Raw genomic sequence first — 247,774 nt, forward strand, 5'->3', positions numbered from 1 at the left:
GAAATTCAAATAGTTTCAACCAAGTGTAAAAAAAAAAAAAAGCTTGGCTGATAGAGGGGTTGGGGGAGGTAGGGTGGGATTGCCCCCCCAGGGTCCCCCCCATTGAAGAAAGACAAGTAGAAAAGAATAGAGACCATAGGCTGGAAGCCAGGAAAAGTCCAGAGGAGCCCAACTGCCCACCTCCTGGAATGAGATTTGTTGCCTGGGGTTTCCTTGGCTAATCTTGTTTCCCATACTGGCTGAATTGATGGCCATGGGGACCCCAGGAAGAGCACAAGAGAGCAGGAGTGACAGACCAGTGGCCCCCTGCTTACCTTCCTGCAGGTGAGCCAGGTCCCAGTAAGCCAAGAGTCAAGAACAGCCTGGAGCTGTCTACGCACATGAGGAGGGAAGGCTCTAGGCCAGAATTCTGGATGGAGATCTGGGGTCCCTAGCCTCTGCAGCCACTCCCTAAACATCCCCCCTCTGTGAAGCCAGCTGCGAGAGCCCCTGCCCGTGGGCTCCCCCTCTTTATTTTTAGTACTTTTTATTTTTTTAAGATTTTATTTATGTATTTGAAAGAGAGAGCACGAGTAGGGGTGGGGGAGGAGCTGAGGGAGAAGCAGACCACCACCACCCACCCCTGCGCTGAGGAGGGGGGCGGCAGAGATAGGGTTTGATCTGGAGGTGGGGTTCGATCGAGGACTTTGACATTATAACCGGAGTCTAAAACAGTCACTTAACCAACTGAGCCACCCAAGCTCCCCTTTATTTTTATTTTGTTTAAAATCAGTTAACATCCCGGGGCGCCTGGGTGGCTCAGTGGGTTAAGCCGCTGCCTTCGGCTCAGGTCATGATCTCAGGGTCCTGGGATCGAGTCCCGCATCGGGCTCTCTGCTCAGCAGGGAGCCTGCTTCTCCCCTCTCTCGCTGACTGCTTCTCTGCCTACTTGTGATCTCTCTCTGTCAAATAAATAAATAAAATCTAAAAAAAAAAAATCAGTTAACATCCCATGTATTATTGGTTTCAGAGGTAGAGTTCGATGACTCATCAGTCGCATACAACACCCAGTGCTCAGTCCATCTACTACCCCCCCCTTAATGCCCATCACCCATTTACCCCATCTCCCCGCCCACCTCCCTTCCCGCAGCCTTTAGTTTCCTAGAGTGAAGAGTGTCATATAATTTGTCTTCCCCTCTGATTTCGTCTTATTTTCTTTTTCCCTCCCTTCCCCTATGTTCATCTCTTTTATTTCTTAAATTCCACATATGGGAATGTGGAATTCAGCTCTGGTCATGATCCCAGGGTCCTGGGATGGAGTCCCACATCCAGCTCCCTGCTTACCGGCAGGCCTGCCTCTCCCTCTGCCTGCCATTCCTCCAGCTTGTGCTCGCTCACTCTCTCTGACAAAAAGTAATAATAATAGTACATAAAATCTTTTTTTTTAAAGATTTTATTTATTTATTTGACAGAGAGAGAAATCACAAGTAGGCAGAGAGGCAAGCGGGGGGGGGGGGGGGGGAAGCAGTCTCCCTGCTGAGCAGAGAGCCCGATGTGGGACTCGATCCCAGGACCCTGAGATCATGACCTGAGCCGAAGGCAGTGGCTTAACACACTGAGCCACCCAGGCGCCCCATAAAATCTTTTTCTTAAAGATTGTATTTACTTAATTTACTTATTTGACAGACAGAGGTCACAAATAGGCAGAGAGGCAGGCGGGGGGGGGGGGGGGGTGAGGCGGGGGCGGGCAGGAAGCAGGCTCCCTGCTGAGCAGAGAGCCCAATGCGTTGAGATGCAGGACTTGATCCCAGGACACCGAAGTCACAACCTGAGCCAAAGGCAGAGGCTTAACACACTGAGCCACCCAGGAGCCCCTCTAGTACATAAAATCATTTGAAAAATTCCACATATGAGTGAAATCATACAGTCTTTCTCTGATTTATTTCATTTAGCATAATACCCTCATAGTGATTCAAAGGGGCACCTCTACCCCAGTGTTTATAGCAGCAAGGTCCACAAGAGCCAAAATATGGAAAGAGCCCAGATGTCCACTGACAGATGGATAAAGAAGATGTGGGGTATATATACAATGGAATATTACTCGGCCATTAAAAAATTAAATCTTAACCATTTGCAATGACGTGGATAGCTAGCGAGCTCCCCTTCTTAACTCCATCTCAGAATTTAGCAGATCAGATTGCGCTTTTATATTCATGCTGGGTCCACATCTAGGTCCGCTCTGTATTCCCAGTCCTAGCACAGTGCCTGGTATACAGCGGGTACTAGGAAATTTTTTGGGAGCGTTGAAAAATGGTGCAATCCCTGATATGAAAAAAATTCATGAAACTATGGAAACACCACACTGGTCTGATCAAACAAGCTCTGTATTCAAATCCAGTAAACATTTATCTATAAATACCAGACCCAGCGGTATAGACGTTCCCGTGTGTTGACAACCACAAGCGTGTATTAACTTAAGTCTACAGAAGCTCGGGATTAAAACAGAAGGAAATAAGCTGCAGCCACATAAAAATGCTTTGATATTCCCCACCCACCGCATTCCCTGTGGGGGGGGGGATTTGATAGTTGTCAAAGCTGTGGTCCTCTGGGTGCCTGGCTGGCTCAGTTGTTGGTGCAGGTGACTCTTGATTTGGGGGGGTTGTAAATTCAAGCCCCATGGTGGGTGTGGAGATTACTTAAAAATAAAATCAAGGAAGAAAGGGAGGGGGCTCTCATAGTGTGTTGTAGAGTATCTGAGACCTCATCCCAGATCTATGGAACTCAAAATTCTGTCTTAACAGCAACGTGGTTGGAATGCTCAGAAGGATGTATTTGTTCTTCCAGCGTCTAGCTCCGTGGCTCTTACATTTTAGCTTGCATAAGAACGACTGCTGCGGCTTCATTCCTTCGTGCCTCGCATACCACAATGTAAGGTTTATTCAAGGATATTTTGATTACACGCAGTTTTCTTCTTGCACATTAACTTTAAGAAATCCCTACCCATGTGTTAGAGGGAGGGAAAATTTATGCCAAGAGACAACTACGGGTCTCAAAAGGAACAAAATAGCCATAGAAAATCGGCAAGGAAAAAACAAATGAGACTGAACCACCGACTTCTCTTCTGGTCCCCTAACATGAACCCTCAAACCGACCTTAAAACGAGGTTAAGAAAAGCCGAGAAAATGCCCAAGCAGCCCCAGTTCCCACGCATGGGAAGGTCCCACCCTTCCAATCCCTTCCTCCCCCAGCCCCCAAACAGCTCTGGCTCTTCTTTCCCGCCTTTCACACATTTCCAGGCCAGCTCCCCCCACCCCTCCGCGCCCTTCCCCGCACCGATCCGGAGATGGCCCACGGCTCCAAATTCATAATTCTGAGCCACACTCTCCTGACAAATGGCCGGGGCCGCCCGAAAGAGGCGCCTCCGAGCCCCCGCCCCCGGCCCGCTGCCCACGAATCCCGGGGAGCCGCGGGGACCGGGTGGGCTCGCGGGGCGCCGTCCCCGGGGCGCGCGCGGCTCCGCGGGGGGCTCGGGCGCGGGGAGCGCGGCGGGGCGGCCGGACATCAAAGGCGGGCAGCGGGGCAGGCATTTCCGCGGCACCTGCGGCGGCGGCCCGGCGCTCCCGCCGGGCGGCTGGAATCCGCCCCCGCCCGGGAGCAAGGCTCCTCCCCGCCCAGCCGCGGCAGGGCAGCGCCGGGAGGAGGGGCCGCGGCCGTGATTTAGGGCCGGGCGGTTCCGCTGGCGGCCGCCAAGGTGCCCATTACCTCTCGGCTGGGCCTGGATCGCAGGAATTCCTGCTCTCCCTCTGGAAGTTCCGGCGTCGCTCGCCCGAGGGAGGGCCCAGGTCCCCCCAGAGAGAGAGCCCGGAACGGGGGGACGAGCTTTCCGCAGAAACGGAGACCGCGGGGGGCCGAGAACCCGATCGCGCCGCAGAGCCGACCGGGGAAGGCCTGCAGCCTTCCTTCGCCTTCAGCGGTTCGGTTCGAGAGAGTGTAGGGGTCGTTTGGAATCTGGCGAATGTGGGCTCCGTTTCAGGCGCTGCCCATTCCTTCATTCCTTCCACGAAGGTGTACTGACTGCCCTCTAGTTACTGGTGCAGATTAATGAATAAAACAAAAACCTGGCCTCACGGGAGTCACATTCTAGTGCGGAAAGCAAGTCATCAGGAACATAAGTCATTTATGGAGGAAATAAGTACTATTAGATGTACTTTAGGAGGTAATAAATGTTGGGGGAGGGGGAACAAAACAAACAAAACATCAGAAAAGACAGAGGAGTGGAGAGTGTGTGCAGGTTCAGGGGTTGGGAGAGGTGGGATGAGGGGAAGCTCACCGGAGAAAGTGACATCTGAGTAAAGACCTGAATGAGACAAGGAGCTGTGGCTATCTTGAGGAAGAGCTTCCGGGCAGAGGGAACAGCATGTTCAAAGGTCCTGAGGCAGGAGAGTATGGACAAGCTTCAGGAGCATATGGACAAGCAAGGTGGCCAGTGAGGGTAAGGGAGTGACACGGGAGCTTGGGTTGGTGACATGGCCATGTACACTACTACAATATCTTCTAGTTGTACTTGGGCAAAAGATGGGAAGCCATTAAACATTGATTTCCTCTGTCTTTAAAAACAAAACAGGGGCACCTGGCTGGCTCTGTCGGGGAGCTTGTGACAACTGATATCGAGGTTGTGAGTTCAAGCCCCATGCTGGGTGTAGAGATTACTTTTTAAAAATCTTAGGAAAAAAAAAAGATTTTATTTCTTTATTTGACAGAGAGAGTGAGAGAGCACAAGCAGGGGGAACAGTAGAGAGCAGTAGAGAGGGAGAAGCAGGTTGTGTTGGTGTCCTCCCTCCCCCTCCCAGTGCTCTTGGGGGCATGTCCTCACCTCTTCTGGGGACCTTGGCTCATCGGTTGCTGCTCCCTTGGCTTCATAGCTTTCCCTCTCCCACTGGCTCCTTCCTTGGAAATACAAATATGCTCAGGCTGCTTTCTCTGAACTAGACTTTCCCTACAATCCGCAGTGACTATCTTCTTCCTTTCATCTCTTGGCATCAATTCTCACCCCTCATAAAGCAAGTATGGCTCTTGCAACCCCAACCCCCAATCTCCTGAACCCCTCTTCTTATTCATTCATCTCCGGACCCCCACCCCAGCCCCTGGATTTCAGCAAGCCTTTTCTGGTCAATTGAGTTACACATTTATTGAGCACCTATTTGCCAGGTCTTGGATTAGGTACTGCAGATACAGTGATGAACAAAATGGACAAGGTTCCCATCCTCCTGGAACTCACCACCTAGCACAGAATACTATCTCATAAACAAATTATTTCGATAACATCAAACAAAAGAACTCAAGGTTTAGAAGTGATATAGAGGATGGAGTATGAGTTTCTCTGAGGGGTTAGGAAAGGTTTTACAAGGGACATGATGCCTGAACTAGATTTCAAGGGATGAATAGGAGTTTGCCAAGCAGACAAGGGCTGGAAAGGCATTGAAGACTGAGGGAACCACATGTGGGAGGGCCCGGAAGTTTAAGCCGTTGTGGTACAATGAGGACAATGCAGTAAATTCACTTTGCCAAGACATGATATGAAATACCAGGGAGGGGCACCTGGGTGGCTCAGTTGGTTAAGCAGCTGCCTTTGGGTCAGGTCATGAATCCAGGGTCCTGGGATCAAGGCCCACATCAGACTCCTTGCTCAGCAGAGACCCTGCTCCTCTCTCTCCTGCCTGCCACTCTGCTTACTTGTGCTCTCTCTCTGTTAAATAAATAAATAAAATCTTAAAAAAAAAAAAAAAAAAAAGACCAGGGAGTGGTACATGAGGCTGAGGATTGCTAGGCATCATGCTAAAAAGCTTGTCTTTTGGGGCACCTGGGTGGCTCAGTGGGTTAAGTCTCTGCCTTTGGCTCAGGTCATGATCTCAGGGTCCTGGGATCAAGCCCCACATCGGCTCTCTGCTCAGCAGGGAATCTGCTTCCCTCTGTCTCTGCCTGCCTCTCTGCCTACTTGTGCTCTCTATCTGTCAAATAAATAAAAAATCTTTAAAAAAAAAAAAAAGCTTGTCTTTTTGTCACCATAGGTCCCTGGGTACCACAAAAGGATATTAATTTGAGGAGTGACACAGTCGTATATGGTATATGGATTGTAGCTAGAGATCCTTGGAGCAGTATGGAGACTGGATCTAAGGCAAACTCCAGGTAAGAGGTTACTGGAGGGGTCCAGGTGACAGGGGAGGGGTCTGAACCATGCGGGTTGGTGGAGGGAAGCACTGGAGTCAACACCTGTTTGGAAAGTGGCTTTGGTACACGGGGAGCAGCCAGCTGGATGTGGCAGATGATGAAAAGGAAAGTGCTATCCTCTCCCCATCCTCCTTCGAGAACCAGAAGCCAGGGGTCTCTGAGCAGCCCCTAGTGATGGGCTCTCCGAACTAGGGTCCAACTGTGACAAGGAGAAGGCTCAGGTAGGGCAGAGAGCTAGCTGATGGCATTATGGTCACCCTGGTGGGGGTGGGGGAGAGACCTGGGGCGCTGGGGCCTTTGGTACCTGGTTTTTGTTGTCGTTGTTGTTGTTTGTTATGTAGCATCAGATAGTCTTGTGTTTTTTTTAATCATTTTAATTTTTTAGTCATTTAAAATCATATTTTTTAAAAATAAAAAATCAATATTTTTCTTTTTTTTAAAGGATTATTTATTTATTTATTTATTTGACAACAGAGATCACAAGTAGGTAGAGAGGCAGGCAGAGAGAGGAGGAAGCAGGCTCCCCACCGAGCAGAGAGCCCGATTAGGGGCTCGATAGCAGGACCCTGAGATCTTGACCTGAGCTGAAGGCAGAAACCTTAACCCACTGAGCCACCCAGGTGCCCCAAATCATATATTTTTTTTAAAGATTTCATTTATTTATTTGACAGACAGAGATCACAAGTAGGCAGAGAGGCAGGCAGAGGGGGAAGCAGGCTCCCCGCTGAGCGGAGAGGGGCTCGATCCCAGGACCCTGAGATCATGACCTGAGCCAAAGGCAGAGGCTTAACCCACTGAGCCACCCAGGCACCACCCAGGTGCCCCACTTAATACGATTTTGTTATTAGGATCGTTATTCTCTTTTATGGCAGACTGACCACCAAGGAGTTCTTTCTTCCAAGCTCACACAGGCATAGGGCCCCTCCACCCTACCCCAAAATGCCCAGCCCGCAGAGTAACTTCCCTCCATCAAGCACATCTCGATAGCTTGTTCCTTCTTGCTCTAAAGCTAGAATATTCCTTGACCTACACTCACCTCTGCTGTCTCTATAACACTTCCCAGCAGAGTGGTTGTTTGGGCTCTGGGATAAGACCATCATTAATTAGTTGTATAGCCTGGGGCAAGATGCTTAATTAATCGCTCCGAGCCTCAGTTTCCTTATCCGTAAAGTGGGGATATGTAGTAGTATGGCTTCATCAGATTTGTCCTGAGGATGAAATGAAACAGCACCTTATGCTTTCAGCCCAGCGCCTGGCTCCTCTAACGTGTTCTACGAATGGTAACTTTCTCCTCCTGCCTCAGCCAGTCGCCACTAAAGTTGTAAATCACCCAGGAACTAAGGGCATCCTCCTCCCTTCCACCCCAGGACCAAACTCCTTATCACCTCTACCCACTAATGACCCGGTGTTGGCTTCTCATTAAAGCAATGACAAAGGGCCTCTGTGATTTTAGCTTGGTTCTAATCAGCCATAGATCTGCCCCAGGGTCAGTCAGGGGTGAGGTGGGAATTCTGGGTCCTGGGGCCAAGCTTCGTGCAGACCGAGGACTCTGTCTCCCTCTCTCCCGGGGAGGCAGCCAACTGACCTGGAATTCTTAGGACAAGGCACTACTATTGGGGCAGAAAAACAGGGTTCCTTCCCTGTTCCTGCCCGCTGTTCCCCGGTGGCCAGAAGGCCAAGAGACAGATGTCTCAAGGGGCCATCTCTGCCCTCCTGAAGTTCAGTGTTCTCATCTGTCAAATGGGAACACTAAATGATAACACCTACCTAGTGGGGTCGGTGTGAGGATAGATGATAAATTGAATGTATATTTCTACAACTTTGTAGGTATCCATAAGTGGTAGTCACTATTGTTATTGTCATTGCTTTCATGATTATTGGATTTCTATATTTATTTTTATTATTAGAACCCAGGTGCCAATTTTTCCAACTTCATTTGACAGATAGCTTATTATGTCTGCAGTGATTCATACCGCCACATTTCTATAATGGCATTCTCAGCCATTTCTGCTTAATCCTTCTGTGATCTGCTAATCCCTTGGCCTCCTTGTCCGTTTTCAGAATTGTTTTGGATGTTCTTGGCCCTTTACACTTCCATGGGAATTTTAGAATCCTTTTGTCTAGGATAATCGTCCCTCTGATTATTCTTCAGTGATTCTTTTTTTTTTTTTTTAGACTTTATTTATTTATTTGACAGACAGAGATCACAGTAGGCAGAGAGGCAGGCAGAGAGAGAGGAGGAAGCAGGCTCCCCGCTGAGCAGAGAGCCCGATTCGGGGCTCGATTCCAGGACCCTGGGATCATGACCTGAGCCAAAGGCAGAGGCTTTAACCGACTGAGCTACCCAGGCACCCCCAGTGATTCTTTTATATCTCTTCTTTGTATGTTTCTTTCTCAAGGTGGCTTCCCTCATGGTGGCAAAATAGCTGCGGGAGTCCTAGGAGTCATGTGCACACTCCGTCATGCAAACAAGGACAAGAAATTCTGGGCTCTTGGGTGGCTCAAATGGTTGAGCAGCTGCCTTCACCTCAGGTCAAGTTCCTGGAGTCCCAGGATCGAGTCCCGGTTGGGGCTCCCAGCTCCGCAGGGAGTCTGCTTCTCCCCCTAACCTTCTCCCCTCACATGCTCTCTCTCACTGTTTCACTCTCAAATAAATAAATAAATAAAAAGGAGAAGAAATCCACCATGTAGGCTTCTCAAATCCTGATCCATAGAAACTGTGAAATAATTAATGTTCATTGTGTTTTCAGCCACTAAGTCTTGAGGTAGTTTGTTATGCAGAAACAGACCATGAATAAAGCAGCTACACCATGTCCCAGCCTTTCCTGCAGTCGGCTGGGCTCGCTGAATTTGAGCAGAAGTGATGTAGGTCACTTCCAGTCATGTTCATAATAACTTCCCACATCCAACTTCCGCACTCCCCTTCCTTCTGGCTTGAAGACGGAGGGCAGCCCTGGGAGCCACGAGCTGAAGATGATGGAGTCAAAAGGGAAAAGGAGTCTGGGCCCTTCTTCATGCCTGGGGCAGAGCTGCCTCTAACATCACCCTAACCAATACACTTTTCATACAGTGTCTAACAGATCTTTTACAAATACAATCAATGTTCATTTAGATTTGCTCATACATTCATGGATTTCTTTGCCCTGCCTTAACCGCCTATATCTCAGACATTCCACCTGGGGCCATGTCTTTCTTTCTTTTTATTTATTTATTTATTCTCTCTCAAAGAGGGAGAAAGAGAGAGCATGAACAGGGGGAGCAGCAGGCAGAAGGAGAAGCAGGGTCCCCACTGAGCAAGGAACCTGACGTAGGATTCGATCCCAGGACCCTGGGATCATGACCTGAGCCAAAGGCAGACAATTAACGAACCAACTGAGCCACCCAGGCGTTCCTGCGGCCATTTATTTCTGCTCAATGACAGCCTTTAGAGTTTTCTCTACAGAAAGCCTGCTGGTGATGATTCTGTTTGAAGATTACATTTTTAGAAAATCACTTTGAAGATAAGATGTTGTCTTTTTATTCCATCCCTCTTGATGAGGTGCTTCTTTCTGAATAACAGTTGCTCCTTGGAAGGTAATTCTTTTCCCAGATTGGTTCTGAAAGCTTTGCGTTTTTTAGTGGTTTCGATTGTTTTGTTCACTAGGACACATTTAAATGTATGTGTTTTTTAGCTGTCGGGCTTCTTGAATTTGTCGTTTGTTATCTCTTCTCAGACTGGTAAAATTCCTCACCTTTATCTTCTCAAATATTGCCTCTGTTGCGTTTTGTTTTTTCTCTTCTTATGGCCATCCAATGACACACAGGATAGACTTTCTGTGTCCTTGTCTATTCTCTTCACTTTTGCTGTATTCTACAGACAGTTTTTAAAAGCATTTCCATAAACTTCCGTTTAGTTTGATGCCTGTAACTACTCGTGTGTTAGGTAGGGAGGACTTCCTCTTTTTTTTTTTTTTTTTTTTTGACTTTATTTATTTATTTGACACAGAGAGAGAGAGAGATCACAAGTAAGCAGAGAGGTAGGCAGAGAGAGGGGGAAGCAGGCTCCCCGCTTAGCAAGGAGCCTGATGAGGGACTCAATCCCAGGACCCTGAGACCATGACCTGAGCTGAAGGCAGAGGCTTAACCCACTGAGCCACCCAGGCGCCCCAAGAGTTCCCCTTTTGCCAACAAAGACAAATGAGATTCAGCAAGGCAAAGGTATTTTTCCCAAGCTCACGCAGCTCCTGGTGGAGCAGAAAGACAGGCAGTCAGGTGGTAGCCAAGAAGCAGTAGGGACTACTCAAAAAAGTTTAAGCTCCAAGGACGGATAGCCAGGGAAGGGCATGAGTCCTGGACACACTACTCTCTAACTTAGTGACCTTGGCAAAGTCACTTAATCTCTTCTTGCTGGGATTTCTCCATTTGCAAAATGGGAACCATAAGGACTACCTTTGCAGGGCTGTTTGGAGATGTTCACGGGATGGTATATGCAAAATTCCTGGCACCGAATAGGCATTCAGTAAATATTTGATGAATGGATTAATAAAGTGTTTAGCCCGGTTTGGCGCAGTCTCTCAATCAATGTTAGCTACTGCTATTCCGTTTATATTTTATTTATATATAAACATACTACAGTTTGTTGCTATCAAGATTGTCATTTCCACAAGGCCCTCAGAATTTGGGAGACCGTCAGGTGTCCTGCCCCTGCCCCTCCAGGCTCCCCTAGACGTGCCTAGTGCCCGCCACAGGACGTGGCCCGCCCCGCCATAAATCAGGCCCCTGGGCTCCGGCCTGTAATTAACATGCCGCACTGGGCCGGTCTGAGGCGGCCCCGCCCACCCTGTCCCTGGGGCTTCCTGAGCCCTGGTCCTCTCCAGGAGGGGGAGGGAAGGCACAGGGAGCTGGGGGGTCTCTCCTAGCCCCCTGATTTATCGCCCTCTGTGTGAAGGAGATTTATGAGCTAAGAGAGGGGAGGCTGGCAGGAGATAAAGGGAGCGGGATGGCCAGAGGCCAGGGAGGCGGGTGGTCACCCACGTAAATCCTGTGGGTAGGCTCAGGACATCTTCCAGTGTTCTGGTATCTGTTTATCTGTTTCAGGAAATCCCAGGGAGACGAGGCCAGCACCTGACGCCAGCACCTGCTTGAAGTGGGTCTGGGAAGTGGGGAAAGAGAGCAGAGTCTCCCGCACTGCAGATGCTTCTCTTAGCTTTAAGACAGCCCTTTTCCGTGACTGGTCTTAAGCCCCTTCCACAGTTATGTAAACCGAGCCTCCCAGTGCATTAGCAGTTCATGGGAGGTCATGTGTCCAGACTGTATTCTTTCTTGGGTTAGGTGAGGACACACGGGGACACAGGTGAATTCCCGGTCTTCACAGGAATTCACCGACGCTTCAGGGAGGAAAGGGGCTTTGGCTCCAGGGACCTCCCGCAGATGAACAGGACAACCAGGTCTCCCTCTCCTGCGAATATTCCTGACACAGCACGTGGTGAGGTTTCCAGCTGCTCTTAGAAAGATCTTTCTTTCTAAGATTTTAATTATTTGAGGGGTGCCTGGGTGCCTCCATGGGTTAAAGCCTCTGTCATGATCCCAGGTCATGATCCCAGCTCAGGTCATGATCCCAGAGTCCTGGGATGGATGGGCATAGGGCTCTCTGCTCAGCGGGGAGCCTGCTCCCCTCCACCCCCGCCTACTTGTGATCTGTCAAATAAATAAATAAAATCTTTAAAAAAAGATTTTAATTATTTGAGAGAGAGTACAAAGTGGAGTGAGAGGGAAAAGCAGACTCCCTGCTGAGCAGAGAGCCTGAGGAGGGCCTCGATACCAGGACCCTGAGACTATGACCTGACCAAAGGCAGATGCTTAACTGACTGAGCCACCCAGGAGCCCTAGAAGAAAGATCTTTCAATGGATTTTGAGCTGGACAGACTCAGACTCAGCGCCTAGCTCCTGGGCACCTGTAGGTAAGTTATTTAACCTCTCTGAGCCTTGGTTTCCTCATTTAAAAAATTAGGAAAATAAAATCCTCCTCATTGACTGGTGTGAAGGTTAAATAAGATAAAACATAAAATGCATTTAAAACAACTTCTGGCCTCCTATATAGCAAATATTTCTTCCCAGGTACAGGGTTAGAAGTTTGTTTTTGTTGGAGTGAGCTACACAGTCTGCATCAGAAATACTCAGGATGGAATTTCATAGACTCTAAGAATCCTTTTTTTTTAAAAAAACATTTTATTTAATTATTTGACAGGGAGAGAGAGAGAGCACACGAGCACACAAGCAGGGGGAGGGAGAATTGGGGTCCCTCCTGAGCAAGGAGCCCAATATGGGACTCAATCCTGGGACTCTGGGATCATGACCCGAGCTGAAGCCAGCTGCTTAACTGACCAAGCCACCCAGGTGCCCCGACTCTAAGAATCCTGAGACAGAAAGCTGATCGTCTTATTTCAGGGTCCTGAACCTTGGCTGACTTTAGGTGTGGGGGGTGGTAATGGTCTCTGCATCCCACTCAAATTCATCATCAGTACTTACGGAACATCTACTATGTGTCAGGCACTGTTCTAGTCTAGTAAATGAAACGGACAACAGACTGTCTTCATGGGTGGAGACAAATAAATAATATGTAGTTTATCTAAAATGTTACATCTAGGGGCTCCCTGGTGGCTCCATCGGTTAAGTGTCTGGCTTCCGCTCAGGTCATGATCTCAGGGTCCCAGAATCCAGTGTCCGGCTCCCTGTGCTGACAGGGAATCCGCTTCTTCTCCCTCTCCTTATGCCCCTCCCCATGCTCTTCCGCATGCCTATACTCTCTCTCTTCCTCTCTCTCAAATAAGTCAAGAAAATCTTGGGGAAAAAAAAGGAAAAAAAGTTATATCTGTAGGCTTTTATCAGAGTGTCACAGGAATCAATAAAAAGGTTAAGAATCACGAATCTGGTCCAATACCCTAAAGGGGAGCCCCAAATCATAGGACCAGCCACGATTCGAGCCAAAGTCTCCGAGAGTCCAATGTCTCTCCATCCCCAGCACCGGTCACCCGGAGAGCAGGTAATCTAGGACCTACTGGGCTCTCTGTGTGTAGTGTGAGTTCGTATTTTTGTGGGTGGGTTTTATCACAGAGCCAACCCTCCAGGGCTCACCTACACCCCCACCTCATCCCGGCACTTCGCTCTTGGCAAGGCCCCACCCTCTGTGTCCACAATGAAAGCGGAAGTCACGTGGTGGCGGGGCCCTCGCAGGGAAATCCCCAGCTTCCCACCTTGTAACCCTTCTGTGTCCACACTCTCCTTTGCTTCTGTGTCAGGGGAAGAAGCCCTCGCTCCGCCCAGGTCATCCCTTCAGCTTCCGGGACAAACTCACTCCATCCATTATTCCTCCTCGGTCATGTGTCGGTGTCACTCCCCCTGGCTCCTTCTCCTCAGTCCAGAAATAGGGCACTATTCCAATTATCCACGGCCTCATGACCGACCACCCCAAGTGGCTTAAAACACCAGTCTGTTAGGGGCGCCTGGGTGGCTCAGTGGTTTAAGCCGCTGCCTTCGGCTCAGGTCATGATCTCAGGGTCCTGGGATCGAGTCCCGCATCGGGCTCTCTGCTCGGCAGGGAGCCTGCTTCCCTCTCACTCTCTCTGCCTGCCTCTCTGTCTACTTGTATCTCTCTGTCAAATAAATAAATAAAATCTTAAAAAAAAAAAAACAAAAACACCAGTCTGTTATATCTCGTGATTCTGTGGTTGATCTGGCAGTTCTTCTGCCTCACGTGATGTCAGCTGGGGTCACTGATGAGACTTTATTCATCCGGGATCTTTTCTGGAACTGGGAGGTCCCAGAAGGAGCCGTCCTGCACACTTCCCACTTTTGATGGTCCACTACCCTCCCAGAGCCACACATCGGATCCCAGATCCGATGGTCCACTGAACCTGTTGGTTTTACCTCCTGGTTTGTCTCCAGTCTCTCCCCTCCCCTCCACCCTCATCCACTGCCTCATGGGAGAAGAGTTCCCAGACTGCTCTCACTGATCTTGCTTCGGTCTATCTAGGCTTCATCTCTCCCTGCACTCAGCTCCCCAGACACCCTTCCCAAACAAGTCTGGTCTCTCTCCTCCCTGCCACGGCAGGCAGAGCTGACCACCGTACTTCACAAAGTTTGTTGTGTAGATGTGAACAGGTGTTAACAACAACAAAAGTTCTTTGGACGAAGAAATTTGAAAAATGACAGGTTTGAACAAAACCAAGCAGGTTTCATAGCTACCTGCCTCCTGGGAGTCTCTCTCCACTGTGCCCATACGCACAGAAACAGAGAGAGTTTGCAGCTTTGCCAAATTTACAGACACGGGATCCCAGGACAGGCTTTCCAGAACACAAGTCTGTCGAAGAATTGTTAACTGGTTGAAACCAAATAGGAATGCAGCTTAGCGCAACAGGAATGATCTTTCAGTAACCTTCTCAATCTCTCCGTGGCTCTGTTTACTTGGCTGTAAAATGGGGGTGACAATGACCACTCAGAGGTGGTTGTGAGGATTAAATGAGACAGCCCTTAGAACATCACCTGACACACACGAACTATTCAGTAATGGCCAGCCCGGACACCACCCGGTCTTCCTTGAGTTAAGCAAGTAAAAGAAAGAAGCGTAAAAACAAACAAACAAACAAACAAACAAACAAACAAACAAATAAATAAATAAATAAGAAAGAAAGAAACAAACCAAAAAAAGAGAAAGAAAATTCTTTCTCTTCCAAGGTATTCCTTTCACGCTGTTTCAAAGAGTGTCTCATCCTGCAAACATAGCTCAGAAAAGAACTTTTTGCTCCCGGAATCAAAGGCTTTGGAACTTCAGAAAGAAAATTGGGAAATCTAAACTAGGGGTGTGGGAACGCGAACGAAATTTTAAAAAGTGTGGTGTCTCAGCGCCCTCTGCTGGTCAAGATGCGAAACTCTAAGGAGACCGTCAATCCAGGCCTCCAGGCCCTGCTCTTCGGAGTGGCTTGCCACAGGACACTGTGACGCGACAGGTAGTGGTGCTTTTCTGTCCTCCGGTCAGCTTCTTCCTCCGCTGCCCTCAGCCCTCAGGGGCTCTTCAGATGTCACCACATGCAACCCACAGTTTTTTCATAGGTTCTTTCAACAGGGAGCCCACCCTCTACTTCTGGGACAGGGAAGAGGAAATTGAGGCCTTCAGGTGTGAACCCTCAACTTCCGGCTGGGCCTCACACATATCCCTCTGCACCGCGTCTCCCCTCCAGCTGGCCGGGGCTAACCCTGCTGCTGAGCTGAGGAGCCCCTTCCCTTCCAGCTCTTACAAAACCAACCAATCTTCCTTTCTTTCTCTCTCTTTCTTTCTTTCTTTTTAACTTTTTGAAAAACAGACTATTTTTTTAATGACAGATTTACATAGATTTACTAGACTTACATAAACATTGAGAGGATAATACAGAGTCCCCATAAATTCTTCACCCAGTTTCCTTTCAAATAGCATCTTAGAAACAAGATCTTCTAAGAAGTGCTCTTAAACATTTCAATATAAGCATTACCCACTCAACAAACACTGTGCTAAAATCACCATTTTTTAAAAAAGATTTTATTTTTACATAATCTCTACACCCAACGTGGGGCTTGAACTCATAATCCTGAGATCAAGAGTCGCATGCTGTACTAGCTGAGCCAGTCAGGCAGCCCTGAAATATTTTATTTATTTAAGATTTTATTTATTTGACACAGAGAAAGATCACAAGTAGGCAGGGAGGCAGGCAGAGAGAGAAGGGGAAGTAGGCTCCCTGCTGAGCAGAGAGCCTGATGTGGGGCTCCATCCCTGGACCCTGAGCCCACGACCTGAGCCGAAGGCAGAGGCTTAACCCACTGAGCCACCCAGGCACCTCTGAAATCATCTTTTAAATAATCCTTTGAAAACCTTGTAAGAAGTCTTTTAAAACATATTATCTGTATAAGCATCAGAGAACGGCCCTATGTTTCACTCACTGAAACAACATTGTAATGAATGCATATTTCAGTTCACTTCTTAGAAACGTCCTATAAGAGGTGTTGTTAAAAACATCAATATAAGCACTACCGAATGAATATATGTTCCACTCACCGAGATCACACTTTGCTGAAAGCCTCTTGCAAATAATTCTTAGAAAAATCTTGTAAAATGTGGGGTTTTCTTTTTAAAGATTTGATTTATTTCAGAGAGAGAGAGAGAGCATGTTGGAGCAGGGAGGGGCTGAGGGGGAGAGAGAGGAAGAGGGAGAAAAATCTACTGAGGGGGGAGCCTGACTCAAGCCTCCATCTCAGGACTATGAGATCATGACCTGAGCTGAAACCAGGAGTCATATGCTTAACTGACTGAGCCACCTAGGCATCTCATTTTTGTTGTTTTTGTCTGGGTTTTTTAAAAATTCAAATTCAATTTAGTTAACATAAAGTGTATTATTAGTTCCAGGGGTAGAATTTATTTTTTTAAAAGATTTTATTTATTTATTTGACAGAGAAAACAAGGTGAGTGGCAGGCAGAGGGAGAGCGGGAGAAGCAGGTTCCCGGCTGCACAAGGAGCCCGATGAGGGGCTCGATCCCAGGACTCTGGGATCAGGGCCTGAACCAAAGGCAGATGCTTAACTGACTGAGCCACTTAGGATCCCCTTAGAGGTAGAATTTAGTGATTTATCACTTACATATAACACCGGGTGCTCATTACAAGTGCCCTCCTTAATGCCCATCCCCCCAGCTACTTCCCTCATGTAAGACGTGTTTTTAACTTTGTTTTTTTTAAGATTTTATTTACTTACTTGACAGACAGATATCACAAGTAGGCAGGGAGGCATGCAGAGAGAGGGGGTGAAGAAGGCTCCCTGTGTAGCAGAGAGCCTGATGTGGGCCTTGATCCGAGGATGCTGGGATCATGACCTGAGTCGAAGGCAGAGGTTTTAACCCACTGAGCCACCCAGGCTCCTCTTAACTGTTTTTTTTTTTTTTTTAAGTTTTATTTATTTATCAGAGAGAGAGGGAGCACGAGCAGAGGGAGAAGCAGGCTCCCCGCTGAGACAGAGCTTGATGCAGGACTCAATCCCAGGACCCTGGGATCATGACTTGAGCTAATGGCAGACGCTTAACTGTCTGAGCCCCCCCGGGCATCCCTAACTGTTCTGTATAAGCATCACAGAATTGCATATGGTGCACTCATGGAAACAACCCTGTTCCTGGCACAGAGCTCCTCAAATCCTTGGACCTTCCTAAGTGATGAGAGCAATAAAGGTGTCCTTTGTTGTATTAATGAGGTGATTTTCAGACCATCTCTAAGGATGGGGTCTGGTTGCCAGGGGGAGCCAACCATAGGATTTCCATTCTTCTGGGGGAGGAACACATCATGAGAAGAAGACAAAGAACTCAAGTTTTTGAAAAGTTGAGTCTGGGTTGGCTGTGGGACCTGCAAATGGAGATGGTCACAATTGGTAAAAGCTGATAGAAGCATGAAACTTGAGGAGAGGTTAGCGTGGGGGTAGAGCCTGGCAGCAGCAGTGCTGGTAGCTGCTGATGCCGGGCGAGGGGATGACATCGCCTGAGGAAACACGTAGACGGAGAGGAACGGTGGGTGTCAGAAAGATCGTTAAGAACAGTGAAGTCGTGGTGGGTGGTAAGGAGGTGCCCTCAGAGGAAGCTGATGAAGGAGGCCAGAGGTGTAGGAGAGAAACCACGAGAGAAGACTCACAGAAACCAGTGAGTAGAACGTTTCAAGAAAGCAGCCATAGTCCTGAATTGAAGAAGTCGAGGAAGACGATCAACCATCTTGACGACTGGATTATGGTACTGGATGTATTATGAGGTTCTTCTAGGATACAAGGAAGGGACTTATCAATTTACTTTAGGATGATGGTTCTCAAACCTGAGCGTGGATTGGAATCACACAGAGGGCTTGTATAAAACATGGTTTGGGGACTGGTTCCCAGAGTTTCTGGCTCAGTAAGTCTGGGGCAGGGCCTTAGAATGTGCATTCTAACAGCCTCCCAGGGGAGGCTGAGGCTGCCGTCCCGGGCCTCACTGTAAGAAACACCAACTTTGGGGCACCTGGGTGGCTCAGTCAGTTAAGCACCTGCCTTTGGCTAGGATCATGATCCCCGGGGTCCTGGGATTGAGCCCCATGTGGCGCTCCCCCTGCTCAGCGGGGAGCCTGCTTCTCCCTCTCCCTCTCCCCCGGTTGTGCTCTCTCTCTCTCCCCCACCATCTCAAATGAATAAATTTTTAAAAATCTTAAATAAAATAAAAATCAAAAACATTTGGATCATGTGACTCTATTATCTTTTTTTTTTAATGGTTTTTTTTTGTGATTAGTAAATGCATTAGCATCCCCAATTTTTTTTTTCAAGATTTTATTTATTTATTTGACAGAGAGAGAGATCACAAGTAGGCAGAGAGGCAGGCAGAGAGAGAGGAGGAAGCAGGCTCCCTGCAGAGCAGAGAGCCCGATGTGAGGATCGATCCCAGGACCCTGAGATCATGACCTGAGCCAAAGGCAGTGGCTTAATCCACTGAGCCACCCAGGCGCCCTATTATCTTTTTTTAAACAGACTTTATTTTTTAGAGCAGTTTTATTTATTTATTTATTTATTTAAGTTTATTTGACAGACAGAGAGAGATCACAAGCAGGGAGAGAGGCCGACGGGGGGGGGGGGGGGGGGGGCGGCGGGAAGCAGACTCCCTGCTGATGCAGGGCTCAATCCCAGGACTCTGAGACCATGACCCCAGGCGAAGGCACAGACATAACCCACTGAGCCACCCAGGCACCCCCCTACAGCAGTTTTAGATTCACAGCAAAATTGAGCAGAGGGTACAGAGATTTTCCATACACCCCTTCGCTGCTCCCCCCCCCCCGCACCCCCTATTATCCCCATCCTCCACCAAAGTGATACGTTTCATGCAGCCAATCAACACACCTACGTTGACACAGCATAATCACCCAAAGTTCACAGCTTAGTGTTCATTCTCAGTGTTGTATAGTCTATGGGTTGGGACAAATATAAAACAACATGTGTCCACCATTACAGTATCATACAGAGGAGTCTCATTGCCCTAAACATCTTTTGTTCTCAGCTAATTCATCCCTAACAACCATTATCTTTTATTAATTTACAATTTTAAGTTATTTTTTAAAATGGTAGAGTTTCTTAAATCTCACTGCTTGGGTTTGAATTTCCTTTCTACCATGGCTGGGTGACCCTTAGCACCTTGATTAACCTGCTCAAGCCTCTGTTTTCTCATTTTAAAGTGGGGGTTGCTAATAGTATCTATGTTGTAAGACAGCTGTAAGATTAAATCAGGTAAAACTTGAGAAGTGCTGGGCACAGCCCCTGGCACTTGGTATGCACACATCCGGGTCCACACAGTTACTGTGGTTATTATTTGTTATCTCTCCCTTTGTCCCAGCATGCACCTGGCATTGGAACCTCCAGAGAGAATCTGATAGGCTGATGTTGTCAATAAGGAGCATCCCTATTGGACAGATTCTCACAGGCTCATATGTGGGCGGTTGGTTTGTCTAAGTCCAACCAGTGCATAGCCACTTTGGGCTTGGGCCCCGTTTCCGGAACCAACCTGTGAGCTAGAAGAATCGTTCAGTCACGTGACCCAGGACAAAGCAAGAAACCCTTAGAAGGTAACCACAGTCCTCAGAGAAGGACTCTGGCGGTAGCAGATATGCAGATTGTTTGATTCATGCGGTAAAGTTGGTTTGAACAGGAAGAGAAGAGAGGAAGAAAATGGAACGAGGGATTAAAAAATATCTGTTACTATTGCTTTAGGGTTGTTGCAAGAATAATTGAATCAATCCACATATATTACTTAGCATAGGTGCTGGACACATTGTAAGCATTCAGTGTATGGTAGCATGGAGGAGGAGGAGGGTGACGAACAGGTTACGGGTGGAACAAAGAGGAGAGGGAGATAACGGACAGGGATTGTGCTCAAGAGAGGACTTAAGGTTTCAAAGCAGGAGCAGTTCCTAGGGAGGTAACAGTACAGGACGAGGTCCTGGAGGTAGGAGTGTGACGTGCAGACACCTGGCAGCTCCTTTCTCCTTACTTCTACAGATAGATTCGGTGTCCAAGCTTTGTATTACCCTGGGGTCTCACCCAATACCCACCAGTGTCTCAGCTCCACTGGGAGCCCTTTGCCCCTCCCTATGCCTTTTCGATGCACCCAATTCTCTCCCGTCTCCAGGACTGCAGGAAGGGGCCAGTGTTTGCAGCCCTCTTGCCATGGAGAATGAGCGCTGCCCGGAGCAGACGGATGGCACACATTGGCGACGGGTACGAGCTTGGGCTGCGGAGGAGGTTCCAGAACACTAGGCTATTTTTAGGCTCGCCCAGATGCCCAATTCCCAGCTAAGGGAGGGGGCGTGGTAGGTGGGAAGCAATCTTGCTTTCATCGTTTATTATTTTATTAACCACTGAGGATGCTGTTGTATGCAGCGAGCCTCACCCGGTTTCATCACTAGTTTTCCTTTACGCGATTTTTTCCTGCTTGTTAACGTCAGAAACAACTCTCTCCCCCGAGGGCCAAAGAAGGGTCAGGGAGAAAATGAAATTGACCAAGTGACAATGAATGAGGGCGAGGAAAAGATAAATATTCCATCCTGCTCCATCAGCAGTGGGAGTGGGTCCAAAAAAACACTTAGCCTCACAAATTGCTCACTTACCCACCCTGACATGAGTTTGTTCCAAATGGTTTGGAAAACCATTCTAATCAAAATCTTCTAATCAAAGGCGTCGGGCCTGTGGCCAGCATGGGCCCAGCAGGAATCTGAATTGCGTCTGGCTTTATCTTTATCTAGTCCAACGTTGTAGTGGTAAGTTTTTGTTTGGTTTCAAAGTGAGATGGTTAGGTCATTATTTGTTAAATTATAGCTTTTAATTAGCAGATCTATTGAAGTGAAAAGCCTGAGAGAGGCTCACATGCTTCGAAGTTTTGTTTGGAATTTATAATTATCACTCTTTGGAAAAGATTAGTTGGGGGCGGTAAAGTCTTTCTTTTAAGAAAATGCTCAAATTATGTGCTAGGGAGAAGGGAGATGCCAGTAAACTAGACATACCTTTTACAAGTGATGCTATCTGTATTATTACCAACACCCAGGGTCATTTTATTTGCAGAAAAAAGAGGGGGACAGATGTTTTATAACAGTTCTTGTAACTTTTCTCAGGTTGAGCCCAAAATGAGAATTGAAGGGGAGAGTGGTTTGGGTCAGTAGAGTGGGTAGCCAAGGTTACAAGATGGGAGTTTTGTTTACCACTTATTCATTCCTAATTCCTTCCTGATTCCCCCAGGAAGTATGAGATATGGGGTCCCTGGATCCCTGGTAGTCTTGGTAGATTTTCTCCTTTGGGGGAATTTGTTTTCTGCCTTTAGAAGGAAGAAGAAACGTTCTTGTTGTGACTTTTGAGTCTGAGTGGCCTTCCTCCCAGGTTGATGGGGGCGCTAGTTGCAGAACGGCCCTGGAGCCAGCAGGGGGCGCGCTGCCGCCGCCTAATTTGGAGCGCTTGCCCCGGGAAGCCACACCCCCACACCTCGGTCTCCCTTCTGGAACAGCCCCGGTGCAGATCACCTTGTCTGCGCCTAGGGCCTCGGGCTGTGAGAAGTCGTCGAGGTGGGCGCCCTGGCTTTCTTCTTACTCAAGGAGAGCATCTCTATCTAAACAGGGGCAGAGGCAGTGAGAGGCCCCCAGAATCTGAGTCATCTCTCCCAACACTCTTGCTACGCTCTCTGTAAGTCCCACGGACAGCCAGTGGGAAGCCTCTTTAGAGCACGGGCTGAGCCCACATGCACCGTCCCTCCCATGACCATCTCTGACGTTTGAACATCTTGTGCCGTTGAACCACAAACCCCACTAGGGCGGAGACCACGGATGTCCTCTGATCTATTACCAGCACCCAGCATAGGGCCTAACCCACATACACAATAAACAAACAGACAAACAAACAAAGAAAGAAAGAAGCCATGTAAACCATTATTTTAATTATTTTATTCTTTCTTTCATGTACTCTGTGCCAGGCATTGGGAATTCAGAGATTAAAAATATAATAACCATCCTCGGGGCACCTGGGTGGCTCAGTTAAGCATCTGCCTTCAGCTCAGGTCATGATACGGGGGTCCTGGGATAGAGTCCCATATCAGGCTCCCTGCTCAGTGGGGAGCCTGCTTCTCACTCGGCCCTCTGCCCCTCCCTACTGCTCCAACTGCTCATATTCTGTGTCTTTCTCTCAAATAAAATCTTTTTTGGGGTTTGGACAGGAAGAGAGATATTTATTTGACAGAGAGATCACAAGTAGGCAGAGAGGCAGGCAGAGAGAGAGGGGGAAGCAGGCTCCCTGCTGAGCCAAGAGCCCATCCCAAAACCCTGGGATCATGACCCCAGCCATAGGCAGAGGCCTAACCCACTGAGCCACCCAGGCACCCCTCAAATAAAATCTTTTGAAAGATAAAATAAATAATAATCTCCTCAAGGAGATTACAATATGCACCTGAGACAGACATGAATGTGGGCAACTAGAATTTGTAGCTTCCCCTAATTCGTGGCTGACTAACTTCATTTAGCCAACAAAATCACATCAGTCCCATATAGTAGAGGTACATACCAGCTGGACATGACAATATCCTGAAATTCCAGCACTTCTATCTTGGCAGTGAACTTGAATCCCATCTTCTTTTTCAGGCTTTTGAGGGCAAGGCAGGGTCCCAATTCAGCTACCTTCTGTCTCCTATTAACTTTGAAGCCCCAAATTACACTCTACATCCTATACTTCCTATGAAACCAGTCCACTCCAGAAAGATCACTTCTGACCTGAGGTCCTTTGGGCATCAGTGTCTCTCTGCGTGATTTTTCCCTCAGAAGGGGAAATGAGAAAAAAGCCTATTAATAAATATCACATTGTTTCCTAAAAGAGTTTTGGGCTGTTTCTGTTTTGGGGTTTTGTCTGTTTTGATTTTGCTTTAGAGTGCAAATTTGACAGTCTGTCTCCCCATCTTGCTTTCATCATTATTCCTAATGATCACATTTACTCCACTTATGGGATTAATCGGAGATGAAACCCTATCCCTTTGGGAGAGAACAGCACAGATAAGCAGCCCAGAAATAGGAATTTTTTTGATGAGCAAATGTCAAATTTTATAGGAGATTAACTTTGGGGATTGGAGGGAGGGTTGTCCCTATGGCCTGGAGCAACCAGACACATCTCTAGGGCTCTGAGAATCAAGAAAGGCAGAATACATGTTTGGGAAGTGGCCCAATGCGTTTCGATCCCTGAAAAAGACTAGAGCATGAAATGAGTAAAAGAAAAAAACCTGAAAGCTTTTTCACTCTTGCAACAACAAAAGCCAAGAGTTAATCTTTATAATTTCATGGTATTAAAAATGTACTAGAATTAAAATGTTTTAAATCACACAATTACTCCAGCTCCAGCTGTGTGCACTGGTGTGGATCAAATACTGTCTGTCATTTAGATTACACTTGTCCCCTCAGCAAGGGTCCCAATGGCTGCAATTAAAACCACTGCTCTACACGGTTTCACAGGGGAATTCTACCAAACCTTTAAAGAGAAGATGATCACAGAGCTGTCTAAACTGTTATATAGTATAGAAAAAGAAGAAAAATTTCCAAAACTTTTTAAAAATATGATCACAGGACTGATACCAAGCCAGTAAAATACTTCATGAAATAGATAAATATACCTCAAGAATGTTAGTGCAAAAGGTCCAAATGCAATCTTAGTACATAAAATAGAGCATATTAAATTAATATATCATGACCGTATGGGGTTTATTCCAGGAATTCAAGACTGGTTCAGGATACGGAACTCTACTACCAAAACCCAGAACTTCCTCTTCTGGTAGTGGTAGACTGGGTAATTTTTTTTTTTTTTAAGATTTTATTTATTTATTTGACAGAGAGAGATCACAAGTAGGCAGAGAGGCAAGCAGAGAGAGTGAGAGGGAAGCAGGCTCCCTGCCGAGCAGAGAGCCCGATGCGGGACTCGATCCCAGGACCCTGAGATCATGACCTGAGCCGAAGGCAGTGGCCCAAACCACTGAGCCACCCAGGCTCCCCTAGACTGGGTAATTTTGAACAATCTTCTCCACAAAGAAAAAAAAAAAAATTCTAAGGTGGACAAAGCACAACAAAAAATTTTAAAGAGCATCAAAGAGTTGGGCACCTGGGTGGCTCAGTGGGTTAAGCCTCTGCCTTCGGCTCAGGTCATGATCTCAGGGTCCTGAGATCGAGCCCCACATCAGGGTTTCTGCTCAGTGGGGAGCCTGCTTCCCCCTCCCTCTGCCTGCCCCTCTGCCTATTTGTGATCTCTCTCTCTGTCAAATAAATAAATAAAATCTTTTTTAAAAAGCATCAAAGAGTTAACAAGATAGGGATCAATTACTGGATGAGATCTGGGCGAAGTTGGCAGTACAGATTGGTTAGCAAAGCACTGGGGTCACATCCGGAAACATTTGCTGAGAGTCTATGATGTACTTTGGGCAGTCCAACAGGAATGGGGGGCAAAAGATAGAATGCACGTAGGGTAGGGATTCTGGTAAAATACTCCATCCCTTAGTATTTATTTTTTTAATTTTTAAATTTTTAAAAAGATTTTATTTGAGATAGAGAGAGAGTGGGAGTATGGGGTAGGGAGGGAGGATGGGTCAGAGGCAGAGGGAGAAGCAGACTCATGAAGCAGGGAGCCTAATGCGGGACTTGATCCCGAGATCCTGACATCATGAACTGAGCTGATCCACTGAGCCACCCAGGAGCCCCAGTCCCATCGTATTTAATTCAGATAGGATATAAAACCTCTGGGGGAGTAGATTCTTTTTTTTTTAAGATTTTATTTATTTATTTGACAGACAGAGATCACAAGTAGGCAGAGAGGCAGGCAGAGAGAGGGGGAAGCAGGCTCCCCACCGAGCAGAGAGCCCAACTCGGGGCTTGATCCCACGACCCCGAGATCATGACCCGAGCCGAAGGCAGAGGCCTAAACCACTGAGCCACCCAGGTGCCCCAGTAGATTCATTTCTTAATATACAGTATTAGAACAACCGAGAAGCCACGGGAAAAACAAAGGTGGACCCATACTTTAACATTTCATGTAAGGATAAATTCTAATTGGATCAAAGTTTAAAATGGGGAAAAAATGAAACCATGAAAGTAATAGAAGTATAGAAGAAATAGAAGAAAGTAATAATAATAAATAGAAGTAATGAGAGGATTCTCTTAAAATTCTGAAGGCAGTAAGGCTTTTCTCATTGTATTACAAAATCCAAAAGCTACTACAAACACACTGATACATTTGGCTTATAAAAAAATCACCCTCATACAAGGGCGCCTGGGTGGCTCAGTGGGTTAAAGCCTCTGCCTTCAGCTCAGGTCATGATCCCAGGGTCCTGGGATCGAGCCCCGCATCGGGCTCTCTGCTCCGCGGGGAGCCTGCTTCCTTCTCTCTCTGCCTGCCTCTCTGCCTACTTATGATCTGTGTCAAATAAATAAATAAAATCTTTAAAAAAAAATCTGCAAGGCACATAACATAAACAAAGTCATAAGACAAATGACAAACTTGGGAAAACATTTTCAACTTATGTTACAGGCAAAGGGCTAATTTCCCTAGTATTTAAGGAGCTCCTGAAAATTGATGAGAAAAAGATTAATAGCCCAAGAAAAAAATGGGCAAAAGATAATAAACAGATGGTCCACAGAAAAGAAAAGAAACATGGCTCTTATGATGAAAAGATGCTCACCCCCAGTCATGATAAATCCAAATTAAAATCACATTGAGGGGGGTGCCTGGGTGGCTTAGTTAGTTAGGCTAAGTGTCTGCCTTCCACTCAGGTCATGATGTCAGGGTGCTGGGATTGGAGCTCCATGTCGGGCTCCCTGTTCAGTGGGGAGTCTGCTTCTCCCTCTGCTACTCCCCTTGTTTGTTTTCTCTCTCTCCCTCTCTCTCTCTGTGTCAAATAAATAAAATCCTTTAAAAAATCAAACCACATTGACATATCCTCTCTCACTCATTATCCTAGTAAAATTCGCAAAATTTGGTATCACACTGTGGAGTAGCAAATAAACATTCTCATACATTGCTGGTAAATTGACACCCTATATCAAGGACAATCTGTTAGTATTTATCAAAATTACAAATGCATGTACCTCCTGATCCAGTACCCACTTCCAGAAGTCTTTTCTGCATATATCCTTACATGAGTACAAAATGACATTCATATAGGTTATTTATTATCATTGCAATGGCAAAATATCAGAAACAGCTAAATGTTCAATGACAAAGGATTGGTTACATAAAGGATGGTACCTTCATATCCTGGAATATTATACAGCTGTAAAAAGAGACTAAGGAATGTCCTTATGTATTTTACGGAAAGTTCAACAAGATACATTCTAACCAAAAAAGGCAAAGAACAGGGTGTTGCTATTTGTGTAAAAAAATTAGGGAAACCATAATGATTCCACTAAAAAACTACTGGAACAGATAAATGAATTCAGTAAAGTTACAGGATTCAAAGTCAATGTACAGAAATCTGTTGCATTTCTATACGCTAAGAATGAAGCAACAGGGCCACCTGGGTATCTCAGTCGGTTGGGCATCTGCCTTCGGCTGAGGTCATGATCAAGCCCCTTGCTGGGCTCCCTGCTTGGTAGGGAGCCTGCTTCTCCCTCTTCATCTGCCTACCACTGTCTCCATTGTGCTCTCTCTCTGTCAAAATATAGATAAAATCTTAAAAAAAAAAAAAAGATGATGCAACAGAAAGAGAAATTAAGAAAACAATCCCATTTACAATTGCACCAAAAGCAATAAAATATCTAAGAATAAAACTAACTGGAGAGATGGAAGACCTGTACTCTGAAAACTTAAAACACTGATAAAAGAAACTGAAGATGACATAAAGAAATGGAAAGACATTCCATGCTCATGGATCGAAAGAATAAATATTATTAAAATGTCTATACTACCCAAAGCAATCTACAGATTTAATGCAATCCCTATCAAAATACCAACAGCATTTTTCACAGAACTAGAACAATCCTAAAACTTGTATAAAACCACGAAAGACCCTGAATAGCAAAAGCAATCTTAAAAAAGAAAAACAAAGCTGGAGGCGTCACAATTCCAAACTCCAAGTTATATTACAAAGCTGTAGTCATCAAAACAGCACGGTACTGTCACGAAAACAGACACACAGATCCATGGAATAGAAGAGAAAACCCAGAAATAAGCCCACAATTATATGGTCAATTAATCTTTGACAAAGGAAGAAAGAATATACAGTGAGAAAAAGTCTCTTTAACAAGCCGTGTTGGGAAAACTGGACATGCAGAAGAATGAAACTGGACTGCCTTTTTACAGCATACACAAAAATAAACTCAAAATGGATTAAAGATCTAAATGTGAGACCTGAAACCATAAAAATCCCAGGAGAGAGCATGGGCAGTAATTTCTCTGACATCGGCTATAGCAACATCTTTCTAGAAAGGTCTCCTACGGCAAAGGAAAGAAAAGCAAAAATAAGCTATTGGGACTACATCAAAATAAAAAACTGCCCAGCAAAGGAAATGGTCAACAAAACTAACAGTCAACCTACAGAATGGGAGAAGGTATTTGCAAATGACAGATCTGATAAGGGGTGAGTATCCAAAATATATCAAGAATTCATACAACTCAACACTCCAAAAACAAATAATCCAATTAAAAAATGAGCAGAAGACATAAACAGACATTTCTCCAAGGAAGATATCCAGACACATGAAGACACATTAACAGACAGACACATGAAAAGATGCTCAACATCACTCATCATCAGGGAGATGCAAATCAAAACTACAATGGGATGTCACCTCACACCTGTCAGAACGGCCGAAATCAACAACACAAGAAACAACAAGTGTTGATTAGGATGTGGAGAAAAAGGAGTCCTCTTGCACTGTTGGTGCAGCCTCTGTGCAAAACAGTGGGAAGTTTCCTCAAAGAATTAAAAATAGAACTACCCTATGATCCAGCAATTGCATTACTGGGTATTGGCCCAAAGAACACAAAAACACTAATTCAAAGGGATACATACCCCTATAGTATTGCAGCATTATTTACAATAGCCAAATTACGGAAGCAGCCCAAGTGTCCACTGATAGATGCATGGATAAAGAAGATATAATGTGTATATATGCATTATATATATATATATATATATATATATATGCAGACATATATGTATAGTAGTAAATGGAATATATGTAATGGAATATTATTCAGCCAGAAAAAGAATAAAATCTGGGGTACCTGGGTGGCTCAGTTGGTTAAGCAACTGCCTTTGGCGCAGGTCATGATCCTGGAGTCCAGGGATCGAGTCCCACATCGGGCTCCCTGCCCAACGGGGAGTCTGCTTCTCCCTCTGACCCTCCACTTCTTGTGCTCTCTCTCTCTCTCATTCTCTCTCTCTCCCAAATAAATAAATACAATCTTTAAAAAAAAAAAGAAAAAGAATAAAATCTTGCCATTTGCAATGACATGGATGGAGCTAGGGAGTATAATGCTAAGCAAAACAAGTCAGAGAAAGACAAATACCATGGTTTCAATCATGTGTGGAATTTAAGAAACAAACAAACAAAAAATGAGCAAAGGAAAAAGAGAGACAGAGAGAGAAACCAATAAATAGACTCTTAACTCTAGAGAACAAACTGATAGTTACCAGAGGAGAAGAGGGTGGGGGGATGGGGAAATAGGTGATGGGAATTAAGGAGCGCACTTGTCATGATGAGCACTGACGAATGTATAGAATTGTTGAATCACTTTATTGTACACCTGAAATTAATATAATACTGTGTGTTAACTATACTGGATTTTTTTTTTTTTAAGAGAGGGAGGAATGGTGGAGCTCAGAGGAAGACAGAATCTCAAGGCAGTTCCATACCCAGCACAGAGCCCAACGCAGGGCTCTATCTCACAACCCCAAGATCATGACCCAAGCTAAAATCAAGAATTGGACCCTTAACCAACTGAGCCACCCAGGGGCCCCAATATTGGAATTCAAATAAAAAACAGAAAAAATAAACCAAAATAGAGGGGAAACAACATATATTCATAATATCTTGTATGTGGAGAACAGTTTTCTTTTCTTTTTTAAAATTTTAGTTATTATTTGACACAGAGAGACACAGCAAGAGAGGGAACACAAGCAGAGGGAGTGGGAGAGGGAGAAGCAGGCTTCCCGCCAAGCAGGGAGCCCAGGGTGGGGCTCAATCCCAGGACCCCAGGATCATGACTTGATCTGAAGGCAGACACTTAAGAATTGAGCCACCCAGGCACCCCTGGAGAACAGTTTTCTAGAAGGATAAACAAGAAACTAAAAACAGACTCACCTGTTGGAAGACATGGGAAGTGAGTGGATGGGGAAAGCCTAAGAGGAAGACTTTTTACTGCCTTTTATGTTTAATGTTTGAACAACGTGGATGTCTTATTTATTTGCAACTCTGGGTGTAACCTTCAGAGTCATGGCCAACTTTCCTAACCCACCATTAAAGCAGCAGATGGATTGTATTTCTTATCAACTGGAAGATACTGCCCTAAGTCAAACTTTCTACTGGCCACAGGCATTGATTTATTTATCTATCTATTTATTTAAGATTTTACTTATTTATTTGAGAGAGAGCAAGAGAGAGCAAGCATGAGCAGGGGGAGAGGCAGGTAGAGGGAGAAACAGACTCTCTGCTGAGCAGGGAGCCCAATACGGGACTTAAGCCCAGGACCCCGGGACCATGACCCAAACCGAAGGCAGATACGTAACCAACTGAGTCACCCAGGCACCCCCAAAGACACTGATTTCTAAACACCAGTTGGCTTTGGGATGGGCCTGAGGTGACTTAAGAGACAGAATGGAGCTCACTGGCCCCTACTTTGATTTTGCCCCTAACTTTGACCTAAAAAACTTTTTAAAAATTGTATTAAAACATACATAACATAAAATTTGTCATTTCAACCATTTCAAGTGGGTGATTTGGTGGCATTAAGGACATTCACAATCTTGTGCCACCATCACCATCATCATCTCCAGAACTTTTTTTAATCTTTTTTTTTTTTTAAAGATTTTATTCATTTATTTGACAGAGAGAGATCACAAGTAGGCAGAGAGGTAGGCAGAGAGAGAGGAGGAAGCAGGCTCCCTGCGGAGCAGAGAGCCCGATGCGGGGCTCGATCCCAGGACCCTGAGATCATGACCTGAGCCGAAGGCAGCGGCTTAATCCACTGAGCCACCCAGGCGCCCAAATCTTTTTTTTTTTTTAAGATTTTATTTATTCATTTGACAGAGAGAGAGAGACAGTGAGAGAGGGAATACAAGCAGGAAAAAAAGGGAGTAGCAGGCTTCCCACCGAGCAGGGAGCCCAATGTGGGGCTCATCCCAGGACCCTGGGATCACAACCTGAGCCCAAGGCAGATACCTAATGACTGAGCCACCCAGGCACCCCATCTCCAGAACTTTTGGACCATCCCAAATGGAAACTCTGTACCCATTAAGCAGTAATTCCCCCCATTTCCCTTTGCCCAGTCCCAGGGAATCTCTTTTCTACTTTCTGTCTCTATAAATTTGCCTATTCTAGATAACTCATGTAAGTGGAACCATACAAATTTGTCCTTTGGGGTCTGGCTTATTTCATTTAGCCTAACCTTTTCCAGGTTCATCCATGGGGCAGCATGTACCAGAATCTCTTTCTTTCTAATGGCTGAATAACATTCCATTGCATGAATAAATTACATTTTATTTATTCATTCATCTGCTGAGGGATATTTGGGCTGTTTCCACTTTTTAGCTATTGTGAAAAACGCTGCTGGGAACATTGGTGTCCAAGGATCTGTTTGAATTCCTGCTTTCAGTTCTTCTGGGAATAAACATCTGGGAGTGGAATTGCCCTAATTTTGGCTTTTAACCAACTGAGCTGGCCGGGGCAACACTCCTGTGATTAGGATTAAGGACTAGATGTTAAGAACGTTGACTGTGAGGGACACCTGGGTGGCTCAGTTAGTTAAACGTCTGCCTTCGGCTCAGGTTGTGATCCCAGAGTTCTGGGATCAAGTCCTGCCTTGGCCTTGCTGCTCAGCGGGGAGCAGGCTTCTCCCTTTCCCCCTGGCTTGTGCTCTCTGTTGCTATCTCTGTCTCTCTTAAATTAATTAATCAATGTTCGGGGGGGGGAGAACCTCGAGTGCAAGTTAGAACATGAACAGTTAACAGTGTAAGCCAGCCAACAGAAATGCATCATAACCAAATGGCCTTCACAGAGGAATGCGCAGCCACAGGTGTTTTTTTGTTTTTGGTTTTTTTAAAGATTTTATTTATTTATTTGATAGATCACAAGTAGGCAGAGGGGCAGGCAGGGAGAGAGAAGGGAGGAAGCAGGCTCCCTGCTGAGCAGAGAGCGCGATGCCGTGCTCGATCCCAGGACCCTGGGATCATGACCTGAGCCGAAGGCAGAGGCTTTAACCCATTGAGCCACCCAGGCACCCCGGCCACAGGTTTTAATACCTCCCCTCTGTTGCCACGATGATTTCCACAGATCATCCACAGTTGTGGGGATATCTCATGCGGGTTTTCATTCTCAGATCATAAGGAATCCAAAAGACGCCCGGCACCCCTCCCTCCGCACCCCTCCATAGAAAAGACAGATGGGTCTGCAGCTTCTACCTGCTCCTTGTAAATTGGAACCAGGGCTGTGCCTCTAACTATGACAGTTTTTTTGACACTCAGCAAAGATGGCCTGTGGTGACACAAATGTATAAGTTGCTAATGAAAACTCTGAACAAGGCCACAAGCTTAGTAATTTGCTGATAGCCTCCTGACAGGCTATGAGAGGGCTTCTGGGCAGGGACACCCCGAAAAGCATTAAACTATGCCAAGGCACCAGTGAATTCGTGAAATAAGCTCTCTGCCCAGCCCACGTCTCTGGCATCAGTGTGCGCTCACCCTGGATCGTGGGTGAGTGGCTATTTTCAAAACTGCTTCCTCTACTTAAAATATTTCAAACCCACAACACCTGGGTGGCTCAGTTGGTTGAGCGTTTGCCTTCGACTCAGGTCATGATCTCAGGGTCCTGGAATTGAGTCCCGCATCAGGCTCCCTGCTCGGCGGGGAGCCTGCCTCCCCTTCTCTCTTTGTCTGCCTCTCTGCCTACTTGTGATCTCTCTCTGTCAAATAAATAAATGAAATCTTTTAAAAAAATGTATTTCAAACCCCTTCTCCAGTGGGTTGAGCGTTGGCGTTTTTGGCCTTGGGCTTGGCCACCAAGAAGTGCCCATGAGGAGGAGGACAGCTGCCCCATATTGAGCCTGGAAGCCATCCTCACAAGGCCCGGAAGCCAGGCGGATGCAGAGGAGGCTGACCCTTGCCTCCAAGAAGAAAAGAGGATGGCATTTGCAAAATCAGCCGCCTCTGCCTGGAGGAGGAAGAAACAGAATGGACCAGTGAACTCTTGGTAATGGAAGAGTGCTTTGAGGACCCTGAATTCAACCCAGAGCAGACATTTTTCTTTGCCAACCCTTCTCCTGCCAGCATCACCCTGACTTGTCATGAGAAGTTAACGTATTCCTGGTTCTCAGCTATGTGGTTTTGGTATAATTAACCCCAACCCCAGTTCCAGGGATCAATTCTGATTAGCTTAAGACAGAGTGTCCCAACCCCCTGGATGCAGTGACGCAGTCTAGCCCAAGCCAATAAAATGCAAGGGAATGACTGCCAGTGTTTCTGGCAAAGAAGAGCCCCCTTGTTTGGGAAACGTATGCAAATAAGGGAAGATGCAGTGCCTGGAGTTCCTGGCAGCCACTGTGCCACCATGAGGGAGAACACGCCTGAGATTAAAACCAATACTAAGGATGATGAGGAACCAACAGAAATGTAGGGTCCTGGGCACATTGTTTGAGCCTATATCAAGCCCCACATGAAGTGGGCCCCATCTCTAAACTCTTTGGTTATGTAAGCCAATAAATGACTTATTTTCTAAGCCAGTTTGAGTTGAGTTTCTGTTATTCACAACATAAAGTTGTCCAGCTAATTCAAACCTCCACAACCAATGCTACAATAAATATAGTTCTTCCAGTGAGGGGAAAAAATTGTTAGCTCTTTCTGTGACATAGGACTAGATGTTCGACAGAGGATAGGGCAGGAACATGGAAAGAGGGAGTCTTGTATCACCTTGAGGGAAAGAGACCCTGCTGACAATCACTTATTCATGAGGAGAGATGCTATGCCCAGGCAACAGACAGTATTAGGACCACTCCTGTACAAACTGGAGAAAGAAGACTAAGGCAAGTCTGTCTTAGTTTTATCTCCCCCTGCTATCCCCACTTCCTCCCTGTAAAATGAGGATGTTGGATGCGTTGAGCTCTGAGCCCTATTTGGCTCTAGCAATCTGTGCATCTTTATTTCTGTACCAAAAAAACACAGGTTTTGGAACTTTGCTGACCGGAGTTCAGATTCTGCTGGCATCAACTGAGCAACCTCAACCAAGTTACTTAACCTCTCTGAGCCTCAATTTCCTGAGCTATAAAATGGGGATATTGGGCACCTGACTGGCTCAGTCAGTAGAGCATTTGACTCTTGATCTTGGGGTCATGAGTTCAAGTCCACACTGGGTAGAGCTCACTTAAAAATAAAATAAATTAGGGGTGCCTGGGTGGCTCAGTGGGTTAAAGCCTCTGCCTTCTGCTCCAGTCATGATCCCAGAGTCCTGGGATCGAACCCCATATCTGGCTCTCTGCTTGGCGGGGAGGCTGCTTCCCCCCACCCCTCTGCCTGCTTGTGATCTCTGTCTGCCACATGAATAAATAAAATCTTTTAAAAAAAATAAAATAGGGATATTGGGATATTGATCATTCCTTCTACATAGTGATTTTTGTGAGGACTAAATGAAATCCCAAGTATGAAAGTGCCTGGCATGTGGTATCCAGCCTGTAAATAACAGCTCTCCCTACCCCAGCCCACTGCCCTTCTCTGTAAATGTGGTACAAGCGACCGGCAACTTCTGGCCAGCAGTGCCGGAAGTCCGGCTTTTGTAAATAAAGCTTTATTAGAACACAGCGCTGCTCTTTCATTGTGTGTTATCTATGGCTGCTTTCTAGCTATATGAGAGTTAAGCAGCTGGGACAAGGACTGTAGGGCCAGAAGCTCCAAAATCTTTACTTCTGGACCTTTAAGGAATAGGTCGCTGTCTCTTGATGGGGAACAGAAGGCCTGACCTTGCTGAAGGAATTTCAGTCACTAGGCAGCAGGTAGAGGAAATATGAAGGAGGTATGAAGGAATGTCTTGATGCCTCTGGGTCTCTCCTGCTGATTCTAGGCGCAGGTGAGCTTTCCGGCTGAGGGTGGTGGCCAGTCTCCTGAGGAGGAAGCCCCAGGGCAGGGAAAAGTCCCAGTGGAACATTTGAAGATGGGACAGGACTCAAACCTTCTCTGGCATTTTAGAAAAGGGAGGTTCTCTCTTTAGACATCACAGACACACACTGCTTCAAGGAAATTGCCAGAGTGTTTAAGTATATAAAAAAGTAAAGGTGGCAACAGATGTCAGGTTCTGCTCTGGTGTGAAGAAGAAACAACTTCTTTGGGGGGAGCTGTTTTTATTATTTATTTATTTGACAGACAGAGATCACAAGTAGGCAGAGAGGCAGGCAGAGAGAGAGGAGGAAGCAGGCTCCCTGCAGAGCAGAGAACCCTATGCGAGATTCCACCCCAGGACCCGGGGATCATGACCTGAGCCAAAGGCAGAGGCTTTAACCCACTGAGCCACACAGGAGCCCCATGGGGGGAGTTGTTTTTAATGGGCATGGCATCTGGAAAGGATTACCAGTACCAGTGGATCTCAGGGTGCTTGGGTGGCCCCCTCACTAAGCGTTTGGAATGAGCTTAATGCCACAAACAGGGTGCCTGACCCACCATCCAGGGCCATTTATCATCTTCTCTGCACGTGGAACTGTGGCGGCACATGGCAAGCTCCACAAACTTAGCTGTTGCTTTCCCAGGTGGTAAGAGCCCACAGTCAGTCCCTCTGACTGTCCCTAAGACTAAGTGATATTTGTACCCCTCTGAGCTACAGGCTGGTCTCCACAGAAGAATCTGGCAACTCAGTGCTTCCTCTAACAGATAACATCAGGCCCAGGGCCCACGGAACATTGCAACGTGTTTTTCTTAACAAGGCTTTGTTGGATGAAGTCAGGGGCCTCACCTCTGGGCCCTATCTGAGTAACAAAACACCTCTAGGCATTTTTTCTGTTTGTTTTTTCTCCTCAGCTCCTTGAGAGAAGCCCACCGGGGTGTATCCCATCTTCTTCCCAGAACTCAGGGCTGGAGATCACTCCCCTCACCCCCACCTCCCTGGAGAAGTGGCCTTGATTAATTTGCCCTTTCTCCTTCACCCTCTTCCTGTTTTCCTCTCTGTCTCAAACACAGAAGCTAATGCTTGTGACATTTTTCATGTGTTAACCCTTTGAAGCCTTGTCACTCCCATGAAGTTGGTAATACTGTGATCCTTATTCTGCAGAGGAAGGAACTAAGGCAGACGTCATTAAGTGACTTGTCCAAGGCCACACAGCTAGAAAGGGGCAAGGGTGGGAGTCAAGGCCAGGCTCCCTGGTTTAAAACCGCTGTGCTTTTCTACTTCCCCAGATTCCACATGCCATATGCGTGCACACACACCGCACATACTTTCAGATCCTCCCTGATCTGGACCCTGCTGCTGGAAGCAGGGCGCCGTCTGAGCTTCTGGGATCTGTGCATTGTCTCTTCTGGACTTCATGACGCCCTCCCCTGCTGGGCTCTGCCCCTGTCCAGGGGTGACCTGATAGCAAGTCTCACCCTCGGGATGATCACATAGCCCTGCACTGCCCTAACCTCGGCTCCTCTGGATCTGGGCACAGCTACCCTCATTCTTCAGTAGCCTTTGGTGTTCCCTGGGCATGGGAGCTTGTAGGCTCCTGAGGTGTGAGTCCTCCGTCGGTGACACCACAGAGAGGTTTGCTGGTGCAGATGGGGACCACCCACCACCAGTCCTGACCTGGGAGCCCAAAATGGGAGAAAATGAGTGGCCCTAAGGAGCAGCATTCTCATGTCTATTTCACATCATTTGCTCCAATTTCCCCATTTTACAGACGAGGACACTGAGGGCTAGCAGGATGATGTGGTCTCCCCAAGATACCAGCTGGCCCACTGCAGCACTGCAAGTCCAGCTCTGGGTCGTCTTTCCCATCTAGATGGTGAAGGACATCATCATTAGGGTGAACTGGTCCCTAGCATCAAATGAGGGCAGGCACGGGGTCTGGTTTTCCCCTGGAACATGGTCTTTCTTACGGAAGAGATGTGGACACAGGGCAAAGTGTCAGAATGCCTGTAGGGCAGGGATTCCCCAAGGGTGGTGCTCACCCCCACGTGGGTGGTCCATGAGATGATTTCAGGTGGCATTTGCTTGTTTATTTTAAGAGTGATGTGCATATGTTACTGGCACTAGGGAAGTATATGGGAGGTGCCAATTCTATTAATGTGTAACATGCCTGTATATGACTGCTTAAGAGGAGGCTCAGTGACTAAAAATCCAGTGAGTAAATAGTAGCACCGGACATTTGTTAATCTAAGCAAATGACCATTGGGAAATGCTGTTGTGGACAATACCAGCAATTTTATAGAGGCTTACACCAGCCCTGGCCTCTAATGAAAACACACTCCCCCAGCCTCATTAATTACCAAAGAATTGCAAACTCCAGTGAGAATGAGATACAGTTTATCACCTTTCAGATTGGTAAAGATTATAAAGATTATATGTTCTCACTTTGGCAGTACATATACTAAATTTAGAATGCCACAAAGCGGATTGGCATGGTCCCTGGGTACAGATGACATGCAAATTCATGATAACGCTCCCGTGAGGCTGTTGTAGGAGTGATCAGGTTGGTGTTATCGAGAACAGGAGCTCTTTTTTTTTTTTTTTTTTTGAGATGGAAATAGGAGGAGACTAAGTAGAAATTCTGTCATCCTGTATATGAATTGGAAAAGTCACTATAAATTTATCGTGGGGTGACCCAATGGGGTGGAGGCCGGTGGCATGGCAGTGAAAGGATTCACCCAAGGCAGAATGAAGAAGACAGAAGTTTACTGAATACAAGGGAAGAGCCGGCGGACAGCAGGACAGCAAGGGAGAGACTGTCTGCCAGGAGGCAGGGCTGAGGCGCTATATAATTCAGGAGGGGAGTGAGGAGGTATGGGAAATGTGTGGAATTTTCCTTCTTTGGTACCTGTGCCTGGTTGTAAGCTGCCCTTTGGTCAGCTAGGGTCTGCAGCTTTTTTTTTTTTTTTTTAAGATTTTATTTATTTGACAAAGAGAGAGTGAGCGAGAGAGAGCACAGGAGCAGGGACAGAGGGAGAGGGAGAAGTAGATTCCCCTGCTGACCAGGAAGCCCGAAACGGGACTGTATCCTACGACTCCTGGGATTGTGAGCTGATCGGAAGGTAGACCCTTAATGACTGAACCATCCAGACGCCCTGGGCTTGCAGCTGTTTTGAGGTGGGTCGCCTCTGCACTCAGATGGGTCTGTCTGCATTCAGCCAAGTGGTCCCTGCATCCCCTTCTACCCCATTTGGCTTCCAGGGCTTACGCCTCCTCCCTAAAAGCGGCCTCTACATTCATGATGTAGTTTAAATATAAATATTTTCTAGTTTTTTCCACTGAAAAGACCTATAAATAATGACTAATGCAATAGAAATAAACACCTCGAATACCTTAACTGACGTCTCCAAATGCTATTTCCCACTAAAAGGAAAACTGGGCTCTTGGGAGAAATGGCTGATTTTATGCCTGGGACAGGAAATACAACAGACAAGATAAGCCTGGAACATCTTGTCAAATAAGAAAACAATAAAGCTATCTAAGGCCACTGGACTGAGGTCAAAAGCCTAGAAAGCCCCAGTTGGAAGAAGCTCCTGCTGGCAAAGATGGGAGAATCAGAACATCAGTAAAGACAATAGCGATAGTGGAACAAAACTCGTGAGCATAGTTAAAGCCCAAAATCAATTATTATATTAAAAGCAATTCAAAACAAAATAAAACTTCATTGTTACCTCTCAAGGACACTAGTAAACCAACTCATTTTATTATTTTTTAAACTTTTATTTTTTATTTTATTTTTTAAAAAGATTTTATTTATTTGACAGAGAGATCACAAGTAGGTAGAGAGGCAGGCAGAGAGAGAGAGGGGGAAGCAGTCTTCCTGCTGAGCAGAGAGCCCAATAGCTAAAACCAGAGGTTTAACCCACTGAGTCACCCTAAGTGCCCCTAAGCTTTTATTTTTAACTAATCTCTACACCCAACGTGGGGCTTGAACCCACATCCCTGATATTAGAAGTTGCACGGTCCACTGGCTAAGACAGCCAGGCACCCCTAAACCAAGTCATTACTTTAAAAAATTGGAAACAGGGGCTCCTGGGTGACTCAGTTGGTTAAGCAGCTGCCTTAAGTGGCTCAGGTCATGATCTCAGGGTCCTGGGATGGAATCCGGGGTCGATCCATATTGGCTGTGGACTCCCTGCTCAGCGGGGAGCCTGCTTCTCCCTCCCCCTCTACTCCCTCCTGCATGAGCACACACTCTCTCTTAAATAAATAAAATCCTAAAACATAAAAATAAAAAATTGAAATAAAGGTAAAAAATCAAGCACCTATCATGTGTTTCCCCTATGAACTGTATCTCTGGATAGCCAAATGGTCAATGAGGGCAAATGTCTCTTTATGGACATTTTCCAGCTACTAAATGAAGAAGGGATGATAGCATAACATCCCTTGCAATCATCAGCAATGGGGGCTAACTTCACAAGAAGAAACCTGACCAGAGATGACGACATTTTTCCACAGAAGACATTCACATGACCAATAAGCATATGAAAGGGTGCTCAGCTTCACTAAGCAGTAGGGAAATGCAAGTCAAAACCACAACTCACACCTGTAGGGTGTCTGTTATCAAAAAGATAAGAGATAATAAGTGTTGGTAAGGATGTGGAGAAAAAGAAACCCCAAGCACTGTTTTAGGAATGCAAATTGGTGCAGCCACTATGGAAAACAGTACAGGTGGTCCTCAAAAAATTAAAAATAGAATTATCATATGATCCAGTAATCCCACTTCTGGGTATATATCCAAAGTAAATGGAATTACCATCTGGAAGAGATATTTGCCTTCCCATGTTTATTACTAATACATACTACAATATGGTTGAACCCAGAAAACATTATGTTAAGTGAAATAAGTCAGAAAAGTCCAGAAGGCTGGTGGCTAGTGGGTTGGCAGGAATATAGGGAGTGACTGGTAATGGGCACAGGACTTAAAGGATTCTGGAAATAAATAATGGTGATGGTTACACAAGTGAGAAAATACCTAAACACTACTGAACTGTTCACTTTAAAATGGCAAGATTTATAGCATATGAATGGTATCTCAATAAAAAACCAAAACAAAAATATAAAAGCCCATAATGAATCTACAATAAAAAATTACTAGAACTAAAGTACAAGTTTAGAAAGGTCTCAGGATACAAAGTCAATATACAAAAACCAATTATAATGTTATATACCAACAATGAACAGTTAGAAAATGAAATAAAAGACAATCCCATTTACGATAGCATCAGGAAAAAGAAAGTACTTAGAAACTGAGCAAAAGATATGCAAACCTACACACTGAAAATGTGAAATATTTAACGCATGGGGAGATACACTGAGTTCATGGTCTGGAAGACTTACTGTTAAGATGGCAGTTCTCCACAAATGTATCTGCACATTCAATGAAATCCCAAACAAAATCCAAATAGGCTTTCTGAAAAATCGACAAGCTGATTTTAAGATTTATACCAAAAGTCAAAGGACCGAGAAATAGTCAAGACACATTTTTAAAAGGGCTGTTGGAGGGTTTTCACTACCTGATTCAAGACCTATTATAAAACTGGGGTAACAAAACAGTGATATTGCTCTGAAAACGGACATAGACATCAACACAACAGAACGGAGTCTAGAAATAGAGCCACACTTACATGGTCAGTTGACTTTTTACAAAGCTGCCGGAGTAATTAGATACTGAAAAGAGTCTCCTTACTAAATGGAGCTGCAACAATTGGATATTCACATGGGAAGAAACCTGAACCTCTATCATACCCCCAAATTCACTAAAAGTGGATTAGAGGGATGCCTGGTTAGCTCAGTCGGTTAATCCTCTACCTTTGGCTCAGGTCATGATCCCAGGGTCCTGGGATCAAGCCTTGCATCGGGCTCCCTGCTCAATGGGAAGTCTGCTTCTCCCTCTTCCACTCCCCCACTAGTGTTCCCTCTCTTGCTGTCTCTCTGTCAAATAAATAAATAAAATCTTAAAAAAAAAAAAAAGTGGATTAGTTCGGGGCGCCTGGGTGGCTCAGTGGGTTAAAGCCTCTGCCTTCGGCTCAGGTCATGATCCCAGGGTCCTGGGATCGAGCCCCGCATCGGGCTCTCTGCTCGGCAGGGAGCCTGCTTCCTCCTCTCTCTCTGCCTGCCTCTCTGCCTAGTTGTGATTTCTCTCTGTCAAATAAATAAAGTATTTTTTTAAAAAAAGTGGATTAGAGACTGCAACACTAGCCCTAACACTATTAAACTTCTCGAAGCAAACATCAGAGAAATCTTTGTGATGCTGGGTTAGACAAAGATTTCTTTATCGGAACACAAAAAGAACAAAAAAAATTATAAACTGTAAATTGTATATACATATCTATAAGCTGTAAAAAATTAATAAACGGTATGGCATCAAAATAAAAACATGTTCACTGAAAAAAATGAAAAGGCAAGCCACAGACTAAGAGACAATTATTTGCAAATTACATCCAACAAAAGGCTGGAATAAAGAATAGAAAGAAGTATTACAACTCAGTTATAAGAAGACAAACATCCTCTATGAAATGAACAAAAGGTATGTACAGACACTTCATGAGGAATATATGTGAATGGCCAACTAGCACATGAAAATATGCTACACATCGCTAGTCATCAAAGCAACATAAACTAAAATGGCTAAAATGAAAAGACTGACAATACTAAGTGTTGAAGAGGATATTGAGCAATGGGACCCTCATACCCTGCTGGTGGTAGCAGAAAATGGTACGGCCACTTTTGGAAGCAGAATCTTACCAAGTTAAACATACAGTTGTCATACAACCCAGTAATTTCATTCCTGTGTGGGTGGTTTTTTGTTTGTTTGTTTGTTTGTTTTTCTGGAGAGAAATGAATACGTATCTCCACACAAAGACAACCCAAACATTCATCAACTTGAAAGTTGATGAATACACATACGGGTATTCATAGTATGGATTATGACTCAGCAATAGAAAGGAAGGAATGATCTAAACTTTACCAACTCTTTTAATCTCATCAAACTAGAATCCATTTATCTGCAAGATGCTGATAATACTTCTTCATAGCACTTATGATAGAGCCTGAAATTGATAAAATACATTAAAATGCCTATTCTTAACCCGGGGGTGGAGGAGCAGAGGGAAGGGAGGAATGAAATATAAATACACTTAACATAGATGAGACGCAAACACATTATGCTAAGTTTCAGCACTCAGCCTGAACACCACAAACTGCCTTCATTCATAGAAAATTCCAGAAAAGGCGGGGCACCTGGGTGGCTCAGTGGGTTAAGCCTCTGCCTTCAGCTCAGGTCATGATCTTAGGATCCTGGGATTAAGCCTTGCATCGGACTCTCTGCTCAGCGGGGAGCCTGCTTCCCCCTCTCTCTCTGTCTGCCTCTCTGCCTACTTGTGACCTCTCTCTCTGTCAAATATATAAATAAAATCTTAAAAAAAAAAAAATCCAGAAAAGGCAAACTTTAGTGACAGAAATGACAGAAAACTATGGTCATTTGGAACTGGGAGTCAGGAAAAGGGACTGACTACAAAAGAGCAAGGGGGAACATTTTAGGGGTTCCTGGCTGGCTCAGTTGTAGAGCATGTGACTCAGGATTGTGAGTTCGAGTCCTATGTTGGGTATAGAGATTACTTAAAAATAAAAATCTTGGGGCGTGTGAGTGGCTCAGTGGGTTAAAGCCTCTGCCTTCCGCTCGGGTCATGATCTCAGGGTCCTGGGATCAAGCCCCATATCGGGCTCTCTGCTTGGCGGGAAGCCTGCTTCACCCCCACCCTCTGCCTGCCTCTCTGCCTACTTGTGATCTCTCTCCCTGTCAAATAAATAAATATATATTTATATAAATAAAAAATATATATATATTTTTAAAGATTTTATTCATTTATTCAACAGAGAGGGATCACAAGTAGGCAGAGAGGCAGGCAGAGAGAGAGAGGAGGAAGCAGGCTCCCCGCCAAGGAGAGAGCCCAATGCGGGGCTCGATCCTAGGACTCTGGGATCATGACCTGAGCCGAAGGCAGAGGCTTTAACCCTCTGAGCCACCCAGGGCCCCTAAAAAATACATATTTTAAAAAGATTTTATTTATTTATTTGACAGAGAGAGACACAGCGAGAGAGGGCACACAAACGGGTGGAGTGGGAGAGGGAGAAACAGGCTTCCCGCTGAGCAGGGAGCCAGACATGGGGCTCGATCCCAGGATCCTGGGATCATGACCTGAGCTGAAGACAAAGGCTTAAAGACTGAGCCACCCAGGTGCCCCAAAAATAAAAATCTTGTGGGAAAGCAAGCTGGTGCAGCCACTCTGGAAATCAGCATGGAGGTTCCTCAAAAAGTTGAAAATAGAGCTACCCTATGATCAGCAATTGCATTGCTGGGTATTTACCCTAAAGAAACAAATGTAGTGATCCAAAGGGGCACATACACCCAAATGTTTATAGCAGCAAAGTCCACAATAGCCAAACTATGGAAAGAACCTAGATGTCCATCAACAGATGAATGGATAAAGAAGATGTGGTATATTTTATTTATATATATATTTATTTATTTATATTTTTATATAAATATTTTGTATTTATTATATTTATTTTTATTTATATTTATTTATTTTATTTATATAAGTATATATAAATATATACCACATCTTCTTTATCCATTCATATATATCATATATATACATATATATTATATATATATATCCATTCATACACACACACACACACACACACACACACACCACACACAATGGAATACTATGCAGCCGTCAAAAATGAAATCTTGCCATTTGCAATGACGTGGATGGAACTAGAGGGTATTATGCTGAGCAAAATAAGTCAATCAGGGAAGACAATTATCATATGATCTCCCTGATATGAGGAATTTGAGAGGCAACGTGGGGGGTTTGGTGGGTAGGGAAGGAAAAAATGAAACAAGATGGAATTGGGAGGGAAACAAACCATAAGAGACTCTTAATCTCACAAAACAAACTGAGGGGTGCCCGGGGGTATGGGGGTAGGGAGCGGGTGGTTGGGTTATGGACATTTGGGAGGGTATGTGCTATGGTGAGTGCTATGAAGTGTGTAAGCCTGATGATTCACAGACCTGTGCCCCTGGGGCAAATAATACATTATATGTTAATTTAAATAAATAAATAAATAAAAATAAAATAAAATAAAAATCTTAAAACAAGCAAACAAAAAGATCGCATAAGGTAGAGGCTCAAGGGTCCAGGTGGAGTACTAATCATTCATTCATCATTTATCATTCCTCAGCAGATATGTGGTAGGTTCTGGCTGTTTGGAACCACATTAGTTACTCTGGCAGCTGGAGGAAGAGGAAATGCCAGCTGGCTAGAGCCAGGATTTCCTCAAGGAGCCATGGAATTAATTACAGTGTGGTGTGACCAGTGCTGGAACCAAGGGAAATCCCTCTGCAGATCAGCATGTCTCACTAGACCCAGGGAAGGGAAGGCGTTAGAAAGTCACAGGTGAGCTGGGCTTTGATAGGTGCAAAAGGCTCTCACCAGGCAGAGGAGGAAGCAGCCTGGCAAAAGTAGACTCCGAGACCAAGGAGTGACTGGGGGAATGAGGAAGCATCTGGTGTGGCTATATCACGGGCGGTGGGGGGGATGGGGAGGCTGGAGGGGGTCTTAGTGGAGACAACAGAGAGGGAAAGCAGGGAAGGACACAAGGATCTAGTGCAAAGATTTTAGTGAGGAGATTATCCCAGAAAGCAGAAGTGAGAGAGACAGACAAGAAGGGAAAGTCAACAGAGAGTTCATTATGGATTGGTTACCACTGTGAACCACTAGGGCTCATTCCTATTGGACCACTGAGTCAGAAATGCCCTCCAAAGATGGGAGCCCGGGGTATTTATTAAGCAGCTCTCATTTCCACCTTCCCTGGGATGCCCTGGGGATATTAACATCCATCCCCCTTAGAAGCTTCCATCTGGGGGGTGTCTGGGTGGCTCAGTGGTTTAAAGCCTCTGCCTTCAGCTCGGGTCATGATCTCAGGGTCTTGGGATCGAGCCTGGCATCAGCATCGGGCTCTCTGCTCAGCAGGGAGCCTGCTTCCTCTTCTCTCTCTGCCTGCCTCTCTGCCTACTTGTGATCTCTGTCTGTCAAATAAATAAATAAACTCCTAAAAAAAAAAAAAGAAAGAAGCTTTCATCTGGGATGCCCTTGAAAGCTTTGCGACTTTGGGAAAAACAAAACAAAACAAAAACCGGGCCAGAAAGTGGCAGAATTATAGGGGTGGGGGTGCTTGAAGCGAGGGCACAGCAGCTCATGGGAAGTGTCCACTGCAGCTGCCGCAGAAATCTGAGATGGGCCAAAGGGAGATGGCATGAGACCCAAAAAAGTATTTGCTCATAGGGAGACTCAGGTTAAGGGACTGAAAGTGTGCAGCAAGTGGAAGAAAATATTCAGGAAATGGGGTTAGAAAAGTAGGCTGGGGTCAGAGGATCCATTGTGAGGAGTCTTATATGCCAGGTTACAAAGTTTAAACTTTATTTGCCAGACCTGAGCACCTAACAGGTGTTCAGTAAGTATCTATTTTTTTAAAGATTTATTTATTTATTTTGGAGTGAGGGCGTCAGTGGGGGAGGGGGCAGAGGGAGAGGAGAGAGTGTCTTAAGCAGACTCCCTGCTGAACTCAGAGTCCCATGCCCGGCTCGATCTCACAACCCCAAGATCATGACTTAAGCCAAAACCAAGAGCTGGATGCTTAATGGACTGCGCCACCCAGATGCTCCTACAGGGGCTCAGTAGATATATTTATTGAATGAATGAACGCTAATGACAGATGCACCTGGACCAACCCCTTGCAAATCCACTGGGCTTTAGACTCCAGTAGACTAGCTGTGTGGCTTCCAACCTCTTTGATCTTCTATTTCTCTCTCTCTCTCTGAAGTAGCAACAATAATACCTTTTTTACAGGGGTGTTGTGAGGAATTAGATGAGATCAAAGATATATGGCAACTAGAGGTATGGATTCAATAAATGTCAGCCACTCTACCCCTGCCCCCATGATGACCCAAAGCCAAGTAATAAAGCTGAACTATCCACCAGCTAGAGACAATGAAGGTTGCTCCTGGGATCTGTTTACAGAAGATGTATGCTGGCATTTCCAGCTATATTGGTCCTCGTGGAAAAAATTAGTGGTATTAGTAACAACTTCCTTGGACCAAAAGGGAATCATACTGCTGTTTTAATTAAAGGACAGAGTTGAAACTATCCTCCTAGGAAATTTACAAATTCAGAAATTGATGCTTGTAGTAACTTACAGGGTTGTTTTTTTTTTTTCCTTTGTGCATGTAAATGTACATATCGAAACATCTTCCAATCAATATGCTGTTGACTGGGGCCATCCATCCTTACTGTGCTGCATTTCTCTCCCATTCTGAAATTTTAACAGAAGCCAAGATGTTTGTGGACTCTGTTTGATGGACTACCCCTGCCCTGGCTCTCTGTAGGCAGCAGGAGCTCCTCAGTCCTTCCCAGTGGACAGAAGAGATTGTGGCAGCCTCTGGAGAGGTAGGGAGAGAATATGAAGCTAAGGCGGGACAGGAAGCACCTTGAGGAACTAGGTGAAGGATGGAGAAATCACTCAAACTGGGGACTACTTAATTAATTTTAAAACGTATTCATTCCTTCAGTTTGGCACAAGACAAACACTATGATGAGTCATGCCACTAGCACACCATTTTTTTTTTTTTTTAAGAGAAAGAAGGAAGAAAGGATATTGGGAAAATGAGTAAACACAGACTTTGTCAAGGAAGGAAATTCTAGAGTTGAGAAGCCTCTGTGGGAAGCACATCTGCTCCCAGTCTGAAGTGATTCACAACTGGAGAAGCTGAGCAGGAGCCACAAGGTGGAAATTCATTCATCTTCCTGCTCATTCATTCATTCATTCATTCATTTCATTCAACAATGATCAGTTATCTCTACCACCCTCTGCAAGAAGCAGTAAGAATACAAAAAGTGGAAAAGATACAAACCTGCCTTTGAGGGCTCTACAAGTGATGTCACTAACAGTTACAACAGACTGGAGCAAGGGCAAAGATAAAGACCTGGAGGAGATGCAGTGGTGGCACAAAGGCGGGGGGGGGGGGGGGGGGGGCAAAAAAGTCTTCTCAGTTGGAATCCCCCAGGCAGCAGGGAGTTATGCCTGTGTGTAGGGATGGGAGTTCCAAGGAGGAGGAAATGTCACTCGGAAAGAGGGAGACATCTTTGAGGACAGTGCAGAGTTGTTAAGTCTAGAGCATAGCAGGAAGCTATAAAGGTGGGCCGGGACCATGTGTGGGAGGACCTCCTATGTCCTGCAGCGTCTAGGCACCATCCTGTAGGTAATGAGGAGCCAAGGAAGGGTTTTGAGCAAAAGCATGGCACTATCCCATTTGTGGCTAAAAAAAGTCTTCCTGGTATCTTTGCAATAGCCAGCGTTGAGGGATAGGCTGAAAGGGATTGAGGAGTGGGGGTAGGCTAGCCTGTTCAGACAGTTCAGGTGAGAAGCTGATGGCAGGTGACTAGAGGAAAAGGGCTGCTGAGATTAGCTCTAGGCCCCAAAGGGCAGGAAGAATTTCCAGTCTCTTAGAATATCAATTTCTTCATCTTTAAAATGAAGGAAACGTGAATCACCAATAAGGTTCCCCCATTGCAGCAAGCACGAGACAGTTGATCAGGATCCCTCTCTGCGGACACTGGGGCCTCAGCCGAAACCCTGGAAAGAGGAAGAGCAAAGTGCTTTGCAGCCACGTGCAGAGGGGAAGCAAAGCAGGAGCCCCCCATCCACTCCACCGTGAGCGCCCAGGCACCTGTGCCCAGCCCCTCCTCTCTTTTCCTCCCTAAGGGAACTGTGTGAGGCCACAAAGAGGAGGTGGAATTGGAGGGCCGTCTTAGATGCCCAAGTGTCTAAGGCTCCTGCTGCCATGGTTTGATTCGGTCAGGCGGGAGTACGCTCAGCTTTGAAGTCACAGGGGCCTCTAGCAGAGCCACTTGGAGCTGTCACCCTTGCCCATTTCTCCCCCGGAAAAGCTCCAGTGAGCACTGGAGAGCGCGCATGAAAAGGGACTCGCAAAATCCAAAGTTCACTCCCCAGTTCTGGACTGAGCAGCTCTGTTATCCTGGTCACGTTAGTTCAAGGCACTCAATAAATCCTGGGTAGGGACAACCCCGCCGGGCGGCAGACCGCGCTCTCTGACACCTGTCCTCGCGGCCGCGCCACCTCGCCCTTCCCCGCACCTTCTCCCTCCGGGTCCCAGACGCCGTGCCGGCTCTGGGCAGACCAGGCAGCGGAGAGGCCGGCGGCGGGAGGTTGGCTGGGAGCCCGGGGCGCCCCCGCGCGCTCCCTCACCGGGGCTCCCGCCTCCCCCGGCCGCGCGGCCCCGCGCTCGGATGCAGGGAGCCGGCGCGGACAGCGCGCGGCTGCGGGAGCGGCGCCGCGGAGGCGGCGGGGAAGGTGCGAGCCCGGCCTACTGTGGTCAGCCGGAGTGTCGCGGGGCTGGAGTGTCGCAGGGGGGGTAGGCGGCCCGGCGCCACCGAGGCTCCGCCCCCGCCGCGGCTCCCCCGCAGCCCGGAGCCCGCCGGGCGCCCTGGGCCGGGCGACGGGAGCTACAGACCGTGGGCTCCGCGCGTCCGGCCCAGGGCGGGCCCAGGGCCCCCAGACGCCCGCCTCCGCCGCGGGTGGCCGCTTACGTCAGGGAGGCGAAACCCAGAAGAAGGGAAAAAAAAAAAAGGCCCAAGGGCGGAAGGGGAAAAACTTTAATTTTTTCTCCTATTTTCTTCAGGGGCTGAAGTGAAGGGCAGGCGACTGCGCCAGCGCAGGCTTCCGGGAACAGCCCGGCGCGACCCCAGCCCGCTGCGCGCGGCGGAGCCGGGCCCGGGAGGCCCGAAGGGGCGGCCGCCATGTGGGACCCTCAGGACTTCGAGCGCCACTGGCAGGCCGAGTTCCCCGGGGAGAAGGCCCCCGTCATGCGGCTGGACTCGGTGCTGGACATGGAGCGGGAGCTGGAGCGCTGCAAACTCAACCTGAAGCGGCTGCAACAGGTGTTGGCTGAGGAGAAGTTCAAAGTCTCCTACCTGCAGGCGGCCCTGGCCGCGGAGAAGGGGCACCTCGGCTGCGGGCGCTCGGAGGGCGGAGACGGCGACCGGCCGGGAGCTTGCGCGGAGGAGCCGGCGCCGGCCGGGCCAGAGCGGGCGCCGCCACCGCGCGAGAAGCAGGGCGCCGCGAGCGGCGGCGGAGACCCCCCAGGCCCCTGGCGCGGGGACCCGGAGGCGGCCGCGAAGGCCGAGGCTCCTCCCTACGCGTGCCCGGACCTTCCCACCTGGCCCGGGCCGGCGGGAGCCGGGGGCGCGGTGCGCAGCCTGACCGCCGCCATCCACCAGCAGCTGGTGCAGCCTCGCCTCCTCTTCAGGTCCCAGGAGGACCACGCGCCCCCCGGCCACGATGACACAGTCCCCAGCGCCCAGGGAGAGGAGCTGCCCTCCGGGACCCGCGCGGGGCGGGGCTCGGAGGAGGGCGAGCCGGACGCCTCGGTCGCGGAGGATGGGGGCAACAGCAGTGACCACGACTTCGAGATGGTGGATTTGAACGAGAAATTCGTCCTCGGCCACTTGCTCGTGGGCCCCTGCCGGCTCGGAGCCCGCGATGAGGCCGAAAAGCCGGCGCGGGCGGGCAGCCCCCATCGCTGGATGCACCTGATCCCCGGGGGCCGGCGGCAGCAGCGCCGGAGCCGCGACCTGGAGCAGCTGGAGGCGGAGGCCAAGGACGGGCGGAGCTCGCCCCTGGCGGCGGAGGAGCATCCCCGGCGTGGGGCTCGCGAGCACCTCCCCCCGTGGCGGCGCAAGAGGTTCCTGCGGGTGCCGGAGCGGGACTCGCCCAGCCACAGCTCTCCCGAGAGGGGCAGTGACTGCAGCCGCAACAGCTCGGACCACGAGGACGGCTTCTCTGCAGGTAGGCGCACCCCTCGCGCATCCCGGGGGCTCCTGGCCCCTTCCCGCACCTCTCCCTGACTCCCCTTGTTGGTCCCGTTTTAACCTCGGGCGCTTGGGAAGAAGGGAGATAAAATTCATCTGTTTACCTTGAAACCACTTGTAGAATTGGAAAAAAAAAAAAAAAGATTGTGCAACATGATTTCGCCTCGGGCGAGTTTATGAAAATAAGCAAATGGCGATGCCAGGGGGTGAGGGAATGGTGTGCCTGGCTAGACCATGGGAGGACTCTTTCATTTCAGGCCTCGGCCCTTATGCTCTGTGGTAATAACATCACCGTCCGCCCTCCCTCCAGCATCTCTTCCACAGGTCGATCAGGTTCCTTTGCACCACGGGATAGTAGCTTTCTCTACGCAAACTACAATGGCTTCCCGTTTCCCCCCAGATTCCTTGATATGAAAGTTTAAATCTTGCACGTAATTTTCCCAACTTATCTCTTATCTTCTGAGAGCCTGTGTCTTGTGTTCTGGCCAAATGGCAACACCCTCTCACTCAGGGAAAGGTCCATAATCCTCGCTGTCCCCTCCCTTTGCTGGCTGCCCCCTTCCTAGAAGGCTGCACCTGATCTCTCAGCTTCCTGGAGCCTGAGTGGGAAGGGGAGGGCATTGAATCATAGTTTTCAAGCTGGCCTGATGCCCAGAGATCATGTCTAATGCAATGTCTTAGTTTGACAAAGGAGAAAGCTGAAGTTCAGAAAGATTAAGTGCATGTTGAAGTGAGTTGAGATCCTACGCGGGGCTTCTGTCATTTGTTGTTTCCCTGGACATCTGCCCTCTCTTTTGAGGGCAGGACCGGGTCCTAGCCATCTTTGAATCCCCTTGCGGCAGTCAGTGTGGTGCCTTGCGCATGGTAAGTGCTCACTAAGTATTTCTTGAATAAATGGATGGCTGCATTGTACTGAATGTCTCCCCACCACCCAACTCCTCATAGGTCAGGGAGTGGGAGTGGGGCTGAGGAAGAAAGGACAGATAGGGATGTGAGGATGGCCTGTGACCGCTACTTTGCTGCCCCTGGAACCCTCAGGATCTCTTCAGTCATAGGGAAATCTTAAACTGATGTCTGGTTGGGTCAAATCGTGACCAGGAACTTAAGATGCCTTCCTGCCCAGTGAAAGAGAAAAAAAAAAAAAAAAAAAGAAAGAAAGAAAGAAATCACTGATGCTGGGATTGTTCCAAAATCTCCATTATTAGATCTTATCTGGGTGAGTTTGCATTTGAATGAAAAACTGTCCACTTTGCTAAAAGCACATTTGGAAGGTCCATCAAGTCATCTGTTGTGATCAATTACACTTATTCATTAGCAGAGATTGGCTGCTTTTCCCATAGGTAATGCTTTTGCTGCCCATGCTAGTAACATTTTTATGTGCCCCTTTAACTTAAGGGAAGAGTCTGAAGATTTCACTTTAGTGCCAAGTTCCAGATACCGAATGGCAGCAATCCAAGTGGCCCAGAGCTTCTTCAGAGCTGGCTCCAATCCCATGTTCCCGGAGACCCACATCAATCACCCCTTCAGGTATGCCCCATACACTGCATTTTCCCCAGGGAGTTATTTTTATTTCTGTTTGCTGTCTCTTCTCTCCCTAAGGGCATTCTAGCACAAAGATCATCTTGATGCAGATTAGGAGTTAACACTCCCTCCAGCCTAAGGAATTTCAAAAAGGTGCCCGCTCTGGGTGGACCAATGATAAAAAGATTCTCATTCCTCTGGATTAAAGACTCCGGCCCAGTCACGTGTCTGGCACTTGCTGGCTTTGCTTAGTGTGCTTGGGCTGATGATATTCTAGGCCTCACTCCAGGAGCCCCTCTGCAGGTCAGGCATATGGATGGAACAGCTGTTTGTTGGGGCCCTGTCTCCAAAACCTCACCTGTGAGGAAGTGACTGCATGCACGTACACGCATGCCTATACACAGTGTATGCACAGTGCACACAATCCCATACATGTGTACGTGTCTCCTATGTCTAGGAGAAAGAGCTGTCAGGCATACATAGAGTCCCCAGGGTGGATGGATTAAGGGCAGGGGTTTTCACCTGGTGGGTGACAGCCCACTGAAATCAGTGTAGGGAGGGAATGAAAGCTTTGAGAGGCTTTCCTCTCACTCTTGGCTATCCCTGCTTTATTTTCTCCTTAGCACTGACCAGATTACTGCTTCAGATCCTATGATTTTGCATGTTGATCTTATTCACTCTCTTTCCGGTAAATGCAAGGTCCAAGAGGGCAAGGATTTTTAACTTTTTATCCTATGACATAGCCACAAAGCCTAGAACAGTGTCTAACACATAGTAGGTATTTCATAAATAGTTGTTGAGCAATACATTTTTTTAAAAGATTTTATTTATTTTTGAGAGAGAGAGAGCTCACAGGGTAGGGGGGCAGAGGGAGAAGCAGACTTCTTGCTGAGCAGGGAGCCCAATGCGGGACTCAATCCGAGGACCCTGGGATCATGACCTGAGCCAAAGGCAAATGCTTAACCGACCGAGCCACCCAGGCACCCAAGTGATATATTTTTTAATAGGATGGAATAGAAGAGGAAACATGGCAGTGAATTGCCCATGGTAATGGTATTTTCTGTTTTCAAACTTTGTTTCAATTATGCATAAATGTGTGACTGTATATTGGGTCCTGATGTAGAATGTATTTCTTGCTCTGGATTAGAGAGAAAGGTTTGAAAATGCTGATTAAAAAAAAAAAAAAAGAAAGGGGCACCTGGGTGGCTCAGTGGGTTAAAGGCTCTGCCTTTCGCTCAGGTCATGATCCCAGCGTCCTGGGATCGAGCCCCACATCGGGCTCTCTGCTTGGCAGGGAGCCTGCTTCCTCCTCTCTCTTTCTCTGCCTTCCTCTCTCCCTACTTGTGATCTCTATCTGTCAAATAAATAAATAAAATCTTAAAAAAAAAAAAAAAGAAAAGAAAATGCTGATAAAGACTATGGGCTTTGAAGCTAGACTGCTTGTGTGAACTTGGGAGAAGTTATTTGAATTTTCTGTGTATCAGTTTCTTGTATCTGTGTATCTGTAAAATGAGACTAATAAACACTGCTTACATCAAAACGTTGATATGAGTAATAAGTGGGATTTTGTTTCTAAAGGACTCTTAACACAAAGTAGGCACCTACAGTGTTTAACCGTGACTATAGGTCATTTTCTTTGAGTTGATGCTTCAAAGATTCTCATTCCCAGACCATTCTGAATCACAGATAGTTTGGTTTTCTATGATGCATGTGTTTTGGGTTTTGGTTTTTTTCCCCCCAGCTTTGCTATGGCTCTTTCTAGAAACCTGGGAACAGGGCAGGACCCAGGGCCAAGGCTTGGCTCATGAGGCTCTCTTGCTGGCTTGGCCCTCATGTTTCTCCTTCTTCTCCAGCAATCGTGCCCATTATTTGTATTCGGAGATCCTCAACTGAAGGTTGGGTTTTATTGGGCCATTCAGTCTTGAGGTCTTAAGGAGAGAGAGCCATGGGAGAGCCACATAAAAAGGCCGAGGGGCAGAGATGCCCCCCTCCTTGGAAAAGGACCGTTTTCTCTTATGAGTGGTGGATTCCCATACAAAGACACATTTGGATCTGTGTCTACACATAGTAGCCAAACTTGAGTATAAGTTAGAATGCCCGTTCTTTTTTTTTTTTTTAATCTTTCTTTTTAAAGATTTTATTTATTTATTTGACAAAGAGAGAGCAAGAGAGAGAGAGAGAGAGAGAGCACAAGCAGGGGGAGCAGCAGAGGGAGAGGGAGAAGCAGGCTCTCCACTGAGCAGGGAACCTGACACGGGGCTGGATCCCAGGACCCCGGGATCATGACCTGAGCTGAATGCAGACACTTAACCTACTGAGCCACCCAGGCACCCCACGTGCATTATTATTATTTTCTTCGTCGCTGAGGTCCCCAGAAGACCCCAGTCCATCTGCTGCAGCCATCAGAACTGCTGCCCACCTGTGGGGCTCCTGGGTGGACTTGGTCTCACAGGGGAGCAGACCACCTGCTGGATTTTAGAGCTCCCCTTTTCAGCGGGGCACTCTTGGGCAGACACAACTGCATGCCAACATGTGGAAGCCTGGTATTTTTCCTTTCATTGTGACATGCTTCTGTGCCCCTCCTGCCATAGAGGTTGGGTGACATTTCCTTCTCAGGGCTTCTGCATCCTTTCTGGAGACTGTGGACTCTCCTGTGCCACATCTGTACTCCTTGTGCCCCAAGGCAAAGCCCAAAGTTGGCTTTTCTGCATCAGGCATCCCTTTGACTGGCAAACTATTCATCTGATATTCTGGATGTAGTTCAGATGACAAAGTAATTATCATTAGTATTTTAAATTGGCAGCATTTTCTTCTTGCTTAAAACTCTGCTCGGTGGAGGGCAAGTGGTCTCCGTTTTGGCTGCCCCTTGAAATCCATTCATTTTTTTCATCATTCATCTTTTCCATTCAACAAGACTTTATCAAGGTCTTACTTCATGCCAGGTCTGTGTTAAGGCCCAAGAGTGCAAAACCCCGTGACCTGCCTTTATGGTTCTCACTAACTCTTTGGCTCCTGGGGTAGAAAGCGTATGTTTTTAGATAAAGAAACAGCTTCCCATCAGGTAACTTGGTGCATCCTGAAATGAATGACTAAGGATTGTCCATCTGAATCTTAGTTTACATTCAGGAGTCCAGAAGAGGAAGAGATCCTAGAGTAGGTCTATTCCTGCCCCTCTTCAGATGGAGCCCGGGAGACCTAAAAGTAACCTCAAGGTCACACACTTGTGACCCTCAAGGCTGGGCCCATGCGCCAGGACGTGGCTTTTCCCATTGTCTTGTGGTCTTTTCTTTCCTAGAATTTAAGGCAGAGAACTCTAAAGACATAAGTTCTGTCAAAGTCATGGTGACAGGAGCAGTAGGCCCCCACCTTTAGCCTCCCAGCCATCTCGGGGTGTGGCGGTGGGGAGGAATTACTAGTGCCATTTTATAGGTAAAATGCTGAGGCCGAGAGAGGTAAAGACATGTACCCAGAGTCAAACAGCTTGTGCTAGAATCAGCTTGAACTCAGGGCTAGCAAAGACCGTACTGTTTACCTTCCAACATTTAGTGCTGTCCTGGGCCAGCTGTAGAATTCTAGATTTCTGTACTGGGGAGGCCCTGCCACCAGAGTCTGCCAGGCTGCCAAATGAGATTTTTTATTTTTAATCTTCATGGGAAATGCACTTCCTATTAGGTACTCATGTTACCTGAATCATTTGCAACCCAGTGGGTTTTTTCTCCCCTTTCTCGTGAGCGACTAATAAGATTTTAGCTCCAGGAAGAATTCCTCATGTTCAGTGGATGTATCTGACTAACTTAATTCAAAGTATTGAGTTTTCAGCCTTAGCTGTGATAGAGTAATTTCTTTTTTCCATTCCGTGGTGTGGAGAGATATTAAAACACTCTCTGAGACACATGAGCCGCTGGTTGGCTGTGATTCATTTGTCACTAGAGTTGACATTGCATCACTGCCTGCTTGGTTTCTTAATGCTTGCTTCCGTCCACCCCTCACCCCCACCATCTCAGCACTATCTGCACCTCAGGGGCACTCAACCAGCCAGCCAGGGAGTAGGGCTGGGTTTGTTTAACAAGTCCTTCCTCCTCGACATGTGGGAAACACAGCCAAGACTCCAAATGTTTCTTCTCCTTGTCTGTTTTTCTTCTGGTTAAGAGAGCATTCACAAAGCAATTGATTCTATACTTGGTTCTGGATCTTTATGTTTGAAAATCAGGATCCTGGGTGGCTCAGTCATCAAGTGTCTACCTTCAGCTCAGGTCATGATCCGGGGGTCCTGGGATCGAGCCCCGCATCAGGCTCCCTCCTCATCGGGAAGCCTGCTTCTCCCTCTTCCACTCCCTCTGCTTGGCTTCTCTCTCTCTTGCTGTGTTTCTCTCTGTCAAATAAATAAATAAAATCTCTTTTTAAAAAAAAGAAAAAGAAAATCAGGATCTTGACATATTTTCCTGGCTTTGAAATAATGGTACAAACACACTCCTCATCTGAAAAATGGAGTGGATGGGAGCCAGCTTACAGGGTGATAAGGCTTATACTGGCTAAGTCACTGACTAAGCCCCAGGCTCCTTGTCTGCCAGATGTGGGTGATGATAGGACTATGTCGTAGACGTATCATGAAGCATAAATGAGATAAGTGTGTGGAGAGTGCATAGCCAAGGGCCAGGCACATACGCATTTAATAAAGTTTGGCGGTGGTATTGTTCCAAGTCCAAGCCACAGCTCATGCTCCTGTCTCTTCATGTGATGAAGTTCCCCCAGCCTCTTCTGCCTCTTTCTCTCCTTTCTTACCCCCTCCAGGTCCACAGGTGTTTTGCTCCTTCAGAGGGAAACAAGCTTTCTTCTTCCTTTTTTAAAGATTTATCTATTTATTTTGGAGAGAAGGAGGGAGAGCGTGCGTGAAGGGTGGGGCAGAGAGGGAAAGGGGAGAGAAGCAGACTCCTCGATGAGCACAGAGCCTGCCATGTCACAGGGCTCAGTCTCACGATCCCAAGATCATGACCTGAGCTGGCACCAAGATTTGGATGCCCATGCGACTGAGCTCTCCAGACACCCCAAGCTTTCTTGTTCCTTTGTGGTCTCTGGTTCTTCCCCAATCAATCCTTGTTTCCCCTGACATCTACAACACTGTCATCTGGCTTCTCTTTATTTCCTACTCTCTACCCACTTGCTTTCAGCCAATGCTCATTCTTGCCGGTGTCTTTTCCTTTGCTCTTTCTGGCATTTGAGATGCCCTTTCATCCCCACCCACCCAGTCACAAAGCCAACTAACCCTTCCTTTAAAGCCCAGCTTTTCCGTGGAAACTTGTGTTAGTTAAGACAGGGGTTTGCTGCCTATGACAAAACCCCCAAAAATAGTTTAAGTAAGATAGAGGTTTATCTCCCTTTCAATTAAAAGAATGCAGGGAGCAAGCAGTCCAGGGAGAGTATGGTGACTCCGTAATCATCAGGAATTTGGGCTTCTTTTGTCTTCGAGCTTTTCTCTGTCAAGGTTGTCTCATGGTCCAAAATAGCTGCTGTAAATCCAGCCATCACACTCATGTTTCAGATGAGAATTAGAAGAAAGGGAGGAAGGACACATGAGTGAGTGGCCACTGTTGGTCTGCCTTTCAAGGCACTTTCCTGGTAGCCTCTCCTAACAATTTCTGTTTAAATCTCATGAGCCGCCTCTAGCTACAAGGAAAGCTGGGAAATGTAGTATATTATCTGGGCATACGGCCACCTCAAATAAAATAGGGGCTCTGTTACAAGGGAAAATGGAAGAATTGGTATTGAGTAGGCAGCTAGCAGCCTCTGGCACAAGCCTTTAATAACTACTCCAACCCATCTTGTGGTTCTTAGAGTGAGCCCCACACTCACACAATTGTCTTATTATTGTGCCCTCTATTAATTCATTGACCCAACGAACAAATGATGACTGAACCACTGCTCTGTGCAGGGCACAAAGGCTTTTGTATGTTTACCGTGAAGTGTTGCTTTCCAGCTCAAAGGTTAGCTCGGCTGCTTGAGAGCAGGACCCTGACTTATGCCTCTATTTTTCTCCCCCGCCTACCCTTCACAGGGTTGGGCGTGGGCCAGGCACTTGATAAGTCCCTGGTTGATTTTGGAGTCTCACAAATGGGAAGTTCAGGGAAAACATATCCACTGCCTGGGTACTGGGCTGGAAAATTCTGTCTGTGTAAGGCCTGTGTAAGGCCTATTTCTGCATCATTGTGGTTTGGAGGAGCCAGAATGAGGAGCAGTGTGGGGCGCGGGTCATCACTAAGCATCACGGCTGCGTTGTAGTCACGAGGACTTGTCCAGGGGTTGGGGTGGGCATGGCTATTTTGGAAACCAGAGGAGTTTGTATATCAAACTAGAATTACAAGCACAAATCTCTGGGCTCCCTTTCTCTACCACTGCTCTGCGTAGCTGTATTTGCGCTGCGTGAGTCTCGCTCTCCTCTCTGCGCTGCACAGCTGCAGACCCAGCCGGCGGGCGATGCGGAGAGCATGGGCTTCCGTGCCTGTGGCTGTCTTCCCATCGGAGCCTTGCTCTCGTCTGCCGGACGAGACCATCTGAAGGGAGCTGGCCTAGAGCTTACGTCACATCTTGGGGCTGCTGAGAAAATGATTGTTTTAAAAATTTCATTGGCACTTCGGAGGAGACGAACGTTAATATGTTTAGCAACTGCTGCCTGCAAGGCACTCTGTTAAGTGTTTAACCTGCACGATCTCATGGAAAACTCAGAACAGTCTACTGTTCTTTACCACTCCTCTCATCTGGCGGTGGAGGGACCTGAGGCTCTGACCCGTTGACCTCACAAGCCCAGGTTCCCTTAGGGCTCAGGGGTGGGGTTATTTTTTTCTCCCGCTTACAAAATTAATTCTTCTTATAGGGAGATAATTCACATTGGATAAAGCACCCCTTTAAAGTGTACAGTCATGAGTTTTTAGTGTATTCACAAAGTTATGCGACCTCGATCATCTCTAATGTCAGACTGTTTCCATCAGGCGGCTGGGGGGGTTGGTGACGGTGTCTGAGTCCTAGTCTTCTCCTGTGACCACACCAGTTCCTCTTCTCACTCACCACATGCAGTGATTTAAAATAACTAGGCCCAGGCGCCTGGGTGGCTCAGCTGGTTGAGCGACTGCCTTCAGCTCAGGTCATGATCCAGGAGTCTCAGGATCGAGTCCTGCATCGGCCCCGGGCTCCATGCTCAGCAGGGAGTCTGCTTCTCCCTCTGACCCTCCACTTCTCCTGCGCGGGCGCTCTCTCTCTCTCAAATAAATAAAATCTTTAAAAATGAAATAAAATAACTAGACCCAATTTGGGGGGAACATCAGGGCATGTTTGGGTGAGATGGGGGCAGGAAAGGGCCATCTGACTTTTCAGTTGCTTTCCCGTCATTTCCGATGGTCCTGGTGCCCCTTTGAGTTTCCCTGGGCCACACTCCACCTTGTCTGTGTTTCCTGGACTTGGTGCAGGAGGGCAGAACACCCCCAACTCCAGTTCCATGAGACCCGTCAGTCCTGCCCTAGGGTTGTGGGTGCAGGGTGAGAGGCACGCTTGCTCTGACCCGTGTCTTATTCACCTTGGTAACCCCAAAATGTCACAGCACATACAGGAGGTGCTCAAACAATGTTCATGAATATCTACATTGCCCCTGACAGAAACCAGTGCATGGATAGTCCTGCCTCCAGCCCCAGCTGTCTTCCACATGAAAGCCAACCGGCTTGCTCTCACCCCTAACTCTAATTGTGCACCCCCTGCTTGCATTCTTCAATGACTCTTTTGTGTCACCTACAAAGTAAAGTCACAGCTTCTTAGATGCAAATGTACCCAGCCATTTGTGATCCAGTCCACCCTCCTCTCCGCCCTCCCCAACCCCATACAGGCGGACACTTTACGAGCTGTAGCAATACGGAACTGCTTGTAGTTTGCAAACATACCTTGCATACTTGTTTCCCTGTATGGGCTACACCCTTTCCCTGGAAAGCCCTTTCTGTATTTGCCCATATGACAAATGACTGTTCATTCTCAGGTCTCAGCCAGGAGGCTACTTGATCTGTAAAGCCTCCCCTGCTTTCCCTAGTAGATCCGAGAGCTGGGTGTCAGTTAGGAGTACACTTGGCTGCAGATAAGACAAAACAGCTGTAGTGACTGTGGTATGCAGAAGAATGGCCCCTCAAATAATGTTCAGGTCCCAATCCCCAGAACCTATGTTACCTTACAGGCAAAAGGAATTTGGCAGATGTGATCAAATTAAGGACCTTGAGAAACCCCAGCGTGGCTCAGTTGGTGAAGGGTTCCTCTCTTGATTTCAGCTCAGGTCATGATCTCAGGGTCGTGAGATTGAGCCCCACGTCTGGCTCCACACTCAGCATGGAGTCTGCTTGAGATTCTCTCTCTCCCTCTACCCCTCCCACCACTCAGGCACGCTCTGTCTCTCTCAAAAAAAGAAAAAAAAAATTAAGGACCTTGACATGGGGAAATTATTCTGGATTATCCAGATGGGCCCAAAGCAGTAATGAAGGTCTCAAAAATGGAAGAAAGAGGGGCGCCTGGGTGGCCCAGTGGGTTAAGCCTCTGCCTTCAGCTCAGGTCATGATCTCAGGGTCCTGGGATCGAACCCCACATCAGGCTCCCTGCTTAGCAGAGAGCCTGCTTCCCCCTCTTTCTCTGTGCCTCCCTCTCTGCCTACTTGTGATCTGCCTGTCAAATAAATAAATAAAATCTTAAAAAAAAAAAAAAAATGGAAGAAGGAGGTAGAAGAGGTCAGAATGATGCAATATGCAAGGGACTCAACTCACTGTTGCCGGCTTTGAAGAGGAAGGAAGGGGGCCTTGAGCCAAGCAGTATGAGCAGCCTCTAGAAGCTGGGAAAGGCCAGGGAACCAGTTATTTTCTAGAGCTCTGGAGAGGAACCCAGCCCTGCCAGCAGCTTGATTTTAGCCCAGTGACAGACCCTGTTGGATTTCTCCCCTATAGACAATACACTGGTATTGTTTTAAGTCACAAAACTTGTGATAAATTGTTATTGGCAATAGAAACACACAATGACTTGACCAGATAGTGATTTGTTTTCCTCCAGTCGTGAGAACTCCAGAGGCAGGCTTTCTGGGATGGCTGAGCAGTGTGGTCAGGGGCCCAGACTTTCCCCATCATGTAGCAGAAATGTGTTTGTCCTCCTGCTTGTTGCCTCAGGGTTAAAAAAAAAAATCTGCTGCATCACCAGATGTGTGCTTGTGTTTCAGAAAGGGAGTAAGGTGCAAAGGACTGTAGCGATCATCCTGGCTGTCGCTTTAAAAAGCTTCCCCCCCAAGCCCTACCTAGCAACTGCTGCTTTCATGCTATTGGCCAGCATTACATGGCCATCATTATAGCTGCAAGGAGGGCTGGGGGAGCAGGATTTCAGATCTTCAGCCTCTGTTGTAAAGATGATTAAAGAGAGAAGGAGACTGTGATTGGCTTTTGGAAAACCAGCCTAGTGTTAGTCACACAGTTATTTCTTGTACTTTGTACATTTACTCATTTGAGCAATTATAATACGGTTTAAAAAGGTTTGCCTCTCTGTCTTCCCCCACTGGATTCTAAACCCTTAAAGTGTAGGGGTGTTAGAAAAGGACTACTTTTGGGACGCTTGGGTGGCTCAGTGGGTTAAGCCTCTGCCTTTGGGTCGGGTCATGGTCTCAGGTTCCTAGGATCGGGCCCCGCATCAGGCCCCTCATTGGGCTCCCTGCTTGGCGGGGAGCCTGCTTTCCTCTCTCTCTGCCTGTCTCTGTGCCAACTTGTGATCTCTGTCAAATAAATAAATAAATAAAATCTTAAAAAAGAAAAGGACTACTTTTAAAAATTCTATTCTCCCTGCCCCAGCACAATGCTGGTGTATTGTATTTGGGGTTTTGTTTCTTTGTTTATTTCAAAGATTTAATTTATTTGAGAGAGAGAGAGTGAGTGGGGTAAGGGGCAGAGAGAGAAGCAGACTCCTGGTGGAGCAGGGAGCCCAACGTGGGACTCCATCCCAGGACCCTGGGATAGTGACCTGAGCTGAAGACATGCTTATCTGACTGAGCCACCCAGGCACCCTTTCTTTGCTTTTATCTTCATCTCTTCCTCGCCCTTCTCTTTTTTGGGGGCCAGTAAGACCTATTGATAAGACCTTTTCTAGAGCCATTATTCTCAAGGGCTGTGGTTTTTTTCTTCCTGAAACCATTTTCTTTTTTTTAAATTTTTAAAAAGATTTTATTTATTTGTCAGAGAGAGCGAGCACAAGCAGAGGGAACAGCAGGCAGAGGGAGAAGCAGGCTCTGTGCTGAGCAAGGAGCCCAATGTGGGACTCGATCCCAGGACCTTGGGATCACGACATTATGCAAAGGTAGACACTTAACCCAGTGAGCTACCCAGGAATCCCTTCCTGAACCCATTTTCAAACTTCATACGCCCCCAGGAGATGTTGACACATGCCTTTCTAGCTTACTACCCTGTCTCCTACCCACCAGTTCAGAATCTGCCATGTTTGTGCCCCTTTTCCTAATGGGAGGGTGTTGTTTCCTGAAGGTGGACAATACAGAAAAAGGATAACACTTCAAATCTGGCCAACTAATGGAGACCTGTGCTAGTTGTTAGAACTGGAAACTAAATATTTGGATTCCCCCTTGCTTTCCAGGAGCATGGTAGGTAGGATTACATTCCTGGTTCCCTTGAACTTGGGTAGAGACCGTTGCCTAGTTCTAACCAGTGAGTTTGAATGGAAGTGATGTGGGCAGCTTCTGTCCCAGAGCAGTTGATGCTGGTATGAGATCTCTGTTCCCTTTGCTGCTGGTGTCTGTTCAGTCCGCCTGGCTCCAAGAGGGAGGGCAGAGTAGAGCAGAGCTCCTAGTCAGTCCTCGGTGGACAGGTACTAGAGTGGAAAAATGAACTGTTGTCATTTTATTTTATTTTAATTTTAAAAAAAAAATTTATTTATTTATTTGACAGAGATCACAAGCAGGCAGAGAGGTAGGCAGAGAGAGAGGAGGAAGCAGGCTCCCCGCTGAGTAAAGAGCCCGATGTAGGGCTCGATCCCAGAACCCTGGGATCATGACCTGAGCCGAAGGCAGAGGCTTTAACCCACTGAGCCACCCAGGTGCCCCAAACCATTGTTATTTTAAGCCCCTGAAATGTCTGGTGCTCATTGTCACAGCAGCATTACTAGCTAGTCCTGACGGATGCAAATACCTGACTTACATTCATCAAGAAGAATGGTTCCTTGAAGCTTCAGATCAAAGTATTTTCCTCAAAGCCTCTAAGTTCCTAGGGCACCTGGCTGGCGAGGCCAGTGGAGCATGTGACTTTTAATGTCAGGGTCACGAGTTCAAGTCCCATGTTGGGCATGGAGTTTACTTTAAAAAGAAAGGAGAAGAACAAAGGAAATGCAGGATCTCAGGCTCCACCCTGAACGTGCACTAAAAGAAAACAAACCGAAACAAACCTCTGTGTTCCCTTCTCACTGAGACCAAGCAGTAGCCACAGCTGTTTACGGGTCTCTATCAGAGGGTGAGTCTCAAAAATGTGAACAACAGTGTGAGAAATGGCTCAGTTGTTTCACCACTGTTTTGTTAAGTGATTTGCTAGAAGGATTTATAAGACTCCATAATAGATTATACTCATGGCTAAGATCGTTTTACAGAGGATACAGAGCGAAAGCAGCAAGAAAAATATATGTTTCGACGGACATGAGAGGTCCAGCAAAGGCTTTGATGTCTTTCCTTGTCTGAGGCCATGTGGGAGTGCTCTCTCTCTCTCTCTCTAAAAGCGAACTACAAAGACATATGCGGAATATCTACTCCCTACAAAGTCTGAGTCTTAAGGGTTGAGACTCTTATAGGGTGCTTGTCTCATGAGCATATCCTGGTAAACAGCCAGCCATGGCAACCAAAAATAGGAACCCCAAAATGAAACCAAATGTACATCATGTCTGTGCCAAAGGACCGAACAAGCCATCACAGCGTGGGCCATTGTTCCAGGTGCAAAATCATGAAATCAGTAACATCGTGTAAAGGATACTAGAATTAAAAACCATGGAAACCTACCTTCTCCACAGTGTCATTGATCTGGTGGTATATTAACTTTATTTGTGAGGGTGGAAGGCCTCAATGTCTGATTGCTCAGATCTCTGATAAATGCGATTTTCTTGGGGGTTTTGCACAACAGGGTGCTGCTCAGAAAAGCTTTGGAAGTGCAGTGCAATTTTCCAAGACCTTTGTGTGTTAATTAGACTTTGGGGGCCAACAGTGGTAAACCTGCTCACCACCTACACGTTATTTCAAATCATAAAGAACAGATTTGTAAGCAGAAGTTTGAAATTGTCAGCCTGTAATTTGGGACCACCTGACTGTAATGAAATGGTTTTGCCATGCGGAGTGTTTATTAGAAGTATATATTACACTTACTTTATCGTCCATGAGACTGAGTATTATTATTCCCAGTCTCTTACTTAATAAGTCTAGAAACACTGAGTCATTTGCCCACATCACACAGCTAATAAGGGACAGAGCCAGGATTGGAACCCAGCTCTTTCTGGGGCCAAAGGTACTCTAGTACAACCCACCACTAACTCTTTTTTTTCTCCTTTAAGATTTTATTTATTTATTTGAGAGAGAGAGAGAGCATGAGCAAGGAGGGGCAGAGGGAGAAGCAGACACTCCCCGGTGAGCAGGGAGTCCAACATGGGGCTCCATCCTAGGACCCTGGGATCATGACCTGAGCTGAAGGCAGATGCTTAACCAGCTGTGCCACCCATGCACCCCTCTTTTTTTTTTTTAAGTGAACTCTATAACTCATCGTGGGGCCCCAACTCACAGCTAAGAGTCGCATACTGTAACAACCAAGCCAGCCAGGCGGCCCCCACCACTAACTCTTAATCTCTCTAGGCTACATCTCCTCCCCTGTTAAAAAAAAGGGGGGGGGGGATTAGACTAGAGGCTTTCCAGGCCTAATCTTTACAAAAACCACTAAGTTAGATGAACTGGTACTTTGTACCAAGTAATTGTTAAGAGCCTGGCTTTGAGTCAGAGACACCTGGATTTGGATCTAGTCTATAGGCTAGTTGTTATTTTATGCACTTCACCAAGTTACTTCACCCTTCTATAAACCTTTTCCTATTCTGTACAATGGAGATAATTACACCTCACCTGGTGTTGTGAAGATGAAATGAAATAAGGTACAGAAAATATGTAGCCCAGGGCCTGGCATCCAGTAAGCTCTGTGTAGATGCACACAGCCACTGGCGTGATGGGCAAGAGCGTACTGTCTAGGACCGCACTGCTGGGTTTCAAGCCCAGCTCTGCCACTTCACGGCTGATTTTTCTGTGCCTCAGTTTCTGCATCTGTAGACTAAGAGTGACAGTAACATGGTATCAATACCAAATTAAGCTGGTGTAAAGATTAAAATAGCTTAATATATAAAGCCCTTAGAAAAGCGCCTGATGCACAATATTCGGTGTGTGGTGGTTGATTTTATTATTATGATCACAGTTACGACTGATTTGGCCGGACGTATTGCTGAAATAGACAGTAAGGGTGAGAAGTGGTATGTGGCTCCTCTCATCGCCTGGGCATATCCTTAACGGAAATGCAAGGCTTCTGGAGATCCTGCGGTTTGAATAATCCAAGAGCTGGAGCAGCGAGCATCCAAGACGGATGCCTCGCAGCTGCAGCCTGGGGAGGAAGGTGAGGCCCCGGCACTGTCCAGCTGAGGTTGGTCCTATTATGGAGAAAGCCCTGCTTTGTATGCAGCTGCCTTGTCTTCAGTTGGGCTGCATAATTGCGCCTTTTTGTTTTATTATAAAGCATCTTGAGGAATTCAGAGCCCCCTCCCGCTGATAGCAGTGAAAGCCACAGAGTGTCCGTCTCTAATGAGCCTCGGAGGCTCTGAGGGCCCTATCAAGGCAGCCAGGCAGGGAGCATGAGCACAGGCCCACTGGCCCCCGGCTCCCTTTGAGCCCCGGCCACCGCTCTGGGCTTCATTATGGGGCTCCCTGAATACCCCCAGGATCCTCCAGGCCTGTCCTCATTGTCTCAGAAGGGGACAGAGCTGCTTCCTGAATGCTGGGCCCGTTGGTAACCTTTGTGGGCCGGCAGTGAGAAAACATAAATTAATTATTCATATCAGTGGGCCTGACGGGAGCTGTTGTTTGCAGAGTTGACTCCCCTTCTGGCTACCAGACTCTCAGAACTCCCCAGGGCCTCTGGGCAAGCAGGAGACGGCACAGCCCTGGGAGACAGCTGCCCTGAGAGCCGAGGCGGCAGGTGGCCGGCTGGCCCTGGACCACATGCGTTCTGCCCCGGCACTTTGTTTGGGCTGTAGGGGGTTAAAACAAAAGCGAACCAATCTAAAACCCGGAAACTCTCCAGGAAAATCTGGATTTCTGGCTTATTCTTGAAAGATGGGAAGATCTGCGGTACCTGTGGAAATCATCAGGTCGTGCAGGACTGCTGACCCCTTCAGACCGGGCGTGACTTCACTAACTGCCTCAGCTCTCCGCTGGTCCTGTTTTCCATGGGTATCGTGCAGCGAACAAACAAGCAAGACTCTGGATGGGCTGCCTGGCCTCACCTCCTGCCTCTGCCACGCACGAGCTGTATGACCTTAAGCAAATTACGCAACTCCTGTGGTCCCCGGTTTCCTCATCTGCAAAATGGGGCTTGTAGTAATAGCTTACCCAGTAAACGGGTGAGAACTGAGTGAGCTCCTGTCAGAGCTTCGAGCTCCCTGTGGCGTCGTAAGTGCTGCCGAGTTCTCAGTAGCTACTGGTATTGCACGACTGGCCTAGCGTTCTCGGCATCTGAGATGACAGTCCTTGTGTTAAAATTTTCCATGGAAGAAGAAAATATATTTCTTTCCTAGTGTGTGTCTTCGCTGTAATAAGTCTTTCCTCCCTCCTCCAGCCCCTACGCTCACCACCTTGGAGCGAGCTGTCAGCATAGCGCTGCCCTCTGCTCTAACATGTCCGTGGCTTAGCAGGCAAAGTTTCTTCTGGTTCCCGTGACAGTGGCTGCAGGTATTCCCGATGGGCAGGCTTGTTTCCCATGGTCACTCAGAACCCAGGCTCCCCGGCTCTTGGGCAGGGGCCCTCCTCCAGATCCTGGTAGTTCTCAGCTTCCAGAGGGCACTGGGCAAACAAGAGAGTGAAGACACACATGCTTCTTAGCTCTTCTTAACCCAGAAGTGATACCCATTTCTTTCGCTGGCATTGCAACGGCAAAGACAAGGCCTGTGTCCCCTCTTAGACTCAGGAGTCCTGGCAAGTATAGCCCCTAACAGGCAGCTCCCTTCCTGCAACAGCCGTGCTCTGGGAAGGGGGCTGGGGCTGGAATCTTTGGTGTACCTTCAGCTGTCTTTGCCCCCACAGTCACAGTAAAGACGCCCGAAATCAACATCTCCCCAGGCTTATTTCCTTGATGCTACTTTTAGCTCGTAGAGGGTGACTGCCTTGTTTTTGTTTTTTTGTCTGGTTTGCTGCGGGGAGAAGGGAAACAAACCTTTCTGTTTTTAATCTCACGCTTCAAATTCCTACATAGCACAAGAGCCTTGATTTGGGATATCAAAATTAGATTTGGGCAGTAGCATTTCATCTGAGTTACTTATTTGGAGAAACATGCAAGTTAGTCATGGTGCTTGTATGTACATTGAGATCGCAGCCAACTTAGAGGAAGAAAGACATTTATAATCAGAATTTTTATATTCAAATCTTAAATCTCTCTTTTTTTTCTTCCTTTAAGTTGGGTTCAAGTTGGTAACTTAAACTTGTTACAGCAGTTACTCGTGGAGGAGGTATTTGTATATAGAATACAATCAGATGTATGTATCATAAATTTTAAAAATTGATGAAAGCCAAAGTACATTTATTTTTAGGAGGGACCCTATAAAGGCGAATCTTTAGGATTAAGGAAAAAAGAAATGAAAAGATGTCCTGTGCAGCACTGTACATCTCTTCAAAATAGAAATTTCCGCACACTGCCTTCTTTTAAACCAGTTGGTTTCTTTGGAACCAAGGGCCTGTCACATCTTTGAAGAAGTGAGATCACCGTTAAGACGGCATCTTTGCCGCAATTTGCATACAAATCTCTGAGAAGCCAGCACAGAACTTTTATGACCTAAGACAGTGACCTCAGTGACCTTCATTCAGACTTCATTAGTTTGCTTTCTGGCTCCCAGATTGACTGACAGCTTCCTCTGTCCCTGCCAGTCCATCTCGAGGTGAATCAGTCGTAGTCAACAGAATGGAAAGAAAACACAACATCTGCAGGTTTTTGTCTGACCCCTTCCCAGGCTGACCTGACTCACACCCCGAGCACATTACAAAAGCAAGAGGTTTTAGAAATTGAGAGGTGGAAATTGCCAGCTCTCTTCCTTGGTCCCTGGCTAAAGCTTGGTCAGTACCTCAAAGAAACCTCAAAGAAAGATGTGTGTTAGGAGAAGCCCTGGGTCTCTGCTTAGATGAGTTGCCTCCTACTGATTCTCCATTCAAGGATTTGCTGGGGAATTTCACAGCTGATTGGCAAAAGGGTAAAAAACCTCTTGAGTCTAAACCTGCCATGCCCACTATGGCTCCTCTCCCAGCACTTGTCTCTGTTTCAATGTCACATTTGTTTCACTCTGCCTCTTAGTATGGTAACTTCCATGTTACTCCCCCTTCACAAGGCTTGCTGGAGGCAGGGACTGGCTTACCGTGGTCAAGAATGCAGACCCCCGGAGCCACATTTACCAGCTGTGAGGACTTTAAAAAGTTATTTAACCTCTTCGTGCCTCTGTTTTCTCATCTGTAAAATGGATGTGTGAATAGCATACACCTCCCGGAATGTTGTTAAGAATTGAATAAAGTGGGGCGCCTGGGTGGCTCTGTGGGTTAGGCGTGTAACTTCAGCTCAGGTCATGATCTCAGGGTCCTGGGATCAGTAGCTCAGCGGGAAGCCTGCTTGTCCCTCTCCCTTTGCCCCTCACCCATTCATACCCCCTCTCTCTACTCCTGGTGATGCACACACTCTCTCAAATAAATAAATAAATAAAATCTTAAAAAAAAGAAAAAAGGAATGAAGTAATCCATGGTAAGTACTCAGCCTGATGCATAGTGAACACTGAGTAAATGATAACGCATATTCTTTTTTTTTTTTTTTAAGATTTTTAAAATGTATTTGGCAGAGATCACAAGTAGGGAGAGAGGCAGGTAGAGAGAGAGGGGGAAGCAGGCTCCCTGCTGAGCAGAGAGCCCGATGTGGGGCTAGATCCCAGGACCCTGAGATCATGACCTGAGTCGAAGGCAGAGGCTTAACCCACTGAGCCACCCAGGCATCCCTCATATTCTTATTTACCCTCTGTTTTCCTAGCATCTGCCATTGAGCCATATGTGTCTTGTGAGTTTGACAAATGTGTACTGATTAGTCTGAGAGAATGATTGAGGAAATTGCTGAAGTATTCTTCTTCTACTTCTAGAATGATCTCGGTAAGGAACTGACTGCAGGTCAGAGTCTTCTCTGCAGGAACACTGTAAAAAGATTCCTAGTGCCCACACCCACTGATGTGGAATCCAGTGGATCTGGGCACAACCTGGAATCTATACTTTTAACCAGTCCTGGGGACTCGTGGCAGCTAGCCCAGCACCCTGAAGTTACGCAGGCTTTGCTAAGTGCTCGATATGAGGTAGTGGTCAATATCTGGGGTTTTTTGGGTTACTGTTGTATTGTTTTTCATGTGCACTTTTCTTTCTTTCTTTCTTTTTTTAAATAGAGATTTTATTTTTAAGTAATTTCTATACCCAGCCTGGGACATGAACCCACAACCTTGAGATCAAGCGTCAATCACTCCACCAACTGAGCCAGACAGGTGCCCCTTGTGTGTACTTTTAGAGTTTGTCTTATCAAAAAGGAAATTTGGGGGGGCGCCTGGGTGGCTCAGTGGGTTAAAACCTCTGCCTTCGGCTCAGGTCATGATCTCAGGGTCCTGGGATGGAGCCCCACGTCAGGCTCTCTGCTCAGCGGGGAGCCTGCTTCCTCCTCTCTCCCTGCCTGCCTCTCTGCCTACTTGTGATCTCTGTCTATCAAATAAATAAATAAAATATTTTTTTAAAAAAAGAAATTTTGTTATAATTGCCATCAAATATGGAAAACAGGGTGAGGCTATGTACATTACATCCCCCCCTTTATTTCTTTTCAAAAATTTTTATTGCAGTGAATTACACATAGCAATAAAGTTTATCATCGTAACCATTTTTAAGTGTGCAGTTCAGTGGTATTAAATACATTTATAATGCTGTACAACCATCACCACTATCATCCCCATAACTCTTTTTATCCTGCAAAACTGGAACTCTATACCCCTAAAACAATAGCTCCCCAACCCCCACTTCCCCACTGCCTCTGGCAACCACCATTCCGTCTGCCTCCATGAATCTGATGACTCTGTGAGTACCTCATGCGACAAATTACACAGCGTTTGTCTTCTTGTGACTGGCTTATTTCACTCGGCGTGATGTCCTCAAGTTTCATCCGTGCTGTAGCGTACGTCAGAATTTCGTTCTTTGTATTTTATTTTTAATTTTTAAAAAGATTTTATTTCTTTATTTGAGAGTGATAGAGAGACCAAGCACTAGGGGGCAGAGGGACAAGCAGACGCCCCACTGAGCCGGGAGCCAGACGTGGGGCTCAGTCCCAGCACCCTGGGACCTGAGCCGAAGGTAGACACTTAACTGACTGAGCCACCCAGGTGCCCCAGAATTTCCTTCTTTTTAAAGCCTGAATAATATTCCACCGTATGTCTGTACCACATGTGGCTTATCCATTCATCCACTGATGGACACTTGGTTGCTTCCACATTTTAGCTGTCATGAATAATGCTGTTGCAAACTTGGAGTGCAGATATATTTTTGAGACTCTGCTTTCCATTCTTTTGGGTAAATACCCAGAAGTAGAATTGCTGGAAAGTGCCTGGTAAGGCCCTTTCTGCCCAGACAGCCCCACACGTTGACATTAAAAGGAAGCCATTAAAAAAAAAAAAAAAAGTCCCGTTTACTTAAGAGCTTGAGGTGCTGGGAGCCTGAGTGGTTTAGTCGATTAAGTGTCTGCCTTTGGCTCAGGTCGTGATCCCAGGGTCCTAGGGTTGAGTCCTGCGCGGGGCTCTCTGCTCAGTGGGGAGCCTACTTCTCCCTCTGCCTGCTGTTCCCCCTGCTTGTGCTTTCTCTTTCTCTCTCTCTCTGAGAAATATATAAGTAAAATCTTTAAAAAAAAAAAAAAAAAAAAAGAACTTTAGGTGTACCTAAGTAAAAAGTGGAGGGAAAGGCCTTTTGTGTTTGTGTGTGAGTAGATAAAGAATTGCTAGACAGTTGATAAAGTAATCCATTTGTGTTAGGAGCCAGTAAGCAGTTAGAGAGAGAAAGCAGCCCAGGGTGACCTTTGGCCTGAGCACAAACAGCATCAGCAAGCTGAGTGACACTTGGATGAGGACACAGAGAAGTCCATTGTGGTCTCCTATTTCAGAACACTTGGCTGGTTGTGGCTTGAATCATGTAGGTCACCCTGTTGCTGCTCCCAGATAGCAATCATGGTGTTTGAAGGTGTCGGGTTTGGAATGCTCACTGACATTCATTCCCCCTGCTGAGCTTTGGGGAAGGAGGGCAGTGGGGTGGGGACACGTCTTTCCACTCAGGTTACAAGTGACAACCCCAAAGTCCCAACACAGGCTGAGCTTCTGCCTTTCTGAATTTCATTACTTTCTGCCTCTACTTCCTCCCTGTCTCAAAGAGATCAGCCTTCACTCGTTTAGACATAGGTGGCATGAAATACTTGTGTGTGTGTTTTCTTGGGGAGCAGAGATTAATGTGAAGTTAAGACAACCACTTCACGGCAATTTATAAATTTGCTGAACATATAAATAGTTAAGCAAACCTGCTGGGCTTTAAAAATTGGAACTTTTTCTTGGGTTTTAAAGTCACTGGATAGCATGGAGTGCTTATAACCTCCAAACTGATCAATAAGAAAGGTCAACAAACACCTCTACCAGAATTCTCAATGTTTATGGAGTATCTAAATCACCAAGTATTAGAGGGTTAAAAGAGAAGGATTTGTATGCCATCCATGGAGCGCCTTGGTGGCTCAGTTGGTTAAGTGTCTGACTTCTGGTTTCTGCTCAGGTCATGATCTCAAGGTTGTGAGATCAAAGCCCGCATCAGGCTCTGAGTTCTGCTGGGAGTCTGCTTGAGATTCTCTCTCTCCCTCTCCCTCTGTCCCTCCCCTACCTCTCTCTAAAAAGCTAAGGGCTTGCCATCTTTAACTGCCTCCCAAGATATAAAGAAGGTTTCAATAAAACTGTCGGTGACCACAGATACCAAATAGTAACAACCACATCTTTGCAGGTTGACCAGTAGTTACAGAAGTCGTCGTACCTGCTTCACAATCTTGAGGACACTTCCTTTGACATTTTTCTTTGCTTCTTCAGCTCCTGTGTCCACATGTGTTCCAGCAGACACCCCAGCAGCTCCCTTTTGAGGCTTTCCCTTAGAGTCAAAGAGGGGACAGTGGTCAGTGCTACTAAACCCAAATCAGCAGAGAACTTGAGTTTCATTAGCAGTAAGGACTTCTCACTGCACAGGCCAGCAGGTGACCTTGGAAACAGAGACAGCATTGGGGATGCTCAGCACAGCCATCCTTGGAACAAGACAACGTTAATTCCTCCGTGCTGAGCTCCTCCCAGGGCACCTGCTCCTGACACCCAGTTCTTTAGGCCATCGACAGAGTGGCTTCCTGTGTGTTCCTTTGCCCAGGAAGGCTGGGAGGACAAGTTCTAGCATCCGCCACTATTTCCTTTCCATGGGGGACCCATCTTGGGGGACTGGAAAACTTCTCTTTTTAAGCCCTCTGAACTCAGTGGGTCGTCTCACACCGTCTTTCCTGTTAGACAGCAGCAAGGAGGCTGCCTCTGATGTCAGTGGTTTCAAAGCAGTTGATTTGAGACAGAATGCCCTGATTTGAGACGGAATGCCCAAGGAATTATAAGGCTATAAGGTCTGTGACTCGAAGAGCATTTGGGGCGGAGGCATTTCTCTTTTCTAGAGAAAAGGCAAAGGGGATAAATCTAATCCCTGGCACAGTGTCCCAGTTTCTGCTCTTCCAAACAATACCACAGTCAAATCCATGTGTACAACCCATGTGTGCATATGTGTGAATATTTCTCTAGAGAAAACCTAGACATGGACTCGCGAGGTTGAAAAGCATGTGCATTTTTAAATATTAATCAGTATTTTGGGGCACCTGGGTGGCTCAGTGGGTTAAGCCTCTGCCTTTGGCTCAGGTGGTGATCCCAGGGTCCTTGGGATCGAGCCCCGCCTCGGGCTCTCTGCTCGCTGGGGAGCCTGCTTCCTCCTCCTCCCTCTTTCTCTGCCTGCCTCTCCACCTACTTGTGATCTCTCTCTGTCAAATAAATAAATAAAATATTTTAAAAAAAGAATAACACAATGGGGGGTGCCTGGGTGGCTCAGCGGGTTGAGCCTCTGCCTTCGGCTCAGGTCATGATCTCAGGGTCCTGGGATCGAGCCCCACATGGGGCTCTCTGCTCGGCGGGGAGCCTTCCTCCTCCTCTCTGCATACTTGTGATCTCTCTCTCTTTCAAATAAATAAATAAAATCTTTAAAAAATATATATTAATCAGTATTGTCAATTGTCCTCCAAAAATGCTGTTCCAGCTTAGACTCTTTTCCACACTTTTTGGGGGAACCTGTTCACTCCCTCACCAAAATCATTACTCTTTTTCATTTGTGTCAGTCTCATGGACAGAAATGGCATCTCAATATACATATGGGCCCAATTACTAATAAGGTACAGTCTCTTTTCTTATATTCTTTGACAATTCCTATTTCCTCTTCTTTGTGGTATTCTTTGCCCATTTTTTAAAAGATTTTATTTATTTATTTTATAAGGAGAGAGATTGAGCATAAGCTGGGGGAGCAGCAGCTCTTGCTGAGCAAGGAGCCTGATGTGAGGCTTGATGAGGGGCTCAATCCCAAGACTCCTGGATCATTTTCTGAGCTGAAGGCAGATGTTTAACAGACTGAGTCACCCAGGCGCCCCTCTTTGCCCATTTTTTAAAATCTAATGTGAATGGTTTGCCTTTGAATAGTATGCGAATTATAGACTTACTTAAGAGAAATGTGCTTTTCCTTTTTTCTTTCTATTGACTGTCTTAAATTGTTTATTAGTTAAGAATTTTACAAACAGGGGCGCCTGGGTGGCTCAGTGGGTTAAAGCCTCTGCCTTCAGCTCAGGTCATGACTCCCAGGGTCCTGGAATCGAGCCCTGCATCAGGCTCTCTGCTCCGCAGGGAGCCTATTTCCCCCTCTCTCTCTGCCTGCCTCTCTGACTACTTGTGATCTCTGTCTGTCAAATAAATAAATAAAAAATCTTAAAAAAAAAAAAAAAGAATTTTACAACATTGGGGCACTTGGGGTGGCTCAGTGGGTTAAAGCCTCTGCCTTCAGCTCAGGTCATGACTCCCAGGGTCCTGGGATCAAGCCCCGAGTTGGGCTCTCTGCTCGGCGGAGAGCCTGCTTCCCCCTCTCTCTCTGCCTACTTGTGATCTCTGTCTGTCAAATAAAAAAAAAAAAAAAAAGAATTTTACAAACATTACTCACATTAGTGGGAAGGGTGACGCTGGAGAATGTGTCTTCTCCAAGCTGCATGGCGAGAACCACCCATATTGTGGTGAACTTGTGACCCTTCCCAAAGTCATGGCTCTTGCCTCCTGCAGATGTCCACCCTAGCAAAAACCTGTGCTGGTGGGTTGGTCTGGTGACCTGGGTGTCGGGATTTCTTTTGATAGCTTTATGGATGGATTGATGAGGATAATCTCAAAGAATTTGTATGTAGAATCTTCACTAACCCAGTAAGAATTTAGGACTCTCAGAGTTCCTGCTGTTCTTTATGTTTCTAGTTTCTGGGAATATTTTTTCTGTTCATTTTAAGCAGAAGTGGGTGTTAACTCTTTAACTAATGCTTTTCTCACATATGTTAAGATGATCATATACTTTTTTTCTTAAAGATTTTATTTATGTATTTGATAGAGAGAAAGCAAGAGAGGGAACACAAGGAGGGGGAGTGAGAGAGGAAGAAGCAGATTTTCCATCAAGCAAGGAGCCCTACGAAGGACTCCATCCCAGGACCCTGGGATCATGACCTGAGCCCAAGGCAGATGCTTAACGACTGAGCCACCCAGGTGCCCCCATATAATTTTTTCTTCCTTAACCTATTAATACAGTGAATTACACAAATACATCTTCTATTTAAAGAAATTCTATTGCACTAGGCCTGTATTACTGGGATTAAATCCTGTTTGGTCTGCTATACAAGGTTGAGGGCTGCTGAGTGGTGCACTAAATAAGTTATTCACACAACAGCAAGTTGTGCAGTGTACAACTTGCATAACCAAGTGTAGTGCCCCTGACTCATTAAAAAAAAAACCAAAACTTTTTTTTTTGTTTTCTGTTTTAAAAAGATACTTGTTTCTTTAAAAAAAATTTTTTTAGATTCAACATGCTACTTGCAAGTTAAGATCATTTGTATCAATGGCATAGAAAATATTGACCTAATATTTTTCTTCTTTTGCTATCCTTATCCAGGTTAATGTCAGAATTATGGTAGTATCATGAAATTAGTTGGGTAGCATCCCATCTGCTCCTATGATCTAAAACAGTTTATAGAACATGGACATTTCTTGTTTGTAAAGGTTTGGAAGCCCCTGCCTTTATAGCCAACAGAATCTCATATCTAGATATTTGCATACTTGTCCAGTTTTTTAAAGATTTGTTTATTTATTTATTTATTTATTTATTTATGAGAGAGTGAGAGAGGAAGAGGACCATGAGTTAGGGGAAGAGCAGAGAGGGAAGGGAAAGGTGGGGGAAAGAACCTCAAGCAAACTCTGTGCTGAGCACAGAGCCTGAGACAGGGCTTAATCCCAGGACCCTAAGATCATAACCTGAGCCAAGTAAGATGCTTAACCAATTGAGCCATCCAGGCGCCTCAACCATTTTTTTTTTTTTTAAAGGTTAGTAATTTGTTCTGGTTTTCCTCTGAAACCAATATTTGGACTTATTTTTTCTGGAATAATCAATCATTTCAAACCAGATCAAGTTCACGCTGTGAATTCATGCTTTAAGCGTATCCCTCCATTCTAAACAAAGCTGTAAACACTTTTTTTAATTAAAAAGGTATAGCTGTGCTCAAAAATAAGATATATATCTCTATGAACCAGAAATGCAATAAAAGCCACAGATCGAGAAAGCCAGCTGACGCCAGAGCCTGTTTGGCTCTGGGTCTTAGGGAGGGGAGGATGCGACAAGAGGGACATCAGGGTACTGAACTGCCTGGGTGCTCCTCCTACTTCTCCTCTACCAGTCTCCCAGATAGCTGCCCCTGACGCTTTCCTGCTCCAGGATCTACTTCTTTTTTTTTTCCTTTTAAAGATTTTATTTATTATTTGACAGAGAGAGATACAGTGAGATAGGGAACACAAGCAGGGGGAGTGGGAGAGGGAGAAGCAGGCTTCCCTCGGATCAGGGAGCCCAATGCGGGGCTTGATCCCAGGACTCTGGGATCATGACCTGAGCCAAAGGCAGATGCTTAACGTGCCCCCAGGATCTACTTCTTCCCTGGACCCCACTTTACCCACTGTTTTGGCAGCAGTCCTCTACTGGGTATGTTGGGGCCTATGATTTCTTCTTTCCATCCAATACTTCTATCCCCTTCTTTCAGGGATTACTTAGCATTCACGGTCCCTGAGAGTACCCTGTGTCAGGATACCTTGTTATAGGTTTTGTGTGTTAATCCATGATTTTTTTTTTTTAAAGATTTTAAAAATTTATTTGACAGACAGAGATCACAAGCAGGCAGAGAGGCAGGCAGAGAGAGAGAGGGAAGCAGGCTCCCCACTGAGCAGAGAGGCTGATGTGGGGCTTGATCCCAGGACCCTGGAATCCCAGGATCCCAGGATCCCAGGACCTGAGCCGAAGGCAGAGGCTTTAACCCACTGAGCCACGCAGGTGCCCCTTAATCCATGATTTAGATCATGTCTAGAGATTTGGGTTAAGAAAGGGAGACATATGACAAGTTTATTATAATGGTGTAAAACATATAAAAAACCTCCACATCCTCAGTCTTCCACCTTGAACCAGAAGCCCCAAAGGAAAATTAAGTTAGAATCGAGATCTCAGTTTTAAAACTTAACATGAGTATCTACCATGAAGCAGTCCCTGAGTTATGCAGATAGGTATTTTTTAATATAAAAGATGTCAATAGTACTGAAGTCCTTGGAAGAAAACATCAGTTCCAGTCATCTATCCCCACCACTTTCACTCCTCTCTCCAGAAAGAACCTGCAGTCAACAGTTTGTTGTAGATAATATGTCACTCCAGTCCTTTTATGGCACACATACAAACATTTTATCTCATTTGTGCATTGTTTCATTTGTTCTCACAGCCACAAGAGGCTAGTATTATTAACGCATTTTATGGATGACAAAATCGAGGCCCAAGAAAGTTGGGCAATGTGCCAAGTGACCCACAAGTAATTAGTTTGAACCCATGTTTCTTATTTTGAAAAAGCCAGTACCTCTTTCTCAGGAGGTGGAGGCACCAGTCTTGAAAAAAAATAAATGAACTAGGAGCGCCTGGGTGGCTCAGTCCGCACGAGTCTACCTTTGGCTCAGGTCATGATCCCAGGGTCCTGGGATGGAGCCTGGCTCATCCCTGCTCAGCAGGAGGCCTGCATCTCCCTCTCCCATCCCCCCTGCTTGTGTTCCCTCTCTCTCTGTGCCTCTCTGTGTCAGATAAATAAATAAAATCTTAAAAAAACAAAAACAAAAACAAAAACAGAATGAGCCTTGCTCGGAGATGACAAACCCAAACCGGTCTGAAGGAGTCTAAGGGACCCTGGGGTCTCCCACTCTGCTGCATTCTCCTTGAGCAGTTGTCCTTTTGGAGACCGGAGGGAGCAACAAGTTCTTGCCTAATTGAATTTCAGGTGACCCTCATCTGGATTTCAGATCTTCCATTTTGTTAGGACGTTTTAAGGCCTGTGAAAAGACATTGTTGAAGAGCTTCCAAGAAAGGTTTTCAGGTGCTAGGGACTCTCACAGTTCCCCCAAGTGCCCCTGGGGGAAATCCCAGAGATCCTGACAGCACCTCCGGCTGGGATGAGCTGGGGGAGATGCCAAGAGGAATTAAGTTGGCCTGGTGCCTAGGACAGGTGCGCCTGTTTTCTCGCTCATTCCTTCTCTGCTCCAGGGATTTCCCCAGTGGATCTGACACCGAGGCCAGGAAACGGAAACTCTTTGATCTATTTATTTGTTTTAAAGCCTGAAGAAAAGGTGGGAGCTGGGGCACCTGGGTGGCTCAGTGGGTTAAAGCTTCTGCCTTTGGCTCAGGTCATGATCCCAGAGTCTTGGGATCGAGCCCCGCATCGGGCTCGCTGCTCAGCAGGGAGCCTGCTTCCCACCCACCCACCCCCGCCCCGCCTGCCTCTCTGCCTACTAGTGACCTCTCTTTCTCCCTCTCTCTCTCTCTGTCCAATAAATAAAAAATATCTTTAAAAATTAAAAAAAAAAAAAAAAGTCGGAGCTAGCCCCTCCTGCTGGAATGTCCGCAGTTTGCCGCTAGTTGTTTGCAGCAGCGCCGCGAGACCCACACGAATGCCACACCCCCTGACGGGTCGCTTCCCACCGCTGCAGGCGAAGTCTGGGCCTTCCTTCACCCCCCGCAAGGTGCCAAGGGTGTAGGCAGATCCCGGAGGGTTTTGGCATCTGCCTTCCCCGCGCGAGGGAAGATAAACGAGGCCCCAGGCCCAGAATACATTTGCATCTCAATAACTGCGTGAACCTCAGAAACCGAGGCCGCCTCCCCCGCCGGGGTCCTGGAGCAGCGGGCCACCACAGGACTTCTGTGATGTTGGATTAATCATGCGTGCAGGTGAAGGCAACTCTGGTTGTCTTCTTCGAGGTTTAGCCTCGGTGCTGCATTTCACATTTAAATGCCGCAGCTCAGGGTCTGGAGAGCTCAAGCTTGCAGCCCCGCCCCCCAGGAGCTGTCGGGGAGCCCCGTTACGGTCGGAAACCCCACCCACGGGGGCCTCACCAGGACCCGCTACACACAGACTAATGGAGGAACTAGAAGGGCTCAAGGAAGAACTGAATTTACCGTCTCTGCAGGCGTCTGGAACCTTCTCGTTTAAATGAGAGGACCATTTGTCTTCAAACCAACTGTTCCCAGCCCATGTTTCAAACCCTAAACCTAGCAGGCTTTCATCAAGGGTCTGTAGATTAGGAATGGATGATTATGAATCATCTTCCCTTTCCTAGCGGGATCATCAAATTTCATGCAACATTTACTAAGGGCTAATATGTGAGACATGAAGAGGGTGTTACACACCCTAATGGGTACATCATAGCCGGAGGTCCTTCAGAAGAGGGTTGGGACATTGAGCTCTTTGTCTCCCGGGGAAATGCCCATAAGTGTGGCCTCATCATGTGTGTGTGTGTGTGTGTGTGTGTGTGTGTGTGTGTGTTGGTATATACTAATTTCTAAGAAATTTTTTTTTCTTAGTTCAACATTCTGGTATAGTGTTTACTCTGGATAATACAAGATATACAAAAAAAATTTTTTTAAAGATTTCATTTAAGTATTTGAGAGAGTGAGAGAGAGAGAGAGAGAACACACGGGAGCAGGGGCAGAGGGAGAAGCAGACTCTTGGCTGAGCTGGGAGCCCCAATGTAGGACTCCATCATAGGACCCTGGGGTCATGACCTGAGCCAAAGGCAGATGCTTTAACGACTGAGCCACCCAGGCCCTCCTCAAGGTTTACAATTTTCACATAAAATTACCCACATATCTTACTTTTTTTGAACACACTTAGCTACTTCAGACCTATTTCCCTTTTGCTCAAGGAGGGCAGTCTACTTGGTGTCGTGGAGAAAATTCTCTTTGTCAAGAAAGTGTATGTTATCCTGAACTGAATTTTTCAGCTTCCATTGTTTGGGAGGTCTTTGAAGGACCTTTACCAGTCTGGCGATCTGGAAGCCCCTGACTGTCTCAAGCCTGACAGCCTTGACTTACAGGGAAGGGATTACATTTTTCTAGACGATCTTCTCTTCTAGCTCTAGCAGCTGCACTTCTGAAGAGGGAATCGGGCTGCTTCGACTCTGCAAAATGCTAATGAGTTAACTTCACAATGAAGATGAGACACCCACAGAAGAAAAGGGTGTGGTTTGGCCTTGGTAACCTCAGCACATCTCACAGTATCTCTTTACAAGGTTTGCTGTAATCTTGGGGGTGAGGGAGAGGTGTACTCTGTGTGTGTGTGTGTGTGTGTGTGTGTGTGCACATGTGCAAAGCTCAAGCAGCATAATGGTGATAGCTCACGCTGCTGAGTTTGTAGACGGAGCAGGCACCCGGCCCGCTGTCGTCGCATCTGTTCTCCTATGTCAGCCGTCTCAGATAAGGCAGTTACCATGACTATCCTCATTTTACAACGAAAGAAACGGAGGCCCGGTAAGATTGAATTAAGGACACCAGGGCTCAAACCCAGGTCTGTTCTGTCTCCGGAACCCACATCCTGACCATCGAATGGCGCATCCGGAGTAGCAGCGGCCCAGAAACTGGCCCCATGAAGCTCTTGCTGTCATGAGTGGCTCCGGGGGACGCTGCAGCCTGCAGGGGGCCCGGAGCTTTCAGCAGCAGTGCCCAGGGGAAATGGCAGGTGTCCCCGCCCTCCCCCTGCACCTGGGATGGGGGATGGGCTAACCCAGCCTAGAGAAGAGTCACTCCTGTGTGGGTCTGCTTTTCTTTCTTTCTTTTTTTTTTTTCCAAGGTTCTATTTATTTATTTGACAGACAGAGATTGCAAGTAGGCAGAAAGGCAGGCAGAGAGAGAGAGAGAGAGAGAGAGGAGGAAGCAGGGTCCCCACAGAGCAGAGAGCCCGATGTGGGGCTCGATCCCAGGATCCTGGGATCATGACCGGAGCTGAAGGCAGAGGCTTTAACCCACTGAGCCACTCAGGTGCCCCTAGGTCTGCTTTTCTTAAGTAATTATCAATTTCTGCTTTGGCCTGCAAACTCCCCAGCCAGGAAACAGGAACCTTTTGACAAGATTGGCAAAACTAAGGTCTGGCATTCTCCTCTAGGCTATCAGTTCTGTTTTATCAAGCAGCCATGCCCAGCAGATAGGTGTCCTGGGAAGCATGCCTCAGTCCCATGGAGTGTACAGGGGAATTCACCTGGGCACTGCTTCCTTTCGTCGGCTGTGGGGACCAGGATCACTGCCTTAGAGGGAGTTTCGTTGGTTTTATCTTGGCAGTGTGGGGGCTTTTAAAGTCTTAGGAAGCCTGTGGCCACTCAGGAGGTTGGCTGAAAGTAGAAGGGCCATTTCTTCCCATTTCCTCTCCCAGAGAATCCCAATCAGTGTTCTAGAATGTGTTGAAAGTGTGAGGAGATGCTGATGTTTCAGACTCTTGGTCTGCTTGTCCCAGCGAGCGGTGTAGACACGGGTATTTCCTGCCTGTGGCATGATGTGGAAAAAGGTTGATAAGCACATCTCTCTCCTGTTCTCCTGGGATTGCAAGAGCAAACCCAGCTTACTTTGTCCCTATCACAGGTTGGGGTTTGGGTGGTGAATTCAAACCCAACTTCTTTTCTACAATTCTCCTGCATCTCCCTCCGCTCCCCCTCAGTTTCCATTGCTAAAGGGCTGATGTCGCTAATAGCTAATGCAGCCAATCCCCAGACTTCCTTCTGATCCCAAAGCTGTGGCCCAGGCCCTGTCGGAAGCAGTTCTCAGATTCTACTGAGGACACTATGGATGAGACTTTGTTGCCAGTATTCCTGGGCAGTGCTGACAAGCGGGTGTTGTTCCTCCCTCCCCCAGGAATCAGAGACATGTCACTTGTACTGGGACCAAAGGTGGATGATGAACTAGAGTCCCCCCAACCCCTGCGGCGGGGGGTGCTCATCTTCGTATTTGGGGCTAAGGTGGCCCTGAACCAAGTGAGGTTATAGTTCACCTAGCTAGGTAAAGCTTGCCTTGCTGGACACAGGAGAGAGTGAAAGCTGGACTGGCCATCGATCAGTGGCTGAGAAATTCTGAGCACAGTCTGGAGAGCTGCTTTGATTGTAACTATGCAAAGACCCTGGCTGTAGCCATACCCAAAAAAGCTGGAAAATGCTAATGCCCATTTTACTCTTTTATTGTCAAAAAATGTGTTTGTGACTTTATTACTTTTAGAACAGGAGGAAAAAGAAACGGAAAAAACTCACTAGTTTAAAAAACAGCTAGGGCCATCTGGGTAGCACAGACAGTGAAAGCTTCCCACTCTTGGTTTCGGCTCAGATCTGACCTCAGGGTTGTGAGATGAAGCCCCGCATGGGGCTCCGTACTCAGTGCCGAGACTGCTTGAGTTTCTCTCTCCCTCTTCCTCTGCCCCTCCCCAACCACTTGCTCTCATTCTCTCAAGTAAATAAATAAATCTTTTTAAAAAAACAAAACAAAAACCAGCCTATATGCTTCACACCTGCTACACAGCCTTCAGTTGACATGTGGGATGCCTACAAGTGAGCGAATGACACGTGCTAATTGCAATGTGGCTTCTGAGCCAACCACATGGGTGTTCCAGGCAGGACCTGGCCACAGTTCATGTTCCCCCATTCTTCCCTGCCTCCTGCAGACCTAGAAAGAACTTGTTTGCCCAAGTGTCTGTGACCATGACCACATCTGAGCAAAGCTTCCGCACCTTCACCAGCTTCCCGAGAACTAGGGTCTTCACGGGAGATAGAGCATGGATGGTGGAGTCAGGCACCTGTGCTTGCAGGATCAGGCAGGCCAGCTGGGAAGTCAGCTTCTGTCGGTGTCTCCAGCCATGTTCTCCTTGGCCAGACAGACCTCTTCCTTTTGAAATCGGCGGAAGTGCTGCTGCGGACAGACGTGCCCGCGTGTACTGATGTTGGCAATAGTGGTCTTTGTAGGAAGTCAAGGTTCCTTGTAGGCCTGGAAGGAAATGTGGCCTGCTTGCGTGTGCAGCTCCATGTGTGGTCTCCAAGAGAGAACAGCAGGAAACCAGGGGCTGCAGGGGCCGGGGCTTCTCTCTGACTGCTTCCTCATCTGTGGTTAGTCGTGGTGGGAGACAGATGGGATTTCTTTTACAAAAGCAGTCCTTTTACCTCCAGAAACAAAACAAAACAAAACCCCAGCTCAGCTTTCCTAAGGGCCTCCCGAAAACTGAACCCCCAGTGTGGAGGCTCTGGCCAGCCAGGGACAGCAAAGGCTCTGATCTCAGCAGCTTCTAGCATGAGTCTGCTCCAACAGTCTGTAGCGTACATTTGCCCCAAGAACCAGGGATCTGAGGGCCAGAGGAGGCCCCTGGTGTTAAGGGGAGGCACCATGTCGTTCCTCACCCATATGGAGTGGTGGCTACGTCTTCTGTTGAGGCTGCCTGGCATAGAGCCTGGGTGTGGGGGCCACCCCTGGGGACTGCTCTCCAGTGAAACGGAAAACCAAGTCATGATCTTACCTGGGGCTGCACTGGTTTCCCTCCGGTGGTCCCAGGGCCCCAGGGAGAAGTGGAGAACAACCGCGCACTGCTCTGGGGTCCAGGAAAGGGGCCCTTCCAGCACCCTTGTCCCATTTGCTGGTGACCTGTGACGCTCATGTGATGAGCATGCGGCTTCCTGGAGGAAAGAAACTTGCATGATCAGATAGAAATAGGAACCTGGAAAAAAACTCAGTGGGGCATGTAAGAGATTGGGCAATGACTTATCTAGAAGGCTTTGGGCCTTGAGAGTGGGTTGGGTGTCAGGGCGAGGAACCAGGTTTCATCTGAGTCATGGCTAAGAATCTAAGGAGATTTTTGGAACGTGAGACTTCTGAGGGCTCAGGAGGCAGAGGGATAAACCCGCCAGCCCAGAAATTCCTCAGAGCCTTTACCCTTTGAGGTTCCGTGGAAAGGGTCCTTCCTTAGGAACGTGCATCTCTCATACCTCACCATGTGATGCCATCTTCCCTCAGGGCCTCTAGCTTTGCTCGAAGCACAAAGGGTTTTTTGTACACACGTTCCAAGTGTACTTAGGACCAGGGCAATGGAGACGTGAACATTCGGATGGGCTGGATGTAGAGCGAACACCTCAGTTTTCTCACCTTTCATGATACAGACAGCAAATCATCATATTGTACGCCTTAAACTCACCTAGTGTTACTTGTCAGTCACACCTTAATAGCGTGGAAAGAAAAAAGGGAGAAAGTAGTGTGCCTAATACAGTGCCTGGAACGTGAATATGGGGGAAGCCAGAGACACACTGACTGAGGGCTTTCAGTAATGGGTGCCTCTGCCCACAGACTCACAGGGACAGGACGTGAGTCCCAAAATTTGTTGTTGGTGTTGAAGGCAAGAGGTGTCCCTTCTTTATAAAGACAGACCTGAGAAAAGCTGCAAATTCTCTCGTGTCCCTGAATTCATGCTGAGGCCACACAATGTATTAACAGCTGCCTGTATTCTCCCCCACATCCCCAGAGAACCTTCTCTTCCAGGCATCCATTCTGGTTCCCCTCTTCACCCCCATTTCTGCCTAATTACATTTCTGCATAATTGCTTATGCTCCCCCCCCACCCATGCTCTGTTGCCCCACCCCACCATTTTTGCCTTTGAAATATGAGCTGTCCTTCCAGGCCCTGGTTCAAATGACACTTGCTCCAAGAAGGATTTAATCATCAGAAGTGGTGACCCCTTCTTCCCCTCCACAACATACTGTCCACACTGCTCTCTGGATCTGCCAGACACTGCCTTGCCTCTTGGGGACTTCGAGACATGTCTCAAAGCCACTATCACAGGTATCCTGGGTGGAGGAACCCAGTCTTATATAGAGCTCAGGGAATATTTGATGGGCTAATGAATAACTTTTCTAGCCCTTGAAACCCACGGGACTTCCTGAAATACTGGGGAACTGAGGGGTGGGAAAGAAGAAAGTTTTCCCCCTCCCTTATAAACCATTTCCTGGTCATCTATCTCTCAAGGAATCCTAGGCATGATGCCTTTCATCCCTGCATGTCAAGGTAAGGAAACCAAGGTCCAGAGAGTGAAAGGAGGTTCCTCAAGGTCACACAGCAAGTTAGTGGCAGAGCCGGGGCCTAGACTCGTGGTGTGTTCAGTTTAGTGTGTTGGGGAGGCAGGGGAGTATTGAGGGGCAGAAACATAAATTTTGGGGCAGTCAGGGATACTTTGATAATTGAGTGATTTAATACATGCAGAGTCCTTAGATCAGCCTGAGCCCTGGAAGCACAGTATAAGTGTTTATTGCTATCCCCTTTATTATTATTCCTCTGCCCATCATTGGCAACTACTACCCCCTCCCACCAGGTCCCATCATTTCAGGGGAGAGAAGAACCCTGGGAGTACTAACTGCCAGAACACCCTTCCTAGGCAGCAAGGAAGAAGCTAAGCAGGTAGCTTTAGAGGACTAACCATCTGGTGTACTGACCCTAGGAGCCTAGGGTGACTTTCCTGGACCAGCATAGACCCAAGGCCCAGCCTTACATTTTTGCAGGTGCCCAGCAGACTGGGTGAATCTGGCACACTGCCTGGGCTGTCTGGCCTGCCCAGGGGTCCCCATGGCTTGGGGCAGGCAGCAACCACAGGGCCCACCAAGCCCTGTCTGTCTGTCTCTCTGTGACGCAGCCTGCAGACCTTCTCAAGCTAGGTCCTGGGAAGAGACAGGGTGCCCACAATCAGTCTCCATGTACTTCTCCCATCCCTGAGCTGAAAGCAGGATTTCCCATCTCTCTGGTTGGAGGCACACCAGAGTCTGGAACCCAGTTAGTGACAGCTTCAGCCAACAGCCCTAGGGACTGGGGAGTTCGGCGTCGCTGCAGGCCAGTAGCGTATTATTTCTCAGACTCTCAACTTCTGTCCCCTGCCACAGTACAGGAGGAGAGACCGGACAGGTGCGCACCCAGGGACTGCTTTTTCCCAGAGGAGCACTACAATTTGCTTGCCTCTAAAAACAAATGTAATTGCAAATTTGGGACTATTAGCCCAGGAGAAGGACTCTGAGAATTGAGACCACAGTTGCCTTAGTGGGCTGAACCATTTCCTGTTTCTATTCCATTTCCATATTGGCGTCTGATTGGGTAAAAAGGAGTACAGCATTAAATGCTGACTGCTTGGCAAGGGAGCCCTGTGCTTTGGGGAGTTTTTAGTTGGGATTTCATGTGAACAGTTAGGAATTAATTAGAGCAGCAATCCTCTTGCCCCAAATATGATTCTAGGATCCTGTTGTTTGCCGTGAGTCTGTCCAGAGAGCATGACCTCTCCATCTCATCACGACATCCCAATCAGCCCAGACAGCTGTTTTCCATCTGGAGGACCTGGGCTGGCTGAAACGTCTATACTCCCTCATTCCAGGGCCTTTGTGACCAGGAACAGGTTCAGCCATCCATTCATTCATCCACTGAAACCACTGTTTTAAGGTGCTGGGGTTACAGTGGGGAACAAGAGAGGTATGGTTTGAATCCTCTTGGGGGGCTCAGTCTGGCAGGAGAGACAGGCATTGAAGAGTTTATGCAAGCACTGAGTAGGGGCACCTGGGTGACTCAGTTGTTGTCTGCCTTCAGCTCAGGTCATGATCCCGGGGTTCTGGGGTCGAGCCCCACATCGGGCTGGTCCTGAGGTCAAGGCCCACATTGGGCTACCCTGCTCAGTGGGAAGCCTGCTTCTCTCTCTCCCACTACTCCTCTCTCCTTGTGTTCCCTCTTTCGCTGTGTCTCTCTCTGTCAAATAAGTAAGTAAAATCTTAAACAAACAAACAAAAGTACTGAGTAATCTGAAAAGCGGGCCTCCCTGGTCTGGTGGTTAGGGAAGGCTTCCTAGCAGAGGTGATATTCAAGTTAAGGTTGGAGGGAAGACGAAGAGATACCCAGGCATTTTAGCTGGAAATAACATTCTGGGCAAAAGTTCTGAAAACGCAAGAGAGAGCAAGGAGACTGTGCCAGATGAGGCTGAAAGGAAGTAAGGAGCCAGGCCACAGGGATGTCTGCTACCATAAGGATGTGGGTCTTTATTCTGACAACAGTGGGTAGTGCTCTAGTTGCTGTGGGATGCTGGGAAAGTGTTTCCTCCAGCTGGACCATCTCGTGATGACGTCAGCCTTGTGGGCCTGGGACTGCTCAAACCAACAGACTCCCGTCAGATGTGACTGTTGTGTGGCTTTCTTTGGCTACCACAGCCAAAATTTCATTCTTTTCTACTCACCCTTCATTGGAAGACCTGTCACATGTGTTGGTTTCCTGCGTCAGCTGCTGACACCAGACTGGGTTCCAGAGATTGCGCTGTCCAGCCCAGGACAGAGTGCGGTGAGCTTGGGGAAGGGGGAAATTAGGCGTCACAAGGTTTCATGACGAGCCTGAAAATGATGCCTTATGTAAAAGATGGGTGCCCTGGGTCAGTTCCAGGAGAGAAAGCCAGTGCTAGGTTGACTCATCCGTGCGGGAAGGATAGCGGGGTGGTCCCTTTGGGGAAGGAGGTGACTGGTCTTCTGTGATCCTCTCAGACACTGTCTGATGTTCCCAAGGGTCTGCTATAGGCCCCCCAACTGGCTGCTGCCTCCCCCTTCCAAGGGCCGTGACCACCCAATGCAAGCTGCGTACAGGTGTGTACCTAGCGTCTGGGTAGGGGCATCCATTGTGCAGGTGGCCTGGGCCAGACCGCTTCCTCTCTCTACCTCTAAGATTATAAAGGTGAAATTTAGGGAGGACATCAAAGGCAGAATGCTGGGGAAAAGAACAGGGGGAGTGAGCGTGCCAAAGAACCCTCCTTGTTTCTGCCCAACCAAGTCACTGCTGTTGACACTTGGGGATGGTTCTGCATTTTGTGGGACACTTCAACATCTCTGGCTTTAAAATGCTCCTACAAAAATAAATACATAAATAAGAGGCTCCTTCATATTTGCAAACACTTCCTGGGGGCTGGTACCAATTACCCCTTTCCCTGATGGAGAACCACAGTTCCCATGTTTATGGGCACAGGGTATGCACAGCTGTGCTTTAGGTCCTGAAGCTGGTGGCCTGGGACACTGGAAAAATCCCCCCATTTGAGAATCTCTTAGAGACCCTTTTGTTCAGGGGGATGGTCATTCTTCCAGGCTACTCATGGGAGCTCCTGATGTCTCCTGACCCCACAGGGAATCCCTCCTGCCTTCCCTAGCCTGGTCACTCATAATGGTCGCCTGCAGCTCTGTGCAGAATCTGGTGGGCAAAGCTGAGATTTTTAGCTCAGGCATTTCCCAGACTTCTCTGCTGGATTGTGGCCAAGGTTGACAGGACCGCTTCAGGTGGGTGAGTTGCTGCTCTGTTGGGCCACCAGATGGCACTCGGGAGACACCTCCCCCTCGGTCCAGCCGCCACCACCCCCCACCAACCCCACGCAGTCCTCTGCAGGACTGCCAGTGGCAGGAGTGACTGCAGAGGGAACTTGCCTTAAAGAGGCCTGCTCCTTAAAGGGACACGGCCGCACACCGCAAACTTGTCCGCTTCACCCCAAAACAAGACCACTGATGACAAGCACCACTGCCTAGGCTCTGAGGCTCCTTTGTCATTGCCTTCTTGAATGCTGAGCTGCCAGCTCTTGGAGCCAGTCTCCTTGACAGCCTATCCTGAGCCCCTGCGACCATTCCTGGGCCTGACAGGGACTGGGCCAGCTCCGGCTGGTGGCGTCACAGCTCCTGGCAGAGGAGCACAGGGCTGGGGTGCGTCTGCAGAAGTCTGGCTGCAAGAACAAGACGCACAGCCAGCTGCAGGGGAGCGGCAGCCACAGGAGGGCAGGGGGCTGGCCTGTGAGCTCTGACCCCGGGGTGGGGGGCACACCACTGCTGCTCTCTTGGACCTGGGAAGCTTGGAACCGCCGAACTTTGTCTCTGGGTTTTGGGGTCTTAGAGAATCCTTCGTCTCTTCTCCTGGCCTCTTTCCAAACGCTGATGGGGATGCCGTGGTGAGTAAATTAGGAAGGGGGCTCCACCCCCTACTGCTGAGCTCTCTGATCTACTCTCCAGGAAGCCTCTCACGTTGACCTCTGGGGGGTACAACATGAGCCAAGTTGGATGAGGGCCACTTTAGGGGCTTGGCATGAGACCCTCCTGAAATTGCAGCTTACCCAATATAAATCCAAGGCAGCTACTCAGCCCAGGAAGCTAGGCTCACTGCGGCCGCTAGCCCCGGGGAGGAGGGGGGGCTGGGCTTCACTAGGGCCTCTGGGAACTGTGTGGGGCCATGCCGGGAGCTTCCCAGCTACAGAGACTGGGATGGCACTCTGCCTCTCCCCGGCCACCATGCCGAGGGAGGCGACAAGGGCGTGAATGCAGTTCTCTGGTTTACATCTTGCCAAGGCTGCAGATTTTTTATGACTCAATCTGACACAAACTTTGATGGAGAAATAAATAATTGGGGAAGGCTTTGAGTTCATCTGTGCTGTCTATAGATCTCACTGTCTCTGGAAATAAAAGAGGCTAGGAAGACACAGGTAGGGAGAGGACAAAGGATAGAATTGTCTGGCCAAGCCTGGGTCCCTGAGAGGTGATGACCCAGCAGGCGCCTAAGGAATTTCCCGCTTTCTAGGCCCAAGGTGGCAGGGGTGGGGGAAGTGAGCCTCAGAACAGTGCCACTTTACTGGACCAAGGTAAAGGAAATGAAGCAAGGAGCCAGAAACAGCCCCGCAAGTTCTGCTAGGAAGCAGAGTTTATGGTCTGCGAAGGCAGATAGGAAGCCTGCAAGTCATCTGCCTGATCTATGAGGGCACCCACCCAGAGATTTGAAAACTGAGCTGGGGAAGACTAGAGACTGGCTCAAGGCATAGAAGCTGTGGAGTTAGTGGGGACTGGAGTTCAGGAGATGGTCACTGGATTGATTGCATCCCAATTGTGTCCAGGGTCATTGGCCCTGTTGTGGTAGATGTGGCTTGGAGAACCAGTTCTCCTTTTGCTTAATCATTGGTGGGCTTGTGGGTGGGGGTGGGGGTGGGGGGTCGTTGGGGGTGTGGGTAGGGTTTCTGGAATTACACTGCCTTGCATTCCTACTATGGCTTCAATGTCTTTCTCCGAGTTTAACTTCATTCTGTTCATTCATTTGTTCACTCATCACAGCCCAATACAGAGACTGCACACATCTCAGTTCATTTCTAAGTGTCACCAGCTGCTAGCTGGCCGATACTTAGCCTGTATACTTCCAGGGAACAGGAGAGAAGAGCAGTATGTATCTTGTTAGCTTATTATGAGGATTAAGGGAGATAATCTACGTGAAGCCCGTAGAGCATGTCCCACACCCAGCAAGCACTGGGCAAACGTCAGCTGTCATTCATTTTACATATTCAGCCTGTATTGTCAGAAGCCCATCTGTCGGGCTTTGGGCTGAGAGTCTGGTCTCGAGGCACAATGTGGTTACGGCTGCTTTAGAGTCTGCCTGAGCCTCAGTCATCTACTGGTGGAGTGCTTTGGATACTCCAGTGAGGAGGAAAAATGCATTTGCAGCTATGAAAGAGCAGATCTGGCAGGAAGGGTACAAAGTCTTGGTTTTTTGGCTATCATAGTTCGGTTTTTGTTTTTGTTTTTTAATTGGAATGCAGAGACCCTCCACCCCACCTGTACCTCCAGCCTCTGCACACTGGTGCCCCCTGCCAGACCCAGCATGGGGAAAGGTGAATGGACATCCTTTTCACCAGCAGTGACCTCCGGGTGATCAAGGAAGCCAGGACTTCCTGGCCTTGCTCTTGTGCACAGTGGAGCTGGGTTGCTAAGTGAGGAGGGAAGAAAAGCGGCAGCACCGAGGTTTGGTTTAAAGCACAGTTACCCTTTTTCCATCTGGCTAAGTGGCTGGTAGAAGCAAGAGTCGGTTGCTGGGAAGGCAGTGAGCAGCACACCTGTGAATTAAGGGCAAGGCCTCTGACCTTCAGAATGGGATACATCTCCTTCCCATTCAGCCTCTCATCCACCGCCCAGTGCTACAGGCAAGGCAGCGGACCCTTCAATCCCCCCTAGATGCGTGGGTGGTAAGGCAGGAGCAGGTGGTCAGCAAGGCCAGTAGGGAGCTGAGAGCAGCCTCGTGCACAGGCCAGAGGGAGGGCTGGTGACAGTGGAGAATTTCACCCAAAAACCTGGATAGAGAATGGTTCATGTGGGCTTGGAGGATGAAGTGTGTTGGGTGCTGATTCAGTGCCTTGGGGCTGGAAGGCAGATCTACACTTCGCTGAATCAGGGCGGTCTGTCCACAGGAGAGCCCCTCCCCTGCTCGGACAGATTGGGGTTGCTGGCAGAGCACTTAACCTTTGGCAAAATGCAGAGGAGAATGATTCCTTAACTCCTTCCTTCCTCGAATGTCCAATGTGGTATTGGGTCTCCCCAAACTCCTCCCCACCCTCGGTGCCAGGAATCTGGAGGCTTCTTTTCCAGTCTCGAATCACCCTGGTGCTCAAAGGCCCATACACTTGTCTCCCAGCCAAGATTAGAGTCTGGCTGTGTGATGTTACCGATCTACTGAAAGCCACCAGAAATGGCTTCAAGGGCATCTTGGAGTAACTACCCTTTCCTGGGACGTGTGTGCGAGAGACAAGTGTGTGGGGATTGAGGAGGGCTGGGAGGGCTACTCAGTGCCTCCGTTTTCTCATCTAGAAAATTCAGGGAGCTGAGAATGCAGTGAGGTTCGCAGTGAGATGATCCTGTAAGCAAGGCACTGGGGTCCAAGCCAGGTGCTCCGCAGACGATCTCCGTTAATTACTACAAGCGTTCCTCCTTACTGCCTCCAAGACTATTCTCTCCCTGTACCCTATATCATGTTCTGAAGTGGGAGGTCCAGGATGGGATTGGACAGAATGTAGGGGAAAAAAAAAAAAAAAAGCAAACTGTGGCAATGCTAAGGAGAGCAACTGTAACATTTTAGCTTGAAAATGCTGAAAATAGCATGTTCAAGCCTTTGTAGATAAAAATGTAAAATGTATGCAAATGTATGTGTCTCACGCAGAAACATACATCTCCGGCCTCCTGACAGTGAGTGCCCGGATGTGGCCATCAGAAAAATCCCTGCAGCATACAGAAAGAACCCAGGCTTCCTCGGTGGTGCTGGTTGTTATTGGGGAGGGGGCCATGCTGCTTCTTCCCGGGGCTGCGCTCCTGTTGCCACCTTTCTTCTGGGTTCCGTGCCTTCTGAGAGTCCCACGTGGGAAGAGAGGCTCTGGGCCCCTCTCTGCTCCTCCGCCCTCACCATCCTCCCTCTGGTTCCTCTGAGAGCCCATTTGCTTCCTCTCCCATCCCGGCTCTATTTCTGGAGCATCTCATTGGAATGCACACCACCCCCCCTCTGCCAAGCTCCAGGTGCCTGCTTGGTCCTCCCAGTCTTGTGTGCAAGTCAGGGATGGTGGGAGGGTGACAGCTGAGCAGGGAGGGGCCACAAGAGACAGAGTCGGAGTCTGAGCCAGGAGAGTTGAGTTGGGGGCGAGCTGAGTGAATGTGGGGAGGGGCCAGTGTTACTGCACAGTGGAAAAACACCCACTGTAGCCACCTGTGAAGGCTTTCCATGCCCTACCCCTGCACCTACTGGGGGCTCACCTCACCTGCTATGAGTTGGAGGCCTCTACCCCAGCTGGGGCTGGTTGCAGGCTTCTTTCAGCATTGTGGATGAGGGTCTGCTCCTCCCCTCAAGAAGAACTGGATCTGTGTTTGGAAGGATGCGGAGCCCTGCTGTCATGTGGGTGGGTCCAAGGAGAGCTGAGTCCCATGGAGCCTTCTGCTTCCCTTCTCTTGGGTTCAGGAGAGGAGCTTCAGTGCCCCCTGCCCTTGCCCACCCTCCCTTCCCTCCCCTGCCCTTCAGAGCCCTTTGGCCAGAGGAGGCCTACAGGACCAAATCTGCAGCAAGGCTGCCTTGGGTCCCGGGAGATGTGCATAAAGCCCCCTCAACAGACTCTTCACTGCTCTTGGGAGGTCTTACCAGGAATTTTATTTCTAAAGGTTCTATTCACAGAGCCACCTTGCCCCCCAGACTTCTCTCAACTTGTATGTGATTATGCATGCAAGGTATGCCTCCTGGGCTGCGACTGTAGGTCCCCAAGGAAGTCTCCTGGGGAACCCAGTGAAGACCCTGGAGTCTCTCCTATCTCCAGTGTGTCCTCCACTGACCCTCGTCGACCCCCAGCCCCCTGCCTTTCTCCAGCTGCTGCCCTCTGGTGTGTAGGGCAGAACGGCCGGCTTTTAGATCAAGGGCGTTTAAACAGATGAGGTTATTAAGGTTTGTAAGGAGTGTCCCGGCGGCCAAGGGTTTCCTTAACCCGCTCCGCGCCGCCCCCCAGGCTTGCCTAGGGGAGGGGCCTGACGGCCGCACCGGCCCCAGAAACTGCGCTTAGAGATCCTGGGGTGGCAGGTGATGTCACCCCTGCGGGGCCCATAGGTCTCCCCACGGCACTTAGTCTGCGGGCTGCCAGAATTCGGCTGAGCCCGGCGAGGGGAGGAAGAGGCGCCTGGGCCTGCGCCGCAGCCGGGAGACCCCCCGCGGTACCACTCCTCCGTCACCGGCTGGAGCCCCTCTCGCCTGGGCGTCCGAGGGGACTGGGGCTGCTCCCCACACCCCCGACCGGGTCTGGAGGCGTGCTGCGGCGGGGGAGGGGGCGCGGGAGCCTCGCGCCGATTGGTCGCGGCCCCCGCCCCCCGCCCCTGGCCGCCGCGCAGCCCCGGGGAAGTTGCTAGTCTGCGGGCGGGCTGCGGGGCCGCCGCTCGGGGATCCGCAGCCGGGCTCGCCGGGGCCGCAGTGGCAGGGGGGGCTCCCGGGGGCGCTCGCCCGCGCTCGCTCGCCCTCCCCTCCTCTCCTCTCCCCGCAGCTCCGCCTCGCTCCTCCCTGCTACCTGTTTCCCTGCCTCCCCCCGCCTCCACCCCGCGCCCGGCAACTTCGGCCTCCGGGGCTGGCCGCCCCTCCCGGCTCCCCGCCGGCCGGCCCGCCCGCCGCCCGCGCCCTCCCTCCTTTGTTGTGCGATGAGGGTCGGGTTTCCGATCTGACGGAGCCGCCGCCGCCGCCGCCGCGCCGAGCCGCGGGCATGGAGCCGCTCAGCCATCGGGGCCTGCCGCGTCTCTCCTGGATCGACACCCTCTACAGCAGTACGTGTGCTCTCGGGCCGGGGAGGCCGGGCGGGAACGGGTCTCCGCGCCCCGACGGCCCCGGGGCGCGACCTGCCGGGCTTGTCTGGGGAGCCCCGCGGGGGGCTGGGGGCTGCGGGCACCGCCGGCCAGGTGCCAGGGGGCCGGGAGGTGGGGCGGGTGGGGGGAGACGTGGGGGTCCCCCCAGCGATCGGCCGCAGATAGGGTCCCCGGAGCGGACTTCGAGCGGGTGGGGGGGCCAGTGGCCCGACAGGATCCGGAGAGCTGTGTCACCCCTTTCCCACCTGTTGTGTAACTGAGCACTCCCCAGCCCTCAGGAAGGAGAGCTCTTGTAGGATGCTCCCTCGGCTTCCTTCTGTCCACGCTGAATCAGAAAGGCCGTTTTGGCAAAGTCCTTGGCACTTGAGTTCGTCACCTCGGGGACATCCTGGGGCCGCTGAGTGCTTGGGGGTGGAGGTGCGGTCGGGTGGAAGGGACTGTAGGTGCAGATTTCCATGGGGGCCATTTGGATCGAAGGAACTGGAAACCTCCGGCTCAGCAGTCTTTCCTGCCCGCCTCATCACTTCCCCCACCCTCACCACCCCCCAAAAAAGAAAAAAAAATAACAAAACCAAAAACCTCGGCTTCTCCACCCCCTCGCTCCCAAATCTGCCTCAGTCATGTGATTGCTCTTGCGCTGCCGCTGGGGATGTGTAACTGATCACTCGTACATTCTGGGGGCTCGTGGGGAGCGGTGAGCGCCCGCACTTTACACTCTGTCTTATAGAGGTGGCGGAACCTCCGCCCTTATCTCCACCTCTCCCTTGAAGCACCTTCCCCAAAGCTTTCAGTGAGGTAGGAAGAGGGTCCTGCTGGCCCCTGCAGAAGCTATAAGTGGCTTTTGCCTTGTCTGAGCACTTCCGGGGGACCCTCCCACCCTCTCGCTGTGTCTGCTAGCGCAGAGTCCTGAGGCAGGGGTCAGAGGTTCCGGGAGGCACCTGGTGCTAAGTTCAGTTTCTGGACACTTGCCATGGGACAAGGACATTTTTAAGGGTTAACCTGGCTCAAATTTCTTGGTGACAGTTATATGGAGGGAGAGAGGAATGGACAAGGATGGTGCCTTGAACCCCAAGGCCTTGTCCTGGAGGCTCCTCAGTACTCATCATCCAGCCTCTGACCTCTGTATCCCCTTGGGTCCCTATCATTCCCTGTACCTTCTTCTCCTCCCTCTTCTCCTTCCTCCTCCCCCTCCATCTTTTTTTCCTACCCCCCCCCAGCTCTCCTTGTGATGGTTCATTCCACTTTGGTTTTTCAACATCAAAGGGGCAAAGCTGGATCCCCTGGGTGTCAGTCTTACACTGAGCCCAGCCACTCCATCTGCTCCTTCCCTGGCAGAGGCCAGCACCATTGGGTGAAGGTCAGGGCCCATGGCTGTGCAGCGTGTGTGTGCACACGTGTGTCTGCGTGAATGGGAGCATACATCTGTTCAGAGCCCTGCTGTATATCCACTCCTGACCTGCAGGAAGGATTAGTGACCTCTTAGCTGTGCTCTTGCAAATAACAGTAAACACAATGCCTCATATTCATGTGCTGCTTCTGTTCCTGAATATTCCTGGCCCTTTTGCAAAACCCAGTAGTGATTTCCCTACTTCTCGAAGCATAAAATCCTATGGAGATCTGTCTTTGGCTTTCTCTCTATTGCCCTGACGGAGACTCCTCAACCTAATTATTTCCAAGTTTTCCTATCTCTCCCCCCAACCACCACCCCTTGGAGCAGGGAAGCCAAACTATCTGAGAGGTCTCCTTGAACATTACTGCTGACCAGAGGAAGGTAGGACCTGGACAGGACATTGGACTGAAGCCTTCTTTGGGGGGTGCCTGCTAACCAGGCCTGACAGAGGCAGGCTGGCATCCGAGCTGTCTACCGAGCTGTCTGCCGTGCTTCTTGCTGCCCCCGCCCCTGGGCTCCTGGGGCAGCCTGGGCTGGGGTCGGGGGAGGCGCTGAGTTGGCAGGGATGTGAGGAGTCCCTGCCTTCCTCCTGAAAATGGCTTATGTGAGAGCCACAGAATGAGGCTTCCTGGGGAGGTGCTGTGCAGTCATGTTTGGGCTGTTAGCCATGAAGTTTCCTCTTGACAGGAGCCTCAATTAAAACAAATACCCGGGCTGTCATTTGCCTGGCAGCCTGGTTTTGTGGCTCCCAGAGGAAGTTGCTCTGCCTCTCAGAAAGCTGTTTGCTTACAAGGCTCACAAGTCCTGGGGGGGCAAGTCCCCACAAAAGCTACATCCAGCCGGCATTATAAAGGGGATGTCTCCAGGGCACAGGGTGGCCTGTGTATGTCTCAGAGATGTGACTGAACCCCAACCCCCCCCCCCCCCCCGTGATAGGGGCCCTTCCTCAGTGCTGCTCCTGGTAACTAGGATAATAGCATATCCTGAGGAGCTTGAATATGCTAGGCACTATGCTGGGCTCTCTCCAGCCGTCCTCTTCAGGCCACAGAACAGAGCAAGACTTGTGGTCTCATCTCTGTTTTGCAGGAAGAGAGCTATGGTAAGCTCCGATCATGATCCAAAGTCACATAACTGATAAGTGAGAAGCCTAGAATTCACATCATACCCCACGTTGTTGAGGAAGACTCTGAGTGTCACCTAGAGATGTCTGAGCTTACCCAAGGCGTTGGGATGTCATGGGATGGGAAGCATCTGTCTCTCTGGTCCTCTGTTGAAACAGGATTCTTCCTGAAATGGCCCAGCAGGAAAAGTGACCTCAGTGATTGTGAGCCCGAGCTGTCCCTGTGTCTCTTGCAGGAACTGAGAGCGGGTCCTAGAGCCGCAGTGGGGGGTGGTTGAACTCACTGAGGTTGGTGATTCTCTACTTGTAAGGTGCCAGACTGCCAACTGGCCCCTCCTCTGACTTGCTTCTTGCTTTTGGGGTTGTCAGTTCATTCTTCCTGGCTTCCGCATCGATGCCGGGAGGAGTGTGCACATTTTCATTGCAGGTGGATGGGTGTTTGAGAAGAGGTAGACAACAGAGCCCCTTTGTCTCTATGGTAGAAGTCTGGAAGGGATGCTGTGATGGGATTTGTCCAACCCAAGAAGATGAGTTGACTCCCAGCTACCAGTGCGATATGGGGCTGATTGGAGCAGGGTCTTTGCTCCCGACAAGCTGGAGTGGCAGATGAGGCTTCCAGCCACCCTTTCTTGTCTCTGTACCACTCGTTTTCCTACATTAATGTAATAACATCAGCTTTGCCCCTTGGGACCTTGCCTCAACTCTCTCCCCATAGCTGGCATGATTCTTTCTGTAGGGCTGCATTCTTCCTTTTATCTTCTCTGTGTCTTTCTCTCATCCTCTTCTCCACTGAGCTCTTGACCACTCTCTCGGTTTTCTTCTATAGCATGGGATAAAGTTGGGTTTAAATTAAGTTCTGTGGAATAACAAAGTGGGGGATGCTCTGAGCCTGCCCCTCCGCGTGGATACCATATCCTCCAAACAGAGCTGAACTGAGATATGGATGGCAGGCAATGGTTTGGAACCTCTTCAAATGGGAAGTCTCTCTTCTTTCACCCCAGGCAACATTTCCAAGGCATATTTCTGTCACTTGTGATATTTCCATGTCTCTTGTAGACTCCATACCCTATCCAAGAGCCCAGAAAGCATTTGGGGCTGTGGGCAGACAGCCCATCTGTGGGCATACATACGTGTCTCCAGACCATCATGAACGAGCCTCAGTTTCCCATCTTACTCCTCTGTCAGCCACGCCAAGGACCCGGCTACTGGCCTGACAGACTGTGGGTCTGATCAGAGCAGCTGTCTCACTCCAGCCGCATCAGACCACCCCAGATGTCCTTGAGAACACCTGCAGTTGGGTGCTTTCTTCCCCCTCTGAAAAGCACCAGCATTTATTCCTTCTTGTTAACACTGGTCCATTATTGTCACGGCTGCTGGAGTCTCGGAGGTGGGGCTGGCAGAATGAAGTCATCTACTCGGAGGAGAATTTTTGTTACTGTGATTGTTGCTGCCGTTCTTTGGAAAACAGAAGAAATGACAGGAACATTTGTGAAGAATTAGTTAAGTGGATAGAAGATAGGGGAATAGGGAGAGAACCCATTCTGCCTCACTCTTGTGTGTGGGACGGAAGACTTGGGCTGCTCTCTGAGGTCTGGTCTGGTTCCCGGGTGCCCTGTGCGTATTTCTCTGTAACGCGAGGCCGTGATGTCTCTCGTACATTCCACGCGGATTCATTCATGTTTATAAGCTGCTTTGAAGGTGAGGAGTGCTGTGGGACTGTTGCTCAGCTGTCCAGCTCCTCGTGGTCCTCATCACAAACAGAAGTCTGTGAAGGGCTCGCTGATGAGTGGAAAAGGGCTACGAAGGGGGTGAGGGGGCTGGCAGGTGCAGAGTGCTGGACCCGGTTCTTAGGTGGTGCCTAGGCCAGCTCCCCCTGCATCATAAGCCTTCAGTGACTTTTGGTAGCATGAGTATGAGAGGGAGAAGGAAACTCCTGGGTTCTTGTCTCCTTTAACTTCTTACTCCACCAGAAATCCCAGAAACCCATTCATTGGCCCATTCACAAGTTTCCAGCTGTGTGAATTTGGTAATTGTAGTAGTTTGCAATGGAGTCAGAGAGCCCCCAAGGGGGTTCCACGCGTTGCTAGGGCTTGTGATTGTGCGGTTAGAAGACTTCACTGTCAGAGTTGGTCCTGCAGCTGTTTGGCTCAGCTTGAGCCCTCTGGGGACCAACTGGGAACTAGGCAGCTTCACAGTCAATTCCACATCCATCCTTGTTCACCTCTGCCAGGCCCCTGGCTGTGGCAGGTGGAAGCAATCCATGGGGCTTCAGTACCTATCACTTTCCATCTACAGGATCTTAGCACTTTCTACTGAGTACCAGTAGGAAGAGGCCTGCAGCTTACCTGCTGCAGGACAGGAGAGACTGATTTTGATTTGTGGCCTTATGCATTTCTTGGGGCAAAATAGGGTCACTTGGAGCCATGAGCCATGATACTCCTGACTGGCAGTGGGAGTGTTCTGCTTGTTCCTGAAGCTTGGGGGGAACCTGCCCAGACCGTGTAAATGGGGAGAAAGAAATCAGAGCAGTAGGAAGTCTGTAGAAACACCCCCATATGGGGTTTGGGGGATAGATGCCCAATCCACCCCCCTGCCCAAGGCATTTGGCAAAGAGCCCTTCGAGGTGGGGCCAACTGGTACCGCGACTGACTGAACGAAGGATAACGTTCTCTGTCCCCAGATTCAGACCTTATCTGAGCCTCTCAGTTTTCTGCATCTATGCTTTTCCCCTATCTTCTCTTCTGCCCTTCCTTCCCCTCCACACACCAGAATAAAAAATGAATATGGGTTTCCTAGTCATATAGAAACTACTGGTCAGGGTGGTCTTCAGGAGATGATGGGTTGGGCTCTGCAGTGACCTAATTGGTCAGGTGCCATTTCTCTCCACGCTCACTTCTGATGCCTACATATCCCTCTAGATCACAGATAGACATGGAAGATGTGGCCAGGTGTTTTGCCTCAGATGAGGAAGGTCTCCAGAAAGGGTTGGGGGGGGCTAGAAAGCCTTGGGTGGACCAGTGCTGAGGAGTTCAGAGTCCTTGTATTCCGGGCAACATGGCCGTTGGCCTGTCTGGTGTTTTGCTGGAGCTGGGGCTGCCTAGAAGAGCCCCATATTGGCTAAGGATCTGTGGGTTTACTCAGGGCTGTTGGGAAAGGCTGTGACCATAATTACCTTTATGGGATTGAAAGGTTGATCGTATTAGTGCACTAGGCTAACCTCTTCCTCCTGGGCATTGCCTTCTGGCTAGCAGCAAGGGTTTAATGGATCAAGATTATGGAGACCAAAGATGTTGTGTAATTAAGCCCAGTTATATTCCTACCTGGGAGACATCTGTTCTCCACAGCAACAATTGATTTTCTCACTTGTGGTCACCCTGTTCAGCTGCAAGTTACCGTGGGCCTCAAAAGCCTAGGGACCATCTTTGTGACTGAGTTTTTCCCTTGAAGGTGAAATTTTAGGAGAAAAAGCCCTTTCTGAGAGTTTTAGGGTCAGAGAGGCAATGAGTTCCATCTGTATGATGACACACCTTGGAGTTGTACAATGGGGACCTCTTTGGGAAACGTGTCTGGGTTTCCCAAACACGTTTGCACTCTGTATGCACAGAGGTACATAGAAACCTCACTCTTGGGTCTCTCACTGGGCCCAATGAAAAGAAAGCTTGGGGTGCCTGGGTGGCTCAGTGGGTTAAATTTCTGCCTTCAGCTTGGATCATGATCCCAGGGTTCTGGGATTGAGACCCATTTGAGCCCCATGTCGGGCTCCTTGCTTGGCGGGGAGCCTGCTTCTCTTTGTCTCTCTGCCTCTCCACCCCCTGCTCATGTTCTCTCTGTATCTCTCAAATAAATAAAATCTTCAAAGAAGAAAAGAAAATAAAGCTCATCAGTCCTGCTGAGTTTGTAGAAATTACATTTTCCATTTGGTCTGGGAAGAAGGGACATGATGTAAAACCAGCCCTACTATGGGCAAGATGCTATGCTGTGCTCCATACTTCCCTTAGGTTATCCTAAGAGGAGAGAACAGAGACCCTGAGAGGCTAGGTTATGGCCAAAGATCTCCAGTTTGAACTGGATCAGATTTCAGGGGCTCTGTCTCTCTACTTAGCCTTCCAACAGCAATAATGATTGTAGCCAGTACTCTGGAGTAGCTACAATGTGTCATCGCAGTCCCAGGCATTAACCCTGCAATCACCAGTCCTCATCAGGCCCTACTTTATGAGGCAGGAGTTCTTACCTCTTTTTTATAGAGAGGAAACAGGCTCAGGGAAGTTAAGTAATTAATTCCAGGTTCTAGAGCTAGAACACAAGCCAGGCTTTGAGCACAAGGTTGGCTGGAGTCTAATAACGTGTGCTTTCTCCCATACTCCTTGCCTTGCACAGCAGTGCCAGTCAAGGCTCTTTGGCAGCTGGCCGTTCATGGAAGCTGGTTGATCTGTTCACCTCTCTAGCTAAAATGACAACCGTAAAAACTATCTTGGCTCCCCTGTGAGGTTTAGGTAGCTCTCAGCCTCTGGGTGGCCTGTAAGTGCCTACCAACAGTACGACCTCTTCCGAAGGAATGATCCCAAGGAGATCTCCTTGTGGGCGCTCAGAGCCCATATCCCAGCATTACCTTGTCCCTGGGATCACTGGCAAGAAACACTGATGGTTAACAACAACAACAAAGAGTTTTGAGGGAAAGAGAGAAAATAGACTTTGGGGGCAGAGATGAGGTACTGCTAGTGCCCAGTTTCTAGAACAGAGCAAGGGCAGAGGCGAGGAGGTGGGGACTGAAGGAGGAGGGGACTTGGCAGAGCCTAGCCATGCTGGCCTCACTCTTCGGCCTTTTAAAATTCACCTCCATAGTTTCCAAAGGAGAATAAAGGGCCTCGGCCCTAAATTAGGCCACTGCACACCAAGGTCCTTTGCCGAGGCCCAGGGCCAGTTGGGCTGCAGATCTAGCTTCTGCCTTTGAACTCACCCACACCCAGCATGCTAATGATGGGCTGGTTCCCCGGGGAGGGCAAAGCCTCCAAACCCCTCTCCCCATTCCCCCAGGGTCCCAGAGCCCCCTGCCAAGGGGTCAGTCTGCTGCAGCTTTCACCCTAGCAGACCCCTCTTTGAAGAAGAGGGTTTGCGTGTGGTGAGCATTCCGGAGGTGACGAAACCGAGGACTGCCCGCCCTGAGCTGGGAACCAAAGCCCAGAGGTGTAACTTGGGGACGAGGGAGGGGGCACTCCACCATTCCATTCTCTTCCTTTCCCTTCCCTGCCCCAAACTGCATTGGCAGCTTACTTCCTCTGAGTCTGCAGGCATCTTTAGGAATCCCTGTTTGGCTGGGTGTAGGGATCCATGACTGCATTCCCCCACCCCACCCAACCCCACCCCACCCCTGGGCTCCTCCTCTGTTTATAGAGGGGCAAATAAAGACTTTCAGTTGCCCTTAAGGTCTTGGTTGCTACTACCTTCCCTGGGGTTCCAGACCAGAGGCTCAGCCTTGACCAGGCCAGGCCCAGCCTCTCTCACCTGAGCAGGGCTGGGGAGTGAGTGCCTGTTTCATCACCTGTGGCAGTAACTACTATTGTCAGCCCTGTGTTGTGAGAGAGGAGCCGGAAAGCCAAGGTGGGGACCTTCTTAGGATGTAGCATGAAGGGCATTCTGCTCATGGGTGGCCTGGCCAGAGGAATCCGCTCCTCACCACTGGAATTAGCAGCAACTGCGAACACCTACCAAAGGGAGATTGGGCTCTAACTCTTTCAATCTAAACATAATCCACATGTTTTCTGCTATAAGCCAGTACGTACACAAAGTAAAACAAAAGTTTCATTGGACGGTACTTACCCTTGCTATAATGTTTGCAGTGCACCTACATTTTTATGCTCTTCTGGCCTATTCCATTTTGTTGCATTCAAAGCAAACCTGGAAAGTGCTGACATGACCTACTACATTGATTTCGTGACCTACAGTAGGAAAACAATGGCAAGATGATCTCCAAAGGGCTTTTATGAACTGTAAGGAATAATAATTTACTGAACCGTGGTGCTTTCTATACCTTTATTGGGATTTTTGCCAGATTCCCACAACTCTGTTCTTACGGACTTACTGTTTTTCTTCAGTTCTATTCAGTGTTTAAAATAAAACTTTCTTAGAAAGGGAACTAGTGGCAATATGGACCACTTGCAATAAACCAAAAGTTAACCTTACAAATAAATGCACTAAAAACTAAACAAGATTATTAATTCAAATTATGCACTGTTGCCCTTGGAAAGATCTAGGTCTAAGCCTCCTGTGTTCTTGTTTAAGGAAAAAGGAACAGAAGATAGAAAGATGTTAAAGACATACTAGCATCAAACAGAGTCTTTCTTCTTCAGTAACAGGGAGATTGAAAGGAATCAAGAAGGGAATAATTTTCTCAATATGTGCTTGAGTGTGCTTTAATGCAGGGTGGCTAGCAAGCAGGTGCTAATCAAAGGGCCCTTCTGTGTTTGCATTCTCTTCTTCTATCTACCCAGAGTCCGGGGTCCCCTATTTCCTGTGGTGGGAGATGAGAGGAAAAAAGACAGTTTTCTCCTAGGAACAAATATACTAGAGCAGAGTCTCAAACTCAGTCATATATTTGAATCACCTGGGGGTCTTGTTAAGACACAGAAGGTCTGGGGCACCTGGGTGGCTCAGTGGGTTAAAGCCTCTGCCTTCAGCTCAGGTCATGATCCCAGGGTCCTGAGATCGAACCTCACATCGGGCTCACTGCTCGGCGGGGAGCCTGCTTCCTCCTCTCTCTCTGCCTGCCTTTCTGCCTACTTGTGATCTCTATCTGTCAAATAAATAAAATCTTAAAAAAAAAAAAAAAAAAGACGCAGAAAGTCTGAGACCCGAGACTCTGCATTCTAGCAAGTTCCCAGGTAATGTCAGTGCTGCTGAAGGTCTAGGGACCACAGTTTGGGGAGCAGAGCTCCAAGGTTCTTAATTCCCATCCCTAGGAGACTGACTGCAGACCGTGAACCAAGTCAGACCCTTCTGTAACCGGAATCTACCCGGACGAAAAGCCACCCATGACCTCTCTCTCTCTTTTGAGCCCACTTTTCAAGTAAAAACAAAAAGAACAGAGCAATTGATTGGACATCTAATGGGTACCACACTTGAGCCAGTGTTCTCGAGTTCATGATCTCATTTAATCCTCACAGTGAAACCTGTGAAAGGTTGTTATTACCCTTGTGCTGAGGGCGAGAAGAGAGAGCCGCCATTGGGGTTGCCTCTGCTAGGGATTTCTCCCATGGGGCAGGGGGCACACTAGGCCTCCGATGTTCACCCCCTCCCTGAGTGGCAGAAGCTCAAGCATCTGCCTTTCTGAGTGCCTCTGTCTGCATGAAACCCGTGTCTCCCCACCCGCTTTCCCCCTGAAGGGCCAACTTCGGTGTTAATGGAGCAGAATGCCTTGGCTGTTAATTTTCTAGCACATCACTGAGAGGGTTAATGAGGGACCAGCTGGCATGCCACTCAGCCATGTGGAAGCACCATTTCCCCCTGATTTAGGTGGCAAACATTTTGCAAACCCCATGGTTTGCATGTTCCTCCTTTGGGCATGGATGATGCCTACCTCGATGTGTCTGTGGGCGCCATGTGCCCTCTTTGGGTGTAGAACCTTTAGAGACTGGAAGCAGGAGCGGGTTCTCTCTCTTGCTCCCTAGAAAGGAAGGATGGGACACATCTGATGTCCAAAATGCTGTTTCTGGCTCAAGCACCCTGTCCTGGCTGATCACTGCCACAACAGCCCAGCCCTCTCAGCGGATGCCTGAGCAGACCCCTTCTCTGACACCACCCCCTTTCCAAGTGGCTATAGCGATGACAAACCCACTTGCATTGGCCACTCCTTTGCCCAGAAACCTTCCCTGGGGCATTGTATTTCCACATGAGCTCCAAACTGCCTTCAAGCTTCCCCGTGCTGGGCAGTGTGGGCCGGGGGCTCCTCATACTGTCCATTCAGGTTTCCCAGCATCCCTGCAGTTACCCTCCACACTCTGCTGAACTCCCCTCCACCCTCAAGCCTCACCTGGGCACCCACCACCTCCAGGAAGCCCCCCATGCCTGACAATAGCCCTCATGTCAGTGAGGGCCCCAGCTCAGAACCCTGACTGTTCTGGGCCCCATCACGGGGTGGAGGGGGGGTCTTTCTTACCTATTGTTTTGTGTTTACCTGTGTGCGTTTCCAGGCTGTTGTCATTTCTTCCCTGCCAGACTCTAAACTCCTTAGCAGCATGAAGACAAATAACAAAGACTGCCGTTCATGGAGTGCCAGACACTGTCCTTAAGCGCTTTGCAAACAATGTTCCATTTAATCTTCAGCCTCCTGTGGTGGTCCCAACTATTTTTATCCAGTTTTATAGATGAGGAAACTTTTTTTTTTTTTAAGATTCTAGAGACATTAAATAGCTTTCCTATAAAGGGCTGAGCTGGGCTATAAACCCAGATCTGGGTGGATGCCCCAGCCGCGGTCCTCACCAGAAGAACCCAAGTGCCAGGGCCCTCTGAATGAGAACTGTGTGTTTGAAAAGCTCTTCTGCACCCCCCCCCCCAAGTCTGGGCACTGGCTCTTAACCACCGCCTCCTTCTCCCTTTTCTGCACCCCAAGCTGTGCCCTCGCACAGGTGGGAACTTGGAAAGGCTTTTTGATTGGTGGAGAGGGTAGGAAGTAATGGAGTGTTCTGCGGGGGTCCGGGTCCCTCGTACAAGGGCCCCCTAAGAGAATCATGGTGCAGGGGAGATGCAAGGAGGCAGCAGGGCTGGGCCTGAGGAGGGCGGTCAGTAAAGGATTTTGGAGAGACCGAGTCAGTGACCCTCTCTCGGCCCCATCCATAGCTCAGGGCCTCACTCAGCTCTGGGCATATTAATCAGTGGGGGCATCTTGTGAAAATACACATTCTGATGCAGCAAGTCTGGGGCACGGCCTCCCATTTGGCATTTTTTTAGAAGATATTTTTATTTGATAGAGAGACACACACTCTGTGTGTGTGTGCACAAGCAAGGGAGCCGAGGGAGAGGGAGGGGAAGAAGCAGACTCACCACTGAGCAGGGAGCCCGATGCGGGGCTCCATCCCAGGATCCCTGAGATCATGACCTGAGCCAAAGGCAAATGCTCAGCTGACTGAGCCACCCAGGCGCCCTCCCACTTGGCATTTCTAGCAAGCCCTCCGCTGATGACCTGGGTAGGAGGGACCTAGACTCCTCCAAGCCCTTCTGGAGGATCTGACTGAGTCACTTGCCAGTTTAGCGCCTTCCCACCTCCCTCCTTTCTGCAGGATAAAATCTAAATTCCTTAGTATGACATGCGAGCCTTTCAGACACTGTCTGCAGCCCACCTGCTGCCTTGCCTCCTCGTGCTCCCTCCCATGCTCCCAACCCTCCAGGCAAACTGAATTCTTCATGGTTCCTCAGACACACCATGCCTGGTCATAGTTTGGTATTTTCTACACAGGCTGTTCCTTTGCCTAGAGGAGCGTTCATTGGCCTTTAGATGAGGATGATGCTGAATGTCATTTCCTTGGGAAGTCATTGCCTGGGGAGTGAGCTCTAGACCTAAGCTTCTGGCTTAGGTCTGGAGAGAAGTCCCTAAGAGGTTTCTAGAACCCTTCCCTGTCGCTGCTCCCAGTAAAGGTCAGCCGTAGTCCCTGGCCTTGGAATCAGGTGACTTCATTGTCCTGCTTCAGACATTCATTGTTTCTTGCCACCTTTGAGTAAAAATAGAGCTGAGAATGACTGAAGTGAAACTTGCCTTGGAGTCCAGGAGGGCAGGGATGGGGCCCCTCCCTGGGAAGGCATGGGGGCGCTCTTTGGAGCCCCGGGAAGGCGGGAGCCATCTGTGCGAGCTCTGGGGAGGAGGCCTCGTGACCGGGGCCAGGGCCCCTGGGCCCTGTGGTCATGTCCCGGACACCGAGAGGCCAGCCTGGGCTCTCCTGTCAGAATTCTTATGGTTGCTGTCACTTTAAAAGTTTCTCTCTGGGCTGTGGAAATATTTTAGGACTTCCGGAGGGGTTTCCTAGCATTGGTGGTTTCCTTCGGTATGGTGCTTGCTTCCGGAGTTTTCCCCTGGGCTTTTGGCCTCCAGGTTCCAGCTCCAGGCAGGGGCAGCTTCCGGAAGGGCTGGGCTGCCGCCTTGGCTGCCTGCAGACCTCCTCGGGACCTCCTACCCCCTGGTCGCCCACCCTGACCCCCTAGAGGCTACGCAGATGAGAAATTTCTGTGGATTTGACACAGAAATATTGAGACTGTTTTTATAGACTTGACAGGAAAAAATAATAATGTGATTCATGGGCAAATGCCCGTGGTAACAGCCAGCATTTACCTGGCACTGGCCAAATGTCCTACATTGTTCTAAGCACTTTGTGTCTATAAATTCTCTTCTTGATAACAGTCCTATGGAGAAGACCCTGGATGAGAACACAGGTGCACAAATTAGGCAAGTAACTTGCTCAATGACACATAGTTAGTTAGGGGATGTGCTGGGATATGAACCCGCACAGTGGGACCCCAGTGTTTTTGCTCTTTAACAGGACACGAGGCTACATCTTGCCTACCAACAGCCACTGTTAAAGATGTAAAGTTTCTTTAAGGTCAAGGACATGGAAACCTCCAGGGATGGTTTCACAGAGCAGGTGATAACACAGCTTGCTCCCAGAGGGAGGTGTGACTTCATGGTTTCCCTGGAGATCCCTGGATAGAAAGAGGGTTTCGGGCAGGTGTGAGGAGCGCACGCTAGGGCCTCTACCCACCTGCCCACTACCCTCCTGAATGTTGTCGAGACTCTGGACACGTGCCAGCCTGTCACCAGGTACAGGATACACTGATCCATCTTTGCTGAGAGGTGGTAGGAAGTGAGTGTCCCTGACTGGCCCGGGCTCCAGGCCTGTCTGAGGTCCATGCCTGTAAATCCTAATTCCAGGTCCTTTTCGATATATTAATTCACACGTAATTGTGTCACAATGTGATATCTTCCTTCTCCTTGAAAATCTTCATGATTCTCCAGGATAGAATTTTTTCCCTTTATAAAAGGAATGCATGCCGTTATAGAAGACAAGAAAAATGCTTCGAAATAGAGGGGAGAAAATCCATGTTCCACTGTCCTACCCCCTGAGAAGAGCTTTCCTCTTTGCTCTTCTCTGTCGCCTCGGGTCTGGGCACCCAGCCCACCTGCGTGCTCTGGCAGAGGTGAGGCTGGGGACCAGGGCATGACAGAAGCCCCTCAGAGCCCCACCTATAAGCACCAACCCTGGATGTTTGTGCCAGGAAAGGGGATCTGGCAGCTCCCCTTCTCCAGCTGGCTCCTTCAGCCAGGGCAAGGACCGGAAGCCCGCAGCTTCCTCTTCAGGCCATTCTCAGGTGGGCGTGCCCACCTGCCCCCGCCTCAGCCCATTCTGGGGGCACAGTGTGGAGATGCCTGCTGCTATCCCAGCTTCTCTGCCCCAGCCCCATCCCAGCTTGTGACTAGAGGCCAGTTTCCAGAACGCTCACATAGGAGCATTAGTGGCTCTGTTTGGCCGGAAGCCCACATCCCAGTCTCCGCCGCCTCTTCTTCCAGCACGTGCCTCCCCCAGGCCCAGTTTCTCAGTGTTGTGGTCCTCCCTCATTTTCCAAAGGTTAACTCCAGTTAATTCGAAGAGAAATCTGAGACCAAGAGCTTTGTCTGCTCTCTCTGCTACTTACTCCTTCCAGTTCTCTGCCACCTTCTTCCTTTCCTCCGTGTCTCCCCCGACCCAGGTCCCCAAGGGTCCTTGTGAGTGCTTGTTGGCTTGTTGTGAGGGCTTGTTGGCAGGTTCCGAGAGACCTGGCTCAGCTGTCTGGACATGGCTGAGTCCCCAACCAGTTACCTCCACGTTCATCAGGGTCCAGCAGGAAACAGGTGGAGTACTCAGGCTGGGGGGTTTGGGGAGAGCTTAAATGGGACTATGAGCAAAATGTGAGCAGGGGGAGGGGAGGGTCTGGTTCCCACACCTGGAGGCACAGAGGCCACCTGTGAGACTTGGCAGGAGCTGCAGCCTTCAGGGGAAGCACACAGCCTGGGTGGCCCACAGGGAGGGCGGGGGGGGGGGGGCGCGGGTGTGGTGGCGGAGAAATACCCCCTCCTCCCCTCCCTTCCTCTGATTTCTCTGGAGCAGAAACCAGAGTGCAGAAGCAGGGAGAATGGACCTGGAGGAACATACTCCAAGACACTAGGCTGTGTCCAGGAAGATCATTGTCTCTGAATCTTTCCCCATCTGTGGAGTGAGGGTTATAAAACCCACCCCGTGTATGCTGTGAGGTTGCTGGAAAAGTCAGCTGAGGCAGTGAAGAGTGAGGACGCGTGTTCATCATCCTGTTTTATTTATACTAGAGTAAGGGGTGATTGTTGTTCACGATAAACACGCACTGGATACCCCCCATAGAATGAGGCTTCCCCATTATCACTTCTGCTGGGGATCCTCTAATCTCCAAAGGATATGTGGGTGAAGGAAACAGCAGTTGCGAAATGGCAAAAGCCGAGATCTGAGTCTCAGGGCCCTGCCTAAAATGTTCGTGTGGCATTGGGCAAGTTGTTAGTGAGCCTCTCTGCAGTGAGCTGCAGTACCTCACTGGGCCAATTTGGGGTTCAGAAGAGAATGGTTGCCGTCCTTACTAATAGCCAGCCTCGAGGGGGTGGGTAGGTTAGAAAACAGGCGACCTTGACCCAGTGGGAAAGATTTAACTTCCAGAGGGCTAGAGCTTTCTGAAAGGCCCAAGATGGGAGCTGAGGGTCTCAGCCCCTGTGGCGTCCATGGACTGGGGGGTCTGTAGGGTTTCCTAGCAGGCGTGAGGCCTGTCTGCTGCCCGCCCGCTTCTCTCAGCCAGAGCCCTTGTCAGCAGCACTCCCTAGAGGCTGCAAGGGTCAAGAACAGCAAACTCCATCAAGTGACCGCGTCTCCACTGGGTAAGTGTCCCACAGTGGGAGACTTCCGTATGACTGAAGATTTGTTGAGTGAATGAAGGAAGGAATGAATGAACACGTGAATAAATGCTTGTTAGTCTGCACTAAAGGATCTCTGTAGAACCCGAGAGCCTCAGGTGTGAGTGTGGGTTCTGGGACGTAGTTCCATCTTTGAGCCTTGGATCCCCTCATCTGTGAATTCGTGGTGTGGTTCATGCCTACGGCGCCGACACTGATGACATTCAGTTACGTAATGCCTGGAGATGCCCGGCCCCACAGGTGCATCTGTTGTGGCTCTTTCTGCCCTTTCGCAATGCACGAGACCACAGGCCCTTTGAACACAGGCCCTCGGGGCTCTGCTCCCTGTAGCATTCATGCTTTACTACACGACCAGCCTCTCTGGCTCCAGGCAGGGCCTGCTGTGGGTCCCTCTGCTCTCAGGCCTAAGGGACCTATTCTCTCCGGACAGCACCTCCCTCCCTGGGGGGACCAACACTTACAGGGGCCTGCGTTCAGGGGTAGCATCCCTCCTCCTTCAGCCGAATCCAGGCCCTACGGTGGTCCCCAAGCTCTGAGGTGTGGGTCCCCAGTCTCTGTCCTCAGCATCATTGGCCCAGGCCCAAGGCCATGGAAGCAGTTCCCGATATTGACAATAACCATCACTGACTTATATTGAGTCCCAATGTGCATGGGCAGTGATTAGTTCATTCTCTTGGACTCATCAGGGTCCCCGTGGCTAGCATAGCATGTCAGAGTAACTGATTTCCCTGGTAGTCCTACGTCCTTTATGCATGTTTTTTTTTAAAGATTTTATTTATGGGGCGCTTGGGTGGCTCAGTGGATTAAGCCGCTGCCTTCGGCTCAGGTCATGATCTCAGGGTCCTGGGATCGAGCCCCGCATCGGGCTCTCTGCTCTGCAGGGAGCCTGCTTCCTCCTCTCTCTCTGCCTGCCTCTCTGCCTACTTGTGACCTCTCTCTCTGTCAAATAAATAAATAAATAAAATCTTAAAAAAAAAAAAAAGATTTTATTTATTTATTTGTCAGAGAGAGAGAGAGACAGAGAGAGAAAGAACACAAGTAGGCAGAGAGGTAGGCAGAGGCAGAGGGAGAAGCAGGCTCCCTGCCGAGCTAGGAGCCCGATATGGGACTCAATCCCAGGACGCCGGGATCATGACCCGAGCCGAAGGCAGCCGCTTAACCAACTGAGCCACCCAGGTGTCCCTCCTTTATGCATTTAAAAACATTTTTCAGAAAAGGGTCCATGCACTTCATTGATGGCCACGGCTCTGTGGCACAAAAGAGTGAAGGGTTCCTGCTCATTTCCTGCAAGTTCCAGGTTCCTGTACTCTCAGTAGAATTCAGCCTTCTCTGGGTAACTCGGGGCTGTGGCTATGACAATGGCCTTCACTGAACTGGGAAGCAGGCTCTTCTCCAGGCCTGGCTGCTCCCTGGCTGTGTGACCCTTTGTTTGCTGTTTGCAGGTTCTCAGTGCCCTCAAGTATAAAATGGGATGGTTGGACCATGCCTGCGTGATTTTGATTTCTGTTTTCTATCTGAAATATATAACATACATACGAAAGAGCATATAAAGCATCTGGGTTTGGCTTAATAAGGACTTCCAAGACAAGTATCCATTTGTCCTCCATGCAGCTTAAGGAGACCTTTGCCAGGCCTGAGAAGCCGATGTGGGCCTCACTGAGTTCATTTGCTAATATAAACCCCACAGACTCGGGTGTTTAAACAACAGAGATGTGTTGGATCACACTTCAGGAGACCAGAAGTCCAACGTCAAGGCGCCAGCTGCTGTTGATTCCTTCCACGGGAGAATTGTCCTGTGCCTCCCTCCCAGGTTCTGCTGCCTGGCTGGCAGTCCTTGATGTTTTGTGGCTTATAGATCCATCACCCCGAGTGACCTCTGCCTGCCCTCTTCACATGGCCTTCTTCCCATGTCTCTGCATCCAAGTTTCCCCTTTGTATAAAGAAAATAGTCATGTTGGATTGGGGCCCACCGTAATGACCTCATTTTAACTCGATTAGCTCTGTAAGGACCGTATTTCCAAATGAGTCACATTCTGAGGCCTTGAGGGTTAAGACTCCCAACATCTCTTTTGGCGGGGAGACACAGTTCCTCCCATCACACTCATTGTCACGGCCCCCCACACCCCCCAGTGCAGACAGAGATAACACCATCCTGAATCTTGTGTTAACCATTCCCTCCTTTTCTTCAGAGTTTTAGCACATAGGGATGTATTCCTAAATAACATAACTGTGCAGGTTTGCCAGCGATTTATGTAAATAGAATCATCGTATAAGTATTTTTTTGTGGCTTGCCTTTTTCTGCTTAAAATTGTGTTCTTGAGATTCGTCTTTGTTCTCGTGTACAGCTCTAGATTATTCATTATCGACACTGCATAGAATCCCATTCTATGAATAAGCTACAACTTATTTAGTAGTAATAATGGTACTCCTGTGTTTTTGGACAAAATCTATAGTAGGAAAATCATTTTACACTGCAACACAGCACACAACACAGCACACACACACGCACACAAACTATATATATATATATATATTTTTTTTTTTTTAATATATAACTGAAAAAGCTTCATGAAACAATACCTGCTCTTAGTCTGTGACATGCTCCTTTTTAATCCATTCCAAAAGGTGACCTGCCAAACTGATTGCATCCTGCAACGACGGGTCAATTAGCAGTGGCTCAGTGTGCCCCCTCGTATGTCTGGCTTGATGGCCCTGGGGTTCTGTGCCCAGCAGGTGGGCACAGGTCACGGCTCCGCTGTTCTCGCCAAGGCTGTCTGTGCATGCACCCACTGGCATGGGAACACTGTGCCATCTGTCATGACTATTGGCATCTCCCCGCTCCTACAGGGCAGCTTCTACCTGTGGCCTCGCCCTTGTAGTGCATCTCCTGGGCCGTGGCCTGAGAGACCAGATCCCGGGCATGTTAGACATGTGTGCACTGTAGCATTATGGTTTTAGTCTGGCAGCAAGAGAGAGGGTAGTGTCTGGGACCAGACTGTCTAGGTTCCAAGCTTGACCACTCAGCAGCTGTGTGACCTTGGACAAGATATGTGACCTCTCTGTGCCTCATTTTCCTCATCTGGAAAATGGGGGGGGGCATTAGTAGTACCTACCTTATGGGGTGGTATGAGGATAAAGTTAATTAATTGTTTGCATCTCTTATTATTGCTCCTGAGGCCAGTTGTGTGTCAGGGCCCGATATCTAATTCTTGGCTAATATCTCTGGACACAATGACTATGTTGGGAAGAGGTCAAGACACTCAGTTAAAAGAAATCGGAGGTCAGGACACCTGGGTGTCTCAGTCATTAAGCATCTGCGTTCGGCCCAGGTCATGATGCTGGGGTCCTGGGATCGAGCCCCACGTTGGGCTCCCTGCTCAGCGGGGAGCCTGCTTCTTCCTCTGCCTGCCACTCCCCCTGCTTGTGCACGAGCACCCTCTCTGACAAACAAATAAATAAAATCTTTAAAAAATAAAAAAGAAAAGAAGCTAGAGCTGGATGGAAGGCCTGGTTCTGGACCAGGCTGCCTGTATTCATATCCCAGCTCCACCACTGACTAGTCCTATGGCCATGAGAAAGTTATTTAACCTTCCTGGCATGAGGAAACAAAGGCACAGAGAGGTTAGGTAACTAGCTCAAGAGCACACAGCTAATAAGTGGTGGAGCCAAGATTCAAACCTCAGGGACGTCTTCTCTCCAGCCTTCTCTCCTGAACAAGTACATGATACTGAGTGTCATCAGAAGTGATTCCTTCTAGCCCGATCTCGTCTGATCTCGGAAGCTAAGCAGGGTCGGGCCTGGTTAGTACTTGGATGGGAGAAGTGATTCCTTCTAAGTGGGAGCCAGAGCGAGCTGTTGGGGGGATGTGCTGCTGAACCGGGTTTGAATCTCTCATTTAGGCAAGCAAGTGGGGAAGGAGACGTGCAGAGGCACAGACGCAAGAATCAGTGCTGAGTTCGGGAATTTCCGGGGGCAGTCAGAGTACTAGAGTAGAAGGTGTTAAGTGCGAGGTGAAGGGTGGGACCAGTGCTGTGGCTCAGGAAGCCAGCAGGCTGGATGGGCCATGGAGGCTGGGAAGGCTGTGCTAGTAGCAGGACTCCTGACAGTATTCAGTATCATGCCAGGAGCTCTCAGACTGTTGACCTCATTGTGAGAATTAAGGGAGTTACTACGGCACCAGACACAGTACGTTCTTCCTGTCCACTGGGTGGAAGCCTCATGAAGGCAGAGGCTGGGTCTGCTTTTCCTCCGTGTTGCATCCCCATCCACAGGCATAGTGCCTGGTGCATAGTAGGTATACATCGGATATCCGTCAGTGGAACGGAGGAGAGCCGCCTTTACCCTCCTTGGAGAAATGTCTCATTGGATCCTTTGCTTATTTTTAATTGGGTTATGTGTCTTCTTGTTGAGCTGTGAGATTTCTTTACATATATTTTAGCCACAAGTCCCTTATCAGGTATACGATTTGCAGGTATTTTCTCCCATTTTAATGGGTTATCCTTTCACTATCTTGATATTATCCTTTGAACCACAAAAGCTTTTGATTTGGATGGCATTCAGTTTATCTGCATTTTCTTTTCATGCTTTTTGTTGTCCTTCGCCCAATCCAAGGTCATGAGCTTTAACCCTTATGTTCTAAGAGGTTTATAGTTTCAGCGCTTACATGTAAAGTCTTCAATCCACTTGGAGTTAATTTTTGTATATGCAGTAAACTATGAATTAAGGGCCTACATTCATTCTTTTGTAGGCAGATACCAGTTGTCTTACCACCGTTTGTTGAAAAACTGTCAAATGGTCTTGGCACGCTCGTGGGAAATCAGTTGACCATGCGCGGATGTGTTCGTGTCTGGCATCTCAAACCTACTCCATGGGTCTGTAGACGTGGCAAGCCACCTGTAGCTCTGAGCGTTTACCGTCTCTGTCCATCTGCTCTCGGCTGTCCTGAGGCTCCTGCAGGACACATTACCAGGACATCCTCTGAACATCCTCTCCCAGGTAGCCCCTGGACTTAAGCACTGCCCACATCTGTCACGGTGGCCCCTGGGAGGGCCCAGTGTGACCGGCCCCTGGAAGCCCATGGGTGCTGTGGAAGCGTGCATTCCCTCCCTCTCCCTGCACACGGGCACATCTCCCAGTGCGGGGTGAGAGGTCCCAGAGCAGGGCCTGTTTGTGCCAAAGCCCAGCTTTGATTGGGTGGATGGCCTTGGTGTGGGCCAGGTAGGAGGGACCAGAGGGCGGGAAGTGGCTCTTGGGATGGAGAAGGGAGTGGGGCCTGCAGGAGGGAAGCATTCCTGGCACTAGAGGCATCTTCACCAGGACAACAGCCTTGGGAGGGAGAACCCGGCATCCATGGGTAGGCACTGGGAGGCTAGAAAGGGCCATTTAGTGTTGCCACGCTCTGGTCCTAACATGGCTTTCTTCCCTGTTTCTTGAGAGAGAGAGAGAGAGAGTGTGTGTGTGTGTGTGTAGGAATGGGAATGTGTGACTTGATCCCTCTCCTTTCCAAGTTCTTATTCCATGAGGCTGGGGGACCTGGATGCTTTAAGAGGTCAGGTGGCTCTTGGCCAGAATGTCCTCTGTGTAGGATTGTTGCCTCACACTGACTCCAGCCAGTGAATGAGACTTTTGTGGAGTGGGACCAGGAGCTGGGAGGCTGGGGATCGGTGGTATCATGGGGACATGTTGGCTGTGGGGGAGTTCCAGGCTTAGGGGTACTTTTGTGCAACACAGGCAGAGAACACAATGGAGCAGGGAAGTGTAAAGCATCACTTGTTGAATTCTGCGTTGCTGGGCTGCCTGTGGGCTGAGGAAAACGGGGGACGGGAGTGCTTTCCCTGGTGAGGTGCTGGCTCAGAAGGCAGGGAAGGGCCGGGGCTCAGAAGGCAGGGAAGGGGCCGCGTGGTGGTGGAGAGGCCCTTGGTGCCATCTGTCGCCCCTCCTCCAGATCTCCCAAGGCCTTAGAGATGAACCTTCTAGAACTGGCAGCCACTGCAGTGACACCGTATTTGTTAGGCGTTAGGTGTACAAGAGGGGACTCTATGACTTGCTTCAGGGCCCACCTCCCTTATTTCCAGTCCTTGGACAGAACTGGGGGAAGAGCAGAGTTTTCTGTAGGGCGTGTGCCCACCTCCTTCCTCTGTGTTTGTCCGCACCCCCCCTCCCCCCCCGTACCCCCCCCCCCCCAGTCTCCCGCCTCCAAGTGGGAACAGAGCTGGGTGAGCCCAGTCAGAGCTGCTCACTGCCTGAGAATTGCATCAGCCCCACCTGGCAGGCTGGAGCGGGAGCCTGTTGCTATGGTGACCACGAGGCTTCAAACCAGTGAGGAGGAAGAGTTAGTCGCTGGGTGTGGTCTTCTCGCCTTGCAATGTCGTCATGTGACAGGCATGGTCCATGGGTCTGTACTTCTCTTCCACGGGGAGATGTGTCATCGGACAGGGTGGCCAGGATGGGGCAGCTGCTCCAAAAGCCGTGCAGGCATTGACCAGGTCTGGTGTGTGTGACCGGAAGATGCCAGCAGCTCCCTTAGCCCTTCTGCCTCATTCTGGAAACATTGGGTGATTTGAGCAAGTAAACCAGCTTCTGGGGGAAGAAAGGGATCTAGAATGTAACCTGTCACCCAGTAGAGAGGGCAGCTCTGCATCCCAGCCAATAAAACCCACCCAGGCTGTGTGGTGATTTTTTTTTTTTTTTTTTTTTTTTTTTGGCTAAACCACCTGCCAGAGTTCATCTTGCTAACGGTAATAGATGGCTTGGCCAAACCAGCACAGTACCTTGGTTCAGAATCTCTTCTCTCACGTTTTGCCTGTAATGGGAAGGGAGAGGGAATGTCCACATTCTAGCCACATCAAGAACCTGATCTGTGGGATGCCTGGGTGGCTCAGTGGGTTAAAACCTCTGCCTTCGGCTCGGGTCATGATCCCAGGGTCCTGGGATCGAGCCCCGCATCAGGCTCTCTGCTCACTGGGGAGCCTGCTTCCTCCTCTCTCTCTCTCTGCCTGCCGCTCTGCCTACTTGTGATCTCTGTCTGTCAAGTAAATAAATAAAGTCTTTAAAAAAAAAAAAAGAACCTGATCTGTGCCAGGCACTGCACTAAATATTGCCTCAGTTTATCGTCCCCTTACGTCTTACTCTAGTCGGTCATGCTGTCCCCATTTTGCAGAGGGGCAGTCTCAGGCACCCAGAGAGTTTCAGGTGACTTGCCCAAAGAGTTAAACCTCGGTCTTTGGGCTTCATGTCCAGTGTTCTTTTAGATTCCAGAACCCGCTAGAATCAGGAGTTTTTAGGATGTCTAGTAATGACACACAAGGTCCATCTCCTGGTGGAGAAACCGCGGCAGTCTCTCCACAGAGAAAACCATCTGTTCTGTGTGGGGCATGGTTGACTGGAGCTGTTTCTGGCTTCTGAACAGGACGAATGAGAGATGCGGGTGTTGCCTGTGGACAGAGGAGGAGAACCCAGAAAGCAGTGAGGTCATACCAGGGGAGGGCACTGACAAAGCCCAGACTGGGTTCATTGACAGGACTTGGGATTTCTGGCTGGGACCCTGTAGGGGTAAAGACTGATTGTCAGATGAATTCTCAGCAGAGAGGGGTGTGGTGACCTGATGCAGGGGAAGACGGAGAATAAGTACTTGGGTGGTACTAGGACTCTTCTAAGTGTACTTTAGATGTAGTTACTCAATTCATCCTCACAGAGGCCCTGGAAGTTTGGATGGTATTATTCTATTCTGAACCTGAAACAGAGAGATGTTAAGTGACTTGCCCAAGGTCACACAGCTGGTAAGAGGTAGAGCTGGAACTAAAGCCCAGGAAGTCTAGCTCCAGAACATCTGGAAAGATGATAGGGAATCAGCTTGTGTGACCCACCCTGGGGAGGGCGTGTGTACATGTATGCATGTGTGTGCACACACCCCAATATACTGGCAGTGGGAGGAAAGGCTCCAGACTGCACTTCTGAGCTTCTGCGTGTTGATGGCTATGGCCTGTACATTTGCAGAAGCCCAGGGAGAGCTGTACCAGTATGCACGAGGGCCCCTTCCTTCTTCCCTTCCTGCCTTGTGGTTCCCAGGAGGCTGCGTGCTCTACCACCGCTCGTGTAGCGCTCTGGAACATTCTGCTGCACACCGTGTACCTGGATTGCTTGTCTGATCCTGTTGAAGGGCCCTGGCTCCCAGGAGCAAGCTTGGATCTAGGGCTGAGTGTGGACAGTGGTCCCAGGAGGAGCAGGCAGTGACCTCTAAGTGTCTTTCCAAGGGCCAGGATTTGGGGGATAAATAATAATATCATCAATAACAACAACCCTAACATTACTTACTCCATGCCAGGCACTGTTCTTAGGCCTTTGCTTGAGCTAACTAACTCATTTAACTGTCAGAGAGCTCTGTGAAATAGTGGTATTATTATTATCGTGATTTTATAAAGGAGGACACTCAAGCACAGAGAGGTTACGGAGGTTCCCCAAGGTCACACAGCTAACAACTAAGATTTGAATTTAGATAGCGTAACTCCAGAGTCAGTGCTATAAAAGCACTGTGGGCTACTATGCCCTTTCCTGGCTCTCACAGGAAGCCTCCAGACCCTATACCCCTTCCCTTAACCTCAATTCAGAATCTTGCTCTCATTTTCCTAGGAGACTGAGATGTGTCCACTTGCCTGCCTGGAGGTCCTGTGTATGAGATGTGGCCTCTGACAGCAACCAAGCCCTGATGTTTGTGGGTATTGTGCCCCTTCTCTCCTCTCAGGCTCACATGCCCAGATGTGGAAGGGACATTTCCAGGAGCACTCCTGGGATCAGAGGTAACTGACCTTGGCTGTTGCTGCTCCAGCCCTGTCCCATCAGTCTGCCTGCACTCAGACAATCCAGTGTAAACACCTGGGCCGACCTGGCCAGCCCTGTGGGCCCTGGCTCCTGTCTCTCTTGGCTTGTCCTGTGGTCTGGCCTGTGGTCTGCAGCCACACTTGCTATGAGAGCCAAGTTGAAACATCTCTTTTTCCTTTCCCTCCCCGATCTCGTGTCAGCCCCTGGGCCATGTCTGGTCCTGAGCTTGATTCTCAGAGGAGACTTCCTTACTGCGGAACGTAAGGCTGGCATCTCTCACAGCCAGGTGGGAAGACGGAACCCTGTGGATTCGAGTGAAGGACTTGGGAGGTGGCCGGGGGGTGGGGGGGGGGGGAGGTGCAGAGCCAGGGGAAGTGGTGACCTGGGGAGGAGTTGCATTTCCAGCTGTGACCCCGGGTCATTCTGTGTGTTCTCTAGGTCATCGCTAGGGCCCGCTGAACACTGTAATGGGTGCCCAGGTGCTGCCTGATGGGAGAGGGAGTTTTGAATTGGAGTCGACAGATGTCTAGGGCAGAGCCAGGCTTGTCTGGTGCCAGGAAGTTGGCAGCAAAACAGAGATGAACTGTGGACGTGGAACCTACCTGTGTGACTCCAAAAGTGACTCCAAAGCCCTCTTTGAAAATTAAGTGGACTCCAGGCCTCGTTTAGTCCCCATGCCCCCTGCTAATCCTCACCAAAGAGTTTCTGTCTCCAGTTCTGCTCCTTCTGCTCCTTCCTGTCTGCTTTTTTAAAAGTATGTTTTATTCTATTTTTAAATTGTGACAAAATACATAAAACAAAATTTACCGTCGTAATCATTTTTAAGTATGCGGCTCAGAGGCTTTAAGTACCCTCGCGCTGCTGTGCAGCCGTCCCTGCCATCCATCCCCAGAACCCTCGTCATCTTGCAAAACCGAAACTCTGCGCCCTTTCAACACTAACTCCCCCTTCTCCCCGACCCAGCCCCTGGCAACCATCTGTCCACTTCCTGCCTCTGTGAATTTGACTACGCTAAGTACCTCATGTAAGTGGACTCATACAGTATTTGTCTTTTTGTGGCTGGCTTATTTCACTCAGCATCACGTCCTCAAGATTCATTCATGTTGTTTCTTCAACCTTTTGACTCTGGGTATTGCCTTTTCTCCTTTTGGGCTCACATCACACATCAGCAATAGGCCATCCTTGGGGCTTGCTTGGTCAGGGATGGGCTCGCTGACTTGGTCCTGGGAGAGTGGGTGGGTCACCCATTCGGTGGGAAGGCTTGGCCCTTTGGTGCTGGCTTCTACCATTGATGCTCCTGGCACTAACCCACTTGCCTGAAGCCATTCCAGATTTCCTTACCCTCTGCCCTCCATAGAGAGTGCTGGGTTCCTGGTTCTCTCCTGAATAGGAGGAGGGTGGCCGTGGTTCACCATGAGCCTGGCATGGGTTGTGTTAGGGGAAAGGGATTGTTGGGCCCTGGGACGTGCATGTGGAGCTTCTTTGAGACTGGGGCCAGCCGGCCAACCTTACACGGAGTGGTTGGAGGTCTTATTAGGGTCGGCGGGTTATACAGCAGACCCAGCTCAGTCCCTGGAATCCCCACGACTTAACACAAGCACTGTTCACTGCTTGCTCACACCAGTGCCTTGCTGGTCAGAAGGGGCCTCTGCTCCACATGGTCGCCGGACCCAGCAGATGGAGGCTGCTCCTTCTGAACCTGTGGCCTCCAAGGTCACCGCGGCAGAAGGAGGGGAATGGAGGATTTTGCATGATGGGTGACCAGAGCAGAGAGTCAGAATGCAGCAGGGCCTTGATGGGGATATGTATCTGTACCTGTGTGTGCATGTGTGTGCCTCTGTGTGCGTGTGGGCAAAGAGCAGAAACAAGCTGGCTGGCCGAGCTGCAGTGCCCTTCCCCGGCTCAGCCCTCACCTGGCTTGGTAGCGCTCCAGAGGAAGGGTGATTCGGTGGGTCAGAAAGAGGCCATTGACCTCAGGAGGTCCTCTCATCTCCTCTCAGCGGATGACCAAAGGAAGTTGGAACAGACAAAACCACCAATGCTCTGGACCTGAGGGGGCAGACAGAGAAGGGCATGAATTTTGAGGCACCCTCAAAATAATAGAACAAGAATAGAATGATTTTTAAGGTCGAGGGAAGGTCTGCAGAGAGCCAGCAGCTCGAGCTGAATGCCAGCGAGTGTGGCCTCCTGGCAGCCGTGGACAGAGATGTGGGGTCTTTCTGTGGAGGTATGTGTGAAGGCGTGCAAGCGTGTGTAAGCTGGAATATCTCGGCTGACTTCTGCAGAGAAGGGTGGGAGCCCGGGGCCACGCGGCCCTGGGATGGAAGGGAACCTGCGGTGTGGAGGGCGGCGCTCATGGATTGTGATCCTGGCTGCCACCAAAGTACAAGGTTGCTCTTGGGGTTTTACTGAGCCCTCTGGACCTTATGTTATTTATCAGTCTCCTGAACTGTCCCTTCCTCCTTCTCAGCACTAGATTGAGAGTCATTTAATTTTTCACAAATACGCTAGGGACTCATGAAACCATATATGGGACGGGGTTTCTGAGGAGGCCATCCCCGGCGGGTGATAAGTGGGACTGGATTTGAAAGTCATTGTCAGTAATGGTCCTTTGATTCTCCCTCTTCACTGCCTCCTGTCCGTTCGCCCTTCTGCCTCTTTGGGGCCAAGTAGCATTTGCCACCAGCATGCGGGCAGAGGGGAGGAAGAGCAGAGCCTTAGATCAGTCCAGGATCATTATTTGTCATCAATCCATGGCAGTTCAGAGGGGAAACTAGAGACAAGTTAAAGCTGTTAACTCTAACAAGGGTTAGAATTCCTGAAGGATTTGTCTCAGGGACCTCCTACCCGCCCCGCCCCGGCCCGTCCACGCCGACCCTAAATAATTGATTTGGTTGTTAGGGGAGGAGTTTCAGTGAATGCGATCAGCCCGTTTCCCGTTACCCAGAATCTGCTTGGTGAATAAGCTCCAGACTCCTGCCACCTAGTGGAGGGAGCCGGAATAGACCAAAGGCCAAATGAACGGGAATTTGACTTTCTAGAGGAATGTTTTTTTGTCTGATTGAATGCTGTGCGGTTTGTGAAATACTTTTCTTATTTGGCCTCTGATAATGCTCTTAGGCACAAAGCGGCCGTGTCATCCCATTTCGCAACGAGAACGTAGAGGCTCGGAAAGAATGAGCAACTTGCTCCAAGTCCAGAAGAGCTGGACCCAGAACCCAGATTTGTCTGACTTCTGGTCCCAGGCTTGACTCATTGTAAGACACCAACTAGTAGTAGCAGGAATGGGGCGCCCAGTCCTGCTTGGGGTCCATTCCTTTTTTTTTTTTTTTTAAGATTTTATTTATTTGACACAGAGAAATCACAAGTAGGCAGAGAGGCAGGCAGAGAGGAGGAAGCAGGCTCCCTGCTGAGCAGAGAGCCCGATGTGGGGCATGATCCCAGGACCCTGGGATCATGACCTGAGCCAAAGGCAGAGGCTTAACCCACTGAACCACCCAGGCGCCCCGGGGTCCATTCCTTTACTACATCTGGCACATAATAACGCAGGAGATGTTTGTTGAATGACTATGGCTCATTTACACAGAAAGGTTTCCTCCATGATGGCAATGCCATCTAACCGTTCTGCACCAGCATTCCTGTATGTTCAGTGGGCATATAACTGCTTTTTCTAAAGAACAATTAGAAATTCTAGGTCCTTGTGCCTGAGACTTGGTCCAAAGTCTTTAATCTGTGGGTCAGTTTATTATTAGCCAGGTAGCCCTGAATAAGACTCAGAACCTCTTGAGCCTCAGCTTTCCCCTATGTAAAATGGGGGAGTAATATCCATGCTGACAATACCCGTGTATTGTGAGTGCTCGGCTGCAGGGTTGCTCTGTACGCTCTAAAACACGGTGCAGATAATAGCGTTTCTCTTCAATCTCTCTGAGCCTGGACACTGCAGAAACTACCCTCTCTTCTCTGCCGAGGGCTGTCGGTGGGCCCCTGCCCCCTCACCTGCCACTGAACCCCACGACCTAGGATTCCTTTGTGCCAGGCTTTGGGGCCCTGGCTTCTCCAGGCGGCCCCTGTCTCTGCCTCCCTCCCCCAGGGAGCCTGGAGTTAGAGGGTCTGATCGAATCTCCGTGGTAACCAGAGAGGCCCAGCTGCACCCCCACGGGGACAAGGAGTCTGTTTCTAGTAGAGGCCGAGCCAGAACCGAGTGCTCCAACTCCAGCTCTCCCGAGGCACCTCCAGAAACCAGCTGTCCCATCACCTCTGCCCTTTGCTGGGTTAGCGACCTCTTTGAAGTCCTCTGCATGAGGAGCCTACGCTGTGGTCCAGGTGGCTGCTGCGGGCTCTGAGTGAATGGGACAGGAGCTGCCCCCCTAGCCTGCATTCGGTGTACAATCCCTTTATGCCCTCCTCCTCCTCTTCCCAGGTAGACCTCCCAGTCCTTCATGACTTAATTCAAACCCCACCTCTTGTAAGTACCCTCTCCTACCTTTCTCATACCACGCGGCTGATGGCTTCCCAGGGCTGTTTCAGAGTTCGGTTTCATTCGGTACAGGGTCCTTATCTTAATCGGGTGGTTCTCAGCCTTACAATATGTTAGAATCACCTGGGGAGCTTATGACAGCCCTGATGCCCAGCCTCCCACCCCCCCACCCCCAATTCAGTATGGATCTCTGGAGTGGGAGCCAGATAGGAGTAGTTTCCAAACTTTCCAGGGGATGCCAGTGTGCAGGGAAGTTTGGAACTGGTGTCTTAAAGTTGAAGATTTGAACAGCTCATGGCCTTTGAGGCCTTGCTCGAAGCCGACCCTCCAGAAATAGACTGATGGAGGAAAAATTGGGCCGGCCCATGGGAGCCTAGCCTAGGGTCTGTTTCTAAAGCCCTCATTCTGTTTTTTGTTTTTTTGGTCGTTTTTTGGCAAGGACTAGGAGATCCCTGAGGGCACTCACCACACAGGAAGAGGACCAAGGTGGTAAGGAGAGTTACTGTTTATTTAACATTTGTGCTGGGCCCGGTGCCTCACAGTAATATACCTTCTCATTGGGACCCCACGGAAAACTCATGAGGTATAGACATTACGAGTTTTCCCTGTTTATAGGTGAGGAAACTGAGGCTCTGGAAGGTTAAGTAGCTTGTCTAAGATCACATGGCTGTTAAGTGGTAATACTGGGATTATAACTAGAATCTGACTCAAAGCGCAGGCCCTGGACCACTGTGCTATCCCAGCTGCCCAGCCTCCTCCTGTCGGCTTTGAGCAGGGACTACAGAGAAGGAGGCATTTGGAAAGAGGTTGGTACGGGGCGCCTCACCTTCGTGCCACGCTACCACTGAGGGACTCCCGGGGGTGTCTCCTGGATCCTCTAGGGGTCACGGGGCCCTGAAGGTGTCCAGCCCACTTTCCTCCTCCCTCAGCTGACCTCTCCTGATGCCTGTTCTTTCCAGACACTGTCCGGGTTCTTTAACCTAATTATGTTATTCAATGTCGGCTTACAACCAGCTTGTGACATGGGCATTGTTATCCCCGTTGTTATCTCAAAGATGAGGAGCGAAACACAGTCCTTCCGGTTCTGTGGCAGCCCCTCTCTGGCACGGGCAAGAAGACCCTAGACTACGCATTGGCCTTGGGATCTGTGATTCCCCCACGTTGTGGGGGAGGCCGAGTTTCATAGCCCTGCGTGCCTGAGAATGTGGGGAAGACCCACGGCTTAGTTGGAGAAGGAATCTGGGGGAGTTAGAGGATCTTGGGGGGAAGTGAGCAGATCTGTGCGTCTCCTGCGGAGGGGCTCACACTGTGTCCAGCAGAGACCCTGCAGGCCTCAGCCCAGCACCTGGCATATGAGGGAGGTCCGAGCAGGGAGCAGAATCATATTCTGGGAATTAGTGACTGGACGCCATCCGTGCAAGAGAGCCCCGGGACCTTAGCTCCCGCCCTGCCAGTCTGTTCTGGGCAGTGGCCCAAACAGAAGGGTGCAGTTCTTAACCCCATTCTTTGCACTCTGTTTCCCTCACTGGGAGCAGCTTCTTCCTTCTCTCCCTGTCTCACTTCCCATTAAGGACGCCCAGACCCTCCTCCAAATGGATCTCTTCCCTCACCAGAGTTTGGCATCCATTTTTTCCTCCGCTTATGGGCCCTGACAACAACCCGCGCTCATCCTCTTTTCTCGCCATTCGGACCCACAGGTTCTTAGAGTGGCCCAGAAGAGGTTGGAAAGATCCCCCCAAACTGCCCTCAGCCTCTGTTTTGGAGGTTGGTTGTGGCTGCGTCCATCATAGGTGCTGGGCAGCCTCAGGAGAAGGTTGTAAACAGCAAGACGCCTGTGTGCCTTCAGCCGGAAGGGCAGCCCTTCCTCCCCTCCTACATCAACCAGAGCTTAGGCTGGTAGAAATGAAGACTGGTCGTTTGGGTTTGAACCTACCCCCGACAGGCTAGCTCTCCACCTTGCCCCAAAAGGAGCACGTCTGAGGTCTCTGTGGTCTGTCACCAGTTGGCTCCCGTCCTGCCGTCTGTTACATGTTTGGAATAGGTAACCCTATATTCACATGCGTTCCCAATCTAGATGACTCCTAGGAGCTCTGGGAGGTAAGAGGGGGGTCCCAAGATTCTGCCTGCCTTGTAACGCAAGACAGGAACACAGGCATCGGGCAGAATTACGTAAAGTTAGCGATATCTGGCAATGATATGGCTGGCAAGACCCCACGTTAGGGAATGGTCCCACTGGGTCCTTCCTAACTCTCAGCTTGGTTCACGAGGCCCTTGGTGTGCTGGTCTGTGCCCACTTCTCCCATATTATCTGCCTCCCCCCCCCCTTGCTTACTCAGTGTTCTAGCCGTGCTAGGCTATTTATAGTCCCCTCGAGGGGCCCTGCTGTTTTACATTTTGTGCCTTTGCCAAGCCTCTTCTCGTTGCCTAGAACTCTGCTCCTATCCCCATCTGCCTGGCAAGCACCCACGCATCCTTCAAGATTCAATTAATAATATTAATAATAACCACTAAGATTGATAGGGTGCTTACTACATGCTAAGTGCTTCGTGTGCGTTATTCCAGATAATCCTCCAAGCAGTCCCGGGCACTTGGCCCCTTCGTCATCCTCTTTCACATTCACTGGGTTAACCAATATCTGTTCAGAGGTGGCTGCCCTTCCGGGCACTCTTTGGAGCGCAGAGAGATTAGGAAGTGACGGAGCCTGGATTGGAGCCTAAGCTGAGGGACCTCAGGGTCTCGCTCGGAGCCACAGTAATAAACCGTCTCCCTGTGAGTACCACCCAACCCTTCCAGCCCATCCCTCACCCACACTGTTGCCTCCCCCCTCCTCTCTGCCTCACTGGTGAGGTCCTTCTTTCATGGCACTGAGGATATCCTCTTGCCCACCAGACAACCTTCCTCTGCTGGGCTGTGAGGGTGTCACTCAGGAACGTGTTTATTTTAAGTGGCAGAAAACCCAACACTTGGGGGCTTATATTTTTTCCTTTAGTAAAAAATGAGATGGGCTCTTCCTGTTGTGGATCAGTCGCTTATCAGCATCAAGGGAACATCCGTGTTCTTTCTTGGTCGTTTCCTCAGGCAGCAATATGGCCGCTGTAGCTCCAGTCATCATACTTGAGTTCAAGGCAAGAAGTCCCTTTTTAATCATCAAAGCAGGGGCCTTGCCAGAAGCTCCATCATACTGTACTTGGGTCTCATGGGCCAGTGGCCACTCCTAGTTGTGAGAGTCAGAGAAAGCGAGCATCTTGCCTGGGACTGGGTCCTTTGTCCCCTCATATAAAACCAGGGTGGGTAAGCAGGGATGAAGGGAAGATCGATGTTGGAGAGGAGACAAGCAGTATGTGCCAGCGCCCTAGAGAGCAGAGATCATGTATTAATTTCTCCCAAAATCTTAGAACCTGAATGCTTTATGATTATTTTTGTGCTGCTGCCTTGCATTTATTCTGTGCACATACAGACACTTTTATTTCTTCAAACATAGTATCATACTGTACACACTATTATTTCCTTTTTCAGTTCATGATACACGCCATCCATATAGTTTTAATGGCTACATAGTAGTCCATCTTGGAGAAATACTATACTTTACTCAATTAATTCCATATAATCATTCAGTTTTTAATATTTCATAATCATAGTTAGCCCTGTGATTAATAACCTTGTAGCCTTATTTTTAGATGCACTTCTTTTTTGTTAAGATTCAATTTATTTATTTGAGGGAGAGACAGCACAGAGGGAGAGTAAGCAGGGAGCCCAACACGGGTCTCGATCCCAGAACCCTGAGATCATGACCTGAGCTAAAGGCAGATGCTTGGGGCACCTGGGTGGCTCAGTGGGTTAAAGCCTCTGCCTTCAGCTCAGGTCATGATCCCAGGGTCCTGGGATCGAGCCCCACATCGGGCTCTCTGCTTAGTGGGGAGCCTGCTTCCCCTCCTTCTCTCTCTGCCTGCCTCTCTGCCTACTTGTAACCTCTGTCTGTCAAATAAATAAAAATATTTAAAAAAATAAATAAATAAATAAAAATAAAGGCAGATGCTTAACCGAGCCACCCAGGTGCCCCTAGGTACGTTTCTAATTATCTCTTAGGACATAGTCTTGTCTTATGCTGGGTTAAAAGCTGTGCAAACTATTAAAGCTTTCAAAACCAGTTACCAGACTGACTTCAGACAAGTTGTGTCATACCCTCCAGGAATTGGGTTTTGTTTTTTTTTAAGGTTTTATTTTAAGTAATCTCTACACCCAACATGGGGCTCAAACTCACAATCCTGAGATCAAGAGTTGCATGCTCTACTGACTCAGCCAGCCAGGTGTCCCCATAGCCTCCAAGAGTTTCTGAGGCTGCCTGTTCCCTGACAACTTTGGGTATTTTTTTTAAACCTTGCAGATTTGGTAGAAGAAATTGCAAATATGTGTGTGTGTGTGTGTGTGTGTGTGTGTGTGTGTGTGTGTGTATGCATTTTCTTTGATTACATTTTAAATGGATATATACATTGAGCATTTGTAGTTCCCCATTTAATTTTCTCTTCACTTTTCTGACATTTAGAAAGTTGAAGTATTCACCTTTTTCTCATTTTGCAGAAGTTTGCAAAAGTGCTTTATGTATTCAGGAGACGAGGAATTTCCTGGGAGAAGGGGGCAGCAGAGATGGATTCAAAGGCTAAATAGGATTTCATAGGGTGGACAAGGGGTGAGGAGGGTGTTCTAGGTTTAGGAACAGCATGTGCAAAGGTCCAGAGGGGGAAAACGGTGTCGCATGTCTGGGGACTGTATTAATTTCACAGGGGTGCCATAAAAAAAAGTTACCACAAACTTAGTGGCTTAAAACAACAGAAATTTATTTTCTTCCAGTCTGGAGACCAAAATCCCAAATCAGGGTGTTGGCAGGACAGTGCTCCTTACTGAGATTATAAAGAGAGAATTCTTGCTTGCTTCTTCCAGTCTCTTCCAATCTCTCTTCATAGGGCCTTCTGTCCATCTGTGTCCTCTCTCCTTCTGTCTCCCATAAGGATACATCGTCAGACTTAGGACCCAGTCAGTTATCTTCAAGTTAATGACATCTGCAAATACCCTCTTTCCAAATAAGGTCACATAAGGGACTGAGGTTAAGACCTGAACGTTTGTATCTATATTTGGGGGCTACTATAGAACCCACTGCAGGGACCTGGAAGATGTCTGATATTACTCAGCAGCAGAGGATGACCCTGTAAAGGCATATTCAGCTGCTGACCATAAAGGGACTTGACCTGGCGTGTTTGGAATTTACCCTTGAAGTGAATGGGGAACTGTTGAATTTCTAACAGGGGAGAAACACAGATTTTCAGATTGGATCATGGGGAGATAGTGTTGGACTTGTCCTTGTAAGAGCTGGTGAAGGTGAGGAAGAAGTTGGGGAGTGGAGAATAGTTCAGGATGTAGAAGATGAAGACCAGGAAGAAGATGGGATCCAAAATGACTCCTGGCTTTCCTACTTGAGCAATCTAGTATATTAACTTCAGGAAAAGGGTGGATCAAGGTCCCTAAGGATGCAGGTGTCCAGGAACCAATCAGAGAGATGGGTCTATGGCTCAGACCTCTTCCTGGCACGTAAATAAAATTTGGGAGAGGGAGCAAAGCAGGGGTGACAGAAGCTTGGAGAGCACCACTTTTCCCCCGTCATTTTATTACAAAAATTTTCAAACATACATAAATGCATAAAGAATTGTACAGCGAGGGGTACCTGGTTGGCTCAGTCAGTAGAGCATGTGACTCTTAATCTCAGGGTTGTGAGTTCCTGAGCTCATGACATGGAGTTGAGTGTGGAGCCTACTTAAAATTAAAAAATTAAAAAAAAAAAAAAGAATTGTACAGTGGAGGGGCACCTGGGTGGCTCAGTGGGTTAAAGCCTCTGCCTTTGGCTCAGGTCATGATCTCAGGGTCCTGGGATCGGGCCCCACATCGGGCTTTCTGCTCAGCAGGGAGCCTGCTTCTCCCTCTCTCTCTGCCTGCCTCTCTGCCTGCTTGTGATCTCTCTCTCTCTGTGTCAAATAAATAAATAAAATCTTAAAAAAAAAAAAGAATTGTACTGTGGATTCCCATGTACCCACCTTCTAGAGTCTATAATTATCTGTACTTTTTGGATGTTTTCTGTTTTCTACACTTGCTTTATCGTACATCTCTCCATTTCTTTGAGCATCATCAACCCATCTTGTTTTTTATGTGTTTCAGATAGTAGCACACTTCACTGCAACACTTAAGCATGAATATCATTAACCAGAGTTCAGTGTTTAGTAAAATGCACAAATCCTAAGTATATTTCAGAAAGGTGATGAATGCATCCACCTATATACCCCAAATCTCTCTCAAGGTACAGAACATTTCTTTCTTTCTTTTTTTTTTAAGATTTATTTATTTATTTTAGAGAGAGAGAGTGCACACGCAAGAGGGGGAGAGTTGGAGAGGGAGAGGGTCCCCAAGCAGGCTCCCCGGTGAGCACAGAGCCCCAGCGCAGGGCTCGATCCCATGACTCTGAGATCATGGCCTGAGCTGAAATCAAGAGTCAGACGCTTAACCAACTGAGCCACCCAGGCATCCCAGGATATAGAATATTTCTATCACCCAGAAAGTTCCCTGTGCCCCTTAGAGTCAACACCTGTCTCTACCCCAACCCCAGAGGTAATCACTGTTTTCCTTTTTCTTTTCTTTTTTTAAAAGATTTTATATATTTATTTGACAGAGAGTGAACACAAGCAGGGGGAGCAAGAGCAGCCGGCTGAGGGAGAGGGAGAAGCAGGCTCACCGCCGAGCAGGGAGCCCAATGCGGGACTCGATCCCAGGACCCTGGGATCATGACCTGAGCTGAAGGCAGAAGCTTAATGACTGAGCCACCCAGGCGTCCCCCTTTTTTATTTTCAACCATAGGGTAGTTTGGTCTGTTCTAGAACTTAACGTAAATGGAGCCATACAGGATATGCTCCTTGGTGTCTGACTTCTTTCGCTTGGCACAATGCCCGCAAGAGTTATTTCTGTTGTTGCAAGTATCCGTTGTTTTTCCCTTTTTATTGGTGAGCAGTATTCTGTTGTAAGGATACTTAAAGAATACCTATTTTTAAGGGGGTGGGAAAAGACTTAGAGACCAAGGAGATTTAGAAGGAACAGTGAAGGCAGTAGGAAAAGCACCTAGGAAGAATGTCAAGGAAAATCATCTGAATCAGTTACAATTAAGTTTGAGTATCTATAACATAAAAGCTAAATAACAGAAGCTTAAATCACATGAGCATTTTTCTCTCTCACGTAAAAGAAGTCTGAGGGCGCCTGGGTGGCTCAGTTTGTTAAGCATCTACTTTTGGCTCAGGTCATGATCCTGAGGTCCTGAGATGGAGTCCTGTGGCAGGCTCCCTGCTTAGTGGAGAGTCTGCTTCTCCCTCTCCCTCTGCTCTTCCGCCCCTCCGCCACTCATACACAAGAGTGTGCACGTGCTCTCTCTGTGAAATAAATAAAATCTTAAAAAAGAAGAAGAAGTCTGGCGGTAGACAGCCCTGGAGTGGTATGGCAGCTCATTGTGCCATCACCAGCCCAGGTTCCTAGCTTTCTGCTCGGCTAGCTTCAGTGAAGGCTTCTACCCTCATTGTCACCTCATGGTTTAATATGGCTTCTGGAGCTCCAGCCATCCCATCTGCTTTCCAAACTTTGGCAACAGAAAGAGGAACCATGGGGGTAGGGAGGAGTGGTGTGCTTTCCAGCTAAACCAATCATTTTTAGCAGCCTTCCTTCAAGTTTCATACATATCCACTTAACATCTCATTGGCTGGAACTTAATCACATGGCCCACACCACTAGGGAAAGTTGTCTTTTAGTTAGCCACTGGGCACAGTGCCACTGCAAATATAATGGTATTTCTGTTACTAGGAGGGGAAACGGATATTGGCTGTTAGCAGCCTCCTCTGCCCTCTCTCTTTGAGACCTGGTGGCCAAGCCTTTGTATCCGCAGCTTCTCATAAACTGAAGTCTGTGTTCAGTACATTTCCATCCTCCTGAGTCCCCAGGGCACCTTCTTCCTCTGAGGGTTAGTTTCTCTGTCTTTTCTGTACCTTTTCCTGGTAAGGGCCCTCCTGGGTCTCTGACGGACTTCCTGGGCTGTCAGTGTTTGGCAGGTGGTGGAACAAAAGGGAAAGTATTTAAGAACATTTGCAGAGAGCTCTATGTGTGCACTTTCCTCCACTCCTGGGCCTCTCCCACGGCTGTGACCGGCACCCCTCCCTCCTGGTCTTTGGTCAGCCTCTCCTGATCAGAAGAGCTGTGGAAGTCAACTTCTCTGGAAGTTAGAGACTCAAAGGGAAAAGGGAGGCATTTGGAGACATACCTGGGTCCAGAACCTTTCTGGGCAGATCTTCCCGAGACTCACTGATAAACTGGGGATAGTAGCAACAGCCTTCCAGATGTAGCTAGATTGAGAGGAGTGGGAGATGCAGACCCATGGCTGGCCCTCTGATGAGGAGGAATTGGAGCTTGCCCAGATCTGGGCCCATGACCTCTGGGAATATAGGTTAGTGTATAGGAGAGTCAGCATGGCCCGCTGGAATCTGAGCTTTCGGCCAGCTCAGGGTTCACCATACCACACACCCTGGCCTTGACTGCAGGCACTCACAGGGCAGCCTGGAGCCCCCTGGAGGAGAGATGGAGGTCAACAGGATGTCTCATTCCCTCCTTGTGTTTCTTAAAGTGAGGAGACCTCACTCCACAATGCTCCCCCTTCTCCGACAATGCCAGACTTGGGCCGACTGGATGCTGTGGCTTCTTTGCCTTCCCTCTACCCCGCTCAGAAATAGCAGAGTCGGCTCACCCCCTACCAGCCTCACGCATAGGCCCTGCGTTCTCCAGCCAGCGGGCCCTATCGTGTACGTGGCTTACACACATTTCCATGGCTGGATCCTGTGGTTCTTCACATGCATGCCTGTTCTGGGGGAAAAAAAAATAATAGCTTACATCCTCTGACAGCTTAATGGGCCGTCAGCACGGGGACTGGAGAGAAAGTCAGAGAGAGCAGGTGCAGCGAGCCTAGGGGAAGCTCTCGGCTGCCAAAGGGCCAGATTGGACTGAGTACAGCCGTGGCCAGACGCCCTGGTGACCTGTTGACACCGTTCTCAGGCTGCTGGCTGCCCAGGGGCTGGTATGTTGTGACAGAAGGGGAGGAGCCAGGGCCCCGTGGAGAATTTGGCTCAAACCTGAGACCTGAGCGGGACAGTGCATTCCTCCGCTCATTCATTCCCTCCACACACGTTTCCCCAGATCCTGCCGCACACGGGCCTGTGGGTTCTGGGCACACACAGTGATGACCGAGACACCCAGTTCCTGTCCCAGGGGCCCAGAGACGACTGGGCAAGAGCAGCCGAGCCGCTAGAAGGCCATATTGCTGTCATTTTGAGCAGAGACGCCAGGGAAGACATCCAGGAAGAAGCTCCGTCTGAGCAGATGATGGGACGTGGCCCAGACAGGGTGAGGGGCAGCGAGAGGGTCACTCATGCCGCTGCAGGAGAGACCCCTGTGGTGGAGCTTGGGGGGCCTTTCTGCGGTGCTGTGCCCCCGTGGGCCCGGCCTGCCGTCCCCGGAAGGGGCATCCGTGCGTGGGCTCCGCAGCCTGGTCGGGTAAACGGCAGCTCGACTTCCCTGCAGCCTTTTCTTCCCTCTTCTCTGAAGGGAGCCTCCATTGAAATTATAGAAATAAGTGCCAGCTTTTGAGTCTGCCATTAAACCACATCCCTGCCAGGCCTCGCAGCCACCTTCTCGCCCACACTCGGCCAGCCCTGGGCTCCATCTCGCGCCAGGGCCTTGTTCGGAGGAGGGAGGGCTCCCTGGGGGCAGTGCCTCAGCCCTCCACCCCGAAAGCTGCTCTGCGCCCCATGCCAGGGATCGGCTCCGTGTACGAATGGTACCCAAGGAGGAGGGGCTCAGGAAGTGACATCGCTCGGCCCGCCCAACCTCCTTAGTCCCTATAAAAAGCAAAATGGTGACTCAGAGAGGAGAGTTGGAAGCATCCTGCCTCCTGCTCCCACTGTGAATTTTTAGACTTGGAATGAGGCAGGAGGCAAAGGAAATAGCGGCTGGAAATCCGCGGCTGACATGCTATTAAGCAGGTGGCAACAGTAGAGCCGCTCCTCCCCGACTCCCCGCAGCCCTGGAGCTGCAGCCGCGGGGCCTGCTGGCGCTCCCCAGCCCCTCACGAGGCCCGGGCCCCCCGCGCAGCCCCCGCCTGGGCCAGGCCGTGCATGCTGCGACGGGGGGCATGGCAGCCGGGGGTCGCCGTCGGCGCCCACTGCGCTACCAGTCCCTGGCGGCCCTCGTGGAGGACTCTCAGTGGCCTTTCTTGTTCCTTGTCTCAGACTTCAGCTACGGGGCCGACGACTACGACGGAGAGGGGAATGAGGAGCAGAAGGGGCCCCCGGAGGGCTCGGAGACCATGCCGTACATCGACGAGTCACCCACCATGTCACCCCAGCTCAGTGCCCGCGGCCAGGGCGGCGGGGATGGCATCTCCCCCACCCCGCCTGAGGGGCTGGCACCTGGGGTAGGTACACCATTGCTTTTCCTTTGGGGTTGGAGAAGGTGGAGTTCTAGGGGAGGGGGCCAGGCAGGCCTGGGGGTCACGGGCCAGGCTCTGCTTGAGATGCTACTGGTGGGGAGCAGGACTGGGGAAACACGGACCTGGATGTTCTTGGTGCCCTCGTCTTCTCATTCCAGTCCTGGGCCGCCAGCAGACTAGACTCCCCACCCCCACCCCCACCTGCTGCTCTCTCTGCCACCCCTGCCTCTTCTACCAGCCATCTGCTTCCCTGGATACCCTCACTTCCTCTCTCAGCTTTCTCTTCCAGCCCCTCTCGAGCAGGATGGGGTCTGGGGGAGGGAACCAGCTCTTCTCTCCGGCCCAGAGCCGGGCAGGGGCTGCACACGTGACCCGTGGGCTGTAGATGTCCAGATGCCGGCTCAGCAAAGCAAGGCTGGTCTCTGTGCTCTCTGCGGGGTGGAGTGAGCTGCTCAGGCAGCATTCCCCGAAGATCAAGGGCCCTAATCTGCCCACCTCTGGAAGGGAATGAGCCCTACTGGTGTCCCCCTCTCCTCTATTAAGTACGTGCTTTGAGACAGGCTAAGAGGTTTGCAATCCTTATAGTTAATGCTGCTTCTGGCTGCAGGGCCCGGCTCTGTCTGCACCCAGCTTGTACAGGGGCATCTGAGTGAGCAAGACAGAGGGGTTCCTGGGGGCTGTTTTTCTGGAGTTGGGGAGCATCAAAGCTATGCCTCCATGTGGGGGTGGGGGTGGGGCTTGAAGGGCCCAGTCCTGCTCAGTAGAGGGCTTATCCAGGTATGTTTTGGGCAGGGGGCCCTTTCTTCCATCCTTCCTGAGGAGCAGTCACTGAGGTATCGGGGAGTACTCGTTCCCATCCTAAAGGGCCCAGCAAGCCCCACTCCAGCAGGGGGCCTGCTGGGATTCTACCATTTCTGGAGAACCCCCTGCTTCTTTCCCTTCCAGCCTCCTTGGCCACCCTCCGCCCCTCCACAGAGCTCTCACCCCCTCTTCGCACACCGGGGTGGCTGTTATAGCCTTTGGCAACAAGGGCCTTGGCAACCAGCTTCCCACTTGGGGGAAGCCACATTGTTGCCATGGCAACAGAGGCCCAGGCTGAGCTTAGTGGCTGCCAGGCAGTGCAAGTTTGGAAAGATGGTGGAACAGGTGGGAGGTGGAGGGGCTGGGTGAGGTTCAGGACCCCCACAGCTGGCATTCTGGGCTGTTGTCCTGTCATCCCTAAGGAAGGTGAGAGACCACCGTCTTGGACGGGCAGGGGAGGGTTTTTCTACTGATGAAGGAAGGAGTATTCTGGGACCTGAACTGAGGCCAGCCAGGGGAAACAAGGAGAAAACCCTTGCTTCCCATCTCTGCCTTCGGGTCTCTGACCTACTAGAGCTCAGAGGACCCCTGGAGGACTCAGCTGTTATCCCCACTAGGAGCAGGTGCCGGAAGATTCATGGGAGGACCCAACCCGGGGCCAGGAATGCTGGCTGAGAGCTGAGAACGTGTAGCTAAGGAGAGCTGCTCGCTGGCAAGAAAAGTGCCTTTGCCATCTTCTCCTCCCCTCTGGGCCTTCCTCCTTGCTCTCTGTCCCGGCTCCTTCCTCATCACAGGACCACCTTGCTTGTGCGCTTGCCCATCCATTTTTAGATTCCTTGGTGAAAGGTACTGCTGGGTGCTTTCTCCAGTGAAACAGGCACAGCAGAGGACCCACCCCACCCCATCTCCCTGCCTGGAGCTCCGAGGCTTTGGGGCAGTGACTTTTTTTCACTTTGTGCCTGCTCATTTTGCTGGGTGGCTCAGGAGGGAATAACATGGTTTGAGAACTTTGAAGTCCCGAGATGCTACAGTGACAGCTGATGAAAGGGCTTGGGGCTTGGGAACCCCAGAGTTGAGTTTTTACACCATTGGCTAGAAGACATGCTGAGGGTGGGGAGCATTTATCCAAACTGGGGATCCTGGTGAAGATTGCAGCCTGGTGTACCCCCTGCCTGCAGGCCTTCCCTCCTAGAGTTAGTTTGCGTTCCCCACCTTTCTGCTGGATCACTGGCTCCACCTAGTGGACTCCACAAGTATTGCTGTTTACATTGGGGTGCTGGAGAGAGTTGACACACCCCTTCCTGAGTACTTGGGGGTTGTTTTGGTTAAAAAGAAAAAAACAAAAACAAACAAAAAAAAAGAAAACCAAGGTTTCTGCTGCTTGGCTCTGTTCATTTGGCCAGGCAGGGCCCCTCCCTGCCAGGCTTCCTGTTGAGGCCTTAGGAACCAAGGGGACTTTTGGACTAAATCAGACAATTGTTCTAGATATTCAGATGTCTGGCCTCTGGCAGCTGGGCATTTCATACCCAAATATGCAGCCAGCTTGTTCTGGGAAGCCTAAGGTTTGGTCAGGGTACTCCAGAGAAGCAGGACCAATAGGATCTGCATCTAGACCTAGATCTGTAGAGAGATTTAGGATAAGGAATGGACACACGTCATTATGGAGGCTGGGAAGTCCCAAGACCTGCCATCAGCAAGCTGGACACACAGGAATGATGTATAGTTAGTTCTAGGCTGAGCCTAAAGCCCTGAGAACAGCAGAACCCAGTGGTGTAAGTTGCAGCCTGAAGCCAGCAGGCTCAAAATCCAAGAAGATCTGGTGTTTCAGGCTGCATCAGAAGCCTGGAAGAGACTCATGTCTCAGCTCAACTGGCAGGACGAGTTCCCTCTTATTCAGCCTTTTTGTTCTATTTGGGTCTTCAGTGGATTAGACGAGGCCCACCGCCCACATTAGGGAGAGCAATCTGCTTTACCCAGATTCAGATGTTAATTTCACTCAGAAACGCTCTCACCAACACATGCAGAATAATTTTGACCAAATGTCTGGGTACCCGTGGCCCAGGCAGCTTGACACATGAAAGGAACATGAGCTTTGACTAGATGAACACCAGCTACTCTCTAGCTGTAGGATCTGGAAAAGTGACATAACCCCTCTGAGCCTCACTTTCCTCAGCTTTATTTCTTTTTATTTTATTTTAAGATTTTATTTATTTGAGAGAGAGAACAGAGGGTGGAGCAGAGGGAGAGAGAGAATCTCAAGCAGATTCCATGCGAAGCATGGAGCCCGATGTGGGGCTCGATCTCACAAGCCTGAGATCATAACCTGAGCCGAAATCAAAAGTTGGACACTTAACCGACTGAGCCACCCCAAGGGTGCCCCCTTGCTACTCTTTTTAAGTAGGACCAACTCTGGACTCCTGGGTGGCTCAGTTGGTTGGGCGGCTGCCTTCGGCTCGGGTCGTGATTCCGGCGTCCTGGGATTGAGTCCCACATCGGGCTCCTTGCTCGGCGGGGAGTCTGCTTCTCCCTCTGCCTCTGCCTGCCACTCTTTCTGCCTGTGCTCACTCTCTCTGACAAATAAATGAATAAAATCTTAAAAAAAAAAAAAAAAGTAGGACCAACTCCCTGAAGGGGTGGTGAGAGGAGGGACTGGGATGACTCAGGTAAAGCCCGCAGCACTGGGTGGGACTCATCCTGATGCTCCGTCCTTTGTGACTGGGACCTACAAGACTTCTCGCCAGCTTTTGGAGCCAAGACCATTGCAAGAACTTAGGCTCATGGCATTTGCTAGACAACAACTGAGTCTGCCTTTTGCAACCTCCTTTCTGAGGTTGGATCAGTCCTGCCAGGTGTGGGAGCCCAGATGAATCCAGGTCCCTGCAGTGTTGGCAGGACAGACCCATACTCCTCCCTCCCTGCCACATCCCTACAGCCTTGCCCTGCTGCTCCTATAGTAGATATGCTCCAGCTGAGCAGAGCTCCTTAGTAGGGCCAGGGCCCCCTACCAGTGCTGGCTCTATTCAGCTGAGAGTCCTGTGCCTGGTTCCACCTTGGGAAGGAAGGGCAGGGACTCTTGATCTCAGCTAACAAGTGGGGGCCCGCTTTCTTCTGCTAGGACCAAGGTCTTACAGAAAAGCTTGCTCCCTCCAAGCCATAGATTCCTCTGTCACCCCTCTTGGGAGACGCCCTAAAAAGCAGAAACAAGGCAAAGATGTGGGTGTTGTCTCAGTGCTAGAGCACTTACCAGCTGTGCGACCCGAGGGATGTCACTCACCCAGTCTGGGCTCCAGTGTACTGATCTTTAAAGGGAAGATACTGAGAATTTCCTCCTTGCTGACCTCACGCAGCTGTCAGGAGGTTTCCGTGCAACAGGGTTAGGCAGAGCGCTGTGCAGTCACGAAGTCTGTACATGTGCGGCTGGGACTGCTCAGTGTCAGACTCATTCTGTAGTTCCTGGGGTACCCAGAGGCGGTTCGAATAAAAGGCTGAATTGAGGGATTGAGGGGTTCAGACTTTATCTAGCAGGAGAATCCAAAGTAAGGGTGGCGGAGTGTTGAAGGGATCACCATTCTCCTTCTGGCCTCCCCAACTGCCCGCCCCCGCCCCCGCACTTGGACTTGCCCTGAGCCTAGTTTCTCCTGGAGCGCCTGCTAGGGCTTTCTTTTGCTTGGATGATATACTGGCAAGCCTTCTGCCCTCAGGGCTGTGGGCTGGTTGTTTCTGCCAAGAGGCCTCCAGACCCCTCCCGTCCTGCAAAGAGAATGCACAAAAACACTAAATGCAGGCGCCGTTAAGTTAAAGTACTTTATAAACACTCGCTTGCTTCGCCCTCACCGTGACCCGGTGAGGAAGGCACCACCATTGCCCTGTGTTAAGCTACGGAACCTGGGGTGCGGAGAGGTAACACCACCTACCTAGGGCCCCCCAGATGGTAAGTGGTAGGATCCTCGCCTCTGCCGCTTTCTGTTACCCTCCCGAACAGGAGGCTTCTCGCCTTTGTTCTACCTCTTTCTGGCCGTGTGGCTTTGGGCAACTTGCGGGGTCTTGGTACCCTAGGCTGTAAATGAGGACAGATGCCTCCCATGCCGAAGGGCTACTGCCAGGACCAAGTGACGCAGGACCTGTGAAAACGCCTCGTGCCGACCACACAGAGCACTGGTTCCTGAGGTGGGAGTTGATTCTGGATCTCTCCTGGGATCTGAACCCGATTTTCTAGGAGGCCCCATCTCAGTTCCCAGCGGTACTCCTGCCTCGTGAAGGCCACTGAAGGGAGAGGGGAGAGGGGGCACCGCTGTGAAGGATTCAGGGGGAAGAGGGACTCAAAGCGGAGAGCCCAGCTGCTGGGAAGGAGGTGAGAGTGGTCTTGGGCTCCTTGTCACTTGGCCACGATCTGCCTTCCCTTCTCCCCAGCCCCCACCGCAAAGGTGTTCCCCTTAAGCCCACCTTGCTAGACACCAAGCCACTGCCAGGAGCTTGAGAGCCAAGCAGGGAGGGAAGTGCTGGGAAATCGAGATACAGCCATGGCTTGGCCTGCTGCACTGGGCACTGGTGAGTGGATATTCACCCTTCCTCCCTCCTCAGCCTGGTTTTCTTTGGTAGGACTGTGCTCCTTTCAGCCCTAGCACCACACGTCATATGAACACATTCCATAGGAACCATCGATCCCATCGAAACCTCTTGATTTGTCTTCTGGGGAGACCCTTTGCCTTGCCCTGTGAGCATTCATGTCTACCCACTAATTATTTTCAGAGCACCCACTTTTTACAAGAGATTGTTCCAGCTGCTGTGGGGAATTCGCATGCACAGGGGCTGCCCCCCCCCATCCCCCCACATACACTCTATTTCAAGGCCATCTATGCAACAACCTTGAGAGATGTCCAGCATCCCAAGGGAGGGGTCACGTGACCTCAGGTAGGGGAACCTCTGAGTCTGGGGGAGGCAGCCTCAGATAGCGGGAAGTGTTCTGCCTGGGCACTGGTCAGGAAGAACATTCTAGGTAAAGAGGGCTATGCAAATTCTGGAATGTGGGGAAACCTCTGGAAGTTTGAGAAAAGGATAATGGTCTGCTGGGTACTGGGTTCAAAGGAAGAGGTGGGAGGTGAAGCAGGGAGTGAGCTAGGGCCCCCGACTTCTGTGCTCCCCACACCCTACCACTCCTGCCAAAGAAAAGGAGACTAGCTAGTGCCTAACAAGGGCTGACACTTGCCAGGCACTGCCCTCCATGTACTAGTCCTCATTGCAACCCTGGAGTTGGTACTGTAACCCCATTTTACAGACAAGGAAACTGGGACCCTAGAAGTTAGAATGACTTGGCCAGGGTCACACGAAAGGCAAGAGGCAGAGTGAGGATTGAAATCCAGAATCTAGGGAAGTTCTTTTTTCTTTGTTTGTTTTCCTGCATAAATAGTGTCATGTACTGACTGACACCCAGCATTTGCTTTATGTAATTAAACTCTATGTATGATTTTTGGAATGACTTCTACAACAGAGGAGGAAAGGCAGAGGGAGGAGCACAGTTATCAGGAAGATGATGCATCTGATTCTGTCTGTGGCCTTAGCGGACTCTGCCTGCTCCTGGCACTGGCCCCTTGACCCAGAGTCTCTTGAGCTCCAGAAAATCTGGAGATGAAGCTTCAGCTTTTGCTCAGAAAGTTGGGAGGGCTGGGAATTATCAGAGAGGAGGGAGAAGAGGCTTCTAGCCCCGGATGAGGCCTGAAGGTGAGAATGGCCTGGCCCATTAAGGGGAGAGTGAGTAGAAGACTGTTGTCAAAGTTGGATTGGCTGAGTTGCCAGCAAGGGCCCCACTACTCTGTGGGCACAGAGGAGCAGTGTTTTAGAAAGAATAATCTGATGTCACCGGGAGGTATGACTGTTGAACAATGGTCTCCTCATTCCCTGCTTAAAACCCTCCAGTGCGTTCCTTTTCTCTTTTCTCCTAGAGGCAAAATCCAGCTCTTAGCAATGCTGTTAAGGCTCTGCTGGATCTGACCACTTGACCCCTGCCCGCTTCCGTGGGTCATTACCAACCTCTCAACTAGAATGTGAGCTCCAAGATGGAGCTTTGTCAGTTTTGTAACCAGATGTTTGTTCATCCAAAAACTAGTGCCTAGAACTGTGCCTGGCACCTAGTAGATGCTCAGTAAATGTTGGCTGAATGATTGAACGCACACTGTCCCCCAGACGGAACTCATTTCCTGTGCTCACATAGTCCTGTCTTCCCCCGCTGTGCCTGCTGGCGTGGCTAACCCCTAAACATTTTGGGGTATGAATTTCAATGTTGCCTCCTCTGAAGAACCTTCTATGACTCTCCCTTTGCTACATCAGCTGCTCCTGTCTTGTGCCCCCAGAGCTCAGTCTACTTTCCCAATCGTAGCACTTGCCACACTTCTTTTTTTAACTTCTTTATTTTCCCTGGTTACATCACTGCACATTCTAATTTTACAGAAATATGTAATATAGAAAGTGAAAGTCTCCTAAAGTCCTATCCTACAGACAGAACTTTTGTGAAGAGTTGGTTGTATACTTCTCCTTATTTTTCCATGTGACATATTAGATATATGCTTCCCCCCCACCCTTAAATCATACTGGTACTGTTATGTAATTTACTTTCCTTATTTTATTTAATAAGTCTTGGACATTTTGTACATCAGTAAGTGAAGATCTACCTCACTCTTCTTTCTTTATGACTTTATGAATATCCCATAAGTCACTTAACCATCCCCTTCTGCTAGACATTTGGCTGTTTCTAGTCTTACACTGGTATAAACATCACTGCAGTGAATATCTTTGTACAGAGATCTTTGTGCCCTTGGTAGGAATGTGTTTGCAGAAAAATCCCTTAAAGTGCAGATGCTGGGTCAGAGGATGTGAACCTTTAAAATCACAGTAGGTATTTCCACGTTATCCTTTCGGGGAGAGTTGTACTTCAGCCCCATAGTTCTGAGATCGTGTCCTACTCCTGATACTGCCTTGGCTCACGATGGTCAGTCTGTCCCCAAGCCTGTCAGCTCCATAGAGGGAGACATAGTGTCCCACTGTGGCTGCGTCATGAGTGCCCAGTGCACAAGAGGCCATTAATAAATACTCACTGATGTAGTGGCCAAGAGAATGAGGGATGGAGAATGAGTGTGACGGAGGGCCGTTGGGTTTGGGGAGAGGAAACTCTCAGTGGCTTTGAGAGTGTGCATTTGGCAAGTGTCAGACATCTCAGTGGGTTAAGCATCTGACTCTTGATTTCAGCTCAGGTCGTGATCTCAGGGTTGTGAGGTTGAGCCTCATGTCTGACTCCACACTGGGTGTGGAGCCTGTTTAAGATTCTATCTCTCTCCTTCTCCCTTTGCTCCTCCCTACCTCCCTCTTTAAAGAAAGGAAAAGAAAAGAAAAGAGGGACGCCTGGGTGGCTCAGTTGGTTAAGCGGCTGCCTTCGGCTCAGGTCATGATCCCAGCGTCCTGGGATCGAGTCCCACATCGGGCTCCGTGCTCGGCGGGGAGCCTGCTTCTCTCTCTGTCTCTGCCTGCCACTCTGTCTGCCTGTGCTCACTCTCTCTCTCTCTATCTGACAAATAAATAAATAAAATCTTAAAAAAAAAAAAAAAGAAAAGAAAAGAAAAAAGAGAAAAGCTCAGTCAGTGACCCTTACCCATGGGCCTGTCCATGCCTCTCACCCTCCATAGTGTGGTTCCAGCCTACTTCTCCAAGTTCACCTCCTGCCCCTTTTCTATTCTGTCCTCCCTCTGTGTTTGCTCACCAGAAGTTCTCCTTTCTGGCCTTCCTCCCTTTGCCTGCAAACTCTTCCCCTTTTCCAGCTACTGCTCAGAAGCCGCTCTCCTGAGAAGCCTTTTCTCTAAGGCAGGGATACTGCCTTTGTCCTGTGCTCCCACTGTGGTGATCACTTAGACACTGTCTCCTTTGTTCCTGTGGCCTTCACTTCCCATAGGTTGAGAGCACTCTAACGGCTGTGTCTCCCAGATTCGTGTTTGTAATGCCAGGCTTCACTGGGTATGAAGGAGCAAACACCGTGACCAGGTAGATAGACAGGCAAGATCAGGGCTCAAAATGGAACATGATTATGACTGTGTAGGGGCGAGATGCTGCAAACTTTGGTTGGGGTTTTAGAAAAGGAAAAGAAGGCAGAACCAAAGGGGCGAGATGCTGCAAACTTTGGTTGGGGCTTTAGAAGAGGAAAAGAAGGCAGAACCAAAGGGACTCGGTAAAAGGGATGTGGGGAGTGAGGGAAGGAAGAGTCGCAAGATGACGGCCCTGCCAACAGAAGTGGAGAAGCCAGAAAGGGAAGCTGGCTCAGGGAGGGGGAAGGGTCATTTGCTCTGGATATGTGGAGTTGAGAGGCTGTTGGCGGGACTTCCAAGTGAAGAGAGCCAGCCAACCGTGGAGATGTCATGCTTGGAGCTGAGCAGGTTGCCGGAGCTACACGTGGTGACAGGCCACCACTGGTTGGGAAGCGAGAAGGGAGGAGTTCGTCAAGGGGACAGAGCAGCAGGCTGAGGCCAGGGTCCTGAGTGGGTGACTCCAGGAGGCAGGAGAAGGAAGGGCCCACCTTAGCTGGAGCGGTCAGACTGCCAGGGCTGTCCGTAGGAGAGAGAGGCCTCTCACTTCGGAATAAGGCAGTTTGGAGACCTTTAGAGCAAGCTGCTACTCTGGAAAGAGGCGCAGGAGCCAGACTGAGGCAGTGGAGTGTGGAGGATGCAGAAAGAAAGCTCAGGTCCAGGGCGGCCTCAGGGCACTCGGAGGGGAAAGGAAGAGGAGCGTTGCTGGGACTTATGAGTCATCCCCCCCCCCCCCCCCCAGGAGGACTGAGGGCCTCTGAGTGGTGTCTGTGTGCCCGATGGCGATGGAAGGGCATTCTCCTTACTCACTGGAATTTCCAGCCAGCTGGGGTGGGGTGGAGCAGAGACGCCTTGGATGTTTAGGGAGCAGCTTCTGAGAGGTTCCAGGGTTTGGAGAAGAAGTGGGTGTTGATCTGGCTCTGCTGGTTAGGGGTGTGGGGAAGGAAGACCGGGCTACTCCAAGAGACTTCCAAGGGTATTTCATGCCCCCCTTGGGCAGGGGAAGGGACACAAGAGGGACCCTTGGGCTCTCAGGCCCTTCTCCCATTCCACCTGCTCGTCTCACTCATGGGGGCAGTCCTACCGTGCTCTTGAAGCTTGCAGGGTAGGAGACAGAAATGGTGGCAGAGAGCCCTGGGGCTGGCACACTTGTGCCCTGGGGAATGCCAGGCCCAGTTGTTCCCAAGCCCCAGGAGCAGCCTCACCCGCCCAAACCAAATGAGGAATTGTGGCTGAAAGGGCCCTTCAGATGTGCTCTGGCTATTTATAACCCAAGCCGGGAAGGGACAGGGAAAAACCAGGGACCGAGGGAGGGGGCGGGGTGGAAGGTGGAATGTGCGTCTATGGAACCCTGTCAGCCCTGAGGCCCCAAGAGCCTACCCCAAATCCCCCCATCTGTATTTCAGCTTTAGTGACAGGAAGTCAGCGCGAGGACAGATTCTCTGCTCTAACAAAATGGCAGGAGCCCCATCTCAAGCTCAGAGCTCCCACAGACCTTTTGAGGGGTTGGGATAGACCATTTCCATTCTTGGAAGCTTGGAGGCTCAGCCAGGGGCCCTTTCTCAGTTGAGGTGCCCAGTGGAAAGGAGAGGCAGAATGGCATGCAGTTGACCTTCCTTTGGAACTCCTTTCCAAAGAGTTTGAGTCCTCCCCGCTGTGGCCATTACCACCTGACAGAGCGTAGGACTTGTCCCTAAGGAGGCTGGTGATAGATACACACACCAGTGGACAGCTCAGACACCGCATCACTAAGAGCCACGCTGACTGGTCCCAGCAACTGTGTATTGACTGGGAGAGAGGATTGTGAGCTAGAAGCATCAAGAAGATTTCAGGGATTCCCTGGCTGGAGACATTGTGGAGGGGCTGGTCGGAGATTGAGGGGGTTGGCTTGAGTAGGGCTGAAGGGCTTACCACCAGAACCCTGAACTTCCACTTGGTCTACCTGGGGGCGGCACTGATGATTCCGGTCTACACCGGGAAGGGGTGGATTCCAGGATGCCAGTTCCGGAGAGGGGATATTCAGGGAACACGACCACCACCCTGTGTCTCCCATACCCACACAATTCCCGGCACCCCTCAAAGAAACAACCAGCTGCAAGAAGGCAGCGACTTTGTCTGTGGGCCTAATTCAGGTCACCTGTGTGTTTCATTTAGACATTTTGTTTGGTTTTAACGTCACTGATCTGCCACCATTTTTAAATGGAGAGATCTGCTAAAAATCCACATTGCCAGCTTCTCTAGGACAATCTGAGACGGCACAGCCCTTATTGTCTCAGCAGCCAGCAGCGGGAGCTGGGTGGTGGCTCCCCACCCCCCCCCTCCCGCCCCCATGCCTACCTGGCTCACTTCCATTGATCTTAAGGGCTGTTGGAGTTTGCAACCTCTGCCCTGGGTGTTGTGTGGTGAAAGATCTTTTCCCAGGTGCTGCCCCTGAACGCCTCCCCCAGGGGAGTAAGAGCATTCTCCTCTCTAGCTGGGGCCTACACAGCCGCAAACGTAAACTTCTCTGTCTGGATGGGCTTAGCCTCTGCCACCCTTGAGGAAGCCAAGGGAAGCAGACTAGGGGCGGGAAGGGCAGCTCGTGTTACCCGTCCTGGGTTTCCTGTACCCTTTGTCATGGGGTTGGGCTCTGTAGGGCAGAGGCCCGTCTCGAGGCAAAAGAGCCCCCAGGCGGTGGGAGTGCGCGTCCCAGCAGCGTCTGTGAGTAGGAGATGGGGCAGCTCCCGCCAGCCAAGGTGGGCCTGCCGCAGACCCCCGCTGGCACTTTTTGGTGCTGTTGTGGCGAGGCGGCCCAGGCCTCCTTTTGCACAAAGCCTTGTGCTCCCAGCCGCCGTGGCGATAGAAACTGTTTCCTCTCACCAGGCCTTAGCCTCCCCTCCGCAAAGGTGTCAGAACCTGCGGCGGAGATGAGAAAGGGGCTCAGCCTGGGGCTCTCCCCGGGTGCGAGCAAGGTTCGCCCGGCCCTCCCGGAGGCCGTGCGGGCAGCTGCTCCTCCGCTCCTCCCCCTGCCGGCCCGGGCTCTGGTGAGGGGCTGTAAATAAAGCCTGTCTCTGGAAAGCGGACCTCCCCCAGCGGCCGGCCCGTCTGCGGCCTCCCCTCGCCCCTCCTCCGCGCTCCAGAAGCCTCCGCCAGCCGCCGGCCGGTGACCGCAGAGAAGGAACGGCTCCACCTCACGAGTCAAGTCGTGCATTTCCTGTGTATTAATAGCAAACGCGAGCCTCCGAGTCCAGAAAGGGCGGGATCTGTAGGGCCCGCGGCGGCAGCGGCGGGGCGGCCGGCCCGAGCTCGCTAGCGGCGGCCGGGGAGCGCGGGGCCCCGCCTGCGCTCGGGCCCGGCACGCACAGCGGGAAGGGCCGCGGCGGCCGGCGGGGGCGCCTCCTCCTGCTCCGCCGCGCGGTCTCTCCAGGGACTGCCCTAAGCTAGCGGCGGCGGCGGCGGCGGCGGCGGGGCTGCCGGAGCTGCAGGAGCTGCCGGAGCGCCGCTTCCCCTCTCCCGGGCCGGGGGCGCGCGTGAGGCGGCCCGCAGCCCCGTCGCGCGGGAGGGCCGGGAAGCGGCAGCAGGAAAGGGTTCATAATGGAGCCTTTCATCGGGAGCCGGTGGCCGGGCGCCAGAACTGACTCCGGGGAGGCCAGCATGCTGGTTTAGGCCTGCCCTGCACGCTCTTCCCCTCCCTGCCCGCCTGCCTCCCTCCGGGGCGGCGGCGGCAACGGCTGCTGCTGCTGCGTGGACCCCGCTTCCTGTTTGCCCTCCGCGCCTCCGGCTGCCATGGAAGAGGAAGAGGAGGCTATAGGCTTTTTGGACAAGGTTCTGGAGGATGAAGATGTGTTTCTCCTGGAGGAATGCGAGCTGGGAACCCCGACCAGCCCCGGCTCAGGGTCCCCCTTCTTGGTGGCCGTGAAGGTGGGAATGTGACACGCCCTGGATGCTTGTCGGGGGAGGGGCAGGGCTAGCAGCTAGCGCTCGGCTGCCGAAAGCTGTGTGCGGGCAGAAATGGCTGGTTTGCGCACAAACCTCGTGGCTGGGTGGAAACCCCGCACTCTGGCCCGAGAGGGGCTGGCGCATGCCTGCGAGGGGATGCGAGGGGCTGAGCTCTACGGCAGCTGTTCCTGGGGGAGAGGTGCAGTGCCTGCCTCCTCCCCATGGGCCAGTTGTCCTCAGCAGGAGTGGCAGCCGGTTTTCCCCAGGCCAGCTGTGCCGGGGGCTTTCTCTGGCAGTGACATGAGTCACCCGGTGGGCACAGCAGTGGTGTGAGCCTGCTGCCCCAGAGGAGTCGCTTGACTCGAAACCAGGAGGCCATAATTCATTGTTTCCATGGCAACAGTAGGATAAGTGCACTTGGGAAGTTCGGGCCAAAGGGGCCACTAGCTACTTGCTTTCTAGCCAGGAGACTTTGTCAGGCCGAGCTAAGGCAAGAGAGCGTGGGGGAGAGACTGGGAGCCAGAGGTCACCGAGCTCCCTTGAAGGAAAAGAATTGTATTAGCCGAAAAAGGGGTGATAACAGTTGGTTTTGGAGGCAGGAGCCAGGAGGGTAGGCACTTTTCCCAAGGTGGGCGTAGGCAAGAAGCATCTGCGGCTGGGCCCACTCACTCTGGGGTTGTGAACGTTCTCCCCAGCGATGCCCCTGTCCTGTCATAGGAGTTGCCTTGAAGGCAGAGCAGGAGGGGGGCTGTGCATCCATCCCCTTTTCTTCTCTTCCCCTCCTCTCCAAGGGCGGAGTCCCAGTGCTGCCTGGGACATGGCACCCTGTGCCATTCATTCTTCCTTTCTTTCTTATCCACTTCTGAGAGCCCTAACCTCAACCTTTTGCTCACCTCCTCCGTGTTCTGCAGCTAGAAGAGAAGGCCAGTGGGAATGTATGGCAGGGAGTTTGCAGATGGCCGGCTGGCCAGCAGAGTGTCCACCTGTGCCCACCTCCCTGTTGGGCGGGTCCGCACCCCAGAGGGTGTGGTGCACGGGGGCATTGCTGTGGGCAGGAGGCTGCCACTAAGCCTCTCTGGGCCTCTTTGTCCCTCCTGTAAGATGGGGAATCACAGCCGTGCCACACCCACACTACAGTGTGGTTCCAAGGGCAAGCTAATGGAGGTGAAAACAGGCTGGAGACCCACAGGAGATGGCTGACATGCAACATCTGGGTGCAGCTGTAGCTGTGGGCCTGGGTGCGGAGAAGAGAAGAGAGGTAATGGGAGGCTGGCAGTGGCCCACATCCCACCCCTGGTTCTCTCATCTGGTGCTAGCTCAGAGCACTGGGGTTTAGTCACATCTCCACCGGGCCTGCAAAGGTCTCTGCACTTAGGGTCTGAGCAACCTCCCCACCAGGAACAGAATGGGGGAAAGTCTGGTAATGAACCAAGAGCACTGGCTGGAACCAAGAGCCAAATAGTGTGTGGGATGTGAGGTGTAGGGGGTTCCCTGATGAGTCTTCTCAGAACCCCTCCCCAGCACAGATGGGGTCCTGCTCATGGGCTTCCTTATGAAACCACCCTTACTCTAGACTCTGGCTTATACCTGGGTCTTAGCCCATATTTCATTCTGCCCAGAACTCTAGATGTCTGCCTCCTCGATTATGCCCTGTTTTCCTCCAGGGCACGGGCCATATTGTATTCACTGCTGAACACTGCAAAGAGCTTGGGATGGGGCTGGTGCTCAGTGAATGTATGGAGGGAGCAAGGCTCCATGGAGCCTGCGAAGAGGGTACCCTGTTCCCCGGCCTTGTTCTACTCAGAGGTGTTCCAAGGAGGGAGCACACCGACGCCTGGGGGACCCAGGCACACACGACCCCCAAAAACCCAGACCCTCCCAGATCCCTGTGAGCGCCTAGGTGAAGTCTTCCCCTACTTGCGGCCTCACTTTTCCTGGACTTGTCTCAGCATGGGGGAAGGGGCCTTTCCTGGTTGTTGGTGAATTCCAGACCTCCCCCCCACCCCCATCTCATCCTGAACACCTCCAGGATACCCTCACTCTCTACCAAGCTTGGTCAGCTGGAGAGGGAGCCAGCAAGCAAGGTGGCTGCAGAGGGGTGGGGAGAAACCTCATTGAATTGAGTCACTCAACAAACACTGTCAGGTTGTGTTCTAGCCAAAGCACTCTGCCTGGCACTGGGAAGGAGACAGGATGAATGGGCATGATCCTTTCTCATGAAGAGTTCACAGCTCAGGATGAGGGGGCAAGTGCACAGATAAAAGGACTAGAAAGAGAAAGTCCTCAGGGTTCTAGTAACAGGGTACAAACTTCAGAGGAGGGGAGACCGCTTCTGTTTTGGTCGGAACTGGACCGGGCGCGTGCGCGCGTGTGTGTGTGCGCGTGCATGCATGTGCATGGTCACGGGGCCCTTCTGGAGGGTGCGTTCCTGTCCTGGGCTAGGGATGGTCTTGGCAGTCTGTACAATAGACTCCTCTCAGCAGCTGGTAGGAATCCAAGGCCGTTCTCTCTGGACTATTACTTTCCTTCAGGAGTACTTACCTTCAGCAGCGGCTGTGTCCCTGAGCATGTGTCCTATAAATCAGTCCTGCTTTCAGTGTAATTTCTGAGGTGCTTCCGTCTTCCCCCAGGGAAGGAGGTGGATAGCCAGCGGTTTCTTCCAGAGCTGGGGCTGGGGCTTGTCCTGTCTTTCAACCCAGACCCCCCTTTGAGGACTTAATTCTCTATAAACTAATAATCACGTTGATATGCTAGCCACACCATCTCCTGGCGGTAAAGGGTTGTATGCTTTCCAAAAATCTTTCGCACAATTCTATTTCAAGGTACACGCAGGGCTGATTGCGGCCATGGTATCTAAAAGCTGCTATTTAAAGGAACTCCTTTGTCAGGAATGAAAGTCCTTTTGTCATGCAGATTAGCCCATCAGGTGTTATTCTGGGCCAGTTTTTAACAGAGTCAGAAACGCCCACGCCACATTTGTTTCCTCCTGCCCTTGGGCCCCACATGGCCATGCCTGTGTCCCCCACCGAGGTGTTTCTGGGAGTTGAAACCCACTTAGGATGACGAGATGTGATTTTAGGCGGCACCTAGGTGTATTTCTTGAACTTCAATAGTTAGGCTTATATTTCAATGTGTATTAGGAAAAGTATGACTTGTGCATCTTATGATTTCAAATATCACATTTGGGATGAGGCTGGGCTTTTAAGAAGTCAGTTGTAAAAAAACATTAAGTAGATGGTCGTTTCGGAGGTGTGAGCGACAGAACTGCAAAGATGGGAATCAAACACCTGATCTTTGGAAGCCCTACTGGGACCTGTCTAGGGCCTCAGACAGCAGGGAGCCTGGAATAGAGCAATCCACTCTCCAGAAGAGTGGGCTGTGTCCCCCCTTCCAAATTCTGCTAAGGCAGTAGCTGAAGGAGAGCTCCCCAGTGCCTAGCACTAGCAAGAGGAGCAATGGCTGAATGGCCCTGCGTTGTCTTGGCTCAGAGAAGGGCCAGCTGTCCTGAGACTGGTGCTTGGCATGAGCACAGCCCCCTAGACCTGGTGGCATCTCTTTTGCGCAATTCCTGCTGAGTGCACCCCGAAAAGTGGTGCAGCCCATGAGCCGAACTCTGCTGGGTACAGAGCCACTTGGCCCTAAGGCTTCAAACAGCAGGTGCCCCTGCCTGTTCAGTCCTTGCTATTGTCTTGGAGGAGGTCACAGTTCCTGGACAGATCGTATCTTGGTTTGGCCTAGACCCAAACCTTTAGAGGCTTTTATTTATTTAGCTTCTGCGCTCTCTAGAAGACGAGGCCGGAGCTGGCTTAACCTGACCTTGTAGACACTGTCCCTCCCAGAGGGACTTCAATGCTTGGATTTGGGGGCCTTGAGCTGACCGACTTGCAGCCTTGCAGGTTGTGGGAAATTCTGGGAGTGAACCAGCCCACAGTGGCTGCGTTTCATGAGCTGCGCTTGGGGAGGATAGCAGAGACCATGCAGCTTCCCTGTGCTGGGGGACCAACAGGCAGTATGGCACAGACGGGGTGGGGGGTTGTCCCTGAACTCTTCAGAGAACTGGCCATGAGCATTTTGGGCACATGGGCACCACCTCCGGAGGGCTCTCTGGGCACAGAGACTGGCGCTCTCACCTTTGTGTTTGTATCCCAGAGCCCAGTACATGGTACAGAATGAATGAAAGTCCTGCCCTGGTGTTTTTTGAAACAAGAATAGCCCCACAAGGATTGAAGAAATGGTTGTGAGTTTCCAGATAATTCTAAGCCAGGAACATGGGCATATGAGGAAAGAAAAAAAAAAAAAAAAAGAAAAGAAAAAGGAAGAGGTTTTTGGTGGTATCCGAGAATAGGCCTCCTGTTGATAACGTGAGCAGAACTTCATTTCATGCGCTTAAGCTCTCCCCGACCTTCACCCCATGCCAGCAAAACTTTGGAGGGAGAATAGCCCATAGTGGGACTCTTGAGGGGTGACTTTTGGCTTTTGGGGAGCTCAGATTGTACTCAGAGGTGGAGTTTCTTGAGGAGAGGGTCTTGCTGAACTGGGCTATTGCAGGGACTGTCACAGGCTCTGTGCTCAGGCCGGGGTGGGGGACAGTGTGGCTGGATCTGTGGTAATCAGGTCTTCATACCTGGTTTTAGTCCAGCCATTCTTCCAGGAAAGCTCACAATGTCCTTCAAGTGATTTCTTTTACAAGATGTTTGCCAGCCTCTCAGATAAATCTTAGGTTGGCAGGGAACAGCAAGGCAGGGGGGTGGATCACCGGCCCCCCAGCAAAGAAGGCGAGTTCCCATTTGTCTGGCTTGGGAAGGAGCGGGGCTGATGCTGTGTGCAGGGAGGTGGCCTCAAGTCTGACCAGGAGGGCCTGGGACCAGCTGGGGCCCTGCTCTGGTCTCCCACTCAGATCTCATTCCTTGAAGGGTGTGCTGCATGCCCAAGCTCCCGGCAGCTGGTGGGTTTCCTCTCCCTGCTTCAGGAGGATAATGACAACACCTTCCAGAGGGTGGGATTGTCCTGAGTTCATCCCTGGAAAGCTCTCCCAATGGCTCCCGGTACTTGTGAAGCCATCAGTTCGTAACTCTTGCCCTTCCCTAAAGCTTGCTGTCCCTACTGGTTTCCTAACGGTGCCGAAACAAATTACCACCCATTTCGTGGTTTAAAACACAAATTTATTCTCTTACATGCAAGCCTTAAAGGGTTAGCAGGGCTGCATTCCTTCTGGAAGCTCTAGGGGCAAGAATTCATTCCCAGGCCTTTTCCAGCTTCTAGAGGCTCCCTGTACTCCTCAGCTCATGGCCCCATCTTGGTCCTGGAAGCTGGTAGTGTAGCATCTTCCAATCTTGGCAATCACTTTCCCTCCTCCTGCTCCCCTTCTCTGGTCACATTGCTTTTTCTGACTCTGATCCTCTTTCCACCCCCTCATAAAGGCCCTTGAGATCTCATAATCCTGTGTCATCTTTCCATCAAAAAATCCTTAACTTAATCATACCTGCAAAATCCCTTTTTCCCTATAAGGTGACGTGTATTTATAGGTTTGGGGGACTAAAGTGCGGACATCTCTAGCAGGATACTGTTTTTCGATCACAGGGTCAGATAACATTTCAGAGACTGGGGGCAGTGGCCTGTGGCGCAGATTGGACACCTGGGCTGCTGGAAGGCCAAGGATTCAAGCCCTCCCCTGGGGCATGGTGGGAAAGCTGTGGGAACACAGTGGGGCAGGTTTTGCAGCTGGGGAAAGCCACTCTTCTCCAGATGTCAGAAAATTTTTTTTTAAGATTTTATTTATTTATTTGATAGACACAGATAACAAGTAGAGAGACAGGCCAGGGCTGGGGGGCAGGGGAAGTATGCGGGGCTTGATCCCAGGACCCTGAGATCATGACCTGAGCCAAAGGCAGAGGCTTATCTGTGCTGAGCGACCCAGATGCCCTGGACATCAGAAATTTCTGATAGCTTCATATTCTCTCCCAGCCTGTGCCAAATAAGTAAGGGTGTGCATCTGATGCCCAGAGAGGGTTCTGTGCATGATTCCGGGAAAGCACCTGATGCTTGAAAAAGAAAATGAGAACAGGGGTGGGGGTAGGGAGGTGGTGTTACTCTTTTAAGCAGTGGGAGAGCCTGGAATCTGGTATTGAAGGACTGGGATGCAATCCCAGCTCTGCCACTTGCGGGCTGTGTGACCCCAAGCTTCGTCCCTTCCCCTCCTCCAAGTCCCATTTGCTTCCATTTGCATGATGGAAAAATCTAGTACCCGCCTCACTGAGGTATATGAGGGCTAAAGGAACATGAGAAGGACTTACAAGGCTTAGTAAGTGTAAGGTGCCCACGTGCCAGGGGTACTGTATGGTGTGGGCCTAGGGCTCTGCAGAGGAGTGTGATGTTGCTTCATCCCCCCAGCTCCACCCCTGGAATCACCGAGCAGTGCGTCAGGCGGGAGGGTCTGTGCTGCAGAGAAGGGCCAGGGTGGGAGCCCGCCTGTTAGGCAGCAGGAACCAAAGTGCAGAGGCCCTAAGCACTCCAGCAGGTTGGGAAGACCCAGAGACCTGCCGGCTGCACGGGAGGTGGGCAGGGGGGGGTCAGCAGGGTCAGAAAAGGCGCTAGGAGCCAGCAAAGGTGTTTAAGCCAAGAGGAAGCCAGACCCCATATCACAGGGCATTGTTATATATTTATATTTACTTGTTTTTTGTTTTTACTGCCTTTCCTCTAGATTATAAACCACGTAAGAGTAGGGATTATAGTTTGTTTGCTTCCTGGTGTATCTACAGAGTCCAGTGGGTGTTCAGTAAATATTTGTTGCATGAATAAATAAATGAATGAATGACCTAATTGAATCCCCAAGTAATCACTTTTTGCAGCGTCGAAATTTTTGTTTCTCTTTTTTAAATTCTGGTGTAGATAGTTATATTAGTTATATTAGTGCCATATTAGTTTCAGGTATATGATATAGTGATTCAGCAATTGTCTACTTTACTCAGAGCTCATCATGAAAAGGGCACTCTTAACCCCATTCACCCATTTCACTCATCCTCCCACCTGCCTCCCCTCCAGCCGCCACCACTTTGTTCTCTACAGTTAAGAGTCTGGTTTTTTTGCTCGTCTCTTTTGCCTTTTATTTCCTGAACTCCACATACGAGTGAAGTTGTATGGTATTTGTCTTTCTGTAACTGACTTATTTCACTTGGCTTTACACCTTCTAGGCCCATACACGTCCTTGCAAACGGCAAGGTTTCACAGCACTGATATTAAGTCCTTGGCAAGCATTAGGTGTAAGGTGGTGTCCTCAGAAGGTTAGCCGGACTCTGGTGTGCGGTGTGAAGGGAGGAGAGAGAGGCAGAAGTCCATTAGAAGAATCCAGGCCACAGAGCCAAAGCCCATAGCTTCTCCCACAGGGAGGGACGGAACAGCGTCATTGTAAGAGACGAGCAAGATGGACTTCCAAGGCTAAGTGGGACATGATCGCCGTAAAGGAGAAGGAATTCTGGAGTGGGGAGGAGGTTAGTTAGGATATGTGTCTTGCACAGGGAGGCAGTCAGGAAATGCTGGGGGATACAGAGGTGAGGCTGAAGACCCACAGCCAGCACCTTCTGTTGTGGGGTTGAGCCCTTGGGGACAGGAAGATATAACTAGGCCACAAGATTAGGCTCCCATGGCCACTTCCATTCTCTCTACCCCTCTTCTCAGTTTATGAGTATAAACTCATGTTTATGAGTAGAAATCCCTCCAGGAGCCTTTTCCAGCCTCTCTTGGGTCCTCCTATATGACGGTACCCTGCCTCACCCATGGCTCCGATTTCCTTTCTTTTTTCTTCTTTGAAGTAGGCTCCACACCCAGCCTGGAGCTCCACTCAGGGTTTGAACTCACGACCCCAAGATCAAGACCTGAGCTGAGATCAAGAGTTCACCGCTTAACTGACTGAGCCCCCCAGGCACCCCCCTCTGATTTTCTTTGTCCATATTCCTCCACTAAACTGCCCCAGGTCCTTTGTTAACTGTGGAGTAGGTGGCTGGATGGATGGCAGATAAGGAAATGTGGGGGAAAGAATGTGGAAGAAAAAGCGAGGTATGAGCACCAGAAATATGGATGATTGTTTTTCCTTTTTTGTTCCGCATTTTCCAAATTATAATAAATGTATTTGGCTTCTATTCCCTACCAACGTGTCTGCAAAAGAGGAGGAAAAAGGCAGGATGTCAGCCTCCTTTCTCATGAGCTCTTGGTTCTTGGTTTGCTTTCCTACAGGTGGAGGCAGGGAAAGGCCTGGAGATGAGGAAGCTGGTTCTCTCGGGGTTCCTGGCCAGCGAAGAGATCTACATTAACCAGCTGGAAGCCTTGCTGCTGGTGAGTCTGTGCTCCAGCTTGCCAGTCAGCATCATGCTTGCAAACTGCTTTTGGGGTGGGAGAAGGGGGACCTGGACCAGTCCTTCCCTGTGGGCAGAGTCTGACAGCCTGGCATTGGGCAGCCGGGGTCATTGCCAAAAAGAGGCCTGTGCCTCTCAGCCCCAGGCCTCCTTGACCTGCCCTGGGAAAGGTGGGAGAAGCACAACCGTGTTGAAGATGAACACTCCCATGGCCGCTGACCACGCACAGGCACCACTGATCAGTGACGGTGCTCTGTCCAGGTGGGGGCCCAGGTGAGGACCTAGCCTCCACCTCCACACTGTGCTCTGGGTAGTCTCTACCAGTCAATCAAGCCGAGTCCTCTTTGTCATTCCCTGGTCGCAGTCCTTTCTCCTCCCACAGATAGTGAGCCGTGGCTCTGCTCAGGCCCCATGGCAGGAAGTGTGAAGTGGGCGGGTGTCTGTATCGTTTGAGAAGCACCATAGCTCTGAGGCATTAGACCAACCCCAACCCTCTGTGAAGATGCCTCAGTTTCCTCCCAAGGTGGCAGCACTATGAGACTCAGACTGGGAGGGAAGTATTAGTAATATGAGGTAAAAGCACGACGCAGATGTGACGCCTTTTTCCTTTGAAGAAAGTGCGCCTTAGATGTGGCTAGATCTCACACAGAGGAACTGGGGAATGTAAAGGCCTCCCCCTGGGTGTTTTGTAGCCTGAGACACGGGATGATATCAGTAAAAGAGGGAATAAGAAATGTAGATGAGTGGAGACTCATTCTTTTTTTTTTTTTTTTTTAAGATTTTATTTATTTGAGGAGGCAGGGAGGGCACAAGCTGAGGGAAAGGGAGAAAAAGACTTCCCACCTGGCAGGGAGCCCAACAGGAGGCTCAGTCCCAGGACCCTGGGATCATGACCAGAGCTGAAGGCAGAGGATTAACGACTGAGCCACCCAGGTGCCCCAGAAACTCATTCTTGTAAGAACTATGAGAAACACATTTATATACCTGTTGGGATATGAGATGCTGCCACCCAGGATGCCGGCGGCCGTGGCATTTATTACCCCAGGAATAACTATCGAAACGTGCAGATACCTTGCCATGCCTGGGTGGCTCAGTGGGTTAAGTGTCCGACTCTTGATTTTGGCTCAGGTCGTGAGCTCGAGCCCCACGTCTGCTTGTCCCTTTCCCCCTGCTCCTCCCCCCACTCACATGCTCTCTTTCTACCCTCTCTCAAATATATAAATAAAAATCTTAAAAAAAAAAAAAGAAATATGTAGATACTTTGTGACCGCCTGGGCTCGGTCTGTGGTACCTCTCCCTGGGAGTTTATTGGAGGCATGACAATGTCGTTCAAGAGCTGGACAGTCCAGCAGACAGACAAGGACTGTGGTCTGGGGCCAGAACTAAGGCAAGATTTTACTCTGCGATCAATCATAGACTCATGGCACTGTTTTTCTTATCTGGATCTGAACCCATTAGTGCATCATAAAATCAATGTAGGTTGGAGCCAGCATTTTTTATAAAATGAGAAAGAAAATACCAGTATGCATTGTGCAAAGTAAGAATAAGTACTATTTCACTTAACTTCGGGTTTGTTGTGTGTGTATGTGTGTGTATATATATACATACATACATATATATATATGTATATACTGGGCCACATTCTTTCTCATGGATATTGTCATGTTGGAAACCCCTGGCTTTAGGCAAGTTGTGCATAACCTCCTTGAGCCTCATCTGAACATGAGAATAATCCCGTGACCTTCTCTGTCTTCTTCACGGGGTTGAGAAGCTCAGGTGATCCTTTTGGGGTCCCAGGCACTCAGAGTAGCTGAAGGAAGGAGGACAAGCGGAGGACCAGTCAGACGCATGTGACACACCCCAGGAACGGAGAATTGCCACAGCCAAGTGAGGGGGCGTCATTGTCATTACTGAAAGGATGTGTGTTTGAGAGGAGTTCCAACAGAGGACCTTCTGACAGATGGCCTGTCAGAATCCCTGCCTGACCGCTCTCAGCTCGAGCCCTTCAGAATATTCATGAACCCTTGTGGCCCATCTTCTCCATCTGCAGACCCCGGATACTGATGCTAGTACTCTCTGGGGTTGTTGTGGGGACAAAAGGAGTTTGTGTGTGAAGCTCTTAGAACAGAAACTAAAGCGTTAGCTGCTGCTGTTATTTTGTCCAGTCCTGGGAGAGATGCAGGTTGGGGCCTGTTTCTGTCAACATAGCCTTTCCCTGAAGGAAGGGGAGGCGCGTCCTCAGAGAAGGCCGGGCCCTCCTGGATTCCAACCTGTGTGTGCCTTCTCATCAGTCATTGGGCCTAAGGTGAGCTTCCCTGTGTGGGGGCAAAGATAGCAACAGAAGTAGGTGCCAAGACACTCCCTCCCTGCCTCACCTTTCTAACAGCTCAAGCCTCGAAGGCAAAACCTGTGAGGCTCAGGCCTACAGGCCACCCAGGACACATCCCTCCTCTCCCCCCAGCTTGTTCCTCCCAGGCCCCTGATTGGTTCTTGAACACAGGCCAGGAGGAGGGGGTGCTGACTGGGAGACCAGGTCTATGCTGGAGGGCTCCAGGAAGAGGGGGCGGACCCTCCACAGCTACAGCCTCAGACAGTGAGCCTCCGAGATAAGGAATCAGGCCTCTCCACCCAAGGCCTTGAGCTGGAAGCCCTCCCCTCCTGGCTTTCTGGTTACTAAAGCCTTTGCCCTTTAGGCGGTGATCTGACCAAGGGGCCCCGGGGAAGAAAATCTCTCGTCTCTGTGGCCCACTCCCAGATCTCCTACTCATCACCCAGCCCCTCTGGCTTGGCTCCTCCCGTGTCTGTGTCAGACTGTTCGCAGCTTAACACTTCTGATATGCAGATGGCTGGGCGTGTGTGGTGTGTGTACCCAAGGCTGTGTGCACACACAGACGCTCTTGGGACTCACACAGGAGCCTCTGTTCCTGCCCCCTGGGTTGTTGGCTGGGGCAAGGTTTGGTAATCTGGAAACCTCCGGTTCCCGGTTGGCTCAGATTACAAACAGAGTGGGCCCGCGGCCCTGAGCTGGAGTGGGGGTGGAGGAAGGGAGACAACCAGATGCGTGTCATTTCATTCTGCATCTCACCCACTGTGGGGAATGTGGAAGTGAGCTCAGGGCCTGCCTCTGGCCATTGCTACAGCACATCCCACCACAGGGCCTCGCCGGCCCTCCTCTCTCAGCCCCACATTTGGGGTTCTCAGGTTCCTTTTCTCTAAAATAGGTTAATGATGCTTCCCTCCCTGGGTTCTGGGAGGAGGAGTAACCGAGATGATACGTTGGCAGCCTCCAGGCCTTCTGGGATAGGAGGTGGAGGAAGTGGGCTGATTTCTTGCCCCTGTTTTGAAAGGCAGGTTGCTGGGGGACAGAGCTGACAGACGGCTGTGGGAAGGCTTTCTCTGAGTCAGAACCCACCTGGTCCCGCTTCCTGAGAAGCACTTTGTGGAAAGTGGAGAGCGAGGCCTGACTCCCGAGTCACTCAGTGATCCTCTCTTTTAAGAATCTGTTTCTCCCCTGACGAAATGGAGAGCCAGGGGCTAGCCCTGCTTTCTGCAGCAGGATTCTGGGAGGAGGGAGCACCATGCTAGCCCTTGGGGAGAAGAACAGTGTTGGACTCAAGTTCAGTGTTGGGTTGCTTTTGCCTTTTAGCCATCTGGACCTGAGGCCTGGTTTCAGGGCTTCACCAGATAAAAGTAACTACCTTCAGGGGTCTCTGGCCAGCTGGGGCTCCCACACGCCCAGCACTTTCCCTGTCCCCCCGCCAACCCCAGTGAAGTCAAGCCTGAGACCAAAGGGCCCCAGTCTTGTCCTGAGAACCCTCTGACGTCCTGAGCGCAGGGCCCATCCATGTGACCCGCTGTTGGTGAGCGCGCATTGCTTCCCTTTTTGTAGACAGAGTGGGAAGTTCAGGAGGAAGCAGACAATTGGGTCTTGTCTTCGCTGGGGTGGCTGATGAGTGCTTCCCCAACAGCTTCTGAGAAGTCCTGACCCTTCATCTTCCCAGGGCTGTTCCTGCCCTAGGTGCTTTTTTTCCCCCTCTGCGTGGGGACAGCACCCAGGCAGGAGCAAGGAGTGGAGGTTCTGGGACTCTGTGGTGATTCGTCTCTCCACTGGATCCTGGGGGGGGAGGGGGCAAAAAAAGGATAAACTAGGACAGCAATCTTGAGGAACAGCTCCGTGTCCTTCACAGAATATTGGGAGCCCTGAAGCTGAGCGTGGCCGCCCACCTGGGGTTGGGAGAACAGTGTTTCCTTTCCGTGGTTCCTGGTTCTTCTGTTTCCCTGCTTACCCACGCCCCACCCTCCACCTGCTCAGATCTTCCCAACCTTTGAGGCCTGCTCCTGTCACCACCTCTGTGAAGCCCCCTGGGCTGTACCAGCACTACCTTGGGACCACTTGGTTGGTATTTACGGTCCAAGATGGGTAATACCCTGTCTGGCTTTGTCCACTACATGGTCTGGTTTACCCACATGGCTTATAATGTTCTCCAGATCAAGGATCTTGAGTCAGAAAAATAATCTCCTGAGAAGAGAATTGGCCCTCCCTCACTCACCTGCCTAAATGCCTTCACGGAAAGGCAGGTCATTGCATTTCTTGCCCCTCCCTGGTCTGGCCTCTGCCCAGTCCTCCAGCTCTCCTTAGGCCCCGCTTCTCCCCCTTGCCCACTGCACATGGGCTCCCTGGCTTTCTCCAGCTCCTCTCTCTCATCAAGCCCCTGCCCACCGTGAAACCGGCATTGAGGAATACTGTCTTCTGAGACCCCAGGCTTCCATTTCAGGGTAAATGTTCCCTTCTGGGAGAAGCTGTCCTTCTCCACCCTGTCTCAGGAGGTCCCCTTATTTCCTTCATTGTGCCCAGGTGGAAATAGTGTGTAAGACGGTTTCCTTGTATTTTGTCTGTCTCCCCTGTTGAACAGGGGGCTCCATGGGGCAGGGATTGGACGTGTGGTGAGTCACTGAATGTGATCTGGCCTCACATTAGGCACTTGGTACATTATTCGTGGGGCAGATGATGATAATAGTAGCAGCTGACATTATTGACTGCCTCCTGGGTACCAGGCACCTACTTGATATTTTATATAAATTGTGGCTCTTGATCTTCCCATCAGTGTTCTTGAGAAGGTAATATTACCCCAGTTTTACAAATGAGGCTGCAGAGGCCCGGATGCTAAGTGACAGAGCTGAGACTCAAACCCACACCTCCCGGCCTGCACCAGGGAAAACCCCATCCTACTGCCCTTGCAAAGCCAGGGCGTTAGGGTTAATTGTCCCCAGTGCTAAGAGGCTCGGAAGGAGGGCTCTGCTTTTGCCTGCCTTTTTCCTCGCTTCTGGACTTTTTAGAGCTGGGAGGACAGGGGAGCTGGAAGTCAGAGCCTCATCTGGGTATTTGGGTAGATGGGACTTCCTCTTATGGACAGGCATTGCTGGAGCTTGGCTGCTCTGGTGGTCCTCTCTCAGACCAAGCCAGTGATAACTCCGGTGTCTGTTAATGTCACTGTTCCAGCCAGTCTAGCCTCTAGTCACCCGTTATTGGCTGGAATGCTTCTCTGGTTAGGAAGCTCACTAACCAATCCTATGAGGTGATGGGGATCTGCCCCCATGACTTCTCCTGGCTCTTCCTAGGTTTCCAGAGTGACTCAGACTAAGTCAAAGTGCTCTTTCCGCACAGCCTTTCCACTAGATGAAGAACATTAAGCACATCTGACTCAGGCTTCTGTCTTCTACGTAAATGTGTCTGCCCCTCCCATACTTTCTCTAAGTGACAGGGGCCCAGACCCTGTCTCCTGGAGGGCCTCTGGAGTGCAGTCTAGGCATCTTTGCAGGCTTTGGGGCTAAGGGAAGGCCAATCAAGGAAGAGTTCCTTATCTTTTGATATCAAGGGGCTTTTTTTTTTTTTGCTTCAGCTGTGAATTTTAATAGCTTTTTTCCCCTGATGATAAAAATTAATATTTACTCGGGTACCTGGGTGGCTCAGTCATTGAAACATCTGCCTTTGGCTCAGGTCATGATCTCAGGGTCCTGGGATCGAGCCCCGCATCAGGTTCTCCACTCAGCAGGGAGCCTGCTTCTCCCTCTCCCTCTGCCCCTCCTCCAGCTTGTACTCTCTCTCTCACTTGCTCACTCTCTATGTCTCAAATAAATAAAATCTTTTTTAAAAAATTAATATTTACTCATTGTAGGTGGTTCCGAAAATGCAGAAAAATCACACTGAAGAAATTGCACCCAGGTCCCATTCTCCTACCATCCCCCTGTTGGGCATGAAGGCAACAGCTGCAGCTCCCCACCAGTGTTAGGGAGTGTCCCGAGTTACTGTTTGTTCCTGCATCCACCCCACCTGAAGGCCCTGGAGCATCTTAGTGTAGATAATCTCAGTTGACAGATAAGTTTCATCTCACCTGTCAATCTCAGCATGGAGAAATAGTCTGGGACTGTGACCAGGCTCAGTGAGAAAGAGCATTGTTATCGACTCGTGATGTCTGCCATGGTCGACCAGTAGTGTCTGCCTTGGTCGACTCGCAATGTCTGCCATGGGTACAGGAGGTAGGAATGTGGTGTCTGTGCCTCCTGCTCACTCTCTATACTAAGGGATGGGAACTTGGACTGTCAGTGCAGCTGAGGTTGGTCTTGAGTCTCTTTGAGACTGTACTCCCAAATCCTAGAATCGTGTCCTGATTGTTGGAAGGAAATGGCTCAGGGCTTGAGTTCCCAGTCAACCCTCCCTTCCACTGATGGGTGACAAGGGAGCTTGTAACTCAGCACATGAGGCCACTGTGGAAGAAAGGCATGGATCCTGTTAAACCAGTAAGCGAACCCAGTATAAGCTGGGGGCCAGGGACCCCTTGGGCGACAAGGGTGTGGGGGAAATGTGTCCTGGCATTAACCCATGGGCCGGTGGGGGGGGGTGCTCCCTGGCTGTCAGGGTCCCCCTCCTTGTAGTAGGGCATGGCTTGTTGGAGCCTATAACAGCAGCTACTTAATGCAAACCACACTTCAGGGGTTTACTGTTTGTCCCTGTATCCACCCCACCTGAAGGCCTTGGAGCATTTTGGTGGACATAAGCTCAGTTGACGGATAAGTTTCATCTTACCTGTCAACCTCAGCATGGAGAAATAGTCTGGGACTGTGACCAGGCTCAGTGAGAAAGAGCATTGTGATTGACTCACGATATCTGCCATGGTTGACCAGCAGTGTCTGCTGTGGTCAACTCGCAATGTCTGCCGTGGGTACAGGAGGTAGGACGTGGCCACGTGCCCTCCATGGCCTTGTCGAGGCCCAACTCCAGCCCCGGCAGTGCGTGTCTGTGCCCTGGAGCTTCTGCCCATCTGGTTCATCGGCTCTTACCTTCTCTCTTTCTCCCTCCTCACTCTCAGCCCATGAAACCCCTGAAGGCCACAGCCACCACCTCCCAGCCCGTGCTCACCATCCAACAGATCGAGACCATCTTCTACAAGATCCAGGACATCTACGAGATCCACAAGGAGTTCTATGACAACCTCTGCCCCAAGGTGCAGCAGTGGGACAGCCAGGTCACCATGGGCCACCTCTTCCAGAAGCTGGTGAGTCTCCTGTGGACAGACAGCACTTATCTGGTGCCTCAGTGGAGCTGCTGGCGTTGGGAGACATCCAGGAATCCCCAGCCTTCTTGATCTCCTTAAAGGCCTGGGTCACTTCTGAGTCCCGGAGGAAAGCCTGGACCTCTGCTCTGTGGGGTCCTGGGCCTAGTGTCCCGACTCCAGGCCTCCCACCGTAAAGCCTGAAAGTGCTTCTAGGGATGTGAGGGGCTTCAGGGCTGGAATGAAGGCTCACCTGCTGGGCTTCAGGTTGCCTGGCCCTCAGCAGAGAGGCTGACAGGGCCAGTGGGCAGACAGGGACTGCTCCTTTGAAACACTGGGCATTTGCCTCACCTCGGTGCTGCCTCTGAAATGAAGCGGTCAGACGGGTCAGTGAATGATCCCCTCCTGGGGACCCTGGAGCAGAAAGCATCAAGAACTCAGCCCACCCACCATTGCAGGGGAGAGACAAGGTAGAATTAGCTGCAGACATAGTGTTGGGCAAGGCTTTCGGAGGTCTTCCAGCTCCCAAGGCTTCTGTGACACCTTCTCCCTTAGCTCTGAGACTGTCTCTGGCTGTGTCCCCTGGAAGACCCCCAGGTCAGACCTACGGCGCCCCCATCCCCACTCTTTACTGACCTTTCCCTGCTTGTAACTTCATCCGCCCAGGAGGCAGCAAGGAGACTGCCAGTCCGTGGTCTTTGTCGTCTGGGTGTGAATGGAGGTGGGCAGGGGGCAGTGCCTCTCCTTTACCTCCCCTGCAGTGTGGGACTGCTTGAATGGACAGGGCTGTACTCTCCTTACACTAGAGAAAACTCTTGCTAGGATTCTTCTAGGGCCTCAAGCTCACAGTATGTTCATAACTGAACTTATTGTCTCAAAAGTTCTTTACTCTTCTTCCTACCTCTGTGTCAGTGGGTGTTACCACCATCCCGTCCCCCATCCATTCATGACTCCCTTGGACTAGTCCTTGGTACCTCCCTTCCCCACTCCCTTCCCCATCCCCACTTCTGAAGGATGCTCACTGCTGGGCCTGCCTTGCCCTGCCCCCTCTGGGGCCCTCCCCTCCCCTCAGGAGTGGCTCCTGCCTCCAGGCCCACCTTCCTGCCAAGCCTCCCCACCTCTCCCTAGCAGCGCGGAGTTACCTGAACTCCTGACCTTGCTTCTCCCCAACTTAAGTCCCTTCAGTGGCTCCCCCTTGCCTGTTGAATAAATGCCAGGCTCTGAGGAATGGCTTATGAGACCCTTTGCATGCTGGCCATCCCTGGCCTCTGGCTGTTGCTTCCCTGTCCTTGTGCGCTCCCTCCCCCCACTGACACTGAACTTTCTATTCTCAGTTCATGCAGCAGACACTCTTGACCTCTCTATTTTTTTTTAGCTCCAGCTGCCTGAAATGTCCTTCCCCAACTGCCTCCAGCTTAGAAGTGACATCCCTGGCGAAACCTTCCCCCAACCTTCCAATGTAGCCCCTTTGTTTATCCCCTCAGTGAACATGGGGACCTCCTGTCTCCCTAAAACCATAAGCTCTTGGAGAATAGGCTGCATTTTCTTTTTCATTAGACCCCAGAACTAGCCTAGTACTTAATACACAATGAGTGAGTAAACGAATGAGTGCACCATGACCTTGACTACTGTGACTAGGGAGAACTTGGAAGGGAATCGAGGGGGACGTACATCACAGGGCCTGAGGTCTGTGTCCCAAGAGGCCAGCAGTGTTGTAGGGACAAACACAGCTTCTGGAGCCACAGTTGACTTTGTTTTGGTTTTTTCAAGAGTGAGTTATTTATTTGAGGAAAGAGAAAGTGTGCACATGTAGAAGGGAGGGGCAGGGGGCGAGGGAGAGAGCCTCCCAATAGACTGTGCTGAGTGCGGAGCCCGATGCGGAGCTCCAAGTGGGGCTTGAACTCACAACCCTGAGATCATGACCTGAGCCAAGAGCAAGAGTCAGGGGTTTAACTGACTGCACCATCCAGGCACCCCCGGCCGCAGCTGACTTTGAATCCCGACTCTGCTACAGATTAAGCCTGTGACTTTGGGCACAACCTCTCTGACTCAGCTTCCTCGTCTGTGAAAAAGAGGATAATAATAGTATTTACCTCACCGACTTGTTGTGAGGACTGCATGAGTTAATACCTGAAAAGGGCTTGGAACAGGGCCCAGAACATAGTAGATTAGGAGATACTCACTAGTCAGCCATTAGCATGACTGTTGTTTCCATCGCTGCTGTCCCTGCCGTCGCCGTCCTCGCTGTTCTTAGCGAGAGGCACCCCGGCAGGTGGTATTGCCGGGGAACCCCACACTCCGGGTTCCGGCAGCCCCAGAGTGCCTGCTCCAGTTCAGGGACGGCACTTACCCGGTCATCACTCCCGGCCTGGTCCCAGGAGCCTGAGCGGATTGGCTTGGGGGACAGCCTCTCCTCGGCCTCATCAGAGAACAAATGAGAGGAGGGTGGGGGGACCTAGGCCAGCGCATAGTGGAAATGCTGTCCCACTTTTATCTCTGTTACTCGGACCCTGCTGTCACCAGTGTCCCCCATTCAGCTCCACAGGCCCCGGTTCGTGAATTTGCTACCCCCCTCCCCTCCCCCAGCAGCATGAAGGGATCTCCGCGGCCCCTGGGGCTGCTGGCCTGGGAGGGCCGGAGAGGAGCCCGGCAGTCCAGGCATCTGGAGGTGTGGTTTATTTTCAGCCGGTAAGGTCTCCATTACCGAGAGAAGGGAATTAGCATCTCTGCTATTTGTTTTATGAGATCACCCCAGTGCCAGGCTGCTGTTTCCAAGCAACCTCCACATCCCAGTTAATGGCCCTGGCAGGCTGGGCCTTAGTACATGGTGAAGATGGCAGTGCCTGGGTCGATGGGCCCTGACCCCCGTGTGCAGGTCTTCTGCCCGGGTGGCTCCAGCTCCGACTCAGCTCCTGCTACTGCCTTGGGTCGTGGGGTGGGAGGATAGCATTCTGACCTGGGCAGCCAGCCTGCATCGTTCTTGTGGGAAAGGGGGACAAGGAGAGCACATCCCCGGAAGAAGAAAAGCAATGATTTTTACTTTGGTTTAGGAAGCAACTATCTAGCACCTCCCCCATAGCCTGGGACACCGGTGGGCTGGTACTCCCCCTGGAAAAGGAATTAAATTCACCCCTTCCTGCACTTCCCCCAGATTTGCTGTCTTTGCCAAAAGTCTGGCCCGTCTGAGGCTGAGACCTCCGCAGCTCTGGCCTTGGTTTCTTTGCAAGCACCCCCGTCCTCATTTTCCCCTCTGGCTTTCCCGGCCCCCCACCTGCCAGGCTTTCCACCTGCCCCAGATCTTCGGGATCTGGAGGAACACAAGAGTTCTGTGGAAAGCAGAGTGGTCCAGGGTGGGCCTCCCAGGCAGCCTGCTTTCCCCAGCACCTCAGCATCCCCCCGAGGAAGCCCCGTGGCAGCTGAACCTCCGTTGCTACTTCACTACAAAATATTTAAGCCAGAAATTCTAGAGAATACGTGTAGCAAACAACTGTGCACTCATTCCCCCAGAACTGACGGATGTTAAGCTCTGAAGATAGACTAATCAAGGAAACAAAGCATCGTAGATGAAGTCTCTCTCCCTTCCCCTCACCCTTCTGCTCAGCACAGAAGCAGCTACTGGAATGAATTTGGTGTGTTGCCTTCTGGGCTGCAGTTTGTATTTTTATTATGTATCTGTATCTTTTTATGGCATTACATGTACTTTTTCAACATATATATTTTATGTATTTTGCAATTCGATCATTTGGGAACTTGTCGGTGTTACTACCCATAGATCTCGTTCCGTCATTGTAACTGCAATGTGGATCTGAATTACCGCATTTGTGAGCATCTGTTCCCAGTCTCTCTACAGGAGGGAGAGTGGAACAGTGAATCCCCTTGCTCACGTCTCCTTGGGGACATACAAGGGCAGGTTTCACTAGAGCAGTGCCTCCGCTAGAACTATAATGCGAGACATGTACGTAATTTTAAATTTCCTAGTAGCCCTTACTTAAAAGTAGAAATAGGGGCGCCTGGGTGGCTCAGTGGGTTAAAGCCTCTGCCTTCGGCTCAGGTCATGATCCCAGGGTCCTGGGATCGAGCCCCACATCGGGTTCTCTGCTCAGCAGGGAACCTGCTTCCCTTCCTCTCTCTCTGCCTGCCTACTTGTGATCTCTGTCTGTCAAATAAATAAATAAAATCTTTAAAAAAAAGAGAGAGGAAATAGGCGCAGGAAATTAATTTTAAGAATGCATTTTATTGTTAAAAAATATGTATTTAGCCCAAGAGACCCAAAATATTGTCATTTTAGCATGTAACCAATATTTAAAAATTAATGAGATCATTTACATTCTCTTTTACATGCTAAGTCCTTGAAATCCAGTGTGTATTTCATACTTAGAGCACATCTTGGGGCGCCTGGGTGGCTCAGCCGGTTAAGCATCTGACTTTCGATTTTGGCTCAGGTCGTGATCTGATCAGGTTGTGAGATTGACCCGTGTCCAGCTCCGAGCTGGGTGTGGAGCCTGCTGAAGATTCTCTCTTTTCCTCTCCCTCTGCCCCATCTCCCTTTCTAAAAAAATGCACACACACACACACCCAGAGCACATCTCAGTTTGGACTAGCCACTTCTCAGGTGCTCACCTGCCACAAGGAGTGACTGACTCCCGAACCGGATCCCAGACTCTGGGGTTTGTATGTAGAAGTGGGTTTGCTAAGGAGTAGGCTGAGCTGTGCATATTTTTAGCTTTATCAGTTATTGACAAATTACTGTCCAAATAACAGGCCTGACGCCCCCATAAGCAGTCTGTAAAAGCTCTAATTTCCTCCTCATTCTTGCCAACCTTTGATACGATTAGACTTTAAAATTTGGGGCAGATTGATGGGGATGACATAGTACCTCACCGTGCTTGTAACTCACATTTCTGCCCTTTCCTCCCTCAAGGGGAAGTGCATATGCAAAGCACAGGAAGACTTTCCATAAATATTTGAGGAATTAAGTTAATGAGCCTCAGTTTCCCCTTTTGCAGAAAGGGATGATGGCATCCATTCTGCTCTCAGAGCTGAGGTCCTGTGTGGTTGTAAGTAGAGGGAAGCTCTGTGTTAGGTTCAGAGCGACATGCAAATGTGTCCTGAGGCGGTTAGGGTCTCTGGCTCCTTAAGAGGCTGAGGATGTGGGGACAGGGACTGAGGGAGGCCAAGGGAAGTGGGGACTGCATCTCTTTTTCTAAGTAATCTCTACACCCTGGGGCTCTACACCCTGGGGCTCGAACCCACAACCCCAGATCAAGAGTAGCATGCTCCACTGACTGAGCCAGCCAGCCGCCCTTACCCCTCTGGGACTGCGCCTTTAAATGCTGTGCCTTACACTCAGCCTGGGGAGTGGGGTACTCCGGGCTCCAGCTAATTCCAGGCCTTGAAAGATGGGTGAGGCATTACGGGGCTTCAAACCCCGGGAGACCTTTATGATGCTAAATAAAGCCAAATGCTGTTAAATTTCTTGTGTGCCAACAAAGGCCCTGCCCTGCTTCCCCCCCCCCCCCCCCCCCCCCCCCGCCCCGGCCCCAGTACCCTCTTGTTAACCTTATTGGCTGAGCTGGTTTCCATGGAAACTGTCAAGTTCAAAGGGATACTATAGTATGTTCATCCTGCCTTTCACCTCTGTTCCGCATGTAGCCCTTTGGAGCAAAGTTAGAGGTTCTGAGTGCTAAGGGAGCTCCAGGTGCCCTGCTTACGCTGTCATCCATTCATTAATCCTCCCTCCCATCCCACTGCCCTCCTCTCTCTCTCCTCTTCTCCCTGCAGGCCAGCCAACTCGGTGTGTACAAAGCATTTGTGGATAACTATAAAGTCGCTCTGGAGACAGCTGAGAAGTGCAGCCAGTCCAACAACCAGTTCCAGAAGATCTCTGAGGTGGGCAGCTCCCCACACAACCCCTGCCTTCCAGCCTCTGGGCCCGTTGCCCATTAGGGAAATGGTTCCCCTGAGGGGAACCCTTAGACTGACATTTGCTTTCTTGCACTTGACATTTTCCCTCGTAATATAAGAATAACGATGTGTTTGATTTTGTTATTCTGTTTAGGTTATTCTGTATCAGAACAGAGGAGATGAAAAAAAAAAAAAAAAAGGCAGTATTGTCACACGCTGTGGTGACCTTGAGCAAGTCCCTTCCCTTCTCCTGGCCTTATTTCCTCTTCTGTCGGGTGAGGGGTCTGGATTCTTCAGCTCATCCTGGTTTGCTTGATAAGAACCACCAGGGGCACTGTTTAAAATGCAGATCTCCAGACACCTTCCCTGGAGCTTTAATTCAGAGAGTTTGGGGTGGGACCCAGGAGTCTATATTTTTGAAGCTTCCCCCGGGTTATTTTTATGATCAGAAAGATTGGAAGAGTTCTGGACTAGCTTGTCTCTTAAGATCTTTTGCAACCGCGCGACAGAGAGAGGACCAGGGCCATTTGTGAGGAGAAGCAGCCGTACACTTTGGCTGGAAGCCAGCCTCTCCCTGCTGTTGCCGGGAGCCTTCCTTCCATGCTCCCCTGCTGGGCAAAACTGTGGCATTGGTTGCCATTGCCTCTCCAGGAAGCAGCAGGGAGGAGCTCTATTCTCCTCCGGGAGCATGGCCCAGACTTCCTCTTGCATCGAAAGGATCTCCACGAAACCCCAGAAGCTGCTGCCCTTGCTATCACAGTCCCAACTCCAAGCCTGGGGCAAGAGAACCTCTGGGTCCAGGGAAGGGGAGCTCCCTTTGCAGTTTTGGAAATTCTGCCTTACAGGCCTCTACGAACCCTTTGCTTTCCCATCTCTGCTCTGATGCTAGAAAAGTCGGGGAGATGCAGAACAGTGTTGGTGAGACTCCTGGGGTGACGGGTTCTACTCCAGTTTGGAATCCGCTGAGAGCAGCGCACAAGTTGGGCAGCTGGAGATGAGAATGTCAACTTGATTACTAGTAAAAGCCAGGTTGGAAAGATGTGGCCTTGGATCTGTAGGCACATTGGGCTTGCTGGTACTTCCCTTCCACAATGAGACACATCTATCGGGGACGGAAACAGGGAGCTAAGCTCGGTTTCTTCTCCCAGCCCCAGCCATGGAGTGCAGTCAGTCACCCTGTGCCTGGGAGAACAGAGCTGGGTGGGGAAGTCCCTCTGCTTGGGGTCACAAGGCGGGAGAAATGGTACTTCCCCTCATGGCTCCCAGCCCTCCCTGGGAACAAACTAACTGCCTGACCTGTGTCCCAGAGTTGTGTCTGGTCTAGAGAGTGGCAAACCTCCTCTTAGCCTAGGCTGACTGCCGGTTCTCTGGCCGGCGGAGACCCCCGCACTCCTCCCGAATCCCTCTCCCAGACTGTGGGTGGCGTGGCAGAGTGGGTCCCCTGGCCTGCTGCCAGGTGGCTTCTCACCCTGACTCAGTGCTGATGCTGTCGCTTCCTACTGGCACTTCCACTTAATTACTGCAATTAGGGCCCTTCTCCTCTGCAGCCGGAGCGATTTCATACCTCTGGGCTACGCTGGAGTGGGGCACGGGGACAAGTTTCCTAAAGCTGGGAATCCAGTCACCCGCCAGAGACAGTCTTGGGGAGCTGAGTACCCCCCTTCTCCCCACCCCAATCCCCAAGCTCAGTCCCTAGGTGTTTTCTCTGTCCAGAAACAGCTTGAGGCAGGAGTAGGAAATGTGGGGCTCCTGCTGCCTGGGCGTGTCCCCCCTTCCAGGCAGAGCAGAGCAGGCACCATCCCCTGGGTCCCTGACCTTGACCTTCGCTCACCCCGGCCTCCCTGTTGACACCCCACTTGAAGGCCCCCCTCCACACACCCAGCCCTGCCTGCCATGGGGATTGTGTTACAGCTCCAGTCCCGGGCCCTAGTGGTCTGTCGCCAAGGGCCAGAGCTGGAAGCTCTCTCTCCAACCGCTGAGAAAATAGGATCAGATAAGCAATCCCGAGAGTCTCTCTCCCAGGCACTTGGCTTGGGGGCCAGGAGGGGTGTGGCCTCTTCCTTACTTGCAGTTTCCTCCCTTATGTTAGCACCCATGGGTGCGGGTGGCGGGTGGGGTTGGGGGCTGGAGAACCCCTCTCCATCCAGGTAGGATCTAGATGGGACTGCCCTGTGGAGCTCAGTCTCTGTCCTAGGTGCCCAGGACCCCTGACTCCTTATCTCCAGGGCTGCCCACGCCCTAGGGTACACCTGCCTTTTGTCCCGTCAAATCCCAAATCCCGTGTACCCCGGGCTGGTGGTGGACAGAAGCCCTAACTCATGGCTGCTGCTGGGGATCCACCTCTTGCCACCTCTCCAGAAGGCCCTCAGAGTCACCAGGTTGGGGTGTTAGGGGGTCTGTCCGAGGAGCGCCGGAGCTCCAGACCCCACTGGTACCCAGAGCCCCTCCTTCCTGCCTACATCCAGCCTCCTCCGTACTCCACACGCGCCAGGAGACCATGGGTGTGGCACAGGGAGTCTGGAGTCCGTGAGTCAGGGGGAGACCTGGGCTCTGGTCTTTGTCCTCCAGTTTGTACCCTGGCTTCCAGAGCACTGCTTCTTCCTGCTCTGGCTGCTGTGAGGGAGGGGGAGGTTCAGGGGGCAGTCCACGTAGTGATTCCTCCCCTCTGTTCGGCAGGAACTCAAAGTGAAAGGTCCCAAGGACTCCAAGGACAGCCACACGTCAGTCACTATGGAAGGTACTCTGGGGAGCGGGCTGGATAATAGTTACCTTCCTTTGTCTGCTCTGTGGACTACGGTGCCCTGCTTGTGTGAGCATGTGCATGGGAATGAGAGAGAGAGAGTGTGTGTGTGTGTGTGTGTGTGTGTGTTTGTGTGTGTGTGGTGCACAAATGCGAGGAATCCAGCCTCTATCCCTAGGCAGCCGGCCAGCTACAAACGTGCTCCTCCTTAGGATGCCAGCAGGCAGCTCGCTCCCCTCCTCCCCTCCCCCTCCTGCCTCTCCACGCGCGCCTCCCCTCCCCTCCCCGCCCCTCCCCCTTGCTAGAGGAGCACTCTGAAGCGGCTGCTTGATTCAGGCTGTGCAGCAGCAGCCAGCAAGGTGGCTGAGTGGCCAGGCTGCTGATGGGAGCCACCGAGCGATGGCCGCAAGCTCCTGCCGCTGGGACGGAGGCTGCCATGGAAATCCTCCTCATCATTCGCTTCTGCTGTAACTGCACCTATGGTAACCCAGGCGCCCCCCACCTCAGGGGAGGTGGTGTAGCTTCCCACCTCTGGGGGCTGGCTGGAGTGGGTTGACATGTGGCCGGCAAGGTGGGGGCCGGGAGGGCGCAGAGAAGGGAGGGCGGCAGAGAAGGGAGGCGGGTACAAGTGGCCGGCTCTGTGTTTGCCCCTGTTCTGGCCAGCTTGCAGGCTGGAGCTAAAGTCTAGGGCAATCCGGGGCAGGGTGGCTTGGAAATCGAAGGAACAGGCTAGGAGTGTCCAGGCACCCCCCCCCCCCACCAACCCCAGGCTCCGTGGGGATCGGTGTTGGGGAAACGGCCCGGGAGGCAATGGCAACTTCCTGGTGATGCTGTTAAGGAGAGAAAGTGACAAGGCTGTGTCTGCAGGTGTGGCAGCCCTGAGGCTGGAGGGGGGTCAGCAGGGGCCAGTCGGACCATGGCATCTGGTCTGGGCAGCGTTGCCTGGGCCCAGGAGAGCGCCAGCCCCTGCCTGAGGGACAAGTTGGGAGTTTCTTTGTTCCCAGAGACAGGAGAGGAGCTTGAGCCGCCAGGGTATTGTGTGTGCTCCCCGAGTGCACGGGTTGCCTTCGAGATCTTTTCTGCTCGGGAACCGTGGTGGCAGTGGGAGAAGGTGGCCGCAGTTGGGAGAGCAGGAGGGACCTAGGCTGCTCCCTGGGGCTTGTTTGTAGCCACGGGAGGCCCCCAAGCTAAGGTGCCGGCTCTTGGTGCCTGCTGGTAGGAGAGGGGGGCGTGGCAGGCCACTGCTTTGTGAAGGTCACACACCCACCTGTCCGTGGAAGGAACCCTGGGGGTCCCTCAGCAAGGGCGTCCCTCAGCAAGGGGGTCCTGCGACAGGTCCAGGCTCTTGCTCAGCGGGGGCGGAAGCAGCCTAGGCAAGGAGGGGTCTGGAAGCGGACGCTGCCCTCTGAGGCCAGAAGTGCCTTGGGCAGGAGCGGAGGGTCAACAGTTGCCTCCAGTGGCCCTCTGCCCTGCCCCCTGCCTCCCCTCCCCAGCGTTTTGGAGTGGCAAGTGGTTGGTTTTAGGACCACCTTCCCTCCCACCAGCCGTTTTGTCTGCACCCTCTCAGTCACTTTGCCTTCACATCTCCGTGGTAACCTGGAGCTCCTTGGCAAAGGCTGAACGGAGGGGGGTGGCAGTTTGCTGGAGGAGAAATGATGAGGTTTCCCGGGCTCTTTCTCAGAGGCCACAGCCCTGGAGGGACTGTTGTCTGCTCACCTGGGCAGGCTGTCCCACATCGAGGTTCGCTCTTGATGGAGGAACCCCTGAGGCAGCCCCTCTCCAGCTGCCCTAGCGGGACAGCTGTGGGAACTCTAGTTACTGGCCAGAAGCTGCCCTGTGCCGCTGCCCTGTGCCTCCACCCGTCGGCTTGAATTCTGGCAGGCCAAGGTCAAGAGGAGAGATGGACTTGAAATTGGCCTGTTTAAAGATCAGAGGAGAAATGCTCTTTTTGGTCTGGGCTGGGATTGGGTCAGGCCTCAACTCTACCTCCTTAAAAGGGGGTTGGCCTGTGGCTTCCTCTTCCCTTCCCAAAAGGAGGTTTTGTCGTAGTGAAACAGACCTGGGACTGGAGTTCAGGGTTTCTCTGGTCCCTGAGACTGTCATTGAAGTCAGTTTCACAGTGGGATGGGAGGAGAGAATAAGCCCTTACCAATCACAATGTTTAGAATCTTCTCAGCCCCTTGATGCTGAGAAGGGATGCTGCTACTGGGGGGCCCCCGGAAAGGATTCTGCCCTTGGGGCTCACTCTGGCTTAATGGTTCTTTGCTGAGCACCCACTCTGCAGGTCTCTGAGCCAGATGCTGGGGATGGGATGCAAAAGGAAGTCATGTGTGATCCAGGCCCCCACCAAGGAGGGGGCTCACCTTGGTGACAAAAGAGACCAGCTTACCTACTCCTTCCTGGTGAATCTTTCCCAGGATCCTCCCAAAGGTCGCTGAGCTTTTGCAGATGCTAATCTCGCATGCTTGAAGTTAGAAGCATGGGTAGACGTACATTCAAAACCCAGCCACCATTTGTAGCTTTGTTCTTGGGAGCAAGTTACGTAACTTCTCTGTGCCTTCGAGAGGCTTCCTCATCTGTAAAATGGGGCTAGTGATAATTGCTTCTCTTTTTAATCAGAGGAAATAGTGCATATAAGATAGCGCCACTGAATACAGCATAAGTACCCAGCAAGCTACAGAGAGGCCAGCTTGCTCACGTCTGTGGTCTTTTAGGCACTGTGGGTGTTGTTTGCAAAAGCACTGGTCAGGGAGGGCTTCCTGGAGGAGGTGGGGAGACAGGCATTCCAGCTTGGTGAATGGTGTCTATCTCTGGGACAGGATTGGCATGGTGAGAAGAAAGGAGGGAAGGGAAAGCAATGGCAGGAAGAGATGAAGGGGGAAGGGTGGGCTTTTTACCCTGCATTGTCAGGGGAAGGCGGTGCCCAGGGGCCGAGGGGAGCTCAGGCAGAACACTGGGGTTGTTGTTCCTCCCCTTCTTCCCTCCATATCTGCCTGTGGCCCCAGGGCCCTCTCCCGACCGTCCCCTCTCCCCACCTTTCCTCCTAGCTGTTCTCTCCCAACCTGGGCACTCATTCCGCATCCCCAGTCAGGTAGACTCGAGGCGACTGCAGGCATATTAATAACCCCTCTGAAACCCGACCCACCATTTGTGCAGACCTCTGAGCTTAGTCAGAAACCTCTTCCTCCTGGGACTTGAGAGAGGGACAGAGAGAGCTGACATTGCGGTATCAGCTTTCCCCGAGCTGGAACTCTGGGGCCCACCCTGGCAGGTGTCTGCTAAACTTGCACTTTCTCCTGGGTCTTTGGGGTTCTCTGGTGTGATTTCCCCCTGAAGATGAGCTAAGCCACAGGTGGGTACTTAAATAATGTCAGTACACTGCCCCCCCTGCCCTCGGCTGGTACCTGAGCTCTACCTTCACTGCCCCAGGATACCCCAAGCCTGGTCCTGTTCATTTTAGCTCCCATAGACTGTGGGGAGGATCTCTCACAATTGCCAAGAAGGGGCTACAGATAAGTCATGGGCTATGTGTTGGCATAAGGCAATAGTTTTCAACCATGGCTACCTACCTGTCTGCATAGGAGCTTTAAAAATGCTGATTCCCAGGTTCCACCAGCAGAGATTGCGGTTTCATCGACGAGATGGGGAGAGGGAGACAGGCAGCTGTTTCTTTTAAGAGCTCCCCCAGTGATTCTAAAGGGCAGCCAAGCAGAGCCACAGATAAGGCTCAAGGCATACCACTGAGCCTCTATCTCCACGGCCAGCAGATCGTTCCCCAAAGTGTCCGCTTAGCAATGCATGGGCTATTTATGTCTAGGGCTTCAGGGGACTCTTTGGCTTGGGGACTCTTTGGCTAGGCCCTGCGTGTCGGCTCTGGCACTGTCACAGCCAGCATCCTGCCTCTTCCTGCCCCTGTGGCAGGAGGACAGAGGTCATGACCCCACAGACAGAGGCATCCAGGTGTGGGACTGAGGCTGAGCCACCTCTGTTTGGGAGCGGCAGGGCACAGCTGCTTGCAGAAAGCTCGGTTTGGAAGTGTGGTCAGCCAGCTGCTTCGTCCACCTGTCCCTGCTGGATCCCAGCCATCTTCATTTGCTGGCCTGGTCGGCCAGGGGGTGTGGGGAATAGGCCCCCTCTCCCCCCACTGCCGCTGAGTCTGCATTTTCCTAGCCTCGTCAGCGCTCCCAGAGGCCCCACCTGAATTCCTTCGGGAAATCTTTGCTCCCCCAGCTGCCACTTGCTTGAGAGCAGAGGCATGAAGTGAAGAGCTGGCCTGCCTCCCTGGCCCTCAGCCTGTCCTGTTTTGTCGGGGAGTTTGACGGCATGGAGGGGGGTCTCCTCATGGAGATGAGGGGCCCGTGTGAGTCAGAACGAAGCCTGCAGTTCCCAGCTGGTGACGCCAGGCCTCGGGCCAGAGGAGTACAAGGGTGTTTGGGTGTGCGGGAGCCTCCTTGCTGCGTGCTGGGGTGCCGGAGCGCCGTGGGGTGAGGCTAGCTGTGGCTGTACGAGATGGGGTTGAGGTTGAGGGCATCTTTGCCCTAAGTCTGGTCAGACAAGGAGAGGCCTTTGGGATGGCCCTTCGAGAAGTCGTGTCTGGCAGGAGATGCGATGAGACGGGCGGGGGTGGGGTGGGACCTGGGCTGCCCGCGCCGCATGGCTGCGTGTGGGTGCCGTCCGACCCCCCCGGGGTAGAACAGAGCTGCGGCTGTCTGGGCACCTGGGCATCCAGTGGTCGGGCTGTGAGGCGGGTGGAGGGATAAGGATCATCTCTGAGGTGTCAGGCGCTCCCTGTGTCTCATCTGTCCTGTGTCCTTCTCCCTGCCTTGGCCAACAGCTCTGCTCTACAAGCCCATTGACCGTGTCACCAGGAGCACCCTGGTCCTCCATGTAAGTGTCGGCCCCTGAGTGGCCTGCGGAGCGGGGTTAGGAGTTCAGTAGGAGACGGAGCCCGGGATGGATGGGGCGGGCACTAGAGTCAGTGAGAACTGCCCCCTTGGGTAGCTGGGCAGAGGGGCCCTCGGCCCTGAGCCCCAACTGCACCTCCCAGGCCTCGGTAGCCATGCCAGGGGGACCCCAGGGCCTCGATATAGCTTGGCCGCAAAGCTTGACATTTGGCCCATGCTGCCGTGGGGCCAGGCGCTTCCTGCCTCCCCACCCCTCGCCTCATGGTCTCCAGGGTGCTTGGAGCAGCTGTGGGGATGCGTAGAGGGGTGTCTCTTCCAGCTGCTTGGGGAGATAAGACACCCCCCCCACCGCTTCTTCCACCAGGGGGAGGAATAATGACTTGATAGTAAGAAAGGGGCACCATTGCCCTCACCCCGCCTCTCGGCCCCTCATTTTGAGTTCAGATTTCACAGGCATGACCAGATCAGAGCGTGGGTCCCTTAGGGCCCTGCCTTGGAATTCCTGTGGTGAAGATTGAGTCCCCACTGTCTTCTCACTGAGCCCCAGAACGGCTGCCTCCAGCTCACCACCCCACCTCTTCCCAGGACCTGCTGAAGCACACGCCTGTGGACCATCCAGACTACCCGCTGCTCCAGGATGCCCTCCGCATCTCCCAGAACTTCCTGTCCAGCATCAATGAGGACATTGACCCCCGCCGGACTGCGGTCACCACTCCTAAGGGGGAGGTGAGCTCAGGACCCAGCCCCGCCTGTCGCCCAGGCTAAGAAGGGCACAGCAAGCTCACCCATCCCTGCTGTCCTGCCCCATCTTCGGTGCCTCTCCAAACTTCATGTCCCACGCCCAGCCAAGAAAAGGTCTTCAGGTCCTGGGAGCTTTATGTTAAATGTCCCACTGATCATCATATAATTCACTGAGGCCTAGAGAGTCTCTGCAGATCTGGTACAAGATCTCTTGGCCATACTTATTGGAGCCAGATTCTCTAGCCGGGGTTATCTGTCTGCAAGCCTCATGCACTGTCCCCCAGTCCAGGGGCTGTGGCTATGGCATTATTGAATGCAAACCCCCACTGTGGGCAGTATGAGGCCCTCAGGGTCCCTGGAAGATAATGGCTCAGCCTGAGGGAGCCAGGGAATCTGAGATCAGGAGCTCTGAGCTGCAGGTTCTCAGCCTGCATGAGCAGGTGGGGCAGGAGCTCGGCAGTGAGCCCAGCAGTAAGAAAGGCTGGAACGGGAGGTGGCTAAGGCTGCCAGGTTGCTGGAATATCCCAGGTGCAGACGTGGTACAGCAGCTCCTGTTCCTTGGGGGCACTTTTTGGTGGAAGGGCAGGGGTACCACCGAGAGGGGAGAGCGATTTGAAGAACTGCTGGGACAGTTACTCACATGGGTCAGCAGCCTGGCCTTATGCAGGGCTTCCTGTCCAGAAGAGGTCATTCAGGGCCTTTAGAAGTGAAGACGGGCTGGGTTTATGCTCCTTTATTACATGTATGAGCCTCCAGTATCTTCTGGGGAGAGAAGTAATAGGGATGGGGTGTGGAGCATGACTGATGGGGCACAGAGAGCTGTCCCCGTGTGCGACTCCCAGCCCTGGTTGGCAAGCCCTGGAGTGTCACTGGTTTGTCTGACTCGAGGTTATCTGAAAGATCTCCAAAGGGTTTAGAGCACTGTCAGTTTCAGATCGTGTTCACTGGAGACTTGACCGTGCTCACCTACATATTATAGCATACATAGGTCACAGGGTCTGTAATACACGTGGGAAGGGTTGGCATGGATCGCAACAGCCCCTGAGAAGCCCATGGGCTGTGCGGGTGGTCAGTGCAGAAACTGGGCTCTTACCCATCCAGAGCCCAGGTTAAAGATGCCTGCAGGGTCCTCCAGGAGTGCTCCAGCCCCACCAAAGGTAGCCTGGGTCTCCCATCCACCTGAGGGCAGCCGTAGAATCCACTCAGAGGCAGCCGAAACAGACTGAGAAGGCCTGTGGGTCAAGGTTGAACTGAAACAAGATCAAGTTCTTAGGCAGGATTGGGGAAGGAGGAGATGCCTCAGTGCTGGTGGGGGTGGGGTATTCATGCCCCACTGTGGAGGAGCCAAGTCATCGTGGACTAGGGTATATCCAGGTGAGAGCTGATGACTGCTGCAGGAAAGTGTAAAGCTGCCATTAAAAAAAAAAAAAAAGATTTTCTTTATTTGGGGGATAGAGAGAGAGAGCGAGCATGAGCAGCGGGGAGAGGTAGAAGCAAGCTCCCTGCTGAGCCGGGAGCCCAATGTGGGGCTCAATCCCAGGACCCTGGGATCATGACCTGAGTCGAAGGCAGACGCCTAACAGACTGAGACACCCAGGCACCCATAAAAATACCATTTTTTTTTTTAAAAAATCTACCATTTATTGATCACATATTATGTGCCCGCCGTTGGGCCCTTTTACATAGACCATCTTGATGAATCCAACGGTACAGGGCAACCATCGTTATCCCCATTTTATAGATGGTAAGACTGAAACTCAGAGAGGGAACTTGCCCAGTGTTAAACCAGAAAGCCCAGGTCTGTGTGACCTTAAACACCAGGTGCCGTGTCCCCTCCCCACAGCCCCTCCTAGCAGGACGGTGCCCCCAGTGCTGGCTGGGTCCTGGGCTGACCCCGGCCCTGAGCAGGTGGGGGTGGGTGTGCCATCTCCCTCAGACGCGGCAGCTGGTGAAGGACGGCTTCCTGGTGGAAGTGTCGGAGAGCTCCCGGAAGCTGCGGCACGTCTTCCTCTTTACAGATGTCCTACTGTGTGCCAAGCTCAAGAAGACATCCGCAGGGTGAGTCCAGGGGGCGGGGTGGGAAGGAGCTAGACTCTGCCCCCTGAGGAGCCCTCCCAGCCCCGGGATTTATTTTCTCCTTTAAAAAAATCGATTAATTAATTTCATTTTACTACATATCCTTTTTCTAAAAATAAATCGTGTTTTTAATTATAAAGATAATATAACCAAATTACAGGGGAAAAACCCATCACCCACCCGAACATAAGCATCGGTCTCCTGCTGCTATATTTCCTTCCAGTTCTTTTAAACGTTCTTGTGTTTTTTCATGTACTTGTAATCAGAGTGAATGCCCAATTTTGGTCTCTGCTTTTTCCATTTCACGTCATAAGCATTTTCCCAGTCTCTGCCTAATCTTCATAATCACCCTTTTACTTGCCTGCGTGATGTTACAAGTGGATATGCCATAATTTACTTAAGCACTCTCCTTTTATTAGACGTCTCTACATTTTTGCTAACTGTGATCCCGTGAATATTCATGAAGTCTGCGGTCATTACTGAGTGCTTATGCATTCCAGGTGCCATGACAAATGCTTTGACTCTATTATTTCCAGTCTTCCCCAGAACTCTCACAGAGGAGAGAAAAGACTTAGAAAAGTTATATCCGTTGCCCAGGGTTGCACTACTAGAGGTAGAGAAGATGGAATCTGAGCCTTAGTCAGATCTGAGAACTGCTTTCCACCTCCGTGTCTTAGACACTGCCTCCCAGTGCGGGGGGGGAGCGGGGGGGCAAGCCTTAAGCTCACCTCAGCACTAGAGGCCCAGAGTGAGGGGCCAAACCCACGTACTGGGGGAGGTGAGGGAAGGAGAGTTTAGTATGTGCTTCAGTAAAGAGGGTGACTTCCTGGAACTAGATGAGATCATTCTAGAGCACAGGTGGCAGTCATAATGAGCAAACACACCTGTGCCTTTAGTCCTTTGCCCGTGACACACGTTAGTAATGAACCACAACGCTACTTCCCATTGGATGTGGATGTGGCTTTATAATCTTCCACCCACTACCCCCCTGTGACCTCTGTCGATCAGGGATGGCATTAAAAATAACATGTGTATTCCATCTCCAGCCCAAAGGGCAACGACTATGAGCTAAGTATAGATAGGCCAGGGGGAGGGAAGAGCTTGGGATGGGGATTAGGAAAGCATTAGAGGTTTGGGATGTTTAAAAACATCAGTCCGATCGGGCCTGAAGATTGACAAGGCCAAGGTCCAGAGCCCTCGCTGTTGCCTGACCAGAGCCCCTGACTGTCATTTCTCCACATGTGGGTTTCCTGATCATACTCCTCAAGGACACGGATCATTCTTGTCTGAGACAGTTCTTAGCAAATCCCTCTCGGGTGTTTTTCTGGTCTTAGCAATTGAGGCTTGAAGAGCCAAGTTCCGCTCGCTCACGTCTCTCTCCGGCTTGTTTGCAGGAAGCACCAGCAATACGACTGCAAATGGTACATCCCCCTGGCCGACCTAGTGTTTCCATCCCCCGAAGAGTCTGAGGCCAGCCCCCAGGTGCATCCCTTCCCAGACCACGAGCTGGAGGACATGAAAATGAAGATCTCTGCCCTCAAGAGTGAAATCCAGAAGGAGGTGAGCAGGGCCTGGTATCTGAGCTGAGATGGGGGGAGGGGAGGCCCTTTGGACCGGGTGTGGCAGGGCGGCAGAAGGAGGGGAGGTTGTAAGGCTTGAGAGTCTGGTAAGGGAGACGGGATGCACGAGTAAGACGCCTCAATTACCAGCTCAGGGAAGGACTGTGGTGGTGGCACATTAGCACAGAGCAGATGGAAGGAGGGCCCAAAAGTCAGTGCTCAGAATTTAGTGGGGCTAGTCATGGGGAGCTTCCTACTGTATGTCAAGCACCATAGAAAAGGAAAGCAAGAGAAGAAGGCCTTCCTGAGGACAAGAAGGATGGGTGTAAGAGGAGGAGCTTGAGGAGCCTTTCAGAAACTGACAGATCAAGTAGGCAAATAAGTAAGGGGAGAGGGGCTTTGAATAACACAGTTCACATGTTCCTGCTTGATCTGAAAATGCACAGAAGCCTGTGCCTGTACCCCATATTTGTACACATCTGTCATGTATTTAAGCCACAAAGGAAATCAGAAATTTAAAAAACACGTTTTTGGTAATTTTTTTTTTTTTTAAGTAAGCTCTACCAAACATGGAGCTTAAACTCACAACCCTGAGATCAAGAGTCACATGCTTTACGGACTGAGCCCGCCAGGCGGCCCTAAAAAAATTTGATAGCATGCTGGTTGTATTCACAAGCCACACTGTAACGAAATCAGAAATGAACCACTAGAATATACTTAAAGTATATGCCTAGAAAATTAAAACTTGCAAGGTAAAGAGGAAATCCTAATGGAAACTGCAGACTATTTAGAACTGCATGAAAATGAGAGCAAGCATATCAAAACCTGTAGGTGTGGCCAAAGCACTCTTTAGAGGAAAATGTATAACCTTAAATTCATATATTTGAAAACAGTGGCTAGAGGAAAGTCCCCTTTCCCTCAGGAGGAGGCTTCCCCACGCATGTCATAAAGAGTGGGGAGAGGCTTGGTTTGTTGGCCTGTTTTCCCTTTGCCACCTGTCCGCTCAGCTTAGGCCACAGCTCGCTGGAAGCCTTCCTTGCTGGGTACCCACTGTGTCTGGAAAGGTCCTGGGGCTGCCTCTTTATTTTGCATTATTGGTCCTGAATTGTAATTGCACAGGCCACCTTCTCTTTTCCCCATTTGAGTTTGAACTCTAGCAACAGTGCTGTTTTCTCCAGTTCTCTTTCTCTAGGACTCAGCACATAGTAGGTGCTTTGTAAACAGTTGTTGAGGAATCTGTGCCTAGATGGCTTCTAAGAAGGCTTTCAGCTTAGGGGCGCCTGGGTGGCTCAGTTGGGTTAGGCCTCTGCCTTTGGCTCAGGTCATGGTCTCAGGGTCCCGGGATCAAGCCCCACATCGGGCTTTCAGCAGGGAGCCTGCTTCCCCCTCTCTGCCTGCCTCTCTGTCTACTTGTGATCTCTCTCTGTCAAATAATTAAATAAAATCTTTAAAAAAAAAAAAAAAGCCTTTCAGCTTAGACATCCCTCTTTGAAGGAGGGGAAGACCACAGTAATGACCCCAGGGATGTCTGGGGCATGGGTTGACCATGGACTGAGGGTCTCCCTGGAGGCACATCAGCCCAGAGAGGGGCACAGGTGTCCTCCTCCTGACTGGCCTTGACCTCCCTCTCCTCCCCCCACTGCCTCAGTGGAGCCTATCTCCCCACCTGGCACTGCCCCCAGACCCACCCCAGGGCATCCTCCCTGCCTGTTTCTCCCGGTCCCGGTTGCTGGTGGACTTTGTCCCTCCCTCCCGCCCCAGGTGCGCAGACAGGGCCTCTTCTGCTCAGTCAGACCCACACTTCCTGAGCTCCACTAGCTGCTCGCTGCAGGGGTGTGCCAGACACCTCACGGAGTCTGTGTCTTGCCGGTGACTGACCTCAGCATGTGACATGATGTGAGGAGAGTCACCGGGGAGGCACATTGTTGTTCTCTGAGTCACAGAAGAAGCAGTGATTGATTCTTTCAGTAATACTTCTTAAAACTTATTTTTGTTCTCATCACCAACCTAACACTGGCTTGTTATCACAAGAAATAGAATACTGAAGCCTACAGGCTGTAACAGATTATCACCCACCCCCCACCGTTAACAGTTTGAAGTGTATTCTTCTAGACTCTTCTATGCTTATACCGGTGTGTCTTTTTTTTTTTTTTTTTTTTTAATGAGACAAGACACTATGTGCCATTTTTGCCACTTAAGCTTTTCCCCGAATGGTGCTTTATAGAGCTCTCTAGATCTGTCAGATTCTTTTTAACAGCTGTAGCCTATTCTATCGCTTGGCTGCGCAATAATGTATGAGATATTTAGATTGCTTCTGGTTCTTTCCTCTTAACAGGCAAGACTGGTAAACCTGACTGCGCTCCTATTTCTCTCTGGTACCTTCTCTGCAAAAGTGGGATGGCTGGGGCAGAGGGCTTGCTCTAGTTGCCAAATTTACCTCTGGAAAGGTTGCCTCCGATTATATTCCCCACCCCAAGCCCCCAGCAATGAGAGAGTCACTATTCCCCCACCCTGTCACAATAAAGGGCTGTGAGCACTTGTTACCGTTTTGCGAGTCTAGTGGGTTAAAAAACAAAAAGCAGCAGAGATGAATTCTAACCGAAGAGCTTGAAGCTGGCGTTGGAACTGAAACTTGAAGGGTATTAACAGTTACTAAAAGGGAAGGGATCCTTCCCAACATATAAGCCTGAAAAACTGGGGAAGGGGACATGGGCTGAGACTTAAGGGCTTATTCCAGAACAAGGCATGGTGTGGTGTGGCTGAGGTGGGGAGGTCAGGGCGGGGCATGGTAGGAGCCTCAGCTGGACACAGAGGAGAGCCCCAGCCTTGGGAGGCCCCGTGTGCCAGGCCAGCTGTTAGGGCTTTCTGCTGAATGGTGTCTGAGGTTTTGAAGCGGGGTACCCAGGATCTGATTTATAGAAGTGACTGAGTGATGACACTATGAGGCTGATAGCACTGAGAGAAGATGGGTAAGGGAATACTGACTTGGTGAATGGGGGCAGGAACTCAGGGCTGGTTGGTTTGTATATGGAAGGTACGTGCATGTTTATCAGCTTAAGGGTCAGCTTGCCCTGGGAAGCTAGCTTTCTCCCTGGACATCTAGGCTCCCCCAAGATGTCAGAGCATCATAAAATTTAAAAAAAAAAAAAAAAAAAAAAGACACAATGAATGCACAAGGAAGTACTTTGCTTAGAGCTGCCGAGGGAGGAGGGGCGTGTGTGAGGGAAACCATCTGTGCCCTCTGGCCCCCACAGAAAGCCAACAAAGGACAGAGCCGGGCCATCGAGCGCCTAAAAAAGAAGATGTTTGAGAATGAGTTCCTGCTGCTGCTTAACTCCCCAACGATCCCTTTTCGGATCCACAATCGTAATGGAAAGGTCAGAAAGGGGTGGGGACGGGACAGAGGTGGCCCCTTTTCTTGGTCCCAGGGCTGCCCGATCTCTAGGGCTTGTGGGACTCGGGGACTCAGGCCCAGTTCTCAAGGATGCTGCCCCAGCGCCTACCCCGGACTGCCTCCAGCGGCTGGTGTGGAGCCAGTGCCCCCTGCTGGCCATCACCGGCACTGCCACTCCTGTGGCCGGGCTTCCGGGAAAGGAAGCTCTCTTCGCAGCTCCCACCTTCACCAAGCCTCAGGGTGCATGGGCAAGAGGGAGCCAGGAATGCGCTTGGCCACATGGTCACCCCACTGAATTCTCTTCTCATCTCTTCAGAGCTACCTGTTCCTACTGTCCTCAGACTATGAGAGGTCAGAGTGGAGAGAAGCCATTCAGAAGCTACAGAAGAAGGGTAAAGTTGCGTTCCCCTCTAGGCTGCCCTGAGGGTGTCCATGGCAAGGGTGGCCTTCTGTGTTTTCACGCACTTCCATATCCGCAGTCTCCTCTGGGGCTGTCTGTATGGGGCCAGAGTGGGTGGCACTTACTGAGGCCCAAAGAATTGAAGTGATTTGCTTAACGGCACAGAATAAATTAGCAATAGGACTGGGCCCAGAGCCCAGGCTTCTCTGTCTCTCTCTTGCTCTCGCTACGCATAGTTGTGAGCCACCTGTGACTGGCCCTGTGTCCCTACAAATCTTACCCTCCCTTCTGGGGACCAGCTCTGCCCCTGGAGCTAAGCTGTTTTCCTGCAGCAGCCCCCAGGGAAGAGCAGCGGGTCCTGGTGGATCTGACGACGTTGTCCTTTCTCGGCTCCTGCAGATCTCCAGGCCTTTGTCCTGAGCTCCGTGGAGCTCCAGGTGCTCACGGGATCCTGTTTCAAACTTAGGACTGTACACAACATTCCCGTCACCAGCAATAAAGACGGTAAGATCGAGAACCCAAGGTTGTCTAATCAGCAGGTCCAAGCTCCCAGGGCATTGGTGGAACCTTCCATAAGGACCTAGCCAGCCACATGGTGTAACAACCCAGTTTCCAGGCACACAGAGAGCTCCAGCAGGGGTTGTTCTCTGCTGAGTTCCCAGATGGTCCCAACTGCTCCCCGGCCCCTTCTGGCTTGAGAGAAGGATCTGGCACCCTCGTGCACTGGAATTGTGTTGTTAAATGTTCCTGAGGTTTCAGATGATGGAAGCAAAAGACCGAAGCATGAGGCCTGGTGGTGGTGGAGGGGGAAAGGGTAGGTGGATTAGCATATGACAAATAAGGCCAGAAGTTTCCAGGGGCAGATCTTGGAATGCCAAGCAAAGGAGTTTGTTCAAGCCAAGAGACCTATGGGAGGTTTTTTGAGCGAGGGAGAGCCATGATCTGGGCTGGTCCAGAATGGGTAGAATCTGGCTGCCCTGTGGATGCTGGGGAGGGGTTTTGAAGGCAGGCTCTCCACCCCATATGGGGTTAATCTGCCCCCTGTCCCAAAAGGGAGCAGACGTATATTGGTTAATTTTCACTTTGAAAGGCTACACTGAGGAGGACAGCCAGGGAGGGGATAAGCATTTTTCAGAGGGGGAGGAAAAGTGCCCCTGGCAGAATGGTATGAGATCCCTGGCCCAGCAGGGAAGATGGGGATTGGCCTTCCAGGCTGAGTGGAGGGAGAAGGGGTACCAGCTCAAATTCCAGGAGGCAGTGGGCTCTGGAAACTTCTTCCTCCAGCCACCAGGTGGTGCTGCGAGACCAGGGCTTAGATGGTATCTCATACCCTTTTGGCCTTCCCGGGAGCCTGGGGTGAGAAGGGGAGTTAGAAGCCAGCCTCTCGCCAACCCTACCCAGGTGCTTCCTCTCTTACAGACGACGAGTCTCCCGGACTCTATGGCTTCCTCCATGTCATCGTCCACTCTGCCAAGGGGTTCAAGCAGTCAGCCAGTAAGTGCCCCTGACCCCTAGCCCTAGGAAGAGCAGGGGCCATGGTTAATCCTTTCACAGGAAGTTCCTGTGGACCCATTGAAGGGGCCTCCCATGGCCCATCAAGTCTGCCTTGCTCTCCCCAGGCTGGGGCCCTGACATGTGGGTGGGCATTCCCCCAACAGTCAGGAACCAGCTCCTCTTGGCAGGGGGTCATTCCTGCCTTGTGTCTCCAAAGGTCTGCTCTTCCCCAAGCCCTCCCCAGCTCCTGGGTGTCTGAAATCCTGGACCCTAACCCCACATCTGCCCGTGTCAAGCTGTGGGACCTCGGGCACATCTCTTAGCCTCTCGGAACCTCAGCTTCTTTCTCCTAGAGATGCCTGAGTGCCCTGCTGTGCCAGCACCCTGCCACACACGTCCCTTTTCCTGCCTTCTTTGTCACCATTGCCCACATCCTTGCAGTTCTTAGTGTTTGGCAAGATACGGTTATACTTCTCTCATTTCCCCCATAGGAATTTCTTCCCATTTGCCAGATGAGAAAACTGAGTCACAGATAAAGGGACTGAACCTCACAGAGGATCAGAAACACAGGGATCCTGACTCCTCTCCTCCCACCTGCCCCTTTCCTCTCCCTCCTCTTTGTCTCTGGAGGGCAAGGTCTGCCCTGGGCCCCCCCAACTGTCCGGCACCACGCAGATAGCCATTTGACAAGCATTTCCTGTGACGTTCATGGGGGTCCCTTACTGCTGGGTGCCTGGGTACCTCCTTGCTAGGTGCTGGAGAAAGCTCAAAGGTGGCCAGTGTGTAGGTGATGCCTTGGCCCGTTCCAGAGCCTTTTCAAGTGCATTTCTGCTCTGATGCCCCTGACATCACTCCGAGGTCCCTAATACTCCATTACTGAAGCCCAGACCCTTTGCTGTAGAGCAGTCTTTCTCATTATGGCCAGGACCACAGAGCTCAGCACTCAGGCCATGCTGCTCTTACATGCGAGGCAGCCTCCTGGACCCTCCCCAGACACATGGAACCCCTTTCTAGGGGGCAGTGCCCAGGAACAGTCCTGATTGGTAAAGTTCTAGAAGGTTGTTCCACACACCTGAGTCTGTGGCCCAGCATGCCCAGATGCCTTACCCTCTCTCTTTGCTCCCTGTTGGCTGGGATGGGCCTCGGGGAGCAGACCATGGAGGTGGCATGGCCTCCTGTCCCCGAGCAGGTGTTCTGCCTCCAAACTGGGTCGGGGGTTAGACATGAGGTGAGCTGCTACAGAAATCTCTCCTGACCTCCAGATCATCCTCCCCACCTCCCTCCACCGGCCTCCGGCGCCGCTCATGTGTTCCCTCTGACTCAGCGGGCTCAGGCCCCATGAATCTTCAGCTGTGGCTCTCTGTCCCAATATGTTCATTACATCTGCACAGTCAGGCCTGGGGTGTAGGCTCCATTGTTAGTCCTGCTTTGCACATGAAAGCACTAAGGCAGAGAGGTTCAGTGATTTGTTCAGAGCTGGGATTTGAACCCAGACAGTCAGACTCCAAGCCCTCCTTCTAGCTCACGAACTGTCCCCTAACCCCTGACCGTGCTCACTCCCATGAAAGTCAATAAATGGGGATAGCACTCTCGTCCTCCATCTCTCTACCTGCTCTCTGACCTGACAGAGGCCAGGGTACTTAAGGCCTCTGGTGTTGTTCGCCTGTTAATCTGTGCCCACCTCCCAGCATGCCCTGATACTGAGCTCTGCCTGGTCCCCGTCCTGCCCAGCCAGAGACAGCTCGGGGGCAGCTCCATCCACACTCCCTTCTGAGGAAAGCCCTTGAATGGGGCCTTGAGAGGCATGGATGTCCACCCTCTGACCTCTGCCCCTCGATTCCCACTGCAGAGGATTGGCTCGGATAGCCCCAAGGCCCTTCCCATGCGCCATTCCACTGGGATGCAACCATAGCCGCTCCCGTGGACGGGGACAGGTGTCAGGGTCTGAGCCCCACAGGGACGGTGTGGATTTGCAGAGCGCCTGGGGTGGCCCCCCAGTGCTGTGGCCCCATCAGCTGGGTCTCACCGGGGGCTTCTGCCTGTGTGGGGTTGATACAGTGAGGGGAGATAGGCAGAAAAGAGAACTTGAGTTAAAGTCAAGTGCTGTGAAGAAAACAACAAGCTAGGCTTTGGGGGCATTTTTGATTGTCGCCGTGAGTGGGGGTTACTCCAGATTTTCAGCACCCAGAGGTCAGACGCCCTCCAGAGACTTCTGCCTCAAATACCAGGTGCCCTGTTGAGGAACCTGGGGTTGGTGGGCGAAGGGAAGCCAGCCCAGCCAGTGAAGACCTTGGCCTGAGGCTTCCGTGGTGATGAGGCAACCGAGCAAGGACCAGGGATGGAGGGACTGCAAGCGTAAGGGTCTCAGGTGGGAGCAGCGGGGTGGGTCAGAGGGCGGAGGCAGGCCAGTGTAGCTGGAGGGCAGAGAAGTGGGAAGGAGCCAGAGCCCCTAGGGCTGGGGGAAGGGGAACACAGAGGGTGTCCTGCAGGGAGGTTGGGGGGGGACAGAGGCAGTTATCGGCCTTGCCCTCCCGAGGTCCCGAGCCTTGGGCCTCACTCGGTGTGTCTCTGCCCATCCCTGCTGCAGACCTGTACTGTACCCTGGAGGTGGATTCCTTTGGCTATTTCGTCAGCAAAGCCAAAACCAGGGTGTTCCGGGACACGACAGAGCCTAAGTGGGATGAGGTGAGTGGAGGCGGCTGGCGTCCCCGCAGGGACCCCTGAGCTTGTCACCAAGCGTGCCCACCCCACTCCCTGTGCTCCCTCGCTGTTGATGGGAGACGGCCAAGCCTGCTGGCTGGGTGACTTCGGTCTCCCTAACCTCTCTGCCCTCCACTCCCTGCTCTCTTAGTGTCTGATACTGTGTTTATGGCTAGACGTGGGGTTTTCAGCTCAGGCCCAGACTCTACTATGCCAGCAATTCAAAGCCTTCTGGAGCTGCAGCAAGGGAGGAAGTTTCCTGCATGCCTTCTGACGTGCTCCTCTTGGGCCCTGGGCACCCCCCTCTCACCCTTGCCAAGTTGGGGCCCACACTTGCCAGGAAGCTGTGTGTGTCAGCCTTGGAGATTCAGGGTCGTCCTACCGTCTTTCCCCAGGAATTTGAGATTGAGCTGGAGGGCTCCCAGTCCCTGAGGATCCTGTGCTACGAGAAGTGCTATGACAAGACCAAGGTCAACAAGGACAACAACGAGATCGTGGACAAGATCATGGGCAAAGGGCAGATCCAGGTGAGGGCCATGGCAGCGAGGCAGGCCTCTGGGAGCTGCCAGGAGGTGGTATTACTGGGAAGGAGTCCTTCTCACCTGCCTTCTTGGTGAGAGGGCCTGGCCTTTTGTGACTTGGGTTCAAGACTGGTTTGAGACAAGTTCCTCAAGGTGGTGGTTCTCTCCTGCTGGAGATGATGTCCTTTTTTTCTTTTGGAGATGGTGTCCTACTTTGCCTCCAGAAGCCCATGTGCTCTGGCGTCCTCAGGCTTCCATCCCAGTTCTGGTGCATCGTATGCACACCTCTGCACAACGGACAGGAGGGACGACAACTACCTTTGTTTTCACATCCCGACTCTGGTCTGCTGGGGGCTCTTCCCAGGAACATTGTATTAAGAAGGATTCTGAGGCTGTATCCATGAATGCTGGGTTTGGTTAGTAATGTCTGGCGTTGGAGGAGTGAAGCCTTGAGCATTTGCCACTGGACTGGAAGGGCTTGGGATTCCCCGTGGCTTGCTGGGGGCTGGTCTCTGACTTGCTGCTGCAGCTGCTGGGCCTTACTTATGCCAGGAGTTCATTGACTGCAGGTGGGGATCTCTGGGTACTTGTAGAGCCAGGTGCTGAGTCAAGTTAAGAGTATATGTGCCTCAGCTGTTTCTTGGAGGCCCTGGTTTGCAGCCTGTGTCTCTGGAACATTCTGCCAGTTTTAAAGATGACTGTTGTTCATTTCCCTATCAAGAGGATGCAGGTCTGGGGGCTGACATGCAGAGCCATCCACACTCCATCTGGCACCAGATGTGGCCTCATGCTTGGGACACGAGTGGCCTTATTGAGGGTGGATTCTGGTAACCCTGAAATCAAGGGAAACTGGCACTGGGACTGAGCCCATGAGCATTCGGTGTTCTGAGCTTCTTAATAACTGCCCAGATGTGATCTGGCCAGGGTCGGGATCGGGGGTGTGGTCAGGGGAGCTGAATGGCACTTTTTTGAAGGAAGAGTTTGTTCTCTGATGCCCTGTGGAGGCTGCGGAGTTTGAGATCTGGCTTCTGGCTCGATGTTCTTGGTGGTAGTGCCCTTCGGGGACCCGTGAGGGCTTCCTCTTCTCCCTGCCTGTTTCACCTGTGTTTGAACAGCAGAGTGGCATCGTTGGGTGAGGGCCCAGCCGTCTGCCTCGTGTGCCCCCGTGTTCCTGTGCACGTCCCTTCCTCATGCTGTGGGACCAGCTCTTCAGCACCGTTGCCTGGGAGACGGTACTGCCAGGCAACCGGAAGCCAGTCCTTCATCATTTAGATGAGAGAGAGGTCTGCAGATTCAGTCCTAGGACCCCACTTCCTGCAGGGATGAGGGGTGAGAGCCCTGTCTCTGCAACCCTGGGCTGGCCAGAGGGACGGGGCAGGGAAGGGGTTCTGCCTGCTCAGCCTCAGGAGGTATCCAGCCAAGAAATGTGTGGGTGCCCTGCTCCCTGGGCCATGGGTAGCCATGAAATGGACGAGTTCAGAAGGCTGTCCAGGGCAGCCCTCTCAGGGAGCACCACGGGCCCTGATGCCCTCCAGAACCCAGATTCCAGGGCCCCATGGCATCGTCCCCACCTGGACTTCCAGCCCCGTTGCTCCCCTCCTCCTCTTTTCTGTCAGCCGCACAAGCCCCACGGGAAACACACCATGAATCGTTACATCTCGGAGACAGGAGCAGATGGAGGCTTTGGGGGAAGGGGAAGAAGCCAGGTTATGTTTGGCAGAGCAGAAAGCAGAGTCTGGTAAGGAAAATGTTTCTGTGTTTAAGCTTCGAGGAATGTTAAATGCCTGGGAGTTGATATTAAAAGAAACACAAACCTTCCTGCTGCCAGCTGACCTGGGCCTATGAGTGGCCAGGCCGGAGCCAGCATTCCCTAGAGGACTTTGAAGTCTCCCAGCCCTCACCTCCTCAGGGCCCAGCCCCAGTGCAGCCCTTGGCCCTCAGCCGTGGAGCCGTCTTGCCAGCCTTCCTATGGGGTGGGGAGGGGCGGGGGTGTCCCGCGAGGTCTGCTTGCCCTGCGATGCCCCTCCGAGCCCCTGAGGATGTCCAGGCTGGGTGGAAAGCCTGCACTGAGCCATTCCCGTGTGGCCAGGCCCACCAGAGCCACAGAACAGTTCTGTTCCCGCAGCTTCTCCCACCGCCCTTTCTGCCACACATCCAAGGAAGGAAATTGGCACCGGCCTCTGGCACTTGGTTCTGCTCCCCTAAAGCAGGCCCCGAGGATGGAGCAAAAGGTGGCTTTGTGGTAGGGGCCGTCCTTGCTAACATTCAGGTCGCCTAAAGGAGAGGCAGGGGGAAGAAGGCCCACCTCTGTCCCCATTTGTGCCCTTCTCACCCGGTCCACCTGGAGAACAGCGCGGGGAGCCCGTTTCCTGAGTTCCAGGTGTTTGTTCCCAAATGAGTCTCCGTGTGGGTTTGCTGATGTGGCAGTGGGGGCGGGGGCGCACTTAGGGACGGGCAGACGCAGCACTGATCAGCAACACGCGTGTGGCACTTGTGCTCTCGGAGGCCTAGGCCCAAATGTGATGGCCTCTGACCCTTGCCATGGCCCTGCAAGGAAAGTGACAACCACAGCATCCCCAGGAGGACTCTGAGGCCTCTGCTGCCTCTGCTGACCTAATGCAGGGAAGCCAGCCCTCTCCCCTCTGTTGGGTCCCTATGCCCCAGGCCTCTGACAGGGAGTCTCTCAGCCCAGGTCCTAGAGAAAGAGCCAGGGTGATGTCCCACCCCAGCATCCCACTTCATGGTGTAAGTGAGCCTGAGCCACCCTTAGTCTGGAGTCCTCTTACCTTGGTGGCGGACACTTACGGCCCGGTGCACCTGGAGGGAAGAAGAATGAGCACAGGCACAGCGGAGAGAACCAGTGCGGGGAGACCTATGGTCCCTCTGCATTGCACTGAGCACCGGCTGGCTGCTCCAAGGGCCGTGGGGCCTGGCTTCAGGATGACACAAGTGTGTCAAGACATGCCAAGCCACTAGAAAGTGCAACAAGATGCCAGGAATGATGACGACAACACCCAAGAGCTTCTTGGGAGCCCAGGACTGGGCTGATGCTCACAGCCGCTATCTCAGGGGTCCCCTATGGGGAAGCAGAGTGATCACACATACATAGATGAGAAAGCGAAGGCAACGAAGGGGTGAATAACCTGTCCAAGGCCCTGCAGCCCATGGGGAGCGAGCCAGGACCGAAACCAGGACTGGAAGCAGGACTGGCAGTAAGACTGGAGCCAGGTCTGGAAGCGGGACCAAAGCAGGCCTGGAAGCAGGACCAGAACCAGGACTGGAAGCAGGACCAGAACCAGGACTGGCAGCAGGACCAGAACCAGGACTGGAAGCAGGACCGGAACCAGGGCTGGAAGCAGGACTGGAAGTAAGACTGGAGCCAGGTCTGGAAGCGGGACCAAAGCAGGCCTGGAAGCAGGACCAGAACCAGGACTTGGAACTAAGACCAGAAGCAGTCCTGGAAGCAGGATCTGAAGCAGAACTAGAACCAGAACCAAAAGCAGGACCAGAAGCAGGACTGGAACCAGGATCAGAAGCAGGACTAGAGGCAGAACAGGAACCAGGGCTGGAAGCGGAACCGCAGCCAGGACTGGAAGTAAGACTTGAACCAGAACTAGAACCAGGGCGGGAAGCAGGACCAGAAGTAAGACTGGAACCAGGATTAGAAGCAGGCCTGGAAGCAGGACTGGAAGCAGACCCAGGCCTTGCCCTCTGCAGGTGCTCTCCCACCGACCACTGTTCCCTACAGAATTAGATGGAAAAGTGTACGGGAGGAATTCAAAGAAGGCAAGATCATTGTGGGCTGGCGTTAGGGAGGCTCCCAGGAGGAGCTGGAGGGAGAGGAATTGGAGAACACTGGGTTTTTTACATTCCAAATGCAGTGTTTACATTAGAAGGAAAATGACAATTATAGTAAAGAAATGTGATACATAATCACTAACCATCCCTACTCCCACTCCTCTGAAACAGCCATTCGATTTTGTGCCTTTTCCCTTCCTCAGGCATAGAAATTTTACATAGTTTTAATCACAGTGTGTATTTTGTATTTTTTTCTCTTTTCACGTAATCGTATCATAAACCTCCCTTTTTTCTAGGGCTGTATGTAGTTTTTAGAATGATCTTTTTTGTTACGTTGTCAAAAGTACTTCTTATACCATATAAAAATCATTTTATATAATCGCCAGCACTTTAATTGCCATTTTAAGGCTCTATGTTACCCTGGCAAGGTAGGCAGGCTCTGGATCAGCAGAAGGGAGCAGGGTGGGCATTCAGAGGCATTCATGGCCATGCAGGGAGGCGGGAGCATGCTGGGAGTGTCCCAGGAAATTAAGGAGCCCGCCTGCCCTGGGCAGGAGGGACTGTGGGCACACAAATAAGAGGAAAGTTGATGGAATGAATGAAGAGGATCAGGAGGGTTTTAGGCGGGAGGACTCCTAGAGGGCATTTAATCCAATTCTGTTTTGGGTGGAGAAGGAAACTGAAACCAGAAAGGGTAAGGGACATGCTACAGTGGTTGAGCAAGGGTTCTAAATTCAGGAGCCCAGTCCCAGGCTGGTGGTGTTTGGTTGGCTGCTAGACAAATGAGTGAAAGAAAATGCTTCTAGATGAGGCAGGGACAGTCTGTGACCCTCAGGGGTCTGCCCTTTGTCATTACAAATTCAGTGGAGCCCTTCTCCCCACCCCGCCACCGCCACCCCAGCTGGATGTGTTTCTCCTCTTCCAGGCTCAGGAGTCCTCCCTTTGTTGTTCTCCCTCCTCCCCTGAGGGGCCAGTATCTCCATATTCAGCATCCAGGTCACCCCCACTGCCCGCCTCTTCCTTGCCGCCCCGCCCCCGGCCAGCCCTGGAACCTTTCAGCCAGGAGGCCCCCCTTTGTCTGCCTCAGCTCCCCGGCCCCAGGGGACTCCCATATATTTATCCCAGTCTATTTCCAACTGTGCCGCTCTAGGCTCCAGATGTGCTGTCCCCAACTGGGACCTACCCACTGGCTGATTAGCATATTCCCAGGGCCCAGCCCTTGTTGACTGGCTGGGTCGGAGGAGAGAGCTATCCCTGAGGACCCCACAGCTCAGTTTCTGCCACTGACTCCAGACTAAAGAGGAGTTTGAGACCTCGAAGCCACCTAAGCCAGAGGAGCCCCGCCATGCCCCTGTTCATTGCCACAAGCCTGGGGACACCCCCCACCTTCCGCTTTGTGCCGCAGCCCCACACCCCAGAGTAGAAGGCAGCTTTGCTTTGGGAGTGCTCAAGACCCTGGCCTGGGAAGGGGCAGGGTCCCAGGCCAGGAAGGGTGAAGCTCCAGCTTTAGGCTGGTGCCCTGCACCCCCAGTTGCAAAGTTCAGGCCCAATGGGATGCATCACTTCCATCCTCTTCCCTTCTGAAGCGTGGAGCCCGAGTCTGAAGGGGAAAAGGGGAATCTCTGCAACAGTCTTCACCTGGCCTCTTGGAAGCTTGTTGAGGGTTCAGAGCGATTATCAATGACACTCAGGAGGAGGTCATGAAGGCCAGTCCCCTGCCTTCAGGACTAGGATACAGAGCGCAGGTTGGCAAATCTGACAATATTTAGACCCTTACTTTTTTTTTTTTTATTTGTTTATTTGACACAGATCACAAGTAGGCAGAGAGAGAGGAGGAAGCAGGCTCCCTGCCAAGCAGAGAGCCTGATGTGGGGCTTGATCCCAGGACCCTGGAATCATGACCTGAGCCAAAGGCAGAGGCTTAACCCACAGATCCACCCAGGTGCCTCAACCCTTACTTTTTTGTTCAACTGTGGTAAAATGTATGTACCATAAAATTTATCATTTTAGTAATTTTTAGGTGTACCATCCAGAGGGAATAAGTACATTCACATTGTTGTGCGACCATCACCACTGTCCATCTCCCCCGCCCCCTGACCTCCAGAACTTTCTCACCATCCTAACTGACCATACCTATTAAACAGTAACTGTAGAGGCATCTGGCTAGCTCAGTCGGTAGAGCACACAACTCCAGATTTCTGGGTCATGAGTTCAAACCCTGTGTTGGGCATACAGCTTGCTTAAAAAACAAAACAAAAAAAACACACAAAAACAACACTAATTCCCCAGGCAACCACCATTTGACTTTCTGTCAATGATTTTGACTCTCCCATTCCAGTGACTTCATGGAAATGGAATCCTGCAGTGTTTGTCTTTTTGTGACTTCACTTAGCATGATGGCTTCAAGGTTCATCCACGCGGTAGAACGCGTCAGAATTTCCATGCTTAAGGCTGAGTAACATGGTATGCATGGGGCACGTTTTGTCGATCCACTCATGCACCAACGGACGTTTCGGTTGTTTTCATGTTGACTTTCACCCTTTTAATTGAGAAAAAGAGCCTGGTCTTTGAGGATGGAGAATTTGTAGCCTCCTTCTCTCCAGACCCAAGGTTGCCCATCCCCACCCAGTTGCTCACCAGTTTCCAGCTATCACAGGAGCCCAGCTATCGCAGGGCCCCATGAGTGGAGGACATAACTGGCCACTATTAGCTTCTTTTGGTTAAAACAGTTGCCTCCTGGCTTTCTCTCCCCCAAATCAGGCATCCCTGTCTCCTTGACCTTATTTCCTCAGATCTCTTCTGCCTTCCCCTTGGTCATGGTTTATATCTATCAAGTGTGAAGAGAGTCAGAAGATCAGGGGCTCAGAAGATCACCATCTGAGTTCTTTGATATCGGGGGGGGGGCTCAGTTTCTCTGTCTGTTAAATGGGGATAATTATCCCCATTCTACCTTCATCACCAGCTTATTGTGAAGCTCGAAAGACAGAATGTACCAGAGCTGTGATGTACACATTCGTCCTGTCATCGGCTTATTTACACATTCCTACTTGCTGAGCACCATCTAAATGTCAGGCACTGTGCTGCGGACACAGAGAATGAATAGGACCAGGGTGCCTGGGTGGCTCCGTCGTTAAGTGTCTGCCTTTGGCTCAGGTCATGATCCCAGGGTCCTGGGGTCGAGCCCCCACATAGGACTGCCTGCTTAGTGGGAGGCCTGCTTCTCCCTCTCCCATTCCCCCTGCTTGTACTCCCTTTCTTGGTGTCTGTCTCTCTTTAATAAATAAATAAAATCTTTAAAAAAAAAAAAAGATGAAAAGGACCTCACCATGTAGTAAAGAAGACAGAATAGAATTTTGATTCATCAGTGTCGATGGGCCTTTAAGGCAGACAGATCTGGGGATCAGTCCACCTCCCTCCATTCATTAGTTGAGAGAACAGAGTAAGTTACTTTACTTTTGGGGCCTCAGTTTCCTCACCCATAAATGGGTCCTCTTGAAACTTGAATGTAGAAGTCCATGAAGCCCTTGGCATGGGGCTGGCACAGAGTCTGTTCTCTAATGATGACCGCCCCTTACCCAACTGGCAGGTCCAGGTATGGTGCCCTCTGCCTTCTTGGAGGGACTCCAGATTTAGCTTTTCAAGCAGCCCCCTGTCCCCCCGGCCAAAGGCCATCACCTGCAAGAGGCCACCTGTGATGGGCCTTAGGCTGGCTGAGGCCATATCTGTTTTCTTAGGCTGATGAAGTCAGATCCAGCTTTGAGGAACTAACCTCAGAGTATACTGGTGGTCAAGGTTAGGGCCCTCACCACCTGCCTTAGCCCTGGCTTGAGCGGCTCTGGGCTCTTCCCCCTTGGTGTAGCTCTCCACTTGGCATGGTGTGATCAGGCCCAGAGCACAAAGGGAGTGAGGAGCTGGGAACAAGGGGCCATTGTTGGCCCGGAGTCGTTTCTGGTTTCAATTACTCTGCAGAGCAGGAGGAAATTCAGAGTAAGCGTGGGTCAGGAGGCTGCTAGGGCAGAAGTCAAGGGCTTCCCTACCCCACATCCCTCTCTCTGGTCCCAGGGGGTTCTGTTGTCCCTGTTCGACCCTGCTTTATTGATCTGGGAGCTTGGGCTCTGGGGCATTGGTCTGGTGGACCCCAAAACGCTTTTAGTTCTTGCCCACTCTGGTTCTTCATGGCTGGTACCAGGAGGTGCTGGGTCCCACCCTGGGTGGGATGACAGAGCAGCATTCAGATGGGTCCTTACCACCTTCTCCCACTGTCCTTCAGGACATACTGACCACAGCTGGGCCCCCGGTCCTGGGAATGGCCTGGTTTTGACTAGGGGAGGAGTGGGGGCAGCTGGGAGAAAGCCTTGGGGCTAGCTTCTCCCTTTCATTCCTCCACCCCAGGCCGGCTGTGCATGACCAGGGGAAGCGTCTGTTTCTAGAGCGTGTGATTCCTACCCCCACTGCCTGCTGTTCTCAGCGCTGGCCCACGTGGGCATCTTCCCTTTGCTGCTGTCCTCACCACTGTGCCAACCCAGAGGCACATGGGGGCGGGGGAGGGTGAGTGCCAGGACTGTTCCTCTTCTTGCCTCAGACACTGCTTCCTCCCCAGAGGCCTTGGGACTGGAGCCATGGTCCCCCCACCGCTGGAGTTGCTGTTTGTCCTCCACAAGACAGGTCCAGATGCCTCAATGACCCTCGGAGAGCCTGCAACATGGTGGGGGGCGGGGAGCCAGAGGCAGGATCCCTTGAGAGGGCCGCCCTGCTGCCCGAACGCTTCTCCACACTTGCACAATCTCTGTCTTCCCGCTCTTGCGCGCTGCAGCCTGTCTCCCAGGTGTTCCCGATCAGGGGAGGCCGACCCCGCCCCGGGATTCTGGAGACAAGATGCATTCAGTAGGAAGCAGCTGGAGGCTCAGGTCTCCCTCGCTCTCCCGCCCCATCTGAGAATGCCTCCTGGAGGGGCAGGCTGGCTGCCCACTCCTTGGGACCCCCCCCCCGACCACTGCTCAGGAGGGGTGGGTGTCGAGCAGAGATGCAGATCCAGAGAGGACCCTGGGGACTGACTCATTCAGGGCCTGAGAAGACCCAGCTTCTCAACAAACCAAAAGAGGGGTGTGTTTTTCCCAGCTTTGTGGCGGGGGGGGGGGGGGGGGGGGGCTCCTAGACTCGGGCGGAAGAACTGGATTTGATCCCAGCTCCACTACCTAATTAGCAAGGTGGCCCCAGGTGACCTCTCTGCTCCCTCCCAGACCCATGTGAATAATAAATGAGATTACAGAGGTGACTGTCCCCAGCCTACTACACACTCTCAGTAACTGCTAAGCTCCCGGCAGGTGAAAGCTGCTGCTGTCTCCCTAGAAAGCCAAAAAACCGGTCCCTAGGGTGGTCTCACTTTTGATTGTTTTGAAACCTCGGAGAGAAAGAAAGGGCTTAGAGGAACTGCCAGAGCCATCCCTGAGTGAGGGCTGAGGCCAGTATGAATGCTGGGAGGGGCACCTCACATGGGCTCCGCCGGCCTCCATCACTGCGGGTGCCGCAGACCCCACCATGGCCCCTCACCGCAGCCCAGAGTCTGCCGTGGCATCGGTCCGTGTGGGGGGTGAGCAGTGGTGGCACTCAGTAAGGCCCTTGCTCCCAGACACAGCCCACTCGGGCCCTTACAGGTGGGGACTGAGCCGTGCGGGCTTCAGGGCCAAGGTGACCCAGAAAACGCCAGCCTCAGTGACTCGATAAGCATTATCCCGTTGTAAGGCCTCGGAAGGGAACCCACAGCAGCAAAGCCAAGGCCCCCAGTTTTTCCAAAACTGACAAGTAGAGATAAGACATGAGCTTCAGATCCAGGACTCTGACCCGGAAGTTTCCTTAAAAAGCCCCTAATCTCCCCAGCCTCCACATCTCCCCACCCTGAGGGCAAGTGGAGGTGGGGGGGGGGGGGTGGACAATGGCTGTGGTCAGGAGAGACAGCAGTTCTCATGAGAACCGTCCCCTGGAAGGAGACTTGGGGGGGCTCCAGGTTCTGCCCACAGCACTTGGGGATTGCTGGGAGGGGCTGTCAGCCAGGGGCCTCTGCTTTTTTCTGGTTTTATTTGATGGGGGAGGGCAGGGAGAGTTTAGCAGAAGATTTCATTTGGGAGGAAAGAGAATGTCCTCTGTTTTAAAAAAAAGAAAAACAAAATCATTGATGACTTTTGTCTGGTCCCAGCTCGTTTTGACAGGTGTGGAAACTGAGCCCAGAGGGAGAGAGAGAGAGAGAGAGAGAGAGAGACTGCTGAGTCTCCAGGGACCAGGCAGGGCTCTCACCCAGGTTCCCTGGCTCCCAGGAGCCTTCTCCTATTCACTTGGAGCTCAGAGTTGGGTGGGAAAGGATTTGGGTAATGATAGAGGAGAAGAAACGCATGGGGGCTCAGTGGACACTGGCCTTACTTCTAAACCTTCCTGCCTGAGGCTGTTACGTCATCAGCACGAGGCCCGTTGGGGGGGCCCGGTGGTGTTCTGCTTACACACACACACACCATCCTTCCACTGTTCTGGGAGACCCTGGCTGTACACCTCTTTCCTGTGAGAAGGAGCAGGCAAGAGGCCAGGGGAGTCTGGGTGTTGGTCTGGCCATGACTTTTATGGGGAAAGAATGGAAGGACATGTGGTGGGGGTGCTGTGCTGTGCCCACTCTGTCCCTGGGTGGGTTTTGTTTTAGATAAGCAAGATGTTCCCAAAGACTCAAGTGAAATTTCCAGCCATTTCCATGACCAATACACCATGAGAATTACTGTGGCTGGCCAGGGATGGGCCATCAGGCTCGTCCCGCCGTGGACGAGCTCTGTGGTTATTTCGGCTTCTGCAGCCTATCTAGAGCCACCAAGCGCCCTCAAGACGCCCGCCCAGGGTAGCCAGGCAGAGTGGAGAATGAGGCTGTGTGGGGAACCAGGTGTGCCTTGGCCTGTGCTGCCAAGCAGCATGGGCCCTGGGACGTAGGAGGACTGTGCCACACCTGCGGCGGGCCTTGAGGCTGGTGTTCCTGAGCTAAAAAGCCCGGACCCCCATGCACGGCTAGTCAGTGAGTTGGGCCCAGGCCCCAGGGAGTTTCTGGCCTGGACTGTCTAAAAGAATCCTGATGGCTCTTACCTCCTCGCTGGGGTGGGCGTTAGACTGGGACCCGTTCAAGGTCCCCCCCGCTGGTGTGGGGGATGGGTAACTTCTCAGTGAAAAATGAATGAATGAGTCACAACTGAAAATACAGCATCTAGGCTCCGCGCTGCCATTGGCTGTTTGGCGACTTTGGAGCTGTCCCTGAGCCTAACCTTGAACATAGCAGATATGGGGGAAAGGATGGATGGATAAATAGAAAAATATAAACAGGTCTTACTTTCTCATCCTCTGGAGATCTCTGCCCTTCCTATGCAGTTAGGATAAGTCTGGGTTAGGAGGAGGTGAGAACACGCGTTAGGCAGGCGGGGACTATGGAGCCAGGAATCTCCTAAGGGGAGTCTCCCATCCTCCTTTCTCGCAGCTGCCCTTCAGTGTGTGCCTCCCTCATTCCCCCGCCGGTCTGCACAGTTTGCATAGCCTGCACAGGGCTCCCATCTCTCTTGGTCCCATGGGCCCTGCTGGCCACCTGACAGTTCTCGGCCTGCACTCCCGTGCCCATCTTCGGGCAGGGACTGCCAGGAGCTTCCTTTCTGCAACCCTCCAGCCTCAGAGCCCACCTTGCCCCCCAGCTCTGCTCCTGTGGGGCCTGCCCCAGCTGTGCTCCTCTGGAGCTGAGAAGGAGCGTTCTTGGCAGACCTCCTGGTCCTCAGCCTCAGCACAGTCCTAGGCTGCTCTCACGCTCCCAGCTCCTGCACCCAGACTCTCTGGGTAGTCTGCTGGGGCTCCCCTCCCCTCCACCCCTTGCTCCCAGGCTGTGCACTGCAGTGCCTGGTCCAGTTGGTCCAATTGGCTGCGCAGAAACCCCCTTTCCTGATTTCGGGTCATTTGGCTAGAGGACGGGGAGAGGGAATCAGTGTTCCAGTCTAGGCTGGGGAGAAGACAAAAGTCATTCCAGTGGGAAAAAGGAGGTCACTCCAGAAAGTGGCAGCAGCATCCCAAAGTTCTGAGAAAGAACCTTCCGAGAAAGAACCTTCCTCCTTGTGTTCACAGGCTGGAGGATTTGCCTGGAAGCTGTCCCCACCCCCAGCTGTCACCAAGGCAGCACTGGTGGCAGTCCCTGCCTCTCCCACCCACACAGCTCAGGCTGCATATATTCCCTGCTGACCTTTTTTCCTGCAGTGATGCTGCTGCTGATCACTTTAACCTGATTTTGCCTCAGCCCCAGCTGTGGCTGGGTGCCCGGACCCAGCCGGCCTGGGTATATACTCCTCTCTAAGTAGAACCCGGGACCCTGCATCTCCCCAAGGGTGGCCCTTCTCATTCCTCCTGCAGAGAGCCCAGGGGGTAGGGGGGTGGGGTGGCAGGAATGCGGGAGGACAGGACCGTCTACTAGGAATGTTTTTAATTCCAAAGACAGCGTCTGTTCACGTGGGCCTTCCCGTCTGTTTATGCAGAAGAGGGTGGGGGGGGAGGGCTTGCATGTCCTTGGAGGCAGGTCCTGCCAGGTGTGGCTGGATGGAAGGGACAGACAGAGACAGGGGGCGATGTGCTCCCTTCCTGGGTGGTCAGGACAGCCCGAGCCTAGCCTGTCCAGCAAAGATGTGGAAGGATTCACCATGGGCTGGGAAGGACCAGAATTCAGACCTTCGCTTTTGAGGAACTGACAGGGAACATTTGTCTTGCCCAACACCCCCCCCCCACACACACACACACACTGCCCCCCGGCAGCCTGCTCCTAGACCGTTGATTCCAGGAGGGAGTGAGTCAGGCGGAGGGAAAAGCAGGCAAATCTGTGTTGTCCCAGAGAGAGCCCCAGCCCACAGGGAGGCAGGGAAAGATGAACATCTCAAGGGAAGAGCCTTCCAACTCAGCTACCCATCTGCTGAGGCGCTATGTCACCATGGAGACGGTTGGCCAGCTTTCACCCAGTCGGAGCTTGCTTTACCCAGACAAGTATTGAGCCTGGGCTTCCTAAGACAGACAAGCACAAGGCTTTGGGAACAGGATCTGTACTGCCCTCCTCCCACACACTCAGTGGGGGTGGGGGGCACACCTTGCAATGCATTCCCCCAATACACCCTGTAGCGTATGATCCAGATAGAAGGGGGAGAACCTTAGCAAGCCAGCACAGGGCCAGTTTTGAAGTAGGCCAGCTGGTGGTGCCAAGCACACTGACATGGTCAGCAATTATAATGGCCCCTGACCAGCCAGTTACACAACCAGCCGTTGCACGTTAGCCAGAGGAATGCAGAAAAAAGCCAGGGTGGATGGCCTTTTTCCATAGCTCTTAAGGCCCATGCCATTCCCTCCTCTTCCAGGAAGCCTTCTGTGGTTCCTCTGGCTAGAAATTTCGTCTCCTTTCTCTCAACTGTCATTGCACTTTATCTGTGTGTTCTTACAGCTTAAGGCTGGGTTTCTTGAAGCAAAGATGATGTTTTGTCCATCTGGGTAGGCACACGGCAGGTACCCACCTGCTATGTCCCAAGTGCATGAACGCTTCCTGTTAAGAGGTATTTAAGCCTATGTCTTGCTCTCCTCTTGGGCTGTCAGTTTTATGACAAAGCACAGGCTTTGGTTTCGTGTCTGTGATTCCTCAGCCTCCACCCAGGGTCAGACACAGAGTCGGGCCCTTAGTCAGTGGCTCTTGAATGAAATGAATGAGTTGGAGAAGTGAAGGTTGTAGGAGTGAGCCAAGCCTTCCCAAGGAAAGGGGTTTTGTGACAGCCAAGGTGGGGAGGCTGCCTGGCCCCTTAAGGGACTGGAGGGTGACCGTCTTCAGAGGTAGCCCCTAGTGCTAGTGCTGGGAGAGGCAGGTGGGGAACTCCGCCTCGGAGTACTGGGCAAAGTCTTATGGGCCAAGCCTGTCTAACTGCCGTTGGTTTGGGCAACTTCGGCCCAGGTATGAGGAGGCTCTATGCAGCCTTGGCAGCCCAGGCCTGTCTGCACCGTGTAGAAGCAGGTGTGGAGCTGGCCCAGCCACCTTGCAGGGACCCCTCCCCATTCAGAGCCCAGCAGAGCTCCAGGACCCCACCTCCACCAGCCAGGCAGGGGCGGCGTGGGACCAGAGCCTGCCATACCAGGATCTCACGGTTGTGCTATGGGCCAGACTTTGTGGCCCAGCCCAGCATGACCTTGGGCAGGATGTTGCATTTCTCAGTCTCCTTCATTCCCTCGAATGGAAAATGGGGCTGCTGGGACTTCCTTCATAAGGTGGGGTGAGCATTAAGTGAGTTAATGTGTGTGGAGGTTGAGCATGGTACCCGTCGCTCCGTGAGTGCTCGTTAAGGGCAGCTCTTACCGTGACCCGGTCTCGGCTATCTCGGCTATCAAGCCTCACTTGAGCGAGGCCCAGATGCATGCGCACCCCTAGCTGCGGAAGAGACCTATCACTCCCTGGCTGCGGTGGCCTGACCTCAGGCTAGAACTTGACCTCCCCAAGCCCAAGTCCTCCAAACCCGAAAACGGAGACCATAAGCCAAGCATCACCAAAGTTGTGCGCCTTAAATGAACTGGATATCTGAAAGCTCTCTGCATGGGACCTGGTTCATGGGTGGTCCCGTGGACATGTTGCTGAGCCTAGCGGTACGTCATGTGATGCCCTGGGTGCCTCTGGGGTTTGTGTGACCTAACTGCCTGGGGTTCAGGCCTTTCTCTTTACCTAATTGTCTGGGGTTCAGGCCTTTCTCTTTACCCCAGACCCCAGACTCTAACCAGAAGCTTCACATCTCACTCTGGTTAGACTGCTTTCCCAACTTGAGCATCAGGAGCAAGGTCTTTCTTCTCTTCTGAGACGTCTTCTGAGCCACACCCAGGCCCGACCCAGGGGCTGATTGCCTCTTTGCCACTGGATGTCCTCTGCCCCCAGTGGCACAGCCTGCATTGGGCTTAACGGGTGAGGTGCACAGGGCCGTGATTAAAAGTGGCTGGGTAAGAGGCACCTCTCGCTGGGCATTTGTAACTGGTGTCATTCTTGGCTTTTGGCTCATGTCCCTGGAGACAGCCCATAGCGGCCAGTCCAGGAGGCTGCCCCACTGGGGATCTGCTTTATTCTTCACATTCCCAAGAGGAGGTTTGTGAGTGCCGTTCCACACGTGTCTGGTGCTGTCACCAAACTGGCATTTGAGGAGGGCCTTGGGGCAGGAGTTGGGAGCAGGGGAAGCAGAGCTCCGGGACAGTGCAGGCCCTTTGCCTGGGACAGGGGCGGTTGCCAGAGGGCCCACCGCAGTTCCTGTCCCTGCAGACCCCCTCTGGCTTCCTCCTAGGCCTCTCTTACACAGCTCTGGCCCCCAGGGAGCAGCCTGGTGGTGAAGGGGTTAACCGGGGATCTTGGAGGGGAAGGGACTGGGTTGTGTTTAGCTGCTTGTCAAACTTTATTTAGGACTTGGCTGAGGGTCAGTGAGCCCAGAGCCCCAGCCCGCCAAGAGTTAAAAACCCGGCGGTTGGGTTTTTTGGAGTGTTAGCCTCCAGCCTCTTCTTTGAGTCACTTCCTTCGGTGGGGGCGGGTCCCCTGCGCCGTCTCGGGCGGTCCGTGGCGCACGCACTGGGGCGTCCCCGCAAGCGGAGCGGGGACCAGCAGGCGGGAGAAGCGGGCCGCCCCCGGTGCACTCCTCTGGGAGGCAGTCTCGGGGAAGGGAGGAGAAAGCGGAGCCTCACACCATGCGCTTCCCTGCCCGGCTCGAGTAACCACAGTCCGGGCGGGCCTGGGGGGTGAGCACTTCCCGCTCCCTCAGTCTTCCCGGCTGCGGCGGAGCACCTCGGCTGCTGGGCTGCCCGCAGCCTCTCCCGCGTCCCGGTCCCCGGAGCCGGCGCCGCGGGCTGGGGGGCAGTCCGGGCCGGCCTCTGCCGCCGCCGGCATGACCGACATCCTGCCACAGCCGGACTGCAGCCTGAAGGCGGTGTGCGAGCCTCTGGAGCGCTGCTGCCTGGATCCGCTGGAGGAGCCGGGGAGCAAGCGGCCCCCCAACACAGGCGCCCGGCTTTGGGGCCGGGTTCGCAGCAAACTGCTCCGCCAAAAGGTGCTAGCGGTGGCGGTTGGGCGGGGGGACCCGAGGGCGGGAGGGCTGGGGACTGCCGGGGTGCTCTGTTTCCCCCACCCTCCCTTGGAGATCCGTTCCAGCTCCTGCCTGATCATGGAGTCCTAGGACAGAGACGGGGGTATGTGTGGGTCTGCTCCAAGTGGCCTTAATTTAGTGATTAATGCTGTTGCCACCCACCCCTGACCCCTGCTGCTTTCTCTGCATCTGTCCCCAGCTCAGAAAAAGGGGTCGTCTCCTGTGGGAGAGGACTCCCAGGCTCCTTTCTGAGTCTATACAGGCTGGAATGTGAGTGGTTAAGCAAGGGTCTCCTGAGTCTCAGTCTCCCCCACCCAGCCCGGACCAGGCCCCCTTCCTGAGCCCAGTGGACATTGCTGGCTGCCCCTTTACGGGGGGGGGGACACTGGGAGAAGCAGCTCAGCACCGCTGGCCATGGAAGACTTCTTTGTGCGGGGTTGTGAGCCTCCTGCTTCCCTGGGGTTGGGGGGAGGTCATGTGGCAGTGGTGTGCTGCCGAGGTGGAGGGCTGAGCCTCCGAGGGGCTGCCCAGTTGGGGACCTCCCAGATGACGGCTGGCCCCATGCCAGCGAGGCACCAGAGTGCCAGGGGTTTCCTGACCCAGCAGGCAGCTCTGCCCGAGCCGAGCCAGGGCAGACCGCCCGGCCCGCCTGTAGCCCCAGACCTTGGTGGGGATGAAAATTGGAGATAGAAGTGGACTGTCCTGCGTCTGGGCAGCCTGCCTTGGGTCTGGCTTCGGGCCCTGGCATCGGGTGTCCGCGGAAGAACCAGACCCGGCCCCTAGAACACAGTAAACCCTTAGATAACTGCAGCCTGAACTGGCCGCCCGAGCAAGATGTCGCAGGGGGCCCGTCCTGGCAGGCAGGGGCCAGGCCCATCCCTCATGGGAGGCTGTGGCTATTCCATGGGGCTGATGGAGATTTGCAAGCCATCCTGCAGCTCCGAGGAGTGGGGAGCCCTCCGGCTAAATGCTCGGTGCCAACCAGTACCTGCCAGGAGGAAGTGAGCTTGGGCCCGTTGGCTTCTTGTCTTGTTTCACCTCCTACCCGTGGGGCATACTTGACCTCCCAGAGGTGACATCAGTCCTGGAAAGTGCCAGCAGGGCAGCAACTTGAGCTGTCCTGCTCTGGCCCCTGGGTCACCTTCGGCATCCCCGGGGACCAGGCTCTCCAGGCCCTGCTGGTCTCAGCTGCTACCGGAGCCCCTCTGTGCTGAGGCAGCTGTCTGTGCCTGGCGGCACAGGGCCGGCCCTTCCCTGCATCCCCTCCCCTCCCAGCCCCTGCTGAGGCCAGCAGACACCAGTCCATTCCCAAACCTCAAGGCCGGTGAGAAACGGACCCCGCGGTCTCCCGGCCCTCTGCCAGCCAAGCAAAGCCTTTCCAATTTACCTAACCCTTCTTGGAGGGGCCTGACAAGTAGGGGGGCAGTCTTTAAACCTCCAGATCCCAGACTTTCTGTGCATGTATGACAGGCACCTCCAAGAATTCGCTTCAGAGCCACGCCTCTGGTGGTCTCTCGCTTCTCCTAGTCTGATGGTGCCCGTGGGCAAGGGTGGCGGGGGCCGGCCAGGTGCTGGCCTGTGGAGCCGTCCGCTATGCGTGCAGCCACAGGGGTGCTCTGGCAGTGGGGTGCCCTAGCTCTTGCTGTGTGACAGAGTGTGTCCACCTCACAGATACAAGGGTCTCTATGCTGGCGCGGTCATGCATCCCGCTGTGGCCGCCTCACTGTGCCCAGGCTAGCAGGCAAGCAGACAGACTCGTGGGGCTGGGCCTGCTGCCCGCTTCCCTTCTTTCCTCAGCTGCATTAACCTATTTTTTTGTCAGTGCGGAGGGCTCTCTGCCAGCCAGCGGGCTGGGACCAGGCAGAGGCTTAGGGGGTGTGGGGGAAGGGTGCTGGGGACCGCCCAGCCTGGCAGGAAGGGTCTCCCGTGAATGGATGCCAGGACACCTGTGGGCCTCCTACTCCCGTCGCCCTAAAGGGGTGTCTGTGACTCATCGGGGACTCCATGCTGGGGCAGAAGAAGCTGTTCAGATGGAAGAGTCCTCATATTAACCCGGGGGGGGGGGGGGTCCCTGGCCCCAGGAGTCTGCAGTTGCAGGTCTCAGGGAGCTGTGTTTGGGTTGGTTCTTGTCCCCAAGGAGATTCTGGGGCTAAAGCCTCATTCCGGCCTCTGACTTGGCAGTTGGTCTGCTGTGCGAGCATTGAGCAGAGGAGACACGTGGCACTGGGTTTGCGGGTTCTGCCAGCGCTCTCGGCACTACACATTCTACTTTCCTTTCCCTTCATTTTGTACGTTTCAACTTTCTGCTTCAGATCACACTGACGGAGACTAGGCTCGGTGCCTGATCTTCCTGCCTTCCCACCTGCTTCTAGATCCTGAGGTGGCACCTGAGAGGCTGTAGGAGGAGTCCCATCCCCCACTCCCTGAAGTATCCAAAGGTTGTAATGGGGTCACTTGGGGGAGCCACAGAGAGGCTGGCAGGACCCCTTGTAAACCCCCCCCCACACACACACACACAACGTAAGGCAGAGGCCAAGCCAGAAGCATTTGGGGTGGGGGTTCCTGGAGGTGGGAACTCAGGCTGGACTGGCAGGGTCCAGAGGAGTGGGTGGGAGAGTGGAGGACAGTTCTTGATGACCTTGTTTCGGCTTGAGGGTTTGCCACATGGGGCTGAGAATTCCCTGCCTCAGAAGAACTTCTGTCCAGATGCTAGAGGCCGGCAAGGTAAATGGAAGTGTTTGTTGCTGAACCACAGAGTTCAGGGATACCCACTGCTCTGTGACGGGGTCTGCTTTCCTCTGTCTCTGGGGAGAGTCAGAGGTGTTACCTGAGGAAAGACAGGATGGGGAGCCCCCTTTGGGCCACTTGTCTGAGGAACCTTAGGACTCAGGAGGGTCCCTTTCTTTGCTGTCTCAGTTGCGACCACAGGACAGCTCCTAGCCCCTCCCAGAGCCTGCCACTGAACTTGACCGTTCTTCGTAACAGGTAGCACCAGGTACGCAAACCTTGTGTACACCTCCCAGGCTCACGCAGCCATTCGCTGGCTGTTCGAGGCATTGAGGGTACAAGGGCGCTGGGCTATCAGATGTAGATTTGTCTTGGGCTCATTAACTTTATTTCATAATCTAGCTCCAGGCATCAAGAAAGATCTTGAAACCTTACACAGTAGACCTGTGTCTTGCCCTGGCTGTTCCCACTCTGCCCTGCCCCTTTCCCCCTGTCCTACCCCTGTCAGCCTAATCTGTTGGGGGGAAGGGACCCCTGTCCCTATCTTAACCATCCACACGCCCACTCATGCCCCTTTAGCTATCCCTCAGCTCTAGGAAAGGGACGGTAGCCCCTCTCCCTTGGGCTGGAGACCCCTGCAGCCCGCCCATTTCCCCCTGGGCGTCTGGGAGAGCCAGGACTATGACCAGGCTGGCTGGAGAGTTGGGATGGGGCGGGGAGCAGAGCAACCTCCCAGCATTTCCCCAGCCACGAAGCTTCTCAAAGCTTCTCGCAGCACTTGCTTACTCCCTAGAGGGAGAGGACCTTACTTCTCCTGGTACCACACGGGCGGTCTTCTGACCACCAGTGCCCCTACTTCTCTACTAAGCTGACTCCCAAGGGGCCTGTTCAATTCCACACAGCAGGAATCCACAACTCTGAGAGTCTGCCAGAGGTCATGGAGCCCCGTGCAGACACGGAGCCACCCACATGCACAAATTGAATGCTGCTTTCGGTAGGGTCACAGATCTCAGCTCAGGGACCCCTGCTCTAAGTGCACCTGGCAGGGTTCTGTTTCTTTGCACCTGGGGAGGTTGGAAAGGGCATTGGCCCTCTCTGGCATCTCTGTGGTCCGCAGGTGGCTTGGCCAGGCAGCCACGCTGGGCTTGGTGCCCCAGCTTTTAGATGGCCCTGGACCGGGGGGAGCCCAGCCTGCCAACCAAGGTGGTTTCCGAAAAGCCAAAGCTGCGAGAGCTCAGTGTTAACAGGAGTTTCCAGAAGCAGTGAGGCCCAGGAGGGCAGACATTTTGGAAAGAGCCCAGAAACTTCTGCAGGTGCTAGTTTGGGGCGGTTGCCAGACATTGACGAGGGAGCACAAGTCTGGAAAGGCCCAGCCCTCTGCCGAGTGGCCTTGCCAGCTACCCAAATTGTCAGGAGCCGGTCACCAGGTACTATTTCAGCTTCTTTTTCCCAAGCAGATAGTGTTGGGGACAGGAGGGGTATGTGTGCTCTGCCAGTTCCCTAGCTCCTAGAGGAACACACATTCCCTCACGTCTGGAACCTGCATGCCCATTCCCTGGGAGGAACCAGAGCCAGTGCAGAATCCCAGTGAGCCTTAGATCAAGGCCTCATTGTCCTTTGTCCCCGGGGTGAGCCTGGAGAGATGGGAGGCCACCGTGAGAGCTGCCCTTGGGATTCTCCTATAGAGAGGTCAGGAGGGCACCGTAACGCCGTGGCGATGCCTCAGCCAGGAGCTAGAACCGTCTCTGTCTGGGACAGTGATCCCTGCCAAGGCTGATGCCTCAGATGGGCCCAGCCAGAGCCGTGACAGCCACAGCTCCACACCCCATCACGTGCCTGAAGCCTTCTTCATGCTCCGGCGGCCTCTGTGGGGCACCCCACCCCTTGGGCTTATGTGGCACAGGGTGCTGGAGACTCGGCTGAGCTCGTAGCACTCAAGAGGCCTCTTTTTCCAACCCCAAGTCTGCTGTCTTTACTGGCTGTGTGACCTTGGGCAGCTCTCTTCCCCTTTCTAGTTCTCTGGCATCAGGATCTTGAAGGAGCTGACAGGATGATCTCCTAGATCAAGCTCATAGGGTGATGTTGGCCATGGCTCAAGAGTCCTGTTCCTAAGCCTTAAACTCTCAACACACTGGGGAAGTCTGGGTGGGAGAGGTCACAGGGCTGCCCCTGGGCCCAGGCCAGCCATTCACTGGACATGGGAGAGGAGAGGTGAGCAGGAACGTGGGGCCTCTTGACCCCTGTCCCGAAGGAGCCTTGGTGGGAAGGCATTATTCTCTCTATCCTCCACATCCCGTTTCATTCATTTGGTCCCTGAATATTGATGGACACCTTCCCTGAATATACTGGGCACCCCAGAGGCGGAAGACAAAGAGCCCTTAATCTCACGGAACTTTCTGTCCTTAGGAGTCAGGCAACAAATAAGATCATTACAGGCTAGACAAGTGCTGGGAAGAACATAAACTTGGGTAATGGGTTAGAGAGTAATGGGGAGGGAGAGGCCTTGCTGGAAGAGGTAATTTTGAACTAAGACTTAAATGGTAAGAAGGATTCTGGGAGCGCCTGGGTGGCCCCAGTCGGTTGTACGTCCATCTCTTGGTTTCGGCTTGGGTCGTGATCTCAAGGTGGTCGAATCGAGCCCTGTGTTGGGCTCCTTGCTCAGCACGCGGTCTGCTTAAGAATCTCTCTCTCTCTTTCAACCCCTTCTCCCTCCCTCTGCCCCTCTGCATCCCTGCTGCACCCTCTCTCCTTCTCTCAAATAAATACATTAATTAATTAAAAAAAAAAAGATTCTGGAAAGATCCAAAACAGTACATTCCAGGCAGAGGAACTGGCAAGGGGGAAACCCTGTGGCTGGTGGGGTGGGCGCGGCGTCTTCAGGAGACAGAGGCCACGGGACAGGGGAGAAGGGCACCCTATACGGAGCGGGGGGGGCGGGGGGGAGAGGCAGCTGGGGAGAGAGATGCTCGGCTTCTAATGGAAGTGCGGCAGGAAGCCACGGGGAAGCTTGACCCGTGTTTTAGTGATGCTGCCGGTTTTACTGATGCTGCTGGGTTTGGAGCCCTGGCTGAGGACCAGACTCATTCTCAGCCTGTGCCGTGAGGAGCTGTTATTATCTACTCCATTTCACATGTGGAAACTAAGGCTCAGAGAGTGACCCAGAGTGACAACCTGCAGGCTGCCCTGCCGGGGTGGAGGGTCAGAGCCCCGTGGGGGCCTGGGGCTGTTCCTCGGCTTCCCGGTTGTCTGGGTGCTCCTGGAGCCTGTTGGGGTTGGGGTGGGGTGCCCTGCATGGGGCGCCTTCCCGCCAAGCACACTGTTAGAGAAATGAGCGCTTACTTCCGGTGCTGTCTAGGGCAAGGGCTGGAGCCCACCGGGAGGCCCCTCAGAGCGGGCACGGGCAGTGGCCTCGCCAGTGCCGCTCATTCTCAAGAACAGGCTCTGTGCCCAGACTGCGTTCCTGGCCTGGGCAGGGAGGATGAGGTCAGCTTCAGAGGAGGACTTGCACAATGCTCATCAAAGCACTCTCAAGGCCAAAGGGAGGCCGCAGAGCCCACCGTGCTCCCTAGGCCGGCCTTCCACTCCCGACTTTGGAGGCAAGGCTGCTCTGGGCTTCCTCTGGGTTGCTTTGGGCCCAGCCAGAGTGACCCTCCCTTCTTTGCCCTGCTGCCCCCAATATGGCCCTGAGCTGAGGCTTGGCAGCTTTCTGGCTGTTTGTGTGAGGCCTGGTTCGGGGGCATAGTTGTCCAGGCTGCGTGGAACAGAGAAGGCAGTGGGGTGCCGGCCGGCCCCAAGGAAGACAGGGTCCTGGGGCTCCGGGAGGGATGCGCCTGGCTTTGGGACTAAGGACTAAAAGTGCAAGGACTAAAAGTGTGGCAGGCACAGGGCAGACTGGGGCTCTGGAATGTGGAACTAGCGCTAGGGAAGGCAGGTCACAGTGGGTGCTGTGAGGCTAACCTGACTTCAATAAAAGCCTCATTCAGAACGGCTAAACCCTTTCCATATGTGGGCCTCTGAGAACTTCAAAGTCGGGGGGAGGGGGGGTTGGAGGAGGGGAGGCAGGATCCCGGTGTTTCGCCTACAGAGTCAGCACAAGCCCCTCGTGCAGCCGCCCTGGGAGAGGGCACCTGACCCTGCAGGGTAAGGGCTGGAGGGGCCAAGCTTGCTTGGCCTAATCGTGGGGGAGCCAGCCTCTGGGAAAATGGCCTGACTGTGGTCTCCCCTGGCCCGGCTGCTGAGCTGGAAGCCTGGCGTGGGCCCTGGCATCCCCCTCCCACCCCACCCTCCCTCTCTAGGAGTTTCTCTCTGAGCAGCCACGTTGACGGAATCCTCCCGTACCCTTCCCAAGAGGGAGGAGAGGCAGGCCTTGGCAGCTCCCTAGTCCCCCTGTTGCCAGCCCTCCCATGCCTCTCACGCTTGTGGTCTGTCCCAATGACAGACTGGGTTTGGTGTCCCAAGGGGACCCAGCCCAGAGTATATGGACATACTCGGGGAAGGGCAGGAAAAAGCCAGCCCAGTACCGACACCCTGGCCACTGGCCTGGGAGCCCCAGGAAATGTACCCCCGTCAGACGGGACACCTGGCTCAGGGCCTGGTCTCCACAGCCCCACACTCAGCCTCTGGCAGGCACCCCCATAAACACGGCCAGCCATCTCTGCCTTCCCTTCAGCACCCCGTTCACCTCTGAGGGCGACAGCTCCAGCACACTGGATTTCTTGCCCTCGTTGTTAAGCACTTTGTTTTTATTAGCCCTAGAAACTACTCTGGCTTTGAGAGAAGTCCATGCCACCTCCCCGGTCAGGCCCAGGATGCCAGGTCCCGGATTCAGGAAGCCAGGGATGGGAGGTCAGGGGTCAGTGGGCTCCTGGGGGCCTCAGGCCTGCACTGGGGAAATGACAGAGTGAGGTTCTGAGGGAAGGCGCCCAGTGCCAAGAGGCTTTTGGGGGAGGGAGGGGAAGCGGAGGCCTGGGAGCCCCCGTGTTACGTCCCGAAGTAATGCACTGCGGCCTGCTTTGTGCTTCCCTGACCACTGGGACCATAGCTGCCCATAGACGGGGCGGTGCCACCACGGGCCCGTGCGAGCGCGTGTGGGAAGGGCAGTGGCAAAAATTACCAGAAGGCTTTCAGGCAAGCTGCGTGGCTGCAGGAGTATAGGGCAGAGGGAAGGCTGTGGCTCTACCCTCGGAAGGACCCAGGTTTGAGCGTGGACCATGTCATCTACCCCGGGGAGCGAGAATGGGGACCCCAGACTCACTGGTGCCTCGGAAACCCCAGGCACCGGGAGGTGGCCACGAACAGCCCTCGAGCTAGAGGGAAGGAGATGCGCTGGTGACAAATGGGCTGGGAGGAAGGACGTAGGCCTAAGGACCCCTCGGGACTTTCCTGAAGGAACGAGGTGCCCCCACCGGCCTGCGAGGCCACTGGGCTTTCCTGTCCTCGACGCGATGCTGGGGAAGCGCTCTGAGAGCCTGCATCTCCGTCTCCTTCCGTGGCCTCAGGATTTCGTTGCGGACACCGGGCGGTTCTCATGTGGACATCAGTCCCTGAGGTCAGCTGTGTCTCCTTGCAGAGGGCTGAACGTGAGTCTAAAGGCGAAGGCAGACGGAACATAACTGAGACGCTCTTGGTGGCAGGCAGTGTATGGCCCACCCAGAACTTTCTCTAGGATGTCCTATGGCTCCTTTCTGTCTCCTGCCCGTGCCCCACCTTGAGGAAGAGCCAGCTGTGTGTGTCTTACCTGTGGGGTGAAGGAGGGGCCCCCTGGGGATCTCCCCCAGCCTGGCCCTTCGCAGCTGCATCTGTCTGCCTCTCTTGCGCGATCTGGCCTGGCCTCGGTACCCGCTGCCCAGGGCCGGGGGTTGGCACCTATCTGCTGGGACTCGGAGGTCAGCGGTCAGGTGCTCTATCCACTGACATCCTGGGGGCTGGCTCTTCCGCCCCCGGCACTAATCTAATCAGGAAATAGCAGAGTCCACATTTCCCAGGGGTTATAAATAGCCACAGCCGCTCAGGCAGCAGCATTTCTCCGGAAAATGTGCCATGTCCCTCTCCACTCCTCGCCCTCCCTTCTCTGTACTTAAGTGACGTCCTGAAAATAGCCTTGGTTTCTGGAGGCTGCTGGTCTGCTGGGAGACAGAGCTTTATGGCCGGGGCACAAGGGGCTAGGCAGGCCTCCCTCAAGCACCCACTAGGGGAATCTGGGAGACGGCAGTGGGGGAGACTCACGGTAAAACATGGAAGTGCCACCTTCCTCAGCCCTGGCCTCAGGCCGATGGGAGGGTGCCAGCCGGCTGCAGAGGGACAGCGTTTCAGCACGCCAGGAAGCGCCTCACCTCCTAGATGGTGGCATTGGGCAAGTTCCTTAGTCTCATTAAGCCTCAGTGTTCTCGTCTGTAAAATGGGAGTGTGAAAAGGCTAGACCTCACAGCCTTGTTACCATGTACCTTGTGACCATGATTTAGATAACCTACGTGAAAGGTTTGTCTTGATGCCGGACTCCTCGGAAATGCTCAGAATACATTCGTTCTGGGATTATGAGGTGGTATGGATGCCCCAGTGAGGAAGCTGAAGTTCAGGGAAGTTTAAGTGACTTGCCCAAATTCACACAGTTGAGTGGAAGAGCAGACATTTGGACCTACATAGGCCTGAGTCTCAATCCTTGCCCTTTCCCACTTGGCTGTGCCCAGACACCACTCCAGGACCTGGGGAGGAATCCCTGGCTTAGGCCATGGCAGCTACTTGGAGGCACCAGGTCTCGGGAGGGGGGTTAGGTGAAGGGGTGCCTAAGGGACAGTCCGTGCCACAGACCTGGTGAGGTTTTGGGACAGAAAAAGTTTTGGGGGAGGGACATTTCAGGGGCTTCCTTTGGGACCCTTGGGACACTTGGCCCCAAGGCTTCTGGAATAGTGAGGCTGGACCACAGCCAGGCTGGTGAGTCCCATGTGCTTCCCTTGTGTGCAGAGGAGGCGCTGGGGCAGAGTGGGGCACATGGGGTTACTGGGTCCCATCCACACTGCTCTCCCTCAGTGTCCTCCTCAATTGCACCCTTCGTCCGGGCAGGGAAGCGACTCGTGGAGGCTGGGCCTAGGCCAAATGCAGACCCCAGAGCTCCCTGCCACCCATGCCCAGCGGGTGTGCGGATGGAAGGTGCAAAAGGACTTAGCTCAAGCTGTAGGAAGCCCCAGGGCCCAACCCACCCTGGGCTGACCAGACCCTGCTCCTCCGTGCTGTGGGCCTGCTGGAACAGTGGTGTTCACACTGGTGCACGCGCTCTGGGCTGGGAGGTCGGGGGGTTGGGAAGAGAATCAGTTTGCAGACTCCCAACTCCCATAGGTGCCACTGGCTGCAAGTGATGTGCCTGGGAAGGGCTTTCTGCCTTCAGCTCACTTCCTCTGCGGGGGAGCCCAAGGCTCGCTGTGGAACATGGCCCGGGGCGCCAGGGCCTCCCGCTTGCCAACAGCAGGGCCTCTCGAAATGTGGGTGTGGGTGTGGAGAAGGTAGAAGATGCTGATGGCCAAGTTCCAAATCCGTTCATGAGTCAGGTGCTTTCCAGCTCTTTGCTTTCCACAAAACTGATGGACATTGTCAGCTGAGAGATCATTGAAAATGAATTTTGCTGGGGGTGCCTGGGTGGCTTAGTCGGTTAAGCATCTGCGTTTGGCTTAGGTCATGATCCCAGGGTCCTAGGATCGAGCCCTGCTTTGGGCTCCCTGCTCAGCGGAGAGCCTGCTTCTCCTTCTGACTGCCGCTCCCCCGACTGTGTGCTCCCTCTCTCTCTCTCTCAGCCAGATAAATAAAATCTTCTTAAAAAATAATAAAAATAAATTTTGCTAATCGGTATTTATGCAATTTAAGGCAAAGGAGAAGGAAAGAGTTTTGAGAATCCTGTAACATTGCTATAATAAAACAGCCCCATCTAGTTAACTTTCAGGAACAAGATGTTTCACCCTCTTCATGTTTAAAATCAAAACCAGGGGCACCTGCCTGGCTCAGGTGATGGAGCCTGTGATTTGGGGTCATGAGTTTGAGCCCCACATCGGGTGTAGAGATTTCTAAGAAAATAACCACCTTAAAAAAAAGAACCAGCAAGCCACAAGCATAGTAAGGCTGCACCCAGTTCTACCCTAGCAAAAAACAGTACACGAATTAAAACAGAAAAAGTGTTCTGTCCACCTCGTGAAGAGACATAAGTCCTCCAAAGTGGTACCTTTCTACTGAATATTTATTAATACTTATTTGTAACATGCTGGTTAGTGTTTTTATCACGTGCTGTCAGTCGCTGTAGTAACTCAAACATGTTGAATATTTGGACCCTTGTGGTCTCAGGAAATGTTTCATTGCCATTTGTACAGATAATTTTAAGTGTTTTTTTTTTTTTTTTTTTTAATAAATCTGCTTGGGAGGATAGGCAGATTCTTTAAGTTTTTTTTTTTTTTTTTTTTTAGATTTTATTTATGTATTTGTCAGAGAGAGAGCATACACACAAAAGCAGGGGGAGAGGCAGGTAGAGAGAGCAGTAAACTCCCACTAAGCAAGGAGCCTAGCGCCCACCCCGCGATCATGACCTAAGCCGAAGGCAGATGCTTAACCAACAGAGCCATCCAGGCACCCCTGTACAGATATTTTTGTTGAAGCAAAATCTAATAGGGTGATGAATAAAACCCTTAAGATAGAAAAATACAAACTAGGACAAAATTCTTTGGGAGAAAAAAGAAACAATGCAGGGTGTCTGCAAGGGAAAGGAGAGCTTGTATTTTCCTCATGAATGATGGTGGGTAGCAGATCGCTGTGGTAATTGGATCCCACTGAATACATTGAAAAGAATGATGTCACAGTTTTATTTTAAGATGTAAATATTTACATTATCCTGGAAGCTATAGCCTTTGCAGTTCTTTAAACTTGCCTTGGAAATATTCAGATGTCGAGTCGCAAATGTGCTGGGCGATGCATCATTTTTCAAAATCACTGTGTGGGTGCGCAAGGAAAAACAGTCGCAGGCCACTGAGTCACAGGAGCAGAGTCCTGTTCCGTCCCCTGTGAGGGATGCCTCCTCTGCGCTCCCCATCTCACGTTCTCTTTCCTCCTTTCTCTGCAGTTGGATCCCCAGACTGTGGAGACCAAGAACTGGCACACAGATGTGATTGAGATGAACGGGGTGAGCTGGGGAGACGGGAAATGTTCGCATGGTGGGCGGGCCCCCGGCTGCTGTCCTCGGGGGCGCTGTCTTGCCCCGTTCCCTCAACCCAGTCCCTCTCATGTCCCCTGTGCCCGCACCCTTCCCACTGCCACCCTGTAGGTGTTGCAGGGAGCCCTGGGTGGGAGAGGCAGCACTGGTCGGCTGTGCTGGGGAGGGGACCCATGTTTCAGAGGCCCTCCTCAGGCGCTCATACCCTGGGGGATTTGTGCCTGCCTCACCCCCAACCAGATCAAAGTGGAATTCTCCATGAAGTTCACCAGCCGGGACATGAGCCTGAAGAGGACCCCGTCGAAAAAGCAGACTGGTGTCTTTGGCGTGAAGATCAGCGTAGTGACTAAGTAGGTCCCCTGGGGCACGTGAGTGGTGGCATTAGCACTGGGGTCCCTCCCTGGACCCCTAGCGGGTCACCCCCCGCCCCCCACCGGCTCCGTAGTCAGGGCTGGCCAGTTCGGAGGCCCAAAGTGGCCCGCAGACGTAGGCCTCCGTCTCACGCATGCTTCAGAAGTCAGCAAGCCAGCATTAAACACCAGAAGATGACCTGTGAGCGTCCCGGGCCGTCAGCTTCTTGCGGTCAGTGAGATGCTCTGATGACGTAGGCGCACACTGAGGTTTGGCCACGACCAGCAGGAATCCAGGAGGGGCTGCCCCTCCACTCCCCACCGCCCCCTCCACGGCCTGGGTCTCCAGGACCTCGGCCACCTCCCTCAGGGGTCTACGGCTCAGCCCCACATAGCATTTGAAGCTGAGATCTGCCTTCTAAGGAACATTCTCGTCTCAGCATCTTTGCACTTGTCTCCCAAACCTTCTCCTGCCTTTGTCCCTTGCCATCCTGCAACAGGCCGGCCTTGGGCTGCTTGGTAGGGTGGGCTGGCACGGCCTCTTAGTCCTCTCTGCAGCCCCAACCCTGACATCAGAGGCCCGGGTGTGCGGGAGAAGTGGGGGCTTGGGGTAGCCAGGGAGGGGAGGCCCTCCGCCCCCCCCTCACAGCCCCTCCCCACCAGGCGGGAGCGCTCCAAGGTACCCTACATCGTGCGGCAGTGTGTGGAGGAGGTGGAGAAGCGGGGCATCGAGGAGGTCGGCATCTACCGGATATCAGGGGTGGCCACGGACATCCAGGCACTGAAGGCCGCCTTTGATGCCAGTGAGTGTGGGAGGCCCGGGCATCAGTGGGGAGAGGGTGCTCTTAGGGGCCCAGCAGGCTGCTCTGGGAGCCCAGGAGCACCAGAGGCCTTTTTCCACAGAGAGGCCCCAAGTCACCGATAGTGGAAGAGCCTTGTTGTGTGAACCACAGTCCCATGTGGTGTGCGGTGGGCCATCTCTGAGTCTGATGCAGGGACTGCCTGTGTTTGCTCATGTAAACAGTACCCCTCCGCCCCCGTCTCTTATCCACTGTTGCGGAAGAGGAATGGAGGCTCAGAGAGGCCAGGTCACTTGTTCAGCGTTGCTCAGCTTATAGGTGTTGAGCCTTCTTTCAACTCAGATCTTTCTTATTCCAGTGTTTCTGCCTTTCTTGCTAGCTCTGTGGTGCCTGGGGGACTGGAAGGAAACAGAAGGGCTTTGAACCCGGGCCGGCTGGCTCGGGGTCCCCTCTGCTATCTCCAGAGCCCTAAACAAGGGCCCTTTGGGAGGAGCACTGCTGTCTCCCTCCGTAAATTCCTCCGTGGTGGGGGCTGCCCTCTCTGGTTTTTCTTTCCCCCATCATGCAAGTTCGTGCTGTGGTAGCCAGGAAGCCTGAATTGGGCAGGCACGGCTGATTCCAAGGGAGCCGAGGGAGGGGCCTGCGTTCAGGAAGCCTGGGGTGAGGGGCTAGGGATGTGCCGGCATACGGGTCCTCTGTGCAACCTGGAAGCTGAGGCTTTGTCGGAACATGATTTTTCATGTAAAAAATGTGCAGGGCCTTCCAGAGAGAGGCTTAGTGGTAGGGAGGTTCCAGAGAGGGTGTCTGCTATGTGGTGTGAGGACTCTGCAGGACTCTGGATGGAGAATGGGGCTGAGTCACACACTACCTGTGGGCGCTGTACCTACTTCCTGCCTTTCCTGGCAAGACCAGGGCAGAGATGGAGTGGGTGGGGGCTTCCCCAGCTGTGGGTGCGGGATGGAGCAGGGCCCACCACCCCGCCCCTGCCTAGCTGAGGACTGCATGGAAGAGTGGGTGCACTCCCGACAGTCCACATCCTCTGCAGATAACAAGGACATCCTGCTGATGCTGAGTGACATGGACATCAATGCCATTGCCGGCACCCTGAAGCTCTACTTCCGGGAGCTGCCCGAACCCCTCCTCACAGACCGACTCTACCCAGCCTTCATGGAGGGCATCGGTGAGGCTTTGGGGCACCGAGGGCCCCGCCGAGCCGGGCCTTCCTGACAGCAAAGAGCGGGAGACCCGTGGCTCCCCTTGCTTGTGGATCTGCCCAGTGCTCTGGGTTGGCGCGGCTGAATGGCCCAGAGAGTGGGGTGTGACCCACTGGGGCCTGAGGCAGAGCCTGGACCCTCTCTTGACTGCCTCCCTCCCCTCTTGTCCCCATGGGCTGCCCTCTGGGCTTCCTCCCCAGATACTGACCTCCTTGCTTGGAAAGCCAAGCATCCCGGGAAATGTGCCCTGAGGTGGGTGGCCAGGGCCAGCGTCCCGAGCCAAAGACAAGCCTGGCTGGAGTGTACCAGAGCTGGCCGGAACCCAGCCTTCCAGAGGAGCACTCTCTCGCTCCCACTGATGCCCTGGGCAGCGATGAAGCGGGGCACCTGGGCACCTCCTTCCTGCCTCCCCCCTTTCTCCCTGCTGCCTCCTCCAGGGTCAGGTCAGGGCTTCAGCCACCACAGGAAGCAAGGAACCCCGTGGAAGGTTGTCCATTGCCTGCTCTAGCATCAGAGGCAGTTGAAAGAGAGGAAACATTCAAAGCAGTATTCTCATTGCCTTAAACTTAGCCCCCTAGACCAGGGACAGGCTATGACCAGAGCTGCGAAGGCACATGCGGGAGTGGCGGGAGGGCACTCAATCCCCACCAGCGTGCTTCCTGACTGAGCTTTGGTGAGGGGGCTTCCACAGGAACCAGCTGTTCATAGCCCACCCTTGGGAAGATACCAGGCCCTTCCTTCCCTACAGGGTCTGCTCCCCTCACCCCTGCAACCTGGGCTCTCCCTCAGGGTCCCACAGCCTCCAGACCCTGGGGGGGGGGGGCACTGGCTCGGGCCTCCCCACCCAGGAGCCGAGCCTCAGCCTTGCCCCGCTCTCCCCCCTCCACAGCCCTGTCGGACCCTGCTGCCAAGGAAAACTGCATGATGCACTTACTCCGCACCCTGCCTGACCCCAACCTCATCACCTTCCTCTTCCTGCTGGAACACTTGAAAAGGTAACAACTCGGGCTGGTATGGGGAGGGGGCAGGGAGTCCAGGGCAGGCCCCTCCCTACTGGGGAGGCCACTTTCGTTGGGGGATCCACCTCCTTGGCTCTTCCTCTTAGGCGGTGGCTTCTGCTGGGTCACCCATCACAGGGTGAAAGTTTGCTTTTCAAACTCTTGCCTCCAAATTCTTCTGTTTTGAGAAATATCAGGGTCCTAATAGCAACCTCCCGTATCGGCAGGGCCAGAGCCAAGGACTGTCGATGGCTTTTGCAATCTGTGGTCATTCAGTCCACTTCCCAGTTGTAAAGGGAAGGCCGCAAGCAGTAGTGTGCACGTCGTTCTGTTCTGTTACACACGGTCATGTGTCCTGGGTTGTAACAGGAAGTGTGTTCATCGTGGGTCAGGGTCAGTACTTTGCAACCCGCTGGTCTTGACCTACACCTCATCTAACAGGGAAACTGAGCCCCAGCACAGGAGGAGTTTGATTGGGGTTGGCAACAGCTCTGTCCTCAGAAGGCACATGTCCCCAGTCCTAAGCTAAGTCCCCTCCCACCTTCTCCCCCACCCCTTCTGTCGTGGGGTCCAGCCAAGAGCTGCTCAAGCCGATGCCTGCAGCCAAGCTTAGAACTGAAACCAGCCCTTCCAGGGTCCTTGTCACTCGCCTTTGAGCCCCAGCACCAGTCCGGGTGTAAATGGGGAGGAAAACTTTACTGGTGGGCCCGCTCCTCCAGGAGCCAGGTTCTCACCCGTGGGCCCGGGCTCCGGGCTGTGGCTCCAGGCTGTGGCTCAGCCAGGCCAGCTCTGGAGGGCCAGTGGAGACCTGGAAATGCCTGGGGCTGCTGTCTTGTTTTTCCCATTATGAGACATTTTTCCTCTGGTTTGGCCAGAACTGAAGCCCCAACCGGTTCCCATAGTTTGGCGAGCACTGTGGGGAGGACACACAGAGGAGGAGTGGGAGGGGAAAATTCATTAGGTTTTCCACCCTGGGAACTGGGCACAGTCTGTTCCCACATCTGGGCCCCTGGCTGGTGTGTGTGTGTGTGTGTGTGTGTGTGGAGGGGGGCTTGGCCAGCTCCAAGCTGCCTCCTGGCATGGCAATGTCTGCCCGTCTCCAGCGCAGTCAGCATGCACGTCCGTGTAGCTGGGAGTGGGGGAGTGGGGGGTGCTGCTCGGAGTGAGTGCTCTCAACCCCAGAAACATTTCCTAGGCCCGAGGAAGGCCCAGAGCCTCTGTGACATGTTGGGTGGTACTGGGTCCTCCTGGACGCCAGCCACAGATGGCAGCCCCTGCTGTCACTCAGGGGAAATATCTACTGAGCATGTGGCCTATTACGCAAGAGAAGCAGAGAAAGATCCACAGGGAGGTAACTCTGGGGTCCCGGGAGGAAGACCTTTCTGGAAAAGTATGGAAGAACAGCCCCCAGGCTCCATCTGGGGTTAGGGTCGTCCTGTGTCAGCACAGCGGGCGGAGCCTCAGGTCTAGTTAACGACTGCTACTGGATCTCCGGCCCCCTCCCGTCACCCCCCACTCCAGGTCACTTGGGGCAGCTTGGCTGACCCAGGGAGCACGGGCTCTGGAGGCAGACTGCGTGGAGTCAGATCCCAGCTGTGTCACTGGCTAGCCGTGTGACTCAGGCAAACCATGTCACACCTGTGTTCTTTGGTGTCTTCGTCTGTACGGTGGTGATGATAATGACCTCCCCATAGGGCTGTGATGAGCAGGAGCTCCTGCAGGGAAAGTTCTTGAGTTAGGAATGACATCATCCTCAAGGAGAAGGAGTTAGGAGTAGGTCCTTCTGGCTTTGGCTATTTCCCATCAAGGGATGGCCCTGAGCTAGGAATCTAATAGAGGAACATCCTGGGACATAGCTGGAGACTTGGTCCCTTGGCTTAGTCCCTCCCTACCAAGAGGTCTCTACCCTCAGAGGAGAGAGAGGCTAGTACCTACCTTCTGGGAGTCCTTCCAGGAGTTCTCATAGGTAAGGCCAAGCATCTGGAACTCTGAATGGCTGCTGAGAAATGACTTTTTTTCCCCCTCCCTTCCCCCACCCTTTCCAGGGTTGCTGAGAAGGAACCCATCAACAAAATGTCCCTTCACAACCTGGCTACTGTGTTTGGCCCCACGTTACTGAGACCCTCAGAAGTGGAGAGCAAAGCACACCTCACGTCGGCCGCAGACATCTGGTCCCATGATGTCATGGCACAGGTACCAGCGGCAGGGTCCGGGCCTACGGCTGGTCGCGTTGCGCAGTGGGCTTCCCCACAGGGGCGGAGAGAGAACAGCTCGGAGTCCCCCAGCCCAGCCCAGCCCTGCTGAGCAGCTGGGTGGACAGTCAGTAGGATGTCACCAGGGAGGCAGGGCTCCGGACAGTCCTGCCTCCGAGTCCAAAACGAAAGGCGTGAGCCTAGACCAGAGGCCCAAAGAACACACGTCCCGGCACCGACTGCAGTCCTGGGAGCGCCGCAGTCTTGGACAGCAAGCACAGGGGCCCGGGAGACCTCTGGGAGCCTTGTCCTCCGCTGTGGAAGCTCTAAGATTGCTTCCAGGGTGAGGAAGCTTCTCTGAAATCTGTCCCTACAAGATCTGGGTCAGAGTCCAGTCTGGAGGCAGGGCCCGCCCAGCCAAAGCCAAAAGTTGGGGAAGCGGCCCCAGGCTGCCCAGGCCTCCACCCCGCGGTGTCCTCTACTGATGCCCACTGACACACACACCCGGACTGCCAGGGGGTAGAGGGGGGAGGCGAAGCAGCCTGAGATGGCCTGAGAGCAGGGAGGGGGTGGCACAGAGGGGACCCCAGCCCGGGACTGCTAGTTCTCGCCCAATCGGAGGAGGGCCAGGAGAGCCCTGCTGAGTCTTCCCTGTCCCCTCACAGGTCCAGGTCCTCCTCTACTACCTGCAGCACCCCCCCATTTCCTTCGCAGAACTGAAGCGGAACACACTGTACTTCTCCACCGACGTGTAGCCCAAGGTGGGAGCCGCTGCAGGGGGGGCGGCCCAGGCCAACCTCTCTGGCCAGGGGACCCAACCAGACTTGAAAGACTCCAATAGAAAACTCCCACACCCAGCACTCTATAGACTCCAAGGGACGCAGATTTCCAGGAACTGGAATACTTGCATCTTCCGTGCCACCTTGTACAAAGCCAGCTGCCCCAGCCCCCCAGCCTCACCGCCGCGCGCATCCCGGGCCCTGCCCTCTGTCCCTCTAGTTGTGTCTCCTGCCCCATGCCGTCGGGGGGGATTGTTTCCTGTCTATTTGTCATGCAGAAATGGTAGTGACCGACCCAGTATGGGCATACGGACTGCCTGCTTTGTTCTTTCATTTCCTCCAGCACTTTCTTCTCCCCCCACCCCTGCCACCAGTCCAGTCCAAGGGCTTTTATTTTGCGCTGTGTAACTCCGGCCAGCTTATCCTCTCCTGGCCCTGCTCCCAGATTGCAGTCTCCGGGCAGCGTCCCCTCGGTTTGCCTCCACCCTCCCCTTCCTCCCGGTCTGCCCACATGCATGTGCAGCCTTGGTTTTCACTCCATCACTCTGAAACTTGAGGCAGCCCCGGGCAGTGGTGGCAGCAGTGGTCCGTCCAAGGCTGTGTGCTTGCTGCCTTCCCTCCCGGGCCTCCCCCCATCCCCAACCCCGTCCTCCGCCTGTGGAAGCACACCTGCTTGGCCTTGCTGCCTGTGCAAATGTTGGACAGGGAGACAGCCGCACACGAGTCCTCAGCTTAGCACAGAGCTAGAGACCCGATCTCTGCAATTTCCACCTGACAATCTCCATTTCTGGGGTTTATCTGTTCGATCTCTCGCCTCCTAGTGAGGCATCTTTGACTGTTTCTTCTGCTTTTCAGTTCCTTCTCCCCTGGTGTTCTATTTCCTTTGAGTGGCAAGACTTACAAGTGACCTGATATCAAGAGAGCCAGAGGGTCAGGAATTGGGGAGGCAGGAGGGTCGGGCCACTGAGCAAGTGGGACAGGTGGAACATTCCGAGGAGTGCCACGGAGCACTGGGGGCCCGGATTTGGGGGAAAGCGGCTCTCAGCAGCAAAACATTATAGTGGCTTTGTTAGGGGAGCCAGGTCTCTGGGATGGTAGCAATATGGCTGAAGCAGGTGTCCAGAAACAGGCAGGCTCCATCTAGGAGGCAGCCCTTCCTGGCACCCCGCCTACCCTGCGGTGCCTTTGCCTTAGACTGTATAGTCCTCTGCAGCCACGCACTGCCACAGGGCGGCCCCCACGGCCATGTGTGCTCTGGGGCCTGGCAGAGACCGCGCTGTCCCCAGTAGCCAGCCCCCATGGTGCTGCCACATACACCCCCCCCCCCCCCGCAGCTTCCAGATGCGGCCTTTGGGGGAGCTCTAGGGAACTCTAGACGGTGGGGAGTAACAGGCACCTGCCTCTCTTAGGGGCTGGGTTTTGCTAGAGACGTTCATTGCCTACACTCTGCTCTGGAGTAGAGGATCGGCAGGTTCTAGTCCCAGTGCTGAGCCCCACTTCTCTGTACCGGAACGAATGGGAAGGATACTCCCAGTGCAGTTTCCTCCCGTATGAGCAGTAGCTGCCAGCACAGGGCAGTTGGCCCGGGAGAACAAACACTCCCTGGTGGCGGGGGCTTGGGCACATGGCTTTCTGGCTCACCTAGGTGGCAGAGAGCAGACTCTAGGGCCTCAGAATTGGAGAGAACAGCTTCTTAAGCTTGTGCTCAGGGCTACGTTTTAAAGAATGATTTGCGGGCCCTGAAGCCATAGCATTGGCTCATGAGACACGGGGTCCTCTCTTGTGTTTATACCCATGGCCCAGTCTTGGGCAGAACGGTACACATTCTGTGCACATCAGAGGAAAGAAATGCCTAAGAGGAGTGAAACGGTTCTGATCACATAGCTGCCTGTAAGTGGCTTAGCAAGGAGCCCCGTGCCCTGGGACAAGAGGTGGAGAAAGACCACCACTTGGGTCAAACATTCCAGCGTGTGATCCTCCCTGGAGTCTGTGTCCAGCACTCAGGAGTTGGTGTGTGGCATCTTGCTTCCAGAGCCATTGATGGGAGTGACCTGGAGGCCCAGCTACAACTAGTTATAGCCCCAAACGGGTGCCTCCCGCCTCCCCCAAATGAGGGGCTTGCTTCTCGGAATCAGGTAGCTACCGCAGCCCCCAAGCTTGCTTAGGGAGGAAGGCTGGAGGGGCTGAGAAATGCAAAAGGCTCAGAATATTTATAAATTCCACCCCCAGGGTGGGGAAGGGCAGGTACCAGACAAGGACAAAGCTGCACCAAGGAAGGAGCCCATCCATGGGTTCTCCCAAGAGTCAGGGACTGTGCAGCCCAGCACCCCTGGCCCCTGTGCCCAGCAGGGCAGGCTGTGCCAACAGGAGGCCAGCAGACAGGCCATGGGAGTGCCGGGATGCCTGTCCCTGCTGGCAATGGCTGTGGGCTGCCAGTTTTTGCTGATACAGGTAGGATGGGAACCTTTATTAATATCTGAGTTTAATAAGTTGGTAAGGATATATTTTTTTTGTCTATGTTCTGTTTCAACTTATGTAGATTATTATAAATTGATGTAAACCACGTGAGAGGAAAATGTTAATAAAAAAAAAATGCAAAGCCCCAACATTTGCACACAACTCAGCCCTGTGGTGTGGACATCTGTATACTCAGTAGTCCAGGAAGACCACCAATCTAAATATTTAACTTCCAGCTGCGTCCACATGTGTTTCCAGCGATCTGTGCACCTAGTTAACTTCCCCTGAGCTTCCCTTCACCCTATGGGGACTGTGGCAGTTTGTGGCGGGGGGGGGGGGTGGTGAGCCCCCTCCTTGTGGTTCACAGTGGCCTCCAAGTCAGGCACCAGCCAGATTCCTTTCATGAAGGACAAAGGTCCCACCAAGACCTGGCCATCAACATCCCTTCGAGAGATGGCAGAAAGTGCTCAGTCTAAGTGGAGACTTCTTATTTTATGCAAACTCTTCCCTGCATTTTTCTTGGAAGTGGGCGTCTTTGGGGCAGCCTTTTGGCCTAGTCTGACAGTTGGACAGGCTGGATCCCCTAGGGGGCCCAGCCTCCCTTCAGGAGAGTCGGTGGGGTTAATACGGGTTCCCACCAGTCTAAGCCATTGGACACTATGTTTATTCTGGAGATCAGGACCAGATGTCTCTGAAAATTGGTGTTTGGTTTATGAGCTCATACTGACTCCTTAGCCATCTAAAACAGGAAACTATTCATCTCCTTTCTTGATTGAATAGCCAGTGTGGACAATGCTTGGCTTATTGAAGTGATGGCTACGGACAGCCCCAGGGCTCATCTGCTCCAAGGCAGTCATACAGGCAGCATTCCTGGTACTCGCTGGGCATATTCGACCCTCCTTGCTAGGCTGCCTGGGGGAAGATGCCAGGCATCCGGGTACTTTGACAGCTGCCAGGCAGGAGCATTTACCCATGCTCTCAAGGTGCTTACAGGTGACTTATTTCGGAACAGTATAGGAAAACACTCCTAGCTTTGTTCCCAGACCTCTGAGGATACTCCAGCTGGGCTGGGAGCAACGAAGCCTCATACTTGCGAGACTGGGCTGGATATAACTTAGAATTCACCACAGAAGGATGTATGCCCCGAGCGAGCTTAGCTCACATTCATTGCAGAGGCGGTGGCAGGCGTGGCGAGAGGAAGGTGTGACCGGCTGACTTTGACATTATCACTCACATACACACACACCTGGGACATCTGAACATCTCAGCCACGTCTGAATTCTGGTTAAGGGGGCATAAGCTAGAAGACCGCAGAAAAAGGGGAGAACGCAAAAAAGGGTGAAGGAGTCAGCACACAGCAGAGAACAGGAGCCATCACCGCTCGCTGCAGGCTGCTGGAATCATGCAGCCCAACGAGCCTGTCCTCTGGCCCCAAGGGAGAGCCTAAGCTCATTCCCTTCGTGTCCTTACCACAGGACCAGAACGAAGAAGTGCTCACAGCAGATCCCAACCATTAAAGCCTATTTTTTTGCGCCGGGGCACACAATTAGGCTGAGCTTCTGTTGTCAGAAAAAGGCCCCTGGGTCAAATTAAAAAAAACACTAATATGTTAAAAAACACAAACAAAAAAACCCTGATACCACAGACCAAGGATAGTGGAGAACAGCCCCTCACCATTGTCTGATCTTCACCAGCCGCTGCTCAGGGACCCACCAGGAGGACCACAGCAGGACTCCGCACGCCGTGTCCTTGAGCTGGGCCTGGTCCAGCGGTCAGAGCCTAAAACCAGTGTGGCCAGGACTGCAGGCATTCCCATCAACCAGCCCACAGCAGGGTTTTTAGAAGAGGCCAGGGCCTATGCATGGAATTTCAACATATCCCAGGACATGGCCCGGCTGGGCTGCTTGCAGGGCAGGCCCTGCCTGAAGGAACAGTGTCAGAGGAACGCTACCCTGCATACCCCGAGAATCGAACATTCCCACACTTCACAGGAGCTTTCTCACTCTCCCTCCAGATGTCCGATCTTTGGGCCACCTGGCACCACTTTTGGGATTCGTGGAATCTGAAAATAAAAATCAACCAACCTTTTACTGATTCATTTATTTTGTGGTATGAACGGCCTTTATTGTTTGTAATGGGAAGTGGAAGAGGGGGGACAGGACCACTGGCTCCTGGGACGGCTCTAAAGACTTACTCCCCCCACCAAAACTAACCCTTTTAAACTGTAATCTAATTTTTTTAAACAAAGACAGCAGACCACAAAACACATAATGGGTCAGGTGGTGTAAATTTACTCTGCCCTGCCATGTGACATGGCTGACCGCGCGGAGTTCCAAAGTAGAAGAGCCTGCTGGTACGAGTTCAGTCCCCTCTGGTCCCACCGCCCCGAACTGCCTGCAGGCCCGCTATGGGCAGGATGGAACCTTTGGGGAGCTTAATTCCTACCAGTCAGCACACTGCTGATCTGCCTCAGAGAGGCTGGCGCAGCACACTGCCCACCCCGGGAACAGAGCATGTGGCTCCTTGGAGGCGGAGGCAGGTGGCTCCCTCATGACACCAGCGGTCTGAGGGGAAAAGTCTGCGGTCTCTGAAGCCAGTGCCCTACAGTGGACAGAGCGTGGCCCCCACCGAGCAGCTCCGATGCTGGGCCGGCAGTGTCCTTCCCTGGAGGCAGGCTCTCTCACCGGAGGTAATAATCAATGGCAGCAGAGAAAGCAGCGAAACCGCCACACCCGAGGAGCCCGGCCTTTAAGCCCGCTGTGAAGCAAACAGAAATGACGTTACCTGCGGGGACAGACACAGAAGTCTGCCTGGCCACGGCGACAGGGATGCCCGTGTCAAGCTTCTAAGTCAGTCAGCCGAGCCACGGGATGTGTAAGACTTCCAGGAAGCCGTGTCCACAGGCTACACCAGTGGGCTTTATCTGCTCTGCATTCGGCTTTTCTCGTTCCAAAAGATGACGATTTCCAGTTTCACGAAATAGCCCCTCACAGGCAGGAAACTGGTTAAGAGAACCAGCCCCTGGAAGCAAGTGAAAGCGTATGGCCTGTTAACCCTGACTTGTTTATGAAATGAATTCCTGGGAAGGTGATCAAAGCAATCCTGGAGGGAGCTGAGCTTCTCAATGTCCCTGACAGCTGAGCGATGGGAAGACCAAAGGAAAAGTTACTCTACAAATCACAAGTGCCTGTCCGAGGAGAAGCAGCTTTTAATGACAGCAAATCATCCTGTGTCTCTGAGGAGGAGAAAACAGGCTCTTTGTTTTGGGTAAATCAGGGCACGGCAGAGGGAGAGTGGCCCAACAGCCACGAGGAGGAGAGTCAGGTCACTGACACCCCACACCGCACCTTTTTTATTTTTTTAAGTTTTTATTTATTTATTTCTATTTGAGAGAGAGAGGGAAAGAAAGCACAAGCAGGGAGAGAGGCAGGGGGAGAAGCAGGCTCCCCACGGAGCAGGGAGCCCAACTTGGAGCTAGATCCCAGGACCCAGGGATCACGACCTGAGCCAAAGGCAGACACACTCAACTGACTGAGCCACCCAGGTGCCCCCCTCCAAACCGCACTCCTGATGGGCACGCTGACAGAAGTGCAGAGAACTGTTTTCTTTGTTGTTTACTGCTGATAACCGGACACTTCCAGAATACTCCTATCAGGCTTTCAGGGGGTAGAAGTCTAAGAATCCTTAACTGCAGAAAGACATTACCATAGAACTTATACTGACAATTGTATAGTATTAAAAAAATGTCTGAATTACTTGAAATGCACAGACCTGAGAGTTCAGCAGCGCCATTTGGACAGTGGGCTCTCCGGGGCTGAACGAAACCTAGCCATGCTTCTGTCCTAACCTACAGATCAATACACTTCTGGAATTCCTTACTGGGAGGAAGCTCTTCCCATCATTTCAATGTGAGGGCAGTTCTTTTTTCTAAAATCTAGATCTTTCTATGGTTCTCAGCCATGGGTGATTCCGTCCCTTGGGGGAATTTGCCAATGTCTAGAGACACTTTAAATTGTCAAAACGAAGGGATGCCACCAGCTTCTAGTGGGTAAGTGGCCAGGGATACTGCTGAACATCCCACAACGCACAGGAAAGCCCCACTCTCCCTCCACCAAAGATTTATGTGGTTCACGATGCCAACGATGAAAAACCCCGATCTAGATACTAGAAGTTTCTGAAATTAAGTTAATGTGGAAGTAAACGTGATTTACTTAGAAGAGTATCAAGTGTCCACATATGCCTTGGGCTGTCCCCGGAGCACTCGTGTTTGGAAACGTCAACTACCGCACGCTGTCCAAGGCCACAAAGAAAACCATGCGAGAGTTGTTTACTAACCTCGGAAACCGATGGCTCCTCCAGTGATGCAGCCACTAACGACACTGTTCTTCCAATCCGATTTTCCCCGGTACTGTGGGCGGAGAAGTGCAGTTTAGAGCCAGAGAAACAAGCCACACAAGATGATTAAGGGAAAAAAAAACACAGGGCTGATTCAGTCCCTCCCCAAAGGAAACCTAATCCTTTTTGCTTTTGCTTTCCAAAATATAGTTCCTAAAATGTGAATGTGTTCATGGGTGCTTCCTGCAGGCGGTACCAGAGTGCCGAAACCAAGTGTGCCACTTGAGAAGTAATCCAGATCTCTTCTCTGGTTCCCCAGTAAGTCTCAAGGTCAAAATCATTCACCAACTTGGAACGGACACATGAAAACATGCTCAACGTCACTCAGCACCAGGGAAGCGCAAATCAAAACTGAATGAGCTACCACCTCACGCCTGTCAGAATGGCTAAAAACACAATAAACAACAGGTGTCAGGGAGGACATGGAGAAAGAGGAACCCCGCTGCACTGCTGGTGGGAATAAGAACTGGTACAATCACTCTGGAAGACAGTATGGAGGTTCCTCAGAAAGTTAAAAATAGAACTCCTGGAGCGCCTGACTGGCTCAGTCGTAGTGTGTGTGTCTCTTGAGCTCAGGGTTAGGAGTTTGAGCCCCATGTTGGGTATAGCAATTACTTAAAAATAAAATCTTTAAAAAAAAAAAAAAAAAAGGAACTCTACCATACAATCCAGCAATCACACTGCTAGGTATTTACCCAAAGAAAACAAATATACCGATTCAGAGGGATACATGCATCCTAATGTTTATAGCAGCATTATCTACAATAGCCAAATTATGAAAACAGCCCAAGTTTCCATCTATTGACGAATGGATAAAGATGTGATGAAGATATATACACACACAGGAATATTACTCAGACCATAAAAAAGAATGAAATCTTGCCATCTGAGACATCATGGATGGAGCTAGGGAGTATTATGCTAAGCAAAATAAGTCAGTCACAGAAAAACAAATACCATATGATTTCATTCATGTGGAATTTAATTAACAAAACAAATGGGCAAAGGGAAAAAGAGAGAGAGAGAAGGGCAAACCAAGCAACAGACTCTTAACTACAGAGAACAAACTGATGGTGACCAGGAGGGAGGTGCGTGGGGGCAGGGGGGAATGGGTGAAACAGGTGATGCGGATTAAGGAGGGCACTTGTGATGAGCACGGAGTATTGTATGGAAGTGTGGGATCATAATATTGTACACCTGAAACTAATATTACACTGTATGCTATTTTAAAAACTTACAAACTTACAAAATAAAATAATTAACCAACTTCTAGCTGACAAAGAGAAGTAAAAAATAATGCAAGCCTAAATAAAGGCAATAAATGCCCAAAAAGTTTACCTTAGGGGCTATTTAATGAAAATTCAATCTACCAAGTATCAGACATTTCTGATCTGCTTTCTAATAAACATTTCTCATTAGAAGTCATAAGATGGGAGGGGCTGGGTGGCTCAGTGGGTTAAAGCCTCTGCCTTCAGCTCAGGTCATGATCCCAGGGTCCTGGGATCGAGCCCTGCATCAGGCTGTCTGCTCAACAGGGAGCTTGATTCTCCCTCTCCCTGCCTCTTCCTCTGCTTATTCTCCCTCTCTATGTCAAATAAATAAAAACTTAAAAAAAAAAAAAAGGAATTTGCAAGATGGTACAGGCAAGGCTTTTTCAGAAGGCAGAGACACTTACAGATTCTACCAAACACTCAGTGCAAGAAAACATGGCGCCCACAATGGCAAAATTTTTGGCGTAGGACATTCCTCTCTGTCCCATGTCTTTAAGAACTTCTTTTGCTGTCGGCGTACGGTAAGGATCCTTAGGGTCAAAGCCCACATTGGTATCAATGCCGGCAGTGAACACCCCAAAGGCACCTCCCAAGACAAATCCTAAAAACAAACACAGAAGTGAAATTTCTTTGGCATGTTTTCTGGGGTACTGTAACGAGGTCATCATACTCGAATAGCACATTTGGATGGCCACCAGCAAAGAGGACACCCCTACCTACCCCTCCCACTCCACCTTAACACTCAGACCCTCCAGTTAGCTGGTTTCCACATCACACAAGCCAGGAACTATTTTGCTGACAGCTTCTCTACCTTCCTACCTTCCTTTGGATTTCTTCCTCCTCTCTTTTTTTTGTGGGGGGGGGGAGATTTCATTTATTTATTTGAGAGAAAGACACAGACAGCGATAGGGAGCACAAGCATGGGAGAACAGGGAGAAGCAGGCTGCCTGCTGAGCGGGGAGCCCCATGCTGGGCTCAATTCCACAACCCTGGGATCGTGACCTGAGCCAAAGGCAGACGCTTAACCGACTGAGCCACCCAGGTACCCCAGCCTCCTTTGATTTTCTTTTTCTTTTCCTTTTTTTTTTTGGTCTCTCATTTTCTGACATTCCTCAAGATTCAATCTTTAACCTTCTCTCTGTCTGTACTCATACATTCAGCTAGCAACTTTGCAAATCACTCCCTTGACGTAACTACAGAGTAACTACATCAGTAACTATGCGCCAGTTACTGATGTCTTATAGGCACAGCTTCTTTTATTCTTCACAATAGTCCTGTGATGTTGATACTATTAATGTCTCCATTCTGTAGCTGAAGCGGCTGAGGCTCAGGGAGGTTAAGTAACTTCCATAAGGTCACAAAGATACCAAAAGGCAAACCACACACTGCTGTCCCCAACTTCCTGAGCCTGCTGGACATCTCCATTTAGATGTCCTCTCATCACCTCAAGGTCAATATATCTTTAACGAAATCATGGGCACCTTCCCTCCAGACTTTCTTACTTATGGCTCCTTCTTTTCAGTCACTCCAGCTCCAAACCTCAAGGGCACTTCTGACGGCTGATTTGCTCCCCTGCTACTAACCTATGTTCACAAGTATCCTAGTCTAGGACCTTTACCATTTCCACTCTGGAGCAACAAAGACTTATTCATCATTTCAACAAATACGTAAGCGACTTATTAGTGTCAGGCATAATGATGAATAAAGACCCAGCCCAGGCCTCACCAAGGTTCAGTTTAGCCAATTCCCTATACCATCTCCATATCCACAGACTTTTCTTTCCCTCACCACACTCCATGCTGGATCATCATACTGCCCTAATGCCTAAAGGCAAAAAGCCCAAATCCCCAACTCCACCCCCAATTTGAAAGGGCTTTTCCCTTCCTTTCTGTCTACCCCCATTCTCTCAATCCTTCAAGATACAGGGGCAGTCTCACCTCCTGTAGCCTTCCCCAAACCAAAAAAAAAAAAAAACCCTCTTTCCTTTCTACTATACTTCACATCTGCACTCACCATATTATTTGTTTGATTGTCCTTCATTCTCATTGAGATTTCAATTCATCTGCAAACGTGGACAACCTCTTTACAAGAGGGAGACCCTACATTCAAACATTTAAACCTTCAAAGGTTTAAAAAGGGGAAGCGGGGGCGGGCTCCAGACTTCTTCCCCCTCTGTTCGCTGCCATCTGATCACACTGGCCACACTGGCATTTGTTTTTCAAACCTGAAGCCGGTTCCTGGCAGACTTTTGTACCTGCTGTCCCCTATGTCCCACTTTCCTGCCAGGCTCCTTCCCAACACTCTTGCTTCTGTATATATTAAAATTTTAGCTTCAGGAGAACCAGGCTCTCGTCTCTTACCTTGCTTCGCCACCGAGCACGTGATGGTTACTTGTAACGATTTGTTTAAAAGAATGCTTATTTAAAAGCGAATCAATGAATGAATGAAGTCGACCATTTTATAACCAACCTCCAGGCCTCGACCCATACAGTACCGACTTTCTGATCCAATTTCCAGAGGCGGAAACTAACCTCAGGGCCTAGAGAAGGGTTACTCGAGTTCACGCATCGAGGCAGGGGTGCAATCGAGATCGAGGTCCACAGGCTCCTCGCCTCCCAGGCGCGCGGTCTTGGCAAAGGACCCCGCTACCGTCCAAGCCCTCAGCCTCCCAACGCCCCCCACCCCCAGTCTTGCCTCACCTCCCACGCAGGCCAGCGCTGCCTTGAAGGCGCAGCTTTCCATCGCCTTCTCGATCATCTTCTGTTCCTCACTCTTGCTCGGGCTCGGGATCCCGCCCAGGCTACTGGGCTCCAGGACCCGGGGCTGACGCTTGTCGCCCACCAGGTATTGCAGAAGAAGGCTGTACTGCAGCGGGGCTTCGGCGGAACCCGGCGCCTCAGGCGCGGAGCCCCCAGCGCTGGGCGCAGTCGCCGCCATGACTGCGGCTGCCGCAGAAACCCTGGCGTTCTTCCCCAAGCAGCTTCCGCAAGCCTCGCGTTAGGGCTCTGCGCGCCTAGCCACCGTGCCGCAACGGCAGATTCGCCACAAGGAGCAAGTCCAAGAAACTGCGGCGGCAAAGTACGCTCATGCATCCGGAGAAAGAGATCTCACGTTCACTCAAAGCCTCTTGTGAATACTGAATCAGGCTTGGGTAGCATCAAGATTTAGAGTCACCAAAAAGCGCCGTCTTCTCCGGGGATGCGGCGCGGTGAGCACAGGGATTGGCAGGCCAGCCATTTCCCAGGAGGCTTTGCGCGGGCACTGGCCTTGCTGCCTCCTCGGCGGCGCCCGACGGCGGGAGGCGGCGGGGAGCGGGAGCGCGTCCGCGGGGCTGCAGCAGGGGGCGCACGCGCCTTCCCCGGCCCTTCCAGCTTAAACATTCCTTACAGAGGTCAGTGGTGGAAGGTGCTTTGTAAGTAAACGTGAAAGCATGGATAGATGTACGCGGTATATGTTTTGTTTGACAATTACACCTTTGAGGAGAGACAAGGGGCCCAACAAATGAGTGAGCAAACGAGCGAAGCTAGCCAAGTGTAGGAAAAGGCAGGGACGGTGTAGGAGTTGGAGCCGAATGGCCGGATGGAGAGCGCAAGGGCTGGGGCTGGTACTCCAGCCAATCTTTGCAGTCAGAGGGACTGGTGACGTGGGACTGGCATTGCCCTCGAAAGCCACGTTTATGTTATGTGAAATGCAAGTGTTCACCAGCTTGCAGACTCAGAACCTAAAGGTAAACTGTAAGACAGTACTCTGTATGAACGCAGAGAGACATTTGCATAGTTTTTAAAGGAGATCCCAAGCTATTGCACTGCTCCAGACTAGCAATGTATTTGGATGTTTTAGCTAAAAAACAACATAAATGGAAACAGTACCGAATTCTCTGTGCCTGCCAGCACTGTTCACACCAAGCCCATGAATGAGCTGGTGCCAAGGTCCCCAGGACTTCCCAGTTGCTGAATCTAATTCAGACCTCATTTTACTAGACTTCTCCACTGCGTTTGACACTGTTGACTCCTTCCTCCTTGTCTGAAGTTTCTTCACATATTTGGTGGAGTGTCTCCTACTCTTGCCACACCTAGGTACCCTGTCTCCTTTGCAGGCACCTCTGCCTGGCCTTTTCTTGTTGGTCCTCTCAGGGCTTCATCCTTTACTCTGTTCTCACGCAGCTCATTCTACCTAAGCAACTCATCCTCGTGGCTTCTACTCCATCTCCAATGCAGTAACAGTCTGAAATCTTTATCTCCAGCTCAGACTTTTCTCATAAACACAAGAACCAGAAGTTTCCCATAAGCACCTCTAACTCAACACGCCCTCCCAACCACCCTTCCTTTCCTTTCAGACAAATGAGGGACCCAGGGCTCTGATTTATGCCAAGGTCTTAAGAGCCCCAGTGGGATCTGAGAGAAAGTAGGACCTGCCCCCGCCCCCGCCAATCCCAGGTAGGGTGGCCTTGGAAAGCAAGGATTGGTCTGAATAATTAACACATGGAACTACTTAGAGGCAATAATCAATCCCCAAAGGAAGATTCTGCATTAGAGTTCAGATGAGATCCAGGTCAGCACGTGAAGAAATTCCACATGGCCAAGGTCCATGAAGGAGGGAGCCTTTTATGGAACATCCTTGAATCCTTGGCCTGGATCATAGATGGAGAGAGAACAGTTACAGACACTGGTCTGGTATCTCTCTCCACCCACCCATTTCCCTCCCTAAGTGAAATGGGTTTCACCCATGGAAAACTGGAACCTCTTCAAGCATGTTCTGAAAGTGAGAAGTGGTTTCCCATGTCTGTTTCCCTGGACTGAACTTTGCCCAGTAGTCTAAGGACTCTCTCCAGCCCTGGAGTCCAACAGTCTCATGTTACAGTTTGGTTTCCCACCCCAGTTTGTCTGTCCTGGCTCCAAGGCTATGGGGGGAGCATCACAGTGGGTCACAGAGAACAAGGGACAGTTAAAGATAATTAATTAGAATTAGATTCGGGACACCTGAGTGGTTCAGGTGGCTAAACCTCTGCCTTTGGCTCAGGTCATGATCTCCAGGTCCTGGGATCGAGCCCCGTGTCGGGCTCTCTGCTCAGCAGGGAGTCTGCTTCTCCCTCTCCCTCTGCCTCTCCCTCTGCTTGTGCTCTGTCTCTATGTCTGTATCTCTCTCAAATGAATAATAATAAAAAAGATGAATTAGATTCATGGAGAAGGTTGTAGGAAGTAGAACACTCTGAAGGGAGGCCTCATCACTTGAAGAACGTCAGAGGGTAGGTGCTGAATGGGAGGGGATCTGATCGTATCAAATCCCAGGTGTTTTGCAAAGTTCACACATTTTTCTCCAAATCCTAAATTATTTTGCTGACTTACTGCTTGTTGATACTTAATCTATATAGTAATAGTTTTCAGTGTCTCAAATAAAGTTGTGATTGAAAATCACTTATATTGGAAACGGTTTCTAATTCAGACCTCATTTTACTAGACTTCTCCACTGCGTTTGACACTGTTGACTCCTTCCTCCTTGTCTGAAGTTTCTTCACATATTTGGTGGAGTGTCTCCTACTCTTGCCACACCTAGGTACCCTGTTTCCTTTGCAGGCAGACCTCATTTGGATTTTCAAAAGAGAGTTAAGTCACCCCACTTCTTGGAAGCAGTGGTCAAGTCGTGTCTGATGAGGAACCTCAGTCTGTCCACCCCTCTAAGAGAAGCAGGATGAGTTCTCTGCTGTTTGGACTTCTGAAGCAAAAGGAACAAAATAAACCTTTCTAGAGGAAGGCTGAAAAAGCAGTGTAGTTAATTTGATTGTTAATAAACAATCACTGCTTTATTACTGAGGGCAGAAAATTGAGACTTCCGAAAAACTTCCTTTACTGATCCCTATCTGTTGAAGTTCTAAAAGTCAGAAATAACAAGCAAAAAAGGAGTCAACTAATGAATTCTGGCCTAGCAGATAGGAAAGAGCCTCCTCTGATCTCTGATCAGGATTTTCTAAGCCACAGAGTAAATATTATCTTCATCGTAAGCGACAGAAACCAACTCTGGCCAGCTCCCACCAAGAGAGGGATTTATTAGAAGTATAATGGGGTGGAGGTGCCTGGCTGGCTCAGTCAGGAGAGCATATGACTCTTGATCTTGGCATTGCAAGTTTGAGCCCCACATTGGGGGTAGAGATTCCTTTATTATTTTTTTAAAGGTTTTATTTATGTATTTGACAGAGATCATAACCAGGCAGAGAAGCGGGCAGAGAGAGGAGGAGAGATTACTTTAAGGAAAAAAAAAATTTTTTTTAAGATTTTATTTATTCATTTGACAGATCACAAGCAGGCAGAGAGGCAGGCAGAGAGAGAGGAAGGGAAGCAGGCTCCCTGCCGAGCAGAGAGCCGGACGTGGGGCTCGATCCCAGGACGCTGGGATCATGACCTGAGCCAAAGGCAGCGGCTTTAACCCACTGAGCCACCCAGGCGCCCCAAGAAAAAAATTTTTTTAAAGGACAAATTATTTGTTTTAAGAAAAATAAAATAAGGGCCATCTGGGTGGCTCAGTTGGTTGACCATCTGCCTTTGGCTCAGGTCACGATCCAGGGTCCGGGGATCGAGCCCCGCATTGGGTTCCCTGGTTAATGGGGAGCCTGCTTCTTCTGCCTCTGCCTGCTGCTCCCCCTGCTTATACTCTCTCTGTGTCAAATAAATAAAATCAAGAAGGAAGGAAAGAAAGAGAAAGAAATGAAGAGAAGAGAAGGAAGGAAGGGAGAAATGCTATGGAATGGTATACGGCTGGCATTTCTTCTCAGCTTTGTGATCAGTGACACCACGTTGGTGGCTTGAAGTTGGCCATGATGGGAAGGTTCGCATCACAGAGATGAGTACATGCTGTAAATCAGAGCTTTTTTGTTGTTATTACTGTTCATATCTGCCAGCATAGCACTCACGACAAGCAAACTTTCGAAACTGAGAACACCTTCCCCTTTCTGATGAAACCAGTAATTGGGGGATCATAGGACAGAAACGTAAGACATGAACTGCTGGAAATATGGAGGGAAGTCCCAGGAAATGGTGAATGTTCCTGACTGATAATTGGAAAGAGAGGGGTTCTGGGATGCCCAGCTGGCTCAGTTTGTAGAGGATGTGACTCTTGATCTCAGGGTTGTGAGTTTGAGCCCCATGTTAAGTGTAGAGATTATTAATAATAATAAAAAAGAGGAGGGGTGTTTCTTATTTCCATGAATGTAACACCATGTTTGGGATCCCTTGTGTGGACAGAACGTAGCTGAGGAGCTCTTCTGGCGCTTTTGTTTTTATCGTTTTTAAAGATTTTATTTATTTAAGAGCACGGGGGTGACTCAGCCAGTTAAGCGTCTGCCTTTGGCTCAGGTCCTGGTATCGAGTCCCGCATCAGAGTCCTGATTATCTGTTAGAACTGCTTCACAGCTCATCGCCTGTCATTCAGGAGCACTGTGGTCTGCAAGGAACACTGGCAGGAAGGCTTCTGATCAGACAGTAGAGTAAGGGCCAAGCACTGAATGAATTGCTCAGACATGGGAACCTCCCATGGACAAGAAGAGTTGGTTGGATTGGAAGCAGGTCCAGGGCTCAGAATGCTGATGCTAGCCTGGGTTTTAGAGACAAGTTTCCATCCCTACCCAGAAGGGACTTTGGCCCCAGGTGGGCTCTCTGAGGTCTCAGGAGGCAGGAAAGGCTCTTGCCTGTGAACTGGGAGCAGAAGCCCCATAGGAGACCTCAGAAAGCACAGAAGAGCCTGTACCTATGGGGGATTTAGGGGGGGAAAAAGGTCAGATTCCCAATCAGGCTCCCTGAGGCCAGGGGAGCAGATCTGAGAGGTAAACCAGAGAGCTTACCTAAGGGTGTGTGGTTTTTTTGCGAACCCACAGGTAGAAGCTTCTAGGGGCTACCGGGATTGGTTGATCTAAGTGAGAACTTCTTTTCCTCCACAAAACTGCTCTTTCTGAGTTTCCCATCTAGGTGAACGTGCTTCTCTGAACTCGATTTTCTTCGACTCCTTGCTTCCTGCATTCCTCTAAGTACCATGTAGATAGCTTTCAAATCCATCCCTTCATTTTATAATTCATTGCCACTGCCATGGTCTGGGATCTAGTCAGTTTTCGCTTAATAGAATTTTAATTGTTGTTCATATCTACTGCCTTGCCCTTCTCCAAACCATCCAGAGTGATCTTTCAGCCCAGAAACGTGATTAGTTCCCTGCTCAGAAGTCTTCGCCGTGCCAGGAGAAAATCTCCTATCACCTTTATAGCTTGTGCCCAAGAAGGCACATAAGGCTTCAGGCCCCATTCAATTCTCATTCGAACATTTCCACTCCCGTTTGTTTGCTTTCCATATCTCTTTTGGATCTAGAAGGGATGGCTCAGAATCATTCTTAATCATTGGTGATCTGTAGTGTTGGAGAGATGAACTCAGACTCTTTGACTGTGGCCATTTCTTTGACTTGTGCCTTGTTCCCCAGTCAAGGACAATTATTATTATTATTACTATTTCTTAATTCTTTTTTTTTTAAAGATTTTATTTACTTATTTGAAAGAGAGAGAGAGCGCGTGAGGGCTCATGCACATATGAGCAGGGGAGGGGCCCAGGGAGAAGCGTGCTCTCCGCTGAGCACAGAGCCCAGAACCCTGAGGTCATGACCTGACCTGAGCTGAAGGCAGGCACTTAACTGACGGAGCCACCCAGGAGCCCTATCTCTTAATTCCCTTTTGCCTTTTACCTAAGATAGCCATTGAGAGCAAAGGTAGCCTGTACTGTTTCCAGTGACAAATCCTGAGACTGTAGCCTGATTTCGGTGGGTGGTCTTAATGCCCTGGAACAGAATTCCCTAACAGCATCATTGTTTGGGGGTTTTACTTCCTCACCCATATCCAGCCATCCAGATTTGCTCACTATCTCTTAGGCTGTTGCTTTGGTTTTGCTTACAAAAAGCGATCGGAGGGGCGCCTGGGTGGCTCAGTGGGTTAAGGCCTCTGCCTTGGGCTCGGGTCATGATCCCGGGGTCCTGGGATCGAGCCCCGCATCGGCCTCTCTGCTTAGCGGGGAGCCTGCTTCCTCCTCTCTCTGCCGGCCTCTCTGCCTACTTGTGATTTCTGTCTGTCAAATTAAAAAAAAAAAAAAAAAAAGGCGATCGGAGATTTGGCAAACAGTCCTGGCGGTGGGGATTGTTGGGACCCACTTCAGACTCGGTTAATGAATCAGCCACTTTGCCTGGGTCTGCAATCAGGTCACGGTGATGCCGAGTTGGGATCCTGGTTTGATCCGAGACTCGTTGGAGGCGATGGAAATACACATACTGTTTTTCTCGCACCTCACACTTCCAACTCAGAGAAGTGTTAAGAAGCTTCAGGAACTGCAGGCTCCTCTCGCTTTGCTGAGGGATGACATGAACAGTAAAAAGAATAGTAACGGTGACTCCCCAGAGTTACCTGTGAAGTGGTGCCAGCAAGATAAGCACCACAATTCTGGTTGTAACCAGTGGGGATGGTGCCCTACTTTCCCGTCCCTCATCCTGACTTCTGTCACATCCCGGCTCAACTCTCTGCCCAGGAATTTCCTTTATCAGTGGATCTGCCAAAAAGACCAGCTTTTAGAAAAGGAACAGATAATGGGGTGCCTGGGTGGCTCAGTTGGTTAAGTGACCGACTCTTGGTTCCAGCTCAGGTTGCGATCTCATGGGTTGTGGGATCGAACCTCCTGGGAACCCTATGGGATGTCCCCAAGAGGAGCTCCACATCGGGTTTAGAGCTGAGCAGGGAGTCTGCTTGACATTCTCTCCCTCTGTCCCTCCCACCCTGCTAGTGCCCATGCTCACAGGCACACACGCACTCTCTCTGTCTCTCAAGTAAATAAATAAAATCTTTTTTAAAAAAAAGATTTACTTATTTCCTTGAGAGAGAGAGCATGAGAGGGGAGAGGGTGGGAGGGAGAAGCAGACTTCCTGCTGAGCAGGGAGCCCGATGCAGGGCTCAATCCCAGGACTCCAGGATCATGACCTGAGCTGAAGGCAGCCACTTAACCAACTGAGCCACCCAGGTGCCCCATAAATAAAAAAAAAATTTTTAAGGAACAGATAAAACACATGTAGAATCTGTAATAAGACATTAATCTACAGGTAAAATCTTTCATAGGAAACTCTCAATTAAATGGAATATATTTTGGGGTACCTGGGTGGCTCGGTGGGTTAAGCCTCTGCCTTTAGCTCAGGTCATGATCTCAGGGTCCTGGGATTGAGCCCTGCATCAGGCTCTCTGCTCAGCAGGGAGCCTGCTTCCCCCTCTCCCTCTGCCTGCCTCTGCCTACTTGTGATCTCTGTCTGTCTGTCAAATAAATAAATAATCTTTAAAACAACAACAACATTTGTTGAATCAATTATTTTTCTAACTAAGTGGACTTGGAAGACTTATAATCACAATGTTCATTTTGTACTAACAGTTTTTTTTTTAATAATGGCATTTGAATTTTTTTGTCTGAGACCTTTTTTCTCTTTCATTCAGAGATGCTCTGATGTACTTTAATATTTTTTCTTGTCCACTTACCATATCTTATCTTTTGAATAAGTTCTTATTTGAAAATTCAAAAAGTTTTTTTTTGGGGTTAAAATATCCCTTCCATATTTTTCTCATATATATTTTGAGCCCCTCAATTTCCTTCCCCAAGCAACCTGTTACTATTTCTTAAATGTCTTTCCAGATATAGTTCATCTGTATGTAAGCATCTTTGTGTGTGCATATATGTATTTTTCTCCATTTAAAAATTTACAAGTTGGGGGGACCTGGGTGGCTCAGTGGGTTAAAGCCTCTGCCTTTGGCTCGGGTCATGATCTCAGGGTCCTGGGATCGAGCCCCGCATCGGGCTCTCTGCTCTGCAGGGAGCCTACTTCCTCCTCTCTTCTCTGCCTGCCACTCTGCCTACTTGTGATCTCTGTCTGTCAAATAAATAAATAAAATCTTAAAAAAAAAATTTACAAGTGGGGACCTGGGTGGCTCAGTCAGTAAGTGGCTGCCTTTGGCTCAGGTCATCATCGCAGGCAGGGTCCAGGGATTGAGCCCCACATCCCTGCTCAGCAGGGAGCCCGCTTCTCCCTCTCCCGCTGCCTACTGCTCTGCCTACTGCTCTGCCTGCTTGTGCTCTCTATCTCTTTGTCAAATAAATAAATAATCTTTTAAAAAATTTACAAGTGATAGCTTAGTATGTCCTATTCTGTACCTTACTTTCTCTCATGCTACATCTTAGAGGCATTCCATATTAGTGTATGTAATGGTTAATTTTATGGGTCCATTTGACTGGGCCACGATATGCCCAGCTGTTTGGAGGCCATGTATCCCCCATCTGGGTGTGTTACTTGGGCTCATTTACTGAGTGAGCCCCCTAACTGCTAACTTTGAGTGGTGCCCAGATCAAAAGAAGGCTCTACAACAGGTCCAGGCTGCCTAGGGCACTGTTCTGCCACTTGGGCCATATAGGCCAGGAGATCCAATGGGGCTTAAAGATCAGTGGTAGACAGGGATGTTGTGGGGAACCCCTGGTAGACCCCTGTATGTGAGGCCCTTAAGATTCTTAAGCAAAGCTCTGCTATTCTCTGTGCATAATGGTATTTTTTTTAAAAGGATTCCTTTCTTGAGGTGCCTGGGTGGCTCAGTCGTTAAGCATCTGCCTTCAGCTTGGGTCATGATCCCTGGGTCGTGGGATTGAGACGCACATTGGGCCCCTGCTTGGTGGGGAGCCTGCTTCTCCCTCTCCCACTCCCTCTGCTTATATTCCCTCTCTTGCTGTGTCTCTCTCTGTCAAATAAATAAGTAAAATCTTTAAAAAAAAAAAGATTCTTTCTTTTTTTTATTTTTAAAGATTTTATTTATTTATTGACAGAGAGAGAGAGCGATCACAAGTAGGCAGAAAGGCAGGCGGGGGGAAGGGGTGGCAGGCTCCCCACCGAGCAGAGAGCCTGATGTGGGGCTTGAACCCAGGACCCCAGGATTCTGAGTTCATGACCTCAGCTGAAGGCAGAGGCTTAACCCACTGAGCCACCCAGACTCCCTATCCTTTCTTTATTTTTGTAGAAAGTGAGAGAGAGAGAGAGAGAGAGGGTGGGTTAAGGGACAGAGGGAGAGAATCTTCGAGCAGACTCCCTACTGAGTGGGGAGCCCAACATGCAGCTCAATTCCACACCACAACAGATGAGATCATGACCTGAGCTGAAACTGAGTGGGACACCTAACCAACGGAGCCACCCTAGCGCCCTAAATAATGGTATTTGAGAAACAGTACTCACTCCACTTGAGAAACAATGTTTGGCCTGCTCCTGAGTCTTTTTTTTTTTTTTTAAAGATTTTATTTATTTATTTGACAGAGATCACAAGAAGGCAGAGAGGCAGGCAGAGAGAGAGAGAGGAGGAAGCAGGCTCCCTGCTGAGCAGAGAGCCCGATGTGGGGCTCGATCCCAGGACCCTGGGATCATGACCTGAGCGAAAGGCAGAGGCTTTAACCCACTGAGCCACCCAGGCGCCCCTACTCCTGAGTCTTAATAGAGGCCAAACGCTTGACCGTGGGCCACCAAGTTTCCATGCTGCCCGAGCATCCATCACGAAGTGGGTGTGATCTGACCCACCAAGCCGTAAATGTGCAGGAACACTCCATCGTCAAATGGAAGGGGTATCTAACGACTGGGCCCAAGCAGGTCCTAAAGGCACAAGTCCTATATACATGAAGTGGCCCAAGTGTCCATGCTCCCGGCTCCTGCTATCATGCCTTCTAAATAATGGAGGGGACTCTGAGCAGTGAACCTGGTTATTCATTCTGCTTGGAAGGAGTAAGGCCCGACATGAGATTATATACTCATTCATGGCGTGTGGCTAATGGTTTGCCTGAATGGTCAGGGACTTGGAAGGAGTGCAATTAGAAAATTGGTCGCAAGAAACTTTGGGGGAAAAGTTATGTGTGACAAAAATACAGGAAGATATTTATGTCTTCTGTGAATGCTCACCAAAGGGTGACCTCAGCCGAGGAAGGTTTTACTCATCTAGTAGGTGGGATGACCCATTCTGTGCCTATTAATTGGCCTCTTTCCACAGTTACTCCCAGCATCGCCCAATGGGTTCATGGACAAAATGGCCCTGGGGGGCAAGGATGGAGGTCATGCATGTGCTCAGCAACATGAACTTCCGCTCATCAAAGCTAACTTGGTTGTAGCCACTGCCGAGCGCCAGATCTCCCAGCAACAGAGACCAACACCAGGTGTCTAGTGTGGCTACCTGGTGGCCGGTTGGTTACTTTGGATTTTTTCCATCAGGGAAGGAAGATGTGTTGTTCTTACTAGAATAGATACTTACTTTGGATGTGGCTTTGCCTTCCCTGCACACAATGCTTCTGCCAAAACTACTATCCGTGGACTTATGGAATGCCTCATGCCTCATGTGATATGCCATACGGCACTGCTTTTGATCCTGGAACTCGAAAAGATACATGGCAGTGGACCCATGTTCACGGAATTCACTGGCCTTGCCGTGTTTCTCACCATCTTCCCCAACACCGGAGGTGAAGTTTATAGCGCTCGTTAATTGGCAATACCTTGTAAGGTGTGGAGAAGATCCTCTAGAAGGCTGTGTATGCTCCGAACTAGTGTCCACTGAATTCATGGGTCCAGGAATCAAGGGAAAGGCAGGGGAGGGGGCACCACTAATCATTACCCCTAGTTGCCCACTAGCAAAAATTTTGCTTGTTGTTCGCACAACTTTCTGCTCTCCTGGCCCGGGGGTCATCCTTCCAAAGGGAGGGATGCTTACGCGAGGAAACACAACAACGATTCCATTGTCCAGCCACTTGGGGCTCTTCATGCCTCGGAACCAGCAGGCAAAGAAGGGTGCTACCAAGCTGGCTGGTGATGAATCCTGACTCTCAAGGAGAAAGTGGACTCCTGCTCCACCATGGAGGCAAGGAAGACTATGTTTGGGATATAGGAGATCCCTAAGGGCATACCTGGTAATTGCGGTCAATGCAAAACTACAACAGCCTAACCCAGGGGGGACTACTAATGGCCCAGACCCTTCAGGAGTGAAGGTTGGAGTCACTCCACCACGTAAAGAAATGAGACCAGCTGAGGTGCTTGCTGAAGACAAAGGATATACGAGAAGGATAGTAGCAAAAGGTAGTAATAATACTAGCTGTGATCTCTGAGTATTTCCTTCTTATATTGTTATGAATATGTGTGTATACACATATGTTTGGCACACGTCTTTGTTTCTTCCCTCTCTTATTCACTTATAATGTAATGTAAGATGAATTTAAGGACTGTTAATTTAGCAGTATTGTATTCAAGTGACAGCAGAGGGAGAAGAGTAAATATCACGGAAGGACTTTATCTCCTTTCATGGGGAAAGGGTTAGTACATTTTTGGTTCTTTGGTTCTACACAGGATATCTCTATCACGTTAGGTGGAATTGCGATCTTGTTATTATTGTCTTTATTTGGAGAGTAAGCATGGTTTAAGGAGATACGGGCGCCAAGTTGAAAAAAGGGGTTGACATGTGATGTTTAATTTTATGTATCAGCTTGACTGGGACACGGGGTGCCCAGATATTTGGTTAAACATTATGGTGGGTGTGTCTGTGAGGGCGTTTCTGGATGAGATTAACCTGTGAATCAGGAACTTGCCCTTTTCCATGTGGGCCTCATTTAATTGGAGGAAGGCCTGAACAGAACAAAAAAGTGAGGTGAGGGAGATTTTGTTCTTCAAGCTGAGACTTAGGTCTTCTCCTAAGACCTGGACTCAGAGCTCACACCTTCAGCTCTCCTGGTTCTCAGGCCTTTGGAATCAGACTGGAACTCTACTATCCGCTCTCCTAGGTCCAGCTTGCTGACTGCAGATTTTGGGACTTCTCAGCCTCCCTAATCATATGAGCCAATTCCTTATAATAAATCACTATAGATACTGGTTCTGTTTCTCTGAAGAACATAGACCAATACAGTGTACATTGAATTTTTGTTCTTTTCAATTACTAGGTTGTATTTCAAATGATGAATGTGGTATGATTTTATCATCTCTGTCATTACACAGTTTGGCTCTTTCCAATTTTCCGGTCTTATTCTGATTTCACCAGCATATCAGTAAGTGTCTGTATACACATATCTTTGCACACATATGCTACTATACGTGAAGACCAAGAAATGTGATTTAAAAATCTTAAAGGTGGCATATATATGTGTATGCGTATAGCTAGGGACACCTGGGTGGCTCAGTCAGTTAAGTGTCAGCCTTCAGCTCAGGTCATGATCTCAGGGTCCTGGAATCGAATCCCGAAACAGGCTCCCTGCTTGGTGGGAAGCCTTCTTCTTCTTCTCCCTCTGCCTGCCTCTCCCACTGCTTGTGTGACCTCTCTCTGTCTCTCTCTGATAAATAAATAAAATCTTAAAAAAAAAAAAAAAAAGAATAGCCAGTCAACTCCTATAACTAGCTAAATACCAGTAGGGACATTGTCTGTAAGTGGGTCTTTTGAACTGCATACGCAGAGAAAGTGCTTTTCACAAGCCAAAGGATGTTGGCTATTCTTTACAGGAAGCCAAATGAGTCTCCTTGGGCTTCTTGTAAAAAACACCCACTAGAATTATGATTTTGAATCATTTCCACCGCAAATCCACTCTTTCCACACCCCTTTAAAAGGCAGCTGCGCTATTTGGCTTCTAACCAAGGCCTGCTGCACCAACAATTCTCTATGTTTTATTTATATTTCATGTGCAGTATGTTCAAACTCTCACTTTCCCAGGTGCCAGATGCTGGTTTGGACATACTCCAGTGGAAAGTGCTTTCCTGTAAAATAATAAAAGTAAAATACTGAACAAACTGCCTCTTTATATCAGACTTGCTCCTAGTGTACCAAAATTAAGTATTCTAATTGTGACTTCACTGTTTTCCCAAATTTGCAATCCCCCCAATTCCCACTTCACTTAGCTCCACACCAAGCACTTTGTCCTTTGGCTTCCATAGGGTGTAAATGCTTCTAGTCCTTTTATACCTCATCAGTGTTCATTTTAAAATGTCAGAACATAGGATCTATCTGTCTCACGTGATTTCAGTGGTGCCTAATATAACCCACCAAGGGGTATTTAAAATATGATATAGATGAGAAAACAAGGATTCTGATTTACTTTCAGGACTTTTTTCCCTCTTTTTTTTTTTTTAATAAGTAATCTCAGGGCGCCTGGGTGGCTCAGTGGGTTAAAGCCTCTGCCTTTCGCTCAGGTCATGATCCCAGGGTCCTGGGATCGAGCCCCGCATCGGGCACTCTGCTTGGCAGGGAGCCTGCTTCCTCCTCTCTCTCTCTCTGCCTGCCTCTCTCCCTACTTGTGATCTCTATCTGTCAAATAAATAAAATCTAAAAAAAAAAAAAAAGTAATCTCTATGTCCAGTGTGGGGCTTGAACTCACGATCCTGAGATCAAAAGTTGCAGGTTCTACCAATCGAGCCTGCCAGGTGTCTCTACTTTCAGGATTTTAAAAGATATTTAGTAAGTTAATGTCTGTTATGTTCATAGCTTAATATATTTTCACTAAAAAGTGATGCTTTCTGGGGCGCCTGGCCTTCGGCTCAGGTCATGATCCTGCAGTCCTGGAATTGAGTCCTGCGTCCGGCTCCCTGCTCAGCGGGGAGTCTCCTTCTCCCTCTCCCTGTGTGTGCACGCACTCTCTCTCAAATGAATAAACAAATCTTAAAAAAAAAAAAGTGATGCTTTCTGTGTGTTTTATAGTAAGATTATCCCTACGGTGGCATAGAATTTTGGCACGACACTCTAAGACTTAACTCAGAATTTGCCTTTTGTGATATGGTTCTTGCCTGTTTAAAGGCAATCCTCACTTCAAAGATCCTCCTTGTGAAATGAGCAGAAATATTAGGTGGAAACTAAGAAAGTGAGTCTGATTTTTAGAGATTGCCAATCTGCTCTTGGTTTCCATCTCCACCTGTTCCACCAGTTTGTGTGATAACATTTCACGGCACTGAAAACCAGTACAACTCCTTGTTCAATCCTAGACAAACTGAGAACCTCAGGCATGAAAATTTATGTTTGTGCCCAAATCTCGCAATTACATTGAAGTTTAAATGAACTCTTGTAAAGCGTGCCACGATTTGTGTCTGTGTGTGTGTGTGTGTGGAAAGCCGCTATAAAATAACAGAAATACCCTGCCTGCCAGTATCTCTAAACATATTGGGCTCTGGCAGATCTCGATTTTTCTCACTCTCTCCATTAGGTGGCGGTAGGTGCCCAAGAAATAACTTCCAAAGGCATGCTGAAGGGCGGTGAGAGGGGCGTTTTTTCCTTTCACTAGGTTTTTGGTAACTGAGCACACACACTAAAGGTCCTCTCTGGCGGGTTGGCAGGGTATGCATTTTATTTTTTCGTGTGTGTGTGTGTGTGTGTGTGAGGCGGGAAGGCTTGCCACAGGCCACCTGTTCAAGCTAAGCACAGGGTAGCATCTTGCCAGCTGGCAAAAAAAAAAAAAAAAAATTCCTAGAATTTTTCTTAACTATCATCGGACTTGATAAAAGCTATGGAACCGATTCAGGAGTGCAATCAGCATTGATTGAAAGACGCTGCGGCATCTGTTGCCTACATTTGTGGAGATGGAACAGAGCCACTCGCTAGAGGGGAACGGCTGCTGCGACCTGTGACCTGTGGACTGAACCCCCACATGGAGACCTCTGACCCATGTGCAAGTATCGTGGACTCTCTCACGTATCCCTAGCCCCAGATCAGAAGCTACCCGAGAAATATAAGAGGTGGCGTCCTC

The 247,774-nt window shown here is 51.0% G+C and overlaps 3 protein-coding genes across 14 annotated transcripts; 2 read left to right on the forward strand and 1 right to left on the reverse strand.

Moving 5' to 3' along the window:
* Positions 1–3,371: 3,371 nt before the first annotated feature.
* Positions 3,372–48,130, forward strand: LOC123930029 (basic salivary proline-rich protein 2-like). Its single transcript, XM_045986244.1, has 5 exons — positions 3,372–3,659; positions 3,766–3,952; positions 20,387–20,475; positions 21,628–21,809; positions 47,869–48,130. The coding sequence occupies exons 1-5, from the start codon at positions 3,372–3,374 to the stop codon at positions 48,128–48,130; spliced, it is 1,008 nt and encodes a 335-aa protein (XP_045842200.1).
* On the forward strand, positions 47,851–226,390 carry ABR (ABR activator of RhoGEF and GTPase). 10 transcript variants are annotated; one of them, XM_045984558.1, is made up of 24 exons: positions 47,851–48,065; positions 48,394–49,559; positions 132,398–132,582; positions 153,609–153,707; positions 161,095–161,280; positions 167,059–167,166; positions 169,858–169,918; positions 174,756–174,808; positions 175,411–175,551; positions 177,503–177,624; positions 179,037–179,202; positions 182,456–182,578; positions 182,912–182,987; positions 183,395–183,499; positions 184,415–184,489; positions 187,077–187,174; positions 187,585–187,716; positions 215,458–215,517; positions 215,788–215,897; positions 216,561–216,700; positions 217,743–217,877; positions 218,801–218,906; positions 220,955–221,102; positions 221,767–224,503. In XM_045984558.1, exons 2-24 carry the CDS (start codon positions 48,512–48,514, stop codon positions 221,854–221,856), a joined length of 3,567 nt encoding a protein of 1,188 aa, XP_045840514.1. In that variant the 5' UTR covers positions 47,851–48,065; positions 48,394–48,511; the 3' UTR covers positions 221,857–224,503. The 10 variants fall into 10 exon arrangements, with proteins under 10 accessions (XP_045840514.1, XP_045840517.1, XP_045840516.1 ...); XM_045984559.1 differs by lacking the exon at positions 47,851–48,065 and adding an exon at positions 226,032–226,390 and having other exon boundaries at positions 48,225–49,559; positions 221,767–221,862; XM_045984557.1 differs by lacking the exon at positions 47,851–48,065 and having other exon boundaries at positions 48,225–49,559.
* TIMM22 (translocase of inner mitochondrial membrane 22) lies at positions 222,729–233,203 on the reverse strand. Of its 3 annotated transcripts, none has more exons than XM_045984568.1 (4): positions 232,703–233,203; positions 230,408–230,604; positions 228,673–228,745; positions 222,729–227,358 (listed from the first exon to the last, which is right to left on the reverse strand). In XM_045984568.1, the coding sequence occupies exons 1-4, from the start codon at positions 232,938–232,940 to the stop codon at positions 227,192–227,194; spliced, it is 675 nt and encodes a 224-aa protein (XP_045840524.1). In that variant the 5' UTR covers positions 232,941–233,203; the 3' UTR covers positions 222,729–227,191. The 3 variants fall into 3 exon arrangements, with proteins under 3 accessions (XP_045840524.1, XP_045840525.1, XP_045840526.1); XM_045984569.1 differs by having other exon boundaries at positions 222,729–227,094; positions 232,703–233,188; XM_045984570.1 differs by lacking the exon at positions 222,729–227,358 and adding an exon at positions 227,365–228,025 and having other exon boundaries at positions 232,703–233,199.
* Between the last annotated feature and the right edge of the window lie 14,571 nt (positions 233,204–247,774).

This window comes from Meles meles, chromosome 18 (assembly GCF_922984935.1).
Source record: "Meles meles chromosome 18, mMelMel3.1 paternal haplotype, whole genome shotgun sequence".
Lineage (NCBI taxonomy): Eukaryota > Metazoa > Chordata > Mammalia > Carnivora > Mustelidae > Meles > Meles meles.

Bases quoted from the DNA above. Each gene is read 5' to 3' on its own strand.
- LOC123930029 (XM_045986244.1), top strand. From the start codon at position 3,372: ATGGCCGGGGCCGCCCGAAAGAGGCGCCTCCGAGCCCCCGCCCCCGGC. The intron at 3,660-3,765 runs GCAGGGCAGCGC...CCTGGATCGCAG, and splicing joins CTCCTCCCCGCCCAGCCGCG to GAATTCCTGCTCTCCCTCTG. The intron at 20,476-21,627 runs GTACGAGCTTGG...CCTTCCTCCCAG, and splicing joins ATGGCACACATTGGCGACGG to GTTGATGGGGGCGCTAGTTG.
- ABR (XM_045984558.1), top strand. From the start codon at position 48,512: ATGTGGGACCCTCAGGACTTCGAGCGCCACTGGCAGGCCGAGTTCCCC. The intron at 177,625-179,036 runs GTGAGTCCAGGG...GCTTGTTTGCAG, and splicing joins CTCAAGAAGACATCCGCAGG to GAAGCACCAGCAATACGACT. The intron at 187,175-187,584 runs GTGAGTGGAGGC...GTCTTTCCCCAG, and splicing joins CAGAGCCTAAGTGGGATGAG to GAATTTGAGATTGAGCTGGA.
- TIMM22 (XM_045984568.1), bottom strand. From the start codon at position 232,940: ATGGCGGCGACTGCGCCCAGCGCTGGGGGCTCCGCGCCTGAGGCGCCG. The intron at 228,746-230,407 runs GTAAGTGTCTCT...CTCCGCCCACAG, and splicing joins CTGAGTGTTTGGTAGAATCT to TACCGGGGAAAATCGGATTG. The intron at 227,359-228,672 runs GTTAGTAAACAA...ACTTGCTTCCAG, and splicing joins AGGAGCCATCGGTTTCCGAG to GGGCTGGTTCTCTTAACCAG.